The sequence below is a fragment of the Ornithodoros turicata genome, unplaced genomic scaffold (genome assembly GCF_037126465.1).
Source record: "Ornithodoros turicata isolate Travis unplaced genomic scaffold, ASM3712646v1 ctg00001117.1, whole genome shotgun sequence".
Classification (NCBI taxonomy): domain Eukaryota; kingdom Metazoa; phylum Arthropoda; class Arachnida; order Ixodida; family Argasidae; genus Ornithodoros; species Ornithodoros turicata.
Genome location: NW_026999468.1, coordinates 1 through 206999, shown reverse-complemented (window position 1 = coordinate 206999; position 206999 = coordinate 1). Strand labels below are relative to the sequence as shown.

At 46.1% G+C, this 206999-nt stretch overlaps 4 protein-coding genes and 1 long non-coding RNA gene across 8 annotated transcripts; 1 reads left to right on the top strand and 4 right to left on the bottom strand.

The window, feature by feature from the left end:
- Nucleotides 1-6: 6 nt before the first annotated feature.
- Nucleotides 7-12008, bottom strand: LOC135376476 (uncharacterized). Of its 2 annotated transcripts, XM_064608990.1 has the most exons (5): nt 11770-12008; nt 6553-6688; nt 5157-5535; nt 3277-3566; nt 7-695 (listed from the first exon to the last, which is right to left on the bottom strand). In XM_064608990.1, the coding sequence occupies exons 1-4, from the start codon at nt 11942-11944 to the stop codon at nt 3282-3284; spliced, it is 975 nt and encodes a 324-aa protein (XP_064465060.1). In that variant the 5' UTR covers nt 11945-12008; the 3' UTR covers nt 7-695; nt 3277-3281. The 2 variants fall into 2 exon arrangements, with proteins under 2 accessions (XP_064465060.1, XP_064465061.1); XM_064608991.1 differs by lacking the exon at nt 7-695 and having other exon boundaries at nt 3262-3566.
- An 8386-nt stretch (nt 12009-20394) lies between these two features.
- LOC135376474 (uncharacterized) lies at nt 20395-35635 on the top strand. Its single transcript, XM_064608988.1, has 5 exons — nt 20395-20483; nt 21593-21717; nt 24665-24760; nt 33870-34006; nt 35523-35635. The coding sequence occupies exons 1-4, from the start codon at nt 20444-20446 to the stop codon at nt 33948-33950; spliced, it is 342 nt and encodes a 113-aa protein (XP_064465058.1). The 5' UTR covers nt 20395-20443; the 3' UTR covers nt 33951-34006; nt 35523-35635.
- A 5483-nt stretch (nt 35636-41118) lies between these two features.
- LOC135376477 (uncharacterized) lies at nt 41119-176968 on the bottom strand. 3 transcript variants are annotated; one of them, XM_064608992.1, is made up of 9 exons: nt 176874-176968; nt 172795-172923; nt 151488-151728; nt 151200-151356; nt 136552-136682; nt 115739-115862; nt 94386-94538; nt 86778-86930; nt 41119-41319 (listed from the first exon to the last, which is right to left on the bottom strand). In XM_064608992.1, exons 1-9 carry the CDS (start codon nt 176947-176949, stop codon nt 41143-41145), a joined length of 1341 nt encoding a protein of 446 aa, XP_064465062.1. In that variant the 5' UTR covers nt 176950-176968; the 3' UTR covers nt 41119-41142. The 3 variants fall into 3 exon arrangements, with proteins under 3 accessions (XP_064465062.1, XP_064465064.1, XP_064465063.1); XM_064608993.1 differs by having other exon boundaries at nt 41237-43977; XM_064608994.1 differs by lacking the exon at nt 94386-94538.
- Nucleotides 176969-189368: 12400 nt separating this feature from the next.
- Nucleotides 189369-196849, bottom strand: LOC135376479 (uncharacterized). The gene is made up of 3 exons (XR_010417702.1): nt 196655-196849; nt 196549-196566; nt 189369-189428 (listed from the first exon to the last, which is right to left on the bottom strand). It is a non-coding gene; the product is annotated as an uncharacterized LOC135376479 (long non-coding RNA).
- Nucleotides 196850-204781: 7932 nt separating this feature from the next.
- Nucleotides 204782-205339, bottom strand: LOC135376475 (uncharacterized). Its single transcript, XM_064608989.1, has one exon. The coding sequence runs from the start codon at nt 205337-205339 to the stop codon at nt 204782-204784; it is 558 nt and encodes a 185-aa protein (XP_064465059.1).
- Between the last annotated feature and the right edge of the window lie 1660 nt (nt 205340-206999).

Sequence of the window (206999 nt, the reverse complement as noted above, 5' to 3'; positions counted from 1 at the left end):
GCGTCGCAGTACAATGCACTTGCGGGCGGTATCGTTGAAGCATACTTGCGACGTACCTTGCGTCGCAGCTTGGTGCTCTCCCGTACTGATAAGGGAGGGAGTCAGTGATTCGGAAGGAGATGATGACTCAGCAGGATTCTTGCCACTCCCATCCTCCTTGGTGCTGACTGGAATTGCTGGTGGACTCATAGGCGAGCAGTTACCATCACTGGACTTTTCCGGCGCGTCCGTCGTAACCCCACGTGATGTACGTCTAGCAGCGCCCAGTGGGACGTCAGTGGAACTGCACGAGACACATTCTTGGGGTCTCGATGGAACCAGCACGAACTTCCAGTTGTCCAGTGTATCGTCCGTGGTTCCCGAGCTTTTGTTTGCGGTGCTTCGTTTCGATGCAGTTCGTACGCCCGGCAGTTCCATCATAAGGTTCTTGCCGAAATCTGGCGACTCAGGTACTCCGTGAACGCCTCCCATTGCTGAGACCAGGAGGGTCAAACGTCGTACCTGCTACAATTTTGGACGAAAGGACGCGCGCAAGAAATCTAGGATGTCATGATCTTTCGTCCCTGCCTTCCTCCATGGTTCGAGGTACAACAAATAACAAACAGCCACGTGCTATCATGTTCATCTTCTTCGCGTTCGTCATCCTTTTTATCCGCCATGACGGCCATCGCTTCCGTGCTCCAAACGCTCGAGAACTGTCGAGAAAACGAAGAAGGAGAAGAACGAAAAGATTACAGGGCGGTTACGATTGTGGGATGTAGGTCGTTACCGGGACCACTGCGTTTTTGTAACCAAAGGAAATAACTAGGTAAACGATATGTTTTCACCTGAAGCAGGAGCAAATTAGGAACGAAATTAAACAGGAATGACCCACGTATATGGCGTGAAACGTATAAAACTTAAATTTTATCGCCTGCTAGCGACCCTACCTTTTGCAAGATGACAAGTTTCGAATCCGTTAGGCTTAGCATTCCCGTGTTTCTCCTGCGCTAGAAGTGCATCAGATGGGGTTGTGCATTTTAGCACATATATATAGATATATATATAAACTTTTAGTCCACAGAATTTTATAATTTATAATTCTTATATTTTTAGATTCAGTATATGACCTTCTTTCACTTGTATGCGATGTTTACCTTTCAAACGCTTTCACTAATTTATAAAAGGCAGTGCTCCCGGTAACGAACTACAACCCGATTTTGCAACGGGAATTTCAGTGGTAGCTGTTGGATGTGGATGTTGACACTTTTTTTTTTAATTGCTGATATATGCATAACTACGGTGACGGCATTCTGCGCCAATACGGGGAAGTGACCCGCGTTCCAATTCAGGTGCCGGCTGTGAAGTCGGCCAAGGACGCACTGTACCCTTTGCGTTAGTCGTGACGTTGCCCGTTTGAGTGTGGCCAACTACTTGAAGCCGTTCCGTCAAAACTACCACCACCTCCAGGGGGGTGGGTGGGAAAAGATATGTTCATAAAAAAAAAAAAAAATACAGAACCGAGAGAAAGGAAATGCCTCCAGGATGTGCTTGAACCAATACCTTTATATCGCTCTGACGGTTGCGGCAGTAGAGATTAGATGTATCAATGATACAGACAGACACCTGCGCCGAATGAATTCAGCGTTCGCTTGGTGGTGGTCATGCTGAACGAGGTCGTGGGATCGAATCCTACCGCTAGCCGTGCAGTCTGAGGATTTCCCCGGGTTCCAATACGATGATATATCGACACACAATTCACCCTGAAGACGACCCAGGTCATTGATTACCATCACCTACTTGCCTTCCACTCCTTCCTGCTGTCCTTTTCCCCATCCTTTTCTCCATAACCGAGGTGATCCTAAGAGGTAAATATCCTACGGCGCAGCCGTAAGGTATTTCGTAGCAGACAACATGATTTCGTAGCAGACAACAGGAAAGGACATTACGGTGTCGTCTGCTAAGTGCGCGATATACGCCTCCTCTCATATTCTTGCTTTTTTCTTCCACTAGAATACTCTATCTCTCTAACCAGCTCCGGTGGCGCAGCGGTAACGCGTGCGCTTGGAGACTGGGAGGTCCGCGGTTCGAATCCGCGGGCCGGCTGTGCCGTCTGGGGTTTTTCCTGGGTTTCCCTCAGATGTGTAATAGGCGTATGCCGGCACAGTTCCCCTGAAGTCGGCCCATGGACGCAGCAATCCTCCCCCGAGCGGATTCCGCTCGGTGTTCCACTTCACCCTTTCCTCTCCTCCTCTCCACCACCTTTCCCTTCCCGAGAAACATGCCGCCTAATCAGGCAGGCAGACCTCTCGGGTTCCTCCCACCGACACTCCTCCTCCTCCTCCTCCTCCTAGAATACTCTATGGAGATGTCGCACATGTGACTACTCGCGGGGTGAGAGGTCATACGCATTCGCTGATAGCTGTTATCTGATCCTTACAATCTAACGGGGGTCACGAAGAAGTAAGAAAACGTGTTGTTGGTGTATGGTGTCCATGGTGATTGGAAGGGGGTTGATGGTGGTGTAGTGTGCATGGTGATGGCACGGACGTTACCATTTTGAGTTGCGTTGAATTTGATGCATAAATAGCTCAAAGGAGGAGACCTACACCCTTAAAAATGAACTTCACCACATAACACGCTTCCAGCCAACCATCATCCCGAATGACATCTCACTCTCCTCTGATTTGTTGAAAACGGGAGGCGTACGCCTTTTTGTGACACTTATGCAGACGTGTTAATTGTCACAAAAAGGCGTACGCCCGGCGCTTTCCACAGATCAAAAGTGATGGATGTATCACTCTGTACAATAGTTGGCCTTCAGCGTGCTACGTGGTGAAGTTCATTTTTAAGAAAGTGGCAGCGCCACACGGTAGAGAACCGTTCTGCTGAAAGGATTACCTCTCCGATAACAGCGCAGTTAGCCACCCTGTGGCTGTGATCACCTTCGCGGATCATGACTGATATGAATCAAGTAGGTCGTGGGTGAGACGCACACGTTATTACAAGGCACACTCTTAGAAATGAACTTCACCACATAGCACGCTCCTAGCCAACCATCACTGCGAATGACAACGTTCTCGCCCCTGATTTGTTGAAAACGGGAGGCGGAGCCTATCCTGTGCCGTGCATAATGAGCACAAAATAGGCTCCGCCTCCCGTTTTCAACAAATCAGGGGCGAGAACGTTGTCATTCGAAGTGATGGTTGGCTAGGAGCGTGCTACGTGGTGAAGTTCATTTTTAGGAGTGCACGCGCATTGCTCAGGTGAGCCTTTGTATAGTTCACCATAACCTACGTGTTTTATTGTTCTTCTTCATCATCTTCTTCATCGCTGGACGGTCCCCAGTCGATCGCTCCAGTATCCTCTTCCTCCACTTCTACTTTGATACCCGAATGCTGAACGGCGGAGAACTTGCCCTTTGCCGTAAACTTAACGATGCTGGGATCTGGAGTGCGTGTGAGTAATTTCTCTTGCGCCACCAGGTTACTCACGGGGTAGCAGTGCAGCAGCTTCCCAGCTACCGGCTGCCGATATTTCACAGCTATGCATCCTTTGATGGTTACCTCAACGGCCCAAGGGTATTCCTGAAATGGGGAAGGGACAGACGGTTGGTATCGAAGTTAATCAGATAAATAATGTCGTTTATCGGACTAAGTGCTATGAGACCAGAGGTGTGCTTTAACTACATTCTTAGTAGTTTAACTTTACTAACTACTGCGTCAAACTGTAGTTCAACTACTAGTGTAACTACATTACAGCCGCACAAGTTAAGACTACACGCTTAAAAATGCACTTCACCGCATAGCACGCTCCTAGCCAACAATAAACTCGAATGATATCGCTATGTGCCCTGATTTGTTCAAAGCGGTAGGCGTACGCCTTTTTTGTGACACTTATGCTGTTCATAATTGTCACAAAAATGGCGTACGCCTCCCGTTTTCAGCAAATCAGGACAGATAACGATATCATTCGAGATGATGGTTGGCTCTAGGAGCGTGCTATGCGGCGAAGTTCATTTCTAAGAGTGTACTTTGCAACTACTAGGATGTTGTTGTCTAACAACTACTCTGATGTTTAGTGTGCGTCGTTGTATCCATATGATCGGTTAGGCGAAGAAATAGCGCGTGGCTGCCTGAGGAGCGAGAAGACGGTGAGCACCCACGCTATGAACGCACACACATGGCGCAGCGTACGCCCTTCCATACAATACCGATGTATTCATATGTCATGCAATGATACATTGTGTGTACATTGTGTACAGTCATGGCCTCCAATCTGAAAACGGAGGGAGCATAAGTTTTTTGAATATGCTGTGTGTCGATCGTTATGTACTCTGATTAACACAACGTACGTACTTTCTGCTCATGTGCCGTAGCTTTTCTGTACCTAAACTTGACAACGAATGGGTTCCAGGACTGAACGCAAGCTCGCTGTTGAAGCAGCAGTGGTGCATAAAACCACCCAGAGCGGGCGGGTGTGCTCGCGTTGTCGGGTCGGCACGTACTGGGTTAGTTATATATGAAAGTAACCAAAGAGATTGAAGTGTTCAGAACGAGAGCCCGCGCGGTGTCTTGAGTATATTCATTTTCCGAATGTTGACCAAGTGTTTAACTAAGTGTGTGTTTGACCAGGTTTCGCGTTATATATCCTGCATGGAAAATCAGAGGTCAGCCTGCATGTCGAAGAAAATGAACTAGGACTCCTGCACTGAAACGTATACAGCCACCGTTGTCAGACTGCGCCCGTCCAGGATATTCGACGACGGATTCGTCTTGACACAATAACTCCTATAGAACTCTAATAGTCCGTAGTAGTTACCCTGGGTACGCGTATATAGTACAGCGCGAGAGTGGTGACATTATTCTGGTTGCGGACTTTTAGACGGCGCATCATAGCCGGCACTTCGTCGTCTACAGTCGAGGGATGGCGCAGCGAGCGAAATGGTTCGCGTAGTCACCGCTTCACAACATTTTGGCGCTTGCTTGGAAATGCAGTACCGCTGATGTAACGTCTTCTAGCTCCGTAATGCTGACCGATGTGCAAGTTTCACAGCTGGATGCATGCAAAAACTGCACGTGCGACCTCCTCTTACCTGAATTGACCATCAGCAGAAACCTGAAGAAGGGCTTCAACGCTAAACCTTATTTAAGAGTATGCTATATATGCCAGCTCACCGTAACAGTTTCGTTGACGACAACCCTTGCGTTGAGCGTCATGCCTGGATGCACCACTTCGCTTCTACTGGCCTGGAACTCCATGGGTACGTCCACACTTTTGTATTCATCTTTGTCGAGAAGTAACGTTTCCTTCACGTCATTTGTCAGGCCCATGTTAGGAGGGGGCGATACGCTAACCCTGATCAGATAGTTGGACTCCAGTGCAGTGTCTGTGCTCCAGGAGTACCTGTTATTGACGGGTAGTTTCTTGTCTAGCACAAATGCTCCATCCTTTTCAGAATCGTTGGGAAAGTCCTCTTGATAGAGTTCTTTGACGGACTTCTGCACTGTTGGGTTGGCATACATGATAGTCCCTGCCGTCAGGTCTACTTTGTACCTGTAAGTAGGTGTGAGATATCAGAGAAGAAGCATAGGCTTTTTTTGTGGTGGTGGTGGTGGACCTATCCCAGGTAGCACAGTACGTTGGCTCAGTGCTGGCTCGAGATTGGTTGAATCGGTGCCATGTTGCGACCTTATCGACGTGGCTTTCCTAGGATTTTGTGAACCATGGCGCTATTGGTCTAAAGCCGGCAACTGCCGTTCAATATTGACTGAATATCGGTGATCCTTGCGTAGTATATGATCTGATCTATTTTAACCTCTCTTCTACGCTTCAAATGATACGGATCGGCCTCATCACCAGGAGGCATTTCTACCAGTGAATTTAGTTAATTCTACTCGGAACGCAAGGAGCGTAAATAGTTCTGGTGTAATTTCAATCGCAGTTATGCGTTAATTTTAGGCTAGGTGGCGCAAGCTATCGCTCGTTCGAAAGGGAGAGGTATATAATCCACACATTCATACGTATTGAACCGACCTTAAAGGAGTGTGGACACTTTCATAGGTGTGGTTCATTACATTATGAACGCATTGTACTGCACGCAAGAATACTGAGGAAAGCGGAATTCTTCTGCGTGTCGTACCCAAGGCCCTCGAACGCACTCCCCAGCAGAACGCCTAACGTCGCGGAGCCCATAATTGCGTCCATTCCTATTGGCAGCCGTAAGCACGTGACTCCTCGTGCGCTGTGACGTCAGAGCCGCACGAGTTTCGGTATTCGCGGTGCCCTTTTCCTCCGCTTCTATTACCCTCACTGCTGTGAAACTTTCAACGCAGGTTCGTGTCGCCCCCCCCGTCCCCCACTCCTACCAGCTGTCCTCTCTCCATCTGTTCACGTCTTTACGCCGCTCATAGCCACAGTTGCTTCGCGGCGCTAACACGAAATTAAAAATAAAATAAAAATAAAAATAGTTTCACGTCGGTGCAAAGAAACGCGTTTAACCTTCATCTGGGATAACTTGGGACGACCTGTCGCAAACCTTGTAAGCAGGTGATGATACCTGATGATTCATACCAGTGGTAGTCGATGTTGAGTTTGATCTCGTCTTGCCTCGCAGATATGTCCCACCATTCCACTTGACTTCCTGTACCTTTTGCCGTATCATCAACGAACTTCTGAACTGCGTTCCTCAGGTAGAAAGCTTCACTACCTGTAGTTCGAGCATAAGGAATGTTGTTGTTATCAATGTTCTGAACGGTTGTTCATCGTTGTTCATAGTTCTAACAGTTTCATACAGGAATTACGGTGACATGACGACCATCAAATGGATGTCTTCCGAAGTGGAAATTGCCGACTGCCAACCATCGGCCAGTGGTCGGTTTTTGGTTTCGCAAGCGACTTAGTCGGCCATTGCACCTTGAACCAATGTCCGTCGGATGTCGCTCACAGTGGATGGTTGGCGAACGACTTTTTGCCGTCACAACTTTGTGCGACGTGTCGCGGGCGTGCTATTGCGAGTTCGGCATAATAAAGGCGGGCCAATATCGGCCCGTCACTGCAAACAAAATCGAAAACAATGTAGCTGCTACTCCAAACAAAAAGAAAGAAAATACTCTTTGACGGCTGGCAAAAAGTCGGATGACAGTTGGCCAACAACTCTTACGGCCATCCGACGTTGGCGCAATGTTGCGTAGTAATAGGCAGAACGAGGTTTGGCAAGCCGTCGGCCAGCGGGGAGAGCTGTACCAAGAAATGAGTTCGCTGGCCAAGTACTTGCGAAGCACGGCTAGGTTGGCCAGCCAAGCCCTTGCAAAACTTCGTCCAATCTCGGGATATTGCCTTGGGAAGAGGGAAACGCGGAATGGTATAAGTTCGAGTTTCGATTGGTCCAAGTGATTGTCTGAACCTAACAGCAGTAAGAAACAGAGACGCTCTCTTCGGGTGAGCTGATACGACGAGCAATTCCTCATTTCAGTATTGTTTGTGCACGCGTCGAATTAAACTTAGACACATCGCCCTTGATTTTGACTCGCACGCGAACAGGACTCTCGAATTTGTGGAAAGCTCGCGAGACAACCTGTGTATAGTACCTGTTCTTCCTCAGGAAAGAAATGCAATTATTTTTCTTTGTGAGCTGTTTGATTCTAGTGGTCTCGGGCATATTGGTAGCTTTTATGATCCTCCCATTCTCTATGTTTTGCACTTTGAAATGCTCGCGCATTGTGCATTGTGGGACTTTTTTGTGCTTTCAAACGCCGTGCTCACTGTCCGTTGTGGGACTTATGAGCAACAAACAAAAATACCCTACGCTGCGAGACAATTGAGCATGAATATGAGCGACTGCTTTGGCCCTACTTGGCCCATTTCAGGCCGGTCGATGCTTGGCAAGTCTTTGGCCAGGGTACAGATCCGTATCAAGACCGATATACAGATCCTATCTATTGCCAAGCTTGGTCATAGTTGGCCTATCGTTGCTGTTAATCGGTTAATCGGTGCTGTTAAATGGCTGGAGCCATATAGCCGACAAAGGGCCGGCTACTGCCCAGACTTGGCTCTACACTGGCCCTGTGTTGGTCTTATATATGGTATATGGTATTATATGTTGGTGTTATAGGTCCAACGTTGGCAGTATTAAGTCGGGCCGGGTAGGCCAGTATCAGTCCCCAAGCTTGGCCCAACTTTTTTTTTTTTTTGCAAGGGCGGCCCAACGACTTTCAGGTCGGAAGCACACATCGGCCCGGCATTTTGCCGACGTTGTTTTTCCCTTTGGGTTGCCCACAAACGATACTTTCGAGAAACTATAGAAAGAAGCAACAACAACAACAACAAATACAAACGAAAGGAAAGTTAGGTAGCAAGCGAGCTGGTGGTGACGATCCATGACTTGAAAACCCGAGACGAGGTAGGGACGAAAACAGACATACACAAACACGGTCTCAAACTCAGCTCAGAGTTTGAGACCGTGTTTGTGTATGTCTGTTTTCGTCCCTACCTCGTCTCGGGTTTTCAAGTCATGGACAACAAATACGTTTTTACGAGTGAGTAATTTTTTGTAGTTAATGTGGGGCTTAACGCTTTGATGAACAGCAGAAGGGGTGAATATAGCAAAAACAGTTTAGAACCACCGGTGTAGGGGCCTTACGTGGCAAACCAACCACGATTACGAGCAACGCCATCCTGGTCCGTCTATGGTTTTATGACGTCCGGATTTTCCGGTACACCATAATGTTCGCAGCCAACTGTTTACAAGTTAAGAGTAGATTCGGTCGTACAGTTAGTCAGACTTGGACTACCTGCGTGTGGTGACCAACGAGTTAGAGAGGGAACAGTGTGCGCAACCGCCTTGACGAGGCTCCAAGCGTTGATGCCAGTAGGCGACCCTCTCCTTTCTCTCTCGCCCTCCTTCTGTCAAGGCAAAAAACGAACGAAGAGCGAACCGAAGGACCAATGAAACGCGAGTGCACGGCGCACGTTGGATTGAAGCGGCCGTGGGACGTGCATGCTGGAGCCAGTACAACCTTTTCTGCACGAAAACGATCGCTGAATTCGCTGTAACGCCAGTTCCTTATAAGACTGCACCAAAGACTGATGGGTGCTGACACGCGACCTTCCAAATTCCCCCATCTTCCGGCCTCAGTGACTTCCCCGGTGGTCTTATTCGTACATGTCACCATCTCACGGTTCGGTTTTGTGACTGTCGTATGGTATCTCTTCCGTATAGGCGTGGGGAAAAGTTGGCGGCGGCATTACGGAAACAATAAATGCCACGGAACTTCGAAACGTACGCGAGCAAGGACGCTCACCGCAGGAGTCCCTAACGTTCGCCATTTGCAAACAAGGCGAGGTGAGGTCAACATGGCGCCATCCGGGGTGGCGTCAAATATGGCTGCCGGCTTATCTCTCTCCATGACGAAAACCCGAGACTGGGAAAAAGACGAAAAACAGACGACACAACACAAAGTCTCAAAAACTGTTTGAGACTTTGAAATTGTTGTTTGAGACTTTGAAAAATTTGAGACTTTGTGTTGTGTCGTCTGTTTTTCGTTTTTTTCCCAGTCTCGGGTTTTCGTCATGGATCTTAGCCACCAGCTCGCTTGCTTTTTAACCATTTTATCTCTCTATTAACCTTTCTATCTCGTTGGTCGCGACAGGCTGCAAGCGGTGCATAATGCCCCCTCACGTCTCTCTCTCTCTGCCCCTCTCAAACACACATACAAAGAAAAAGAAGCGGTGCGCTGAGCCAGTAGGGGGCCCAGACAGCGTGCTCTATAACACACACAAGGCACATGTACAGGGTGTTTCACCTAAAGTGATAAAAAAAAATCTAACTTGTGACGTATACTCGCCCGAGGACTTAGATGGGTAGAAATCCAGCGAACCGGTAGAGATGTAGGAAGGGAGTTGCCTCGGGACAGAAGCCTCCGATATTTCGAACAGAGTCTGTTCTTCTTCTGGGCACCGTCCTCATCATTGGCATGGTATTTAAAGGGTTAGGTGTGACGTGTTTAAAGGTTCATGCGAATTGTCGCATGTCGCACTCCTCCGAGCTGTTGACTCACAATTCCCATGAACCTTTAAACACGTCACGCAAAACCCTTTAAATACCATGCCAATGATGAGGACGGTGCCCAGAAGAAGAACAGTCCCTGTTTCGAAATATCGGCGGCTTCTGTCCTGAGGCAAATCCCTTCCTCGCCGGAGGACTGGGTCCTTTCGTCATCTACTAACTGGGAACTTTTGCAGCCATCATTTAGGAAGGCTTTGGACAATTTTCAATTGCGGGAAATTTATTTTTTCAATTGAACTTTGAAAATTGCCAAGCGAAACTTACTTACCTTTTTTTTAAACAGAAATATGAAGTCCTTCACGGATGACTGCAGACTCCACAAAAAAAACTGCGCACAATATTGCAATAGAAATAGTCGAAAAAAAAAAAGAGTAAAAATCACGCTCTAGCCCAGCCTACCTGATTTTCGCAAATAAGCGCGCTCCAAATGTGCGTCTGGAGGAGGAAGTGTCCCCACTTTCTGCCTTCTTGGTGATAAGACTTTTTTTTTGTGATAAGACGATTGTCACCAGCATCAAGGTCAAAGCAGGGGAAAGAAAAGTAAGACAAGATGCGAGAAAACTTCGCCTCTCCCCGCATATCTCGTGCGCTCTTCGACAATCGAGCAGGCAGGGCTAAAGCGTAAACTTTACTAAAAATTTTCGACTCTTTCTGTTGCGATACTACGCGTGGTTTTTGTTGGGTCTGTGGTTATCCATGAAGGACTTCATATTTCTGTGAAAAAAAGAAAACACAGCCACATAGCAATTTTCGAAGATCAATTGAAAAAATGAATTTCCCGCAATTAAACATCGTCCAAAGCATTCCTGAATGGTGGCAAAACCTTCCAGGAAGTAATTGACGGAAGTCCCGCAATCTTCTCGGGCGAGTACGTCGTCAGTTAGTAGTCAGCAAGTAGTCATGCTATGACTACTTGCCAATACTCGACAGAAAAAAAAAGAAAAGAAAAAGAGATGGAGTATAGAATACAAATAAGTGTACTTGCTTTTGGGTTTCGAACTCAAGTGGCGGGCTTGAGAGTGGAGAACCTTCGTGAAAACCAAATGTAGTCAACCAAACAAAGTGCCCAAGAAATGAACTATGAAAGATGAAAGTCACTGTAAAGGTTAGCTCAGCTGTAGGATTCGAACCCACATCTTCCGAATTACCGGTCTAGGACTCTACCAATTCAGCTAAGCTAATACGCCTTCTCAGCGACTTCAAACTTTGCTTTATCTCCAGGGACAAACCAGCCTCTCTCTCTCACTCATCCTCCTTTCACTCTTACATTTTTGCTCACTCATACACACATGCAGACGAAGGGGATCCACGCAAGCGACAACTGTTGAACAAGAGAGAAACTGATGTTCTGAGGCTGGAACAACATAGAAAGGACAAACAAAATCTCAGAATCAGTTGATCTTGTAGCACGGTCAATTTTATGCGTTGCATCTTTTTAAACATACTATCGTTGTTGCGGGGCAGTGAAGCGAGTTCACGAGTCTCTATACCTCAAACGGAGAACGCGTACGGTCGTTAAGACCGCGAAGAGCAAGAAAAAAGCATAAAACAATGTATAGACAGTGCTAACGGATACTTGCTAACTCAGCGCATTTGCTGGCATCATGCAACCTGCGTCGGCGTATTCTCTCCGTATAGAGTTACGAGCGCGTGGTTCTTGTATCAGACACTGACGCACCCCAATAGCTGTAGAATGCAGAAGAAAAAAAAAAAAAAAACCTTACGTGTAGAAGCACCACGAAGAATGCTCGCCGTACACACGACGGCATAACGGCCAACGCACTTTCCCCGAGCTGTGTCTGCTGATTCTAGCTGCTGCGTTTTAGCTGACGCGTACTTCCAACGCTGTTGCTTATCCAGGCGTTCTACATTTCTGAGATTTCGAAGACAATACCTCATCTCACTTTCAGAAGTTGTTTCTTATGTCTCATTTGCGTCGGGACGAGTTCTGCAATCAGGGCAAATGTCAGCGAGGACTCTTTCCAAACCATCCGTCATGTAAACAAGACTCTGCGGCGATGCAACATCGTTATAGAGCCCGTGGCGAAAGCGAAATTACGAAAGGATCGAGATGCCGCAAGCTGCTACTTTGAATGATCTTTTTTTTTTTTTTTCGTCTTGACAGCACATAAACTGAGGAACACAACGGCAGAAAAGAAGCCATACGATGACGTTACACATGGTGAGCGCCACAGGCCACGTGCGCGCCACAGGCCACGTGCGCTCATTTCTCACTCTCCCCAGTGCCGTGTATGCCAAAGGGAGTCTGGCCATTAATGGGACCTGCCTATACCTGGAGCCCCACCCACTTTTGAAGCTCTCTGGCCAATCATGAGGCAAAATACAGTTCAATATATTAATCCTAGGCTATCCAAGCTATAAATTATCTGTATTCGCTGGGCACCGACATTTTCGGGAAACTGGATTGGATTGGATTGAATTGGATATTTCCTGACGACCAAGCAACATAATGGATTTTGCGTCCACTTTTAACGGCGCCATCTGAATTGAGAGGGGCATGTCGGTAAGACGCAGAATGGCAGAAGAAGCAGAAGTGCATGCTAGCAGAACTGATTGGCAGATAGAACCGCTAGTTGGAACAGCTTGCCGGTATTATACGTATTTTGACTATAAAACATAACATGATTGAATCGAGAATGGGCAAAGGTGTGTACATGAATGAAAGTATGTAAAAATGCAAATTTTTGGCAATCCGTAGCGCTTTTTTTCAATTTTACCTGTGATTGCTGTTGTTGCTAGGCCTAACATGGACCACAAAACATGTTATTTTCAGGTAAACATCGACACTGGAGCGTGATTTAAAGGTGATTTGCAAGATAATTGCAAGAGAATGTAAGTAGTAATGACTGGACACAGACTGCCGCCAACGCACATCTTGGTCTAAACACGATTTAATGTGCAATTAGAGTTAATTGGGACACCCCAGATTAATCAGCACCCTCCAGGGTGTCACCACACCAATTGGGGATCAGCTAACTCGTGTCTAGATCAAGCTGAGCGTTGGCGGCAACCTGTGTCCATAAAAAAAATAGATAGAGATAGAGTGGAGAGAAACAATTTATTCGGGAATCAACGATGTCGTGGCGAAGAAACCGCTCCGGAACACCCGAGCGACCAGCGACCGTCATGTTGCTTGTTGGCGGCGGGTAGTTGCAGATATCGACGAAAGGTGGCCACCTAGTTGCAAGGCATCACGCCAGATGGCGCCACAATCATAGCTCTATGCGAGAAAGACAGAGAACAAGATACTAGCGGCAGGTAAAATTGCAACACTGCTCAACAAGTCTAGGCATGACAGAGCGCGTGGAAAAGGTCTAACCGCTACTGCTAAACAGCACGGAGAAAACAGTACACATCGGGGAAAAGGCTTAGGGGCGACCGGTTAGGCCTAACCACAGCGTCACCGCACAACACTACGCAGCTAACACAAGGCGGGAATCGCAAAACGCTAGGCACACAACGCTAAACATGCGACAACACGAACAAAAGGCCGCTATGGGTCACTGCTAAAAAGTCTAAACATGCGCATACGGGGAATATCCGCTATGGCAAACATGCGAGAAAAGGCTTAACACGAGCACGGTGAAACAACGCGCAAACATCGAGCACGGCAAGTCACTCACCTTTTTCCCCGCGGCGACGGTGCGACCGATCCCCACGACAGCCAGGTACAAACAGACCCGGCGCAGGGACTGCGGAGCAACTAAGCGCACGTCTGCACTCCAGGAGAGCCAGTGAGCAAGTGACTAGGGTGCCTCGCTGCAGCCGCTACGCATGCGCGCGCGGACACGCGCTTCTAGCGCCCTTTGCGCCGCCGGTATTCAGCGGTCATCTCCTCGTGGGCACTCCTGTTTCGGTTTTGCAGACATCGTGGACCTTCTCGCTCGTGCCATTGCTCATATTAAGTACGCCCTGCAGAATCAGCAACATTTGTAAGCAGTCTACATCGCGAACTTTGTCACTGATTTATTGAAATATTGTTTGGTTATCGGAATGCTCTGAATACAAACTCCTTTGTATGTATTCAATAAAGATGTGTCTGTGAAAAAACACAGAGTCTCGTCAAAGTTATTCGGACTGTTTAATGCGTTATTAAACAGTCCGAATAACTTTGACGAGACTCTGTTTTTTCACGGACACATCTTTATTTAATAGATACAAAGGAGTTTGTTGGTAGATGCCTGCACCTTCCCTGACTTGCCTGAACAGAAACAGTGTGGGGAATCTTCATCGCAGAGTCGTCATTGCGTGGGTCACGGCACCAGCACGATGGCGGAAGAGACTCGTAGAGAAATGCATTGCTTTTATTTACACGTCGTCGTCGTCCTCTAGATCGGAACTGCGTTCCCAATACAGATTATCCAGGCTAAAGTTGGACTTCTTTTTCGTCAGTCTGTCCGTTGCTAAGATGCGGTCGAGCGTCTTCATCTTGTCCTGACACATTTCTTGATGTGCTTGCAACCATTCCAGGCAGTGGACTTGAAAGGCTTCCTCCACGATGCCGCAAATTTCGTTGCTTCGTTTTTTGTCTTTCCTTGCCGACGAGAAACGCAGGAGAATAAATCACACATGGTGTTTTCCACGTATCGGTTAGAATGATGACGCGAGGACAGTGTGCGCTGCCTTGATACAAATAAACACGCGCAAAGAAATGAGAGCGAAACCGAAACGAAGAAGCCACCCGTTGCCACTAGGAGCGCGCGCAGTGGAAGGAGCAGAAAGCCGAAACCGAAACCACCCGCGGGCGGGTGGGCGGTGGGCTCCGCAGCCCCCGCACCCGCTCAGTTTCTGCCTGGCTGTCGGAAGGAGCAGGAAAAGATGAGTGATTTGCCGATGTTTACGCGTTGTTTTACCGCGCTCCTCTTGTCACATGTTTGCCGTGCCTGTGCGCGCATGTTTAGACTTGTTTAGCGGTGACCAACGAGTGATTTGCAGATATTTGTGCATTGTTTGACTGCGCTCGTGTTAAGCCTGATCTCGCATGTTTTCCGTACGCGCATGTTTAGACTTGTTTAGCGGTGACCCGTAGCGTACCAAGCCTGTTGATGTACGTTTCTGTGGTTGTCGTCTTGTGCTAGCTGTTGAATTTCGTAGGTGATGACGCTGTGGTTAGGCCTAACCGGTCGCCTGTTCCCCGATGTGTACTGTTTTCTCCGTGCCGTTTAGCAGTAGCGGTTAGGCCTTTTCCACGTGCTCTGTTGACCTAGACTTGTTGAACAGTGTTGCCATTTTTACCTGACGCTAGTATCTTGTTCTCTCTCTCTTACATGCATATCCACATGGTGGTGTTGCCATCTCGTCTGATGTCTTGCAACTAGCTTGCCACCTGCGTCTGCAAGCATCCTGCCCCAGTCACCCGCACCGGAGTGATTTTTTCATGATGGCGTTGTTGATTTTCAAATAAATTATTTCTCTCTGTCTGCTCTCTTACTGTTTAGTTATTTTTTTCTACAACCCAAGTTTTACATAGAAAACCCACGGCAAGTATTGCATTGAGTTAGATTTTGCACTATTTAAAAATTTATATAAAAAAAATTCAAGTTATTTTAAAATAATTTAAAGCAATTTTAAAGTAAAAGGTGCAATACTTGCCATGGATTTTCTGTGTAGAAATTGGGTTGAATACTTACTACTCACACTAGCTACCAACCTTCCCGAACCACACTCTCCAGGTCCCTCAATCAGCCTCTCTCTCTCATCTCTCTCTCATAGAACGCGGTACTAGTGAGTGACAAAGCTGTCATCATCTCTCACACCTCGGAAGCTCTGGATATGAAATGTCTTGAAAACCATTTTTGGGCGAAATTTTCGCAATGAATCAGACACCAAAAGTCGACGGGGTGGCTTTGAGCCTGCGAGTATTGCGGGTATACCCGCGTAATCCGCGGAGGCGGTACGGGTCCTCCCGTGCCTTACCCGCAACCCGCGATGACAAGGCAATATGTACAAGCGAAGGACAAACTTGCGCGGGTACCCGCGGGTATACCCGCACCTGCACTCATCTTTAGTTATAACGTATGTGGGGTGTTCAAGTCAAACCGGGACTTTCTGTCTTCTGAGTGTACAAATGGCTCGCGCTACTCTTTTTTCCTCATTTTCACACGCGACAGCCCTCCGGGTTCACCACGTGGTGGTCCAAAGTTTGTGCAAAACAGAAGACACGTGCTGGACAAGATGACCGACATCGAACATCGAATTGTTATGAAGTTGCACATGAATGAAGGCGTGAAGGAATCTGAAATTCACAGAAGACTTCAGGCTCAATATGGCCACGATACACTTAGCCGCAGCAAAGCGTTTGAGTGGTGCAAACGGTTCCGAGACGGCCGTACATCAGTGCAGGACGATCCCGTCCGGGGCGGCTCAGAGCCCAGTGTAAGGGTACATTTATGCTGCAGCATCGCTGCTCGCTGCTCGCTGCAGCTTCAAGCACATCGCTGCTCGCATAACCGCTAGGGTGCGTTTACCCTGCAGATTGCTCAAGATGCTGCTCGCTTTCGCTATATCAGTCGCCTAGCAGCGTTCACTGTGGAAGGATGGAAACGAGGAAAAGTGGGAAGGAGGAAACCGACTTCATCACAACCAATCGCAGGTCGGATTTCAAGACGCCAGTCATCAATGATACCAGGAAGACAAACATGTTTACATTCCTAGGTGCAGCGAGCAGAGCGGCAAGCAGCGGCGAGGATAAGCGAGCAGCCAGGCTGCAGGGTAAATGCACCAACAGAAAGCTCTGTGTTTGACCTGTCATCGCCAGAAGTCAGGTAGTCCCCGGGCATGTTCAAACATGTTTGGCAGCATTGTTGTGGCGATGATCATGGCGTGCATCTTTGGCAAGCAGCGATGCTGCAGCATGAACGCGCCCACAGAGATACATGTGTTTGTTTCGTCATCGCCAAACAGCGATGTGCCATGTGCCAGCAGCGATGCTGCAGCATAAATGTACCCTAAGAGTTCCTGAGAGCATCCAACTTGTGCAGCGCCTGACCCTCAATCGACCGTGCCGACCTTGATCGGATCATCAGGTGCGATGAAGCGTGGGTGCACCATTTCACACCTGAGACTAAACGCGCATCAAAACAGTGGAAGCATTCGGGCTCGCCAGCTCCCAAGAAGTTCCGAAGCACCCCATCTGCGGGTAAGGTGATGGCCACGGGTTTCTGGGACAAGGCTGGCGTTGGTCATGTTGATTTTCTGCCCAGTGGTACCACCATAAATGGTGCATAATACTGCCAGGTTCTCAGGGATGTGCGTAAGGCGCTGAAGCAAAAGCGGCCGGGCCTCATGACCAAAGGAGTGCTCCTCCTACAGGACAATTCACGCCCGCATACCACGCATCTCACAACAGGCACCTTACAGGAACTTGGCTGGGAGTTGCTGCCACATCCCCCTTACAGTCCAGACCTCACCCCCAGCGATTTCTATCTCTTCGGGCCACTGAAGGCGTTCCTTGGGGCCGCTACTTCAGCTGCAATGACGAGGTCAAGAATGCGGTCCGATCATGGCTGCTACGCGCCGGTAAGGATTTCTATGCTGCTGCCATCTAAGCCCCCGTGAAACGCTGGGACAAGTGCATTAGTGCAGCTGGAGATCACGTTGAAAAATAAAACTAATTTCTCGCCTGTAAGTTCATTTTATTTTTCCAAAAAATGAAAAGTCCGGGTTTGACTTGAACACCCCTTGTAAAACCAATTTTCTACTCTTTCACTGACACTTTTTCGTTTTTATTCGTTTATTTTCTGTTCAAGTGCATGACGCTTGACAATAACCTTTTAAAACTTTCCTGACCTTTCCGCATAACTTCGCAGGTGTGGTATTTCATATCCGTTACCTTCTGGACTGCTTCGTATCAATAGTTATTGAAGTACTTCTACGTATGCAGGCCTTCCACTCGTGGCATTGAAGCGCTTCATGGAAGCGATCACTCGCCATTATACGAAGCAATTGAAGTTGATTAAATATGAAATATCAGAGCTTCACGAAAGTGCAAGAAATACATAATCGTTTGTATTAGTATTTATTTATTTTAACAGCTCGGCGCTCCGCACTTGACAACAACATCAGCTTTCCGCGAAACTCTGCAGCTGTGAAACGATCCAAGTTGATTAAATATGAAATGTCAGAGCTTCAGAAAAAAGTGCAAGTAGTGGGTTCTACGATGTGATTTCAAGTGTAGATTGGGAAACAACACAACAAAAGGCGTACATCAGTCAAAAGCAAAACATAGATCTCGTCGAAACTCGTCTGACAGACGCTTTCTCTTTCCCAGTTGATTTCCCTTCTGGAAAGGGACAGCCGCATCCTTTCCAGTCAATTTTGAAACAATGCTTATATTTCGTTTATTGGCCTCGAGCAACTGGAGAGCGAGAGCGTCGACTCTTGCTGGGCGAAAATGCACTGGTGAGGCTCTCGTGACGTCATCGCCCAGGCAGCGACTGCTGTTCGAAAATTCGAGGAGTCAACACTAGAGGTGCTCGAGAGTCGACTCCCAGCGACTCTCATCTCGATACGAGTCGCCGGAGTCGATGACGTACGATGATGACACTCACACGTCACGACTCCGACTCTCGGGTCGCGCGAGTTGAATAAACGAACACAGCCAATGCTGTCATTTTATTCCTCGTTGGCTACTGACTTGGCATCGAAAATATTTCGTAAACTTTGGTCGTGTTCGTTTATTCAACTCGCGCGACCCGGGAGTCGGAGTCGTGACGTGTGAGTGTTATCATCGTACGTCATCGACTCCAGCGACTCGCATCAAGATGAGAGTCGCTGAGAGTCGACTCTCGAGCACCTCCAGTGTTGATTCCTCAAATTTGCGAACGGGAGTCTGTGCCAGGGCGATGACGTCACGAGAACCTCACCAGAGCATTTTTGCCCAGCAAGAGTTGACTCTCTCGGCTCTCGAGTTGCTCGAGTCCAATAAACGAACACGACCTTTATGTCGTAGTTGCGACGACAAGCATCCTGGTTGACGTCATCTATTCGACCCTCATCATCTCAACACATTATCTGGCATCATACATCATCGCATCTCGACTATGCAGTCGTGACGCCGCCCACATGAGTCAGGGGAACAATGGCAAGCCGATCTGGTCACCACCGCTTGTTCCGTCCCCACCAATGCCGGGTGATATACAGCTCGCATAAGAGTTAACTTGAACACCATACTCAGTCCTGTGGACCCTCGTGGTGCTCAACTGGCCGTGACGTCACGCACAGGATGTTGCCAATTCGGGGATGGGCTTTTGCGAGCAATTTGCGAAATCTGCAAGAAAAAGCTTCCAAACTTCGCCATGAAATACGTTTTAATTTGACCTGGGTATAAGGTTATATCTAATCGTTCAAACAGAATCCTACCAGAAGTGTAATGTAGCCGTTGACTGTCAGCATGGTTACCGAAGCACGTTTTCCTCTCTGAACTTCTTCGCCAGAAAATGTCTCGATCGGTGGCCTTTTATGAGTTGCTGCGTTCGGAAGGATTCTTAGACCCCGTGTGTGTCGCATAACCTCTTCCTCCATCGCTGACATTTTGCCTTTCACCATATATTTCTACTGATTTCGATGGCAGATATACGACGTCGTTATTGTCCAAACCGAATTCATGCACCCACGTGGTCCCGCGGGGTGTGTCCTCCTGGTCGTCCACAGTTGGCTGAGACGACTGGATGGCGATGACGTAATCCCGCTTCGAAGTCATGTACCTGGCGGTCACACCCTGCGTGGTAACGGCGCCTCCGGTGCGCTGAATACGGTTAAAAGTCGGTGCATGTCCGATAGTGAGGGATCATGTGAACCGTTTCCGTCGGAATTTGCGAAAACCGTTTCATGGTCCCTTTAAAAGCGCTGCCTGAAATGCTCATTGCAGAAAGACGCAAAACTGAGCTGCGACAGCCCCATAAGACACTCTCTTTCATGCACGACGAACAATTATAGAAAGTTGATATCTGCAGTCGCTAATTCTAAAAAGTCTGACGCAATGCTAAACACAAAAAGAGACAAACTGCGATAGAGTGTTGCGCTCTCTTATAGCTGCACAGCTGTTGCCATCCCTTTGCTGCGTAGAGACACAATTGTATTCCAGATTGTAATTGCTATATCGACTGCTGCCTTACATGAAAAAAAAAAAAGAAAAAAAAAGACGCAGCGAAAGTACCACCGATATATTACTAAGCACGAAAAAAAAATGACCTAGTGCAAATGTTTGACAACACATTATTGAAACGGCCCTGAATTCAAATCCTTCCCTTGTGAATATCGCGTGATGACGTGATTGGCTCTATTTAAATAAAACTCACACTTGTATACTGTCCAGATGGTATTCCTCCTTGTGGCGCAGACGTAAAGTCGTTCAGCTCGTCTAGTCCTTGCCCAAAGATGAAGAGAAGCAGCTCAGTTGTCTTTTATCTATCTCTATGTACGTATCGTAATTTATGTTCCATTATATGTTAAATTTCATTTGAGCGTCGGGTCAAGTTCAACTCGACTCGACAGTCAACTCGATCCGCTCTGACGAGTTCATGTAAACCTTGACTTGACTACCGAATCGAACTTACAGACGTTTTCAGGTCAAAATTGCCATGCTTCACCGCCTGCTGTGTATCCTGCGTTAAAATTACGCTTCGGTCAAAATTATCAGCTCATCAATCGGCCTCGCACGAGTAGCAAGCCCGTTGACTTACCACTGTGCCGGCTTTGGCTGGCCAGTCTCATCCCTTGTCAAGATGAAGGTGAAGTGTCGATAGCATATACCTTTACCTAGGTCGCCGCTTCGATCGTGGCCGTGGACGTGGCAAGTTGCTGAAACATAGAGCATTGCACAGGCCGCATTGTTAAGTCCAAGCCGGCCCTGAGTCCTTCTTTTGCTTCCATACATGGCCGGTAACTGTCTCGAAGAATTTCTCGGCGTCCCGGCGCGTGTCCGGTTCGAGGAATTTCTTCTTTAACCGCGTATTCACACGAGCGACATCCTCACGGAATATTCTAGTGGAAGAAAAAGCGAAAACACTGCTCACAGAGCCGAAGTGCCGTCCTGTGTTATGTTGAGCATTGACACGGTGCGGAATATCGGAAGTGGCGTACTGCACACATTTAGCAGACGACACTTAGCAGACGACACCGTCAGCGTGTTTTCCTGTCGTCTGCTACGGAATATCTTGTGGTTGTGTTACAGGATATTTCCCACAGTTAGCAGTTCACGTGAAGAAACGACGTTGAGCGTTCGCGCTCGCGTGACAGCAGAAAGCCACGACGCTTTACGCAATCTTCCGCTTCCGGGGGAATGTCGCTCGTGTGAATACACGGTAAATGGCGTCTGCCGAGATCTCGGTGCACGTTCGCGAACCCTCACGTCGAGGAAGTTAATCGTAAAATTAGTTCACAGACCGACCGCTGTGGCGTTGTTTACGATCACGTGTTGTCTGGTGACGTAACGAATTCTTTAAAGTAAAGAGTGAGGTTCTCAGACGCGCCACGAGCAATTCGCGAATGAGAAAATTGTGTACCATTCCGATTTGTTCTTTGCAGCATTCATCTTTCACGTCTCTGCTGACCCAGCTCCTTACGGAAAATGCACGGATATCGAGGGCCACCACTACCAGCTTCCGGGGAAGGGCCATAAAACAGATTCCGACGGCTGTATAATCACATATGTGAGTGGCTTTCCGAATGGACACCCGACGTGAATATTTTCCCTCTAGTATAGTTTCGGATTCAATATTGGGCATGTTGCGGTTTTTTGTAGGAACTACGTCCTTCTCGGTACTGCGTTGTTTCCCGTTGATATGTAGCGTTTACTGTGCCGTAACGTAACGAGCTTTCGTGTGCAGCGTCATTTAAAGGGGCTGTGAGGTGACGTTTTAACATCGCTCGTAGAATCGTGCGCCTTCTCTCAAGCTGTCCACCTGGGGTGACGACGCGAAATGTTTTCACACTATACGGTGCGTTTTATGGTGCATTACGGTGCGCTGGCCAATTGAATTTTAAAAAAAAGAAATGAAAATGAATGAAAGGGTCGGAGCAAGCAGCCGACGACGGCGGGCACGATCCTTACTTGATAGTGAGAATGCTCCGAGCCTTGTTTCTTTCTTTTTTTTTAATTGTCAGCTCAAGCGCCCATTTATTTATTTGTTTATTTATTTGCAATACCCCCGGGGCCACAAGGGCACAAATAGAGGGGAAGGGCTCGATACATAAATGGATCATACAAATAGTTACAAAAGGCGCACTGGGCACTCAAAAATGCAGAATGTAACACACAGGGAAGGGTCACAGACATAGTAAGCGCGCATATAAGTGCACACTGGTGGGAAAGTTATTAAACATAGGAAAGGAGCCACAGGCCGATGCCCCAAAATAAATAACAGTAGCAACAATTAACGGACAACATAGCACATAATAACGGGACAACAGGAGGGCGAAAATGGTTTCCGCAGTCCTTATGTAGCCAATAACTCTGTAATAGAATCCCTAAGAGAGGGCAGACACCGTACGGGAGCAATGTCACACGGTAACCTGTTCCAATCACATGCGGTGCGAATGAAAAAAAAAAAAAAAAGAGTGGAAGGAAGAATTAGTAGTGGCGCGATTGGATTTTACCTTTTCGAAAGTGGTCCAAGCGGTGGGAGGTATACGTGGGGGGCTGATATGTAAGAGGAGAGAGCACGTTTGTGCCGTGTCGCCGTACGTCACAATGGTCACGTGAGGGGAGTAGACTACGTCACGACGTCCTCTCGTTCCAGTAGTTTGATAGCTCGCGTTGGTTTCGTCATCCACCAATATGCTCTACAAAAAACTGTGTTCGAAACAGGCAACAATATGCCTCATGATGGCTTTTGATTTGGGATACGCACCTTTGCCTCAGCTGCAAATGCAAGACCGCCCATCACAGTACACATCGATACTAACTCACTTAATTGATACGCCGCATAATTATTTGTGTAAAAAGCCGTGCGGCAGTCTAAAGTTTCTATTTGTGTGCTTCACAAGTCGTGCAAATGATGTTCGCACATTGCCGTTTCTGTTTATGTTTGCCATATACATGTTGAAGGAAACACGATTTGTCTTTGAGAGTGCATTTGTTGCAGCTGCCGAGACTGACAGCACGTGCGTATAAGACGGCTATGAGCACGCGCACGCTTCGCTTTTATTTATTTTGTATTTTCGGTAGATTCCATCTATTTTTGTCATGCACTGCACTCCGGAGCGAGCTTAGATGCTGTTCACATACCCTATCACGTGAGGGAGAGGGCGCTGGAAACGACAGCGCAAGCAGCACGTGGTAGCCACCTGTCGGGAGGCCCGTCGTCCGGACCCGACTTCATCCTTCGCTCAGCACACCATTCATTCTAGCCCGCCATAGTTCTTCTATGCACTCCTTTCACGAGAAGGATTTTTTTCCCCATCAGGACGCGGGTATATCACGTGAGTAGAATTTGCGGGATATATCATACCTCATCATACCTCGTTGTCGCGCCAAATGACTTGCATCCAGCCTTGCCTGCGGCCGCGCTTGCACAGCCGGGTAGGGAAACGAGAAAAGTTCTGTCAAGGAGCTGCCAAACGACGCGGCAATATGAGCCTCGTGGATCCGGGGTACCCGAAACGTACTGATCATTCAAAAAAAAAAAAAAAGAAAAGGAAAAAGAAAAGAAAGAAAAAGAAAAGAAAGAACAGCACTTGCGTACGGCAGGAAGGCGAGGGCGGATTCGCTTCCAGTACGGTTTCGCACCTCCTCGCCGCTTGGGTGGCTCGGGGCGCTGTCGTCGCTCCCTTCAAACATTAGCGCACGCTGCCTGTATCGTATTGTTTGGATTTATTTGTATCCTGCCTACCAACGGGTGACAACAGCATGCTGTGCAGTGCACTATAAAGATATAATATACAATTTAATTCATAGCAAAAGGAGAACGAACAACCAGCTGAAATGGCAGCTGTAAATCAATTCAGGATACAAAACAAAAACACATAAAACATAAAAACATAAAACAAAATAACAATCGGGAAATAATCAGACATAATCGGTTACAAAGTAGACGATGGGCAAAACATTTGCATTGATGAAGATACATGTAAATATCAATGTCGAGATGGTTACAGCCATTAAAGAGAGAGAGAGAAAAAAAAAAGAGAAAGAGTATGTTTGGAAGTGCTCAAACGTCGCCATGCCAATGCTGGACAGCTGTTCAGAGAAAGTTTGCTTCACACAACAAGTTCACATTTTGTTTTCACAGTGCCACTGTCGAAACGTCGACCCCTTGCCCATTTTACTTTTTAACGTCTCCCCATGTAATAAACTAGTGTTTGTAACTTCCCTAAAATCTGTTTCCGCGTCTTTTTTTGAACTTATATATATATATATATATATATATATATATATATATATATGGTGTCCCAGCTAAATGCATATTTTTTGAAAATATACGTATCATTTTTTTCGAGTTGAAATCAATTGCAATATATATATACATATATATATAGGATCCATATAAGTCTCTGAAGTCTCTATGGGACCCGTACCCGTACTGATGTAGTGACTCATGACATGGCTGGACTCATAAGATGAAACTCATATGAGTCTCATCCAGGATTTCTTTATAGGAGCCTAATGAATGCCACTACCTCTGCTATAAACCCTATGTCCCACGAGCTGAAGTAGTACAGTGGCGAAACAGGCCCGATGGAACTTGGTGTCTGGTAAGAATGGCTATTTATATCACATACTTTTTGTATATCTTTTCATGTATATGGAACACACCTTAAAGGGATATTAGCTCGCAGCAACCCGCATTGGGAAATGTAGCTCGATTGCCCACAGCTCGAAATGTATGCTAGCAAATTATTCCGGCAGCAAATCGGCACTGTTATCGAGAAAATTAATTTTTACCATTATCCGCAGCGCAGTTCAAACAGAAAAATCGGCTCTCAGCAGCAGATCGACAGCTGCCAGTTACGTTCTAGAAAATGCCCGCTGACGGGTTGGTTGAGAGGTCCCGCATGGTGTACGCTTTCAGACATATGTCGGCACAGTTCCCTTAGAAGTCGGCCCAGGACGCACATTCCCCCAGGGCGTGAGTCGTGACGTTGCCCACATACGTGAGGCCGACAACGGCAAGCCCTACCACCACCACCACCACCACCACCACGGGCAGACGACATATGGCTAATGTTTCGGTCTGCTTCTGGGCTGCTTTCCGAAGCACGCAAAATGGCCCTCGATTGCTGCATGCGGCATTTTTTTTTTGTCAACCGGGATGCCGTATGAGGATCTCTCTGCAGTTTGTCTAAGTGCAAGGATACATCAGTCCAGAATTCCAGCAATCCAGGAATTTCATTTTGCCATCACGAAGACCGCCATGTACGGAGCGAAACGGGCAAGTTGCGAGTGCGTGCTATCGACTGCATGAGATAAAACTGGAAGCAGTGTTTAGCGTGTGTTCGATGCCACTTCTCAAAAGATACCTCGTAGTAGGACGTCGTGACATCTTCGAAGCAAGAGTGAGCGTGCCACCGACAAAGAAGAAAAGAAAAAGCTAAGGAGAAACGTTAAAAGTTGACGTTTTTGATCGCTTCTAGTGGAGGAGAGATGGAGGTAAGATTACTGTACATCAGTATGTAATTTCATTGCCGCTTATATGTTCACGAGATAAAGATTATGTAGCTTGGAAGAAATAGAAGTTGTAAACTGGGGGGTGTTTGCGCTTTTGGTTGTTGTTTTTGTGCTTTTCTTTTTTTTTGCTTTCAGAATGAGCCCATTCCCAACACATCGAAGGGCATCCATACTTGTGACACAATGGCAGGTATAAACATTAGACTTTCTGCAGTACGTGAGTTCGATGTTTCGTGAACACTAACTCATTGAGGTGTATCCCATTTGAAACCATTGAGAATAACCTTTCAAAAGCAAACGCGTAAGTATCCACGGTTAAAAATAAACCCCCGGTGAATATACGCTTAAAAATCAACGCGCAAAAATAATCGCCGAAATATCCCCGTGTAAATAAAAAACGCCAAGGAATCCACGGTTAAGAATATATAGTTAAAAATAAATCGTTTCAGAATCCCCCCAAATCCACCCTACAGTTGTTAGCATCATGTGGTATGGCCCAAATCAAGGTGAACTGCAAGCAAGGCACTTCAACTAACCTCACAGGACCAAACTAGCCTAAACTATCCCAAACTAACCGAAACCAAACTAAACTAACCAAACATAACATGATATAACCCGAGCGTAAATTGCAACCACTCCGCCTCCGTGCTAGATGGTGAGGGGATTTTGAAACAGTTTATTTTTAATGGTGGATTATTAAACGGTGATCTCTAAGCGGGGATAGTCACTAAGCGGTTTATTTTAGGAGATATATTTTTAACCGTGTATTTTTTAAGCGGATTATTCTTGAATGTGTTATTCTTAAACGTTTATCGTTAATGGTGGATTTCGGGGACGGTTGTATCCCGTTTGAAACTCTTGAAAATAACCTTTCAAAAATAAACGCGTAAGCAGCCACGGTTAATAATAAATCTCCCAGAATAGATGCTTAAATATCAACGCAGAAAAATAATCGCTCAAATATCCCAGTGTAAATAAAAACGCTAAGGAATGCCCGGTTAACAATATGCCGTTAAAAATAAATCGTTTCAGAATCCACCCCAAAATCAACCATACGGTTGCTACTGTCTCATGGTATGGCCGCGAGTGAAATCGACAATCCGCTTCGACAAATAGCCCCAAAGTCGGCGAATTTAATTAGACTCCCGCCATGAGTATACTTCGTACGCGAAGCAGGCGTCCGTGTAAAGCGAACTCAGAGCACACGCATGAACGAACGAGCGCTCAGTTCTGCCACAGTTCCCGACGATGCTTTGTCAAGCTTAGAAAGGAAAACAGCAACGGCACCCACACACAGAACAAATATGGCAGCCATGACAGACCACTAGGTAGAGGGTGAGCGCTTACAAGGGCGAAAACCACCAATATAAGCTACGTCTTACTGCTATCAGCTGCGTAGAAATACACATCTATCACTCCGCTGTCGTGTTAGACTACAGGATATATTTTGAAACAGTATATTTTTAACGATATATTTTTACACAGCTGTTTCAGTTTCCCAGCGCATGAACTCATTATCGTACACGCCCCTTATTTTCATTTTCCAGCGTTGGTGTGGTTGTACCCATGGACGAACTACGTCTGAACTCTTTGGTGCTTCAACATAGTGTAAGCGAGTGCGGACTCCTCTACACGCTCGTGTCACATCGGTAGCGACACGAAAAAGCAAACAAGTGCACAGGACGGAACAAACTGCAGTTCCAAGCTGTACTGCTGGTTATACAGCCCTTTAGTAGTGAGAATCATTGAGCTTAGCCATTCTCTTGTGATATAAATGCAATGTCAACTACAATATGCCAGTGCTTTCTTTCACAGCTGCTCACACCAGCTCCATTTGACTGAACACACAGACACGATTTGAGTTTCACTCCTTCGTGTGGACTCTCCCCAATATCGGACGAGATCAGTGCCCTGGTAATCTATGACACAAGGGACACCAGCACAAGAGTTGTGCAACTCAGGGCAGCTGATACTCGCAATGCATCAGCACTGCGCAGTGTGAAGCAGAGGCTTATGTACCTACATACTTCGATTCTACTGTACAATCTCAAGGGTAGGTCGTGCATACTTTGTAAGGGTTTGATGATACAGTTATGCGAGACAAAAAGGTCAAGAGCACAATATGCGCTAGTGGATCTAACGTAGGAAATTTATCACTTGTGATTCCTTATCTGTTTCCGGGTTCCCTAAAAAAATATCCCGTAGGTCAAAACTTGTGGAAGAACCTGTTAAGCTAAAGCATCCATTTGGGCTTGTTGGTACATTTCCTTGACGATAAAAGAGCTAAAAGGGACGAACGCAGACGAGGACACAGACTGTGGGTGCGATGCAATGTAGAGCAAAGCAACAGTAAAGGGGCGGTACAAAAGCAAAGCAAAGAGCAAAAGCAAAGAGAGAGAGAGAGAGAGAGAAAGAGATTTTGGAAGCCCTGCTGATTGGTAAAGGTGGTGACACGTGTGTTAGCGCAGTGATAATCGCACTCTCGCAGAGGGAAAGGGAATTCCTGCTGCAGAAATGACGATGGTTTTCATAGTCCATCAAATTGTCGAAAGAGTAATGCTCTAATATTGTGTCGTCTCTTTTGGCACTTTTTACCGCAAGGAACCTGTTCCGTTAACTTTTTCTCTGTCTTCTCATTTTACTCTGCCAGTCAAGTACAAGCGCACAATGGGCCACCGTCCCTGTGATTTGCCTGTCAGACACGTCATAAGCTGGTAATAACGCCCATGATACTTTATAGGTCACATACGTGGCCCCGAAACTAAACCATAATGGAAACAGGAGGATTTGTATAAGAAACTTGTGCAAATTATTTCGCAGAAGCTGTTTTATTGTAGCATGTCACGAAACGCCCCTAATTCCCCTGAATTAGAGGTGCCTGAATTCCGCCCGAATACCCCTAATTCGTGGCGTGAATGCTTTACGAACCCCCCCCATATGTCCCCAGATGTCCCCATACCGAAGTCAACAACGTCACACCAAAGCGAAGCAGCTGCCAGCGCTTCTGATGTCTCGAGGCCCAAATGTCACTGTCGTCTGCTGTCGCCATGTTGAGAATCGTACTCGCACCCGTTCCACAACCTGCCCGGGGGTTGCCCTACTCCCATGGTCACATGGTACAACTCTGTCACGTGACAAACTCCTACTCGAGGGTTAGTTGTGGAACGTACCTGTTGAAGTGCTCCCTGCTCGTACGTGCATTTGCTAACAAACTGGTTCTGGCAGAAGCTCTCGAGCAACGGAGTGAGATAGGGTCAAACGAATGATAAAAAAGAGAGACGAAATATATTTACAACAATCGCAATGAACCGTTCTTGCGAGGGCCCAATAAGTGAAGAGTGGAATGGTGCCGACCATTTGTGCCTGGCACTCCGAGACCTAACACCACCGCTATAAAAGATGGCCCTTTTCAGGCCACCGCACACCTTTACACGGAGACAGCACTGCAAGAAGGACCTACCTAAAACCCATAAAGTGAATTCAGTTAAGCTTAGTGTCTGTCATTTCTTTGTTTGGCACCTGCATTTCCAGTACAACAACGAAATAAATTACAGTAGTGACAGCCCACTTGAGTGGTGCAGCTGCAAAAATATCTCGGCTTCAATACTTTCTTTGATCTCAGCCAGCAGAAATCTCCTGTCTCAATGTCTAATATGTCTCGGTATCCCAATAAACGGTCCATCCTTGTAAACGCATTACTCAATAAGGTGTGCACACCTTGCATGCGAAGGAAGTAACAGGCAACAAAGCACATTTGAGAAATTGGAATCTGGATGTGCAAAATTTCGGTTTTCCCGAACTTCCGAGAGTTTCCGAACTCTAGAGCCAACGTGTGCTAACTGTAAATCCGTTCCATAACGTTGCTGGTGTTGTTGCATTTGAAAATAAAGAAAGTATGGATTCAGGCGAATCACCATCAGCCTGCAAAGTTTCAAGCGCCAGAAATGTATTTTCACGACGCGATCAAAATGTGCACCTTTGCTAAATTTACCTTGTATACAAAAAGACACAATGAAAGGATGAGCTTGTAAGGACCATATTCCTTGACTATGGGGAACACACACACGAAAACACGGCTCAACCGAACAACGCGGAACGGCACAACTCAGCGAGCAACATGGCTTGTCTGTTTTTCTTTTGGAGACAAGGCGAGACGGCAACCAGAGCGCATGCGCAGAGCAACGGATTCTTTCCTCTCCGCTAGAGGGGCGCGCCGACGCTGTTTCAGTCGGCGGCGTCATCGGCAGCGACGTTCAGCCCGGGTTAGGGGCGTGCTCACTACCACAAGGGGTGACACAAACCCGCCATTGTTGTAACTACCGTCAAGCGGGTGTTTTTAGCAAAACTGCCATCTTGTCCTGGTCGTCATAGAAATCTTCATTTTGAGGTCATGTGACTTCGTTTACATGTCGTTATGCCGCTTACCGACATATTTCCGTCGTCGTAACGCCACGAGATTTTACCGTATTTTACCAGCGTAAACTATGCGGTGTCTCTTCCGCAACATGGTAGCCCATTTCTCCTTAGTTTAAGTACATCGCATCGGCTCAGTGAGTCTTAACGCGCGGTCGTCATAACATCTTTGGAAGTCGTCAACAGTACGAGGCGTTATGTGCAAAACTGCACGTTTTACTGCGAGATTATTATATAAAAATAATTACCGTGATCGAAAGACATCCAAAACGTTGCGCAGAAACAACAACCGCATTGTTTACAAACGGTTTGGCCGCCGATCACGCGCGCCGCCATCTTCAAGGTCACATATATGCCTTGACGTTTGCTGTGACGTGCGACCAGGATGCATTGCGTTCGCCCAGCACGCTTTCGTCTACGGAGCAATACATTGAATGCCACCCCTGTGCTCACTACTGTCGCGCTTTTCGAAAATGCCGTTTTTTAATGCGTCAGCATTATATTGGCTACGCAAGAATACTCGTATTTTTTTAAATTTTCACACACTTAGTGAAACACCCTGTAAACAGTCCACTGCTCGTATGAATTGTAGGCAGGAGCGGATCCAGACCCTCGGTATGGGGGGGCGGTTCCTTTGTCAGGGCGCGTAGTGGGGGAGGGGGAGAGGGAAATTCACAATGTATTAACTGACGTTTTGGGGGGCGATCGCCCCCCCCCCCTGGATCCGCCACTGATTGCAGGTGTAAACGGACTGCTCATCCGTTCACCTTGCATACAACCAAGACCAGGACGTTTCCATGAAAGTGGCCCGAATCAACAGTGTAATGCATAGGGTGGAATACGCAGTGTGATACGTAACGTATGTGTACCGTTCGAAACTAATGCGGCTTCCATTTTACCCAGTATCCGCTTCTGTGGACACATACCCTTGCCTATCGCAAGGTTGCGGGTTTTGGTTCCGGACCTTACCAACTTGGAGGCCATGTTGCCGAGACACGCAGTCTTCCGCGATGGGCGATATAGATACGGTGTGCCGTGTCAACACCACCTAAATATAGAAAGACTGTGCGCTCGTCGACTTGACGTAAGAATTAAGAGTCAGCCAATCAGGATCGTTGTTTCAACGGTCGTAGCCAATTACGAACGGGCTTTCAGAGGTCGTGACCATGGAGGAGAACCAGCATCGTCTGCGAGTTGTGATTCGACGTCCCCGAGTGAGCTGCAATCTTTATTTTTTTTAAGATTATTTTTTAGATTTTAGATTTCCGCTATGAGTGGTGTACAGATGTGGAGAGATGGAAAGAGGACAGCAGGAAGGAGTGGAGAATAGGGGGGGGTTAGTATCCATCCTGGGCAGACTTCAGCGTGAAGTGTGCCGGCATTCGTGTGGAAAGTCTTCCGGTAAACTCAGGGAAAACCACGGACAGCACAGCCGGTGACAGGATTCGAACCCGTGTCACCTCCCAGTCTCGGCGTGGAAAGCGATCATCCTAACCACTATGCCACGGGAGCTGGTACAATCATTTGCGGATTCTTGAATTCGCAGAACGGTGGATCGCAGCAGCGGACGAATTCTGACTACATATATATATATATATATATATATATATAGGGGAGAAAAGACACCAGAGACTGAAGTAGGGAGTAGGGGAAGTTATTTATTAAGCTGGCATTTAAACTAAGGGTCTGGGGAAGTCTACGTTTCGGCGGAAGCTCCGCCTTCTTCGGGACTGAGACGAAAATCTATGTACAAGGTCTTTTAAAAGGTTACAAAAGTGTCGTCACAGTTGGTACAATTCCACTGCGAGGCAGTCGTCAGTGAGTCATGTTCTGGAAGATTCCGGAAGGTTCCTGGGTCATCGGCCGGGGAGATTACGTGTCAGAGTCTTGGGTCGCGCTCGTTGAAAACCTGTTGTCCGGGGTGTTCTTAGAGTCGTTGTGTCCAACTGTAAAGAAAAAAAGAGGCAGCGGGCACTCCGAGGACATACAGAAAAAAAGTTATCCGGATATGCTTCTTACAGTTGATAGCACTCCTTTATCCTCATTTATTAGAGATTGGAATTTGTAGATCAAGTACGATTCGCGTTGCTCTCTGCAGCGATCGGATGTGAAATTTGACTCTAAAATAAAAAGTGCGACGTTATTAATGGAATGACCGGGTCGACTAAAATGGCGAGAAACCGGGAGGCTACCTTTTTTCGAAACATATATACTGGAAGAAAGGGGTTCGGGCGACCGCGAAATTAAATAAGTACTAACAAAATATGAGGCAGACAACGAAGATGTAGGAAGTAGAAAAAGGGGGAGTTGTTTATTTACTAGTGGAAAGTTGAGGGGGAAGTCAACGTTGCGGCGGAAGCTCCGCCTTCGTCAGGACTGAAGAATGACAAATGACACTTGGAGTTTTATACAGTGCTACAATGACGTCGCCCCGATTGTGACGTCATTGTAGCACTGTATAAAACTCCAAGTGTCATTTGTCATTCTTCAGTCCTGACGAAGGCGGAGCTTCCGCCGCAACGTTGACTTCCCCCTTAACTTTCCACTAGTAAATAAATAACTCCCCCTTTTTCTACTTCCTACATCTTCGTTGTCTGCCTCATATTTTGTTAGTACCTATATATATATATGTGTGTCACACGTAGCGAAGGAGGGAAAGGAGGGAATGCGCAGGATTTCTCTGTCTAGGCGGTGGTGGCCGTGTGCTGACTTTTCGGGTGAGCGAAATGGATCCAGAGTCTGACCTCTGTGGCTCCGCTCATGATCACAGCGGAATCGCGATGTACGTAAGTTATCACGCGAATTATTATCGAAATACCTTCTTCTCCGCTGCAAGCTTAAGGACGCAGCATGGCCGCTGCTCCGAATCCGCGCCTTTATACCGGTGCTGTTGTGTACTGTTGGGGACACGGTTGTCTAAAATCTTCAGCCCGCGGCGGAACGATCCCCTATCGGCGATGTCGCGCACGAAGAAACTATACCAATCAGATCACCCAAGGTCGCCATTTTCCCATGTATTTGTTCCTATCCCGAAGCGTGCAATGCCGGAGGCCGCCCTTAGATACTCCATTGTTACCAGACGTTGGCTTGCGTGGATTGTAGCGCGCTAAAGATCCAGTTGAAGCACAATCCAAGCCAGGCCAAGCCACCGAAGGAGAAATGGACGACTGCAGCGCCTGCGGCGCATGGTACGACAAGTACGCTATGTGATGCACGCAGCCGTGCACTAGATCCTTCCGATCGCTCAACACGTTTAAAAACGGACCAAAAAGTGAAACACGACAGAGAAAGTTGTTATACGCATTTTATTTGGACATATAAAGACTAGATTCATTCGCAGAAACAACAAAAACATTTTGCCGCTAAACTTAGCGCGCTGAAGTGATCCGGAACGGCAACAGTGGGGTATCTAGTGGCGGCCTTCTTCGTTGCACGCTTTTCCGAGGTGAGTTTGGGGGACCTGATACCAATACCCTCCCCGAGGGGAGGCCGCGCTGGACTGCTCTCCCTAGCAGACCATGTAGCAGACGACGCTGAGAATGCGATGGTACTCTCTCCCAACAGGTGGCGCTGCATTGCCTTACCTCGGAGACTGTAATGGTATACAGTTCATACATGTAGTTCCTTCGTGCGCGACATCGCCGATAGGGGACTGCTCGGCAACGCGCTGGAGATTTTCGACAACCGTGTCCCCAACAGTACGTAATACCGGCACTGCATTCCACACACTACTTTCAGGAGATCTCCGGGAAGTAAATGTACGCTTTGTATGCTGTATTTCAGTTCACTTATAATCGTGGCACCAGCATCCGCACGGAGTATGTTACGGTTCACTCCACATGCAGTCAGGGGAAGTGCGGTTGAAACACGGGGTGCTTTCCTTCTTGCCCATGCGGCTCGTCCCTTCAGCCTTCACTCGTGTGAGTATATCAAAAGGAATGCTTCTCCGCAGAGATGACGTGCACGAAGTTTGCAACTTGCAACACGCCGCGGTGGTACTTGACGCTCAGCCTATAGAGCGCCAGTCCGGATTCGCTCTCCTGTCTTCATGCTTCTTAATACAATATAATTAGGGCCTGACTTTTTCGGGTTTTATTTTTGGCCAAATTCGGGGGGTAAATATCGGGTGATATTTTTCATTCGAAAATTCGGGTGTATTCGGGTTAAATCCCGTTACGGCATATTCTGTCGTCAGGAATTCGGGTGTATTCGGGTGATTTTTTTTGTTTAATAAAAATTTGTCTTAACATGGAACTAATGTTTAGCAATGGTATCAAACTTTATTTTAATGCACACTTATGAGTGTGCCACGCGACCCGGATGTTTTCGGGTAGATTCGGGTTAAACCCGAATTTTACAGATTTCGTTCGGGGGGTAAATATCGGGCGGATACGGGTTTAACCCTAAAAAGTCAGGCCCTAAATATAATGTCGTCTTGTGAAAAAAAATAATTCAGCACGTGTTAATTGACATGTATGCACAGTTCAAGTTGGAAACTGTTCCTTTGTTCATCTACCTGTCACCCAGGTGCAGGATGTAGAGTGGGGGGGGGGGGGAGGTCCGGGTACCCTATCGTTGACTGTGAGTTTAATTTAGGGATGTGTCAACCGAATCCGCGAATCCTTGAATCCCCGAATCCTCTGGCAGGAATTCGAGATTCGGGAATCTGAATACCATTGCACAAAACGGCGAATCGAATCTCTTTCGAATCCACCGACCATGTTTACTCGTTTCTTTTTCAAATTGGCGCCTCAGGAGTCCCCCAAAAGCCTCATTGACCGACGGGTGTCTTTCTTGTTTCACTGTTTACATTGCTCTCGACTGAAAGAGTTCAGGCATGAACTGTTACATTAGAAGTTTAAGAGTAATATGGTTTTGCTTTTTTGATCGTTGCTGTAACTTCATGGATATAATTAAGACTCGAGAATTTACGTATTTCTTGTAGTGGACGAATAATACGTTAAGTAAATTAAGAACTATATGGGTATACTTTCTAACGAAACTGAACTACTTTTTTTTTTCATTAAGCAAATGTATCATATTCTGCTTCAATACAATTTTCAGTAGAAGTTATTTTTTTTGTGGCTTTTTAAACTCTTTTTAAAGAAAGGACTCGAAAGATTCGAGATTCGTAAGATTCGTGGATTCGCAGAAACCTTCCATGGATTCGGATTCGGATACGGATTCGCAAAATGCTGGATTCGTCCCATCTCTAGTTTAATTTATGTCGCCCATAGTGCTTCAATTGAGCTTAGCAAGCAGGATGCTATCCAGGACAGGACACCCTCACCACGAAAGACCCTGGGTCTGGCCCCCTTGTCAGCGATGTGTTGCAAGTCACCATCAGCGCCTACCAGTCACTATCACGTCACAAGGACGTCATATAGTCAGCCGTGTAACGGTGCGTGATTACTGATTTCCACGTCTTTCTTGCAGATAATGGTGCTGGTGCTGTCGGCGACTCACTGTTTTCTTGCTTCACACCAATATTACGAATATCTTACGGCCAACGGGTTTTCTCAATAAAGACGTGCACAGTTGTCAAATTTTGCAGACGTTTTGTGACTAACTTATTTATAGGCGTATGACAACACCCCCCGGACGAGAGTTCGCTCTCTCGAAAGGGTGTTTGCTGTGAAAATTTAACACCTTCTAGGATGTACCTCAGGACTGACCCGAACCTCTTAAGTGTGTGTCAACAACACCCGCACACGCCCCGTGAGCACAACGTCTTTGCGTCAGCCAGCGAGCAACTGACTGGGGCGCCGCGCCGCGGCAGCTACGCATGCGCGCGCGCTCCTAGCGCCCTCTGCGCCGCCCGCCCGCGGGTGGTTTCGGTTTCGGCTCTGCGCTCCTCATGTAACGAAACGAATAAATAACGAAAATGAGCTCGGCGATTCAAAACAAAGTCTAGGAGGTTAGGTGAAGATTAACAAGACAGATCTAGGAGGTGAAAGAAAAAAGTATTGCCCAGACCACAAAGGCCGAGAAACCCACTTCGAAAGGTACTGGAACTCCCTTTTTATGCGACCCTCCCTAGGTTCAAGAGTCCTGCTCGCCTCAGACACAAAACGAAGGGTACTCAAAACAATGCTCAAGCGACGAACTTCTCTAAGTGTTAACCTTCCAGTAGTGTTTCTTATTGCTTTTTGTTTGAGACATTCAGGTAGGACCCTCGATAGTCAAAAGCAGTGCTACAGTATTGCGCTTTTATATCTGTTCCACGATAAATGCTTCATATTTCATGGACAGACCTTTTTTGGAGGAACGCTCGTTGTTTTTGACAAATGTCATTCAGCCCCTGGGATCGGCCCAAAAACATAACTCAATATTTGTGGAGGTAAATTAAACTGTGTAGTATTTCTAATCCCGAGAGCTACTCACCGGAAAGGCACAGGACGTACCTGAATGACTTCATGGACAGTCCGTAAGTGTCATCCTCAAGTCGTTCTGGGGATACACGATGACACTGTGAAGGTGCCTTTGAGACCGTCTGTGTTTTTGGGGACGTAATCCTGTCTTTGTTGTCCGATGCACGATGTACGATGCACCGATTATCTTTTTTTTGGGATGTGTTGCGTTTTTCCGGGATGCAGTTGCGCCTGTACAACTCCCTTCACCACAGACACAAAAGAATACAGCCAGCATGTGAAGCATATGAGAACGAATGAGCAGATGGGCAAGAGTCCACCCACGAAAAGCATACAAGCACAGAACCAATGATATATTCAGAGAACTTTGACATTTTTTTAAAAGAAAGAAAGAAGCGGCGTCACTGTCTAGTGAACTGCAGAGGAAAAAAGGTTTGATGGAGCGATCCAAAGCAAACTGCAGTGTCTTGAGGAAGCTCCTGATCACCGTACGATTATCAAACAAGTGCTGAAGAATGACGAGTCTACCAGATCTCTCACAGGCATACACTTAAAACAAATGTTCCTTGCACTAGCTATTGTGCTTGAAATTAGGAACATCATTCCCAGAAATGCAGGACACAGTTGGCTTGACCGGCGTACTTGCTGCCCTCCATTGAAGCAATGCATTCCATCTGTTTTGTTAGAATATCTGTTGACCCTGAGCTTTGGAAAGAAATGTCCGCACATGGGTGTTGCTGTGAGAGGCCCTTCGACGGTGTACTAGTGGAATGGAAGCGCAAGAGCGTCACAGTTTTGTTCCAGGAGGACTTATTTTCGCCGTGTTGGCTTCATGGCAGAATGCACTGGTGTGCTAGTCTTGTTGTACTTGGACAGAACAATGGGTCCTCCAGAAAATAATCATGTAGGACATGAAAGTTGAATTTGTCTTGTACGCTTAGCAACTTTGTGTGCAACTGTGGGAGGCTCTAATTTTGTTCCAACGACGAAAGAAGTGTTAACTAAGTTGACATGCTTGATTGATTGATTCGTGTTTATGTCTCTCGGTGCGGTGGTTTTGGCAAAAGACTGGTTGGGTTCTACCCCAAGTGAGATCTAGGGCGCGGAATCCCAGAATCTTAAGCAAGCAGGGAAAGTCCCTTCTTCTCGGACAGCTTAATACCATGAAGTCTGAATTTTTGCAAAGAAAACAAAGCTTGAACAGCGCTACGAACGTGACAGACACATACTAACAAACAAACAAACAGTCGTATTCATTTCTGCTGATAAAGACTTGAACCACACTACAGGAACAAACCACACTGTTTCAGGAAAGCGTACCAAAGACACCGCAACAGTTCGGGAATCTGAATACCATTGCACAAAACGGCGAATCGAATCTCTTTCGAATCCACCGACCATGTTTACTCGTTTCTTTTTCAAATTGGCGCCTCAGGAGTCCCCCAAAAGCCTCATTGACCGACGGGTGTCTTTCTTGTTTCACTGTTTACATTGCTCTCGACTGAAAGAGTTCAGGCATGAACTGTTACATTAGAAGTTTAAGAGTAATATGGTTTTGCTTTTTTGATCGTTGCTGTAACTTCATGGATATAATTAAGACTCGAGAATTTACGTATTTCTTGTAGTGGACGAATAATACGTTAAGTAAATTAAGAACTATATGGGTATACTTTCTAACGAAACTGAACTACTTTTTTTTTTCATTAAGCAAATGTATCATATTCTGCTTCAATACAATTTTCAGTAGAAGTTATTTTTTTTGTGGCTTTTTAAACTCTTTTTAAAGAAAGGACTCGAAAGATTCGAGATTCGTAAGATTCGTGGATTCGCAGAAACCTTCCATGGATTCGGATTCGGATACGGATTCGCAAAATGCTGGATTCGTCCCATCTCTAGTTTAATTTATGTCGCCCATAGTGCTTCAATCGGGCACTCATAAAATAGCCCGCCCAAAACAAAGACTTCAGGTTCTCGAGGCAATTCGATTAAAAACACTCGCCCTGTTCTACAGATAACAGTGCAAACGCGACTACCCTTATTTTTTAAACCACTATTTCACGCAATAGTGCATAAATGTATCACTCGTGTCACACGAAAAGGCATACACAAAGAACTTACCTGTCAAGTGGGGTCCCTGGTTCAGAAAAGCGCGCGCGCACGCACACAGGCACACACTCACATTTTCACAGTCACAAACACAAAGTCTATTTTCACAACCACATAAATCCATATTATTCCTCAGGTCAATAATTATCCTACCATAGTCAAAAGACTGTACAGACACGTATGCGAACGCAAAACAATAGGTCTTCGTTCCGGATGTAATAGGTTATCGCCTCTCATCCGGCGTGAACCAAAAAGAAAAAGAAAGGAATGCATGTTCGTATACATCGAAGAGAAAACGGTACAGAGTTTTTGCTTTTATTTCCTTGCACAAATACATTTTGCAAGAATACTATTAAGTGGTACGGGTAAATGTGAACATCATTCGCTGCACACTGTAGCTTGCTTTATATTTAAACCAACCCACTTAACATGTGTTCATAGGCCTTCACTAAATAGGTGAGCCGATTATAACTCAAAATCAAATCAAATAACCATTCCAGCATCGCTGACTGCAAGCTTGGGTACCCAACAGAGCTGTGCGCTTCCATCAACACTCCTTGGGCACCTTACACACCCAACTTACATGCACCTTACACACCCGAAGCCTTTTCAGAATACATTCTTCTGGCGCTGGAATAAAAGATTTATCGCGAGGCCACTACGATTCTGTTCCTAGCAATTGCGTTGACCGTTAGTGGAAGAGCGTAGCTTCGGTGGGGTTCCGTTTGCCTCTGATTGAGTGTGGATATGTCGTTCGTCACTGGTGAATGGTGTGCGGCGATTGTGGTGGATTTTGTGACAAGCGGATTTACAATGAGGGGATGCAGTGTACGTGTCCGATGATGGTGAGTGTCTTTTCACTCTGTGTTTGCTTTCCTCTGTTGCCCAGCGCTCGTGCGATTTTTCCTCGTATAACAGCGCTCCTGACATGCCCCGACCTGCATGCTTTCCTCAGTGACGCTTTGTATTTTTCTTTTTGGATGAGAAAGATTCATGTCTTGACGCTGACGCTGGAGCTGCCCTGAATGGGAATAGTGCTAGAGCGATTCTTAATAATTTTGCGATTAAGTTAGTTCAGAAAGTAACCGCAAGAGGGACAGATGCGTGATTTTATACAGGAGAAAAAAGCATTACAATTCAATTCTGTGCCTGGCTGTTGGACGGACGTTTCGTTCTGCGCTCCTCGTGACTTATGTGTTATGTAACTAATTCTTTCGCCAACTTTGTCCCCCAACTTTGTTTGCGGCTTTCATACCCGTGCATGTCGGGCGCTGGTTGCTGTTGTCCAGGCATCCCCGCCGTTTTCTATCTTCTTCTGCCTTGGGAACGAGAGTAGCACTGGCGTGATTTTGCCATGAAATTAGTTGAGAAAGTAACCGCTAGTGAGCTACTGATGCGCAACTTTATAGAAGAGAAAAAAGCATTATGGTTGAGTTTTGTGCCTGGCTTTCGGATGGAAAGGACGTATCGTTCTGCGCTCCTGTGGCTGCTGTTGTGGTAGGCTGATTTGTTTAACTAATTCTTTCGCAGGTGATAACTTTGTCCACCCCCTTTTTATGATTTCATGCCCGTGCATGACGGGTGCTGGTTGCTGTTGTCAAGGCATCCCCGCCATTTTCTTTCTTTTTCTACCTTGGGAACGACAGTAGCGCTGTTGTGATTCTTAATAATTTTGCCATTCTCTCTGCCTTTCTTCTCTGTTCTCTGCCTGGCTGTCGGATGGAGCAGTCACATCGTTCTCTGCTCCCCATGGGTGCTCTTGTGGTGGGCTCTTTTGTTGGGTAACTAATTCTTTTTGTTGTTAGCTATTGATGGTTAGCATTTTTACTCTTGCTTCCCCAGCCTCTGTATTATGAGTGTTTCTCTCCTTGCATGTCGAGAGCTGTCCTAACCTGCCCAGACATGCCATGATGACGTCATAGCTGATGTCACAGGATGTCCGGAACTGGTGGTCATAGCTGCGATGCTTTGCAACCTGCCATTGTGCTCAGTCGCCCAGCGATGATCAGCGGCCGTTCCGGACCCCGGTTTTTCAAGATGGCGTCGTTGATCTTCAACTAAACTTCTTCTCTCCACTCTCTCTATCCTTTTCTTTTTTATGGACTCTGGTAGTGCACAACGCTCAGCTGGTCTGGACACGAGTTAGACGCTCCCCAATTAGCGTGGCGGCTCACTGAATGATCCTAATTACTGTGGGGGGTCCCAAATTGCTCTAATTGCTCATTAAATCGTGTTCAGGACAGTTGAGCGTTGTGCACTATGAGAGTCCATTCATTACTACTGACGTGCCTTCATCAAAAGACGAGAGTGGCTTCATCAAGGCCAAAGCGCAACGTATTATCTCGAAGATGACAATTATGAGGGACAACGTACATCGCGAACGATATTCAGCTCAGCGATGCCATTTGAGGTACGCTGTTGGATAGCTTTCTTGATTTTCACGATTAAGACTTCCAAAGCATTAGCTTATTTCAGTGTACGGACGGCCAGAGTGACAAATACATATACTAATACAGTATTATACAATGATTCTGCACACGTTTCACTCAGTTGTCATGACATCTTGCATATTATATTTCTCAGGGACAGTCTTTGGCCGTAAAGTTGATCTTCATAAGGTCGCTTAATGCTTGAACCATCTGGTAGTTTCCTTGGTAATCTGTGTCATTACAGCCTTCCCCATCTACGATGGAATATTCCATGTCTAGCATAGCCCAGCCGCCAGTAAACTTGTGCTCCACGACGGTCTTGCACATCTGTTGTAATGAAATGAGTACATTTATTAGCCGTAGCAATGTCTTTGGGTATCACTAAATTTTGCATGATTATGCACGCCGTCTAGTGTACAGGGACTGTGCACTAGATGTAGGGCGCTGCGGACACTTGATCAAGAGCGACACGTGTGCTGATTTCGTTCGTAACGGCGTGGTACTGATGCCGTATCCACGCCTTCGCGTGTGGAGTTTTGATGCGTACGGGTACGTGTGGCGATGGTTTCTCAAATTTGATATGTCGACTTTGTCCCTATTAACCCCTAAGACTGCTTCTGTGGAAGTGGTTTGTGGAAAGGGCATCTCCTCCGCAGTGTGAAGAAGTTTTCGCCGATGGAACATCAAATATGACTGTGTAATGTGTAGCACGGACAAGCGTGTACTATTTGTATCCTGTATTTGCTTGAAGTTAAGTGCGTATTTATCGGAAGATACTGCTAATGATTACCTACAAATCTGCTATTGTGGCGAGATGCAAGTCCCTTGAACTAAGTCAGGGTCCCAACACCTTTATTATCAGCCAATACATGTGGCGTATCCAAACAATTCCACGCAGGGAATGTCAATTTTACCTCCCTTCATGCAAGGTGGACACGTAACTGGTGTGGTATTTTGCTTCCGTTTTATAATACTCAAATATACCAGAAACTTAGAAATCCTGATGCTAGTTAATACGTCGGTAATAATAATAAGATAATAATAATAATAATAATAATAATACGACGTAGTTAATAATAATAAGATATATAACCAGAATTGATATATCTCTCTCAGGTTGGCTGTCTTCAATGCTATTGTTTTCAACACTTCGAAAATAGCGGTTGGTCAATGTCCGATCGGTCTCTCCATGCTGCTGTTTTCTTTCTTAGTTTTGGACAGAGTTCTTTTCTTTGACATATGAGTGGTCATTCATTCAAATATTTTTTATTAAATAATGGAAGAAGCACATCCAAAATGACCATGCACGACCACGGTTACCCCTCCTTTGCCAAAGAAAAAAAATTGTACAGAGGACAGACATCGTGATCCCTGACGCAGCAACACTAACGCCACCTGCTATTCTTGAAGGCCTACCTACTGATACGACAGCGTGTTCATGTGCATGTGTTTCTGCTATTTCTAATAACAATCCCCCTCTTGATACGCCTTATGGCAGGAAGGTAACTCACTAAACAGAAATTAAATTAACTAAATCTCATATTAATGTTTTTAGGAACGTTTGTACAAGTAAAAGTGGCTGTCAGGTTGCGAGCTACATCGATCTAGGGACTTACGCCCTGAACGCAGTTTCGCACACAATATGGATCAGAGCGCAATCCTGGTCGCCGAAGTCCCGCTGGATACGACTGCGCCGTCAGTTAGGGGAGTTATTTATTTACATTTGAAGTATTTCCCTTTCATTTTTTTCTTCTTCAATCAAGATTTACTACCGATCGATCCTGAGAAACACGGGAATCATACCTTTACGTACAAATAATTCCAAATTTCAGTACGACATAAACAAAGACCCAGTGTACTGTCAACTACTTGTATAAGGTACTTTTTTTTTCAGTTGTCAACACCACTGCGACCCAAAAGACAATGAGCTCACCCAGGCTTGACACAACATTCCCGGGCTTGACCTGCTGACAGAAATGTACAAAAATGTCATTTTAGAAATGTACAAAAGCTCAACCAACCCTTGTAATCGATTAGTCCTGAGAACCGCCGCCTTCGTCAGGCCTAAGAGTGACTGATGTCGCTTGGAGTTTGTACAGTGATAGAGTGACGCCAGCACTGGGGTGTCCCGCCACCTGGCGGCCGCGAGAAGGTCAAGTTCAGAGCAGTTGTTGAGTCATGTCAGGGAAGTGTTCATTGTACGTGAGGTGGGAATGACGTCAGGGGATGCGAACTGTTGACCCGTAGTAGAAGTAGGTAGTGTAGAAGTAGAAGCAGGACAGGTCCTGCTTCTACTTCTTTTTTCCTCAACAACAACCCCTCAAATTGACTGTCTGACGGCCGCCAGGTGGCGGGACCCTTAACGCCGAAGTCGCTGTATATACATATATAAACACGAAGCGACACTTGTCACTCTTAGTCCTGACGAAGGTGGAGCGTCCGCCGCAAATATCTCATTTGTAAATAAATAGCAGTCTTTTTCTTACTTCTAGAACCTTCGTAGTCCTTGTCTAATTTTTCATTTTAGCTACGTAAATTTGCGGTCGTCTGAACCCCTTTTTTTTCAGCATGTATTCGCTCAGAAATCGAACGGTAGTAGGTATCGCCTCCCATAGGTCGACCTCGCGAGTATAGCGAGCGGCGAATATATATATATATATATATAAGTAAAATAATAGGATGTGGACGACAGATTACAGGAAAGTTAACAAAAACTAATTTATGTAATGGGTAATTTAGCACATAGATTATAATATGCCATGAAACGTTTAACAGAACGGTCGATGTTTTGACAGTAGCACTGTCTTCGTCCGGACAAAAGAGGTATAAGGGTTGCACATTGCTTAAATAGGTTGGGTAAGTGACGTCACAATCGGTGCAAGTATACCACGTGGCAGTTGTCTGTGAGTCCGCAATGTCAAGTCCGGGTGGTGATGTCATTCTTCTTGGAAAGCCAGCTCAGGGTTTGCTGTACTGAGGGCGTAGCTGAAAAGAAAAAAGAGGAAAATAAAAGGAAAAAAGGAAAGTATGTCCCATCTAGGCAACCAGATTTCTTACTGGAAAGTACACTGGGATCTTCGTTAATGATTGATTAGGATTTGGTAAGACTCGAAGGTAAGACTCGCGTTGTTCCCTACCTCTATTGGAACTAAAGTTTGATTGAAGAATAAAAAGGGCGACGTCATCGATTGAATGACCAGGCTGTTTGAAATGACGAGACACAGCAAGATTTGGCTTTTTGTTAACGTCCGACCGGTGGTTGTTGAACCTGAATCCGAAAACATCTTTTGGTTTGACCTACGTATTGTGCTTGACACGCGTTGCACTGAATGACATAAATGATGTTGGATGAATTACAGTCAAAGGCACCATGAATTTTGACGAAGAAGCTATAATTTGTGCTCTTAAGCACGTGGGCACTTTGCATTAGTTTACATATTTGCATCTGCGGCCATTGCACGGATGGCAGCCTGCTGTCAGACTTGTTGGTCAGTTGACCTTGTAGCTGACTAGGTTATCATGGAGGTCTTGCGTGCGCCTGTAGGCCACAGGAGGGGGTTCCGGGAAGATTTGTCCCATGGGCTCTGACTGACGAAGAATACTGTGGTGGCAATTAAGTATACTGTTGATGTTTGACACATTATTATTTAATGTTAAACCGAGGTTAACGGAACCACTGTCTCATTTGCGGTAGCGGTTTTGGAACAGAGCTTTGCGATCTGCCCTGCCAGCCTTCCTTATTGCGTCCTCAACTAAACTGGGTGCGAATTGGCGACTGATGAATGTTTGCTTAAGTTGGTTCAAATTTCTGTCCAGATGACTGTCGCTGGAACAGATTCGTCTATAACGAAGTGCCTGGCTGTAGGAGATAGCAAGCTCAGTGTCCCACGGGGGTTCTGCTGGTACTGACCCAAGATCGTGTCACTTCCCTGCGCCGGGCTGAAGAGCTCCAATTAGAGCAAAACAGCTGTGCTCAGCTGGGAGTGCACGGTCACATTACAAACATATGCTCAACGTGCAGCTACAGAGCTTCGGCTATTTTTCACATGTATATGTACGTCGTGGCTTACACTGCCGCCTCCACAAACAACAAAAACTTTATTTTGACTTTGGAAAGCGGCCTCCACAGGTGACGCCGTCACCGTAGAACAACTAATGCCTCGCCGGCACACTGTTAGCGCCAACCCAAGATCGTGTCACTTATCCGCGCAAGGCTGAAGAGCTCCAAGTATAGCGAAACAGCTGTACTCGACTGGGAGTACACGGTCAAATTACAAACATATGCTCAACGTGCAGCTACAGAGCTTCGGCTATTTTTCATTTGTATATGTACTTCCTGGCTTGCACAGCGGCCTTCACAGATGACTCCGGCACCGTAGAACGTTGATGCCTCGCCGGCACACTGTTAGCGCAGCCCAAAGATCGTGTCACTTATCTGCGCCGGTCTGAAGAGCTCCAAGTACAGCGAAACAACTGCACTCGGCTGGGAGTGCACGGTCAAAGTACAAACACATGGTCAACGTGCAGCTACAGAGCTTCGGCTATTTTTAATCTGTATATGTACTTCCTGGCTTGCACTGCAGCCTCCACAGGTGACGCCGTCAGCGTAGAACATTGATGCCTCGCCGGCACACTGTTAGCGCCGCCCAAAGATCGTGTCACTTACCTGCGCCGGCCTGAAGAGCTCCAAGTACAGCGAAACAACTGTACTCGGCTGGGAGTGCACGGTCAAATTACAAACATATGCTCAACGTGCAGCTACAGAGCTTCGGCTATTTTTCATTTGTATATGTACTTCCTGGCTTGCACTGCGGCCTCCACAGGTGACGCCGTCACCGTAGAACATTGATGCCTCGCCGGCACACTGTTAGCGCCGCCCAAAGATCGTGTCACTTATCTGCGCCGGCCTGAAGAGCTCCAAGTACAGCGAAACAACTGCACTCGGCTGGGAGTCCACGGTCAAATTACAAACACATGGTCAACGTGCAGCTACAGAGCTTCGGCTATTTTTAATTTGTATATGTACTTCCTGGCTTGCACTGCGGCCTCCACAGGTGACGCCGTCACCGTAGAACATTGATGCCTCGCCGGCACACTGTTAGCGCCGCCCAAAGATCGTGTCACTTATCTGCGCCGGCCTGAAGAGCTCCAAGTACAGCGAAACAACTGTACTCGGCTGGGAGTGCACGGTCAAATTACAAACATATGCTCAACATGCAGCTACAGAGCTTCGGCTATTTTTCGTTTGTATATGTACTTCCTGGCTTGCACTGTGGCCTCCACAGATGACGCCGTCACCGTAGAACATTGATGCCTCGCCGGCACACTGTTAGCGCCGCCCAAAGATCGTGTCACTTATCTGCGCCGGCCTGAAGAGCTCCAAGTACAGCGAAACAACTGCACTCGGCTGGGAGTGCACGGTCAAATTACAAACACATGGTCAACGTGCAGCTACAGAGCTTCGGCTATTTTTAATTTGTATATGTACTTCCTGGCTTGCACTGCGGCCTCCACAGGTGACGCCGTCACCGTAGAACATTGATGCCTCGCCGGCACACTGTTAGCGCCGCCCAAAGATCGTGTCACTTATCTGCGCCGGCCTGAAGAGCTCCAAGTACAGCGAAACAACTGTACTCGGCTGGGAGTGCACGGTCAAATTACAAACATATGCTCAACGTGCAGCTACAGAGCTTCGGCTATTTTTCGTTTGTATATGTACTTCCTGGCTTGCACTGTGGCCTCCACAGATGACGCCATCACCGTAGAACATTGATGCCTCGCCGGCACACTGTTAGCGCCGCCCAAAGATCGTGTCACTTATCTGCGCCGGCCTGAAGAGCTCCAAGTACAGCGAAACAACTGTACTCGGCTGGGAGTGCACGGTCAAATTACAAACATATGCTCAACGTGCAGCTACAGAGCTTCGGCTATTTTTCATTTGTATATGTACTTCCTGGCTTGCACTGCGGCCTCCACAGGTGACGCCGTCACCGTAGAACATTGATGCCTCGCCGGCACACTGTTAGCGCCGCCCAAAGATCGTGTCACTTATCTGCGCCGGCCTGAAGAGCTCCAAGTACAGCGAAACAACTGTACTCGGCTGGGAGTGCACGGTCAAATTACAAACATATGCTCAACGTGCAGCTACAGAGCTTCGGCTATTTTTCGTTTGTATATGTACTTCCTGGCTTGCACTGCAGCCTCCACAGGTGACGCCGTCAGCGTAGAACATTGATGCCTCGCCGGCACACTGTTAGCGCCGCCCAAAGATCGTGTCACTTACCTGCGCCGGCCTGAAGAGCTCCAAGTACAGCGAAACAACTGTACTCGGCTGGGAGTGCACGGTCAAATTACAAACATATGCTCAACGTGCAGCTACAGAGCTTCGGCTATTTTTCATTTGTATATGTACTTCCTGGCTTGCACTGCGGCCTCCACAGGTGACGCCGTCACCGTAGAACATTGATGCCTCGCCGGCACACTGTTAGCGCCGCCCAAAGATCGTGTCACTTATCTGCGCCGGCCTGAAGAGCTCCAAGTACAGCGAAACAACTGCACTCGGCTGGGAGTCCACGGTCAAATTACAAACACATGGTCAACGTGCAGCTACAGAGCTTCGGCTATTTTTAATTTGTATATGTACTTCCTGGCTTGCACTGCGGCCTCCACAGGTGACGCCGTCACCGTAGAACATTGATGCCTCGCCGGCACACTGTTAGCGCCGCCCAAAGATCGTGTCACTTATCTGCGCCGGCCTGAAGAGCTCCAAGTACAGCGAAACAACTGTACTCGGCTGGGAGTGCACGGTCAAATTACAAACATATGCTCAACGTGCAGCTACAGAGCTTCGGCTATTTTTCGTTTGTATATGTACTTCCTGGCTTGCACTGTGGCCTCCACAGATGACGCCGTCACCGTAGAACATTGATGCCTCGCCGGCACACTGTTAGCGCCGCCCAAAGATCGTGTCACTTATCTGCGCCGGCCTGAAGAGCTCCAAGTACAGCGAAACAACTGCACTCGGCTGGGAGTGCACGGTCAAATTACAAACACATGGTCAACGTGCAGCTACAGAGCTTCGGCTATTTTTAATTTGTATATGTACTTCCTGGCTTGCACTGCGGCCTCCACAGGTGACGCCGTCACCGTAGAACATTGATGCCTCGCCGGCACACTGTTAGCGCCGCCCAAAGATCGTGTCACTTATCTGCGCCGGCCTGAAGAGCTCCAAGTACAGCGAAACAACTGTACTCGGCTGGGAGTGCACGGTCAAATTACAAACATATGCTCAACGTGCAGCTACAGAGCTTCGGCTATTTTTCGTTTGTATATGTACTTCCTGGCTTGCACTGTGGCCTCCACAGATGACGCCATCACCGTAGAACATTGATGCCTCGCCGGCACACTGTTAGCGCCGCCCAAAGATCGTGTCACTTATCTGCGCCGGCCTGAAGAGCTCCAAGTACAGCGAAACAACTGTACTCGGCTGGGAGTGCACGGTCAAATTACAAACATATGCTCAACGTGCAGCTACAGAGCTTCGGCTATTTTTCATTTGTATATGTACTTCCTGGCTTGCACTGCGGCCTCCACAGGTGACGCCGTCACCGTAGAACATTGATGCCTCGCCGGCACACTGTTAGCGCCGCCCAAAGATCGTGTCACTTATCTGCGCCGGCCTGAAGAGCTCCAAGTACAGCGAAACAACTGTACTCGGCTGGGAGTGCACGGTCAAATTACAAACATATGCTCAACGTGCAGCTACAGAGCTTCGGCTATTTTTCGTTTGTATATGTACTTCCTGGCTTGCACTGTGGCCTCCACAGGTGACGCCGTCACCGTAGAACATTGATGCCTCGCCGGCACACTGTTAGCGCCGCCCAAAGATCGTGTCACTTATCTGCGCCGGCCTGAAGAGCTCCAAGTACAGCGAAACAACTGTACTCGGCTGGGAGTGCACGGTCAAATTACAAACATATGCTCAACGTGCAGCTACAGAGCTTCGGCTATTTTTCGTTTGTATATGTACTTCCTGGCTTGCACTGTGGCCTCCACAGATGACGCCGTCACCGTAGAGCATTGATGCCTTGCCGGCACACTGTTAGCGCCGCCCAAAGATCGTGTCACTTATCTGCGCCGGCCTGAAGAGCTCCAAGTACAGCGAAACAACTGTACTCGGCTGGGAGTGCACGGTCAAATTACAAACATATGCTCAACGTGCAGCTACAGAGCTTCGGCTATTTTTCGTTTGTATATGTACTTCCTGGCTTGCACTGTGGCCTCCACAGATGACGCCGTCACCGTAGAACATTGATGCCTCGCCGGCACACTGTTAGCGCCGCCCAAAGATCGTGTCACTTATCTGCGCCGGCCTGAAGAGCTCCAAGTACAGCGAAACAACTGCACTCGGCTGGGAGTGCACGGTCAAATTACAAACACATGGTCAACGTGCAGCTACAGAGCTTCGGCTATTTTTAATTTGTATATGTACTTCCTGGCTTGCACTGCGGCCTCCACAGGTGACGCCGTCACCGTAGAACATTGATGCCTCGCCGGCACACTGTTAGCGCCGCCCAAAGATCGTGTCACTTATCTGCGCCGGCCTGAAGAGCTCCAAGTACAGCGAAACAACTGTACTCGGCTGGGAGTGCACGGTCAAATTACAAACATATGCTCAACGTGCAGCTACAGAGCTTCGGCTATTTTTCGTTTGTATATGTACTTCCTGGCTTGCACTGTGGCCTCCACAGATGACGCCATCACCGTAGAACATTGATGCCTCGCCGGCACACTGTTAGCGCCGCCCAAAGATCGTGTCACTTATCTGCGCCGGCCTGAAGAGCTCCAAGTACAGCGAAACAACTGTACTCGGCTGGGAGTGCACGGTCAAATTACAAACATATGCTCAACGTGCAGCTACAGAGCTTCGGCTATTTTTCATTTGTATATGTACTTCCTGGCTTGCACTGCGGCCTCCACAGGTGACGCCGTCACCGTAGAACATTGATGCCTCGCCGGCACACTGTTAGCGCCGCCCAAAGATCGTGTCACTTATCTGCGCCGGCCTGAAGAGCTCCAAGTACAGCGAAACAACTGTACTCGGCTGGGAGTGCACGGTCAAATTACAAACATATGCTCAACGTGCAGCTACAGAGCTTCGGCTATTTTTCGTTTGTATATGTACTTCCTGGCTTGCACTGTGGCCTCCACAGGTGACGCCGTCACCGTAGAACATTGATGCCTCGCCGGCACACTGTTAGCGCCGCCCAAAGATCGTGTCACTTATCTGCGCCGGCCTGAAGAGCTCCAAGTACAGCGAAACAACTGTACTCGGCTGGGAGTGCACGGTCAAATTACAAACATATGCTCAACGTGCAGCTACAGAGCTTCGGCTATTTTTCGTTTGTATATGTACTTCCTGGCTTGCACTGTGGCCTCCACAGATGACGCCGTCACCGTAGAGCATTGATGCCTTGCCGGCACACTGTTAGCGCCGCCCAAAGATCGTGTCACTTATCTGCGCCGGCCTGAAGAGCTCCAAGTACAGCGAAACAACTGTACTCGGCTGGGAGTGCACGGTCAAATTACAAACATATGCTCAACGTGCAGCTACAGAGCTTCGGCTATTTTTCGTTTGTATATGTACTTCCTGGCTTGCACTGTGGCCTCCACAGATGACGCCGTCACCGTAGAACATTGATGCCTCGCCGGCACACTGTTAGCGCCGCTCAAAGATCGTGTCACTTATCTGCGCCGGCCTGAAGAGCTCCAAGTACAGCGAAACAACTGTACTCGGCTGGGAGTGCACGGTCAAATTACAAACATATGCTCAACGTGCAGCTACAGAGCTTCGGCTATTTTTCATTTGTATATGTACTTCCTGGCTTGCACTGCGGCCTCCACAGGTGACGCCGTCACCGTAGAACATTGATGCCACGCCGGCACACTGTTAGCGCCGCCCAAAGATCGTGTCACTTATCTGCGCCGGCCTGAAGAGCTCCAAGTACAGCGAAACAACTGTATTCGGCTGGGAGTGCACGGTCAAATTACAAACATATGCTCAACGTGCAGCTACAGAGCTTCGGCTATTTTTCGTTTGTATATGTACTTCCTGGCTTGCACTGTGGCCTCCACAGATGACGCCGTCACCGTAGAACATTGATGCCTCGCCGGCACACTGTTAGCGCCGCCCAAAGATCGTGTCACTTATCTGCGCCGGCCTGAAGAGCTCCAAGTACAGCGAAACAACTGTACTCGGCTGGGAGAGCACGGTCAAATTACAAACATATGCTCAACGTGCAGCTACAGAGCTTCGGCTATTTTTCGTTTGTATATGTACTTCCTGGCTTGCACTGTGGCCTCCACAGATGACGCCGTCACCGTAGAGCATTGATGCCTTGCCGGCACACTGTTAGCGCCGCCCAAAGATCGTGCCACTTATCTGCGCCGGCCTGAAGAGCTCCAAGTACAGCGAAACAACTGTACTCGGCTGGGAGTGCACGGTCAAATTACAAACATATGCTGAACATGCAGCTACAGAGCTTCGGCTATTTTTCATTTGTATATGTACTTCCTGGCTTTTACTGCGGCCTCCACAGATGATGCCGCCACCGTAGAACATTTATGCCTCGCCGGCACACTGTTAGCGCCGCCCAAAGATCGTGTCACTTATCTGCGCCGGCCTGAAGAGCTCCAAGTACAGCGAAACAACTGTACTCGGCTGGGATTGCACGGTCAAATTACAAACATATGCTGAACATGCAGCTACAGAGCTTCGGCTATTTTTCGTTTGTATATGTACTTCCTGGCTTGCACTGTGGCCTCCACAGGTGACGCCGTCACCGTAGAACATTGATGCCTCGCCGGCACACTGTTAGCGCCGCCCAAAGATCGTGTCACTTATCTGCGCCGGCCTGAAGAGCTCCAAGTACAGCGAAACAACTGTACTCGGCTGGGAGTGCACGGTCAAATTACAAAAATATGCTCAACGTGCAGCTACAGAGCTTCGGCTATTTGTCATTTGTATATGTACTTCCTGGCTTGCACTGTGGCCTCCACAGATGACGCCGTCACCGTAGAACATTGATGCCTCGCCGGCACACTGTTAGCGCCGCCCAAAGATCGTGTGACTTATCTGAGCCGGCCTGAAGAGCTCCAAGTACAGCGAAACAACTGTACTCGGCTGGGAGTGCACGGTCAAATTACAAAAATATGCTCAACGTGCAGCTACAGAGCTTCGGCTATTTGTCATTTGTATATGTACTTCCTGGCTTGCACTGTGGCCTCCACAGATGACGCCGTCACCGTAGAACATTGATGCCTCGCCGGCACACTGTTAGCGCCGCCCAAAGATCGTGTGAGTTATCTGAGCCGGCCTGAAGAGCTCCAAGTACAGCGAAACAACTGTACTCGGCTGGGAGTGCACGGTCAAATTACAAACATATGCTGAACATGCAGCTACAGAGCTTCGGCTATTTTTCATTTGTATATGTACTTCCTGGCTTTTACTGCGGCCTCCACAGATGACGCCGCCACCGTATAACATTTATGCCTCGCCAGCACACTGTTAGCGCCGCCCAAAGATCGTGTCACTTATCTGCGCCGGCCTGAAGAGCTCCAAGTACAGCGAAACAACTGTACTCGGCTGGGAGTGCACGGTCAAATTACAAACATATGCTGAACATGCAGCTACAGAGCTTCGGCTATTTTTCATTTGTATATGTACTTCCTGGCTTTTACTGCGGCCTCAACAGATGACGCCGCCACCGTAGAACATTTATACCTCGCTGGCCCACTGTTAGCGCCGCCCAAAGATCGTGTCACTTATCTGCGCCGGCCTGAAGAGCTCCAAGTACAGCGAAACAACTGTACTCGGCTGGGAGTGCACGGTCAAATTACAAACATATGCTGAACATGCAGCTACAGAGCTTCGGCTATTTTTCATTTGTATATGTACTTCCTGGCTTTTACTGCGGCCTCAACAGATGACGCCGCCACCGTAGAACATTTATACCTCGCCGGCCCACTGTTAGCGCCGCCCAAAGATCGTGTCACTTATCTGCGCCGGCCTGAAGAGCTCCAAGTACAGCGAAACAACTGTACTCGGCTGGGAGTGCACGGTCAAATTACAAACATATGCTGAACATGCAGCTACAGAGCTTCGGCTATTTTTCATTTGTATATGTACTTCCTGGCTTTTACTGCGGCCTCAACAGATGACGCCGCCACCGTAGAACATTTATACCTCGCCGGCCCACTGTTAGCGCCGCCCAAAGATCGTGTCACTTATCTGCGCCGGCCTGAAGAGCTCCAAGTACAGCGAAACAACTGTACTCGGCTGGGAGTGCACGGTCAAATTACAAACATATGCTGAACATGAGGCTACAGAGCTTCGGCTATTTTTCATTTGTATATGTACTTCCTGGCTTTTATTGCTGCCTCAACAGATGACGCCGCCACCGTAGAACATTTATGCCTCGCCGGCACACTGTTAGCGCCGCCCAAAGATCGTGTCACTTATCTTCGCCGGCCTGAAGAGCTCCAAGTACAGCGAAACAACTGTACTTGGCTGGGAGTGCACGGTCAAATTACAAACATATGCTGAACATGCAGCTACAGAGCTTCGGCTATTTTTCATTTGTATATGTACTTCCTGGCTTTTACTGCGGCCTCAACAGATGACGCCGCCACCGTAGAACATTTATGCCTCGCCGGCACACTGTTAGCGCCGCCCAAAGATCGTGTCACTTATCTGCGCCGGCTTGAAGAGCTCCAAGTACAGCGAAACAACTGTACTCGGCTGGGAGTGCACGGTCAAATTACAAACATATGCTCAACGTGCAGCTACAGAGCTTCGGTTATTTTTCATTTGTATATGTACTTCCTGGCTTGCACTGTGGCCTCTCTGTCACCGTAGAACATTGATGCCTCGCCGAGGCACACTGTTAGCGCCGACCCAAGATCGTGCCATTCGTGTCATTTGTCTACGCCTTGCTGAAGAGCTCCAAGTACAGCGAAACAGCTGTACTCGGCTGGGAGTGCACGGTCAAATTACGAACATATGCTCAACGTGCAGCTACAGAGCTTCGGCTATTTTTCATTTGTATATGTACTTCCTGGCTTGCACTGTGGCCTTTCCGTCACCGTAGAACATTGATGCCTCGCCGAGGCACACTGTTAGCGCCGACACAAGATCGTGTCATTTGTCTACGCCTTGCTGAAGAGCTCGAAGTACAGGGAAACAGCTGTACTCGGCTGGGAGTGCACGGTGAAATTACAAACATATGCTCAACGTGCAGCTACAGAGCTTCGGCTATTTTTCATTTGTATATGTACTTCCTGGCTTGCACTGTGGCCTTTCCGTCACCGTACAACATTGATGCCTCGCCGAGGCACACTGTTAGCGCCGACACAAGATCGTGTCATTTGTCTACGCCTTGCTGAAGAGCTCGAAGTACAGGGAAACAGCTGTACTCGGCTGGGAGTGCACGGTGAAATTACAAACATATGCTCAACGTGCAGCTACAGAGCTTCGGCTATTTTTCATTTGTATATGTACTTCCTGGCTTGCACTGTGGCCTTTCCGTCACCGTAGAACATTGATGCCTCGCCGAGGCACACTGTTAGCGCCGACACAAGATCGTGTCATTTGTCTACGCCTTGCTGAAGAGCTCGAAGTACAGGGAAACAGCTGTACTCGGCTGGGAGTGCACGGTGAAATTACAAACATATGCTCAACGTGCAGCTACAGAGCTTCGGCTATTTTTCATTTGTATATGTACTTCCTGGCTTGCACTGTGGCCTTTCCGTCACCGTAGAACATTGATGCCTCGCCGAGGCACACTGTTAGCGCCGACACAAGATCGTGTCATTTGTCTACGCCTTGCTGAAGAGCTCGAAGTACAGGGAAACAGCTGTACTCGGCTGGGAGTGCACGGTGAAATTACAAACATATGCTCAACGTGCAGCTACAGAGCTTCGGCTATTTTTCATTTGTATATGTACTTCCTGGCTTGCACTGTGGCCTTTCCGTCACCGTAGAACATTGATGCCTCGCCGAGGCACACTGTTAGCGCCGACACAAGATCGTGTCATTTGTCTACGCCTTGCTGAAGAGCTCGAAGTACAGGGAAACAGCTGTACTCGGCTGGGAGTGCACGGTGAAATTACAAACATATGCTCAACGTGCAGCTACAGAGCTTCGGCTATTTTTCATTTGTATATGTACTTCCTGGCTTGCACTGTGGCCTTTCCGTCACCGTTGAACATTGATGCCTCGCCGGCACACTGTTAGCGCCGCCCAAAGATCGTGTCACTTATCTGCGCCGGGCTGAAGAGCTCCAAGTACAGCGAAACAGCTGTACTCGGCTGGGAGTGCACGGTGAAATTACAAACATATGCTCAACGTGCAGCTACAGAGCTTCGGCTATTTTTCATTTGTATATGTACTTTCTGGCTTGCATTGCGGCCTCCACAGATGACGCCGTCATCGTAGAACATTGATGCCTCTCCGAGGCACACTGTTAGCGCCGACCCAAGATCGTGTCACTTCCCTGCGCCGGGCTGAAGAGCTCCAAGTAGAGCGTAACAGCTGTACTCAGCTGGGAGTACACGATCAAATTACAAACATTATATATATATACATACATATATATATGACTACAAGCAATGAAGAGACTTTGGAAGCCGTATGAGGATTAAAAACAATTGCGACTTTCATTATATTAAAAATTAAGCGGGAGTTATTTAGAGGGAGAAGTTACAGTTAGGGGTCGACGTTTCGGCAGTCAGCGCCCCGTATTTGGTGTCCATCTGTACCCACATATATATCACATCGCATCGTTCATAATTGGCAAACCAGGGGTCGCTTAGCGAGCGATATACACCTGGGAGGGTGACTGAGCACTCCTCAATGCCACAGTGCAAGCCAGTGAATTATCATGAGAGAAAAAAACCATTAAAGAAACAAGTATATGACACTAGACGTGTTCGAAATTCAAAACTACAGATTAAGATGGCTTCTATGGCTGCACGCAGAGAAACAGATACTCATGGAATGATGCGACAGCACCAAAGGACACGTGTTTCGCCGTGTTTGCGGCTCGTCAGCTCTTGGTAGCTGCGCATCGTTCGGAATCGGCAAACCAGGCTCAGCTAGCGATATACACCTGGGAGGGTGACTGAGCACTCCTCAATGCCATAGTGCAAGCCAGTGAATTATAATGAGGGAAAAAAGCCATTAAAGAAACAAGTATATGACACTAGACGTGTTCGAAATTCAAAACTACAGATTAAGATGGCTTCTATGGCTGCACGCAGAGAAACAGATACTCATGGAATGATGCGACAGCACCAGAGGACACGTGTTTCGCCGTGTTTGCGGCTCGTCAGCTCTTGGTAGCTGCGCATCGTTCGGAATCGGCAAACCAGGCTCAGCTAGCGATATACACCTGGGAGGGTGACTGAGCACTCCTCAATGCCATTGTGCAAGCCAGTGAATTATAATGAGGGAAAAAAGCCATTAAAGAAACAAGTATATGACACTAGACGTGTTTGAAATTCAAAATTACAGATTGCGTGCAGCCATAGAAGCCATCTTAATCTGTAATTTTGAATTTCAAACACGTCTAGTGTAATTTACTTGTTTCTTTAATGGCTTTTTTTCCTGCATTATAATTCACTGGAGTATACACAGGGTGTTCAAAATTAAGCTTTCACGAGCGCTACGCAAACACAGCGATGACAGGAAACCGGATGAATAGCTTTACGCTACTTGTGTAAGAAACAGGTGCTGCTAATTATGTAGCACCTGTTTCTTACTCAAGGAACAGAAAAATAGCACCAGTTTTCTTTTGTTCGCCTATTTTGAATTTACAAGCCAAGCGTGCCACATCACTGCTGTGGATGACTGTTTTGAGCTTCTTAGCTCTCATTGGCACAGCGAAAGCAGCGAAAGACGCTCTAGGGTCGGCACAAACAGTGTGTATCTGCGAGACATCAACGATCCAGTGTGTTAGCAGCACCTCCGGAGGCCACAGTGCAAAGTCAGAGAGCAGAAACACAAATAGAGAAATGAGCGGATGTTCCATGGCTGCAAGTGAGCTATGCGTTTACAAGTCAACCGTGCCACATCCAAGCTCTGGGCGGCCGTTTCGAGCTTCTTGACTCTTATCGCCACAGCATAGGGATACGACACGCTCTAAGGTCGGTACGAACAGTGTGTCTCTGCGAGACATAAATGTTCCAGTATCCCAGTAAACCACAAACGTCCATTAGACATACCAGAAAGCTCCAACGTTTAAGATATTTGGGATGTCTAGTAGACATTCGGATATGTCCAGCTAACGTGGAATGGATGTACTATGGATCATCGGAAGCTCATCCATAACTGTATAAATGGATGTCCTCTGGATGTAACAGCTGGACATTTGTCACGTCCAATGCTTGTGAGGCATTGCGACGTCTAATATACGTCCATTCTATGTTCCTACCGGATTAACATACAATAATATAGACGTACGTTTACGAAACGTTGTTTCGACTATCAATTCAATAGCAATTTTTACGTATAGCGCTAGAAGAAAGCGAATCTAACTTGCGAGAACGTGAGAAATTGGAGAACAAGTAAAAGCAAGTTTTTCCATTTGTTCGCGTCCTGCTCTCTGCAAAGTATCTACGTTGCACTCTTCCACCAACACAGGAAACCTGTCAGTTTAACAGCTCCACTAAGTAGGTAAGCAAGGTCGAATCACAGTAACAATGGATAAATATGCGGACGCAACAAAATGACAGTAAACAAGCAACTTCGGCATGAACATATTAGTAAGATTGTCGTGACAATGTATAATGGCATTACATGTGAAGAACATCGCACACGCTCTTTTTGAATTCTATAACATTAGTAACTGAAGTGACAGAACCAGGTAAACTATTCCATTCTGATGAGGTGCGGGGAATCAATGAGCCCTGGAATGATCTCGTTGAAGAACGCAATACACCTACTTTTTGACGATGATCAACGCGAAGGGAAATGTACGATGGAGGAGTGATCAAAGAGGATTTTAAACTCGCGTTGTGATAAAAAAAATTATGAAAGAAGCAGAGACGGAGCATTTTCTGTCGCAATGAGAGATCAGTTAATCGTAAGCTAGTTCTCATAGCGGTGACGCTGGCAGTGCGATTGTAGTTGCCTAGTATGAAACGGGCTGCTCTGTTCTGAACTGACTGACGCTAGTTTGATGAGATTATTTTGATCAGGGTCCCAGACTGAGGCAGCATATTCCAGTTTAGGCAAGACAAGTGTTTTATATAGCGTAGTCTTCACGTGAACCGGGGCAAATGAGAAGTTTCGACGAATCTAGCGCAGGGTGCGGGACGCATTATTAGTAATGTACTGAATATGTGTATGCCATTCAAGGTTGTTAGAGATGAAAACGCCCAAGTATTTATAGCAGGACACAGACTCAAGAGGAATGTTGTTGATAGTATAGGCCTGACTGGTTACATTGCTGCGGACACCGTTAGAAGCTTACATTTTGTTAGGTTAAGTTCCATTGCCCAACTGTTGCACCACTCGGATACTTTATTAAGGTCGTCCTGTAACAGGTCAGCATCATGACTGTTAGTGATTTCTCGATAAATTACACAGTCATCTGCGCAAAGCCGGACAGACGAGGTGGCACAATTCGGAAGGTCGTTTATGTTAATTAGAAAAAGGAGGGACCGAGGACGGAACCTTGAGGCCCGAGGCTACACGCCCGAGGCTACATGAGTGAAGTCAGAGTTGTTATCATTTACAAATACGAACTGAACACGATTAGTAAGGAAAGAGTGAATCAAGCTCGGACAGTGTTATCGATACCAAGACTATTTAGTTTATGGGGCAAAAGCGAATGGGACACCTTATCAAAGCCTTATCAAAAATGCCTTTGAAAAATTTAGGAATACGCAGTCAGCGCGGGATCCCCCTATCAAGTGCAAGGTGAAGGTCGTGAACGAACCCCAAGCAGCAAAGTGTCCCAAGCAGCAAAATGTACTGAACGTCAGGTGCAATAGGGGTGGACGGGTAGGTGGAAGGCCTTGAACAGACTCGTGAAACTAAGGAACATCGATAAGACACATACCGTCCACCCCTATTGCACTCGACTTTCAGTACATTGTGCTGCTTGGGGTACTGAACGTCGAGTGCAATAGAGGTGGGCGGGTAGGTGGAAGGCCTTGAACAGACCCGTGAAACTAAATAATATTGATAAGACACATACCGTCCACCCCTATTGCACTCGACTTTCAGGAAATTTTGCTGCTTGGGAAGCTGTGTGTCACAAGAGAAATTCCTGCTAAAGCCATGTTGAGTGGGCGAAATGAAGGAACGCGAATCGTGGTGCTGAATAAGATGCGAGTAGATTATATGCTCAAGTATTTTACATGATATGCTTGTTAACGATATTGAACGATGGTTGCTGGGGTTGCACTTGTCACCGGATTTATGCAGTGGAATCACTTTAGAAATCTTCCAGTCGGAAGGTAATGAGCCTTCTTCCAGTGACTGTGAGAAAATGCGAGTTAAGAAAGTTGCAGAAAAACATTTACCATTTTATGCAGAGTATTACGTATACTTTTCAACATTTTTTTCTACAGGTTTTCTCAATGAAACAGAATTACTAGTTTTCTCACAGTGAAGTATGGACAGCAGCACTGATTCCTGGCTATCAGGCTGATATAATGTTGTGAAGTGTACTTTTCGCACAGAGTGTACAAATGGCTCGCGCTACTTGTTTTCGTCATTTTCACACGCGACAGGCCTCTGCGTTCACCACATTGTGGTCCAAAGTTTGTGCAAAACAGAAGACACGTGCTGGACAAGCTGGCCGACAACGAGGTGAGCGCGCACAGCGAACAGTGAATTGTCATGAAGTTTCTCGTGAATAAAGGCGTAAAGTCATCTGAAATTCACAGAAGACTTCAGGCTCAGTATGGCCACCATAGACTTAGCCGCAGCAAAGCGTTTGAGTGGTGCAAACGGTTCCGAGACGGCCGTACATCAGTGCAAGACGATCCCTGCCGGGGTGACTCAGAGCTCAGTGTCAGAGTTCCTGAGAACATGCAACTTGCGGAGCGCTTGATCATGAAGGACCAACGTATAACATGTCTCGAACTGGCTCGAAAGACGGGCCTTTCTGTGGACCTCCAGTTTCGGAAAGTTAGTGGCCGTTGGGTCTCGGGGCAGTCCTCCGTGTCTGACCGGCAGAGAAGAGTGGAAATCTCGCAAGAGCAAAGGTACCGTTTGACACGGAAGGACAGCCCTTCCTTGACCGGATCATCACGTGCGATGAAACGTGGGTGCACCATTTCACCCCAGCGTCTAAACGCGCATCAAAACAATCCGGGCTCGCCAGCCCCCAAGAAGTTCCGAAGCACCCCGTCTGCGGGTAAAGTCATGGCTACGATTTTCTGGGACAAGGCTGGCGTTGTTCATGTTGATTTTCTGCCCAGTGGTACAGGTCCCGACAAAAGTTTACGGAACACGCGAGCGGTGTATTTCCTTCTCGGTACGACACCCTAGCGGCAAGCGGAAGCTGGCGAAATCAGGCCAGTTCATTGCCTCAGAGGGGTGGACGACTGCGCTCTTAGCGACACACTGCGGTCGTTTCGGTATGATTACTGTTGTATGTGCCCGCAAAGTAAGTTGGATTTTACTGTTGTGCTCGCCAACAACACGTGATTCGACGGTTGTTGAGACAGGGAGATCGCCGCTATCATCGTGATAACAAGGATGAATCATGGTAGCAACACTTTATGGCGTATTGCTTTTATTAGAAAGCCGTGATATGTAGACAAGAGAAAGAAAGATATCTTGTAAACAGTTGCTTTACTATGGACGACGCGTGACGAGCTGATAAACAATTGACACTGACATTGATAATTGATTGGTTGATAAACAACTGACGTTGAGTCACGAGTTGTTGACAAGCGCAACGGTTAAATACAACTCACTTCGCGGGCACATACAACAGTAATCATACCGAAACTACCGCTGTGTGTCGCTAAGAGCGCAGTCGTCCACCCCTCTGAGGCAGTGAACTGGCCTGATTTCGCCAGCTTCCGCTTGCCGCTAGGGTGCCGTACCGAGGAGAAAATACACTGCTCGCGTGTTCCGTAAACTTTTGTCGGGACCTGTACCACCCTCAATAGTGCATATTACTGCCAGGTTCTCAGGGATGTGCATAAGGCGCTGAAGCAAAAGCAGCCGGGCCTCGCCACCAAAGAAGTCCTCCTCCTACAGGAAGATGCACGACCGCATTCCGCTCAACCCACGACACGTAGCTTACAGGAACTTGGCTGGGAGTTGCTGCCACATCCCCCATACGTTCCAGACTTCGCTCCCAGCGATTTCCATCTCTTCGGGCCACTGAAGGCGTTCCTTGGGGCCGGCACTTCAGCTGCAACGATGAGGGCAAGAATGCGGTCCGATCATGGCTGCTACGCGCCGGTAAAGATTTCTACGCTGCTGGAATCCAAGCCCTCGTGAAACGCTGGGACAAGTGCATTAGTGCAGCTGGAGATTACGTTGAAAAATAAAACTAATTTCTCGCCTGTAAGTTCATTTTACTTTTGCGAAAAATGAAAAGTCACGGTTTGACTTGAACACGCCTCGTAGATACTATAAAGTAGCACTGCGGGGTTTAATTAGCGTTGTCTATTCATCCCAAAGGTGCAACATAGGACAAGGACAACAAGTGAAAAGACTACTATCGTATTCACTCGTCGTTTGTGTTCTGTTTTGCAACTTTGAGATGAACAGGATGGTCAGGATAAAAATGTCTCATCTTGCTCCACATTATCCTATACATGCTTAGAAACGCCGTCTTTTCAATGCACATTAAATACGGCGTCCCGTGTGTTCAGCTTTGGGTGCACGTAAAAGAAGCCTCAGGTGGGCAAAATCGATCCACAGACCGACCACTGTAGCCCCGCTCATGATCATAGTTGCCTCACCACGGGGAGCAACGAATTATCAATTACAAAAAAGAGAGAGAAAGAGACATCTTGCAGAAAGCAATGACCTTGTACTGAGCTTGATCTCATGATGGGGGGGGGGGGGGGGGGAAGCTGATAAACCATCTATCGGCATTGTTCGGATTCTTATGGTGTCTTCGAGTAGTTACTTCCGATCGCTCTAGTGCGCTCTGGAACGACATTTCATCTTCGGCTGGTCGAAACAGGGCACTCTCACTGCATTCAACTAGTATCATTTGGAACCCTTTCCTCCAACTCTGAGCGCTCTAGATTGCTCTTACCAACACCGTTGCTTGCAAGTACCACCATACACACACACTATTCGTGCCGACCCAAGAGCATGTCACATCACTACGCTGTGACGAAGGGAGTGCAGAGGACGAGTTCCTTACACGAGTACAGATCGATGATGGAATCTTCTGGAGGGGCTGATGGTGTGGCCAGTCACGACTGTGTCGCTACCGTCGGTCCCGCTCTACTGGCATCATCACAGTCATCGTCGGGCGCGGGCAAACGTGTCCGGCTCGTGCACGAAACCGAACAAAACGGGGCAGCACGTGAGCTGATAGTCTCTCTCTTGGCTGGTCTGGGCCATCGTCATGTCTACCAGAGCTTACGACTTTCATTAAAATCCAGTTGTTGGACCTCGCCGTGTCGTCGTTTCGGGGGAAGGAATGCATCAGGCCGCATCCAGGCAGGTATGGATTCAACTGATGTGCTGGCGCGCGTGACTATATTGCGCATTGTCGTCTACTACGGCCGCCACATTAGTCCCCCTAAGACGCGGAGCAGACAAGTGGATGGATGGACAGAGAAAGGACAAGTGGATGAACACTTGCAAATGGCGTCCACGCTGATGAAGCGGTGTAGTCCTGCTACTGTAATTCCCAAAATCATTTTTCTCACACGTACACTGCTAGCAAGGTACACTTAAAGGAGACCAAATAAGATAGACAGCACTTTACACAGGCGATGGTACTAACCCGGCACACTGCATTCACGGTGTGAATCGATCAGGAACCACGCTGAAACATGTAGAAAACAAGTTTGCGAGGCTTGCTCTGTTCGAGCTCACTGGTGTGGACCAGTTAATCCACAACACAAAGGCAATGTGTCACAACATGATTGCACTACCAGTAAGCAGAACTATATTTTTCTAACCACGACCAATCATACAGGCATGTTTAATTTTTACTGCTTACGTGTAAATGGAAATGGTGGGAGTTGGCTTAATCACATCTTCGTCTTATACAGAGTGTCTCAGGTAACGTGTCAAAAAATTATATTGAAAAGTCTACGCGCCGGAAAATTATGCGGTCAACGGTATTCGCCTTCAGAGAGTTTTTGCCATCGTGTGAGACACTTTTATGAATTTTTCGCCACGAGAAATTTAATTTTCCGAATTAAAGTTCGGAAAATGCCTAGAAAACCTAACATTTTTTCGACCAGACTCAGGAAGCACGGGTAGGGTTTATCCCACCATGGAAAATTGATTTAGTGGCACAAAATTAAGGAACAGAAAAAAATTGGGAAAATATCCAATTTCGGGCATCGTAAATTGCCGCTCGCCTTCCGAATCCGGCCAGAGCGCTCCAGGAAGCGACGCATAAAAAACAGTCGCGCTGTGCACAGGATCCGTGACAGGACAAAAACAGGCGCTGTGGATAAAAAACAGGCGCTGTGACAGGATCTGAAAGGCGAGCGGCATTTTGCGCAGCCCGAAATGGGATCTTTTCCCAATTTTTTTTCGCTCCTTACTCTTGTACAACGAAATGAAATTTTCCGTGGTGGGCTAAACTCGACCCGTGCTTCCGGAATGTGTCAAAAAAGTGTAAGGTTGACTAGGTAATTTCGGGACTTTAATTCGGAAAATTAAATTTCCCATGGCGAAAAATTCATAAAAGTGTTCTCACACGATAACAAAACCTCTGAAGGTGAATACCGTTGACTTCATAATTTTCCGACGTGTACATTTTGAAATGTAATTATTTGACACGTTACGTCAGACACCCTACACAGCTGTCCTACTGCATTCCCGCTTCATTGGGTGGATGATGGGAGGCCTTTCAGAAAATGAGCAGTTGGTAGCAGATGACGGCCGCGTTGTTTGCTTGGGAAACCCAGCGTTTCAAAGCGTCATCGTGGCGGCTCGTGTCTGAAGAGCGGACAACGCAGCGCGTACGTGGGACGATGACCGCGAAGCTCACAAGGACAACAACAACTTTATTTTGACTTTGGAGAGTGGGGAGGTTCATCGCCCTCACAACTATGCTTCAAAGTATTAAAAAGAGACGCTGAAAGCATATTTACTATACGTCCTCGTTTGATTGCGCTAGGTGGAAATTTACAAAATCTATGATATGGAGACCAGTCTGTCATTGTTTGTGGACTGAGGGGCTATTGAACTGTTATGCTGACTTCTTGTTTGTCCGAACCGTGTCGTTGCGAACCGATTACCGCTATTATTTTGCATTGTTCTGTTCCAGCTCGGGTTCAGCAGCAGGGGCGGATCTAGGAAGGGGGGTCCAGGGGTACGGCCCCCCTCAATTCCAGACATTAACATAGGGTTCCATGAACCAATTCCAGCATGCACCTTGCACGTGTTCATAGCGGACCCCCCCCCTCCAGAAATTCCGAGATCCACCCCCGTTCAGCAGTGTCATGGAATTTCGATTTGGGTTCGGGTTCTATATATCTATATATATATATAAGTTCAGAAGGCCACGAAGTAACACAGTTATGAAGGAATGAAAGGCAAAACAACGTAGGTAGGGTAAGTAAAAAAACGGGGAGATTTATTACAATTTAAACTAATAGAAAGATATCTAGGGCTATGGTCAACGTTGAGGCGGTTCTTCAGGACTAAGAGATTAGAAGCGTGTCTTAAAGCTTTTGTACATGTGTAGCATGACGTCAGAGTCTGGGTTCGCGCGACCTGGCGGTCGTTAGGGTCAAGCTTGGTAATGTTGTTGTGTCAAGTCCAGGCGTGAGGTCATCGTCCTTGGGGTCGGAAGGGTGTCAGGAGTCCGGCTCAACAGAAAAGAAAAGGAAGCAGTACCTTATCTAAGCAGTTCTTATTGTTGACAATATACCAGGGTCTTCGTTAATGCGGACTGGAATTTGTAGATAAGATAATATTCCAGTTGTTCTCGGGATCGATCGGAAGCAAAGATGATGATGCCCTGGGAAGGAATCTTAACCAACTAAAACAAACATTTATAGACCATCAATTTCCGGCCAATCTAGTCCAAGACGCCTTGAAGAGCTGTTTCGGCCTTCTTTGGCCTCATCAGCAGTACGCAGACAGGAAACGTTTGAGCTGATGGCGTCAGAAGGTCACGTGGCCTGCGTGGCAAACGTTGCCTGCCTGCGTACTGCTGATTAGGCTCAAGAAGGCTGAAACAGCTGTCCAGTAGTGGCATGGCGACGTTTGACTTACAAACATATGCTATACGTGCAGCCAAAGAGCTCCTAGTATTTTCTCTCTTATACACTTGACTGGCTTCACACTGCGCTTTCAGTGGTGTGTTAACACTCAGTCACTCAGCATGGTTCCTGTGGTTCTGTCTTTGTGGAACTGGAAAACAGTCTTCGAAGAGCTCAGTTCTCACGCAAAGAAGAACATATTCATGCCTGACGATTATTCACAGACCAAACTAGGCGCATTAAGACCATTCTGCGGCATCTTCTCTCCGTTCACTGCTACGGGAGGAGGTCAGAGGTGAACGATCTCGAACGGGTATCCGGGTGATAAAATGGAACTAGCAGTTGAATGATGGAACTCGAATGTATGTCAAAATATACATACATATATGCAATTATACAGACACAGGGGACCATACATAACAAGCGCACCAGCAACGCTATTAGTTAGGTACACTCAACCAGAAGTGATGAGTCTAGGCAGGAGCATCCCTTTTACGAAGGGAATTCTGCTGCTGTGGGTGCCTCTTCGAGCACGATGGGCGCATGCTTAACAGGACAATGCACCAACAGCACACCGATACTCAGTTATCTCTTTACCTATCGAGATTGTGTGGTGTGATTGTGGTTGCATGGGTGGTTGCACGGATGTTTGCGGAAACAGAGCTGTGGCTTAGTGCTATCTCCTCCACTGTGACTGTGAAGTTCGTAAGCTTTGTATTTACCTAGTTATTGTTCTTGCACGGCCACTGGAGTGGCTATGGCGTTTTTTGTGCGGAGCAGTGTATGACATGTTATGTTAGCTGATAAATACTGAGGTGGACACGTGTATTGATGGGAGCCGTTACTGAATGGCTCACTGGATGACCCCAATTACTACCTATTTGCAATTATACCTTGTCCAGGCCCTCACTACCTTCCCCCAAGTTGCGGTCCGAAAGTACTACTGACGTGGGCATATAGATATTCTACATTCCCTTCACTCAGAGGCGATCGTCGGATCAGAAAAGTGAGCTTGTAGGGCGTCATTGTTGTCGAGCAAGTTGATTATGGCTGTCCCTGATGGCGCGTCAGTTTCGATGTTGCTGTCACCTTTTTACGTTCTTCGAGATCATATGTGGCGAGCAACCGTCGGAACACCCGGCCTGGTGTTTTCTTAATCGCCTTTAATCACATCAGTGCTGCATGATCCGTACAATCTTAAACCACTGGCATTGGGGTAGCAGAGCCTGTCAAGGGCACCTAGGATGGCACCTAGGATGGCTAGACACTCGAGCTCCATGGCTAAATAATTTATCTGGTGCTTGTGAAGGTTCTGGGAGTAATACATAACATGGTGCTCCTCTTCCGCAGTTCTGGTTCTCAATTCTTCCTTATTATTTCAACACGGCTCCTGCGCCTTCCTGTGAAGCTTCACAGTACACCGTGCATTTCTTCGGCGGGTTGCATATCAACACCGGTTTCCTGTGTCCTCATCTCTGTTCTCTCTTGTTATGTTAATCCGGAGTTAAGTTGGAGTCCTCTACTTTTTTGTCTGCATTTTTATATCTGAGGCCTTTTTGTGAGAAGAGGGCAAGGGTGCCGGCAACATGGCACATGTTCACAAAAATGCAGAACCAGAGACACACACACACACAAAATTTACAGCATCATTTGGCAATCATTTGCCCCCCCCCCCCCTCCCCAAACTTTCGCTCTGAGGAACCCATCACCCCATCGTTCGTCCGCAAGTCTCATCCGAGACAGATTTCATTTCAGCTCTTTTACCGCAGAATAACACGAACACCAGTTTAAAAAGTAGTACGTAGAAGACGAGTAAAACACGAAATTCACCCGAATGGGTACTATCTACGTGATGTATCTGCATACCTACGACACGGAGAGCAGTGACATGCCATAGAGCTGCCCTGCGTATATGGTACAAGAAAACATAGATTTGCTCTGCAGGAAAGGACTCTGCCTTGTTTTTGGTCAACGCAAGGAAGCCTTCAGTGGAATTAGCTCTTATCCTGCAGCGAGGAGTTTGCTGGTACTTTTGATGACTCGTGAAGCTTATCTGGCTGTTTTAGCCTCATCCATGGCTAGAATAGTCGACAGAGCGTATAGTGCAGCAATAAACACCATTTACCGAAGAAATCAATGTACTTTTGGAGATAATATGAAATTTGTAAAAATGAGGAAACACGCCATCGCACGCTCACTTCTATAAATTTGTCTTACCGCCTTTAGTGAAACCATCAACAAGGCATTTCAGTTTCTGCTGCTCTAGTGCGAGATTTTTCGCCTCAAGGTAATCAAGAACACGAGATGGCCTTCCCCATCTGCATTATAACGTCCACCGTCATCAGACCACTTGGATGAGTCATTGCTAGTGGATTCTATTTTTGTATATGCCTGACTTCTCAATCTCTAACTACATGTCCCGCAGTGCTCACCTTCAGGTTAGGTTAGGTTAGGTTAGGCTCGCTCCTCCTTGCCGTGAAGGACTTCCGACGCCCCTACGATAATAAGGGAAGTAGAATCGTGCGAGCGAGGTATCTCCGTAATCGAAAACCTGAAACGGTGCGCTACAAACAAATGTCAACTCTGTGGTTGAAGCATGCAGATACGAAGGATTCATCTCATATGTAAAATGAACATGAAGGAAGATGGACAGCAATTCTGCTCTTTCTGATTCTCGAAAGAAAGAAAAACAGCTTCATAAAAAAAATTACATCTTCGTGAATTATGGAAATTAGAATGTCAAAATACCTTGCAGATAAGGTTTTCCTCCACTCGCATACCGTAAATGCGAAACTAATGTAGGGGTAGTGCTAGTTGTTTTATTTTTTAAAAAAATCTGTATTAAAAAGGGCTACGACCACGAAGTATGCCTTTGTGGCACGTCCCTGTCTATTTTGTGTGTGTGCGTTTCAGCTTGGACAAAGTTTTATAAAAATGCCACGAGAGCACATTATTTTCACAGTTGGGTTCTGCGGTCAGGCGCATATCTTTTCCAAGAAAGACTATAATGACTAATAGGATGACTAATTAATTAAATTAATTAATTAACTCTTTAATTAGGACGTCTCGAACAAAAGCCAGCTACCAATATGGGTGACTGTCCAAGTTAAAATCCACACCACGTTTAAAATTTTTGAAACACACACGTGTATTAAAATATCCATCCCTGAATTTTGACATGTAAATGGGCCAAAACCGAAACCGTGGCAACCACGTTTGGGGTGGTGGTCTTCACGGTACGGGATCTGTATATACTTCTGTATGTCAACTGCGCTGGCAACTATATTGTCAAGGCTCAGAAACTGTATGTTTCTGGAACGTAGAGAGAGGAAAAAAGAATCATAAAACACGAATATACTTCAAGTGCTTTTCTCCTTAGCGAAGCGAGAGTTCTCCGTTCCTTTGCTACACGCTGTGAAATTGAACCGCTGTTTTTATACCAGCTATTAATTGACTCTATGTTGCGCTAGTGTCAGCGCGCTGAGCGGTTGAGCCGTTGAGCGGTTGAGCTTGAATTAGAATTAGAATTGGAAATGAAGCAAAAATAATAAAGAATAATACTAAAAACAGAAAGAATGAAAAAGTGTTAAGCTACCTGAGCTGATCGAGGTCGGTTCACCACTGATCTCGATTGTAAAGGGCTGGATCGCGGATAGGGAGCGCGAGCGTGAAGAAACCGGCCGCCATCTTACTGTACCCACAACAGTCGCCACAGCGATCATGGCAACTTCTTGCAATTACGGTCGTACCAACCGTACTGGCAAGGATAGAGGGCCTACATTTATACAGGTGAGTCACTCTTTATCAAGGAATAAATAGGCGTCCATTCTGTATATTTAGTTGACCTTTATGAAGTGTTTTTTTGCCCAAAACGAGCACTGGATGCAGGTTGCTTGATCGCTCTTCCGACGTTCAATCGAGCACAGTTCCATTTTACCTTGCGGCAAACACAGTTTGAGTGCATAATATGCTTGAAAGAACATGTTACACTACACAGGTAGTGTTGTCATCAATATATGTGCGAGCACTCGAGCGCTTTTTTGCATGCATTGCTAGCATGGTACACGGTGTTCTTTGCGGAAGCAAGTGCCACATTAATTTCTTTGAATTACCTTCGCGCACAAGTTCGGTATTACGTCATAATGAGACCACGATTGTCACCTTTTTTCATGTATTGGTACTGTTTTGTGCCTTGGTTTGATTTGTGACAAAGAATCCTACGTAACGGTGGTGTGGCGCGACTTGAATAACGCCTTTGTGTCTGAGCTGTATCGTCAGCTTGTTACGATAGTAATAATTTGTAGCGTGTCGTGCTATTTGTAGCAGTTTTTAAGGCAAAAGTGGTCTCTCAGTACAGGTTTCGTCATGAGGGCTACCCAGTGAATTATCTGTGCAGTGTGATACGGCTGGGTGTACAGGTAAGTATCACGTTCCTCATCCACTGGTTTCTACTTTACAGGAAGGAACAACCTCAGTGCACGCACTGTGGTTAGCCTCTCTCAGTTTTGCATATTTTCTTACATGTTCACATCAGAAACACACCTTAGACTTTAGGCTCCTTCACCCAGCAATATAATAATTAGAGATTATAATTCTTTTTAGAATAGTTTTTAATCTTTTTAATTTTTAGAAGATACAGGGATTGTAAACCATGTTTTAAACTGATGTTTTAACATTCGTCCAATGCATTTATTAAACAACATATTCATTTTTAACTGGTTGCACCCAAACCAATGTTCTGATGTATTATTTTCTTTGTTGTCGATGCACCATAAAAATTGAAATCATCATCATCAATGCAGGTTACTTCACAGCTGCCTCAACATACTCAAGAAATGGGTGCAGAACCTGCGTAATGCCCACAAACTTTGACTACCACAGCACCTCCAGAAAGTAAAGGCATATGTGTCACATGGGATTTTTAAAGGCATTCACCAGTATATAATACCTTGTATGAACTGTTGTAGATCTAAGCAGCCTCTACAGTACACTCTCAGAAATTAAAACTTGTCAGGGAACTGTGATAATTGTTCCAGTTAATAGGCATGCACATGTACGCTATAAGAAGAAAATTATTTATTGAGCATGCACTACTGTTGATCACACTCATGCAGCTGTAGGTTTACCTTCGGCCTCTTGGAACTCTTTGTAGTTGCCTTAGCTGCAGGAGGAGTGTCATCCAGCATGTCAACTACTTGCAGAAATATTGACGTATTTAAGATTATGACACAGTTTGAAGGGTTTCAATTCAGGAAATTTGCAGTGGCAGGGCCTGCCAGAGTGAAACCTACTGAATATTTTATGGTGTCGAAGTGGCAGTTCCTCCAGGATAGGAATATCTTAGATGGAAGCAAAAAGCTTGAAATTAACAAAGTGTTGTTTGCATTAAGCAATTTGTAATACACTGAACACATAGGCAGCAAAAAAAAAAAAAAAATTAAAATTCAGCATGTATGAAAATTGGGTGCAACAAATTTGCATAGTGTACGTGTACATTGTCATTCCTGAGATATATATTGTCATTGCAGGCAGGTCACAAAACAATAAATGTATTGTTTTGTCACTTCCCTGCACATTCATTGTATCTTGAAATGCGTATATGCCAGAATAAATGTTGAACTTGAAAAATGTATATTCCCTTTATTCATAGAGCATAACATCACTTATCTTCTTTACAAAAGCATATTGTGTTACATCTTTGTCACGCGGAATGCACAACCAAGAAAGCCATCTTCCATTAAACATCACGTTTGACATGATTCAGTTGGTATCATTTCATAGACAGGGTACACCAGGGCACCAGTTTCAAGCTCCAAATCGTCATGTTGCAGTTTGGAAACCGTACATGTGTAGTGCAAGAGAGCCCTCGCACACTAAAATGTAAGATGGGAGTCACTGTTAATGCAAAGTAACTCCTATGAGAGAGACTGACGCTGCAGAAAAGTGTGCAAACTGCGGAAAGTGTCATAGAAGATCTTCAGAAATCATGCCTGGTTTCACGGCAGCGCTACCACACTCCCTTTTAGATGACGATGATAATGATTGGAGTTTCAGATGTGCAGCTGCATTTTTTGCAACGTGCTCCTCCTCCTTCTCTGGCTACTCATGTTGTTTACATCTACTGTTGATCACATTCATTTATCACATATTATATTCTTATATATTATTGTTATATTATCACATATTCGATCACATTAAATTTAAAATTTAGCATATATGAGAAAATATCAGGAGGGAAGTTGCTATTCATTGACCTAAAATTGAGTGCTACAAATTTAGAGAGCGTACCTGATCATTGTCATTCCTAAAATATATATTGCCATTGTAGCAAGGTCACAAAACAATAAATGTAGCCTTTTGCGACCTCCCTGCACGTTCATTGTATCCTGCAACGCATAAGTGCAAGAAATAAATCTTGAACTTGAATAAACTTGATGTTGTATAAACTTGACATAAAATGTTGAATAATATAATGAATGATATAAAATATTGAATAAACTTGAACTCGTATATTCTCTTTACTCATCATCAGTGATCTTCATTACAAAAGCATATCGTGTTAGACTTTTTTGTTTGCGTTTCACAGACTGAGTACACGAGGGCCAAAATAACAAAATCACAACTGTTTCAAGCTCCAAATAGTCATGTTGCAATTTGAGGACCATACGTGGAGCTGCATTTTTTTGAACATGCTTCACATAACAAGCATGACAAAGTCAGCACTGGATAGCAGGACCCCCTCCCCAAGCAGCTTTTCTCACGCTGCAGTTGTTTTCAACAAACGCACGTGAGTGCTGGAGAAGGACATTCAGTTTGGCACAATCGCGCCTGCAAATAATCAGAACAAATAAAGGAAGAAGCAAACAAACATAGAAGGGCTGTACTTCAAAAAGAGATAAGTCCTGTGTCTCAAGCAGGTGTTACCACTTTCTAAGTAACTTAATTGATTAAGCTTACATCACTACCTGATTAACTGTCCTAACGAGTGTGATCTAATTGCGTGAAGTAATTATTTGGGCTGCTTCGGTGTGTCCATATTTGCGAGGCAAAGCACCGCTGTCGTTTACTAAAAGACTCTTTCTAAGGCGATGCTTGATATAAATCATACTAAACGCATTACACGGCTAAAACAACGGCTGTGATTCTACAGAACGATCTCTTTCTGCCATGCGAGTATATCTTTTCCCGGACCGTTCTTTATGGAACAATTTTTGTCCAGAACGCAGTACGGGATATTATATACATGGTTGTTGTTAACCTCAAGTCGTTTCTTAGTGAAATATTGGCTGGGAAACGTGCTGTAGTACAATCCTCAGCGCTGCACTGCAGTGACGGTCTAGTTTCGGAATGCAAAACATAACGTAATTAAGAATGGAACGGCAGGACACCTGTGAAACACTGTTAGGATACATCAGTATACTGGCACCTTACCAAATTGTGTGATGACAAACAACGACCAACGCTTGCAGCGCAATAAATACTCACAATGTCTGTTGCCTCCCATTGTTTTCTATGGGCACACACAGCACTTTAGGGCCCACCAACATGGCGGCCCGAAGGCACGCCTCTCCCCCACGAGCCTCTCTCCCATGCGCGATCCAGCCTTTATACATAGAGATCAGTGGTTCACTCTGGAAATCGTTGCACCGAATACTAGCGCCACCTTCGAACTCAGCTAAAGTTGTCCGTCTGTTGAACGACGAAATTGCAAAATTCCCATATCGGACCCCCCTCCTGGGAACAAGGCTAACCGGAAGTCGCGCGTCGCTAGTAATAAATTGCCCTGTAATTTACAAATTCTTTAGTGAGGTTAGGTTAGGTTAGGTCAGTACATTTTACACGCGCGGGGGGGGGGGGGGGGGTCCGGGGGGTCCCCCCCCCCCGCAGTTGTTCGAGACTGTGCTCAGTTCCGTCTAAGCCTCGTTCCCAGGGTTAGATCGGAGGGTGTCCAATGTGGGATATCTGGTTCACTCGTTGAACGTTGAACTGTCCTTCTCGGCTTGCATGGCCGTATCCATGAAATCAGCAATCAGCTGTTCTCGTTTTGTGGAGTGTGCACCAAACTGTTTGCAGTTCAAGGTACAGGTATTTAATACGAGTGGGAGAGCTTCGGCAGTCTTCCTGTGGATTCGTGGGTGCATTAACGAAGATGGGCATTGCTTTCGGGGTGACTGTGTGTGTGACAGCTGGTGTTTTTCTCCCTCTGTGCATGTGTGTTAATAATCGGGAGTTTATGTCGCGAAACAACTGAGATCACCGTCTGTGCAAGTGTGTGCGCGCGCTCTTGTTTAGGAAGCTTGTACTCTGCCCTGATGCGTATACAGTAATATAAATGTTATACTAGTGCGCGCAAGTAACGACTGGTGCATGTCCAGGGTCTTGTCATCATACAGTGAGGAATACTGCGACACACTTGATTGAAAGCATTGCAGCGAGTTAGCTTGTTTCTCAACTGATTGTGCGCTGAACTGAATTTGCATTTTTGTAAAACAACTTCAATATAATGCAGTTGTAGCGAGATAGTTTCCTTGGTTTTGTGGCATATTGCGCTCACTTCATCTGTTTCTCTTGGGCCCCGCTTGGGCTATCGCGGCCTCATTGTGGGTCCTGACACATGGTTTCGGAAGCACTGAGGCATACTATATATTGTTACATGTGACATGTACTGAAGCCAGCTTCAGTGTTGTATTGTTTCTTCGCATGATTACTTCTTCAACGTTATTTGAGTGAGGAATGCAGAGAATGAGGAAATGTATGCCTTGCATGTTCTGGATGTTCTCTAATTGCTGACCCCTGCTGTTGGGCTAAAATCCAGAAACTGCACAAAAAGATTAACAAATGTAGAACAGGAGACAGAAACACGGACACAATGACATGATTGAGATCATGACATGCTGTAATTTTTTTCTGTGTCTCTGGTTCTACATTTTATGAACATGTGCCACATTGCCAGCACCCTTTCCCCCTTGCTACGAAGAGAGCCTCTCAGTAATAAAAATGCAGGTTGTCAAATGCACGTAAACAGTGCTTACATGTTTTGCAGGGGTGGAAGTGCTGCGCCATTCTGCGCCCCGCCGCTTTTCATGCGCCAACTTGAGCTGCAATATCAAAGTTGCGCCAAACTACCCCCGAGGTCCGTACCACTCTGGTAACACTGCCAAAAGCCAAAAGGAAGTCACGAGCATCCATGGCTGCGTTCCAATACCCGGGTTAGTCGACTGCCTAGCGGTCTAACCGGAAGTGCCGCCATGTTAAGCCTCGTTCCAAATCTCGCCAAGTCCGCTATTCAGTCGGCTACCGCCTAGTGCGCGTCGATGCAGTCTAGTTATACGCCTGACCATCTGACAGCTGGGATGGCTGACAACGGGAAACGCTAGTACCTGCTGCGCTTGCGCCGTACGCATTTCTCGCGTGAGCAATGAGATGGCGCCACAGGCGCCTCGGCTAGGCAAGCCTGTTCCAACAGTGACAAGCAAAGGGGTCTACTCAGCTGCCTAGTCAGGCGGCTTCGCGGCCGCGAGGTATTGGAACGCAGCCCAAATCCGCCCCACAATCAACCCGTCCACGAAGCTCTCTTCATATCCAACAAAATCGAAAGCCAGCCAATCCGAGACAATTTGGTTTGATGTCAGGTCGGTTAGGCCGCCGGTCAGGCTCGTTAGGCTTATCTTTGATGGGGTGCGCGACAGCGGCACTTGCCGCTTTTGCGGTTCCTCTTGCCTTTGTCATCTTTTAGGTGGTGCAGGCACGCTCTGCAACGGTGAGCAAAAGTAACGATAGGCATAAGTCACTGCTGACTTGTTTTTTTCTTCTTCGTGTCTTTTGTTAGAATCACGGGACGGGGCCCCATGTACATTTCAGAAAGAAACACGAAATTGAACGATGACATCTTCAAACGGATCGACTCAAATGGTGACCTCATTTCGTTGTGGAGCCAACCTAGTGTAAAATAAGCCGATGTTTACTGCACTTCATGCAACGTGCCCATATCGGGTGCGTTTTCTTATTCTGCTCTGGCAACTCCGAGTTACTTTCAGCCGGCGAAAAATAGCCAGAGTAGCGGAAATGACGTCATAACTCTGCGGCGAAAATTAGCCAGAGTAGCCAGGGAGTGACAACCCTTCTCAACTCTGCTCTGAAGAAGAGTAGCCGTCGTTCTGACGTCACACACAAGATACACACAACCGCCCTGTTGACAGACAATTTCGGTGGTGCTCAATTTGGAAATGTAGTACTGGTTAAAAACTGTCAAACATTTTCAAAATCTGCTGGAGCGCACACATGTGCGGTAAGTTGTTAAACAGGCAGTATGCCACCACTTCCACATCGTGTCGCCCGCCGGGCCAGTCCGCCATTTTGAGCGCAGAGTAACTCTAGCCGTTCGAAAATGACGGTCAAAGGTGGCTACTCTGGAGTCATGTGATGATAAAGGCTCTGACGTCGTTACCAAACTCCTGGCTACTCGTGTTGAATAAGAAAACGCACCCATCGTGCACGCTAGTGGTTCGGCCGTCACGCGTCATGCAGCATCAAAGAAATACGTGGAGAGAGCAAAGAATCCCAGACACGAGAGTGGCGTTCTTCAAGTGCCGAAGCAAGGACCTGAACGCTTTTGAGGCCAGAGCTAAAGTACAGGAAAGTTACTTTAAAAGCAGACAGTATTTTCGTACTTTAGGTGATTGCGAACCCCGCCCCGTACACATGGGGAGACGCCGCAACGGAGATTTTCCCAGCCAGGTTTCCCCATTCAGTGCGGAAGGAAGAAACTTTCGTACGTTGTTTCCTACTACTACAAGGCGTACAAAGAACGCCTGGAACGAGAAGAAAGAGAAACATAACAGAGAACGCGGACTGCTGAGGCTGTCCAAAATGTCCACTGAATGTCCAGTCACGGGTCAGCCAAGGTGGCAAGTTAAAAGACATGGTGTAGGTGGAGAGTGCAAGCGTTCTACTGAAGGACGCAAACGCAAAATTTCCAAAGTTTCTCCAACGCATTCAAGGGATTGAGAGTAACCCGCGGAACAAGAAAAGGAGGGGATTTGACGAACGTTATTACTCTCAGCGCTGCACGAGTAACATGATGAAACTATGGATAACTGTACCAATGTAAGCACTGCACATGGCACTCCTCAGTCAACACTAAAAGTACAACGTTCGTCTGATTGTGTATTGTGACTGCATTTCTGAAGTGCTGAAAGTTTCATTCTGTACTAGTTTTCACCAGGTGTGTGGGTACGTTTCAACTAATCAAGCCAGCTGGTCAAGAAAATATGCACTAGTTTTCACCAGTGTGTGTATGTTTTAACTAGTCGTGCTAGCTAGTCTATGAAATTTTGTACACTGATATTTTTGTGTTTACATTAAGAAAATGGTTCGCTTCTCATGATTCATGGTATATCTGGCAGTATATGACAATGTGCGGATCTGAAATCTTCAAGGAACCAATCTGCGTACCGGACGTTTCTGCTCAAAGTTCCGGCATATGTGCTCCAAAATGTCATTTTTCCTGCTCCATATTTGCTCCAGAAGCAGATTTTTGCTGCTCCAATTGTAGCTCCAAAAGTTCTGACACCACTTCCACCCCTGGTTTTGGGGTATTCACTACATCTAATGTTTATGCCAGAAAATGCTCCCCTAGTCCACATGGCGTACTGAATATAAGCGTGCTCCACAGTCACAAACTACATTTTAAATTAGCACTGCAGTATGTTTATCGGCACACATGAAATTACTCTGCATCATGCAAACTCATTGATTCTGATGCTAAGTGCTCATGAAATAACATGCGGTGGGGTGAAGGACACTGGCATCACATGTTACGTCACTACCAGTGACGTGCTCACCAGGGCCGGTGCTAGGGGTGCGCGGGGCCTGAGGCAAAGGCACATCGCGAGGCCTGTTTCACACAAGCAGTAATGAAAAGATAAGAAATGATAAGATTTTCGCAGTGGGAGATTTTAGTAGTATGGGAAATAGCAGCAGGTGATAAGGGTGCGAAATCCTCGGTATAGATTGCAGGGTTGGCAGATTTTTCTTAAAGGTGGGACTTTTTCTCATCACATGACGGAATGGCACATAACACATCCTCCTGTCATTTCTGTTTTAGTCGAACATCCCGCGTGCGATTAAGTGCATACTTGATATTTTAGAAAAAGTAATCCCTGGTTGAGGGCTTCGTGCGCGGGGCCTATGCAAGCGCGGGGCCTAAGGCAGTCGCCTTACCCTATCGCCGGCCCTGGTGCAGCAGTGACTCAGCAGTGACTAGCAGTGATTTTTCACTGAAGCCTGCACCCCACGATGTAACCCACAACTTGATTGCAGAAAAAGTGAGCACATACTTGTTATTACTTGGTATACAGTTGAAACTTGTTAATGTGATGACAGTCATTCTCGTGGATTTTGGCAATAAAACCATTTTAGAATAAAGAACACCTCTCAAGGTGTAAGCTATGAAAAGTAGTAAATTGAGTGAGACATAGTGAGACATTTTAAAATACCTTTTTTCCTTCATCTTTTGAATGTTGACATACAGTTGCTTGTGTAACTGTCAATCTGGGCTATTCCAGCCAAAACCAGCCAGAGATATAGCTTGACTCTCTTAAATATCACTGCAAAAAATGGTGTGCATTTTTTTAGACGTTTGTGTGCATTTAAATCATCGTTTTCTTGAACAATGGGGGCGCATTAACTATGCCGAAATATAAAATTGTCCCTTACGAGCTTCCTTCTCACATCTGCATATACATCATTTGTGCGCTTTCCTTGCCTGGTGTTAGAGGGGAAGCACGGGTCTGCCATCCCAAAGGGCATGTAGAACGAGAATAAATCTGGTGATGTGGTGAGAACTCAAGAACGGAGCACATTTTGGGTCAAGTTTACGATAAATTTCTGGCAAATTAGCATTCTTGAAGGAGCCCCAGATTATTTATGCTTGTAAACTGCTGCGTGGGGATTAGCTTCACATAAAAATATCAAGCTGATCTATTCTATTGTTTAACCAAGCGTTTGAGAACATCAAGCACTTGCAACAAAATACTTTTTTTTTCAGATAGTATATTCACATACAGGTCGTCTAAAAGAAATCTTCCCTTATTTGTATAACCAGTCCTCTCCTATAACATATTGAAAATCTACAGGTTTATTTTTCTTTAAAAAACAAAAAATCGTCACCATAATGTGCTGCGGCTTATTCGTCAGTTGATGTCATCTAGGAAGCAAAAAATGTGTAATGTGTAAAAGTGTAAATGTAAAAAACCAGCGTATTTGTTCTTACGAAAGAAAAATGTTTCGTCAGCTGTATCATATCCCATCTGTATGACGCTATAGCACACTTTAAACAAATTTAGCATTCTACTGTTCTGCCCAGTTCTACAGATTAGTTGCAGTCGCTGCTCCATAACAGCTTTGTCAACATGTATGATTGTTTTTACATACCTGAAGTCATGTGGAAAGTGAACAAACCTCATTATTTCAAGGACATACCCTCTCCTATTGCATGTTCAGAATTTGCTGGCATGTGTTTTCTGTAGATCTTATTGCATCAGCTGACCATATAGGCTCAGATCATGTCAGAATGCGACATAACAGCTTTTGGAAACAATTTATTATGATCTTGTGTGCCCTTCAACCACGACAGAAAAAAAAAAGCCCACAATGTTTCTTTCAGTGGAAATAGGCGTTTTTGCTGCATTAACAGTAGGTGGCTCAAATTAATAGTACCTCCTTGTGGCCTGGGTGGAGCATGCCTCAGTGTGCTTTATGTCCAGTAATCTCTTTCCCAACCGTATGGCTTTGGCAGTGAGCCACAACATATGCAGTCTTCAAGCTTCCTTTAACCCAGAAGAACAGCTTACAGCTCTGCAGGCATCAGATATCTGCAAGCAATAGGGGGCTGCGATCTAGCCCTATTGGTGCCAACGTTTTAAATAGTACTGCGAACACAGTCATACTACCCTTTATCACGGCACAAAGCATTTATGTCAAAGCCATGCTTGCGAAAGCCAAAGAGGCGAAGTGAGCTTATGGAGGGTTTTATTATGCCCTGCTGCTCAGTGTATGGCTTCTGCTTTTAGCTGGAACAAACCAATAAAAAAAATGCGAGGAAAGAAATCTGCCACCCTCGGCCGCCATCGACTAAGCAAGATAAGTCAATAAAGGTGGTTGTTATTCACTCTGCTATGTGATTGTGTTCATGTTAAGTCAACTGTCTGATTCTGATAGTACCAGCTAGCTTCCTTGTAGTGTAACATGTATGTGACCGCATGGAGGACAAAGAGGAGGAATTAGCTAGTCTAGGGGAGGAACTCTCACACTGGCATAGCAGGTCAAAAAGAAAATGTGGGGCATACATCACATAAAACACAAATACCAGTATATTTTCAGCAATCAGTGGTTAATTTCCAGTAGGTGCGGTGTCTATGGACTGATATTTTTATTCTTGGAGAAATCATATTTTTGTAGTTATAAGAGATGACAACATTTAATTAGGTCTCATTTAATTATTGGAAATAGAAGGTCGGTGAAAATGCAACGTCGGTTTCTCTATGTGCCGCTATAGTTTTCAAAAGCACGCTCGTAACCATTTGGTATCAGGACGCGGCCCCGAAATAATGGTTGTGTGAGAGTCTCGGAGCGTTCTTTTTGCCTTTTCACTTGAACGTGAGGGAGAAACATTTAATGTAATGTTGCGCAGGATGCAAGTTTTATAGCGATTTCATATTTCAGCACAATATTTATAAGCTGTAAAAATATGTGCAAGGGTACCATTGCATACAATGAAGTAGCTGGTACCGTAAATTTTAGAGCTCTTCTTGGCGTGGGTGCTCAGCATAATGAGTGGCCTGTTAGTACATGTAGTTTTTTTGTAGTAATAAATGTAGGATTTTCGAATGTGAAGATCACAGGAGAGAAAGGAAGGCAAACAAACACAACAGGGTGCCATTCATTTCTCACACTTCTGATTTCAGTTACTTATTGTTCTTGGTTTTCTTCAGCTCCGACATCTGACGACTAGAATTTGCACTGTATATCCACGCGAATAAAAAAGATGTAAAAATTTATGCGAGAAAATTTTATGGTTTTTAAGACCTTGAAAACGGCATTCTTAGGTTCCAGGGTATTCAAAGACCAGTGAAAACAAACTGCTTAAAGTATTATGTCTAGATACGTCTGTTGCAGCTTTTGCATGGCAAATCGTTGTCTAGGAAGGTGTGCGAATCACTGTGGATGTTCCTGAAATTAGAATCTTATTTCGTTATACTTTGAGATTACCGTATGCTGGTTACAAAAATTAAGGCACCTCCGCTGACTTAAGTTATTCATCCGAGAGAAAATAGTTTTTACTTGCAAACAAACAAACAGTTTCTTCACATTCATATGCAGCTTATTTGCAGAAATGCATTTCGAGAGTCTCTCCAGTACCTGTTCCCTGCATAAATCAGAACGTAGTCTCACAAGGAAAACCACAAGCAGGTTCCGATTTCACGATTCTACGGTTCTGAGGCTGGAACACACACAAACAAACACAGCCACACAAACACAACACATCCACACGGTATCGGTACCGTGCCTTTTCGTCGATCGTCACTTTGCAACTCTACGATTTCACAACCGAGGCAGCCCTGCAGGAGAATGGCGATGTTCGCGACAATGTTCATAATATAGCAGGTGTCCACCATAGCTGGAACCAACACTGGGAGCTCATTTGGTGACTTACGACACGAATTCAGAGTTCGACATGCTCAAATTTGACAGGCGAGCAGCAGAACAAAGCATTAACTGCAGTGTCAACAGAATCCTGATAGCTGGCGAAAAATACAGTAAACGATTCGTCCAGACTCGGTACTCTCGTTCCCAGCCCACCACAAAGAGCCATCCTGCGGGGAACTATTTTGAGACGCGGGTGACAATCAGAGACTATTTATTTTGAAAGTTTGAATCTGAAGCGTTTGTATCGAAAAATTTTGCGAAGTATAAACCAGAGTGATCGCCTTCAGTCACAGAATGACACTGATGGTCCATCTTCCACATCTTCCTTCAATAGCCGAAGTCCTTCGCAAGGTACGTCGAACGGTACCGTCCGACAGCCCAGAACGTATTAGAAATAATGAGGAAACATACCTTTAGACCACAATCCACCGCAGTTGGTGCAGAAGATGCGGGCGCTGCAAATCTCCCGAAATATGTGAGGCGGGAAAAACCTGACTACACGTGCAGCGAAAGTGTTGAAAACTGTAAACGAAACTCTTCAAGCATCCCGACGATGATGACGTCATAGGTATTACTTACGAAGATCTAACAAGCTGAGCGTGATGTCAAGAATGACGATCAAACGATCACTCCGGCATTTATAGTAAAGCTTTTCCTCTCACTCTCTACAACATCCCTGGACGTGTTTTGACGTGTTTAGACACGCGTAAACACGCGAGCCGTCGAAGTCGTCCTTGGACGCACTAGTTCCTCTCACTCACTAACGTGTTCGAATAGGTTTGGTCGTGTTTGAACATGTCCGTACGTGTTTAGACACGAACCCCGCGATACGAAAACGTCATGTAGCACGCATTAGTCTAGTGGTTAGTGTGTCAGGACCAGTGCTGTATGTTCGCATCCCACTCTGAGCCGTCTTGTCTGGGAGGTCTACACAGGATGTGCCAGCAGTTCCTCTCACTCTCTTTCTAGTGTTTGAAAGTGCCTGGTCTCAAACCCCCTGATATGAAAGAAAGAAGGTGTCTCACCCCTCTTCGCACGATATTGGAGAAACAAAAGGCGGCATGTTGTCATAGAAGCAAAGTGACGGATTTACATAATCGATGGATGCGACGTAAATGGGGTAACACGAACGTGAGAACCCTGCACTATAAGATGGTCATCCCCCTGTACTACACTGTAAACTTTTTCACACCTTTAAAGGTGTGCGCTATGAACATTCAACCTGGTTGTGTAACATTGCATCTCCAGGATGATATTTTACAAAATTTGGAAAGCATTACTAAAGATCAAGTGTCAGTGCAAATCTTGCTTTCATTATGTCTGGGATATCGTAGGTACGAGCTAATGCATATATGCATCGCTATCGATAATCGAGCACGCGCAAGTGTCTACAATACTGTTGAACAATGTTGATTTGTGGCAAGACTGAATTTTTGGAGGACAGACAACACTCGAGTAAAGAAAATTTGTGCGAAACCGTGCTCCATTATGATGTTACCAAAATTACACCCAAAAAGGCGTGTGCCATGCACGTTATTACACCTTTAAAGGTGTGAAAAGATTTAGAGTGTACCTCGCCCACTATTCCCCGAATCACGCCCTTTGCGACAATGATACAAACGTTGCAGGCAATTTTGAACCTTCTTGTCCATATTCGCCCTCATTTGGTGAGTAGTTCTCTATCGCTTCTTGTTTAGAAATAATTCCTTTCTAATATCTGACGTTTTTGTGCAGGTTTAACCGTGACGCAAATTGTGCAACTTTTCTTTCAACTGATACCCGGTTGGGAGGGCGATTTACACCGTTTCGACATAGAAACGTTTTTTGGAAACGTTCACACAAGTACACAAACGCTGGGTGCCTAGTGAAATACCGTCAGTGTTTTTCGATAGGACTTTTTTTCTCATAGAATCTTTATTCTGGTGCTCTAGATTGGATCCCTGGGTTCTTATGCAAGAGCCCATTCAGGAGCACCACGAAAATGCCATGTAATCGTGAGAGGCAATAAATGCGTATCGTTTTTCGCATCACGTGACTCTCTCTCTCTCTGTCTCTGCCAATACAGCAGAAAAAGGGGGACCACAGATCCTGCATATAAAAGTGAGCATGTGAAAATCAGCAGTTAAAGATGATGTCGACATGGACAACAAAATGTAGTTTGTGCTTGCACTGGAGGTAAGTGCATTTTTGTGTTTAAATCGTTTTTTAGTAATCGCCTTTCTCTATTTCGTGGGTTTACTCCATGGGACAGTTGTTTCAAATTGGGGGAGGGACTTCATGCATAACATGAGGTCTGATTAGGCTTCATCAATTTCAAAATTTGGGGTAACTTCGCCCACATGAATCAAAATTGGGTAGGGGCACGAATTCATGGCCAACATGAATTCTGATTAGACTTGAGGAGCATCCCCTGCTCCAATCAAAATTGGGAAGGGGAGAGAGAATTCATGGGGAAAATGAATTCTGATTAGAGGAAATGAGGAAGATTTTGGGGGAACATTTTAATCTAGCTTTAATCAACCAGTCCAGGGGTAGAGTATCGCCCCTGGCGATGAAACTCCCTACCCGTTATCCTGAAATAAAGTCGTTTTCGCTTTATTCAAAACTGAACTCCTTCTTTCGTTTTTCGTCAGATTATTTGAAAACAGGGGGCAGAATTCATGCATAACATGAATTTCATTAGCGTTCATGTTGATCATACGAAATTAATTAGTTCCTAGAGGGAGAATTATTTCAAATTGGGGTTGAATTAAATCCTTCTTTCATTTTTCGTCTGGTTGTCATCGTCGACGGCATTGTGACATCCTAATGACATCGAGTAAGACATGACATGGGGGTCCAAAGTACAGATGTCACCATGGCAATGCGAGGAGGAGAGGGCGCTCTGGTCCTGCGGTGATGGAACGAAAGCCCATGAGGGGCATCCATCGACGACGTGAGCCGTTTCGCGGAGAAAAAATGTAAGTTTGCCGGCTCTGCTCTGTGCGAGTGTATTCTATATTTGGTATTGTTTCTCAGGAAAGAATATCCGCATATCATGAAACACGCCGGGACTCCTCCCAACGAGCAACCTCTCGGACACCCATCTACCTGTCTCTATACCAGTACAAGCTTTCTTTGTGCAACATCAGACAGAAGAGCCCATGAACTATCGATCAACTATCGATCTACTCAAGAGACGTGTTTGTATGCATTCAATAAAGATGTGTCCGTGAAAAAACACAGCGACTCATCAAATGTTATTCAGACTGTTTAATGCGTTGCATTTCGATAACTGTATGTCAATAAATCGGTGACAAAGTTCACGATGTAGACTGCTTACAAATGTCGCTGCTTCCGCAGGGCGTACCTAATATGGGCAATGGCATGAGAGAGAAGGTCGACGATGCCTGCAAAAACGTAGTTGAATTCGCTGTTGGTCGAGCTCACAAATTGGCTCATCAGTTCCAGGGGTCTGTCCGGAACCGTTATACACACGTTCTTGGAATATGCGTAGATCTTACGCACCATCTTGTGCAGCGGGCCCAGAGAGATTTCTCCTATATTGCCAAAGCTCACTATGTCTGTCACGTAGCGAAAAGCAGTGATGAAGAGGTCGTTACGGGGACTCTTCTTGTTGAAACATAAATTCTCCACTTCTTCCCAAGAAGCGTAGATACGAGGACAATTTTGTAAAGTGTGGTAGCTGAACATTTCCACGTACTGGTCATGTGAGCGCTGTGCGCACTGCCTTTATTCAGCGTTTTCAGATAAATACACGCATAGAAACGTTGTGCGCCTAGCGTTTTACGGTTCCCGTCTTGTGTTAGCCGTTTAATTTCATGGTGTTTTGAGGCGACGCTGTGGTTAGGTCTAATCAATCCCCTTAAGCCGTTTCCCCGATGTGTAGTGCTTTCTCCATGCTGACACATGTTTTCCCTAGCGGTTGGGCTTTTTCCCCGCGCTCTCGCATGCCTAGACTTGTTGACCAGTGTTGCAATTCTACCTGCTGCTAGTATCTTCTTGTTCTCTGTCTTTCTCTCATAGAGCTATGATGCTGGGGCCATCCGGTGTGATGTCTTGCAACCAAGTGGCCACCTGTAGTCGATCTCCGCAACTACCGGCCGTAAACAAGAAACATGGCAGTCTCCCGTCACTCAGGCGTTCCGGAGCGATTTCTTCGCCACGGCATCATTCATTTTCTATTAAATTGTTTCTCTCCACTCTAGTTCTATCTATTTTTTTCTCTTTTATGGGCACAGGTTGCCGCCAACACACAGTGTGGTCTGGACACGAGTTAGATGCTTCCTAATTAGTGTGGTGACTCCCTGGAGGGTGCTGATTACAGTGGGGGGTCCCAATTAGCTCTAATTGCTAATTTAATCGTGTTTAGATCAGCCGTCTGTGGCGGCTGTCTGTGTCCATCCATTACTACTTTCAGTAAATTATGTAAATTTCAGTAAAACACCCTGTATAGTATCTGGTTAGTCTTAGAAGGAAATGCCAGTGCCGCAATATGCCTTTCCAGCTGCACATGCTACCTGCTCACAGGTGGAAGTCCTGAAAGCACTGGCGAATTAGGCTGATATGACGATTTTAATTTTAATGCTGGCGATTTTACTCGACGATCCTACACGTGTGCAAATGATGGTCGTGTGTTGCTTATCAACACAGGTTTAGTTAAAACATTAGTACACGTCCACAACAGGCGATGGTGATGTGATGAAGCAAAAAAATGCGGATGTGAGTTACGACGCACACAGCAGGAGCACAGTAGCATTCTAGGAAGTACGAGTCAATAGCTCTGGCAATAGAAAATCTAGCGTCTTTTCGACATAAAATTTTAGACTATATTTAGACGTTTGAACAGAATTTCCAAGTGATGTCCCCATGAATGTGTTGCTTTTGAATACGGGATAGATAAAAATTTGATATGGTTTCACAAATCAGGATATCAAGAGAATGCGGTGCAATTTTCGACATCTGTTGATATTATATCAGTAGCTCTGGCAATAGAAATTCTGAGGATTTTCGACACGAAATTTAGAGTCTGTGTTGAGACGGTTCAACACAATAAATTTTAATAAGAGTTTTCATAAGGGTAAGAGGCTTTTTTGTTTTGCTGCCTGCGCGTAATTGCTTTCGCCTGCTTGTTCACGCTGTGTACCACTTTTTGCTCTGATACGTAATCATTGATACTGACAGAAGTGACTCCAGACTAGCCTGGAGTTCTGAATTCTGTCAAACGATGCTGTCAACGGGCGGACCTAAAGCAAGATACTCGCGCAACTGTTAACTAAGAAATGTTGAACATGACACCCACACTCTTAAAAAAGGGTGTAGTTTAACTCCTTTCCTTGCCACATATATGACACCCTTTTGGAGAGTACAATTACTCTCAAAAAGGGTGTCTCCTCAAGGGAGTAGCATAACACCTTCTCCCTGCCGGAGAGTAATATTACACTCCAGTAGGGATAGAGGTGTTATCCTACTCCCTTGAGGGAGTGAGGAGACTCCCTTTTTGAGAGTAATTGTATTCTTCAAAAGGTGTTATATATGTGGCAAAAAAGGAGTTAAAGTACACCCTTTTTTTAAGAGTCTGCTATAACACGGACGCGATAGATATCAGGGTCAGCTCTATCCAACAAAAGGCTCACCTTTCTCTTCATGGACTCCGGAGTATCATATCCAGCAAATGAATACAGTGGTGTACTGTCTTCATCCTCAACGGTAAGGCGGTAGACATCCATTCCGTTGGGTGCCGTCGTAATTACGGAACCATTGGCAGCCTTGTTCTCCTCACTACATTTCTGTTTTAAATAGAACAGTAACGTCGCAGTTAGAACACATTTTGGCTATTGCTACTGACTGTGGCTATTTGTTTGTTTGTTCTGGTGTGTTATGGCCCAAGACAACTCACAACAGAAGAACCCATACCAAGCCAAGTCAAACTAGAACAACTCATACAAGGTATGACGGCGGAATACAAGTACCACGCCCGTGAAAGAACAAACCACGAAAACTCCTGCGGGATCTGACCTACATTGAAAGAAAAAGAAGAAAAATAAAATATCACAGCAGTAATGTTTTGCTGAAGTGCAATAAATGATGTGTTAAAATGCACTGCGGAGATTGTGGAATACAGTGTACACAATAATAAATTTATTTTGATTGTCTTATGAAGCCATTTTATGTATTTATGCATTTATGTAATCACACTACATCTTGGCCCACTAGGAGCTGCTACAGGGAATTAGTAAACAGATTAGAAAATGACAGAAGCCGGTTTGTGGTGGAATATAATACAGGATAAACACACGTGAGTCGGCAGTACTTCACAATGTAGGCATATTTTCCCTCTAAGTCTCCGTATGAAACACTCGTTATCGCGGCAGCCCACTACGTGACCTTCATCAGGAGTCAGCTGTTCATTTCATAAAACGAGTGCACGAGCTGTACGTTTTATCGTCTGGCTCCAAGACTTCCTTACGGACCGAACTCTCGCTCCGTACGTCCCAAGGCCAAAGCCCTCAGCATCCTGTTCATCAAGGAGTCCCCCAACGAAGTATTCTCAGTCCGACACTCTTTAATGTGTTGATGGACGGCCTACAATCAGTAATTCCTCGCAAAGTGTCGTTTTCCGTGTATGCAGATGACGTCGCCCTTTGGACAGTAGGAAAATCACGCAAAGCCATACAGCGCCGCCTGCAGCTCGTTTTAAATAATGTACATATCTACCTCACGCACCTTGGGATAGACCTATCAGCCGAAAAGTGCGTCAAGCTCCCTTTCACGCGCAAAGCTATGACCAATTTCTCTCTTTGGGTTGGTGCCAAGAAGCTTGAGCCGGTACGGTCCCACTGTCTTGGCGTTGTGATCGACTCGAACTTGCGCTGGTCTCGCCACGTTAAACACCTTCAAACTAAAGTGCAGCGATGGCTCCCCGCAATTCAACATCTTTCTGGCTCAGGGTGGGGCTGTGATCAGAGTTGCCTGCTCGCGGTTCACGCGGTGTTGGTGAGGGCGACTGTGGTCCTTATACCGGTAAATACATTTCGGTCCCTGTTTGCTCGAAGCCTTCGTCGCTGAATCGGAGTTCCAAGAATGGCTGAAACACGGCAAGACCTGGCTGAAGCTGGTGAACTCCCTGTTGAGGTTCTACGCGAACATGAAACGGTTCGGCACTTCCTACGTTTGCGCGCTCACATTCCCAGTCACCCGCTCCTCAGGAAAATTCGCTACCGCCCTGAAAGCGACTTCTATCGAGTAGCGCAGAGGACACGCCTGACTCTCACTGGCTTCATAGCTAAGGACATTATACCGCCGGAAGCCCCCTGGTCTCTGCCGGTACCGCCGACTTTCGCCTTCCGAACCTTCTGGAAAGAAGAGATCAGGTCCCCCTCAAGTCCTCCGAGCCCATTTTCATGCTCTGGTAGGCGAGAAGTTTTCTACGTTTACGGTAGCATATACCGATGGAGCATCCCGAAACAACAAGTCCGCCTTAGCGTTCGTCATACCATCCGAAGGCGTAGTGCACGGAAGACGCCTTTCACATGCAACCTCCTCCACAGCTGCGGAACTCTATGTCATCCTTTTCTTTCTACAACACATCGCTGATTTTACACCCCGGGAATGGGCAGTCTTCAAATCTGCACTTCAAGCAATTGAAAATTCCGGCATACGAGGCCCATCCGCACCCCTGGTCACAGATGTGTTAATGGCTTACCACACTGTCTACGCAGCAGGCCACGGGCTAGTTCTCCACTGGGTTCCAGCCCATTGTGGTGTCGTGGGGAACGAGCAGGCCGACAGCGCCGCAGAAGCAGCAATCTCGTATCGGAAACGGACCAGTATTGTTCTGCTGAGAGGTGACCGCCGTTCAATTCTGCGACGCCTGGTGACACCCCTGGCTTCCCACCAACGGACAACCGACATTCTTCCCTCCTCTATGTTGAGCAGAGTTGATCCAACGCTCGCTTTCCGCATGCCACGAAACACCTCTCGTCAAGATGCTGCATTAATCCACCGAATGTGACCTCGTTGTGGCCTTTACAGCTCAGTGGCGTTACCGCTTGAGACAAGATGACTCTCCCACCTGCTGCCACTGTGGTGCTCTTGATGATCTGGAGCATATTCTTCTTCATTGCCCTCACTACCAACCTTCCCGAACCGCACTCTCCGAGTCTCTCCGTCAGCTGGACTCTCGCCCTTTCTCCCTATCAAAATTGCTTAGTCCCTGGCCCAATCCAGCCCATCAACGCTCTGCGCTCAAACCTCTTCTGACATTTCTGAACACCATCGGACTTCGACCGTTATTGTGAAGGGGCTCGTTATTTTATTCCCACCATTCCCGCCAGCAATGGGGTAGAGTATCGCCTGTGGCGATGCAACTCCCCACTCTCCAAGGTCAAAAATAAAGTAGTTGTTGTTGTTAGGTGCTTTGAAGTTACTAGCAAGCAGTGTGAGTAGCTGAGGCGTAATTCCGTCACGAAAGTGTTTCGTTCTTTTGTACTCTCGGAGCGGGTTGGATATTTTTCGCTTGTGGTTCATAGACTATGGCAATCTCAATGAGGGCTTCTGAGGGATGTTTGACATTGGCAGTTCCGTGGGACTGCCTGTGTCCTTCAGCAGGACGGCCGGTGCAGCTGTTCGTTTTTGGGGCGATACAGTGTTGTTTTTGTAATTGTATGCAACTTGGATCAATGAGATCAGTAGAAATGAAAAACTTAAAAGGAAGAGTGAAGTGATATCAGTGGTAGGTGTTAAACCCGACGTTTTTTTGTTACACGGACTCCCCGTTGGCGGTATCACAGAAATATATTGGCAATATTGGCGCGAAATGGGCTTGCCAATAAGAGCAGCCCATATTTGTGTAACATGTAGCCTTGTTGCACACCCCATACTGGTCCAATATTGGTGGCCCATATTGGACCAATATTGGCAGTGTTGGCAGCCCATATGAATGCAATATTGTACCAATATTGGCGTGCTGCTTGGATAGATACCCTCCTGAAAGTGATTTCCATCGCGTAGCGCAGATGACACACCAGGCTCTCACTGGCCTCATAACCCACCGCCGAACGCCCTCTGGTCTCTACCTATGCCACCCACTTTCGCACGTCTTCCGGACCTCCATAACTGCAGAGATCAGGTTCCCCCTCAAGTCCTTCGGGCTCATTTTCATGCTCGGGAGAGCGGGAGTAGACGGAAGGTTTTCTAGCTTTGCCGCAGCATACACAGATAGCGCATCTCGAAATGGCAAGCCCGCGTAGGCATTCGTCGTCCCGTCCGAAGGAGTAGCGGAAGAACGTGGTCCTTAGCATGAAACCTCCTCCACAGCTGCGGAACTCTATGCCATACTTTTCTTTCTGCAGCACATCGTTCACTGTACCCCGCGGGATTGGGTCGTACTCACTGACTCAACATCTGCGCTGTGAACAAGTGAAGATTCAGGCATCCGAGGTTCATCCGCAGCATTGGTTATGTATGTGTTAATGGCTCCCCAGGCAAAAATCTGGAGTGGGACCACTTCAAAGTGGTTTATTGGACAGGTCCCACTTTAAGTGTGGGACCACTTAGTGACTGGGACCAGTTGAAAGTGGAACCAGCTTCACGATGGTCCCACTTGAAGTGGAACCAGTGGAATTGATCCAGTGGTCCCCTCTGCTAAGTGGTCCGGGATCCGGCCACTTAGCAGCTGGGACCACTGAATGCATGACCGAAAATAATGCGTAGAAATGCACATATTGCTCGAGTAATTACGGTTTATTCTGCTAAAAGCATACACTGAGCAGAAAGAAATAATCAATACATCTCTACATGTACATACCACGTAGTATAAGTCTGATCACTCACTGTGTCTAGACTACGCATATGCCTGACTGTGCGATGCACTCACGGACCACAGGGAGCTTTCGTTCGTTGGCCACCTCACATCTTGTATTTTCTTATAGAAGGTGACACGACACTCCTGTTTTTCATGCAGGTCGCGACATACACCCCATTCCTCTTCACCGTACGTTCGGAATCTTCTTATCCTGTTTCTCTTCAAGTTCCTCCGAAGTTTCTAAAATGAAACATCTAATTAACATCACGGTCATCACTCATACCTGCAAACATTCGCGACGTGCAGTCCGATTGGCGTTTCACAGTGCGTTCTTGCATCTACGCCGTTTACGTCTTCTTGGCGTCAAAACTCTTCCGGGAAATCGACAATGTGTTGCACAGGAACCATTGTCATCGTATTGTCTTACAAAGCGCACTGAAACACACGTAAATACTGCACAGGAGATACACCATCACCATCCTTGCGACGGTTACTGAAGACAAAACCAACTTGCTGCGACGCGACGAAGTTCTAACTTCCAACTGCCACTCTCGCTCCGTCGCTCGCCTCTCGCTCTCTCCTCTCCCTCTCGGCTCTCGCCGTTTGAAGTTTGAATTGCCGTGGCGTCTTCACATTGCATCAGCCTCTGCAATTACATTTTCTTTTTTTTTTATGTTGTCTTTCTTCTAGTATTTAGCTTATTTTTTGTTGTTGTTGAGATGTATTTTTTTACATTTCTCTGGTACTTAATATGTTATGATATTCACCTCAGATGAGAATGTGCACGAATTCGAGTTACAGCATTCGCAGACGCGCGCAGCTGGATAAACAGCAATAAAAAGAGACCATGCCTGTGCTAAAATAGATCACAGCAATAGATCAAACAAAACATGGCAAGCGTGGACAAGATGAAATCTCAAAGGGGGAAGCTGGGAAGCTGCCCAACTCAGCGACCATTCTGGGATCAAAATGGTACCTGTGAGGCTCCAGCTGGAACCATCTGAGACCAGAGTGGTACCACTGATGTCACCAAAGTGGAACCAGCCACCCCACTTGGGAGTCCAGCTGGGACCATCCACATTCAACTGGAACCATTCCGGGACCATCAAACATCCAACTGGAACCAGTCCAGATTCAACTGGAACCATTCTGGGACCAGTCCAGATTTTCGCCTGGGTCATAAACTTGTCTACGAATCAAGACACAGGCTGGTTCTCCAATGGGTTGCAGCTAATTGTGGTGTCTTCGAGGCCTCGTGACTCCTCTGGCTACCCGCCAATGAACCGCTGACATTCTTCCCCTAGCCATGCTGAGTAGAGTTGATCCAGCGCTCGGTTTCCGCACGCCTCGTCATATATCTCGTCAAGATGCCGCATTAGTTTATCGAATGTGCCTTAGTGTGGCTTTCACAGCACAGCGGCGTTACCGCTTGAGGCAAGATGATTCTCCGCACGGCAGTCACTGAAGTGTTGAAGATCTGGAGCATATTCTTCTCCATTGCACGCACTACCAACCTTCCCCAACCGTACTCTCCGGGCCCCTTCACGAGCTAGACTCTCGCCCCTTCTCTCTCACAAAACTGTTTGCTCCCTGGCCGCATCCAATCCAACATCGCTCTGCCCTCAAAGCTTTCTTCACCTTTCTGGACACCGATCCTTATTGTGAAGGGGCTCATTATTTCATCACCACCAGCAATGGGGTGGAGTATCACCGCTGGCGATGAAACTCCCCAGTCATCATTTTGTGGTAAAGTTGTTGTTTGTAATACCACCCGAAGGCGTAGCCCAAGGGGACGCCTTTCGCAACTAACGTCAGCTGCAGCTGCAGAACTGTACGCCATTATATTCTTTCTGCAGGACATGGTTGGTTATAGCCCGCGAGAATGGACAGTGTTCACCGACTTCAAATTTGTACTGCAAGCTATTGAAAACACAGGCATACGAGGATCGTCCGTACCGTAAGTGACGGATGGGTTAGTGGCTTGCCAGCACGTGCATGGAGCAGGACACAGGCTAGTTTTACAGCGGGTTCCATTAAATTGCGATGTCGTGTGGACTGAATATGCTGGCAACGCCGCAGAAGCACCTCTATCAAGTAGGTGACGAACGAGTATGGCGAGTAGTGTAGTGCTGAGTGGAGACTTCACTTCTTCGTCGCCCAGTGGCACCTCTGTCTTCCCGATAATAGACCAGTTCAGAAAATTTCAGTGCTCTTTGCGCACGCATTGCATCCTGGGAGTCTGCTGAGCGGGGCAACGAAGAATAATCCTTCACAATCTGACCTTGACACATCGTGGACAAGGGACCGGTAGGGGAGAAATCGGAACAGTTTGGAGGCCACCCGTTTCTTTCGTATTAGTAAACTCTCACAGTTCAAAGCGACGTTAGGCACTCTGGGATTATCTGAACTCGTCTACTGACGTTCCCATACATGCTTGCAAGGGTTTGTCCAACGCTATCTTTCTGGAAGCCACGAAACAGCACTCGTCAAGACGCTGCATTAGTTCATCGGATGCGACTCAGTGCAGCGTGTACAGCTGAGTGGCGTTACCGCTTGTGACTACTTGGCTCTCGTAGATGCCATCACTGCGCTGATCTGGAAGATCCTGAGCACACTCTTCTTCATCGCCGGAACTATCAGCTTTCCCCATCGACACTTTGAGTGTTTCTCAATGAGCTGTACTCTCGCCCTCTCGCTATGTCAACCTTGCTTGGTCCAAGTCCAAATCCAGCACACCAACGCCCCATTTAAATTAATTCTGAAGTTTTTGGATGTTTCGGTCCTCACTGTGAGAAGACTCAATATTGCATTTTACCACAGTACCACCAGAAATGCTGTAGGACATAACTCCTGGCGATTAAACTCGCCACTCATCATGATTTAAATAGAGCTATTATTTGTTTTTCTGTAAGCTACATGATAGAACGTCAACGAAAAAATTCAACTGCGGGGAGTGAACAGAGAATATGCGTGGACGTAAAAAACCCAAAGGTGGTTCTCAGTACTAGGATGAACAACATTTGTCCTTGAGGGACCTATTGGGCCGGATTCCTAGGCGATATGCGACCACCATTCCCCCACTCGAGCTCTCGACTCGGACATGGAATGCCTCCCTACGAAAGTGAGGAAATTCTTTTAAGTTTTCAACCAGTAGTACATTGTAGCGTCAGTGCCTTCTTGAAGTCCAATGATTCCTCAAGTGGAGGAGCGCTTCTTTCTTCTCATTGGTGTCGAAGAGCGTTTCAGAATATGTCCACTAGGCTAACACGAGAGGTGGATGCCCTCAACATTCGAGTCTTGTGTGTATGCCCGTTTGTTTTAATCGACTCGAGGTATGAAGCTTTTTGACGCGCTCAAGTAGTTTCGAGGTATATGGTGAGAGAAAAAAAGCATTTTTTAGAGCCATTTCGAACGTGTTTTCATAAATTGGTATACTTACGAAGCTAGCTGGCTTGAGGTAATAGGTATCGCAACGTTTATTAAACTTAAAATGCTCCTCGTCCTCCATGTAAGCAATTGCAGGGGAGAAAGATATCATTTGTACAACACTGGAGGGCCAGGTGCTCCAGCTCCGCATCCTGAATGCTCCATCCTGCAAACAAATAATTTGCTTGTAATCAGGGGCACATCTAGAAAGGGGGGGGGGCGGTGGCTAGGACGTTCTGGCCCCCTCCTCAATTTCTGTCTTCACATATATTTGACCTACAGGGTGGGTGCTATAAAAGGCAGTCACAGTTTCGCGTGTGACGCTACATATACTTGAGAGACAGGCTTCCGTTACCACACAGTAGATATATTTGTACCAGAGAAACGAACGAAAAAAATCGCAGTAGACACGCACGGCGTAAAAATTAATACGACCACGCAAACTTCCGTCTACGTGCATTTCCTATGCGCTATACCGATGGATTGAGACGAAACTTTGCGCGGTCGTATTTATTTTGTTACACGGTGCTTGGTAACCACAATTTTTTCATAGGTTTCTCTAGCATAAATGCTTTACCCTGAGGCAGTGGAAGTCTGTGCGTCAACGAGGTATCGGTCGAGGAAGTATCACGTCATGCACGAAAATGTGACTGACCTTTTACAGCACCCACCCTGTATGTATTGTATGTACCAATCTCACTGAGGCTGGACACCCCTCTCAGAGAAATCCGGGGTCCACCCCTGCTTGTACTATGTCCGAAAAACTAGGGAGAACAGCATCGTCTGAAGCATGGTCTGAAGCCAACCACACTCGTTCGGAGAAGCTGTCACGTGAAGCACCTTTCCATTGCAGCATCTGGGGCAATTCTATGACCATGCATGAACGCGTCCAGCGGTTAAACAGTCTTCTCCAATGTCACGCAAAATGTGTGGGAAGGTTTGGGTTAAACAAAATACACTAAAGATCGGGGGACAAAGGGTAGAGGGCTAGAGGTTTGTAGGGCAGCATGTTCATATATACAGTGTGTTTATTTTTATAGGACCAGACAATTTTTTGTCATAAAAGAAGCCATTTCAGCAGCACAGATGACACTTTTGCAAGTGGGTTAAACAGCGGACATTCTGTAGAATATAGTAACTACCACATGAACATCAGCCTAACATTCATTTATGACCTTTACTAGAGAACTTCAAGTAAATAAAGTAACAGTACCAACCCTCATTTTAAGCCACTCTATTTTCTAAAATTCTGTCATCTTCACGTACTTTGGGATATCCAGACTTTTTCATGCAAGTCAAGCGAAACCATCGCGTACGCCATCGGAAAGATGATTTTGAGTTCATGTGACTTTTTTATATTGCGTCTGAGCGCAGAGCCAACGTATTCGCGTGAGCATAAAAACCAGGCATGGACATGTTTTGCCAGTGTAGACTGCACGATGCGATATGACCTCTACATATCTCTCGTCAAGATGTTAGTTCATTAGTTCATGCGCCTCAATGTGGCTTTCACAGCACAGTGGCGTTACCGCTTGATGCAAGTTGACTCTCCGCACTGCAGTCACTACGGTGCCGTAGAAGATCTAGAGCACATTTTTCTCCATTGCCCACACTACCATCCTTCCCGCACCGTACTCTCTTGATCCCATAACGAGCTAGACTCTCGTTCCCTCTCTCTCACAAAATTGCTTGGTCCCTGGTCACATCCAGCCCACCAACGCTCTGCCTTCAGCGCTCTGTTCAGCTTTCTGCATACCACAGGCCTTCGATCCTTATTGTGAACGGACTCATTGTTTCATTCCCCGCATCACCACCAGCAATGGCGTAGAGCATCGCCCCTGGAGCGGAAACCCCCCAGGCATCATCTTGTTATAAATTTGTTGTTGCGATACGGAAACTTCTTACACTTAAGTATGATTGCATCGCATCGGCTGACTGAGTAATACCGGTTGTATCCTCACATCTTTGTGGTGTGGTCAGCGTGTGGTAATGTGCTTCAGTGTAGAATGGTAGAAAATCCAGCGATCCATTAAGGAACGCGTATCTCGATCAGAGTCTGCTCTTCTCGGCACCGTCATCATCACTGGCATGCAATTTAAAACGTTGGGGATGATGTATTAGAGGGGGGATATGCTTATAAAAAAAAAAAAAAAAGAAAGGAAAGGTGTTAGATATCAGCGGTTCATTGGTATTGCTGGTCAACAGCCCCAAGGGTAGGAAAAATCGTTCCAAACTTTGACGACAGGTGTAAAGAATCGGCGTCCGTGACGTGCTCTGTTGGGGTGAGGAAAGGGATTATGCGGATGTATGCGTCTGTATACGACAACCGGAAACAGATACGAATTTCACAATGAAGAGTACGAACTGATTGTTGTGCAAAGGTGCACTCACTCACACAATTCCCGTCCTCACCACAATAAAACGCTAGCTGCTCAGCTCTGTCGCAAAATAACGGATGGATTTTAAATGCGCGAGCATTTTAACGCACTTTTGGGGCTCGGAAGTGCAATGTCAGTGGAGAGGGACACTTTCACATTCGCGATGCTTTATCTCCCCCTCGTCCCACTCGTTTGTTTCTTTGCGAGCCTCAGCTAATAATAAATGTTTTTACCGGGGAGGATTTGCCAGATTGGAGCGTCTTCATGATAGCGGTTCCTAAAACAGGATAAGCCTTTATTACATGCAATAGTATGTCTTTATCATATTTTGGGCTTCGAAAGTGTAGGGTCGATGGAAATGTGCACATTCACTCTCGCGATGCTTTATCTCCCCATGGTTTGTTTCTTTATTGCGCGATTCGGCTAATAATAAATGCTTTCACAGGGGGGATGTAGCAGATTGGAACAACTTCATGATACCGGTTCCGAAAACAGGATAAGCCCTTATTCGACGAGATACAATTTCTTTAGTGTACTTTTGGACTTCGGAACTGTAGCGTCAGTGGAAATGGACACTTTCAAACTTGCGATGATTCATCTCCCACTGGTTTGTTTCTTTATTGTGCGCTTCGGCTAATAATAAACGCTTTGATGGGCGACGATTTAGCAGATTGGAACGTCTTCATAATAGCGGTTCCTAAAACAGGATATGCCCTTATTAGACGCGATACCAATTTCTTTAACGTACTTTTGGACTTCGGAAATGTAGCGTCAGTGGAAATGGCACTTTCACCTCGCGATGATTGATCTCCCCCCTGGTTTGTTTCTTCATTGTGCGCTTCGCCTAATAATGAACGCTTTGACGGGCGAAGATTTAGCAGGTTGGAACGTCTTCATGGTAGCGGTTTCTAAACGAGGATAAGCCCTTATTAGACGCGATAACATTTCTTTAACGTACTTTTGGACTTCGGAAATGTACTGTCAGTGGAAATGTGCACTTTCACCCTCGAGATGTTTTATCTCCCCCTGGTTTGTTTCTTTAGTGCGCGCTTCGGCTAATAATGAACGCTTTGATGGGCGAAGATTTATCAGGTTGGAATGTCTTCATGGTAGCGGTTCCTAAACGAGGATAAGCCCTTATTAGACGCGATAACATTTCTTTAACGTACTTTTGGACTTCGGAAATGTAGCGTCACTGGAAATGGGCACTTTCACCCTCGCGGTGCTTTATCTCCCCCTGGTTTGTTTGATTATTGCGCGCTTGGGCTAATAATAATGTTATCACGGGGGAAGATTTAGCAGATTGGGACGACTTCAAGAAGACAGCGGTTCCTAAAACAGGATAAGGCCTTATTAGACGCGATAGCATTTCTTTAACGTACTTTTGAACTTCGGAAGTGTAGCGTCAGTGGAAATGGGCACTTTCAATCTCGAGATGCTTTATCTCCCCCTGGCGAACGTGATCACAGGTCGCTGAATTCGTTCATAACGGCTATCTCCAGTGTCAGTAAGCATCATGTCACAAGGACTCATATAACACTGAGGGACAGGCTACGATGTATTGCGATGACGAAGCTAATACCTCAGCGTCACGAGTGAAAAATGGCATGGCAGAAAAGCCTGTCGTACGAAGCCACGTGAACGTGCAATGTGCTATGCGCTCACTTATCTGTCAACAATGGGCGCAACATCGTGCAGCAACCCCACCAGGTAAGGAGCATACCTCCTGCCGCAGTTCATATGCGATAGTCGAGGTCAAACGTTGCATCCCTCCCTTTCCTCTTTTTGGTGCACCCTGCTTCAAAGGCCAACCGAGAGCAAGGCGATCGCACCCTCCAAACAGCATACCTATCCTTCACTTTCGCTTTCGCCGCCACTACCAGAAAACCGACGCAAACACAGACGAGCATGACGCTAGCGTCCTAATCCTGAAGCCGAGCACACCCAACGTGGGCCTTTGTTGGAGTTCAACTTCAAAACCACATCGCCCACTTCAGAACCCATCATAACAATTCAACTTCACAACCCCATGACAAACTTCAACTTCAAAATGCATCAACGACTTCAGACCCCATCATAGGAATTGAACTTCAAAGCCCCATCACAGACTTCAACTTCAAAATCCATCAGCGACTTCAGAACCCATCATAGCAATTCAACGTCAAAACCTCATTGAAAACTTCAGCTTCAAAATAAGTCCCCGACTTCAGAACCCATAATAGGAATTGAACTTCAAAACCCCATCACAAACTTCAACTTCAAAATCCATCACCGTCTTCAGAATCCATCATAGGAATTGAACTTCAAAGCCCCATCACAGACTTCAACTTCAAAGTCCATCACCGACTTCAGAACCCATCATAGGATTTCAACGACAAAACCTCGTCACAACCTCAACTTCAAAATCCATCACCGACGTCGGAACCCATCATAGGAATTGAACTTCAAAGCCCCATCACAGACTTCAACTTCAAAATCCATCACCGAATTCAGAACCCATCATAGGAATTCAACGTCAAAACCTCATCAGAAATTTCAACTTCAAAATTCATCAGCGACTTCAGAGCATATCCTAGGAATTCGACTTCAAAACCCCATCACAAACTTCAACTTCATAATGCATCACCGACTTCGGAGCATATCCTAGGAATTCGACTTCAAAACCCCATCACAAACTTCAACTTCATAATGCATCACCGACTTCAGAACCCGTTATAGAAATTCACCTGCAAAACAACGATGGGAGCTGAAGTTGAATTCTGATGATGGGCTCTGAAGTCGATGATGGGTTCTTAAGTTGAAGTTGAATGATGGGCTCGTGATGTGATGATTTACGGTGATGTGATGTGATGTGATGTGATGGGCTTTGCAGAAAACTGACCATAACATGATGTTGAATGAATTCGCAGGGAAATGTGGACCTATGTGCTGGATATCATTGCAGCTGAACCGATAACGCGCACGTATGGCCTTCCTTGCTGCAGTGTCCACGTGAAGGCCCACACTCTGTTAGGCTCTCCTTCTTCTTCCGTCTCCAGAATGACCCCTTTTACACCATCAGCGATTCTGGGCAAGCGCAGACACTCCGTATTTGGTTGCTCTGGCTAATCTCCTAAACCGTGACTTCGAAGCTGAACCGAGCCGAGCGTCTTTGTGCGTAGGATTAGTAAATTTCGACTATTGTCGCCGTTTGGATGACTCCACTTACACTTCCATTAGTGACCCTGCACACAAAAAGAGAAAGGATTCACTGAAACCCTAGTAGTGATAAAATTGTCACAGTGGTTCTATACCGTAACGGGGAGAGAGTTGAGTAAAAGGGCAGAAACAGCACCAACTCCACCTGCAGTCGGCAGAGGGAAAGTAGGGAACCGTTGCGCTTCTACCCATTTTCAACCTTTTTTTTTTTAAGTGTAGTTTGGCACAGCAGGTTTCCGTACCACAAGGCACGCGATGTCGCCTGTTGTTCAGTTTCAGAGCTGATGCCTCGATTCTTCGTAGTACTTCACGTAAGTTTTCTTGATGTTCTTCACTATAGTGTTGCCGAAGACTATGACATCGTCTATCTAGCAAAGAACACCTTTACAACCCTTTAAGATGGTACACATCATCATCTTTTGAAACGCTGCTGGAGCTGAAGCCACTCCGAAGCAAACTCGCTTGAAGCAAAATAGTCTGTCATGCGTCATGAATTTAGTTAGATCTCTAGTCTTTGGCGCAAGCTCGAGTTGATTGCACGCGGACGCTAAGTCCAGTTTGGAGAAAGTAGTTGCTCCAGACAACACACAAAATAATTCTTCGATGTGCGGCAGTGGAAAGCCAGCCACTATTATTGCTTTGCTTGGCTCCCTGAAGTCCACGCATAACCTTATTGCGCCGTTCTTTTCTCGCATGACAACAATAGGCGAGACCCACTCTGATGCTTCGACAGGTTCAATGATATCTTCAGCTTCAAGACGGCGATGTTCCACAGATACTTGTTGTCGTAAAGTTAAAGGCAATCTGCGAAGTTTCGATGCGACTGGTTTCGCTGATTTTCAAAGCTTAGGTTCATGGGTGTAACCGTTAACCAGTCCTATCCCACTGGTGAACAAATGCGATAACTTGTCTCTCAGCTCTGCTGGTAAAAGTTCGAATTGAGCAACTGTGTGAAGACAACTCAACGTCGCACCCTGAATGTTTAACTGCAGATTCCGTATCGCACCTAGACCTAGAAGTGGAGTTCCGTGGTGAACGACCTGAAACACATGTTGTGGTTTGCTTGAAAACCACTTCCGCAAGGAACCATCCTTTCACGTTTATCTTCCGTCTAGAGTAACCTAGTAGTCTTACGGTTGGGACGCTCAAAACGTACTTACACGTTAACGGGTCACGGTGCATTTGTTCCGGAATTAGAGACACTGAAGAACCCTTGTTGACCAACAAGTTCATCTTCACGTGCCCCACTGATACGTCCACGTAAATCATCTCTGCTTTGCATGCTCGTGCGTTCCATTATCAATACACTGACGCAGTTCGTTTCCTATGGTTCATCAACTTCGTCATTCATAACTTCCTTTACATTTGTAGATGATCTGCACATCGCTTGATAATACCCAAGTTTGTTGCATTTCCGACATCGTTTCTTTGTAGCAGGACACTCTGCAGCATTTGCGCGATGCCGCTTCGAGCCAGAGCGGTAGCATACCGTTTGCTTTATCCGCTTCTGAGAAATGTTCTGCACACTATTTCCAACATTGCTAAACTCTTGCAGCTCCGGTTGTGTCTGCTCAATATGCTTCCCAATTTCTATTGCTCGTGCGAGCGTTATGGCAGTCGCTTCGTACAAGAGATGCTCTCGAATTTGCCGTATCGCTGTTGCTTCCACTAACTGACCTCGGATAACATCATCCGCATTTGTTCCGTAGTTGCACGTCAATGAAAGGTCACGTAAGCTAGTAACGGAGTCTTCAAAGGACTCACCAGGCAGTTGTCGCCCTCCTCCAAAAACGATGCCTTTCAAGTAGGACGTTCGTGCTTATCTTGTAATGTAAATGCAGTGCAAGCAGAGCTTCTTCGAAGACATCTCCTGAGCTTTGCGGGAGTTCAGTGCTCCCCAAGAACACTGGCGATCCTGAGGACGCCCACAAAATGTCATCGCGTCCTCGCCCGTGATGGGATGTCCGGAGGAGATCCGGAGAGTGTCATCATAGGATATTCCAGTGATAGTCATTTGCAACCTGTGGCCGCCAGCCAGAGCACATATATAGGAGAAGTAAATTAGTTTAATAATGCGATGTGCGTTTCGATGCCGGCGCCCATTAATTGGTGTTTCGGTTTGTTTGTCAACCAAATTCAACCAAATCTGCAGCAATGACCATGTATAAACTACAAAAATACTACAAAGAGAAAATACAAAAATACATTGGTACAAATACAAACTGAATGATTTCAACGGATACTCCATGCACTGGGTTCAATGTGCGATAAGATATAGCTTGCTAGACCTTTCATTGTGATCTTGTTGCCATGAACATCCCTACAAGGTCCCTCGGACGGAGCATTTCGAGATACAGAAAAGTGATGGCATATTACAGCGCGTGCTTGACTTTCGGTGGATGTTTTAAATCAACTAAGTAGGAAGCACGGACGTTACCTTAGTTGTATCCTTATGCTCCAAGGAATTCGTCACTGGTGTGTTGCTTATACATGAAATTGAACTAAACTCAGTTACCTTACCCTTGGTTTTGACTGAGATGCTAGGAGGACTCTCGCACTTGCGGGAGTTCGCAAGATAAGCAATATATAGTATATCTTTTATCTGCGAAAGGAAATTACACTATTGGATATTCCTTTCAAAGTCGGTTGTCTTAGTCTTACACTTAGTGGCACATGACCTTGTATATTCTTTTTCTTTTTATACCACGGCACCCATTGTTCGTCATCGAAATACAATCAAAAATGAGAGACGGAAAATGACAAGCTGGTGGCCGAGGTTGAAAACTGCAAAAGAGAGAGAGAGAGAGAGAGAGTCCATTTCCACTGTAAACGCCTGTTCACTTCTAAAACTGAGAAATGAAAGCAGATTTAATGGAGGATTTTACATGATCCTATAGTGCTCCTGAGAATATATCCCAGTCTTGTCACCAGATGTTGCCCCTAGGACCATCTCTAGAGTCTCATTCTAACACTTTTCTAACAAATTGAGGATCATGTGGGGATATTCCCAGGATGTCACTGTTGTCCCACAATGACATCCTCAGGACGAGTGAGGGATGTCATCGTGTACTTGGGGTCGTCGACGGTTCCGTGCTCAGTCCCATCCTGGAGTCCGTTGGAGTACTGTAGAACACTCTTTGACCTTCCAGTCCAAGCGCATTGAGCTGTTAAGTCATCATCACCTCCCATCGCTTCCAACCCCGACAACCCACTGTCATCCCATGGATATCCTAAGAGCATCATGCATCAACGGGGTGACATCCCAAGGAGGATGAATCTGATCCTCAAATCATCCTCATCATGTCATTTTGGTACTAATATAGCATCCCCACGGTATCCTCAGAGCATACACAGACGCTATCTGAGGACAAGTTTAGAACAGCGCCAGAGCACTTCTAGGATGAAACATTCTATCTACTTTTATTTTCTTTTTTATGTGCTGACCTATTCATTCGTATCAACGATTCCGTACCGATTCCTTTCAAATTCGTTAACTGTCGCAATAAAATCTGCCTGCTCGTTTCTTGCGCATTCCACAGCAGAAAATAAGCACAGCGATTTAAAAAGGAAGCAGAGAGAAATATAAAAGACATAGAAACACCCACTCCGAAAGGTACTAGAATTCTCTTCCGAAGCGAAAACAGATACTATATGTTGCTCGTTACGCGACCCTCCGTTAAATGCGACAGCCTCGCTCGCCTGCAACACAAAACGAATGGTGAGCCGTACACGTTTCTTTCGATTACGCAAAGAAAAAATACGCCAAGCGAGGAATTGATTGAAGTATCAGCATTCAGGTAAGACTTTTGAAAGTCAAAAGCAGTGCGACAGAACCGCGCATTTCTGTCCTTTCCACGAGAAATGCTCCATGTATCGTAGACAATGATCCTTTTCGGAGGCAGAAAATTTTACGCTGGACCACCCTTTGTTTCAGAAAAATGTCAATCCGGTCCAAGCATCGACCTAAAAGCAAACAAATATATTCGAGGCGTCTGAGAAGGTAAACTAAACAAAGTAATATTTCTCGTCCCGCTAGCTACCCACAGGGACAGGCACAGGACGTTCCTGAATGACTCTTCAGGGACAGTCCTTGAATGTCATTCTCAGGATTTTCTGGGGATACACCTGGAAGAACGAGGACACGATGACACTGTGGGGGCATCTTGAAGACAGTGTGTTCTTGGGGAAGTAGTTCTGGAACCCAAGCTTCCACTGATGCCAGAGGCACGTCAGGCTGGCCCGCTATAGGTAAGAACGGCGTAGGTAAAGCGATGCAGTAGCAACTCATTGCTGCCAAAAACCTGTGAGCCACGTCAAATAGAATGTAACGTGACCTACCCAGCCTACCCGGAGAACGTTCCGCTCGTCGTCATGTTGTGTTGAAGGAGATGGAGACTCCAGGGCTGCCACGGTGAATCGTTTATTGGCTGGTGTGCCTCTTTTTATAGCCATACACATCGTTGCCCGATTCCACGAGTAAATGATCCACATCTTGACGTAACAATATATATATAACATATATATGTACATAAGTATACATATATAATATATATATATATATATATATATATATATATATATATATATATATATGAAATAAATGGGAGACAGAAGACAAAAGTAGGGGAAGTAACAAAAAAAGGGTTTATTAAAACTTAAAAATCATGAAAGTTAGGGAGAATGTCTACGTTACGGCGGAAGCTCCGCCTTCTTCGGGACAAAAGAGCTTTTTTAGCTCTTTTGTCCCGAAGAAGGCGGAGCTTCCGCCGTAACGTAGACATTCTCCCTAACTTTCATGATTTTTAAGTTTTAATAAACCCTTTTTTTGTTACTTCCCCTACTTTTGTCTTCTGTCTCCCATTTATTTCAACTATAATTACGTAGCCGTCCGATCCAACTCCAACTTTTCAAGAGAGATATATATATATATATATATATGTATATCACCCAGAAAACGTGTCTCTCTGTGTCTATCTGTCTGTGTTTAATAAAAAACTACGCCACCTAGAATCATGCAGTTAACATTTCTTCGGCAGGCCGTTCCTACAGTTCCCCTCAAATTCATGGTAAATCTCTCATCAGTCACGCTAACAGAAATCGAAGAACGCCTTCTATCGAAATGACTCTTCTTCTGTCCAAGTACAACGGGATTGAACGAATTCCAACTGCACACATATCTTGAAAACTTTGGCCGTAAACTGCGCCTGAGGGAGTTTTTTTTTTTTTTTCACGATAAAGGGAACTCCAGACGGCGTCACTTCCAAGGCAGGTTCCCGCTCGTCGCCCCCCAAACACAGGGACCGCCATCTCGATGATTACATCCAGGCTGTGCAAAAGGATATACTCAAAATAACGTCCAAAAGAGGGCGGCCACCAGACAATCTGTCAAGTGAAGAACGCAAAGCACTCAGCAATCTTGCAGAACGAAAGCACTTTTGCATATATTCGCGAGGGCGCCCGCCAACTGGAAGACACCACATTTTATTGGAGGCTTGATCGCGATCCCACACCAGATTATGCGTCTGGTGTGGACCCTAAACGCGAGGACCCTAAACGACCTCCGTGAAAACAAAAAAATCACGCCTGACAACGCATAAGCACCTCCTCCCCCAAGTCCCTCAGACTTTGTGACCTGTTACCAAAGATTCACAAGTCAGGCAATCCAGGCAGACGCACAGTAACAAAACTGGCAACAGCACAGTAACAAAAAAATTGTCAACGCTTGTGGACTACCTCATAAAGGACATCCCCCCACCTTCACCCATATGTGAAAGACACCAACCACTTTCTAAACACCATTCGCAACCTCAAACTACCTGAGAACCGTCTCCTTGTCACCCCTGATGTAGCTTCCACCTACACTAATATTCCCCACTGTGACGACATTGAGGCGGTCGTGGAAGCCTACACGAAATCATCATCCGACAGCCCCTACCACGTGGACAGCGCCACACTGAAGGTGTTATTAGAAATGATACTAACGCTGAACAACTTCGAGTTTAATGGCCAACAGTACGTCCAGATATCCACTTTCTGCTCAAAAATGGCCCCAAACTACGCGAACGTCTTTATTGGTATTTGAAACACGTTTTCTATCGCGATGCCACATCAGGCCCTTTCTCTACAAGGGGTATATCGACGACATATTCATAATTTGGGATAACAGTGAGAGTTCACTACTGGAATTCATTTGAAACTTCACACAACGCGCACCCCAGCATTAATTTACACGCCGCTATTTGGCCACAACTACGAACTTTCTGCACGTCACAGGAACTGTCAGGGACCAGTCACTGGAAACTAAGCTGTACCGAAAACCAACTGACAGTCTGCAATAGTTACACCTCAATAGCTCACACCCCCGTCACTGCAAACTCTCTGTACCTTATATGTTTATAAGTCAAACGTCGCCATGCGAGTACTGGACAGCTGTTTCGGCCTTCTTGGGCCTCATTGGCAGTACGCAGGTAGGCAACGTTTGAGCGGAAGGCGTCAGAAGGTCACGTAATACGTGATTCCTCCCGTCACGGTGAGCTAACTCACCCTCAATTGTACGATCAAATTACAAACATGTGCTCAACGTGCACCTACACAGCTTCGGCTTTTTTTTTTCATTTGAATGTGTACTTGCTCACTTGCACTGCGGCCTCCACAGGTGACGCAGTCATCAAGGAGCACTGATGCGTCGCCGAGGCACATTGTCAGTGCCGACCCAAGATTGTGTCACTTCCCTGCGCCCTGCTGAAGAGCCCCAAGTAGAGCGAAGCAGCTGACCTCGGCTGGGGGAGCACGATCAAGCTACAAACATATGCTCAACGCGCAGCTACACAGCTTTGCATACATATATATCTGTATATATATACCTTATACAAAAGGGCAAAAGTTCAGAAGACCACGAAGTAAATACAGCTATGAAGGAATGAAAGGTAAACAACGAACTCCATGTGATTGCTCATACAGATGGCTCTATGTTGTTGTTGTTTTTTTCAACAGGGTAGCGTTTGAATACATATTTCGGCATATGTTCTTCAGAAGCGTGAGTACATTTATTTACCCTCAGGGCAAGTCCCGTCACAGAGCAGAGTGACATGCAGAATGGTTACAAGCAACATGATAGCAATCAGAACTTGCTGTGTTGGGGAATTTCACACTTCGGTAGCAGAATCACAGACAGTGGCGTAGCCACGGGGGGGGGGGGGGGCTAGGGGGGGCTCGAGCCCCCCCTACCTGCCACGGACCGACCCACGGAAATCGTGCAAATCCGAGGAGAAAATAATATAAGTATATATGGGGGGGGGGGGGGTGACAGTGTGACGATCGCGAAAGTTCTTACAGTTCATGGCGTCTAAGCAGCACTCTTGAATGGTTTTCAAAGTATGAGCTTTTCAAAATCCTTCCAATCTCGTGACGCCACCTCATTGGACATGACAGCCTATTCATGTAATCGTATTGTGCACGTCCAAATCAATTATTTTCGTTCTGTTTTTTTTTACCGCATTTTGCGGCGTGCACGAGTATGTGTATGTTGTCGCGCCCAGGATCAGCGGCGGGGGGGGGGGGGGGGGAGTAGGGCGAGTTTTCGTATCGAGCCCCCCCTACCTTGGAGGTCTGGCTACGCCACTGATCACAGACAGCTGTTTTAAGTAGACTAATGGACGAAATTGATGTGAGACAACGAGGAAAGTGCTTCCAATCCTGTTTTGTGCGGGGAAAGGGAATGGATGATGCATGTGGTATGCGAAATAGATAGTATGTGCACTTTTTCGCGATGTTTGGTGCTGTGGGCGATGTATGCGACAGGTTGATTGAGGCTAGTTCGCAGTGCGTTATTGTGGCAATAGATTCTGTGGGAGAAGCACAGCCAGGAAATTTACTGGCGAACCGCGAGATCAGTTAGCTGAACGTTGATTCTCATAGAAGTGATGCCTGCGGTACGTTGATAGTTCCCGAGGATGAAACGAGCAATTCCGTTTGGGATGGTTTCGAGGGCGGTAGGAAGCGTTACCTGGCCTCGATCCCAGACGGAAGCTGCATACTCGAGTTTCGGTTGAACGCTGGATTTATACAGGGTTAGCTTGAGGTGAGAAGGTGCGTAATGAAAGTTACGTCGAATGTAACCTAGGGAACAATAAGCGTTCCTAGCAGTAAAGACAACGTGACTTTTCCAAGAAAAGTGTGATGAAATGAGGGTCCCTACTTGCTAATCTCATGGTGTCCAAATCCCCTGTGCGTTGCCGGAAGCCCGCGGTCACATCGTTGTTACTGTCGTCGCCCCTCTTTTTGCAGGATGTTTTACCGTAGAGAAAGGAAGTACATAAAGAAAGTACGTACATCTTCTACAAGTATCTGGGCATATACCTCTCAGGGGATTTATCATGGAATGATAATGATAATGAATGGCCGGAGTGAATGGCCGCTTTGTTAGAGTGTGGAGGGGATTATGTGAACGAAGTGATCTAGGGTACCCAAGCAGCACAATGTACTGGAAGTCGAGTGCATTAGGGGTGGACGGTATGTGTCTTATCAATGTTCTGTAGTTTCATGATTCTGTTCAAGGCCTTTCATCTACCCGTCCACCCCCCATTGCACTCGACTTTCAGTGCATTTTGCTGCTTGGGTACAGACCGGTTACAGAAAAACGGGAGGTTCACGAACACGTGGACGAAACGGGAGAAAAGGCAAGAATTGACAAACATAGCGAAAGATAAGGAGGCTAGCAGTTACGTGGGGAAAATTCCAGAACGAGTAAAGTTTTTTTTATTAATGTTTGTAATACAAAGTTGTGGCATGCAATAAAGAAAGCAGAAAGCAGTGGCCATGCAGAACGTAACAGATGATAATCGAGATAGAAGGAAAAAGCATATTTTATTTGTGAAGTGTTTCTAGGGTGCCTGGTGATTTGTTGGATGCCGGACGGGTGAAGAGCGTTGAACTTGTATATGAGATAAGACTCCCTATCACGTCTGTCACGTGTGGATCTAAAGCCGGTTTCTAGAATATATAGTTTAATGTTATCAAACTTGTGACTAGGAACGTTAAAGTGTCCGGCGACTCCTTTGAGGAGATTGTTGGACGTGTCGGTTCTGTGTCCGGTAAGGCGGTTGTTCATTTGTTGGCCAGTTTCACCAATGTATTGCATAGAGCAGTCTCCGCATTCAATGCAGTATAGGACATTGGAGCTTGCGCATGTGAATGCGTGGTTAACGGGGTGGCTGTAATTGCTCGCAGTGCTTTTGATGGAGTTAGCGTATTGAACGTGCTTGCATGTTTTGCAGCGCGGGAGGTTGCAGGGTCGTGTTCCGGCGTAGTGGGTGCTCGTTTTGCTGATTTTGACATTGACCAAGGAGTCTGCTAGGTTTCTTGCGCGTCGGTATGTCACCTGTATTGGATGGGTGAATATATTGCTAAGTCGGTCACTGCTTTCGAGAAGGGGCTCGTGCTTCTGTAGAATGGCTTTGATGTTTGGAAGTGCTTTGGAATATGTTGTGATGAAGCTTACCCGGCACGCGTCAGGATTTCTTCGGTTTTCCAGAACCCCGTTTCGATCGAGTATGAGTGCCTTGCGACGGAATTCGTTTAGGAGGGTGTCTGGATAGTCCCTCTGGGCAAGTGTACTGCAGAGTTCGTCAAGCTTCTCAGCGTAATCTGTGTCGTTTGAACAAATTCTGCGCAGTCTTACACGCTGCCCATTAGGAATTCCAACCTTACAGTGACGCGGGTGCAGTGACGCGGGGAGTTCGCGGTATCAGCTACCTCGTAGAACCGTTGCCGGAACATATCCTCGGAGGAGTCAAAGACATGTCCACGAGACCCTTCCTGGTATCGCTGTGGGAGCTTTTGACGTCTCACACTTAGAATAGTTCGCTCATCAATGTCCAGTTCGCCTCTGCTTGTACTTCTGTCCAGAAGGGACGAAAGGCGCTGTCCCTGAGCTCACTCATGCTCTGCTTGACGCTTTAGACCATTGTCCGCCTGGTCAAACCTCAATCCTTTTTTCTGCAAAGCTGCGTTTCCAGTCTCAAGTCGGGAAAATACTAGCGTCAGCAGCTTCAACATAAAGTACGTATCGAATTTCGACAGTATTTTTGCGAACCCACTTGCTTTTGCTCCAGCGTCATTTCGCTCTTCCAAGGCGAGGTCGTAAAGAAACTTGACCAGAGACCCATAATTCTGTAGCACTGACCGGAGAGACGCGGCTTTCAGCGTTCACCTTGTTGGGCAGAACTTTCTCAAGTGTACGTTCTCGTCTTCTTCCTGGTAAGTCTGGAACGGACTAAGACGCTTTGGGGACGAGCTAACGAAGCCTATAAGTTCAGTTATCATACTCATGAAGTCGCGACAGACGCTAACTCTTTGACCGATGTCCTGCAATACTAAGTTGAGGACGTGCGCTATGCAGTGGACGTACAGCGCACGTGGTTCATCTTGTTGTATCAATGCTTGCAGCCCGCTGCGCTGTCCTTTCATATTCGCAGCACCATCATAGCACTGCCCACGACACTTGCCGATCGGGAGATTGAATCGGCGCAGGATGTGTTTGAGGATTGCACACAGAGAAGCCACAAAATAGCTCCTGCACTTGCAAGCCCTTCTGAACAATGCGGGAACAAACTGAGAGCTGCTCCTTTACAGATATGTCCGTTGTTTCATCCATGATAACGGAATAGCATTCGGCAGCTCGAACCTCGTTTGTTAACGGGCGCAGGATGTCATCCGCCAACAGTTCCAACATTTCGTTCACAACGTCATGAGAGATCCACTTGTACGTTGTTTGTTGCAGCCAGCATTTAAGTTCTGGCATACCGTTTGAACGAAGTTCTAGAAGCTGTTTCAGGTTACTATCTGCGTGTCCGCGGCATGTCCGCGTATCGCCAGGCCCTGGCTAGCTATGTACTGCACAGAAGATAGTATTGCAAGGAGAGCTTTCCTTGCGTCCTTCATTTCCTTTTGTTTCGCTCGGGAACAGGAAACCACAACATTCAAACCACCTTTGACAGCTGCCAGTGCGTTGGTCGCTGCCTTGTGATGGCTAGAGGCCTCGTGCGTCTGAAATCTGTGCAGAGCTTTCTTCCAATTAGAAAATCCATTTGTTACGAAGCTCAAGTGAAAGTCCCTGTCTCTTGAAGTGCTCGGAAGCGGCATTTGCGTCTACGAAGCCTCGCCAGCCTCGTGCAGAAAACCTTTACTTTGGTTTCATCGTACAAAAGCCAGCTGCATGTAGCTTTCCAGGACGGAAGGTAGTGTCGTCCTTGCTTTTGCTGTTGTGCAATACCAGGTCGGCGCTTATTACTGGTTTCCACGTGTCCGGTTTTTCCTGCCAAAGATGGCGTTCCTATGCAACCATCACCCGCTCCGTCATCGCAGGTTGGTGCTGCTGTGCTGGACGATGACGCACTCTGTGGTTAATCGTTTCCATCCGCAGGTTTTTGTTTCTTGATGAGGTAGCGGTCCATCATTTAGTGGTCTCTCCAACAAGCGCAACAAGGCAAGCATCCATAGTCGAGCACCTCCTGCGTGGTTTCAACTAGCACGAGCGTCGCAACCCACGTGACAAGGCGCGCGCTTCCGCATGTGGAATCCCCCTTCGCCGCGAGCTCAGGCTTGGAGTCATGTCGGCCACCTTGAGGCGCAGCGTTTTAACGTTACGGTTTCGTTATATGACATTGCGCCTTTGAAAACTGAGTGCGAAATGAATAAAATGCATTGAATCATCGGTGTTTGACCCGAAATGCGTGCAGTATAATGAATATGGTCAATGAAATGCAGCAGTGGGAATTGAACCCGCACCCAACGGATTTGCGTTCCGAAGATCCTACCGTTACACCCCACTGGCAGCTGCTGGTACCTTTTCGACTGCTGCGTTTCATTGATCTGAATGCTTTGGGCGAAATTCAGGCTATGTGTTGTGTCATCCTCTGTGTTTCTTCGCCTCACCTTCTACTGGCATAATGAGTATGGTGGGCTGATACATATTTGAGAAATTGCAAGATGCCATTGCAACTGCTTGAAAAACTCACTGCTCTCAACAGCTCACATGAAATTGTGTCTGTTGCCATTCGTTTGGACAATTGTACCTCGGCCATTTCATTCGAGGAACTGTCGTGTTCGTCACTAGGGATGATTTTCATTGAGCTGTGCAGTGCAAGCCTGTTCGAAGTTTCGAGGATTGTGTGTTCGGCGAGGACTGCCTGGTGCATCGAATGGGTTGTGTGTCGGTGCAACGTGTGCTCCATGTGTGTGTGTGCTGGGGTTAGTGAACCGTGTATGCTTTCCATTCGGCAAACGGTGATGTACTGGACGCAATTTAAAGGTATGCGCAAGCGAATAAAATTTGGTGTTTCATGTTCGATGTGCTTGGAGCATTTTCTTCCTTGCTTTTTCTTGTTTTGCGAAGCCTGGAGGTAATTTTTCTGTTAGGGAACTCGAGAGGCGCAATGTGTTTCGCGTATTAGTGGGTACAAGTAACGTCCTGCAATACGTCCGGTACACTGTGGCTCCTGGCGTCAGCAGGGATGTCGTACCAGTTGTTTCAGGGGGCACAGAGCACCTGCAGCTTTCGCAGACACCGCGTGCCGCTTTAAGTCATCTGGCACATTTAAAAAAAAATGTGCCAGTTGATCAGACAGCACCTATCCGTCACTGGGTTTTACGTGCATTCTACAGAAGCACCAGCCCCTCCTCCAAAGCAGTGACCGACTTACCAATATATTTACCATCCAATACAGCTGACATACCGACGCGCAAAAAACCTAGCAGACTCTTTAGTCAATGTCAAAATCAGCAAAACGAACACCCACTACACCGGAACACGACCCTGCAACCTCCCGCGCTGCAAAACATGCAAGCACGTTTAACACGCTAACTCCATCGAAAGCACTACGAGCAATTACACCCACCCCGTTAACCACGCATTCACATGCACAAGCTCCAATGTCATAAACTGCATTGAATGCGGCGACTGCTCTATGCAATGCATTGGTGAAACCGGCCAACAAATGAACAACCGCCTTACCGGACACAGAACCGACACGACAAACAAACTCCCCAAAGCAGTCGCCGAACACTTTAACGTTCCGGGCTTAGATCCACACGTGGCAGACGTGATAGGGAGTCTTATCTCATATACAAGTTCAACGCTCTTCACCCGTCCGGTATCAACAAATCAGAAGGCACCCTAGAAACACTTCACAAATAAAATATGCTTTTCCCTTCTACCTCCATTATCTTCTGCATGGCCACTGCTTTCTGCTTTCTTTATTGCATGCCAGAACTTTGTATAACAAATATATAAAAACAAAACTTTGCTCGTTCTGGAATTTTCTCCACGTAACCACTAACCTCCTTATGTTTCGTTATGCTTGCCAATTCTTGCCTGTTGTCCCGTTTCGTCCACGTGTTCGTGAACCTTCCATTTTTCTGTAACCGGTCTGTAGCCTAGATCACTACGTTCACATAATCCCCTCCACACTCTAACAACGCAGCCATTCACTCCGGCCGTAGAAGCACGTACGGACCCTTTCTTCCCTTCGGGCTGTTGACCCACAATTCGCATGAACTTTTAAACACGTCACACCTAACCCTTTAAATACCATGCCAATGATGAGGACGGTGCCCAGAAGACGAACAGTCACTCTTCAAAATATCGGCGGCTTCCGACCTGAGGCAACTTACTTCAAACAATACGTTAAGTAAGTTGAAGTTCGAGTGTCACTCAATCAATGTATCAAAGGCAAGTATTGTGTTATTTCGACCCAGACACAAATTACCAGGTGAAAGCGCAAGCATTTGCTACAATAGATAACCTATTGAAATTGTACGTTTTTTTTCAAGACACTAGGTATAACACACGTGAACTAAATAGCAAAAAAGTTGGCTGCAGTAAAAGGAACCACCGCCATGTTCTATGGCTTCTATGGCTGCACGCTTAATGGCTGCACGCTGCACGGCCATCTTAATCTGTAATTTTGAATTTCAAACACGTCTAGTGTCATTTATTTGTTTCTTTAATGGCTTTTTTTTCCCTCCTTATAATTCACTGGCTTGCACTGTCTGTTGCAATTGTCTGTGTTGCATTGAGGAGTGCTCAGTCACCTTCCCAGGTGTGTATCGCTCGCTGAGCGACCCCTGGTTTGCCAATTCTGAACGATACGCAGCTACCCAGAGCTGACGAGCCGCAAACACGGAGAAACACGTGTCCTCTGGTGCTGTCGCGTCGTTCTACGAGTATCTGTTTCTCAGCGTGGAGCCATAGAAGCCATCTTAATCTGTAATTTTGAATTTAGAACACGTCTAGTGTCATTTATTTGTTTCTTTGATGGCTTTTCCCCCTCCTTATAATTCACTGGCTTGCACTCTGGCATTGAGGAGTGCTCAGTCACCCTCCCAGGTGTGTATCGCTCGCTGAGTGACCCCTGGTTTGCCAATCCCGAACAGTGCGCAGCTACCCAGAGCTGACGAGCCGCAAACACGGCGAAGGACGTGTCCTCTGGTGCTGTCGCATCGTTCCATGAGTATCTGTTTCTCTGCGTGCAGCCATAGAAGTCATCTTAATCTAATTTTGAATTTCAAACACGTCTAGTGTCATTTATTTGTTTCTTTAATGGCTTTTTTCCCCTCCTTATATATATATATATATACAGGGTGTCCACGCTAAGTGTGAACAGATTTTTTAAAAATATATCAATCACTTTTTCGGAGATGAAATCAATTGCAATATAGCATATGCTGAAGGGCACTCCCTAGGGGGGCATTAACAGACTCCTAAGGCAATATCTTAATTAACTTTCAATAATTAACTTTTTAATTATAAAAGCTACGAAGTTGCTCTAATGAGAACATCTGATCTCTTCGGTCACCAGATACCAAAGCCGTTTTCAGAACAAAAATCCGTTCGATAGATCGTCCGCAAAAAATTCGTGAAGGAACGCCATTTTTTCTTTATTTTATTCATTGCGCATCTCTAGAGACGCGTCTTTCCTTCGCCCCCAATACAAGAGGATGAAAGAGCACACTATCGCCTCTTGCGTCCTGGAAAAAGATTAAAAGAAAACAGAAGATGCAGCCCAAGATAAGGGCAGTCGCGATAGAGTCACCCGATAGATTTGTGTTTTTGTTTTGTTTCCGCAAGTTAAAGCTAATCTTCGACGTATGAGGCGGCACTGTGCTCTTTCACTCTCTCACACTGGGGGTAAAGGAAAGCCGCTTCTTTGAAGATGCGCAATAAACAAAATAAAGAAAAAAATGGCGTTCGTTCACGAATTTTTTGCGGACGATCTACCCAACGGATTTTTGTTCTGAAAACGGTTTTGGTATCTGGTGACCGAAGAGATCAGATGTTCTCATTGGAGCAACTTCGTAGCTTTTATAATTAAAAAGTTAATTATTGAAAGTTAATTAAGACATTGCCTTAGGAATCTGTTAATGCGTTAATGCCCCCCTAGGGAGTGCCCTTCAGCATATGCTATATTGCGATTGATTTCATATCGGAAAAAGTGATTGATATATTTTAAAAAAATCTGTTCACACTTAGCGTGGACACCCTGTATATATATATATATATATATATATATATATAGCGTAAAAATAATCCCAATCCTTTATTCCTGTAATGGCTGCACGATGTAAATGGTGGAGGAGCCTTTGTCAAGCCTGACTGGCTTTTTGCTCCTCCTCCCTCCGATAAAGAAAATAAATAGAAATTGAAACTGTAGTTAAAAATAAACACCTTGCATATTGTTCGAATACTAACGCGACCAATTAAAGACTAGCTCTGTATGAAAGGGTAACTTACAAATGACATCTGTGTCGTTGTGTTACCTGGATCCCACAGCGCTGGCGGAGAAAAAGTGCAGTCGTGGTAGGCGATGCAGTCTGTCCGAGCGGTCCGATATAGCACAGCGTCCGGCAGTATATGGCTATAATTTCAATGAGAAATGATATTCACTGTCTTGCCAGGAGCCGGGAGCGTTAGATAACTCCATTACAGGGTATTATGCAGAAGAAAGTTGACAGAGATAAAAGGAGCATTTTTTATTTACTCCTTTACATAAATATTTTAGTCAAAGGAGGTGGTGTGGGCATGAATACTTAATTGCGATTTGGACGAAGCATATTCACGCTGTAAGCTCAGTAGTATTATTAGGGTGGGAGAGAGCGGGGGTGAGAGTTAGCAGCATAGACCCCTGGTCCTTGTGCCGGTGACCCCCTGTGTCCTTCGCGTATTATCTTCCCGCGCCCGGCAGCCGGCGCGAGGGTGGAGGATTGCCCGTGCGCTTACCGGTGGGCGGCGCGTGGCCGGACAGCTGCGTGCGCGCTTACCCTCGCACATTTTTCAGCCTGGGCCGACTTGTTTTGTCATTTTTTCAATCTGTGCCGACTTCAATGGCATTTTTTTTCCGTTACAACAGGTGTGCAGTAGGCGGTTTACATGCAAGCATAGACATGTAAAGGATATCCATACACAAAAGTACAAGTAAAAATATATTTATTAAAGTCAATAGTGTAGGAAAGTATGTTGTGACTCAGTGTGAAAGTGAAAAAACCAGCCCAAAAACCTGAAGCAGATGAAACACAATACGATACACGTAACAAAGGTTATACTTATTACAAGTATGATGGAATAGCATTGAAGGGGTATCGCACATCATGCACAATATTTTTTATTAATGGTAATCACATAAGTTTTCAACAAATCAGAACTAGAATGGGGTAGCACATTTTAATCAAAGAAGATATTTTTGATCAATAAGGTTACAATCAAAATTACAAGTTTTATTATAAAAGTCTAACATTATTATACGTGAGCATCATACTGGAGTGTAATTAGAAAGTTCTGATAGATGTACAGAAGGACCAGCAGACAAGGCTGAATGCGAACTGTTTAATGTGGCAGCCAGGCCAACAACTGAAAGAATCGATGGTACGCGCTTTCGATAGAAATCACGCGCGAGATACGCGTCGTGACGAAACGTCCATGGCGGCGCTCGTCGTCCATTTCTGTCGGCTGTTACAGGAGTGTCTGTCTTTGCCGCTGTCTTCTTCAGACAGGATGTGATGACATCACGCAGTGTTTCAAGTGTCTGTAGCAATGCATTGACCGTTACTGGAAAAAAGTGTAGCAATAGAAAAATGGTGTGGATTGTCCTGGACGGATTTATGATGAGCACTGTTTTTGAATAAGAGGAGTGTGTGTGTTTAGAAATTGTTTGATGCTGGTTTTCTGCTTTGTTCAAGTGTTTCTCTTTGCTTTTCCCCCCTTTTTGTCTGACAAACACGTGCTGACATGCCCTGACCTGTTCTGTCATGCTTTCCTTCTGCATGTAGTTTGTTTCTTTTTGACAAGGAACATTCTTGTCTTGAAGATAGTGCTGCTCTGAATGGGAGTAGTGCTATTCTTAATAATTTGGCAATTCGTTTAGCTCAGAGAGTAACCGCAAGGGAGCAGGTGCATGGCTTTATCCAGTCGAGGAACAAAGCGTCATTATTCAGTTATCTTCCTGGCTCTCGGATAGGACGGACATGTCTCGATTAGCTCGTTGTATGTAGCCATTGATGGTGTTAGGATATTTTGTTCTTTTGCGAGTCTCATTTAGTAAGACTTTAGAATTCCTACAATCAGCTCTCATGCATGGTGTTTTTCTGCAATAGTTTCCTATTGCAATCGTTATAGTAGAATAAAGGAAATAATCTTGGGATAGTGATTCAATAAATAACACTGTCAGAGCGTACACGTCCTTGAGCCATGCAGGGGCATGATGACGTCATACCGCGACTCTATTTTTTCAGGTGGACCTTGACCAGTTGAGCATTAGTGGAAAAAACTGTGTAGCCCTGAGACAATAGGCTGACGTCACGACCAATGAGCAAGGCCTGCAGAGGGCGCTAGGATTCACTTGTCTGTTGACATGTGTGTGTGAATGCATTAATTCTGTTCCTAGCAATTGTGTTGGCCGTTAGTGGAAAAGCGTAGCCTCGGTGAGATTCAGTTTACCTCTGATGGGGTACGGATGTATGGTTTCGTCACTGGTGTATGGTGTGTGACGATTCTGGTGGATTTTGGATTTTGTTTGTGTTGGACGAAAGGATGTACAATGAGGGAATGCAGTGTACGTGTCCGATGATGATGTGTGTCTTTTTCACTCTGTTCAAATGTTTTTCTGTGATTGCTTCCCTCTGTTGCACAGCAGTCGTGTGATTTTTCATCGTTTAACAGCACCCCTGACATGTCCTGACCTGCATGCTTTCCTTTGTTGACGGTTTGTATTTTTTTCTTTTTGACAAGGAACATTCTTGTCTTGACGATGACGCTAGTGCTGCCCTGAATGGGAATAGTGCTAGAGCAATTTCTAATAATTTTGCGATTAAGCTAGTTCAGGAAGTAACCGCAAGAGGGACAGATGCGTGACTCTATGGAGGAGATTACGATTCAGTTCCGTGCCTGGCTGTCGGATGGAGTAGACGCGTCGTTCTGCGCTCCTTGTTACCGATACTCTGTGTTGATTTGTTGAGTGGCCAGTCCTCTTATTAGCCATTGATGGAGTTAGGTGTTAGGATATTTTGTTCTTTTGCAAGTCTCATTTAGTAAGACTTTGGAATTCCTACAATCAGTTTTCATGCATGGTGCTCTTCTGCAGTAGGTTTTCTATTTTTGTGCAATCATTATAGTTCTATGAATGAAATAATCTTGGGATGGTGATTCAATAAATAATAGGTCTCCTGTATAGAGTGTACGCGCCCTTGAACCGTACAGATTCATTCTTGGGTGATGACGTCATGCTGCGGCTCTTTTGTTTCAGGTGGACCTTGTCCAGTTGAGCATTAGTGGAAAAAAACAGTGTAGCCCTGAGACAATAGCCCGACGTCACGAGCAAGGCAAGGAGAGGGTGCAGGAATTCAGTTCTCTCTTAGCTTCTCGCTACGCTAAGCCTAGCGCATGCGTAACGGTTGCGGAGAGGCGCCTGCGTCAGTCGGCCGCTGGCTGTCGTCGGGAGAAGATGTGCGGTCGGTCGCTCCGTCGTCCCCGCTCTGCGTCACTTGATCCCTGCCTGTCGTTGGGGTCGGACGCTCCGTCGCCGCGGGGGAAAAGGTGGGTGATTTTCCGATGTTTGCGCGTTGTTTTACCGCGCTCGTGTTAAGTCTTATTTCGCATGTTTAGACTTGTTTAGCACTGACCAAGCCTTTTGTTCGTGTTGTCGCATGTCTAGCGTTGTGTGACTAGTATTTTTGTGGTTCTTGTCATTTGTTAGCTGTTGAATTCTGTAGGTGATGACGCTGTGGTTAGGCCTAGTCAATTAGCTGATCCCCGATGTGTACTGTTTTCTTCGTGCTGTTTAGCAGCAGCGGTTAGGCCTTTTCCATGTGCTCTGGCATGCTTAGACTTGTCGAGCAGTGTTGCAATTTTACCTGCCTCCCGTATTTTGTTGTTCTCTCTCTTACACGCATATCCACATGGTGGTGGTGCCATCTCGTCTGATGTCTTGCAACTAGCTTGCCACCTGCCTCTCCAAGCGTACTGCCCCAGTCACCCGCACCGGAGTGATTTTTTCAAGATGGCGTCGATAATTTTCGAATAAATTATTTCTCTCTGTCTGCTTCCTTACTGTTTAGTTATTTTTTTCTACAACCCAATTTCTACATAGAAAATTCACGGTAAGTATTGCATTGAGTTAGATTTTGCACTATTTAAAAATTTAAATTAAAAAAATTTAAGAAATTTTAAAGTAAAATGTGCAGTACTTGCCATGGATTTTCTGTGTAAAACTTGGGTTGTATAATTACTACTGATGTCTGGGATGGGTTGGGCTTCTGGCCAACAGGTGTGACGATCTATACGAGTGAGTAAATATCGGAAACCTCTTGAAGATGGTAATGGCCCAACAATATCGATGTGCACATGCTAGGTTGTAGGGAGTTGACGCAGGCGGTGCTGTTGCGATTTGGAGAGGCGCTTAATTAGCTCTTGGTCAAGATAGTCATAGGGTTCAGAGGCGGGAGGGTTTACGACGACGTCCCGGATCTCTGCAATGACGGATGCTGAGAGAGACGTTAGCACATGATGGTATTTGGTCTGCTGGCTTCTAATGTGGCGCCTCACGAATTCCGCTTCGAGGAGTACAGACCTAAGGGAGGGGTCGTTGTTCCAGAAACTCGGAAGCTTAGTGTCCTAAACATTTACTTGGGGGAGAGATGGGGATGGCGGTTCGGGCGGCGTGTCTCCTTGGTTAGGCATGATTGCTGGTAGACGTCCGGGCCACCAAAATATAGAGGCCTAGAGAAAGTGACCAGGCAGAAAGAGGTTGCGAGACAAAAGTGGGCGTTTTAATCCGATGGAAGGTGAATGCGCGGGATGAAGATGGCTGTGGTTACCGAGGCGCTGGCGAGCCGCCACAGCACAATTACCCCTGTATTCCCAACCAACCCTGAGGGCTCCTATGTAAGCGCTAGCCCTGAGGGAGGAGAATTTCGTTTCCCAAAGATCCCGTATCTGTAAGGGGGCGCCCTAAGGGCACGCTCCAACCAAGTGAGCTCGCTACTTGTACGCTCCCTGAGGGACGCTCGCCTGGAAAGAAACATGGAGGACATGTGCATTTGTGGATCGCGTCGTGCGATTCAAGCCTTACCCTCACGGTGTTATTGCCATAGTAACGGTGCGACGAATTCAGGACTGAGAAAACGACCTTGAGCGGTACGACGAATATGAATTCATTTGAAGTCTATCGAAGTTGTGTGTGCATGGTCACTACCGACTATACTGAACATCGGAGGGTCACGGACAATCCTGGGTTCTCTTGTCCGCCCATCCAGTGACTGTTACAATCTGGCCGTTTTAGTACAACACACACACACGCATACGGAGACGATGATGAGATGGGTACAAATCATATCCGCAGTACCCGACAGATGTACAGCATCGCAACAGAATAATGACACGAAGTTCGGAAGCCAAACGCAAGCAGAACAGGAGATGCCAAAGCAGCAGACGACAACCGCCGGAAGCGGAAATGAAGCGCGGTTCAGAGCATGCGCGTCTGCCTCGTTCTACGAGGTATCGGGCCGAATCCCCTTAGAGCCTCCCGACAGCCAGCAGTTTGCATAGCGCGTGCACATTTACGTTCGAGAAACGCATGCTGCCCTGAGGGGATGTTTGCCTTCAAGAGACCCTGGGCTACGAGAACCCTGAGGACAAAGTTACGGGTGGTTCAGGAATATGGGCCTTAATTAGGTTCTGATGAAGTGATCGGTGGTCGGCGCATTGGCGGAGGGCTGTGCCTTCGTTTACCGTCGTGCATTTTTCAACCTGGGCCGACTTCTCTAGCGAATTTTTTTTCCAGCGCACGGTGAGTGGCGCGCAGGTGAGGGGCAGTTCGGGTGCTTACCAGCGGGCCGAAGGGCTGAGCGTGCCCTTATCGTTGTGCATTTTTCACCCTCTGCCGACTTCTTTGGCGATTTTTCCGCCTGGGCCACATCAAGCCATCATGCCGTCACACCGCGATTTTTCGCGGTTTCACATTCGCGCTTTTTCAACCTGGCCCGACTTCATTCGTAATTTTTTTTCCTCTAAAACAGCCGCATGGTAGGCGGTTTACATGCAAGTAGGGACATGCACACTCACAACACCTGGGCCAACTTTATTCACATTTTTTCACCCTGAGCCGACTTCAGTTGTATTTTTTCCCGCTACAGCAGCTGCGCGGTGTGTGGTTTACATGCAAGTATAGACATGCACACCACCAACACACCTAAGTGATGCTACCATCACACCTGGGCCAGCTTCACAGGCATTTGTTTCTCCTTCCAATAGCTGTGTGGTAGGCGGTTTACATGCAAGTTGGGACATGTGCACCGGCAACCCTACCAAGCGACGATGCCGTCACACCTGGGCCGACTTCATTCACATTTTTTTGCACCTCGGCAGACATCCTACACCAGCCGTGTGGTAGGCGGTTTACATACAAGTAGGACCATGTGCACCGGTAACCCCACCCAGTGCTGGTGCCTTCACACCTGGGCCGACTTCATTCGCGATTTTTTTCTGCTACAACAGCTGCACGGTGGACGGTTTACATGCAAGTATAGTTATACAAGGGATAATAGGAAAGAAGCTAGCCGAAGAAGAAAAGATAGCCGATAAGGATAGAAGTAAATTTCAAAATGATGCAATGTGTAAGGAAAATGTACGCTTCCATTGTCTCTGCTGTGTACAAAAGGCCACACCGACCCTCTATATCTTGACTTGGGTGGGGGCGAGTTTATGCCCTTCAACTAAATTGTGTACCAAGACCGCGGGAGCATTCCTTTACTCCCTGAGGCCGGAACCTTAACGAAAGTGTACGGGAACTCTATGGTTAGCGGCTTCCCTCTCTCACTTCGAATCCACTAGTGGGTCTTGGATGAAAAAGACATGTTTCTGTGATGTATTCGCTCTGCTTGTTTAGAAAATGTTTGCCTGAATTAATTATTGCTTTGACTTTGTTTCAGATGATAACTCGGTTGATATTCATAAAAATATTCTACTAGTTGGGAAGGTATTCTGATTTCCTCTGTAGAAAACTTTTACATTAATTTGCATTTCAGATATGTTGTTTGTTTGTTGCTGCTGCGTGTAGAAATTATTTTTGCAAGTTATCATAAAAATGATGTAATTAAATTTGTTTCTCGTTTTCGAATGCGTATTGTCTCAATCACTGGATAGACTTGACTTTCTCTCTTTGCTTCAGATGTTCACTCGATTGATATTTTGTGAGTTGGGAATTATGTATGCATGATTTATTAGTTGTGTCCGTTGATTTCTTGATTGATTAACAATAATCTGAAATACATTAAAGTCAGAATGTTTCTCGTTTTGATTGAGTATTGTTTTCACCGACGATAACATAATATTTCTCGCTTGCTTAGATTATATTTGTCTAAAACCAGTTTGCAGTGATACTGATGTCTGTTCGTAGATTTTTTTGCTTGCTACTGTTTGTTTTGGTAGAATTATTATTGGGTTCTTGAGAATCGAATAATACTAACATCTATTTGCGATAGCTGATCAATACAAATTTCGCCTCTGTGCAAACTTGACCAGTTCTAATATTCCCCTTTGGGGGAAAGAATGTGAAAGAGAGAGAGCGAGTCCCCCACTCCATAGATTGACAAAGGACGTGCGGTTTCTTCGCTTTGGGCTGTATAGAGGGAGAGAGAGAGTGACCCCACCAGGCTCAAGTAGCAAAGATAGCTGGCTTGGTTGGATACCTCCGTCAAGGTAATGTTTATAGTGACTGAGTAGGATGAAAATTGTATATTGTTCGAGTAGATTAGGTAGCAATGATGATTTTATGAGAGTTCAAAGGATAGATTATGTCCATTTCAAGTTATTAAATTTGTTATGTATCTGGTTTTGATAGTTTGTTTCGCTATTATTTTCCTGCACGTGTCCGTTGTTTACACGTTGGCAGATGCGTCATTTAGGGTGTTTCTCTGCTATTCAGCGTTAAGTCCGTGCATGTTTATCATTTTGACGGATTGTTTTTCAATTATTTTCCTGTGTGTACCTCTTGTTTACGTGTTGGATGGTGCATCGGTTTGGCTCTCTATTAGCTGTTGAGAGTGTTTCTCATTATTTCCTTGCATATATCTATCGTTTACGTGTGGATGACATCTATTATTCTGCGTTAGATCTGTGCTAGTTGCGGTATTAAATTTAAGTTTCTTGTTTTGATAGATTGTTTTTCAATTATTTTCCTGCATGTATCTTTCGTTTACGTGTTGGATGATTCATAGGTTTGGCTCGTTGTTGGCTATTGATTGCATTTCTCGTTATTTCCTCGCATGTGTCCTATTCACGGCATAAGAAATTGATTACTTGTGTCGTGTTGGAATATTCAACTTAGCTTCCCATATTCTTTATTATGTGTATTGCGTTTCTTCTGCTTTCTTTTGTTTTGTTAAGTTTTTCTTCCAACTTAGCTTCCCATATTCTTTATTATGTGTATTGTATTGTATTTCTTCCGTTTCATGTTTTTGGCAGGATTTTTCTCCTTCACACAGAGTCACAACATAATTCCTGCCATTATTTGGCTTTAATAAATATATTTCATCTTGTACTTTTGTGTATGGCTATGCTTTGCATAACTATACTTGCATGTAAACCGTCCACCGCGCAGCTGTTGTAGCGGGAAAAAATACGAATGAAGTCGGCCCAGGTGTGACGGCCCCATCGCTGGCTGGGGTTACCGGTGTGCATGTTCCTACTTGTATGTAAACCACCTACCACACGGCTGGTGAAGCGAAAAAATATGAAGTCGACCCAGGCGCAAAAAACTGTGCATAAAGTCGGCCCAGGTGTGACGGCATCGTCGCTTGGTAGGGTTGCCGGTGCGCATGTCCCTACATGTTTGTTAACCGCCTACCACACAGCTATTGGAAGGAGAAACAATGCCTGTGAAGCTGGCCCAGGTGTGATGGTAGCATCGCTTAGGTGTGTTGGTGGCGTGCATGTGTTGCGCAGCTGTTGTTGCGGGAAAAATACGACTGAAGTCGACTCAGGGTGAAAAAATGTGAATGAAGTCGACCCTGGTGTTGTCAGTGTGCATGTCCCTACTTGCGTGTAAACCGCCTACCACGCGGCTGTTGTAGAGGGAAAAAAATCGCGAATGAAGTCGGCCCCGGTGTGGCGGCATCATCGCTTGGTGTGGCCCAAGCGGAAAAATCGCCAAAGAAGTCAGCCCAGGGTGAAAAATGCACGACGGTAAACGAAGGCACAGCCCTAGTGGATTTTTTATGTAAAACTCGGGTTGTAGAAAAAATAACTAAATAGAAAGGGAGCAAATAGAGACGAGCAATTTATTTGAAAATCAACGACGCCATCTTGAAAAAATCCCTCCGGGGCGGGCGGCTGGACATCGTTGGGCACGACGGTTGCAGAGACAGGTGGCAAGCGAGTTGCCAGGCATGACATGCCCCACCGTCATATCGATATGTGTGAAAGACAAAAAAAAACAAAAAAAAAAACAAATACTACCAGTGTGTAAAAATGGCAACACTGCTCATCAGGAGGGAAAAGCCTCAAGATGAGCGCTGAGCTGGGCATCGGGGTGCTTAGGCTTAACTGCAGTGTTTGGGCTCATGTTAGTTTACGTGGAACACGAAAAAAGTACTACCTGTGGGTAAAAATGGAACAAAACACTGCTAATCAACCATGCGGGAACTCATACACAAACATAGGTCATGTGGGGAAAAGGCGTAAGACGAGCAAAGAGCTAAATAGAAGTGTGTCAAAACCAGATACATCGGGGAAAACGCCTAACCGCTGCGGCAGATCACTCACCTTTCCCCTGCGGCTACGGAGCGCCCGCTCCCGTCCACAGCCAGGGCTCAGCTGACGTGGCGCGACCGACCGCACGTCTTCTCCTTACGAGAGCGACAGCTGGAATGACGTAAGCGCCACCATCCGCCGGAAGCTCCCGTTTACGCAATGGTCCAGGGAAAATGGAGGGCGCCCAAACCACGTGATCTCCAGGAGCCACTCACAGACGCCCCGAACAGCAGCGCCGGAAAAAAGCTGGGGCCAAGTGCGCATGCGCAGACCGACCTCCTTTCCCAACCCTCTTCCCCTTCTCTCCTCGGGTTTTTTGTCTGTCCTCTCATCCGCCCTACCCCCCCAGCCTCGTCCGTTTGTCTTCGGCGCTTGCTGTAGAGCAATAAGTAATTTACACTGAGGGTAGCGTGCTAGGAATTTGTGTCCTGCCCTCAGATGTAAGCATTTCTGCACAAATACCTATAACAGCTGAGTTCCTGAACACCCCGTGTTCCTAATGACGTCTAACGAACAAAAAACGTACAAACCCTCTTCTCACGAATTTAGCTTTACCATGCGGCTTTCTTCTGCGGAAAATCGGTGAAAAAGGGAAAGGGCAAAAAAACTTGTGCGCACTGGTGCTTGTCTTCAAAAACCGAAGCATACTAAGCATTACGATAAACTAAGAAAAAGACACCCATTTCTGCTATCAGATAATTCGTGCATAATGCTACATACACAGCTGCATTGCCCTTGCGTAAAGAAAGCACAAGACAAGGGCACACAAATTCCATTAAGCGAGCAGGGAAAAGGCTTAAAACGGACCGCTCAGGAATAATGGCAGTCACCACACATCGCTACGAAACCCAGCGGCTAACACAATATAGCAAGATACTAACGGCTGGTAAAATTGTAACAAGAAAGACTGCTAAACCAGCCCCAAAATGCCATTATGACGTCACAAACCAGGAAAAAACCACACGCGCGCGTACGCACACAGACAGCAGCTCAGGAATGCACAAGGAGAGGTGCTTTATATGAATTTCTCCTCACCGCTCAGATACCACCATTTCTGCACAAATACTTATAACTGCAAACAGTTAACTTCATCAACATATCAAGTAAAGTGAATACTGACACTCAACAACATCTAACAAAAAACAAACAACAAAGAAATTCAATTTTTTCACGAACTCACATATGCCAAGCGGCTTTCTTCTGCTCTACCTGGATGCCGACTGTTTCCCCTCATCTACATTCTGAGTAAAAGCGGTGAAAGAAGAAAGACCGTGAAAAATTACACGCACTTGCGCTCCAATAGCTGTAACAGCAAGAAACAGTGGCGCACGTTAATAAACTGAGAAAAGGCACTCACTTCTGCTATCAGAAAATTATTGCATAATGCGATATACACAGCCGCGTTGTCCTCGCGTAAAGAGATCACAAGACAAAGGTATACACAAGTAACCTTATGCAATCAGAGAAAATCACTTCTACTCGGGCAGCATAATACGATATCTGCCGAATTTGTTACGGGTGGAAATTGGAAGCCACTGCTGCGCAATTACACACACACGCACGTACACAGGACAACGCATACAACACACGACGGGGAAAAGGCTTAACACTGAGCGCTCAGGAATAATCGCAGCCTTACCGCACATCGCTACGAAGCTCAACCGCTAACATAAGACGACAAGAACAAGATATTAGCGAAGGGTAAAAATTGCAGCAAGAAAGACTCTCCTGAACAAGTCTAGACATGCGACGTCGTATACAAAATACTGCTCATTGGGGAATAGGTCTAAGCCTGCGACAGATCATCATAGAGCATACACAGCTTCATTTTTCTATTTCGCGTAAGCTAAACGCGGTTTGCTATTTCCTGCTCGGAAAACGACGTACAAATTTTCTTAGGGAGCACAAAAATATAGGGATTTCTACTCTGTGCTCAGATACCAGCATTTCTGCTCAAAAACCCATAACTGCAAGATTAAGCACTGCTTACTTCGTCAACATATCGATCACCCAACAATATCAAACAAACAACCTCACTTCCACTTCAGCTTTTACCAGGATGCTTCCTGCTGCGTAAAAGTAGGGAAAATAAGAAGAGAGTAGTAAAAAATTGCACGCACTTTTGCTCGCATAGCTCAGAGAAAAATAAAATAACGAGGCACACGCTTTATTTATGCTATCAGATAATTATTGCATGATGCTAAATACAGAATTGCATTGTCCCTGCGTGAAGAAAGCACAGGAAGAGGACACACAATTTATCTTAAACGAGCAGGGAAAGTGACTTCTACTCGAACAGCTTAATACCATAAAGTCTGAATTTTTGCAAAGAAAATAAAGCTTGAACAGCGCTACGAAGGTGACAGAAACAAACAAACAAACAAACAAACAAACAAACAAACAAACAAACAAACAAACAAACAAACAAACAAACAAACAAACAAACAAACAAACAAACAAACAAACAAACAAACAAACAAACAAACAAACAAACAAACAAACAAACAAACAAACAAACAAACAAACAAACAAACAAACAAACACTTCTATTCATTTCGATTGATAAATGCGTAAACCACACTACAAGAACAAAGCACACTGCTTCAGGAAAGCGTATCAAATGCATCGCAACAGGACCGGCTCTCATAAAATAGCCTGCCGAAAACGAAGACTTCACCAGGTTCGCGAGGCAATTCCATTAAAAACGCCCTCGGTCTATCCTACAGACAGCCAATGCAAGCGCTGCTACCCTTATTTTTTAAACCACTATTCCACGCAATAGTACATAAATGCATCACTCGTGTCACATGAAAAAGAACTTACTTGTCGAGTGGGATCCCTGGTTCAGAAAAGCGCGCGCGCCCGCGTGCACACACAGACACAGACTCACATTTTCACACTCACACACACAAAGTCTATTCTCACAACCACATAAATCCATATTATTCCTCAGGTCAATAATTATCCTACCATCGTCAAAAGATGGCTCACTCTTGCATGCGATCGCAAAGCGATAGGTCCTCGTTCCGGATGTAATAGGATAATGCCACTCGACCGACGCGAACCAAAAAAGAAAGAAAGAAAGGAATGCACGTTCGCTATACCTCCACGAAGAAAACGATCATCATACAGGAGTGAATTGTCTTCTTCGTTTTCCTTTTATTTTCTTGCACCCATATATTTTGCAAGAATACTATAGAGACCCAACAGAGCAGTGCGTTCCCATCAACACACCTTGGGCTGACCTTACACACCCGAAGCCTTTTCTGAATGCATTCTGCTGGCGCTTGAATAAAAAGATTTATCGCCAGGGTACAACAATGTCAGGTCTGCTTCCGTTTAAGTGATAAAACAGTGCGCCTGCTCGGGGAAACGGATCGCGCGCGTCCAAACCGCGGGGCCCGCGTTGCGCTCGCACGGGAAATCGCGCGCGTCGCGTGTCCAAACCGCGAGAACGGGCTCGCGTGGGGCGCGGTTCGGGCGCACTGTTTTATCACTTAAACGGAAGCAGGGCTGACATTGTTGTACGCTGGCGATAAATCTTTTTATTCCAGCGCCAGCAGAATGTATTCAGAAAAGGCTTCGGGTGTGTGAGGTCAGCCCAAGGTGTGTTGATGGTAGCGCACTGCTCTGTTGGGTCTCTATAGCATTCTTGCAAAATATATGGGTGCAAGAAAATAAAAGGAAAACGAAGAAGACAATTCACTCCTGTATGATGATCGCTGCGTAGAAGCACGGCACCGTTTTCTTCGTGGAGGTATAGCGAACGTGAATTCCTTTTTCTTTTTTGGTTCGCGTCGGTCCAGTGGCGATATCCTATTACATCCGGAACGAGGACCTATCGCTTTGCGATCGCATACAAGAGTGAGTCATCTTTTGATGATGGTAGGATAATTATTGACCTGAGGAATAATATGGATTTATGTGGTTGTGAGAATAGGCTTTGTGTTTGTGAGTGTGAAAATGTAAGTGTGTGTCTGTGTGTGCACGCGGGCGCGCGCACTTTTCTGAACCAGGGATCCCACTTGACAAGTAAGTTCTTTGTGTGTGCCTTTTCATGTGACACGAGTGATACATTTATGTACTATTGCGTGGAATAGTGGTTTAAAAAATAAGGGTAGTTTTAAAAAGGGTAAAAATTGTAAGGGTAGTTTTAAATAATAAGGGTAGCGTTTAGTTTACGCAAAATAGAAAAATGAAGTTGTGTATGCTCTATGATGCTCCGCCGCAGACTTAGGCCTTTTCCCCGATGAGCAGTGTTTTGCATGCGATGTCGCATGTCTGGACTTGTTCAGTAGTGTTGCAATTTTTACCCTTCGCTAATATCTTGTTGCTGTCGTCTTGTGTTAGCCGTTGAGCTTCGTAGCGATGTGCGGTAACGCTACGATTATTCCTGAGCGATCCGTGTGTTTAATGCGTTGTCCTCTGTGCGTGCGTTCGTGCGTGTGCTTTTTTCCTGATTTGTGACGTCATCATGGCATGTCTGGCCTTGTTTAGCAGTGTTGCAGTTCTAGTTTTTCCCGCTGGCAGTATCTTGTTGGTGTCATGTTGTGCTAGCCGCGTGGCGATGTGTGGGGACCTGAGGTCTTAAGCCTTTTCCCTGCTCACCTAAGGAAATTTGTGTATCCCTGTCCTGTGCTTTCTTTGCACAAGGGCAATGCGTCTGTGTATGTGGCACTATCAGATACCAGACATAAGTGTCTTTCTCTTAGTTTATTAGGATATGCTTCAGGTTTTTTAAGTCAAGCACAAGTGCGCGCAATTTTTCGCTGCTCTCTTCCTCAAATCACCGATTTTACGCAGAAGAAAGTCGCATGGTGCAGCTGAGAAGAGGGTTTCTCTGATTGTTTGTTAGATGTTGTTAGGAGCTCGGTATGTTGAGGAAGTCAGCTGTTAAAGGTATTCGTGAAGAAATGCTTGCATCTGAGCGCAGGATAGGAATTTCTGAAGCACGGCACCCTGAGTGTAAATTAATTATTTTGGATGTGAGTCTGCTTCACTGCATGACAAGGCTGAAATGGGAAGAGAGAAAAAATTGGAGCGCTTCATTAATAGTGATCCAAGTAATAGGGCAATTATAGTTTCCATAGAAAGTAGAATTTTAATGGGCTCCTAAAATTATGGTTTTGTAGTAGTTTTTCTAAACTGCAATGCAAGGTAGAAAATCATTAATATGGTGGGAATGCCATCATTGTTCAGTAGTGTTGCAATTTTTACCCTCCGCTAATATCTTGTTGCTGTCGTCTTGTGTTAGACGTTGAGCTTCGTAGCGATGTGCGGTAACGCTACGATTATTCCTGAGCGCTCCGTGTGTTTAATGCGTTGTCCTTTGTGCGTGCGTGCGTGTGCTTTTTTCCTGATTTGTGACGTCATCATGGCATGTCTGGTCTTGTTTAGCAGTGTTGCAGTTGTTGATTTGTTGAGTGCCTAGTCCTCATATTAGCCATTGATGGAGTTATGTGTTTGGATATTTTGTTTTTTTGCAAATCTCATTTAGTAAGACTTTGGAATTCCTACGATCAGCTGTCATACATGGTGCTCTTCTGCAATAGCTTCCTATGCAATCGTTATAGAAGAATAAAGGAAATAATTTAGGGATAGTGATTCAATAAATAATAGGTCCCCTGTCTAGAGCGAACGCGTCCTTGAGCCACGCAGGTGCATGATGACGTCATACCGCGGCACTATTGTTTCAGGTGGACCTTGTCCAAAGGAGCATTAGTGGAAAAAAACAGGGTAGCCCTGAGACAATACGATGACGTCACGACCAATGAGCAACGCAAGAAGAGGGCGCAGGAATGCTCTTCTCTAAGCCTCTCGCAGGTGGTCTCCGCAGAGGGCGCTAAGAGCGCGCGCGTATGCGTAGCTGCCGCGGAGCGGCGTCCCAGTCAGTTGCTCACTGGCTGTTGCAGAGAGCAGACTTACGCTCGCTTGCTCCGCAGTTCCCGCGCTCGCTCAGTTTCTGCCTGGCTGATGAGCAGTCGCCGTGGGGGAAAAGGTGAGTGATTTGCCGCGCTCCTTTTCTCGCTTGTTTGCCGTGTTTAGCGGTGACCAACGAGTGATTTGTCGATGTTTGACTGCGCTCGTGTTAAGCTTTTTCGCGCATGTTTAGACTTGTTTAGCGGAGAGCAAGCCTGTTGGTTAGCGGTTCCCGCCTTGTGTTAGGTGTATAGTGTTGAGGCGCTGTGGTTAGGCCTAGTCGATTGCCTCTCCCCAATGTGTACTGTTTTCTGTTTAGCAGTAGCGGTTAGACCTTTTCTCTCGCGTGCCTAGACTTGTTCAGCAGTGTTGGCATTTTCTACCTGCCGCTAGTGTCTTGTTCTGTCTTTCTCGCCTAGAGCTATGATGGTGGCGCCATCTGGTGTGATGCCTTGCAACTAAGTGGCCACCTGTCGTTGATCTCTGCAACTGCTGGGTGCCAACTACCAACATGGCGGGCGCTGGTCACTCGGGTGTTGCGGAGCAGCTTCTTCGCCGCGGCATCGTTGATTTTCAAATAAATTGTTTCTCTCCACTCTATTTCTATCTTTTTATTTTATTTTCTGCCTATTTTTTATTTTTTATGGACTCTCGTAGTGCACAACGCTCAGCTGGTCTGGACACGAGTTAGACGATCCCCAATTAGTGTGGTGGCTCCCTGGAGGGTGCTGATTAATGTGGAGGGTCCCAATTAGCTCTAATTGCTAATTAAATCGTGTTCAGGACAGTTGAGCGTTTTGCACTATGAGAGTCCAGTCATTACTACTTACATCCAAGAGAAAATGGTGCCGTGCTTTTGCGCAGCAATTATGATACCGAAGGGAATTCACTTCTTTTTGATTTCCTTGCACCCACATATTCTGCAAGAATACGATAGAGTGGAACGGGTTAAATGTGAAGATCATTTGCTACACACTGTAGCTCTCATCATTTTTAAATCAAACCACTTAACATGAGTTCATATGCCTTCACTAAATAGGTGAGCCGCTAATAAGTCAAAATAAAATCAAATAAAATAATCATTCCAGCATCGCTGGCTGCAAGTTTGGGTACCCAACAGAGCAGTGCGCGCCCATCAACACGCATTGGGCTGTCCTTAAACATTCGAAGCCTTTTTGAATACATTCTGCTATCGCTGGAATAAAAGATTTATCGCGAGGGTACTACAATGTCAGCTCTTCTGCTATTTAAGTGATAAAACAGTGTGCTCACTTGGAGAATCGGCAACGGAATGCGCGCGTCGCATGTCCAAACCGCGAGAACGGGCCCGCGTGCAGCTCGCGTGGGGCGCGGTTCGGGCACACTGTTGCCGTTGAGTGGTAGCGATGTGTGGTGATTCTGCTATCATTCCTGAGCGCTTGGTTTTAAGCCTTTCCCCTGCTCGCTTAAAGGAATTGGTGTGCCCTTGTCCTGTGCTTTCTTTATGCAATGGCAGTCCGGCTGTGTATGTAGCATTATGCACGAATTATCTGATAGCAGAAATGGGTGTCTTTCTCTTAGTTTATGAGCGTATGCTTCGGTTTTTGAAGACACGCACAAGTGCGCACAATTTTTTGTTGCCCTTTCCCTTTTTCACCGATTTTACGCAGAAGAAAGCAGCATGGTAAAGCTGAATTCGTGTGAAGAGGGTTTGTACATTTTTTGTTTGTTAGATGTTATTAGGAGCACGGTGTGTTGAGGAAGTCAGCTGTTATAGGTATTTGTGCAGAAAGGCCTGCATATGAGCGCAGGACAGATATTCCTTGCACGCTACCCTCAGCGTAAATTAATTCTTTTGGATGTGAGTCTGCTTCACCGCATGACAAGGCTGAAATGGGAAGAGAGAAAAAATTGAAGCACTTGATTAATAGTGATCCAAGTAACAGGGCTATTATAGTCTCCATAGAAAGTAGAATTTTAAGGCTCCTAAATTATAGCTGAGCGTAGTACGGACTTTTTATGATAGTCTTTCTAAACGGCAATCGTTAATATTGTAGGAATGCAATCACATCATATATCTGTTTCCGTAACGGCGTTCTGTCTAGTCCTCCGACGAGCGCGAATGGAACTTTGCCCCCAGGCTTTCGCGCCTTTTTGTTCGCAGGTGTAGCCTCAGACAACGAATGTATGAGCATAAAAAAGGTTGAGCGCCATGTATTACATAAGCCTAGTGATGATGTTGAGTGTTCCAGGGTCACAATTATTATTTCGAAGAGCAGTGGTAGAATACTGCTGTTGTGATTCTAATGACAATGATAAGCCTTTACACTGAAAATCGCTAAGATCAGTGTTCATGCACGATACTTTTTTAATTTTAATGTAAAAATGAATATCATTAAGAGTATGAAAAATAAATAATCTTGCAATTCAATAAATAGGAGTGCTGCCTTCTTCAGACAGGATGTGATAACGTCATGCAGTCTTTCAGGTGTCTGTAGCAATGCATTGATCATTTCTAGGAAAAGAGTAATCAAATGGTCGATGGTGTGCATTGTCCTGGACGAATTTACGATGAGCACTGTTCTTCGAATAAGAGGAGTGTGTGTGCTTAGAATAGTTGGATGCTGGTTTTCCACTTTGTTCAAGTGTTTCTCTGCGCATTTGTTCCCTTTGTTGTCTGACAAACATGAGGTTTTTCCCATCGTGTCCTGACATGGACAGACCTGTTCAGTTATGCTTTCCTTCTATATGTAGTTCAGTTCTTTTTTTTAAGAAACATTCTTGTCTTGACGATAGTGCTGCTCTGAATGGGAGTAGTGCTAGAATGATTCTTAATATTTTTGCATTGTCCTGGACAAATTTACGATGAGCACTGTTCTTCGAATAAGAGGAGTGTGTGTGCTTAGAATAGTTGGATGCTGGTTTTCCACTTTGTTCAAGTGTTTCTCTGTGCTTTTGTTCCCTTTGTTGTCTGACAAACATGAGGTATTTCCTAACGTGTCCTGACATGGACAGACCTGTTCAGTTATGCTTTCCTTCTACCGGGTGTTTCAGTTAAATCCCCGGGCTAAATAATTTGCGAACCGGTGCACCAATCGAATAACTTTCTTTTTTACAAGTATCTGTCCAATACCGCCTACAAGATGCGCACCGCGTGAATGAGCGGGAGGCGCTCATTATTTATATAAAAATTCAAATGAGTTTCGTGAAAAAAGCTAACTTCTAAAGCAGGGCGCTGTCGGCATTAAAATGGGTACTACCCCTTTTGGGACCTTCAGTGGACACCTTTTAGAGAAAAATCTGCCACCGAAGCGGGTCATTTGTTGCAGTAATTAATTGGTTTCGGTTTACGTATTTTTGTCCCGGCTGGTCGCGGCGAAGCGCAAAAGGACATAAATCATTGGTGTAATTCATTGGTGTACGGACGTAATTCATTGATGGACATGGGAGTGAAAGAGCGTCCTTTTGCGCTTCACCGCGACCAGCCGCGACAAAAATATGTAAACCGAAACCAATTAATTACTGCAACAAATGACCCGCTTCGGTGGCAGATTTTTCTCTAAAACGTATCTACTGAAGGTCCCAGAAGGGGTAGTACCCATTTTAATGCCGACGGCGCCCTGCTTTAGAAGTTAGCTTTTTTCACTAAGCTCATTTGAATTTTTATTTAAATAATGAGCGCCTCCCGCTCATTCACGCGGTGCGCATCTTGTAGGCGGTATTAGACAGATACTTGTAAACAAGAAAGTTATGCGATTGGTGCACCGGTTCGCGAATTATTTAGCCCGGGGATTTAACTGAAACACCCGGTATATGTAGTTCAGTTCTTTTTTTTAAGAAACATTCTTGTCTTGACGATAGTGCTGCTCTGAATGGGAGTAGTGCTAGAATGATTCTTAATATTTTTGAATTGTCCTGGACAAATTTACGATGAGCACTGTTCTTCGAATGAGAGGAGTGTGTGTGCTTAGAATAGTTGGATGCTGGTTTTCCACTTTGTTCAAGTGTTTCTCTGTGCTTTTGTTCCCTTTGTTGTCTGACAAACATGAGGTTTTTCCTAACGTGTCCTGACATGGACAGACCTGTTCAGTTATGCTTTCCTTCTATATGTAGTTCAGTTCAGTCTGCTCCCTTTCTATTTAGTTTTTTTATACAACCCAAGTTTTACATAGAATATCCACGACAAGTATTGCATTGATTCAGATTTTGCACTATTTTAATATTTAAAATTTTTAAATATTTTAAAGTAATTTTAAAATAAAAGTGCTATACTCGTAGTGGATTTTCTGTGTAAATCTTGGGTTGAATACTTACTACTTACATCTATCAGGACTTTGTAATTAAGACTCCACTATGGTGCTCACGTATAATAATGTTAGACTTTTTATAATAAAACCTGTAATTTTGATTGTAATCATATTGATTAAAAATATATGCTTTGATTAAAATGTGCTACCCCATTTTAGTTCTGATTCAATGAAAACTCATATGATTACCGCTAACAAAAATTATTGTGTATGATGTGTGATACCCTTTCAATGCTATTGCATCATAACTGTAATAGTAAGTATAACGTTTGTTATGTGCATCGTATTGTGTTTCTTCTGCTTCAGGTTGTTTGGCTGGGTTTATCGCATTCAAACTGAGTCACAACATACTTTCCTACACTATTGACTTTAATAAATATATGTTCACTTGTACTTTTGTATATGGATATCCTTTGCATGTCTATGCGTGCATGTAAACCGCATACTGCACATTTATTGTAGCAGGAAAAAATTTGCGATTGCAGTCGGCACAGATGGAAAAAATGACGAAAGAAGTCGGCCCAGGCTGAAAAATGTGCGAGGATAAGCGCGCACGCAGCCCTCCGGCCACGCGCCGCCCACCGGTAGCGCGCGGACAACCGTCCACCGTCGCACCTCCCGCCGGACGCGGGAAAAAATACGCGGAGGACACAAGGGGTCAACGGCACAGGGCCCAGGGGTCAATGTTGCTAGCTCTCACCCCCGCTCTCTTCCACCCTAATAGTAATTCTAAGCTCTTTATCAGGACACAAATAGGAAACGTTCTTTGAAATTTTTCAAAAAGTGAAGAATAAGAAAACAGGGCTGTTTAGACTCGTTCCTTTCCTCCTCGTGGACGGCAAGACCTGATCAGGTAACTCAAAAGGGGTCGCGAGGTAAAACGTATTTGGATCTTATAATTAATTAGTATCAAAGGATTTAATTACTTGTCAACAATGAACGCTGGTCATGCCGTTGACGACCCTGGCCTAACTTCACAAAGATGTAAGAGAATGAATCATATGAATCCCATTACAAACATATTGCGCACGTGCTTCGGATGGCTTTGTAAACAATCATTCTATCCTACGTTAAATGAAGTGAAAAAAAGAGTGCAGTTACCTCATTGCGTATTTCAGAATGCCTGCCTGGTCGTCATATGTATCTTCGCTTATGGATCCAATGCCCAGGAAAAAAAAACTGTTTGCAGCCTCATGAAGGCTCCTGAACTCGTCTCGCAAGTCCAGCAATAGCTGCAACAGGAGTGCCGTGCGTCATACCTAGAGCCCATATAAGCATCATGTTGCACAATTTATCGAATTTCCTGCCACAATAGCTTTTGGATTACAGCCTACGCGGTGTACGCAGGCTCACAACTATGGGACCAGTCCTGGTCCCGCGTGCACAGTGTGAGCACTATTTTCTGGCGTACGTTTTCAGAATTGGGGAACACCCCACTGCCCCGTCAAGATTGTGCAAGTTCGTAGCAACTAAGTGCAAGTTGCTGAAGCGATACAAATACGGCGACAGCGTATCGATTGCATTAATCAACGCTCGATTCAAGCGACCCATGGTAGAGCATCGCTATACGATGCATTCTCAATTCATCATTCAAGACAACAAACGAAATCTTCAGGGTTTGGAATAGGACAATTGTAATTTATCAAAATAAACAAGTCTATAACTGAAAGAATGAATGTAATCTTTGTCATCACTATAATGAATTCTATGCATCGCAATGAAAACAGATTGTGTTTAGCATGCTTAGATTGATAACAATGACTGCTGAGGAAAGGAATATTCCACACTACGTGTAAGAATCCTCATGTGGAATGAGTGCTGACAATCAAATAGGTTTTACCCCGCCTACACTCTGTATAACATTTATCATCCGAGCGTTAGAATTGCAGGAGAAGAATTGGTCAGTGAAATTTAGAGGCATGATACATCAATCACAAATCTTTTGGGGAAGTTCATCATATTTTGTGAATTAAATTGCACAGTGTGTATATTTCTCAAACAGCTCGGCTAGCTCCCTTAACCTTGAGCAACGGCAAATGTATAATTCAAAAATGTCTATAACTTCTTTTGACAATATATATTGAAAGGAATGTATTATCAAATGCTGTGACGCAAATGGGGGATTTTACAAGCAAGTCGTGCTGGCGGAGTCTACAATTCTAATCATGCAACCCGCGTACCACACAGCACACATGTGATTATAAGCTAAATTCTAACTGGCAATCAGATTTTAAGAGAAGCGAATCACGCAGCTGTCGTCAGAAATGTTTAACCAGCGTACAATAAACATGAAAAACCAGGCATAAACACAATGGAAGATGTGTAATCTTAATTATAATAAGCAAATATTCCTTTTGAAAACTTATTCGTTATAAGCAGCACAGGTCATACGTAAACGTAGATCCAATGCAGAAAATGTACCTGAGGTTTCCCGAAGACATACTGAAAAAACTATCACCCTATTCATAGTGGCAGAGCATACGGGCACTACAACTGGAAAGGGCGTACTTAAATTTTATAGGTTCTTAGCTCATAGTGAGGTAAAACACAAACTGCACACTAGACATAATTTTTCTTTTTTAAATTTTCATAGTCCAAACTGTACACTGTTTCTTAGAATTTTTTTAACATATAGATTAAAAAGTTGTGCATATAGTCACACATCCTATACAAAGGCTTGTCAGTTTGAATCTATTAAATTTGCAACGTTTCTCGTTTTGATTAAGTATTGTCTTCGTTGATGTTAGCATAATATTTCTTCCTTGCTTAGAAAAATGCTTGTCTAAAACCGGTTTGGTCTGATAATGATGTCTGTTTTAGCTCTTTGCTCGTTTAGTTTTACCTGACGAAATGCAGTCCACTGCATGAAAGCTTGTAACGATTAAAGGAAAGCTTCAGTGTCTTGTATTTTTGTCGTTACTTTTTGATAAATGGACTTTGACCCAACCCTCTATATTCTTCAGTGTTGTTTTGATAGAACTCTTATTGTGTTCCTCAGAAATGAATAATGCTAGCATCTGTTTGCGATAATTGATCAATAAATTATATTGCCACAGTATAAACTTGGCTGGTCTTAAGAATACCCCCTTTGGAGGAAATAATGTGAAGAGAGAGAGAGATAATGGCCCCCATCCGTTGGAGTGACAAAGGATGTGCGGTTTCTTCGGATTTGCTGAATATGCGAGAGGCGTTCAAGTCAAACCGGGACTTTCTGCCTCCTGAGTGTACAAATGGCTTGCGCTGCTTCTTTTTCGTCATTTTCACACGCGACAGGCCTCCGCACTTACCACGTGGTGGTCCAAAGTTTGTGGAAAACAGAAGACACGTGCTGGACAAGATGGCCAACAACAAGTTGAGCGCGCACATCGAACAGCGAATGGTCATGAAGTTTCTTGTGAATGAAGGCGTAAAGTCATCTGAAATTCACTCTCTGTATTCACGATCTGTATGGCGACGATACGCTTAGCCGTAGCAAAGCATTCGACTTGTGCAAATGGTTCCGAGACGGCCGTACATCACTGCTGGACGATCCCGGCCGGGGCGGCTCAGAGCCCAGTGTCAGGGTTCCTCCCAACATCCAACTTGTGGAGCGCCTGATCCTCAAGGACCGACGGATAACATGTCTCCATATCAATAGTGCATATAGCGCGATCAATAGTGCATATTACTGCTAAGTTCTCAGGGATGTGCATAAGGCACTGGAGGGCCTCATCGCCAAAGAAGTCCTCCTACAAGATAATGCACGCCCGCATACCGCGCATCTCACGACACGCACCTTACAGGAAGTTGGCTGGGAGTTGCTGTCACATCCCCCTTACAGTCCAGACCAGAGGCGGAGAGTTTTCATTTTCCCAGGGGGGGCAAGGGCGCACCGCGGGCGGGGGGGGGGATATGTTTATTAAGAAAGGAAAAGAAAGCCAGATGGGATGTCGGCTTGTTATTCCAACAAAAAAGTGAAAGGGGGAAGAAAAAGGCAAAGAAAAGAAGAAAGCAAAAGAAAACAAAACGAAGGAAAAAAGAGAAATGAACAACACAAAACTAAAGTTGAAGAATCACACACTCCGGCGAGATCCTATGATGTATGCAGAACTGGTATATGTAGAAATAAGAGGAATTAACAACAGAAAAAACTAAAGAAAAAGAAAAAAAAACAGAACGTAAACAGTGAACATGTGCACAACTGAAGGCATTACGCCTTTGAGAACTGAGTGCAAAAGGAACAAAATGCATTGAATCATCGGTGTTTGACCCGAAATGCGCGCAATATATGGTCAATGAAATGGAGCAGCGGGAGTTGAACCCGCTCCCAACGGATATGCGTTCCGAAGATCCTACCGTTACACCTCGCAGCTGCTGGTACCTTTTCGACTGCTTCGTTTCATTGATCTGATTGCTTTGGGCGAAATTCAGTCTATGTGTTGTGTCATCCTCTGTGTTTCTTCGCCTCACCGTCTACTGTGATAATGAGTATGGTGGGCGGATACATATTTTACAAATTGCAAGATGCATTTTTGGGGTTGGTGCCTCTTCGCTCTTTTGACCCGGGCGCGCCGAGCCCCAAAGGTTGGTGTCAGTCTCTTAGCGGGACTCCCCGGGGGAGGCGCCCCCCCCCTAGTTCATGTTCCGGGGGGGCAAGGGCCCCCGCGCCCCCCCGCAGTCGGCGCCTATGGTCCAGACCTCTCCCCAAGCGATTTCCATCTCATCGTGCCACTAAAGGCGTTCCTTGGGGGCCGCCACTTCAGCTGCGACGATGAGGTCAACAATGCGGTCCGATCATGGCTGCTACGGCGCCGGTAAGGATTTCTACGCTGCTGGCATCAAAGCCCTCGTGTAGCGCTGGGACAAGGGGATTAGTGCAGCTCGAGATTACGTTGAAAAATAAAACTAATTTGTCGCCTGTAAGTTCATCTTACTTTTGCGAAAAATGAAAAGCCCCGGTTTGACTTGAACACCCCTCGTATATATAGAGAGAAAAAGGCTGTCTCCCCGCTTTGAAGGAAAAGCGAAAAATAGGTGGCTTGGTTGTACCATGTCGAATTTCTGTGTATTGGATAGCTCCATCAATGTAAGGTTTGTAGTGTCTGTTAGAATGAAAATTTCATAGTGTTCGATTAGATTAGATCAACAGTGTGATTTTATAGTGTTGGAGAATGCGCCGCTTAGAGAAACAGACTCGCTCCGACATAACTGTCTGTTCTTTATTAGCATTGACTATTGTGTGTATCCCTCTGTTCTTAAGCCTTAAAGCTCAGCTCCGCCGATTTTCGACTGCGACAGAATGGAGCCATGCTTGGGCTGTGCGTTCGTTTCCGCACAGGGAGCATACATGTGAAAAATTTTCACCCATTTGTTTGTAGTTTTTAAGAAAACAATTTTTTAAATTTCCCTGGCACGGCGGTCCTGTGGTCGGCAAACCTTGACCAATCCCGGCTTCGTCCTGGCTTAGCCGCGCTCGTAGCTTGGCTAACGCCAAATCGTCGATGGGATGACGGAGATCTATGGGCGAAGATGAATGTTTTGGGTGTGTTCCGTGATAATTGCTGTTGTTAATAGCCTCAAAGATAGTTTTGCCGGTCTTCTTTAACAAGCCTTACAGGATGGCCTCGTTGTGCAACGACGGCCGTCGTGAGCGGACATTCTGTGCCCGCACTGTGCTTCATGCTACCAACAAGACCTAACACCTAACGTGTGACGTACACTTACGCATTCTCAATAGCTTTGGCAGCGCACTATGCGCGGACTTGCTGCGCGTGCAGAAAGCACCACCAAAGCTATTGAGAACGAGAACGTGCTCGAAGACGAAGTATTCCTTATAAGAAACATGATAAAACGGTGCGGTGGTCCCCGATAGCTCGTGACAGCTATTTCAGCACGATACAGCGGCCATGACGGAGTGTAAACACAAACTGGTTGCCAGGCAGAGCTGGCTAGGTGTGGCTATCCAATCCGCGCAGTTCCAAGTATGACGTCACAAGTGGAACCGCCGCCCGGTAGTTTTTCTCAAATTTCTCACGAAGGAGTATGGAAATTTGGAAAGCAATGTGCGTTTATGAATGAAGTTGGGACCACGGTTCTGAATATCACAACGTCTTCATACTTTCGGGACAGCAGCGGAGCTGCACTTTAAGTCTGTGCTAGTCACTGTATTAGATTTGTCATTTTTCACGTTTTGATGGAGTGTTTTGCAATTATTGTGCTGTATGTAATTGTTTGTGTTGGAGGATATGTAGGCTTGGATCTCCATTAGTTGTTACTGTTGATTGTGTTGTGTGTCATTATTTCCTTACATCTGTGCTGTTCACTTAATAAGAAATGATTATTTAAAAGTTGTGTCATGTTGGAACAAGGCATATTCAACTTAGCTTCCATTTTATGCTTAAAATTACTTGGATCTATCACAAGTTGTAACTGAAATTGAAACTCCGCTATTGTAATGATAGTGCTCATGTATAGGAAATTAGGGTTTTTATAATGAACCTTGTAACTTTGATTGTAACCGTTTGATCGTTAAATGTGCTGTTCCATTTTAATTCTGTTTAATTGAAAACTGTATTATCACTGTTAATAAAAAATATTATGCTTGATGCTTTGTGTGTGATACCTCTTCAATACTATTGCTTCGTACCTGTAATAAGTAAGTATATTATTTATTATGTGTATTGTATTGTATTGCGTTTCTTCTGTTTCGGGTTTTTTGTCTGTGTTTTTCTCCTTCACACATAGTCACAACATAATTCCTGGTACTATTGGCTTTAATAAATATATTTCAACTTGTACTTTTGTGTATGATTGTCCTTTTTGTGTCTATAATCGTATGTATACCGCCCGCAGCGCAGCTGCTGTAAAGAAAAAAATGCGAGTTAAGTCGACCCATGCAAAAAAAATAGCGAATGAAGTCGGCCCAGGTGCGGGTGGCATCGCTTGGCGGTGTTGCCACCGTGCATGTCTATACTTGCAAGTAAACTGCCCACTGTACGGCTGTTGTAGCAGGACAAATTACGAATGAAGTCGGCCCAGGAAGAAAAATTGTGAATGAAGTCGTACCAGGTGTGATGGTAACATCGCTTAGTGGGGTTGTCAGCGTGCATGTGCTTACTTGCATGTAAACTGCCTACCACACAGCTGTTGTAGCGGAACAAATTACGAATGATGTCGGCCCAGTTGTAAAAATTGTGAATGAAGTCGGCAAAGGTGTGACGCCAGGCGGAAAAATCGGGAATGAAGTAGGCCCAGGTGCGACGGTGGCATCGTTTGGCAGTGTTTGCCAGCGTGCATGTGCCTACTTGCATAGAAACAGCCCACAGCACGGCTGTTGTAGCGGAAACAAATTATAACCAAAGTCGGCCTAGGTGGACAAATGGCAAATGAAGTCGGCCCAGGTGCGATCGTGGCATCAGTTGACAGGGTTTTCTGCGTGCATGTCCCTACTTGCATGTACACTGCCTACCACACAACTGTTGTAGTGGGGAAAAATTTTGTATGAAGTCAGCCCAGGTGTGATGTTGTATTGATTAAGAATATCTTCTTTGATTAAACGTGGTATTCGATTTTAATTCTGATTCATTGAAAACTTGTGTATGTGATTACTATTAATAATTATATTCCGTTATAATAAATATTTTCACTTGTGCTTTTGTGGACAGCGTTGTCTATAGCTTTGCATATCTATACTTGCACATAACCCGCCCACCGCACAGCTCTTGTAATGAAAAAAAAAATGAGTGAATTCGGGCCAGGTGGATATATCGCGAAAGAAGTCGGCCCAGGCCGAAAAATGCGCGAGGGTAAGCGCATGCACAACGCTCCGCACCATGCACGGCCCGCCACACCAAAAAATTCGCGAAAGAAGTCAGCCCAGGTGGAGAAATGTGCCACGATAAGCGCATGAGTAGCCCTTGGGCCACGCGCCGCCCTCGGGTAAGAGCACGAGCAGCCCTCCACCCGAGCGCCACCCACCGCGCGCGGGAAAAAATTCGCTAACGACCCAGATGCGATGGTGGCGCAGCCCTAGCGGGGGCCCCCATTTCTCATTGCTTTTCTCTCCCACGCTATCTATACTAGTAACGCAGGCACTTCTCGCTGAAGTAATGAGAAGTGTTGAGGAAAACCTAGCATAACAGCCGCTGTGGTGAAGAAGATTCACAGGAAATCAACAACCAAGTCAAGTAACTGGTCCATTGGGTGCCAATGAGAAACAATGATTTCCAATTGAACCAATCTGAATCGACGTGTCGTGCAGTGAAGAGCCCCTTCACAGCAGAAGAACGAATTCAGCAATTGGTTTACGATCATGATCGTTGCCTTAGGTGAATTAATTTGAACAAACATGTTGTGCGGGGAAGACTGCTCCGTGCGTAGATGAAAGGAGGAAAATGATGAGACACACATTCGAGGGTTAGAGCAAGTTGGTGAGCATTGAATACAGAAGTTAATCATTTTAATTTAAAATACCTTCCATTCAAAATGAGTTTGAATTCCTACACAATGGGCACAAACTACGCAACTGATGGATTTTAAAGTGCTTAAGCTTAAATCTATATATTTTTTGCAATGCACGGGAGTGTAAGAAATGTTCTGTTCCCCAGGAGCATACATATGGCAATACGCAGGTCAATACGTGCGTCAAGTGGAGTATGCTCTCTGCCCATGCATGATTTTGCACATTGTGTTTGCAACTGGTGAACAGATTAACGTAAACAACATATAGCACAGCATATACGAATAATGTACACTTGTACTTGACACCTGTAAGAATACTCCAAACAAGAAAATCTAAAAAACAAGGTACACGGCTCGTGTAAGAAAGATTCATCTTGATATCTTACGTTATCTCAGAAAAAAAAAAAGAAACTGTTAGAAAAGACGTCAGCGGTTATCTGAAGATTGTCACACAACTATTAAAATTAAAAACTTGAATGATACATGTAGTGAAAGAAATATTACCAAGAAAGGAAAAACAGCTTTTCACAACGGTAGTCATCATTCATATTCAGCCTTGTTTGGCAACATGGTTTCCTGAAACTCCTTATTTAGTGGCATGCGCATACATGTACATGCCAACAGTTCAGGTGAAGATACTCTTATTCACGGCGAAGCATAGCATACTGTTGTGTTTCGAACATTGTTGCAATCCAAAAGTGTCAGTGAACATACTGTTTCCAGACCCTCTTGGCGAACGCTAATGCGAATAATTTCAGCATTGACCTGCTGTTCAGACAAACTATCTTGTTGTTTGTCCTCGGACATAAATTTTAATCTGTGGTAGAATGGTACATGACCCCATTGGTTATCATGCGCTCGTAAGCTGTGGATGATGAAGGCAATCCTGCCGTTGCATTTTTAAATATGTGAACGGTCTCGAGCTCTACACCTTTCCCAAGTGGCGGTGCAAACCAAACTTTCGAAGCACGCTGCAGCAAGCGGTTCTGAAACAGTTACTCAACGTAATCAAAGACACATGTTTGTACTTTGTAGCTGCCAAGGAAATACGGCACCGAGAGGTCCAAAATTGAAAACACTTTTTATGCAATATGAGTCAAACAAAAAAAATTGAAGGCAGCCCTTTCAATTTTAGCATTCTAAATATGCGAGACTTAGTCCACAGTGGAACTGGAAATTCAGCAGGAAGAGGACCACGCGTCCGAAACACTGATACGATTACCGTGACTTGCTCCCTAATAGGGACTTTGAGGAGAACGTACTCGTTTCACAATAAGGTTATTACTTGCTCCTCACTTTTGCACACCATTTTTTCCTTATTTGCTGTGCTCGTGTTAGTGTACCTGGCAGCCCTTTGAATTGTAGCATTCTGAAGATGCTTGACTTAGTCCGCAGTGGACCTGGAAATTCAGCAGGAAGAGGACCACGCGTCTGAAATGCTGATACGGGCACCGTGACTTGCTCCCTAATAGGAACTTTTAGGAGGACGTACTCGTTTCACAATAAGGTTATTACTTGCTCCTCACTTTTGCACACCATTTTTTCCTTATTTGCTGTGCTCGTGTTAGTGTACCTGGCAGCCCTTTGAATTGTAGCATTCTGAAGATGCTTGACTTAGTCCGCAGTGGACCTGGAAATTCAGCAGGAAGAGGACCACGCGTCTGAAATGCTGATACGGGCACCGTGACTTGCTCCCTAATAGGGACTTTTAGGAGGACGTACTCGTTTCACAATAAGGTTATTACTTGCTCCTCACTTTTGCACACCATTTTTTCCTTATTTGCTGTGCTCGTGTTAGTGTACCTGGCAGCCCTTTGAATTGTAGCATTCTGAAGATGCTTGACTTAGTCCGCAGTGGACCTGGAAATTCAGCAGGAAGAGGACCACGCGTCTGAAATGCTGATACGGGCACCGTGACTTGCTCCCTAATAGGGACTTTTAGGAGGACGTACTCGTTTCACAATAAGGTTATTACTTGCTCCTCACTTTTGCACACCATTTTTTCCTTATTTGCTGTGCTCGTGTTAGTGTACCTGGCAGCCCTTTGAATTGTAGCATTCTGAAGATGCTTGACTTAGTCCGCAGTGGACCTGGAAATTCAGCAGGAAGAGGACCACGCGTCTGAAATGCTGATACGGGCACCGTGACTTGCTCCCTAATAGGGACTTTTAGGAGGACGTACTCGTTTCACAATAAGGTTATTACTTGCTCCTCACTTTTGCACACCATTTTTTCCTTATTTGCTGTGCTCGTGTTAGTGTACCTGGCAGCCCTTTGAATTGTAGCATTCTGAAGATGCTTGACTTAGTCCGCAGTGGACCTGGAAATTCAGCAGGAAGAGGACCACGCGTCTGAAATGCTGATACGGGCACCGTGACTTGCTCCCTAATAGGGACTTTTAGGAGGACGTACTCGTTTCACAATAAGGTTATTACTTGCTCCTCACTTTTGCACACCATTTTTTCCTTATTTGCTGTGCTCGTGTTAGTGTACCTGGCAGCCCTTTGAATTGTAGCATTCTGAAGATGCTTGACTTAGTCCGCAGTGGACCTGGAAATTCAGCAGGAAGAGGACCACGCGTCTGAAATGCTGATACGGGCACCGTGACTTGCTCCCTAATAGGAACTTTTAGGAGGACGTACTCGTTTCACAATAAGGTTATTACTTGCTCCTCACTTTTGCACACCATTTTTTCCTTATTTGCTGTGCTCGTGTTAGTGTACCTGGCAGCCCTTTGAATTGTAGCATTCTGAAGATGCTTGACTTAGTCCGCAGTGGACCTGGAAATTCAGCAGGAAGAGGACCACGCGTCTGAAATGCTGATACGGGCACCGTGACTTGCTCCCTAATAGGGACTTTTAGGAGGACGTACTCGTTTCACAATAAGGTTATTACTTGCTCCTCACTTTTGCACACCATTTTTTCCTTATTTGCTGTGCTCGTGTTAGTGTACCTGGCAGCCCTTTGAATTGTAGCATTCTGAAGATGCTTGACTTAGTCCGCAGTGGACCTGGAAATTCAGCAGGAAGAGGACCACGCGTCTGAAATGCTGATACGGGCACCGTGACTTGCTCCCTAATAGGAACTTTTAGGAGGACGTACTCGTTTCACAATAAGGTTATTACTTGCTCCTCACTTTTGCACACCATTTTTTCCTTATTTGCTGTGCTCGTGTTAGTGTACCTGGCAGCCCTTTGAATTGTAGCATTCTGAAGATGCTTGACTTAGTCCGCAGTGGACCTGGAAATTCAGCAGGAAGAGGACCACGCGTCTGAAATGCTGATACGGGCACCGTGACTTGCTCCCTAATAGGGACTTTTAGGAGGACGTACTCGTTTCACAATAAGGTTATTACTTGCTCCTCACTTTTGCACACCATTTTTTCCTTATTTGCTGTGCTCGTGTTAGTGTACCTGGCAGCCCTTTGAATTGTAGCATTCTGAAGATGCTTGACTTAGTCCGCAGTGGACCTGGAAATTCAGCAGGAAGAGGACCACGCGTCCGAAACACTGATACGATTACCGTGACTTGCTCCCTAATAGGGACTTTAAGGAGAACGTACTCGTTTCAGAATAAGGTTATTACTTGCTCCTCACTTTTGCACACCATTTTTTCCTTATTTGCTGTGCTCGTGTTAGTGTACCTGGCAGCCCTTTGAATTGTAGCATTCTGAAGATGCTTGACTTAGTCCGCAGTGGACCTGGAAATTCAGCAGGAAGAGGACCACGCGTCTGAAATGCTGATACGGGCACCGTGACTTGCTCCCTAATAGGGACTTGTAGGAGGACGTACTCGTTTCACAATAAGGTTATTACTTGCTCCTCACTTTTGCACACCATTTTTTCCTTATTTGCTGTGCTCGTGTTAGTGTACCTGGCAGGCCTTTGAATTGTAGCATTCTGAAGATGCTTGACTTAGTCCGCAGTGGACCTGGAAATTCAGCAGGAAGAGGACCATGCGTCTGAAATGCTGATACGGGCACCGTGACTTGCTCCCTAATAGGGACTTTTAGGAGGACGTACTCGTTTCACAATAAGGTTATTACATGCTCCTCAGTTTTGCTATGCTCGTGCTTGTGTACCTGGCAGCCCTTTAAATTTTAGCATTCTGAAGATGTGAGATTTAGTCCACAGTGGAACTGGAAATTCAGCAGGACAGGACCACGCGACTGAAACACTGATACGGTCACCGTGACTTGCTCCCTAATAGGGACGTTTAGGAGAACGTACGCGTTTCACAATAACGTTATTACTTCTTTTATTATTATTATATTATTATTAATTTTTCATTGCCTGTACTCGTGTTAGCGTGCCTGGCAGCAATTTAAATTTGAGCATTCTGAAGATCCGATACTTAGTCGGCACAGGAACTAGAAATTCAACACCGGCAGGCACCTCAACCACTTCTAGGCGCATCGTGGTTGTGCCTACAATAGAGTTTTTGGAGAACATACAGGGTCCACGATAACATTACCCCTTCCTCCCCTCTTGAGTACACTACCCTATGTATTTTCTCTATTCGTGTCAATGTATACGAGGCGGCCGATTGAATTTTAGGATACTGCAGATGCGAGATTTCGTCTACAGTGGAACTTTGAAACGAGCAGCAGGGCCAGGCGTCTGCACCATTGACAGGCGCATCCTGACGGTGCCCATAATAGAGTTTTAAGAGAACGTACATGACCCACGATGGCGTTCCCCCTTCCTCCCTACTTTGATACACCACTCTTTCTATTATTTCTATTCACTTTTAGTGTACCTGGCGGCACTTTGGATTTCAATATTCAGACATAATCAATTTGGTGACGGGCCCATGCTGCTCAGGCACGTGGTCGTTCCCAACCTACATTAAAGTGAATATCACATCTGGAAACGTGTGTATGCGACCGGTGCGATAATGTGTGGCACTGCTTTACAGTCTACATAGCCAAATTTCTCTCACGAAAACGGCTTACACACCAAATAAACGACTTGTTAAGATCTGTATTACGCCTGCGCCTACGGAAGCCCTCACGATAATGAGATAATGACCCCTTGGAGTGACAAAGGATTGCGGTTTCTTCGCTTTTGCTGTATATGCGAGGGGCGTTCAAGTCAAACCGGGACTTTCTGTCTCCTGAGTGTACAAATGGCTCGCGCTACTTCTTTTTTGCCATTTTCACACGCGACCAGCTTCCGCATTCACCACGTGGTGGTCCAAAGTTTGTGGAAAGCAGAAGACACGTGCTGGACAAGATGGCCGACAACGAGGTGAGCGCGCACATCGAACAGTGAATTGTCATGTTTCTCGTGATTGAAGGCGTAAAGTGATCCGAAATTCACAAAAGACCTCAGGCACAGTATGGCTACGATACACTTAGCCGCAGCAAAGCGTTTGAGTGGTGCAAACGGTCCCGAGACGACCGTACTTTAGTGCAGGACGATCCCGGCCGGGGCGACTCAGACCCCAGTGCCACATTTCTTGAGATCATCCAACTTGTGGAGCGCCTGATCTTCAAGGACCGACGGATAGAGCGCCTAGAACTGGATCGAAAGACTGACCTTTCTGTGGGAACATTGAGCACTATCATTCATGAACACCTCCAGTTTCAAAAACGTAGTGCACGTTGGCCCCCGAGGCAGCTGTCCGTGTTTGACCGGCAGAGAAGATTGGAAATCTCCCAAGAGCGAAGGTACCATTTCGACACTAAAAGACAGCCGTTCCTTGATCGGATCATCACGTGCGATGAAACGTGGGTGCACTATTTCACTCCTGAGTCTAAACTGTACATCCCCACCCGTCATCTTGAAATAAAGTTGTTGTTGTTGTTCCTGAGTCTAAACGCGCATCAAAACAGTGGAAGCGTCCGGGCTCGCCAACTCCGAAGAAGTTCCGAAGCACCCCGTCTGCGGTTGAGGTCATGGTCACGGTTTTCTGGGACAAGGCTGGCGTTGTTCATGTTGATTTTCTGTCCAGTGGTACCACCATCAATTGTGCATATTACTGCCAGGTTCTTAGGGATGTGCATCAGACGCTGAAGCAAAAGTGGCCGGGCCTCATCACCAAAGGTGCCCTCCTCCTACAGGACATTGCACGCCCGCATACCGTGTATCTCACGATATGCACCTTACAGGAAAATTGGCTGGGAGTTGCTGCCACATCCCCCTTACAGTCCAGACCTCTCCCCCTGCTATTTCCATCTCTTCGGGCCACTGAAGGCGTTCCTTGGGGGCCGCCACTTCAGCTGCGACGACGAGGTCAAGAATGCGATCCGATCATGGCTGCTACGCGCCGGTAGGGATTTCTACGCTACTGGCATCCAAGCCCTCGTGAAACGCTGGGACAAGTGCATTAGTGAAGCTGGAGATTACGCTGAAAAAAGAAACTACTTTCTCGCCTGTAAGTTCATTTTACTTTTGCGAAAAATGAAAAGTCCCGCTTTGACTTGAACACCCCCCGTAACATCACGATCACGTAGGCTAGCACACCAATGGGAACGCAAACCATGCGATTGTCTCCGAACTCGTCTGTTTGGCGTTCGCATGGTAGTATACCAGCCATATTGCGTTGCGTGTACGAATATGTCCTGCGACAACCCAGAAACAAGCAGCATTGCAACACTCCGCAAGTCGATCTTGCCAACCCACCTCGCCGGCCACAGAAAGGCAGGTACTGATTGGACTCTTCTCTGTGAGCCTTTCTCTGATTTCCCGAGAGGAAACCCGCCATATACCCTCAACACTCGGCGTCTGTTGTTGTCTTGCATTACGTGAAATTGCACAGTAAGTGGTCCAGTAATTCGTGCCGTATTTTCGGTGGAGTAAGTGCTCTTACAGGAGCATAGGGCTCCAAAATATCTCAGAAGGAGTATTAACTAAGATTACATGCCCCGTGATACATATTCCCATAAAGAGAACGCGTGCGGCTTGCGAACATGGTGCGCAGGAGAGTTTTCAATCTCGCCTGTCGCAAAACGTACTTGCCCTCAGCTGCGACGTCACGTTATCCGCCCAATAGTGAGGTTCCTTTTTGCATTACCTGCGCGTCTCATATAGAACACTCGATTTCTCGTTTTGGCCCCTCGGCATCGATTCTCAGCAGTCAGTAGAAGTGCTCCGCTGATCTGACATCGCAACACATCAGAATGAGCTAGAAGGGATCACAGCCGCTGTTCGAGGCGTCTTCCAGCCTCCTTTTAATACGGTAAGCACAGTGCTTATATTCAAGCGCCGGTTAAAGAACTCTAAGGTGGACACAACAAATCAAAAAATAATATTCATTATTCTTTTGGCGTCTTACAACAGAGGCGAAGACAGCTACGATGGATTTACCTTTGCTAGCATGGAGATCTTCATAACGAAGTGATCACCACGAGCGTAAACAATGTAATCCAGGACAGCATAATGCACTATTTTGTAGCCCCAAAGTGCTTTCACTGCAGCTTTGCCTTCATCTGTGCTTAATGTAATAATAGTAGCGTTTTCAAAGCTGCCACGAGACAAACAAAAGAATTAGTGTATCCTGCTTTTCGAACCATGTAGCAGGACAAAGATGCAACAGAATAAACGATTTCAATGATCTCGACCTTAGAGGAAATTCTGTGATACTTGATAACTTACTGATCGTACATGTCAATGCCGAACTCAGTTGTCTTGGACTTCATGGCCTCCTCCTTAAATTTAGCAAGTAAGGCTTTATCGTCGTCAGTAATTTCCTCGTATTCGTTGTAGTTGAAGCCTTCAGGTAACACACCAAATGTGTGAAAGAGGAAGTCGCAGAGCCCGTCGGGAGGATAAGGGTAATCTGGTTTCATATCCCGCTTGTAGCTGCACAACAACGGTCTCTGCGACAGAGGTTTTCCTGGACGAAAACAGGTGGAAGCCTTTTATTCGTGAAACTGGAGTACCGGTGACACCTGTGTTGAACCGGCCCAATGTTGACAACGCAGAGCCGATACAGCGTTATTCTCCACAACGTACAGTTTATCTTTGCACAGTATGTTAAGCAGTCTGCTCTGTTCGCTCAGTGACATACCTGGATCCGACTGAGTGCGGCAAATGCCTGGCAGACCGGCAAATGCGCAAGTATTAGACGTAACTAACATTCTGCTTCATATTTTTGCCAGAAATCTTGCAGTCCTCTGGAGCGAACTGACGCACAGTTATCTAATTCTGCACTCCTGTATACATAGATGCTGCACTGCAGTACTCGTGGGTCACCTCCGCCAGCTAGCTATACGTGCTTCTCTTGGATTATCTACAATCACGTGATCGTCGAAGCAGCGCCACCTAACGAAGAACATGGCTCTATAACCGCCTGACGACCAGACGCCGCTCTGCAGTCTTATGGAGCGAACTGACGCACAGCTTTCTAATTCTGCACTCCTGTTTACATAGGGACGTAATTGTCATTAACATTGTGACCTTACTGGCTCCATTCGACTGCAATCAGTATGTCTAACAAATGTTTGGCATGTATGAAATTTGTGCCCTCTGATGACACAGCAATCGTGTGCTCCTCGTGTCGTAATTATTATCATTGTGGCACCAGCATCAGCCTTACAAGAACACGCTTAACAGCCATGACTATAGTTCACATCGAGAATCATGGATATGTAAAACTTGTTCTGTACATAAGAAGTGGGGTGGCAGAAGTGAAGAACAGCCGACTTTGCAGGTGCTACTCACCGCAATTCGAAGCAATGGTCAGAAGACTAGCGAGACGTTGGAAAGAATACGGTATGTTGAGCAAAGGTTGGACAGCATTGAAACAAAATATGATGAAGTTGTTAGCCGAATAAATGTCACGGATACAAAATAACAGAGATGGACCGAATGCTGAAAGAGAACAATGACAGAATAATTGCGCTATAGAAAACTGTCAATTACAATGAACAGAACGGCCGCCGACTCGACGTTGAAATCCAGGGCGTATTTGCCTTCATGAGTGAAAACCTTATCAAAGTATTGGATGATCTATCAATAAAGATAAATCTTCGACCAATTTCTGAGACTCCTGTGGAAGCATACCACAGGCTTCCAACAAAATCACCCACAAAGCTTCCAATCATACTGATTCGCTTCAAGGACACATGTGACGTGCTGGCATAGGTAATGGCCAACAAAGAAATTAAAAAGTTACCCAGTCAGCCTGAATACGATGATTTATTTTCCTGCGAGAATCTTACTCGTCAAAACAAGATTCTCTTGAGGTTAACAAAAGGGCGAACTAAAGAACTTGGCTATATGTGACGACAAACAGAGAACTCCGTTCCCGAAGGAGTTGCTTCTGTCCATGCACGCGCCCGCCCCGCGCCTCTTCTTTCATATGTCACACCTCCCCCCCCCCCCCCGTAGTTCACCGGTGACACTTTCCGTATGATTGTGTATGGACCCTCCATGACTGGCACAAGTTTCCCCCTCTGTTGGCCTGCCAAGGCGTCTCGTAGAGAACATGACCACCAGGGCTCAACTAGGTGGGAATGAACTTCTTGTCATACAGCACCTTGTTTTTGTTCTGGTAGGCCAAGGAGTTCAAGACAGCTTGCCGTCGTGCCTCTTCTAGCGGCACTAATGGCTGAGAAAGAGGTGGCTGGTATGAAGGAAATCCAAAAAGCAGGTAGCTGACGGCGAACCCGGTGACCTCGTGTGGGGTGCGGTTGTACTCGTCCATGACCTCCGCCAACAATTCCTACCAGGGCGTTCGCGGTCTCTCATTGATTTTGCACTTGAGACGCGTGAGGATTGTTTGTTTGGCACGTTCATTGAACCCATTGCATTGCGGGTGCTGCGATGATGTGAACAGCTGATGGATGCCGTGGTTCTTCAGAAAGCGCTTAAACTTATTGGCAGTGAACCCCGTTCCACGGTCCGAAAGGAACTTCCGAGGTTTGCCAACGGAGAACGTCTCGCGTAGGCACGAAATGTAGGAGTCGACATTTTCGTGTTTGTGCGGAAATGCCCATGCATACGGTGTGGCGTGGTCGATCAGTAAGCGAATAAATCTTTTGGGAGAACCATAACCAGCAAGCCCTCCTATTATGTCCATGGCGAGAACATCAAACGGCTGATCCACTGGTGGCAATGATTCTAGCCAACCAAACTTCTTCGCTTTCTATTTCTTGCATCGCTGACAAGTATCACAATGCTTCACGTAGTTAATTACGTCGGATAGTAAGTCCGGCCAGAAATAGGGTGGAGAGATCACAGATACCGTCTTTTTGACGCCAACATGCCCGAAAAGCTGGTGAGCGTTCTGTAGTATCTTGTTACGGAGCGAGGCTGGAACGTAGATCTTGTTAATGTTTCCTTACCATGGGGACACCATTGAGCAATGTGTATGGTCCACGAGGCCTATCCGACGGATCCTCCTGCAGCTCCTCAAGAGTCAACAACTGCACAGTCGGTATCCGGGATGTGTATTTATATTTGCTAGCCAGCACAGAACCCGGAGGGAACCCAGAGGGAGAAAAGCGCTGCTGATTGGTAGAAAGAGAGGAGGTGTACTACACAGAGCGACTGTATGGCGCTCCTTCAAACCACGACGCGGAAGCGCGGCTCATTGTTTGTTTACCTTTTGCACAAACGAACACAGTCGACGACATACTGCGAAGTCTCGTGGTTTCGACTACCTTTTCGTGTGTTGTTTGTTGTATTCCTTAGACGCCGAGAAATGTTGCCCCCTATGCACCAACTCATTCGCATAACCTATAACTTCGCTGCTGTGCCTGACGTAGAGGTGGCTACGACGACAATGACAGTGTGCACGTGCAGTGCAGCATGAATGACAAAATTGGTGACGCGAATAGCAGCTGCGGGTAGCACTACTGCGTGCACGGGTAGCAGCGCGATGTAGTGCACTACTTATTCATTGTGTCGCTCTTGGAAGTGTTACCACTATTTAAATAAATCAAGCAGGGAGTGTTTCACCTTTCACATGTCTTCATAGCCTTGTAAATAATCCACGAAGTGCTTGTCATAGCCTTCTATTGCCGCAACCATTCTGTGGCGTCATCGGCAATCGCAAGGGTAGCGCGGAGAACTTCGTTGTTGATGACTGGATATCCTTAACGCAAGTAACATCAGACATCATCTGGGGAAGTGGGCCGCTAGAAGGGCTGATTAACACGGTGTGATCGGGGATACACGTTTGGGATTGCAAAAATGACAACTTTCGTTTGCCGGAAAAAATGAGACGCAAGCGCGGACTGGAAGACGAGAGATTGTTACAGCTCAACAAATTGAAGCAGGACGATCCAATGATCATTGTAACAAACGGGAAGTTCGTGCAATAAAAAAGAGGGTTCAGCTAGGGAAGTGGCTGTAAAACAACAACTCCGTGTGGATGTGACATTAGGCGGCCTACGCAGCGGGATAGCGTTTTGTATATATGTGCATCTTGCGTCCTTTCAGTACATGTCAGTGTGTGTGTCCAGACTCGCGGTGTCTTTTTTTTTTCATCTGCTCGAGGAAAATCCAGAGTTTCGACAGAGAACACTGCAGCTTGGTTGTTTTTTTCTACAGAGCGGATATTTTATCATTTCCAGAAAAGTTCGGCACGCGCATCCTCCTCGCTTTGCGCGCGTATATGCGTATATGTACACATGAACGTGGCGAAGGGTCATAGGATAGGATAAAAATAATGCTCGGCAGTGTCAAGCATGGTTAAAAGAAGATGTTCTGGCGCTGGTGATTTTTGTCTTTTTCTTTTCCGTAAAGATGAACCTAATGGGTCGGAATGTGCAACTTACGCAAGGGAATCCATGAGAACGAGGGACAGTTGCTAACTATTGGCCCCAAGCACGAGGGTGTTGCCAGAAATCAATGAAGACGTTGAAGACAAAATGACGTTAAAGTCGTGAGAACTTCATTAACTACTTAAAACACATCTTTGGGCGTGTTGTTAATAACTAGACATACTTAAAATGGCTAAAGAACGAGCCCCCATCCCTCCAGACACACACACACTCTGTGTCGAGCATGGAGAAAACGATTGGGGGGGGTTTGGATAAATCACTGACGAGGGACGGGACGTACGCACGTTGATTTATCCAGGCCTCTCCCTACATCCCCATAAATTCTCAATGATTGAGGGACGACATCACCTCTTTTTCTTTATCATTTGTTTTCAATTGTGTTTTAAGCGCTAAAAGAAGAAAAGACTATCCACCATTTAGCGCTTTTAACCACATTGATGATGTCCCAACAGGCTGTCTCAAATGGGTGCGATTATACAGACATAACCTGCAGTACGCAGGCCACAGTATGCACTCCTACAGAGACGCGAATGCCCCGACACCGGCGGACACAGCAGCCTTGCGACGGAGAACGCGGTATTATACAGCCCCCTCCGTGTAGTACACCTCCTCTCTACCGACCAATCAGCAGCGCTTTTCTCCTCCGAGTTCCCGCTTGGTTCTCCTGGCTAGCAAATAGAAATACGCATCCAGGATAAGGTATCAGCCTCGACGTTGGCAGTGCCTCTTTTGGCACCTGAAGGTGACGTCATACATCGATAATTTAAGCGACCAGTGTAAAAGTCACCCAGTTGGGTGTTTTATGGTCTTGAGCCATTGAAGCGTGGAATGGTCTGTTACTGCCGTGAAAGGATGCCCGGAGGAGGAGGTAACAATGCCATTTGTCTACGGCATCGACAACAGCAACGCATTCCGATTCTGTGACTGCATAATTCCGTTCATGTTTGAGGAGTTTACGTGAATGGTATGCAACTGGGTGTTCCGTGCCGTTATCGTCAGGTTGCTTAAGAACAGCGCCAAGACAAGTCGAGGAAGCATCGCAGTAAACTGTACATGGGCGGTCCGGGTTAAATATCTGAAGGACGGGAGCACTAAGCAGGCAGCCTTTAAGTGTAGTAAAAGCTTGCTCACACTCTTCGAACCACTCCCACATGACGTCCTTTTGCAGAGGGGCAGTGAGAGGTGCGGAGATGTTGCTGACGTGTGGGATGTACTGTCGGTAGACATTGATTGTCCCATGGAAGCGCTGTAAATCCTTCGCAGTTTGGAGAACTGGAAAATTTCTTATAGCTTCCCCGTTCCACTCTTTGGGAGATATCTTCCGGTGTGAAATCGTGTGACCGAGATAGTCAATAGTGGTGCGAGCAAATCGACACTTCTTGAGTTTAAGCTTGATATTTTCCGTGGCCAATGCAGTTAACAAGGCGTGAAGACGCTGAAGATGTTCTTCAAGGGTCGTGGTATGGACCACGATATCGTCGAAGTAGTTAACGACGTTGTGGAGATCATGCTTGTCAATGATGGACTTGATAGCTCTCTGAAAAGTGGCTGACGCATTTTTAAGACCAAACGGCATTACCATCCATTCATAATGGCCGTTATGGGTGACAAACGCAGTCTTGGGGATGTCAGCGGGGTTCATCGGCACGTGCCAATAGCCTGAAGTGATGTCAAGTGTAGTAAAGTATTGGGAAGGACCCAAGGAATCCAGGACAACGTCGACGCGGGGAATGGGTTGACAATCGGGCAGTGTTACGGCGTTGAGCTTTCTATGATCTATATATACATCCTCGTTCTCGCTTCGCCCTTCTTCTCAGCCACGATAAGTGGGGATGCATAGGGTGAGAACGACGGTCTGATAAGGCCCTGGCGCAGTAGCGACTCGACGTGCTTTTCAATCTCTGCTTTATGCGCTTGTGATGTCCGATATGGGGTCGTACGGATCTGTAGATGGTTAGACAGCGAGACACTGTGCTGCTCAAGGGTAATGCCTATGTCCGTTTGCGACTTGGAAAACATTGGCAAATGTTTTCCGATGAGCTGCTCCAGAGCTATGTGCTGAGTTGATGTCAAATGAGAATAGTCAGAGTGATCCGATGGCAGAAGTACGGAAGGGGGTTGATTGAGAGCGGGCTTATCCAATGAGCGATGAGAGAAGTGTGAGCGTGAGCTTGGATTCAAAGGGGTCTCCCCTTGCAAAAGCGTGAGCGTAGGCAAATCCAATGATGGTCCAAAATGTGAGACGTTCAGAAGTAGTTCAGCTTTCATGCCACGGAGCACGTGTACCTCTACTGCCCGTATGACATTGCCAATTCCGAGGTGAATAATGACGCGACCGAAGGTGTGCGATCATGTTGTTACTAGATGAATGGAGATACGTGAGTTATTAATCAATTGAAGTTGGAGTTCCTTGAAGGCGTGTTCATTGATGCAGGTGATCGTTGCTCCTGTATCAAGAAACGCGCGTACTTGATAGTAGTATAGGGGGGACCGCTATAAGAACATCCTTTTTCAAATCCAGTTCTAGGAATTTCTAATCCACCACCAGCCAGTTCTAATCCAACACAAGCCAGTTCTAATCCCTCTGGTTGGTAGCCCCACTTTGATTGACAGTCCCCTTTTTGGCTCGCCCACTTCACGCAGATTGGCCCCTCCAAACCTACTGATTTTTTATTGGTCCGTCCACTTCGTGCTGATTGGCTCCTTCTAGGACAGCTGTTCGGCCAACCCAGCGACCCCGCTACAGCTCTATCTTAGACAGACAAAAGGAATACATTGCAACATTTATTCAGTACATCATGGCTGTCTTGGAGACATTGATTCCTTTGATGCTGGGCATGGTTCCTCGGAAGTGACGAATCATGTAGGCGTCTTTGGGACAGCAGCTAAGAAAAGTTTCATCCTCCGTGAGTTGACACATTCCACGTGCATTGGACGCTCACGTCCAGTGGTTGAAGGCACGTGCGTAGCGATCCAGTAGCGTTCTTGTCGAGCTTAATGTCGGACCGCATAGGTGCCACATGCCAATCTGTGATAGCGAAGATATCGCCAGGGCATTCATTCCCTGTCGGTGTTCTTATCGTTCTCCAGCTTCACGCATCTTTAGTTACAGGCGTCCAGCACCAGCGTGCATGAGACGAGCGAGATTTGAACTAGGTACCACATCCTTCCACTGGTCCAACAGACGCTACACCTTCTCATCCTCTGCATTATCTGAGGAGAGAAAGAATTCCCAGTTAAATCACGCTATCTCTGTCATACACTCAAGCTTACCATATTCGCAGCTTCCGTATGGGTAGGAGTCGACGTCATTGTAGAGGTAACGTTTGTCGTTGTACGCCATCAGACTTCTTTTCACATTTCTGATGGTGTACATGCACTGTTTCTTTCCCACTATTTCCCACCTGTTCGTACGATACGCTAGTGTGCTTGAACAGGGTATCGTGGTACGTATCATGGAGGAGGTGTTTGCGCACAATGTTCTTTTTGACCCCTTTAGCTCTTGCAATTTGTTTTCCCCCAGCTAATTTGATGGAGTACATTTTGGCTTTCAAGCATATTACTTCCTCTATGGGTGACTTGCTCAGCAGAGTTTCGTGGTAGAACGAGTACATGGTTAATTTACTCAGTTCTAAAATCGTGAAGCCAATCTGCAAGGCGAAATCACATCGCACTTTTCTTTTGCGCATTTCATACATGACACAATCGGGGGACAAAATTTCCATTCTCACGCATTCTTCCCGACACCTGAGGCGACTCGCCGTCTCCTCATCGAAGGGTACTCCAATATCCCTCATGTTAAATTTATTTAAAGGCGTTCCTCCAAAGACCGCATTATTTGAGATTTTGTCGAAATTTTTTTCGAACGTCGTGCCCGAGGCAACGCGCCTGGCAACATTGTCCACAATGTAGGGACGCAGGAATGATGCCTGACAAAATTTTAGGATCCGGTGAATTTTTGTTACCCTCATGCCCAATCTACTATAGAGTGCGAGCAGTGCATAATGAACGACGTACTCGACCTTGTCCTTGCACATCAGCAACAGCTTTTTGCTGTTAGCTGGCTGATACGTTAATTCTTCGAGAAGACCTCGCTGGAATGGTGAGAGCCATTCCTCCGGGACCACCGCCTTCTCGGGAGCCAGGGGGAAGTACCGCGTTAGAGCGTGGATAAATTTTGGATACTCTGAGTCGCACACATACACGTACCCCACCTCCGAATCCATGGGGTGACGCATAAAATCCACGGAGCTAAAATCCTCGACCCACTCGAAATCGCCGACGGGGATGTGCTTTACCATACTGAATCCATAAAGATTGTTGCAACCTATGTATGATATGTACACCTCCTCTTTATCGGAATCATAGCCACTACACAGAGGGTTGTTAGCCCGCAAATGACGCCTGCTCACCTCACAGAGCTCGGCCTTAACACCCGATTTGATGGTTCTATACATGTCCTCGTCGATGATTAACTCCAATTTTACCCGCTTGTAATTTAGAGCACATGGCCACGAATAGGACGCCAGAGAAACACAATGAAGCAATTCCAATCCACGCGCGTCGTAGCACAGTCGTCGGAAGCGCTGCATCACATCAGCATGTAATAGGGCATCCGTTTTCAGGTACAATGCATTATAATCCCTCAGATTCGAGCATCCAAAACGTTTAAATACTTGTAGCGCATACTGGTAGTCTTCCTCCCTTATATCCTCCCCTGTGAGATCATTTCGGAAGGCAGATTTTGCTGGCAGAGCGAATTCGTCGTGCACCGCGAAAGAATTAATGTGGCTGTATAGGTATACACGTTTACAAAGCAGAATTTCGTAGTTGTTTCCAAATACCTGCTTCAGGCACTGGAACGTCTCTGCGCCCCCCATGGATTTGACGGTTTCCATGAGCTCTCCCTGCGACGAATTTAGGTACTGCATGGTATCTCTGAATAGAAAGGTGCCAATTTCGAACGATCGAATTTTTTCCATGGAACTGGCAACGATAAAGGGAGCTCGCTTCCACCCGAGAAGGTGAAATTCCTGCAGCAGTCCGGCCAAATCGTAGGCCAGATCCTAGTAGCACAAAACGTCTCGGAAACGTCTTTATTTGGTCAACTTAGGATAGAAGACGATCAGGACGTCAACGCGACGTCTAGAAGCCGTAATTTATAGTATGTTTATAAGACGCGCCGATTTAACGTTTATAATACGTCTTCGACATCTCTGTTGAAGAGGTATCCTTAAGGAAGACATCCTGTAAATGTCTTCCGTTCACGTTTGCAAGACGTACCAACTTTCCATTTATAATACGTCTTCGCCAACTGTGTTCAAGACGTATCTTAGACGAGGACGATTTGTGTGCACTGTATAAGTTTACTTTCGGTGGACCTACTGACTGTCTCAAACCAAAAGCAGTAGGAAACACAGGCGTTGAGTTGACGGTGAGTTAATACTCCCAGAAATTTCCCACTTCAGTGTTGTTTGTGTGCGTAATTGAAATAAACTTAGACACCTCACCCTCCAGTTTGACTCAGAGGCGAGCACGGCTATCGAGTTTACGGAAGTTTCTAAGACGAGCAATGTATAGTATCTGTTTTCCCTTTGCAAGGGAATAGACCACCTCTACGCTCTGGTTCCCCTACGTGTAACGCCGTGGAGGGAGCCTGCTGTTCTTACGGTCGGAGGACCTCTGCTAACGCGGTCCACCTTGGTGAACCGCGTCTTCGATTTTGGCCAAAATGCCTCGTGGCAGTGCTGCTTGCAGTTCTGCTTGGAGAAATTAAAAATGGAATGTGTGGTGACGGTGACTGAGGTTGAAAAATGAAAAAAGAGGCAGATCTCCGGAAAACTGTACCCGGTGGATATCCACAGGGCTGAATTTTCTCACATTCGAATTAGTGTTCTAAACATTTTTTGAACGTCTTCAAGGCGGCCACAAACACGTCTTCAAGACTCGGGAAAGCGTCAACTTATCCGGGGATAGAAGACGTTATGTAGATCAGATTGAAGACGTCTCCTAGATGAAAATGTTGTTGCGTCTAGATCTTTCCTCGACGTTTACAAAACGTTTTGTGCTACTAGGGTGTGCAACATGATCGGTAATTTTTCTCTCGTCGTGCACGCCACGTTACAGGGGCTGCACAGCGTCTCAGTGTAATTTGTGTCCCCGGCAGTACATCCCTTGGAATGGTCGTGATGACGGACAAGGGGTAGATATCGCGTGAACGCCCGTTTGCAGTACGCGCAATGGGTGGCAGCTCTGTGCCGTTCAGCTCCGGCAGCTCGGCCCGTTGCTCATCATTCAGCACCATTGTGGCGGGGCAGGCATTCAGGGCAACCATCTCGTCCCGCATTTCCATCAAAGCCTTCAAGCACTGCCTCGCAGAATCTTCACCGTAGTGCGTCCTGATGCGCATCACCTTCGAGTCGTGGGTGCGCACGAGCACGGCACAGAAGCTAGAGGTAACGTGACGCTGCATGCCAACACCACAGGGCGCGAGTACGCTCTCCGTGTCCAACGCGACGACGTAGTTGTACTGCTGCTTGTACTGTATTTTATTAAATTCTACAAAATTTTTGCCAGGTTCACAAAATTCCAATAAGATTTCGTTCACGTCCGTCCGAAGGTGACGATGTTTCGCCTTGTTCTTTTCCTCGTTAAAGGATCGCGTGCAATACATACGAAATACCTATTGTCTCTCATCAGTAATCGTTCAGTAATGTTCATCTATGTATAGCCAATAAGTGAATTTTCTTTTCACACTCGAGTTTTGGGGGTCGCGACACATGCACTCCCTGATCGACGTACTCGTACACGTAAACGAATATCTTGTTTTTGTCTTCGAATTCGTCCAGATCAGAAAATGAAACGGGGAAGTGGCTTGGCCACCAGTAATCTGCTGCATAATTTTCACATTTTTTCCACGAATTCCTTTGCTGTGGGTGCAGGAGAGCGAGCATATTGCATTTAAAACATTAGCCCTCCTGACATGCTGGTAAATGAATATTCGTTAACACGTTCCTGCGTTTAGCCAGAATCGTGGAAAGTACCCCATTGCACCCGAATTTTTTAGTTTTCACAGCAGAAATACACATTTGAACTTTTTGGATGTCAGTGGATACAAACCCACTACCCTCGCGCTGGTAATTTTCAATGCGCCCGGTGGACTCCTGAATCACATCCATCAAAGTATATGCGATAGCTCCGTCGCTGTGGACTTCGCGAGCAGGGGCCATAAAATGTGCTATGTGTGCGGTTACATCCCCTCGATTTTCTTTCATCATTAGAACGTCAGAACAAATGCAAAACCTAAAGGGTATTCTTTGCGCTCGCAAAATAGCAATTATATTGTGGAGGTGGTTCATTAAATATTGCCGCAAGTCCTCTACTCCCTGATCATGAACAGATGCCAATAGCACAAACGCTTTGACGATACCTCGAAATGCGCTATCAGTTTGAAAGAAAGGCAGGAAGGAAATGATCACATAGGGATGTGATCGCTCGACGTGAGCATGCAATGTGGCAGGTAAAATGTCTGGAGAAGATGATGAATTCTCTTCCAAAGGCTCATCATCCCCGATATCATGAGGATCAAAAAAGCAGAACACGCATCTAGGCACTGAAAAACAGAAGAAACACAAAGAAAACATGCACCACAGAGCGTGGACGAAAAATACTTATTTTGGAGCGAGCTCCGCACACTCCCGAAGCGATGCGAAGACTGCAGCCTCTTTACATATCCTCCCCATTTATATAGCGGCGACCTCGCTGCATGCCCCAACATGCACGGGTGCGGGGAGTCGTCATAGCCTAAAAATAACCCGCTCTGCATGTTCAAGGTCGCAGCTTGCCCTTGGCTTCACGTAATGCTCCATCCGCCTACACCATTGCTGCACCTGAGCGCAAAGTTTGCTCTCATCACATGTCATTCCGATATGCAAGTTGCTTTCATGAGCAGGCACACAACCATCCCTTTTTGGTCACAGTGGCTGTGGAATTTCAATAATATCACTTGAGTGAAACAAATTGCAGTGAAATGCAGATTCATCTCAGACAGGAATTTCTACCCTTAGCGTTAAACCCCTCAGATACCAGCATTTCTGCTCGAATAGGTATAGGTAGCAAAATAGGTATGACTTCAAAAATTAAACACATGCTAACAAACTACCGTCAACTGCTATCAGATAATTCTTGCATACTTTTACATAAACACCCGCATTGTCGCCCACAAGAACGCACCCATAAAGAACGCACAAGACAAGGGCACACAAATTCCTTTAAGCGAGCAGGGAAAAGTAGCTTAAGACCTCAGGAATAATTGCAGAGCCACCGCACATCGCTACGTGGCTAACATAAGATGACAACAAAAACATACTAGCGGCGGGTAAAATTGCTACACTGCTAAACAAGCCCCAACATGTCATGATGACGTCGCAAACCAGGAAAAAAGCACGCGCACACAGCAGCTCAGGAATGCACAAGGAGAGGTGCTTTATTGGAATTTCTCCTCTACGCTCACAAACCACTATTTCTACACAAATACTTATAACTGCATACAGCTTACTCCATCAACATACCAAGCAAAGTGAGGCTACACCCGCGAGCAAAAAGGAGCGAAAGCCTGGGGGCAAAGTTCCATTCGCGCTCGACGGAGGACTAGACACAATGTTATCACACAAAAAGTCTGTACTACGCTCAACTATAATTTAGGAGCCTTAAAATTCTACTTTCTATGGAAACAATAATTGCCCTGTTACCTGGATCACTATTAATCAAGCGCTCCAGTTTTTTTCTCTCTTCCCATTTCAGCCTTGTCATGCAGTGAAGCAGACTCACATCCAAAATAATTAATTTACACTCAGGGTGGCGTGCAAGAAATTTGTCCTGCGCTCACATGCAAGCATTTCTGCACAAATACCTATAACAGCTGACTTCCTCAACACATCGTGCTCCTAATGACATCTAACAAACAAAAAACATACAATCCCTATTCTCAGCTGTACCATGCGGCTTTCTTCTGCGTAAAATTGGTGAAAAAAGGAAAGAGCAGAAAAAACTGCGCGCACTTGTGCTTGACTTCAAAAATCGAAGCATATGCTGATAAACTAAGAAAAAGACACCCATTTCTGCTATCACATAATTCTTGCATAATGCTACATACACAGCCGCATTGCCCTTGCGTAAAGAGAGCACAGGACACGGGCACACAAATTCCTTTAAGCGAGCAGGGAAAAGGCTTAAGACCTCAGGAATAATCACAGAGTCACCACACATCGCTACGCGGCTAACACAAGATAACAACAAGATAATAGCAGCGGGTAAAATTGCAACACTGCTAAACAAGCCCCAACGTGCCATGATGACGTCACAAACCAGGAAAAAAGCACACATGCGCACGCGCACACAGCAGCTCAGGAATGCACTAGGATAGGTGCTATATTGGAATTTCTCCTCCACGCTCACATACCAGCATTTCTGCACAAATACTTATAACTGCATACAGCTTACTCCATCAACATATCGAGAACCCAACAACATATAACAAAAAACAAACAAATTCAATTCTCTGACAAACAAATTGAACTCTCCCCTGCTGAGCGGCTTTCTCCTGCTCTATCTGGATGCTGACTTTTTCCCCTCACCTACATTCTGAGTAAAAGCAGTGAAAGAAGAAAAGAACCGCGAAAAATTACTCGCATTTGTGCCCCAATAGCTGTAACTGCAAGAAACCGTAGCGCACGCTAATTAACTGACAAAAAGGCACCCATTTCTGCCACCAGAGAATTCTTGCATAATGCCACATACACAGTCGCATTGCCCTTGCGTAAAGGCAGCACAGGACAGGGATACACAAATTTCCTTAAGTGAGCAGGGAAAAGGCTTAAGTCGAACCACTCACGAATAATCGAAGAATCACCGCTTATCGCTACGAAACTCAACGGCTAGCACAACATGACAGCAACAAGACATTAGCGAAGGGTAAAAATTGCAGCAAGAAAGACACTACTGAACAAGTCCAGACATGCGACATCGAATACAAAATACTGCTCATCGGGGAAAAGGCCTAAGCCTGCGACAGAAAATCGTAGAGCATACACAACTTCATTTTTCTATTTCGCGTAAACTATACGCTGTCTGCGTGGAAAACGACACACAAATTTTCTTAGGGAGCAGAGAAATATAGGAATTTCTACTCCGTGCTCAGATACCAGCATTTCTGCTCCAAAACCTATATAACAGCTTACTTCTTCAACATTCCCAGCTCCTAACAAAATCAAACAAACAAACCCACTTCCACTGATAGAACACTATTCAGCTTTTACTAGGAAGCTTTCTTCTGCGTAAAAGTAGAGAAAATAAGAAAAGAGCAGCGAAAATTACACGTACTTTCGCTTGAATAGCTATAACAGAAAAAAAATAATAATGAGGCACACGCTAATAAACGGAGAAAAAGGCACTCATTTCTGCTATCAGACAATTATTGCATAATGCTACATACACATTTGCGTTGTCCCTGTGTAAAGAAAGCACAGAACAAGGGTACACAAATCGAATTGCGAAAATCACTTCTACTCGCGCAGCATAATACGATATACGCAGATTTTTTTTTTGGGCGAAAATTGCAATAAGAAGCCACTGCTATGCAAGTGCAACAACCCGTATTTTTAAACCAACATTTCATGCAATACCACATAAATTTATCACTCGAGTCACACGAAAAGGTATACACAATGTACTTACTGGTTAAGTGGTCACAGTTGCTCACACACACAACACAGACACAACGAGCGACAGTGAAAAATAAGAAATTACACGCACTTCTGCCCGAATAGCAAAGTGTCAAGCATGACAAAACACATTTTCTACCACCAGAAAATTATTAAACAGAATAATACAATATTCGCAAAAATTAAGCTTGTGTGGCAAACACACAACCTGAGGAACACACACATTCACATCTGCTTTCTGAATTTGTTATACAGGCGTGAGCGATTCGATAAGAATAAAGCACGCTGCTTGGAGAAAGCATATATCATGTGTAGCTCAGTCCACTCTATTGAAAATGCGATAAACATTATTTTTCAAACAAAAAAAATCATAGTCGGCATAATATACGGCAATATCGGCAATATCACTGAAGTCCAACACAATGAACTTATTTGTCAAGTGGGGTCCCAGCTGCACAAACGCGCACGCAAACTCACACATTTTTATTGCCTCACAACGCGCAAAAACCCAAAGTCTATTCACAACCACATAAATTCATATTATTCCTCACATCAATAATTATCCAACCATCGTCAAAACGGGGAACACATATGTGCGAATGCGAAACAATAGGCCTTCCCGCCGGATGTAATACGATATCGCCCATCGACCGTCCCAAAGCAAAAAGAAACACAGCATCTCAGGAATGCATGTCGCCTATACATCCAAGAACAGCGTGCAGCAGGAGAACAACATTTGCTACACCCTGGTTTAAACAAACCAGTTTTCATATGTTCATAACCACACTACCATTCACTAAATAGGGGAGTCACTAATGATTCAAATAAGACAAAATATCATTCCATCATCATTGATTGCAAACTTCACGCAAGAATAAGCAACTGCTGCGCGTCGTATTTTTCTTGTAAGAAACACCAAGTAGACTCAATCTCGCCTTGTTAAACACGAACAGCAATGAAGACTAGGCAATGTTGTATTTATTTTTGTCATTTCCAGCAGCATTACTTTGTGCGAGTCATCAAAAATTTCTGATCTGCTGCTGCTGAATGAATGCCCTGGCGATACCTTGGCTATCACAGATTGGCATGTGGTACCTATGCATTAAGCTGGACAAGAACGCTACTGGATCGCTACGCACGTGCCTTCAACCACTGGACATGTGGAATGTGTCAACTCACGGAGGATGAAACTTTTCTTAGCTGCTGTCTCAGAGACGCCTACATGATTCGTCACTTCCGAGGAACCATGCCCAGCATACAAGGAATCAATCTCTCCAAGACAGCCATGATGTACTCAATAAACGTTGCAATGCCTTTTGTCTCTCTAAGAGAGAGCTGTAGCGGGGTCGCTCGGTTAGCCGATCAGCTGTCCTAGAAGGAGCCAATCAGCGCGAAGTGAACGGATCAATCAGCAACCAGTAGGTTTGGAGGGGCCCATCTGCGTGAAGTGGGCGGAGCCAAAAGGGGGCTGTCAATCAAAGTGGGGTCATTTTGATCCAATCAGCGTGAAGGGGTGGAGCCAAAAAGGGGCCTGTCAATCAAAGTGGGGCCACCAACCAGAGGGATTAGAACTGGCTTGTGTTGGATTAGAACTGGCTGGTGGTGGATTAGAAATTCCTAGAACTGGATTAGAAAAAGGATGTTCTTATAGCGGTCCCCCCTACACTACTAATCGCATTTTCCACGAATGATTTGGATTTGGATTGAATCGCCCCTTTTCAGCGGATTTGAATTTCGCCAAGCTCCCTCACAAGATGCATGGATTTGAAATTGAGCGGAGCGCCGTTTCGCATTCTACGCGAATTGATGTGACCTTGTCTGAAATCTGCACACACACTAGCGGCGTCCTCTCTCCAGAGCCACAGGAGTAGCCGTTTTGTTCCAATCACTTCCCCTTACCGCACCGAGGGAACAACAGGTGCAGTTCTTTGAACGCAGTTAACGTTATTCTGTCGACGGGACGGCACTTTTCCCGTGGACCTCTAGCTGAGTCTTCAAGCACGACCCGTATCAAGCTTGCCAAATCATGTCGCGAAATTCTTGGTCTTCGTCATCATATTGAACGCATATAGGTACATGCATTCACGTCAAAACAAAGTAAAAACGAACAATAAATATATCACATCCTATCATTTCGTGATTTCGAGAATTCAAGCCTTTCCTACTCCCACGGACAATCATGGCAAGATGTGCCACTCTTCCTCGCATACCCCCTTTTTTTTCCCTTGATTACAACAGCCTTTACTGCGCGAGGAAAATTTTTACAAAGCCCCGAAACGTCAGCATTAAAATAGACCCATGGGCTACATGTTTAGTATTAGTATTCGTAACATGTCCCACGATTTATTCGCCGTGTTCGCCCGGTGCTAAATGACGAGGAGGTTCCTGACCCATATTCCGCTTTTGGAAAGGTGTACCATACCTACCAACTCCACACTGTTCATGCCCCGCGAAGCCCGAATCAACACCAACATGATACGTTATGATGGAGATGGGGATTGTGCACCGCCCCTCCCAGAGCGAGCCAGTCATCTACGATTCAATGCACTTTTAGTATCACTTTTTCTATTTTGGTGTAACACAAGAATTTAAGGGCACTTAACGAATTACGTGTTGGCAACGCAACAGAAAGTGCGGCTGGTTTTCGATAAAGTTTTACTATTTTCTTTTTGGATGCCTTCAACTCAACTCCCATCATTCATTCATTACATGTATTTTTGTTGGGCTTCCCTTTGCGCCCCTCTTCCACTGGCATTGCGCAATTCCGCGCGGTGGAGTGGCCAGCTGTCGGCTACGCGCCGGCGAGGAGAGCCGTCTGAACTAACGGGGAATTAAATGATGGAGGACGAGTTTGTTTCGTGAGGAGGAATCTAGTGCTATCACTCTGCAGGCTGACGCAGCTCTGGGCTCAGGCAATGCTCGGGACTGCCTAGCTCTGGGGGAAGTACTCATGCCCTCAAAAACGTGGCCGGTGTTAGCTTCCAGCTAATCGTACGGCGGCTGGTCGTGCGTGAAATACAACATCCACACTCAACGATCCCAACGATCCGAAATGGCTGCGCGTCTTCAACCTTTAAGAAGGAGCACGCTCGGCATGCCCGTTGCCCCACATGGCGCGTGCGAACGCTAGAGGTGACACAGTCAGGTTCTGTCCACTGTTGGGTAGTTCCATTTTAAATCGACAAGCGTGGTAAATTGACAATTTTTAATTTCCATGAAAACATATATATGTTAGATAGGATCTCGGTTGATGACAAATGCAACAATTTCGAGCTCCATCCGATGAACCGTTTCGGATATGGAGAGGCGGAAGGTTGCGGCGGCGTATGTTGGTTCGAATTTTTTCACAACTTTGACCTCATAGCAACGCGCTTCTTGTTTTACCACATCCTTCAAATCTGGCTGATAAAAACTATTGGTTCAAGACAGCATGCGGAAAAAGTCCAGTGACTCCTACTTTAAAGGGGCGCCACGAAAAAATTCACGAACACACACTCTTAAAAATGAACTTCACCGCATAGCACGCTCCTAGCCAACCATTATCTCGAATGATATCGTTATTTGCCCTGATTTGTTGAAAACGGGGGGCGTACGCCATTTCTGTGACACTTATGCTGTTCATAATTGTCACAGAAAAGGCGTACGCCCCCTGTTTTCAACAAATCAGGGCAGATAACGATATCATTCGAGATAATGGTTGGTTAGGAGCGTGCTATGCAGTGAAGTTCATTTTTAAGAGTGCAGCACTTCCGGCACAAAATATGCGATTTGGAACTTTTATTGTTCATGAGCGGGCACACGCATTCCCCTGAAGGTAGATTCATTAGTACCGTTAACTCATTCTCTATCGAATGGTATAGATATCATTTATATAGCTCCTGTGGTAGAGCGAGCAGACGGCTGTAAGTAGGAGCAACTCGCCAAATTGCTCCCCCCAATCGCCCCCAAAACGTGAGTTTATACATTGAATTTCCCTCTCCCCCCTCCTCCACTACACGCTCCGACAAAGAAACCGCCCCACAAACCGAGCGTCTGGATCCGCCCCTGACAGAGGCTGATACGTTGTGATTGATAGTCTGGTATACGCCGAGCAGGCGTAACCGAAAATGTTTTTCTAAACTCAAAAATTTATGTCCTAAAATATGAATCAAATTTCTGCCAGCGGATTGATAGGTTGGCACTTTATATCCTCGTCTATCAGACGAAATGTATTGCTCTTTGTGCCACGTCACGCTGTTATTTAAGCGTTGTTTAGTGAATACGTGCAGTATTAGTAATTTGTAGACACGGTTATAGGTCTAGTAATGCTACTGCACCAGATCTGAACTGGGTTATTTGCGTGCTGCACTTTCCTGCTAAAAAGAAAGGTATGCGTGGAGTCCAAGGTAGTGGAGTCCAGTGCAAGTCAAAAGAATGGGCTTTCTGTCTCGTGAGAGTACACATGGCTCGCGCTACTTCTTTTTCGTCATTTTCACACCTGACAGGCCTCCGCGTTCACTACGTGGTGGTCCAAAAATTTTCTACAAAACACAAGACACTTGCTGGACAAGATGGCCGACAACCAGGTGAGCGCGCATATCGAACAGCGAATTGTCATGAAGTTTCTCGTGAATGAAGGCGTAAAGTCATCTGAAATTCACAGAAGACTTCAGGCTCAGTATGGCCACGATACACTTAGCCGCAGCAAAGCGTTTCAGTGGTGCAAACGGTTCCGAGACGGCCGTACATCAGTGCAGGACGATCCCGGCCTAGCGGCTCAGAGCCCAGTGTCAGAGTTCCTGAGAACATCCAACTTGTGGAGCGCATGATCCTCAAGGACCGACGGATGACATGTCTCGAACTGGCTCGAAAGACGGACCTCTCTGTGGGAACGTTGAACATTGATGAACACCTCCAGTTTCGGAAAGTTAATGCCCGTTCGGTCCCGAGACAGCTCTCCGTGTTTGACCGGCAGGGAAGACTGGAAATCTCCCAAGTGCTAATGCACCGTTTCGACACTGAAAGAGAGCCTTTCCTTGATCGGATGATCGCGTGCGATGAAACGTGGGTGCACTATTTCACTCTGGAGTCTAAACGCGCATCAAAACAGTGGAATCATTCGTGCTCGCCACCTCGGGCTCTGGCTTTGGGAAGAGGCTGGCGTTGTTCATGTTGATTTTCTGCCCAGTGGTACCACCATCAATAGTGCATATTAGTGCCAGGTTCTCAGGGATGTGCATAAGGCGCGCTGAAGCAAAAGTGGCCGGGCCTCATCACCAAAGGAGTCCTCCTCCTACAGGACAATGCACGCCCGCATACCCCGCATCTCACGACACGCACCTTACAGGAACTTGGCTGGGAGTTGCCGCCACACCCCGCTTACAGTCCAGACCTCGCCCCCAGCGATTTCCATTTCTTTGAGCTTTTGCATGACAGTTTGCATGACACGTGGATTAACTTAGCTGGCACTCGGATTAAAATCGCCGGGGAAACCTGTAGTAGTCTCCTTCGGTGTTCGACATCGCTGCTTGGAAATCGCAACAATGTACATAGAAACGAACTACAACGCGCAGACATATACGAATGGTACCAACCAAGCGGCATGCTACGTGCATAATTGTACGTGCAGGGATATAATACGTGCAGGGATACGTGCATAATTGAGTAGTGCTGTAGGAATCACATGGTAAACGTTGTGATATCAAACGTGAATAATATTTTATCTATGAGATTACTTGCGACACCGCCAACCCTTTGCTTTCCACCAACACAGATGAAGATGTTTACTGCCTATGACGTGTTGAAGAGGCGTTTGCATACTTTGCTAGCGAAATCAATAAATCGTCACCCATCGTAACAAATGTAGGCATGCATTTCCGAAGATAACAATAGTCGAAAGATGAATACACACAGTAAACCATCATCTTCATACAGGCTCTGGGTACCAACGGGAACCGGAAAGGGCAAGAACGAAACTACCCGCCATTCCATGCTCTGGTCTGTCGAGTTTTGTGATAATAAAGTGACGAACGATAAACAGCACACAGGCAAGTGATGTAGCGGGACAGTATTCACTGCTTATAGGTTTAACAAATATATGGAGATACCCATATTGTACGCCGAATTTAGATAGCAAGTGATGAATTTAGGAAAATGAGCACGTCAAGTTTAGCGGAATGAAGCAGCCAACGGAAGGCAACGTCTTCCACGACCAACGGATGGCAGCTACCTGTGGTCACGCTTTTTTCAGCGAGTCCCACCCTCCTGGTACAGGCAATGTTTTGACATATTTCCCGCAAGAGGCGCTGAATGCCAAAGACCGATAGCGCTACCTGTAAAGCGCGTCGTCCCTGTAGAGTTCATTCGCTGAAAATATTTGAGGATCAACAGTCGGAACACTCGTCCATGCGCATTGGGTTACGCTGGAGAGTTTCTTTGCGCGTCCAGTTCAAATGAAAGGTCCAAACATACGTGTCACTTTTGTTGTTGGAACTCTTGGTGTTACATCATCTGCAGAAGGCAGCGTCGATTGAACGGACGCTCCACCGGGCACCGGGAAATAGTAACGGTCAGTTTCCGTGCTGTCATCATCCGCATCTCCTATTGGAGTACATCACCAGAAAGAGGAATCACCTTATAAGCCGTCGAGAGGGCAGTGTTACGTATACTCTAAAAAAGTGAAGTAGTCAAGAGGGAAGCAACTGCAGTTTCTAGTTCCCATGATCTTACTTACCCTTTGTTTTATCCCCGTGACTCAAATTTTACTTCCCAATACTGACAAATAGTCCCTAAGCTTCGCAAAAACTTCTGTGCATTTAGTCCCGAAATGGAGTAATGGATGTCGCAATCCGCCTCGTCCCCAAAAGGAGAGGTATAAACTTACAGAAAAGCAAGAAACGAATAGAAAACTCAGTCTTCGTTAAGTTTTGTAGCTGTTGCACATAATCGGAATGACGTCATCCGAGGTCATCGGAAACTGCAGGCTTCCCGGGAGGCGAGCAGAGCTGTGGAGATTACAATGTGAAAGTAACACAGTTACAGGAAAAGGTTGCTGGGACTAAAATATAATTCAGTTACTGTTAACCAGTGATGGCCACTAGTTAACTACATGTAGTTAAACTACCTGAATTAAGTAAAAAAAGTAGTTATCAGCTACTTGCAGAAATGTAGTGGCAACTACTAGTTAAACTACTATTTTCAGTAGTTATCTACGGTAGTTAGAGGTTTAGAGGTTAGAGGTAACGGAGGTGCAGCGCAATTGTGTCGTGCATGTGTACTGAATCTTCACATTTAATGCTTGTCTAGTGAAGCCTCATTTGCTGTGAAATACTTGTGCAACTTAGTTTATCGCGTTGGCACAGAAAGAATACCGCCACAAGCTTTGTATTTGACGAATTGTAGCAATGGTTTGAGCAAAAGTTTATCGTTGTTTGTGATTCATATTTAGGTGTCCAAGAACACTACAAGGGATTGGTGTTGATGGACAGTGTTAAGTAGTTATGTAGTTAAAACACATTGGGGTAGTTAAAGCAGTAGTTTTAACTACTCCCCTGAGAAGTAGTTGAACTACGAGGGTAGTTCCATAAGTTTCCGGCCTGAGGTAGAAAATGCGCGCGAATTTGAAAATGGGTCTAAGGACGCGTGGCGCCATCTGTTGGAGGGCCGTAGCACCACCCTCAACCCTCTCCATGCTTTTGTCGGTTGGAGAGCGGCATTTCAAAGAGCCAGGGTGCACTCTTCAGTTAAAATGGAAAAAATCAATTACCGCGCTGTGATAAAATTCTTGACAGAAGAGGGACTTTCGCCTAAAGAAACTAAAGCGCGACTGGACAACGTGTACAGGGAAGCCTCTCCGTCGTACACACCGGTACAAGACTGCGCTAAGCAGTTTCGACTGGGGCGAGAGCCCATTGAAGATGATCCACGCGATGGTCGTCCACTGAAAGTGGTGACACAAGAAAATTTGTCTCTTGTCGAGGAGGAAGTGCTGAGCGACAGGCGTCTGAAGGTGAAGGTAATCTCAGAAAGGCTGGGGCTTTCCAAAACAACCGTTTTTCGCATCATCGGCGAGGGCCTTCACATGAAAAAGGTCAGTGCGACATGGGTGCCACGACTTCTCTCGTCAGTTCAAAAGCAACAGCGCGTAGTCTGTGCCAAAGAGTTTTTGGAGCTCTGTCAAGAGAACGAAGAAATATTGAAGTCAATTGTCACAGGGGATGAGACTATGGTGCTCTACTATGATCCCCTTTCGAAAAAGGAGTCGATGGAATGGCGCTAATCAGGAGAAGCACCCCCAAGAAAAGCAAAGCTCACACAATCCACAAAGAAGATAATGGCAACAATATTTTGGGGTTGTCACGGGATCCTCCTCATCGACTTCAAACAGAGGAACACCACAGTGAATGGGACTTACTATGCTTCACTCCTGCACCGACTGCGAGAGGCCATCAAGGAAAAAAGGCGCGGCAGGTTGAGTCGAGGTGTCCGGTTGCTCCAGAACAATGCCCCTGTCCACACGGCTTCTGTCCCCAAGGCTGAACTGAAGGCTTCGAAGAAATCCCACACCCACACTACAGTCCAGACTTGGCACCGAGTGACTACTTCCTGTTCTCAAACTTGAAGAGGGATCTCAGAGGATGGAGATTTCAAAGCGATAGCGAGGTGCAAGAGGCAGTTTTCCAGCATTTTGCGGACAAAACCTCGGACTATTTTTTCAAGGGTATAAGAATGCTGGTTGAAAGGTGTCAAAAGTGCATCGAAGTTAGGGGTGACTATGTCGAAAAGTGATACACTTGTTTCGTTTCTATGACTATTAAAAGTTTGTCGGGCCGGAAACTTATGGAACCACCCTCGTACTAGTTAAACTACTCCATCGCGAAGTAGTTAGTAGTTATAGTTCAACTACTGCACAAGTAGTTAGTGCCCATCACTGCTGTTAACCAACTTAAAGCCGTATCCAAGGGCGCCATATACATAAAAGTCTCCCCAATATAGTAAATATGATGCTTTTCATGCCAAAAAGTAGGAGATGACAAATATTCATGTGAACAGAGTAACTCGTGTGTAGCTAACAGAATGCTCCTGTCGCACCAGATGGGATCACAATCCGAGTACGATGCATATGAACAATTAAAACAAAATTTCTGAGCAGAAGTTGAATACAGAGTAGGTGAGATCATTGTATACAGGGTGTTTCACGTACGGTGATAAAAATTCTAACTGGCTGCGTACTCCCCGGATTATTATCCGACTTTTGGCAATTACCTTCTGGGAACTTTTGTCACCATTGAGGAAGGTTTTAGACAAATTTTTAATTGCGGGAAATTTATTTTTTTCAATTGAACTTTGAGAATTGCCAAGCGTACTTCACTTTTTTTACAGAAATATGAAGTCCTCCACGGATAACTACATACCCAACCAAAACTATGCACAGTATCGCAACGGAAATAGCCTAAAAAAATAGTAAAAATCGCGCTTTAATCCCGCCTGCTTGATTTTCGCCGAGAAGCGCGCGCGAACTCTGCGTCTAGACGAGGGAGCGTTCCCGCCTTCATTTGCCTTGGCTTCTTTGTGATAAGACGGTTGACTTGTATTCTTTTTGATAAGTTGGTTGTCGCCAGCATCAAGGTCAAACCGGGGAAAAGAAAGGTAAAACAAGAACCGGGACCGTTTTCTCCTCTCCCTGGAATTTTTTTTTAAATTCCGTGTTAGCGCCGCGAAGCAATTGTGGCTATGAGCGGCGTATAGACGTGGACAGATGAAGGGAGGACAGCAGGAAGGAGTGGGGGACAGGGGGGTTAGTATACATCCTGGGCCGACTTCAAGGGGAACTGTGCCGACATTCGTCTGGAAAGTCTTCGGAAAACCCAGGGAAAACCTCAGACAGCACAGCCGCGGTGACAGGATTCGAACCCGTGTCACCTCCCAGTCTCGGCGTGGAAAGCGATTACTCTAACCACTATGCCACGGGAGCTGGTCTCCCTGGAAATACCTTGCGCTTTTCTGTGCGACAACTGAACAGGCGGGGCTGAAGCGGACTATTTTTTTAGACTATTTCTGTTGCGATACTGTCCGTAGTTTTGGTTGGGTCTGTGGTTATCCGTCGAGGACTTCATGTTCTATATAAAAAAGTTAGGTTCGCTTAGCAAGTTTCAAAGTTCAATTGGAAAATTTTTCCGCAATTAAAAATTGTCCAAAGCCTTCCTCAATGATGGCAAAATTTTCCAGAAAGTAACTGCCGAAGGTCCGACAATCCTCCGGCGAGTACGTAGCCAGTTCGAATTTTTTACCACCTTACGTGAAATACCCTGTATGTGCACATTTGCACTAAATTGAAAAACCCAGCTACTGCTGTCTCGGTCTTCACCTTTAGGTCAAGATGTTGTAGATATAGATAATATTGAATACAGAAATTTGGAATACACTGAGTAGCTATATGGAAAAGTTTGAGATTTTCCCTTCAACCTTACACTTCCAATCCATTCGGCAGCAACGAACGCAGGATGCTCGAAGTGAGTACTGCGCGAGCATTTTCGTGGAGAGCGACGTACCGGCTTTCTTTGAGCTCAAAATGGTTGCCAAGGCACCGAAGAACAGAAGCAGACAAGCGGCAAAGCATATCACCATGAGCAGTTTACGCTTTCTTTCGTCCCTAGAAGAAGCATTAGTTACCAACAAGAATTGACGATGTCATTGGCGATTAGCAACTTATCGTCAATCTAGTCAAACGAAAACGGGATAGGAGCATGTTTAAGGTCACAAGGTAATGTGCAATCACGCGGAGAGAGAGCATGCAGAGAGAGCAGAAACGTTTTCGTTGTCTCCATAACTGCCGTCGACATTAGAGGTATGCGGCTAGTTGCTTCCCATTTCATATCATCGTAAATTCGCTTTTCCTTCCGCCTTCGCCTACGCAGAGCGAGAGCGTGTTCACAGCCACGTCGCAAATTCACAAATTTGCCTTCCCTTATGAAAATTATTTTCTAGTTTGTATGCAGATCTTAAGCAAGACCTATCCAGCCTACTCACTTTCAATTTAGCCCATAGAAACTTGATTAAAGCTGGATACAGGATATATTGATTTCACTGTATACATTTTCTAAACTGCAATTCATTACCACTTTGTAACCAGCCCTTATCAATTTCTGTATCAAACACACTGTATACAGCTTTTATACGGAAATTTCTCTCCGTTTTGTAACTAGTCCGTATTCAGTCTGTATTCAGCAGCAGTATTTTAATGACATTCTGAACTATAGACCATTATGTACGCATGCAAAACAGAAGAAAGGAATTTCGGAAATAGTGTTTTATATCTTTTTTTAAAATATGCCATGTCATTGACCATTCTTTCACGCACCGTACGTTGACAGATATTTCAAAATCGTTCTGCATTTCCCGAAACATCCTGGAACAGCCACAAGCTCAAGAGATAGTACGAACGATTCTACCGTCGTCGTGTCTCGTCCGCCGAGCCATTGAGCGGAGACGTCGGCTCCATGCTCATTCCAGCACAGGCTCGCACGCGCGCCCTTGCTTGTTCACATTGCCACTGTCTGTAGGCGCATGGGTAGCTTTTTTTTTTTTTTTTCGGTTCGCTTTTTGGCTGTTGTAACGGACGTTTCTCGTCGCCGCATGTAGTTCGCATAATTTCGAGCGTTCCAGTAAGTCTGCAGCGTTTTAGTGGCTGTGTATTGTTGTTCCCACTTGATGTTGACGTTCCAGCAACTGACATTGCAGCTGTCCATAAGTGGAAGCGTTTCTTGTAACCGCTGTAGACCCAGTCGCGTTTGAAATGTGATGTCATGTCATGTCATGTGTCGTTCGTCGACGAACCCTTCAAACTGAACGAGTCATTCGGGTGAACTCAACGAACTAGTTCACCAACGAACAACACATGAGTTCAGCAGTTCAGTTCACTGGGCCTCGCCAGAAGTCTCCAGAACCCCACAACACATACACTTCTAACATCTCCGCCTGCGCGATCCATGGAAGGTTTTGTAGAGCGAACGAAGCGCATGCGCACAAAAAGCGGTGCAGGAGACCACCACGGCGCGAACGCGTATTGGGCGGAACACCGCGGCATTGATTTTATGCGGCCATGACGCTCCTGTCAAGTGAACTGGTGAATGTGTGAACTGTGTGATGGAATTGAACGTGGGTCGTGCTGAAGTGTGAAGTGTTGAAGAAAGACCAAAAGCCAGGGGCCATGATGTTTATTACTGCGTAACACTAGCTTGCACAACAATATAAAAACAACGAGAAACAAGGAAAGGACGTTTCGACGTCTATGCGGGCGTCCTCATCAGCTTTAAGAACGTGAAGGAACTGTCTATGAGAAGGGGAAACCTTTTAAAGCCTTGTAGCAGTCCGGGTAGAGGCCCCTTGTGATGATTACAGGCATTGTTGTCACTATGAATGTGCCATGACTCAAGGAATTTCCTGACTCCCCATCTCTGTTCACGTGTCAAGGTCTTTACATTATCAAAATCGAAGGAACGACCTGTTTTTTTTTAAGCTCGAAGCTCCCTAGCGGCGATTCCGTGCGGATCCCGAAAGAAATATTTCACACTGAACGTATGTACGTCAGTGACAAGGACATATATTGACATATGACATATATACACATACATAATATATGACATATATTTTTTTCCCGAAAATCGGCGGTGGTCGAGCAACGCGATCGGGACGTTTGAGCTGGAATGACCCATTAGCAATAATTGAACCTCCGCATGCCATAAGGGGATAAGTCGAAAAATTCCAAACTGAGGAAAAAGGCCTAATCTAATTGTCCGTCCCACTGACACACATGCATTTCTCGTTTTGCTTTGCCTATACGACAATCGAGTATGTAACCTCCACGGCAAGGTTTGGGTAACCGAAATATTATTTGGGAAAAGGAAAGAGACCACCCAAACGGAACTTAATGTTGGAGAAATTTCTTAAGACTTAATTTATGTAAGTATGACGTAATGATTTTTTTTGTGATTTACCGGTACTCTTGTTCACACTCTGCACAGCAGAGCTTATAATCCACTTTGCGGCAGCCATATTTGTTGACGATCCTATTTGTTGGTGATTCAAGTGAATCGCCAACGTGTATGCTGACATCGCCAGACCAGATGCACGCGTACGACATAGTGAAGACCACCAAAAAGGTGAAGAAGATTGTGTCAGTTCGCAACAATTATATTTTTTGCGTTAAGTCATCTTTAATGGCGTAAGAAAAATGATTTTACGACGAAAGTATGGTTTACTTTCTCATGTAAGGCGGGCGTTTAAGCTCGCCCCTGGTCATAACCATGACTGCTTAGTGGCACTTACTTATACTGGGCAGCAGGAGCGTAGTGAAATTGCATTACCAGGACAGAGTGGCACTAAGTAAGTGACACTAAACTAGCCCGTGTCACTGGGGTATTACGCTCCTGTAGTGGGACAATAAATTGCAATAGAGTCCTAAATTTTGTTTGGCAGGTACATACCGGTATATATTGCATAAAAATAGTATAAAAGGGGATAAGTCGCACTTATCCCCTTATTGCATACAGAGGTTCAATTACCAATAACGAGGCTTAACCAGTTTTGAAATAGCCCCTGAAAACTGATGCACCAGGAAGCTCTAAAGTTACTAGGATCAATGGGAGACTGCAAGAACTTTACAAAACATAAAAATGGTCTTAGAAAGTGTAGAAAGGAGCATATTATGTCCCTCAAAAAAGTGTGCCCCCCATTCAATGCAAACATAACCTGCGCCTCCTCAGCCCATCCACACCGCAAAAAATGCTGAAAACTACAAGCAAACATCACACCCTATTAATTATGGGTACGGGTTTGGAGGAGCAATGAGGGGGCATTTAATGCGGATCCAAACCCGCTTTCATAACACAAAACATTTTTCCTGCACGGTGTGTTGTGCAAGAATAGCTAGAGAGAGCTGCGTCAGACAGCCTCAAGGCATGTCTTCGCGTCAAGTCAGAATGTCCACCTGCGCTTTCCTTTCTCTTTTTTAATATGTCTCAGCTCATACCGATTGGCTTACACCCCCCCCCCCCCCGTGCGTGAATCAGGCGGATGAACACGAAATTTACAGCCGGATAGCTTATCCAAAGAGCGCATTGGTGCACTGGTCCGCGCAAGAAATATGTAAACAGAAACCAATTAATTGCTCGAAAAGATCACTAAGTGTCGACGCGGTTTTTTTCTTGCAATATTTTTCGCTGAAGGTCCCGATGCGTAAAACAGAGGTTCCGTAAGCGTGCGAAGTAAAATTTAAAAGTTAGGATGTTTATTTAATTAGTGAGCGCATGCAAATGAGCCGCTCACTACTCAGTTTATAGACGATGTTCCAAGGATCTTTACGAAAACGAAATTTCTTCGCTAGCGCCACCTGTTCACGAATTATTCAGCCGGGGTTTTTCGTGAAACACCCTGTATATATGATTGGCCTTTTCCTCACAACCGAGTTCGTTGCCATCGAGGTAAAACAGGTCAGGGAAGCAACCGAAATGTGGACGATTCTTCCAATCAAAACACGGCCGCTACACACCAGTCAGCGCTCGTCTGTGGAAGCTTGGCGACGGCTTGCCGCCTCTTCCAAACCACAGAGGGCGCTTTCGCCACTCCGAAACTTGACGGCGTCGTCCCTATACGCAAGACCTGTGGCATACTGACATACTCGTAGCAATTGATAGACACAGTTACGCCGAAACTGCTCTAGGAGGACGTCGAAGAAACGTAATTCCTCAATTCCCAGAAGCGTATCTCCGAGCGCACATTAAGACTGGGACATACGACAAGATGGTGTACGCCCAGGCACGGGGAAGTGGATTCATATATTTTATTAACGCGCATATTCAACATATCTAAAAGTTTGCTTTAAAAACATGCCAATCTGCTCAATGTACGTCGTGTGTTTTCGCAACCTGGTTAGTGTAAAAGCGGTGTTTGCGGTGCCAATGAAAGAGGTCGCTGTTGTCGGGCAACGTCAGAATGGCTCTAGGGATCCTGAGCTGACATCTAAGGGAACTGTGCCGTCATATGCAAGACAGCGTTCTCTGGAAAATCCAGGAAAAACCAAGACAGCACAACCGGAAGCGGGATTCGAACCTGGGTACCTCCCAGTCCCGACGTGACATGGTCAGCACTCTAGCCACTCAGCCACGCGAGCTGGTAATGCAGAAGCGAGAGTTTCAAGCATGCAGGTGCACTACGTTGTCACGAGTACGCCAATCACAAACGCCTTTAGTTTTGTAGGAGGTGTCGACCTGTAGGAGTTGACTTGCGTCGCGAATCGCTTCTTCACGTTAACGTATCTAATCGCTCTGATGTCTTCACGGGCATGAGGTTCACGTCCCCTGTTCACCGTAGAAAGAAAACGGCACCTATCCAAGGGTAGCACTGCTTCGAAAGTACACTTCGTAACCCCGCGCGTAACCCCGTGCTATATGACCTACCTCACGAAAACACCACGCGATCCCCTCAAATACCACGGGCTAATGAATATGGAGGAGCGGCGCGTAGCCATGGCAGAGCCAGAGGCGTGCTCTTTCTTGCATGATAGCGACGCGACTTCTTGTTTCGTTGACTTACATTACAGACGAATGAGGTGGTAGTACAGCATCTGCACAGCCACGTTAAAAGGCTTTAAGGCTGAAGCATATCTGTTCTGCAAACATCACATGACAGTGTCATTATGCACTTCTCCAGCGTCAACCTTCCACCATTGTTGCTTTCCAGCTGTTGGAGCAACCACGGCTCCAGCGCAGTACAGCAGAACGTGAGCTGCACTTGACTCTGAATTATCCTTTTTCTTATTCTTCTTCTTCTTGTACGCAAACCTCGGTGGACCAGTGGTCGTCGATGTGTCAGGCTATTGATCCAAAGGTTGCCTGGTCCGTACCTGATCCAAGACGCCAGCAATTTGCTACCACGGTACAAACTGCTTAGACATGTCCATTATCTGCGAGGGACGTTAAATATGATGTGCCCACTTGCTGAGACATCAGCGCACATCAAATAGTCAGCATCCACAGGTCGACCTCTGAGAATAGTAGTCTTGTGACGTAAAGCAAGGAGTTATCCCGAATTATCATTTAATGCGTCAGTAAGGTCTGCACTACTTTGTATCTATGTTGGCCATCCTGCTCTCATCGCCACTTTCCGACGCGTTCTCGCTTTCATAAATGGAAGCGCGCGAGATTGCACATAACCTCGAACGCAAAGACCACGGTACACTCGAATGTACTGCTTGCGGCATACTTGCCTGAAATCGGCAGCTCATGCATTATTCCGTAAATTTCCAGATATCCCAAGACAATAGAGTATTACGGCATGAATAAAGTACGAATTTGGGCCTGTTTGTCACACATGATAAAATCGCTAAAACATTGCAAAAACAATAAGGACGACACAGGACGGACGCACTGCACTTTCAACAAGTGTTTAATGACCCGCCACCATACACTACACGTAGTATAGTACGGCATACTGCCCAACCTCAAACACCATAATGGTACAGCTCCTTCTGGCTCGGCCAAGTCTACACAGCATCCTGTACATTTGGGGGAAGAAAAGACAAGTGTGTCGCAAGCGGTACATGTAACGTGACATACTGCAACCTTGAAATGCAACGGTACGCAACGGATAGCCGGTATGATTATCGGCAGAACGATCGAACGGTGCCGCAAATACCAACGGCACATTGCTTACTTGTTTTCTGTAAAGGAGAATTCACGTTAAATGGACACGAAGGAAATCGACATATTTATCTAGCTTTTTACCACGATCTTCAACTTCATATCTGAGTTTCGCAGCCACAAACGTTTTTTTCTGCACCTCTGCAGCACGTTTTCTTGTGCCTACGCATGCGACATGCTGTAGCAAATGTGGCGGACCATTTCGATTTCTTGATTTCCGTGATTGCATCCCAAGCAGCAAAATGTACTGAAAGTCGAGTGCAATAGGGGTGGACGGGTAGGTGGAAGGCCTTGAACAGACTGATGAAACTAAAGAACATTGATAAGAAACATACCGTCCACCCCTATTGCACTCGACTTTCAGTACATTGTGCTGCTTGGGATGATACCGTGACCTACTTTGACTTCGACATCCTACACTACGTATCATGTGCGGCATGCTTCGTGAGTTCCGATCATGAACATGCTCAATTACATCCTGCAAGCCACGCTGCTAACCCCAGTATAGACTCCGCCGTGAGTGTAGACGTGACCGCAACTGCCAGTCCGACATTCCGATGTTGTGCATCGATGCAGTTTGCGTGTTTTTTATCGGGCACGTGGGAAACTTCAATTCGGTTTTGTGTCGTTCATTTGTTTGCACCTTCATGGTGAAGGCGGCTCCTTACACGTTGACGAGTCTAGAGGTTTGGTCCCGTGGCTTGCCCTAGTCAAACTGTAGGTCTAGTGGGCAACGTTTGTGCGGGTGGTGTCAGAAGGTCACCAAGAACACTAGAATCACTATGCAGCACACACTACGTGCAACCAAAGAGCCTACGGCTTCTTTATGCTTGTAATCCTAGTAGCAGTTTTTCCTCCAATAGATATTTAAACTGGGTTCGACGCGTTATAAATTCTGTTATGACTCGATTCATAGCACAAAACCGGTGCAGGGGGTTCCATGAGCGCACGTGGATAGGAGTGAACACAAAGTACCTATTAGTCCTCCTCTCTGCATTTCAAAAATACTAACTAGCTTTGGTATACCGTTGGTAACGTCACCGAAAGGCTACCCTGCCAGCTGGAACCAATGACAGCGCGTGTGACTGAGAAGCTTATGTGTTGATTGGGTGCGATAGACGCGGTGGCCGATCGGGCTCCCGGTAGCGGTATACCTTAACTCTCTACTGTTTCGTTACTATAGAGAGTTTTAGTAGACCGTCGATAATGTGGCTTATCGTATGTATCTACCGCACCCAATCAACGACAAAGTTTCTGAGCCACACATGCTTTTATTGGTTCCGGCAGGCACGATAACTTCGTGGTGACATAATTAGCGGTCTACTAACACTCCCTATTGCCCTCTCGATATGACGAAACGCGATAGCATATTTATTTGCCGATTTCCTTGTCGCCATGGTGCCATATACTATTCACATCTCGTCGTTGTTGTTCTTGTTGGTTTTGCGTCGCCGACGCCGGCGGAGGTGAAACCAGTATGATGCCCAGCCGCCGGAAACACTGCCATCTGCGCACAGGCCTGCCTGAGTGCAACGTGAGCCGTTATAGCCGCTTCACTGTGGTCACACGTTTGTGTTGTTCTCTGAGGTCGCCATCACTGATGAACAAGGAACACCCGGAACGCAGAACTTTACCATATAACGCGCTCAAGGACACAGAATACACTACTCTCTCTCATAGTTCGTGGAAAGAGCGAGACCATTAAGATCAATGGAAAGTGTCACAAAAAGGAGTACGGATCCCGTGTTCAACAGATCAGACGAAAACGATGTCACTCGGAATGAATGAATGATGTCAAGTGTGTTCTATGGTAAAGACCTCCTTGTGAAGGGAGCACGGAAGGCAGTTGGAACACAATTTTTACCGCGTGATAGGGGGCACTGCCTTTAGGGACCGTCACACAAACTATTTCTGTTGGGAAATGCGAATTTCTTAAGAAAATTTAATTTACAAGAATCCGCGCAACGGCGGCGATCTCGACCCGTACTATAATCCTGGCGTGTGGTGTCATCAAGTCCGTCAGCAATTTCTGCTGGCTGGCGAGAATCATCTGCTATAGCGAGAACGACCATCAGTCGGGAGGCGGGAGGGGCGGCGCGAAATGCAACTGCAAAAAAAAAAAGAAGAAAAGAAGGAAGAAGGGGTGCTCATCGCTATTGGGTGACTCACTTGACGCCACGGACTGGCAGCCGAGGGTTTCCCGACCCGCGATATTTAAAGCTCTTTTGCGCACCAGGATTGCGCGCTGCTGCCATACTTTTTCTGCTAATATAGAGAGTTCGTCACGTAAGATTGACCAGAATTTTCTTCAATTCGTGATTCAGTTTTTTTCTCGGAAAAGTCGTTGAATATATCTGTTCCCAGAGGGGCCTACACAATGATGGAGTTGTATGAGTAATTAGTGCAGCCGTTAATTAACCTTCCAACCTATCCTTATAATTAGTGAACACAGATTCATGATTTAAATTGCAGTGTTTTAGAGCACAACCCCGAAGTGTCTAGTCCGCAAGAATCGAAAGCGCAGCACTTTTCCGTCCTGCAGTAAAAAAGATGTGAAAATACGCAATTTCTGAGCGTTCCGTCGGGCGTTTGATTGTTTGTTGGCACTTTTCCTATCCCACCATTTCTCAACTGATGTGAGGCTGTTCCTCAAAGCATGGGGCACCCCCGCTTCCTAGTGTTTCAGTCGATACTGTTATCTTTTGTTCCTTAGAACCTGGAAGAACGTATCACAGTTATCAGGCAGCGGAATCAGTGATTTTATTTTTTGATATATGTGTTGTATTTGGAAGTTATGAATTCGCAGCTGTATAGCGTGGCATTATAAGAGGAAATCGAGGAACTCTTTTTGGAGCGTGAGTAGTAGAGAGGCATCGCACACGAATTCCTTTTTCTAAACCTGTTGAAGTCCGATGTAAAGCGAGCAAATCCTAATCCGACGCACTCTAGTTCTAAGCCTTCCAGGTTGGTCGATCCCACCTCCACCCACTTCATGCTGATTGATCCATTCCACTGATAGCTCTGCCCACTTCACGCCGATGGTCCAAGCCAGTCGGCATGGGTGGAGCCTTGCGATGTGGCGAGTGCCATAAACCTTGCCGGAGCCCAGTGAACGTAGACACGTCGAGCAAACGCGAAACATAGTCAGGTCGATGTTGGGAAGGAGCACACTTGATACCTAGTTCCGACCCCATGGACGTCAGCAGAGAGCACATTTTTCATGTTCTCACTATGGAGAGCTTGCAGCTATGTCTCATGGTTGACGAGACTCTTCGGTAATATTCGATCTGTGTGCTGTCCTTTTAGAGTGTTACGTGGTTCCCGCATATATTTTCCACGCATTTCGACAATTCCGCAGCTCATCACGCTCAACTTTTAATTATCGTAGTGGTAGGTGGTACTGTAGTGGTTAAGTATCGAGTGGCAGGGAATCAAGGTAATGAAAAAAAAAAAAAACATTTTAGGGGCGTCTGCGTCCCTGGGGGTCACACTGATCACCCTCGTCTGTTTGCTTATCCTGCCGCATGTACCGCAGAGAGGTTTAGATCGATTGGAATGACTAGAGATGAGAGACGACGGAAAATGCAAAAGTGAGAGAGAGAGAGAGAGAGATTATGGGTTTAATGGGTTAAATAACAACAAAATAAAATAGATGGAGGAAAAGTTAGAGCCTTGATCAGAGGCATTTCAGCGATAACGTAGTTGAAAAACGGCATCACTATTCTCCATCACACCCACTCCTGGGGTTGAAATCGGAGTGCTCCATGCTTTGAGGAACAACCTCATGTTATTCGAAAGAGAGCGATACCGACAAGGGGATAGGAAAAGGCGGCTGCAAACCCTGTGGAACACTAAACAATTTTGCATTTTCCAATCTTTTTAACTTGAGCACAGAAATGTGTTGAGGTTTTGGTTCTTGTGGATTCGACCCCTTAGGGTTTTGCTCTGCAACTATGCAGTTTAAAGGAGCATTAAAGTGGTATCTAACATGGTCAAAAACTGCTGTCATCCTGTAAAGCACTATGTGAAAAGCATTCCCACAAAGTATTTTTGTCGGAAGTTGTCTCACCGCGGGGAATTCATTTGCAAAATCGCCTACCCACTGTCTCAAGTCACCCACTCTAGTGTGACGTTTGTGGTAGAGAGCCCCCTCATTCGTTGGCAGGAAAAACAGTCTCCTACGATTATTGCGAGCTATTTCTTGTTAACTTCTATTCTCTATATGATTTATATGACATTTTCTAAAAAAAAAAAAACAAAGCATATATGCACCCTGACAAAATAAGGTTGCAATCGCAAGAGTAATATATATCCGTGGCTTCTGTGCAATTTATAGTAGCAGAAAGCAAGCGATGAGGTCGGTATTGTGGCGCCACCTGTTAGCCACTGAACCAACTGTGCAGTGAAAACTGTCAGAGAGGCTGCACGCTGTCGGGAAGCACTGGGGTATCGCTTACTGATCTTGTTACTCATGAACCCTGTGTGTTCGAGCGCTTGTTCTCCTAATCGGTACTCCTCAAAGACCACTAGTGCACCTCCAAGTGCTCTTCCTTAAAGAAGCACTGAGGCGACCCTCACTTTTTGGTGAAACTCAATTGAGGGTCACCGACCTGACTCAAGGTCCCTGACTGAGGTTGACCCCTCAGGTGAACCTCAATTAAAAAAATCCTTCCCTCCTGAAAAGACCTAAGACCTAGTGGTGTCCATTCACGTGACTCGTGGTGTAGGGCAGCACAGCTCAATACAGCAGGCAATACAGCTCAGGCTCAATACAGCAGGGCAGTACAGCGGGAAGCATAGTTAACTGAAACGCCACTTCGACCGCCGGAGCGTGAAGAGGGCTAACCCAGCGGCGCTTAGGACAAAATGCTCACGGTAATGCCAAGTCGTCGTCTCATGGCAAAGCGGACAAACCGCTGCACTTCTACCCACCATGCCGGTCGTAGGCGCGTTCCAGGTAACTCTTCTTGGAACTGTACTAGGGTCACGGCTGCTGTCTCCGTTTTGGTAAATTTTTGTTATGTGTTTTTGTAAATTTGATTGTGCAGTTTGTTTGTTTGTTTGTTTGGATTTATTTGTATCGCGCCTACCAACGGCTGACAACAACAGCCTACTGTGCAGTGCACTATAAGATATAGTATACAATTGAATTCGTAGGAAAAGAAGAACGAACAACCAGCTGAATAGCAGCTGTATATCAGTTCAGGATTAAGCAAAATAACAATCTGGAAATAATGAGACATAATCAGTTACAAAGTAGACGATGGGCAGAACATTTAAATTGACGAAGATTCATGGAAATATCAATGCCGAGATTGCTAAAGCCATTAAAGAGAAACTGCATACGAAACGTAGGGATCACTTCCTCATTAACTGGTGGGTAGAATATAATAGTAGTATAGGTAGTTATAATACATTGGGGAGCGAAATTATTTTGATGGTAGCTCCAAACGGACAGCTTGACAAACGGAATAGAGTTTCGAGTCGAGCTTCGAGTAGAAGTCCTTCCATGCTCCTTTAAATGATCTCTAAAGTTTTGTCCAACACCGCGTTCCTCCTCTCACTGCTTGACTATTAAGGCCTGTTTACACTATGGCGCAGCGCCGACGACAGAGCGAGCGCGACGACGTTGACTGCCGTACGCCAGTCGCTAAGCGCTTTTCTCGGACACAAGAGAACTTACGAGGTGGACCAGCGTGCTCTGGCAGCGGTGGGCATTTTTTGCGCCGAAGTCGGACATGTTCTGTACTCTTCACGATGGGCGACAGCCGCACTTCTACAGCACTTCGATTACTGAACATTCACGTAGTGCCACCTAGCGTGGCAACCAATCAGGGAGCACTGGATCCTTTGCTTCTCGACAGATTGACACATTACACGCTTGATGGCGCTCGTGAATGTTCAACAGTCACTGGTTTGAATCAGAATTGAAAGCTGTCTGTGTGACAGGGGTATTAGTTCGGTTGCTTCACGTTCGATTCCCTCGTGAGAAAAGCATTCGCTTGTTGAATAAAAAGCTTGTTGAAAAACAAACGGTTGGGGGTTTGTTCATGTCTCCTGCTAATCAAAAGCGTGAGAGAATCATTCACAGTACCCCTTACTGTACCTACACGCAGCAGGTTCACATGTGTGCGACGTATCCTGTCCGTCTGAAACTGATTCCTTTATCGCTCTTCACGCGATACGAGACGAAAGCGGGTGATATGATCCGACGTCCTCGGTGCCTTTAATCGCGATGAAAGATATGTGTCTTTTATGGCAAAATCGGGAACAAAATCTCATTTTGTGCCATTTATGTCATATCGAGTGGCGTGTACCCCTAATCGTATTCCCATTCCACACAGAACTTACCCTCCTGCTGTCCTGTAGAAATAGATGACTGTCCTTCTGATGCGACAGATGACATAGCTGCAAAACATTTGAAAACCTTTAAAAGAGATACGACACTGGAAGTAACGACTTATGTCGTGGCTTCCTTACAGCATCAGTTGAGGCTAACTCTATATTCTCCCCTCTGTATAACAGTTTTATTTACTGCCCATGAATACACGACCAGCACTAGCCTACTACTGAACAAACCCCTTGGCTGAATTACCTTACACCCTTCAAATAGCACTCGACCGCGTAACATGGTCCCAGCCAACCATCATGGCGAATGACATTGTTCTCGCCCCCGATTTGTTGAAAACGGGAGGCATGGGTGCCGTCGCGGGGTGGGGGGTGGGGGGGGGGGCAAGGGGACTGTTCGCCCCTCTCCCTGGCATCCAGAAACGTAGTGCTTCTGAGCAATAACAGTGTGGTTGCGGGCGCAGATATTCTGCCAGAATACCAAACATTCTGCCCTGCTAACCCCCTGGAAAAAAATCCTGGGGCGCCCATAGAGGCAGGCGTATGCCTTCTACAGCGGCAGTTGTTATGTACAGACCTACTGCTAGTTCCGTGACCGGCGTGGCCCCCGCAAAATAACGAAAGCTGTAACGCAAAAGGAAAGCGAAAAGAAACGGATTAGGTGCCGCCGCGTGGAGGGAAGGCCATGCGTTGTGCATCCTAGCCAGGTGTATGGACGAAGAAGGGCTCCAGCGACGAGATCGTCATGTGACCAAGGGAAGAAAAGGGCCGCGAGCCGCAACGACAACAGTCTGGGGCGTGGCACCAACGAACAAGGAGCTCGAGACTTGGGGCCTGCTGATCATTAAAAGGTTTATTACTGCTGCAACTGACATGTATTACCCCTGCGTACCCCAAGGGAGCATTCTGAGTCCTACACGTTTTACCGTGGCAATGGGAGGCCTAAAATAGATAATTCCTTAATCGATACTAATCGATAAGCGGTAAAGTAGCATTCTCTGTGTATGCCAATGTCGTTGCCGTTTGAACAGTAGGCAACTCACGACCAGTCATTCAGCGCTCTTTGCAGCTAGCCTTAAATAATGTCCATCTGTACCTCACGCGACTTGGAATGCACCTATCGCAGAAAAGTGCGTCGAGCTCCCTTTCACTCACAAGGATATGAGAACTTCCCTCCTTGGGTTGGTGCAAAGAAGCTCAAGCCTGTACGTTCCCATCCCTTCCTTGATGTGGTCCTGAACTCGAACCTGCGCTGGGCTCGCCACATTAAGCACCTTGAAACCAAAGCGCAGCGATAGCTTCCTGTTATTCAACATCTTTCTGGCTTAGGATGGGGCTGTGATCAACGCTACCTTCTAGCCATTCACACGAATTTGGTGAGGGCGACTGTTCTTTAGAGCCTTTCAATCTTGCACAGGATTTCTACAACGTCGTTAAATACCCTTCGGGCCCTGTTTGCCCGAAGCCCCCGTCGCTGCCTTGGAGTTCCAAAAATGGCTGAAACACGGCAAGTCCTAGCTGAATCTAGTGAACTCCCTGTGGAGGTCCTCTGTGAGCGTGAAACGGCTCGCCACTTCCTACGTTTGCGTGTGCACATACCCCGTCACCCACTTCTCAGGCAAATTCGATACCGTTCTGAAAATGATTTCCATCGCGTGGCGCAGAGGACGCGCTAGACTGTCACTGGATTCATAGCTAAGGACGTCACGCCGCCGAACGCCCTTTGGTCTCTGCCTGTGCCACACACCTCCGCACGTCTTCCGGACCTCCAGGACCGCAGAGATCAGGTTCCCCCTCAAGTCCTTCGAGCCCATTTTTGTGCTCTGGTAGACGCGAAGTTTTCTACCTCTGCACAACATACACCAATGGCGCGTCTCCAAATGGCAAGTCTGCGTTGGCATTCGTCATCCCACCAGAAAGTGTAGTGGAAGGACGTCGCCTTTCGCATCAAGCCTCATCCACAGCTGTGGTCTATGCCATACTTTTCTTTCTGCAGCACATCGTTCACTTTACCCCACGGCATGTCCCCATTGGTTCGTATTCACTGACTCAACATCTGCGCTGCAAGCAATTGAAACTTCTGGCATCCGAGGCTCATCCACACCGTTGGTTGGGCACAGGCTGGTTCTCCAATGGGTTCCAGCCCATTGCGGTGTCGAAGGGAATGAACAGGTCGACAGCGCCACAGAAGCAGCTCTCATCTCGGAGACGGGCGCGGGAGAGGCGATCGTCGGTCCGTACTTCGACGCCTCGTGACTCCTCTGGCTACCCGACAATCGACCACTCACATTCTCCCCCCAGCTATGCTGCGCAGAGTTGATCCAGCGCTGGCTTTCCGAATGCCTCGACATATCTCTCGTAAAGATGCCGCATTAGTTCATCGAATGCTCTTCGATGTGGCTTTCACAGCACAGTGGCGTTAGGCGTTACCGCTTGAGGCAACGTGACTCTCCCCACTGCAGTCACTGAGGTGCTGTACAAGATCTAGAGCACATTCTTCTCCATTGCACACACTACCAACCTTCCCGAAGCGTACTCTCCGCATCCCTTAACGAGCTAGACTCGCACCCCCTCTCCCTCATAAAATTTCTTGGTCCCTGGCCACACCCAGCCCACCAACGCTCTGCCCTCAAAGCTCTCTTGGCCCTTCTGGATGCCATAGGACTTCGATCCTTATTGTGAAGGGGTTCATTATTTCATTCCCCGCATCACCGCATCGCCACCAGCAATGGGGTAGAGTATCGCCCCTGGCGATGAAACTTGCCAGTCATCATCTCGTAATAAAGCTGTTGTTTGAGCCTGTATTCTTGACTGGCGCAGTCGACAGGATCTATTCTGCAGCCTGGCATTCTCCCAGCGTCGGATGACACGAATATTTGCCCTGATCCGAAGTGGCTGGCGAAGATATATATAGGGGTTCCCCCCTTCGCCCGGTGTCCCGGTCGGTGTCCGCCTGCAGCAGTTTCAGATTATCAATGGTGTGAGTGGGACTTTGTTTGATTTTCTTCCGGATTGACGAGCATGGTTAGAACGCGGGGCATGGAGCAGTGGGGCCCTGAACGTGACGGGTCGGATTCAATACTAGTCGTTCCCCGGGACAGGCAGGAGCGTCTCTGGAGGACGAACAGGAGAACGCACCGCCGGGGTTGACTGTGCAAAGCGGTACAGCTAGAGCGAACGGCGATCCGAGAGATAAAGAGTTGTAGTTGGAATTGCAGATAGAGTTGGAGAGACTTAGATTGGCAACTCCGCATGCACGGTCACAGGGTGCGGGCGAGAGCGCTGTGGGAGCGGAGCGAAAGCGTATGGGGGAATTCGCAGCCGTATTAAGGACAGCGTTGACTCCGATACCCAGCCTAGATGCTATGGACACTTTATTTGACTCCCTTGAAATTCCTCAGACGATGCGGGAGCGGTTATTCTGCTTTTTCTAATTCAGTAGATGCGATCTTTTGTGGCTTCGCAAACCACTAGTGATTTACTGCCGTATGCCGATGTGAAATCCTTAATTTTGAAGGAGTTGAGGTTGACAGCTACTACGTACAAGCAGCAGTTCGCAACAGCGGTGAAATCGAACGATGAAACGTGGAACCAGTTTAAATACAGGGTAGAAACTCTTTTCAATTCCTGCCTAGAGAGTCGTAAGGTGAAGATTTTTCAGGAGTTAATAGTGGAAGACAAACTGAACGAAGTCATGCCTGAAGAAATGTTAGTGCATTTGGTGCAAGGGGAAACTAGTGAGTGGCGCAAAACTTCCAGGAAAGTCGTAGGCCCATGAGTGTCACTAGTTGGGGGTTCTCTAGAAGAGACAATGGGAGATGTGGTCAGGTTCACAGAGATCTGGCAGGAAACACTAGAGGTGAGGGCGCCAATGATAGACGTCGTTTCGAATGTAGAAGAATGGCACACATGCGTAAGGAGTGTCCGGAATTGCGCAGGACGCACACGGGTGGCGTCGGTGCGCGAATGGTATGGCAGACGACGGATGTGGACACCCAGGATCCCGCCAGCTGGGTAGATATTGTGGTAGGCAGTACATTAATAGTAGGGTCGGTTCGGGGGCTGACGCACAGTACGCCGCCCTAAGGACATCCCGTCGGAGTGTTTGCTAGAAAGAGGTGGTAAGGTGTAGTTGACAGGAGCTCTCGGGGCGCCCGTTGAAGCTGATTTGCGCTATGTGGGAACTGGTTTTAAGTGGAACCAGGGAGGGGTAGGCCAGCCAGGGCGGTTGTCACGTGCTATCACGGAGGAGTTAGCCTATGATGTGGGAGCGTTGATTACGCTACAGGACTTTGAGGAACTTCGGAGAATAGCAACTGAGGCTAGACAGGGAGCCGATGAGGTCTTGGCTATTGAAAGTCAGGCCGACGTAAGTTCTGGGGCACATGTATTGGTACAGCAAGTCCAGCTACAGAAGCTAGATTCGGAAGAAGCTGAAGTCAGTGACGAATTGGATGCCTCTCTCCAAACCACGGAGCTCTGCTCGCTTTGCTAAGGAACAGCGAGATGTCGTATCACTTCTAGACGCCTGGAGGAAAACCAGACACATGGGATGGTTATCGAACATGGCTTGCTATTTCACGAAGAAGTCGTTAATGGTAAACAACAGAGACAGTTGGTGTTGCCTCAGTCACGCAGAAGCGATGTATTGCAATTGGCGCCCGATCGACCCACTCGAGGTCACTTGTGGGGAAGAAAAAGAGGATAAAGAGTTATTTCTATTGGCCCACATTGGTTACAGATGTTAAGAAGTATTGCAAAAATTATCCTCAGTGTGAGACGTTCGCGCGACCTCGTACGGCGGATCGTGTTCCTATTACTCCTCTCGCTCGACCAGAGTGCCCACTTCAAACTGTATACTTGAACTGTATAGGCCCTGTTGATCCTCCTTCAGCCAGAGGACACCGCTACGCGTTATGCCTGGTAGATGTATGCACACGCTGGGCAGAAGTGACTCCTTTCAAAGCTTGGACAGCGAAAGCAACCTGCCAAGCGTTGCTTGAAATTTCAGGAGATTCGGTACACCAGAACTCATATGCTGTAAGCAAGGAACAAATGTTACGTCACAGGTCACACGAGAGTTTCAAAAGCGACTGGGAGTCTGTATGTGTTTTTCCACACCAGATCAGCCCCAGAGTAACGGGATTGTGGGACGTTTTAACGGGTCTTTCAAAAACATGTTGCGACACGTTATGGCAGAAAACGCTAAGAGTGGGATCGAGATATATATATACTCAGGCAAATGCTTTCTCTTTCCAGAAGTCAAATACCATTTTTTAAAGGGGTACCATAGTGCAAAAATCTTTCTTCGCCGGAATTAAGAAAGTTCCTGTTGTCGCGACAGTAACCCAAAAGGAACAGCGTTCATCCATGTTGCGTTTTTTTTTTTTTTTTGCAATTAAAACGTGAGGACGATTTCTCACGTTTTCATCCTTTCTCATCATCCTTCCTCCTAGTCGGCGAAAGCCGTCGAGGGTACGTCACCTATAGAGCACACAATCCTCGGAGAAAATACATTTCTAGAACGTCCCCTTCCCGCATTGCTTTGCCGAATCAACACCATATGAGAGGAGCTCCCACTTGGCTGCGACGACGCGTAGAGAACAGATACACCTCAACTGTGACCGGGGGCATATTCTGTAGCCGCCGCAGCCAGACAGCGTTGCCAACTCCATCATTCTTAAAAATGAACATCTCCACATAGCACACTCCTAGCCAACCATCATCTCATATACATCGTTCTCTCCATTGATTTGATGAAGCTGGGAGGCGTACGCCTTTTTTGTACAATGCCGTACATAATGAGTACAAGGAAGGTCCCGCCTCCCATTTTCAACAAATCAGGGGCGAGAACGTTGTCATTCGGAATGATGGTTGGCTAGGATCATGCTATGTGGTGAAGTTATTTTTTAAGAGTGAGTGGAAATTTTGCGAATAGATATAGAAAATTTTCGGATGTAGTTCGTCACCGGGGCCACTGCATTTTTGTGGCCAAAGAAAGTAACTAGGTAAACGATATGATTTTACATGAAGCAGGAGCTAATTAGGAGCGAAATTAAACAGGAATGACCCTCACGAAACGTATAAAAACTAAATTTTATCGCCCGTTTCTTGGCGATGATCCGCCATCTTTACGAAGGCCTTCAGGACCAACCCGAGGCACAGTCTCGTGCCCGCACCGCCTAGTGCGTGGGTGGCGCCCCCCAGACCCTCACCCCCAATCTGTGTTACCTAAACTGACCCAACCTCACTAAAGTGAGGATTTTAACCGAACCCAACGACCGTACCTATTGCAAGACGGCACCTTCGGGATCCGTTGGGCTTTGCGTTGCCGTGTTTCTCTTGCGCTAGAAGTGCTTCAGATGGTGTTGTTGAAGTGCACATGAAAAACGTTCTAGACCACACAACTTTATAATTATTATTTTTTTTAGATTTACCTTTCAAACGCTTTCACTCATTTTTAAAAAGCAATGGTCCCGGTAACGAACTACAACCCAATTTTCTGTTCTGTCGCGGAAAAAAATAATATTATGCAAAATTTAGGAAATTTCGATCTGGCATCACTCATACATTGAACTGAACACTATCATAATATAATTTGTAATACAATGAGTTGGATTAAAAACTGAACACTCGTTGCATGGCCTTGCCTGCTTTATACCTTGGCTACAACACGGCACTCCAAAAACAGTACTTCATTCCATAGCACGCTGTGCGCCAACCATTACCACGAATGGCTGGGCTATTGCTTCTGATTCGAGGAGAGGGGGGCGTACGCCTTTTTGTGGCAGTTTGTATATATGAAAATTGACTCAAAAATAAGTACGCCCCCTCTCTCTTCGAATCCGAAGCGATAGCCCTGGCATTCGTTGCAATGGTTGGCGCACAGACGACTGATCTATACCCCTCTCTGTTCGATCGGAATAGGTCCCTATGCATTTATATAAACTCTGAAAATGGAAAGTTACCGCATAGCACGCTGTGCGCCAACTATTGCACGAATGATATAGTTATCGCTTCCGATTCGAAGATGGATGTGGACGTACGTCTTTTTGTGTTAATGATCATACATCTAAATTGACAAAAAAAGGTGTACGACGATGCAACTGTTTTTAGAGTGTACACAATAGCGTATTCACCGTGTATCTTATGATGAAGTGTTCATCAACCTCCTACTTACACGAAATCTCGCTTTCCGCTGTGAAGAACGATGACGAAGATTTTTGAGAATTAGTTCAGCGAAACATCGATGTGAAATGAAAATGCGGCTATGAAACACGACATACCCATGATTCAGGTAGGCTTTTTGGCACAGAACCAACGTGTAGCCCCGGCAGGTCACAGCTCTAGCCAATTGATGTTGATGCCGCCACGGCTAGGTCGTCTTCTTCTGAGTGCTTGTCGTAGCTTTCTCTTCTTCTTCTTCGTCTCGTCAGACATACGGTGGGCGGTGATCCACTGTTTCTTTCACTTCCCGTGAATATAGAACCGTACCAAATGTTGTTTGTGTTTACTTGTAGACGGAAAGCAATGAACCTGAAATGTAAGAAAGGCGCCTTGATTTCCACTACGAGCTCCGAGGCAAGTGTTTCTTGCATCGAAAGGCGGTGTGTTGCCAAGCTGTTCTTCGAACAATACGCCTTTTCCAACGGTCTATTTCCGACGCTTCTGAATATTGACACCTTCAGCTTTTTTTAGCGATTCGTTTTAGTCGCGCATCGAAAGAAAAATCCTCTACAGCGCAAGGATGCAGCTCAGGCACTGTGGCTAAAAATAATCATAAAATCATCTCCCCCTCCCCATGCACGCTTACGCGATGTTATCGCCCGCGCTGCTTCGTTTAAAAGCTTCTGAAAAGTGTCTTATAGACAACTGTATTATGACCTCTATTCGACCGCAAAATCCTCCTCAATGAGCAGAGGATAATTTTCGCTGTCTTTTACTTGGTTACCACTGTGGCGGTCGTCGAAAAAGTCAGACAGCGGCGGGATTTGAAGAAGCACCGCTTGATTGCTGGTCACATGCCTTACGATGGTCATGTTCTAAGGCATTGAAGCTGATGTTGTGTTTGTCTATTTGACTGTTCCACGCGCATAACAGTTACTCTCCGCCGTTTGCGTTACCATGGTTCCACGTAATCCTTTGGAGGCGTTTACGTTGTCCATCAGCATTAGAAGCGATTGCATTGCTTTCTTATGATTAGCATATTCAACCTGGAATTCCTCTGCCTTGCAGGTGTCACGTACGTTTTCAGAAGAATGTGCGCGTACACCTGCTTGAATAGGACACACACGAGAGCATATTTAAAAAAAAATGCAGTACGCTTGAGGGCGAACGCTGCGAAAACTACTGCACTTCTGCCCAATTGTTGTGCATGTCCGATGGGAAGCGCGTAAGTATCGCCCGAGGGAGTTTTAGATATTCGTAGGGGCCCTCCTATTCCGACTCCGTATCGCTGCCATATCAGCAACGTGACGTCAGCCACTCCAAAGGAATCCGGCGATTGGCTTATCATGTTTACACTGTGGACACTGTATCGTGAAACTTCTGCGTGCTCCTGGAACTCGCTTTGGTATCCACCACACGAACTCCGCGGCTGCAGAGGGTGTCGTGAGAGTAGTGAGAGCACCGTCTGCTGCCTATAACAATATTAGTCATTGGAAGTAGATTTACACGTAAGGGGAATCACCCTATTTCTGTGGCTTCATGTTGCACGTGCCGCAGAGTAGGACTGCGGATAACTACGACCACCTTATTTCTCCAACATACCATGTAAAATTTAATAAATCAGGCGCCCCTGCAGTTATCGCTTATCAACATCAGGCGCAATTATCGCTGGCGCGTGTCTAATCTTATCTCTTACTCATGGCGCAACTTCTTCCTTTTTTTTTATCCCCAATGTTTGCGAAAGGCACTTTAACCCCAGTCGAACGAGCCATACTTGATGTGGTTGGCTTTCGCAAGGACACAGCAATACAGGGCACTAGGTATATCTAAACTGGTAGGGAAAAGAAGCGAAAATACGAAATCAACGAATGCAACAACTCCATCATTGTATACCAAATCAGATCCATCAGCAAGGTTACCATCATGAGGCGCGATCGATCTTGGGTGTTCGTAGTAGATATACGATCGTAAAAAAAAAAAAAAAAACCTTACAACGTGTTCATGGGTTGTGTGTGTACTGTCAGGGCCACTTCTAACTTTCTACTCGTTTCAGTGGTCTCGCTCCGATAAGCGCCACGCTAGCGGGCAAGGTCGCAAACAAAAAGTGGACTCGTCCGGGGGTGGCCGGGTGCCGACGAGGCATCGCATTGCTGCACGAAGGTATTGGAAAAAAACGTGTAAAAACAATAAAGGAAAACGTAACAAAAGGAAAGCAGACGGTGTGAGAGGGAATTATACCACTATCTTAATCCATTATCACGTGCCGTGCCTTGTTTTGTAGGGAGCAAGAAGATCGCGCATTGTTATCGCGTCTGCTTTCCCTTGTTATGTTTTTCTTTATTGTTTTTTACTCGGTCCTTCCAACGCCTTCGTGCGGCAATGCGATACCTTGTCGGCACCTGGCCACCCCTGGACGAGTCCACTTTTTATTTGCGACCTTGGCCGCTAGCGTGGCGCTTATCGAAGCGAGGCAACGGAAACGAGTAGAAAGATAGAAGTGTCCCTGACAGTACTAATAGGTTCATAAATTACATGCACATATGCGAAATCATCTACCACCCGAGTACATTTCCGTATCCTGCTCCCCTGCGCACGGGTCACAGTGGGCGTGTTTATCCGTGCATCTCTGTATCCGTGCCGTGCGTCCGTGCATTGTAACATGGAGTTCGTACACTTTTTGGGTTAAACAGGACGCGATGTTTACATCTAGGAGCTGTAGACCAAGATTAACACGTGTGAACAGATGAAAACAATGCATCCCTCGTTGCTGGCCCCGCGAAAAAAAAAAAAAAATCATGGCACGAGCGGCCATGATAGCGTGAGTGTTAGCAGGAATCAGCTGTGCGACAACGATATCATATTTTGTTGCAATGTACCTATAATGGCCACTCATTGAATAAATGCAAACGTCTAATCATTACGTGCACGTATAGCTCTAGGTGAGAAAGGTCCCAAATTTGGGACCAACCCCAAAACGTGCCACACTCACGTGAAACGCGCGAGATAGCAAGTCTGACGATTTAGATAGATAGCGTAGTCATCAACGAACACCGTGAAATATCCCTATGTCTAGGTCTATTTCGAGGAACTTCCGAAGTGAAAGAAGTTGAAGTTGGCCACAACTGCGTGACAGCGCCAGCGCCAGCGCAGCGTGACAGCGCCAACTTGCAATGCGACCGTGGTGAAAACACAGATAGGTTGCTGATTTTTCGTGTTGAATTCTCTTTTGTATTGTGATGTATATATTATATGATCATTCTGTACCAGTTTTCTGTGGTCTCCCACTCAATAAACCGAATGTCGGAGCTTGTGACTGGTTGGTGCCGAATTTGGCAGTTCGTGCAACATACAGCGCCATTTTCAATGAGATGGATCCATCAAGGTTTTATGCCAAACAAAGAGCTATTGCAGCGAAAGCACAGCCAATAAAGAGCGATGATTCGGATTTCGATACATCTAGTAACGATAAAGCAGACTGATAGTCTAAATCTGTGTGCTCTGTTGCTGCGTTCACTGTCTATTGATGATAAGACCTGTTGGGATGGGTTTTTCTGCCCAAAGTATGAAATTTACACGTTGTCGTTCACATTTCTTATTATGTGTTCAGATTCGTTTGTAACGTCTCTTACGTCCTGATGTGTTTTGCCCTCACATTTCAGGTGCTCAAATGAATGAAACCAACATATATGCACCACTATAGTGTTGTCCACCCAGCTTCAAAGAGTCAGAAATTGAGGCATTGATTGGGACACTGTTCTGGATGTCATTGCTCAAACTTCCATGGACCAGGCTTCTTCGTTCCACAAATCGGAAACGTTATGACAGTAAGCATGTGGGAACAGGAAAGAAAAAGAAACAGTTGCTGTCATGTGCCCTAGTGTAGTCACTCAATACAACAAGCATATGGGAGGAGTGGATCTACTGGACTGACTCTTTGGCCTATACAGAGTTCAAGTGCGCTGTAAAAAGTGGTACTTCCGGCTGTTTACCACATACTGGATTTGACTGTTGTTGTAGCGTGGCTGCTATACCGAAGAGTGTAAGAGGAAGTGGGAAGTGACAAGACGGATATTCTCAGCATGGCATCTATCAAGGCTGCGGAGGGCCTCATTTTGGCAAGCAAAGATGCATCCCGAAAGCATGCACTGAATGTGTTTATTCCATGTCTTTCACTTAGACATAGACGTGTCTCATGAACATGCATAGAGTTGCACAGGAAGGTATGTTTGTGCAATATATGGACCCCTAGTTGCACGAAGTGCCAAATTTGGCACCATCCCATACCGCCATAACTGACATGATTTCGGGCTTCATATTTATTTTTCTGTCCCACTTTGACGCTCTGAATTGAAAAATAATGTGAAATATATTTTTCAAGTCACACGAAAAATGTGTTGAATAGAGGGTTAAGTGATCCTTCCTCATTTCTGTGTGGTCATCACAATGCCTTTCTGTTTGGAGCAGTCAGTATCTGTGATAACTATATGCATTTCAAATGGATATATTTCATTAAACCTGATATGATTTATTTTTCTGTGTTCTGGTCTGGTATTGTTGCCTGGGTGAGGAAAAGGCAATAGAACGGAAACGAAGTACGCGAACGTAAACGTGCCATGACTAATTATGCACTACTTATTATTCGTGCTGCTGACGTCACCTCTGACGTCATTTATTTACAATCTGACCGTCTCTATCATGGTGTCATTCTGAAGACACAGGGGCCTATGTGAGTTGCGCTACCTGTTTAGATATACCTTGCAAAGGCATGGCATTAAACTGCACTTCATGGAAATAGTAGAAATAGATAAGTCGTCTGTAATTAGCAAATTGTAAACTAATTTAAAATAGGACAACAGTGTGAGAACAGAAGTAGAACGCAGGATTAAAAGAAAGCAATTTCCTTTTGTATTCATTTGCCTCGTATTTTCTTAATATAGCTAACCGGCAGTGGCGAAGGAGCTGGTGGGTAGAAGGCATAGATAGCCACAGCCAACATGGACGGCAACACAGCTGTATCATGCACAAGGGTTTGCTTATTACAACGAGGATGCAACTTCACTGTACTGCCGTTTGGGTCATTGGTATTGCCTACCTATCTGCCGGGACTGAAAAGCTTGAAGGCAGACAGGCGAGCAAATGCCATTGAGTCGAGTGGAAGAGCAGTGTGTACAGGCTCACTGATCCTGCACACTTTTCGTCTTCCTGGTCCCTCTAGGCTGATCATGTTTTGAGTTAATTAAGATAATAATTATAGCTTTCTGCCGATTGTGAAAGCTATCAAATTTGCCAAATTTGTCTTAGCTACCCCTGGTCATCGTACTAAGAGCACAGTACGCAGCCCAGTGCTGCGCTTTTTCGGCAAGTTACTCTGGTTTTTCTCTTCGTTCAGCAACCCTAAACAACCCAGAAAATTAGCAATATTGCTTCTGACAACGCATGATATTGGGGTCACCAGCAGCGAATATTTCGATGGCCAATGATAGTAATTTACCCCAAGATTATGGTTCGCTGTAGCAGTTGCACGTATATCGTTCAAGGATTACCCAGGGGTGAAACGGCGCAGGGCGTGATGCCTCCACTTTAATCCTATTTACACCAATGGTATAATGACAACGAGTTAAAGACGAGCACTTTCTGACATTCTGCACACGATGTTGGGAAAGATTAATCAAGCAACGTTACGCATGCATATACCCACGGTCAACGACATACAATTGAAAGTATGGAGCGGACCTGTTTCTCACTACCGCCCAGCTTTTTCTCTTTTTTGCATTCCCTATGGTTATAGCCTCCGTCGCTACTGCGCCATTAAAATACTAATCATCATCATCATCAGCAGCAGCAGCATTCCCTATGAAAGGACTACCGTCGCTCTGCCTGATGTATAGGGTTTATTTTTTAAATATCGTCTATACTGCAGTATTAAGACAGATACGACATTTAAAGAAAGGAAACCGCTTCCTAAAGCCGTATAATGATCGCTATGTGGGTGATACAATGTACATTTGGCACGTCGATGCATATCGAGCACATGATAGATAGATGGACGAGGGAGATAACTGAGGTTTTCAACGAAAACGCGCACATAGGTGACGGCCGAACTGTTATCGACTACACCTCTACTTCAGCCGATTAAATCGCCTCAGCTCGTGAAGATGTATACACTGCTTCTGACAGTACTGGGGCCTTTGTAAACAGGGAATGTGCAACTATACTCTGGCAATTTTTCCCCTTTTCTCGGCTGTGCGCATGCTCTTGCTCCGCACACTGTATGTGCGTGCAAATACACTTCGTAATGTTTACGCTGTGAGACCATTGGCATCGTAATTTTTACTCTGCGGGCCGTGGCCTTCCAGGCTGGCTGTGGCTTCGTATACCTTGTACCCGCCACCTCCTTTGCGAATGCGGGGAGAGTTGCATTAGTACATACTGCAAGGGAACACAAAATGAAAGTGTTTTCGTTTAATTATATGTTGCACTTCTGTTCTCAATCTGCTGTCCCACTTTCACGTATCTTACCATTTACTACTGGAACCCTACTGGGACTTAGTATCGCTACTATTTACTATTTATTTGAGGTTCATGGCATGCCATTTAGAGATGCGTCCTTGCGACGACCAACCTCAACGTTGAAATGCCTTTCACCAAAAGCGGGGATCAAAAAAGAGAGTGTCTCGTGCAAGAGATAAATTTACTTTCTGGTCAGCAAACTTGTCTAGTGTTGACAAGCGATAGCTGTAGAGGGGAGTGATGCGTTCATGTTTACACAGTTTGCAGGAGAAATAATCTGCACTCACGAAGTTTCTATCGCGGATACAACAAGGCGGTACTTTGGCGTTCCCCATCGAACATACATAAGGTCCTTAGATGGGTATAAATCCAGCGAACCGGTAGAGATGTAGGAAGGGAGTTGCCTCAGGACAGAAGACGCCGATATTTCGAACAGAGACTGTTCTTCTTCTGAGCAAGAAGCTTCTCAGAAGAAGAACAGTCTCTGTTCGAAATATCGGCGGCTTCTGTCCTGAGGCAACTCCCTTCCTACGTAAGGTCCTGTGTTTTCGGGTTTTATGTTTTTGAAAATCGCGTGATATCGGGTGGAAAAGTTGATTTTCGGGTAGAAAATACAAAATAAAAACACTTCACGCATCTGAGATTGAGACAAGATACGGGACAGCTATCCTGAGTCTCCAATGCTTAACATCCTCCAGTGCCGTACTGGTACCTTAGTTGGCACCTTTGCAATCTCATCCTGGCTACAGTCGTGACGCAGCCCATATTCGTGAGGCCAACAACCGCCAGCCGGTTTTACGTCACCACCACCACCACCACCTCATTTTCAGGTTTCGTTCTTTTTTTTTTCAGGATGTAACCTAAGTGATGATGATGATGATGCAAACCGGGGGTAAAACGGGTTTTACAGTGTTTTATCCGAAAACACACTGCCCTAAACATAACAATTAACGATTAACTGTGCCTCACTAAAGGGAGTTGTTGTCGCTGAAACATTTGAAGGAAACAGGCGGGACAACCTTCATGTTGCGTGATATTCAATAAGTGATGTTATTCCAGTGGAGATCGCGCCCGCAACGGCTCTGCACGAGAGGATAGCGATGGCGCTGGAACCGCTACAGCAGCCCCCCCCCCCCCCTAGTGAATGGGCGAAGTCCATGAATGGTGTGTGCAGAGTACCGGCGCCCAGGACAGCTGGCGGCGTGGTGGGAGCTGGCGGATGGACTCGGTAGGGCAGGGACTGGCAGGCACTTCGGGCTGAGAAATGGTGTAGCCTAGCTGCGGGAAGGCTTCCGTGTAAGCCGGCTCAAACCGGTCAATAGAAACTTAGTCGTCCTTCCCGTTGATGCGCAGCATCGAATGTCGTCAGCGGAAGCTGGAATGACGCACACCTCAGCGCCAGTGTCCACTAGAAACCGCGTGCCGGAGCAGCGGTCGGTGATGAAGAAAAGACGTGGACGGCTGATAGCTGCGTCAGCGAGACAGATCGCCGTCAGTTGCTGACGCTCCCGTTTCCCAAGTGGGAACAAGGACGCTGACAGTTGCGGGCGTTGTCACCGAAGTTTTGGTGATACCAACACTCTGTGGAGTCGGTAGACTGCAGGCGCAAGGGGCTGCGGCAACGACCGACGCGGCGAGGGCTGCGGGGCCTGGGGCTTCGGGGACGATGGCTAAGCTGAAGCGAGGTGGAGATCATGGTAGTGAGTCGCGCCACCTCATCACGAAGAGCTTGAAAGTCAGCTAAGGTGGGGGTAACGGGGGCGCTGAATGAAGACACTGCAGAAATGGCTGGTGGAGTAATATCCATGATCTTCCGCCATCTCCGCCAAGGCTTCCAGGGACACAGTGGAGGACGTCGTGAGGATCATGCGCACGGTGTTCGGAAATCGCTGTAAGAACAGCTCGCGCAAAATCGATTCGTCTACAGCTGAAGCACGATCGCCCAAGACTTGCTGCATGCGACAGAGGAGTTGGGAGGGTCTCCTGTCGCCGAGGACTTCAGCGGTGAGCAGCTGGCGGAGGCGCTCTTGTTCAGAAGCTGTGGTACGACGGGTCAAGGCTGTTTTGAGGGCGTCGTATGGGCGCTTCGTGGGCGGAACGGTGATGATGTCCCACACCTCAGCAGCGTCGTTTGGCCCGAGCGCTCCAACGACGTGATAGAATTTCGTCAACTGGGCAGTAATACCGCGGAGTGCGAACTGTGCCTCAATGTTGGCGAACCAGAGGACTGGGTCAGCCAGCCAAAACGGGGATCTTGACGGTGAGTGCGTGCAGTACAGGTTGATGAGCCCCATCACTGTGTGATGGAACGTCCTGCCCGGGAGGGATGGTCGGAGGTGTTGGTTGAGATTCCGTCAAGCTCACGTCCGGGTTACCAAATGAAGGAAACAGGCGGGACAGCCTTCATGTTGCGTGATATTCAATAAGTGATTTTATTCCAGCGGAAATCGCGCGGGCAATGGCTCGGCACGAGAGGATAGCGATGGCGCTGAATGGCGATGGCGCTGGAACCGCTACACATTCATCACGTCATCAACTAACGTTTGTAAAAAATAATTGATGTTAACTTCAAGTTTAAGTAATCCTTGATCTCGGTTCAAAGTTAACCAGCGTTGGTGAAACCTGGCCCTGTCTTCAATGCTATTGCATTGTACCTGTAATAAGTAAGTATATTCTTTATTATATGGAATGTGTTGTATTGTGTTTCTTCTGTTTCAGGTTTTTCAGCTGGATTTTTCCCTTTCACAGATTGGCATTACACCATAGGCATTAATAAATATATTTCCACTTGTACTTTTGTGTATGGATGCCCTTTGCATATCTATACTTGCATGTAAACCACCCACCGCACAGCTGTTTGCTCACAAAAAATTTGTGAGTGAAGTGGGCCCAGGTGGAAAAATGTGCGACGATAAGCGCATGGGCAGCCCTCCATTCACGCAGTCGGCCCAAGGGTCAATAAATGTGTCTACCAGTGATCCTGCTTTTCCCACGGCCCATATCTATACTACTCAGAATTAATTCACAAGCTGACCACTGATGCCACTTATGTCGACAGCCACCTAAATTGCCTCTATCACTTTTACACCCCATGAGATTATTTGTGGGTCGAAACAGCCCTACACAGCAGAATATAATTCATGCACAACGTCACATTTTTGTTTTCCAGGAGGCAAAAAGAGTGCACCCTCGCTATACTGCACGCAGACGTTTTCTGTGCTCTTCCTTAGTGGATCCCGTTATTAAAATGCCGTCGAACTAGGCTCTGAAGCCCACCCATCCAGAGAGTAGCGTGTCCATGCATCTCCGAAAGACGATCGGAGCCACGGATACATCAAAAGGTAAGCGAGTGACCCGGAGGAGTCCTTTGTGCGTGTTCAAGGTAAGTAGTTCTGACGTGGGTCTGTCCACACGAAGCTGCTGGTAGGCCTGCTGAAGATCTAGCTTGGATAATATCTTACCCCCCTGGACAATACCGAGCATGTCGTCCACTGTCGTCCACAGTACTTCGGAATCCCCACACACTATCGAAGTGTGCCATCCTGTTTGCACACAGTTACAAGAGGCGTAGCCCAGAGCGAAGAAGAAACAGGTTCCAGAATTCCTTGATCCTGAAGCTTGCTAAGCTCTTTGTGAACATCATGTCTTGATGCTAAGGGTCACGGTGCTCTTCAGGAATTTCGGAGCAGCATCCCGCTGTACGTCAGTATAGGTATAGGATTTCCTTCATGTCCAACCATCCTGCCCTGGAAAACATTATTGAACTCGTCCAGCAAGGCTTGACACTCTGTTGCGGCGACCGTATTAATCCCTGTGACTGAAGTTCCCAGACGTTCCCAGGCTTACGCCGCAACCAGCTACGACATAGAGATTCAGTTCAGCCTCTCTATGCTGTAGTTTGACGTGGAATCTTGCTTTGCCTCGTACCTGTAGTGGAGTACTAATCCACGTACT

What these genes read in the sequence shown, in the direction of transcription:
- LOC135376477 (XM_064608992.1), bottom strand. Translation starts at nt 176,949, where the DNA reads ATGGTGATATGCTTTGCCGCTTGTCTGCTTCTGTTCTTCGGTGCCTTG. An exon ending in TTTGAGCTCAAAGAAAGCCG is followed by an intron (nt 172,924 to 176,873) that starts GTACGTCGCTCT and finishes GTACTCCAATAG; the next exon opens with GAGATGCGGATGATGACAGC. An exon ending in CAACGACACAGATGTCATTT is followed by an intron (nt 94,539 to 115,738) that starts GTAAGTTACCCT and finishes ATTTGTTTGCAG; the next exon opens with GATGGAGCATTCAGGATGCG.
- LOC135376475 (XM_064608989.1), bottom strand. Translation starts at nt 205,339, where the DNA reads ATGGGGCTCATCAACCTGTACTGCACGCACTCACCGTCAAGATCCCCG.
- LOC135376476 (XM_064608990.1), bottom strand. Translation starts at nt 11,944, where the DNA reads ATGAGGTATTGTCTTCGAAATCTCAGAAATGTAGAACGCCTGGATAAG. An exon ending in TCTTCGTGGTGCTTCTACAC is followed by an intron (nt 6,689 to 11,769) that starts GTAAGGTTTTTT and finishes CTCGAACTACAG; the next exon opens with GTAGTGAAGCTTTCTACCTG. An exon ending in CTCAACATCGACTACCACTG is followed by an intron (nt 5,536 to 6,552) that starts GTATGAATCATC and finishes ACCTACTTACAG; the next exon opens with GTACAAAGTAGACCTGACGG.
- LOC135376474 (XM_064608988.1), top strand. Translation starts at nt 20,444, where the DNA reads ATGAAGAGAAGCAGCTCAGTTGTCTTTTATCTATCTCTAT. An exon ending in TGTCTTTTATCTATCTCTAT is followed by an intron (nt 20,484 to 21,592) that starts GTACGTATCGTA and finishes TGTTCTTTGCAG; the next exon opens with CATTCATCTTTCACGTCTCT. An exon ending in CCGATGGAACTTGGTGTCTG is followed by an intron (nt 24,761 to 33,869) that starts GTAAGAATGGCT and finishes GCTGTATTTCAG; the next exon opens with TTCACTTATAATCGTGGCAC.